Raw genomic sequence first — 206,165 nt, forward strand, 5'->3', positions numbered from 1 at the left:
AATATTTTCTAAATGGTCAATCCATGTCCATCATGATCATGATAATGGCAAGGACAAGTGAATGAATCCATGAATTTGAAAATAACAACATTGCATTGTAGATGGACCCTGAGGCTCAGGACCTATATTTTTCATTCCACCCCTGCTGCTAACAAGTTTTGGACCTTTAGGAAATGTATTTAATGCCTCTGAATGATTTTTTTTTACCCCATCTATTGAAATGGTGCTAAAAATATTACATATTCTGGATAAGTGAGAATTGAAAGAGATGTATGTGGAAGGTGCTTTGAAATAAAGTCTGTGAGAAGTGGTGAAGAGATTGGAGGAATCACCCCTCTGAGGAAATCATGAAAAAAAGAAAGAAAAGGCATATATAAAGTTAATTATTCTAAGACCCGGCATAACGCCAGGCACATAGTAGCAACCCAATAATGCTTTTCATGCATTAATTCATTCATTCATTTAACAAATGTAAATTTTCCATCACAGAAATGAACCTCCAAGGATCCTAGTAGATGAATCGTTTGCGTCATGGAATGATCAAGTCCTGCTGCCCAGATTTAGGCTCATGGTTAAGTTAACAAGTGTGGTAAGCTCTTCCAGGGCAGCACCTACACCACTCCTCTGCTTCCTGACCAGCAAGGCCTTGTCGAAGCAGGGATTTGCAGGTCATTTTAGGGCACTTTGCAAACTGAGGAACTGATGAGCTGGCACAGAGTCAGGGCCTCAGACAGACTCGAAGTTCCCCAGCCAGTTTCTTCCAATGCCACCACCAGCAAGATGTGCATGGACCTAAAGCTTCATTGTTGAGGTGAAACAGAAAATGGAGAATTATATCGATCATTCAGGCAATTGTGAAAAGTCTCCCTTTGACTTGCTCTAGCCAGGTAGAAATCAAGGCCAAAGCATATGAATTTCCCCCCACCACATCCCTCTTTTCTCTCCCAAGTGCTCAAAATCATTTTCTGAGCACTCTGCTTCTTTCTATTCAGAACTCCTAAATAGCAGTTTCTGTCCCAGTCTCTACTGCCAGTAAGAAGTGTAAATTGAAGCAATTATCTGGATTGTTCAAGGGAAAAAAAAGCTTCAGAAATTCTTTTGCCTGAGTGATCTAGGTAATTGCTTCAATTTTCACATCAGCTCCCTGTCTTCAACAGTCCCTGGGGTAGCCATTTAACTCAAACCCTGGGGTCTGCAGGTCCCTGTGTGGGTTTAATCATTTCTGATTTCACAGGCCAAGCTCCATTCCTACAAGTACAAAAACAGCTGGCCCTGCTGAAGGTTAAAAACCAAATGAACAGATGAAAATGTCTTTAAAGGTATTGAAAAAATTCCTTTAAAACTTGCAAAAATAATCTATTGCCATGGAACTGAAAATTTGGATGTCTTCAAAATTTAGCACCTCAGTTCAAGATGTCCAGATAACTTGGCTCAGTGGGGACGAAGCAAAGACGACCATCTCCTTTAATATGACCTGAGCTGATCTGAAGGAAGAAGCCCGTTCTTCTCTATGACAGCTGACACATCAACTGAAATTTATTTCACTAGATTTGTATTAATTCTTGCAGAAAAAATCTGGACAAATAAGATGGAGAACCACTGAGTCTAAGGAGGGAGAGGAGAGGAGAGAAGCCAGACTCTTGTGTCTTGGGGGTCAGGGGCAAATGTGAATGAGCACTTTCAGTTACAGGGCAGAATGTGGGTACAGGCACCAGGCCTGGTTAGGAGTAGAGCTGCAGGAGGTGAGGGGCATGGAAGCCCCCTGCCTTTCTTGGGGCTGACTCAGCATGATTCCTGCGCAACCTGGAAGTCAGCTATTCTCTCATTTGTCAGCAATTGTGTCCAGGTTCATTCAGGTCCAGTTGGAGGCAGAATTCAACATTGGTAATTCCTCTAAAAATCCATTCTCAGGAAAGTACTAAGTGGTAATGTAAGCATTACTAAAAAATGTACTAGGAATCTCAGATGAGGGATTTCTATACCACACCCCACAGTGAACTGCTTAAAAATCACTAAATAGACTTCATGTCTCCACGGTCCCATCTCCATCACGTACCACAGAGGGTCCCTTTCCCTCCTGACACCCCCACGTGCCTCCGCTCTCCTGGTCTTGACCTCCCAGCACTGTTCCTCTCAATGCAGATCCAATCCATGGTGTGCCGACTCTGTTCCAGGCCTGCAGCCCTGAGCTCATTGCAGTGTCCAGCAAAACAGAGGGGGTTCCTCCAGTCAGCAGCTCCATCCTCCTCAGACACTGTGGGAAAGAAGAACAGATAGAAACCTGTTTGCTCTTACCTACAGTGGAGAAATACAGCAGCATCCTCAGCCGATCAATTCCTTATAAATATGTTAAAGACACTGAGACTTCCAAGGTTGAGGTGGTTCCCTATCGACATTTTCCTTTACTCTTCGAAGCAGTAAATGAATGGGGTTTTCTTCAACAGAAGTCAAAGAAAAGTACCCAAAGACTAGAAGTCTTTTATTCAACAATTGTATTAGTTATCTACTGCTATGTAACGAATTAGCCCAACACCTCGTGTCTTAAACACCATTTGTTAGTTCACCAGTGGGTCAGGAATCTGGGCATTTAGCTGCTGCGGCTCAGGTTCGCTCTCATGCAGCCGGGGCTGCAACCATCTCCAGGTTCAACTGGAGAAGGATCCACTTCCAAGCCCACTCTTGCGGTTTTTGGCAGGATTCAGTTTCTCACTGATGGTTGGCCACAGGCTGCCCTCAGCAACTTGTCATGTGAGCCTCCCAAGAGCAGCAGGCATCATCAGAACAAGTGAGACAGGAAACAAGACAGAAATCAGTCTTTTACAGCTTAATCTCATCCTATCATTTTTGTCATACTCCATTGATTAGAACCAAGTCACTAGGTCTAGCACCCATTCAAAAGGAAGGGATGATACGTAGGTGTGAATATGAGGAGGCATGATCATTTGGGGCCATCCTAGAAGGCTGCCCATCACAACAAATAAATGAATTAATCATCACTGATCACTTACCCTGAAACAGGGCAAAGAGTAGAGTCAGGGAATATAATTTTGGAAACAGACCCTTCTCTCAAAGAGCTTCAGTCTAGTTGGGAGACAAGAGATACAGACATTAAAAGATAAATAGCTATTCTAAGCAAAAAGACAAAAATACCTAAGACAGCTACCATCAAAGAAAAAAGGCAATATGTTAAATTTCATAAAAATATAAAACCCTATAATCAAAAAGCATACACAATAATAAAATACAACAATCAGTTAAGGAATGTTTTGTAACATATATGACTGAGTCAATGTTTTTAAAAAAGAATTCTTACAAACCTTTCACTTATAAATGCACAATAGAAAAACCAGCCCAGAGCATAAAAACTCAATGCACAAAATAATTACAAATTATCCTCAAATGCATGAAAAACTCCTTGGCTTCATTAGTAACCAAAGGAATGCCTAATTGGCAAAGGTACAAAGAATAATAACACCCAGTGTTGTAATGATGACACAGAAGGCAACCTTCTCTTATCCCATTGGTAGGAGGGTAGATGTGTATAATTTTCTGGGAGGGCAACATAAATCAAACCCTGAAAAGTATACAGGTACAGACTTCCTGCTGAAAGCAACAGAGGTACCAGGTATGCAAGCCTTTGTACCTTCAGGGAACAAGAAATACAGAGTTGAATGGAGACATCTGGGAACTAAAATTGGAAAAAGTGGGTTTATGCCAGATTATTGAGAGCCTTTGACAACTGCTCATGGTGTCTGGGTGGCATTCAACTGGCAGTGGGAAGTCACTGAGAGTTTTTAAGTCGGGAAGTAATCAGACTAAAGAAGAGGTCTAAGCCTAGTTACAACACTGATGAGATACGAACCCGAGAATAGAGTTGGAGACTTAGCATGCCTCCCCCGGATCTTTGATCCTCTCCTTTCGGCTTCACTGTCCGGCAGAGCCAAACAGATGACCCTTCTTACCAAATGGAGACTTGGATAATTCGCTCCAGACTTTTAGGCTCCTTTGATCTTCAACACGAGGCCTGTTGGCATGAGGGTCAGGTACTACCTTCTACCAGGCATGGAACTGGATATACCTTGAATGGAGGTGCATAATCCAGGATGTGTTTCTTAGAATTCTTTGGGTTACAAGCAACAGAACTCTAATCAAGCCAGCTCAAGCAAAAGCGGGTAAGGTGGGCGGTTATTATAACTTCCGAAAAAATAGGGTTGGTTGCAACAAGGATTAGAAATGAACTGGTATCAGCGACTTGAACACTGTAGTTTCTCTTTCTCTTGTCTTTGCTGCTTTCTGGCACATGTTCTCTTCTTTTCTCTCAGCCTATTGGGTTCCTTGGCTTCTCTGGTCTGTATTACAGAATATTTAGCTCTGCCAGTTCCAAAGTTTGCATATCCTACAAGTTGGAGAGTTATGAAAGCTCTGTCTTTCTCAGCCCTGATTTCAGTTTCTGGGAAAGGAATACTAATGGGCTCAGCTCAGGTAAATTTCCTCTCAGACAAATAAACTCTGACCAAGGGTAACATCATGTTCAACAATCATGGTTGTCACAGGTTATCCTTTAATTACGTGGACTGGAGGTGGGGAGGGTGAGAGGGCCAGTCCTCGGAAGGGGGAAGTCCTGGAAAAACACCACCATTAAAACTTGGAGAGTAATGAGGCCATGAGAGAGACCTTATCCTTTGCCTGCAGAATTCCTCCCCAGTCGGATGCTGATGCAGCGATATTCAAGACTGTGTGCCTCCATAATACCACTCATTTCAGATCCAGTTCCACGAAGCAAATGCCCCTGTTTTCTGCTCCTGCCTGCCAAATTGTCTCAATCTCTCTCTCTCTCTCTGTCTCTCTGTCTCTCTGTCTCTCTCTCTCTCTCTCACACACACACACACACACACACACACACAAATTACCTAATGACAGTCAGCAAAAGCCAGATCTAATAGAGCTCTGGTATGGCCATTGGTCAGCCTGCTGCCAACAGCCTCTGCTTTGGGGAGCCAACTGACTTTCTTGATCCAGTTACTCTATGGATGACTCAGGACTTTAAGGGAAGCTTTATTTTTTCCTTAACTGACCCATTCCCTTTTGAGAGGAGAGTAATTGAATTACAAAGAATTAATTAGATAAGACACTCCACACTGACCCAGAAAAGAGAGTAATTTTGTATAGTACTTAAAAACCCAACCCTGACAATGCTTTGAGAAGATTCCAGGCTCTCCTAGCATTAGCATGTAGTTGTGAGCAGAGAGACAGCTTGAACCCATTTGGCAAAGGATTCCCCAGCCCTGTTGAAGGAATTCTTACTCCTACAATGCACATATTGGCAACATTCAGCCTTTTAATTATGATTAATGAAATTGAACAGTTTAGGTTGTTTTTATGTCCACTCTTACTGGCATTCATCTGGCCAAAATGCTAGCATCAGCCAAAAACTTAAATCCTAGGGTCCATTTTATTCTACTTAATCCATATTATATACACCCAGTTATATAGGTGTATGTTTATACACACATATACATATGCTATACTTTTATGTGTATATATATATGATCACTATCACATATGTGTATATATATATACATTAGGTCTTTAGGAAGGTAATGTTACATATGTATATATACATATACATATATATGATGATCTCTCTTCTAGTGTTCTGAAAAATTCATTCTTTTTTTATTCAGTCATTCATTCCATAGATACCCATAGATATTCTTTCATACCACAGATATCTATAAAATAGTTCCTAAGTGCCAGACACTGTTCTAGACGCTTGAAATGTAATGGTGACAAGAGAGATGTAGTCCAAGACCTCACTGACTTACATTCCACCAGAGGAGGCAGACAGTAAATAAATAAGCAAATGACATGATATGTCACACAGTAATATGCACAGAGAAGAAAAGTAAAGGATGGTAAAAGGCTAGAGAGGGATGATGGATTCTATTCTAAATCAGGTGATCAGGAATCAAAAGAAATTTGGAGCTATGCTTCAATCCTTAAACTGTAACAGTAGAAGAAATGTAGGGGAAAAAAACGTACAAACATACACATTAAAAAGTTGAAGAGAAAGAATGAAGGGAAGGAGGAAGGAATGGAGAGAGATATTAGTTAGCTATTGCTGGGTAACAATCCAAACTGCAGTGGCCTAAACAACCACCATTCATTCTCTCACTAGCTGATGGATCCCCGAGCAGTCCTACTGAACTGGGCCACTCTCGGCTGACCTGAGCTCAGCTCTCCTATGTTGCGGGAGACCAGCTGGTTGCTAACTGGTTCTAAGATGGTCTTGGCTTTTCTGCACGTATCTCTCACATCCCTCCAGGAGGCTGGCCCAGGCATGTTCTCACGGTAAGGAAGAGGTGTGAGAGTGAGCAAGCCCAGCTGTGTAAGAGATTAAGTGCAAACGCCCTTTTCAAGCCTGTGCTTGCCATTTGCTAACATTGGTTGAATCAAGCCATGCAGCTGAGACTAGGGAGAGAGTGAGAGGGGACTGAAAAGTTATAGGGTGACGGGTATAATTAGGGACAGAACTCTGTCCACCTCGGATTCATACAGTGAAGCCCTAAACTCCAATGTGACTGTATTTGGGGATGGGGTCATTAGGAAGGTAAGTAAGGTTCAATGAGGTCATAAGTGTGGGGCCCTAATATGAAAAGACTGTTGGCCTTTAAGGAGAGGAAGGGAGAGAGAGCACCCTCTCTTTGTCCACTTGTGAGGAGGCCATGTGCAGTGAGGAAGAGAGCTCAGACTAGGACCGGACCCTGCTAGCACCTCAGTCTCAAGACTTCCCAATCTCCAGAACAGTGAAGAAATACTTCTGTTGTTTAAGACACATGGTCTAGGGTATTTGTTGTGGAAGCCCACACAGACTAAGGCCAGTGTGGACGCATGGAGGCCATTTACTACCACAAGAAGGGAGGGAAGGAGGTTTACTTTTTTTATATATGCTGAAAAAATGAATAGTTCACTCCCCTGCCTCTGCAAGTGTGTTGCGTGCTGTGACTATCTGCAGTCCCCATCTGTGAGCAGAAGGCAGTCAGAAGGTGAAAAGACATGACCACAGGGAGAGAGAATGACACAGGGACTGGCTCATTTTATTCCAAAAACAAATAGAAATGGTTTGGAGACTTCCCATCCATGGGACAAAACAAATTGTGTGAAAGGTCCTTGTTCTGCCATTATGACCTACTCTCTTCCTAACCTCAAAATGTTAGGCAACCTTTAGGAACAGATTTAAAAAACAAGATGTCCTATTTAACAGAGTTTGAGGATCCCTATAGGCTTCCCTGCCCTAAAATATAAACATAAAATCAGCTGTAACTAGCAAACTTATCTTAATATACTTTGGGTTGAGTTATTGCAAGATCCTGATCAAAAGGAAATACATATTCACACATTTAATGAGACTGATCACAAGACTCCAACCTAGGAAACTGCACCACTTAGCTCTAAGGACTCTTCCAACTCAAAAATGAAATTTATATTGCTATCACAGGCATGACTAAGATAAGCAAGACATGGTGCCTGTTTTCCTGGAGTTTACCAATCAGTGGAGGAACAAAGACATGGAAACTAATTGCATGAATGTTGAGCCTGCCTTCATACATTCAAACGAGTGGAACTGTGGCTTTCATGGAGTAAAACCCTGTCCTTATAGGAGAGAGGGGCATTGCTTCTCATCCATCAGGGGGCTGGCTCACCAAGGAAGGAGGGCACATGAGAGACTATAGGAATGAATGATTATAAGGCGGTCCTTGCCTGGCTTCCTCATCTTTGGACACTGGCAGAGTGGCTTCTACAGAAAGCAGCTTCTATATGCACCTCACCACACCTGCCAGCCTGCTGGGACCACATGGCCCCTGGGCGTCTCCTCTTTGAGGGCTGTGTTGCCTGCACTCACCAGTCTTACCACCCCCAGGCAGAGGAAGATTTTCTCTGGTGGAAAAGCTTTGTAGGGTGAAGAGGTGTGGAAGGTGGTCAAGGCAGCTGTTTCTTAGGTTGGGCTCCCAACAAGCAGAGCCCAAGGTGGGCATTCCCATGGAAGTAGTTTCTTGAAGGAGGGAAGCAGGCAGGGTGTGAGGCATAGGGCTGGGGCTCTGCAGGAGACTGGCTTCGCTGGCCCCACCAGGAAACTCTGCCATACAAATTGCACCACTTTGAGGCAAGAGGCTAGCCTTTTGTGCCCCCATGTCAGTCAGTCCCTGGAGTTGTTAGTTTATACCAACAGGGAGGGGAGGGTAGCCCAGGCTGGTAGAGGGGGTCTGGGTGGGGCACGGTGACATCCACAGGGGGAGGGACATGCTCAGCAGACAGATGAACCCCCGTGTGCCCAGAGCATGTCGTGTTGCAAGCCCAGTTCTGCCGGAGTGTAAGTGATGAGGGTGTAAGTGAGCACCGGGTGAGGAAACGCAGGTGACATGCAGTGCACCTTCCGGCGCCAGCTGAGTGTCCTACATCTGTACTTCTCACGGAGCTCATGTGAGGACCAGATGGGGCACAACAGACAAAAAGTTACTCTACAAACTAGAAAGGCTCTACCCAAGTGCTAGTTATTTAAGATACGTTTTTGATGGTCATGAATATATTGAGCAAACATGGATTACGTACTTACTATATGCCAGGCATGGTGCTAGGCACTAGGCATACAGCAGGAACAATATAACCTCAGTTCACGCCCTCACGGAACTTATGGTCTAGTGAGGGAAACAGACATCACAGGCACACCTGCCGAATTGCAACTGTGCTAAGTACATTGGAAAGAAAACTGCCCATGACTATTGGTGGGAGGGCTGGGGCGATCGGGGAAGGCTTGCTCAGCAAGTGTGCCATGTAGGCTAAAATGGGAGGAAGAATAGAGAGTAGCATGTGGGAAAGTTGTGAGGAGGAAAGGATACTGGTGGTTTTGAGGAAAAAAGAGATACCTGTGGATCTGAAGTGGGCAGACAAGCAATAGGGCTGGATAGCCCAAAGACTGAAAATGAATCACGGAGATTTGATTTTTAAATATTGGATCAATAGATGGATCTATCCATAGAACTATAGATAGATGAGAGAAAAAGAGAAGAGAGACAGAGTGTATCTCTATCTATTCTTATATATTTGTTAATGCTGTCATAAACGGAGACATGATTCATTTTCTTCCTCTTACCTCCATTTAGGTGACCAGGTATGTTTTCAATAGATACTAACATCTGTTATGGACTGTCACCATCAGGTAGAACATGAGATTTCAGGTAGGATGTATTTATTTCATTGCTTACCAACACTTCTCAAACCAGTAAATTCTTTGTCTAAAATATCTTTCTCATACATCCCTTCCTTTTATGTCCTTCGCTCTCACTGTAGACTCCGCCATTATGACATCACACCTAAATTACTGCAGTAGCTTAACTGCTCGCTCTGCCTATATGTACTCTGATCTCATATTTATCCTTCCAATAGCCACTCTACAACTTAATTCCATTTTTTTATTCCATTATCTATAGCCAATGAGGTAAGGCAACAAACAGAATTAGGAGCCATAGCTGTAGAAAAAGTAGAAGCAAAATTATACATAATTGAAAAAAGATGATTACCACCTCCCAAATCATAAGGTTTAGCTGAAAAGCTAGTAGACCTAATAATATGAGAGTTCAATAAAATGGCCAGTGAAAAATAAATATATGAAATCACCCATATTTCTGTTCATAAGGAATATTTAGCTTCATAAAGGAGACAAAATGCCATTGACCAGAGCCCAAGGTTTCATGTGGAGGGGAGAAAAATGGACACATTCCATAAATGGACAGCATACAGAGTAAGCATGCAAGCTCTGGGGCCTGATTGCATGGGTTTCAACCTCAACTCCACTTTTTCATAGCTGAGTGACATTGGGCAAGCTCCCTAACCTCTCTGTTCCTCAATTTCACCTTTACAGTGGAGCTGAAAATTGCACTATCTCAAAGATTACTATGAGGATTAATGAGCTAATACACATTAAGTGTTAAAGCAGTGTCTGGCATACAATAAGTGCTATAGAAGTGCTTGCTATTATTATTTTTATTTTTTATTAATTCTCAGCCACACTTCTGTCACCAGCCCTGAACTTTTGCAACAAACTCTGAGTGTCACAAATTCTTACATAAAAATAGTTCTGTTATCTCCTAACCTCTGATTAATATAGGGGTCAGTGCAAGACCAAGACCCAGGCACCATGCTAGCTGTTCCATTAATACTGTCCTTTTCTTCGTTGAGGGCATTTTCTGCAAGAGAAATCAAAGTTTGCAGAGATACAACTTAGTACTCATCAAGAACAACATTTAACTGTCTTAAAATTATGAGAAAGTTTAGCTCCTTGTAACTAGTTTGGAAGAGGATCTTTGCGTTCATTTGCATTACTAAAACTTCCACTTGAATGTAATTCTAGGTCCAGAAGAATTACCTCTACAAGGCAATTTTAAATGATAGAAGCTATTTGGTTTTTGTCCTCTTAATTATCAAGTTTTCAAAAATATTAGGATCCAGGTCTCAACTTGGGTGTGCCAGATAGAGCTGTCCACTACCTTCACATTACAAAAAACCTTAAGATAACGAATTGGCTGAATCTGGATAGTTTTGCCACTGGAATCTTAAGATGACAAAGGAACGAAGGTATCTGGTATCTGGAGGCAGCAAAGCATACAGAGGGACCCCAAGCTAAAGATGTGCAAAATAGATCACCTTACATTAATTTACTATCTTTCTTTGTTACCCTGAGCTTTCAATAACCTTAAAAAAAAATCCTCTAGTCTGTTCTCAGCTGTGCCAAATGTAACTAAGGGAAGAGTTGTATGCTGCATATCCTTGTACTTGATCTGAAACCTCGAAAGTAAAACAGAGTTCCCCTCTCACAATAGGAGTAAAGGCTTTGAGGTCCAGCCAACATGCCTCACTTGGTGATTTCTCCCCTAACTGGCCTTAGAGTATCTGGGGTAGGTTTTATTAGGCTAGCCATCTGGTTCCTTTCAGCATAAACTAAATAACATTAATTCAAGAGGGAATGTCATATCATGTATCAGTGCCACAGGGAGTTAGACTTAAGTGTTGTGAGAATTAAAAGGAAAGAGAAACCATTTCTAGCTGTTAAGGGATCATGCAAGACTCCACAGAGGAGGTGACACTCAGAAAAATAGTGGCTTAAACACACAAAGATTTGTACTCTTTAGAAGAAGGTAATCCAGGACTGATATGGCAGCTCCAGGAAATGACAATGGACCCAGTAATCAAAGCACAAGTTTTCTATCTTGTTACTCTGCCACCCTCAGTGTATGATTTCCATCCTCAAGACTGTCTCATTGTACAAGATGGCTGCTAGTGCATCAGCCATCAAGGCCATATTCTAGTCAACAAGAAAGGCAAAGGGTCAAAATCCTGACCAAACAACTCCCTTTAAGTAGCTTTCTTCCAGACACAGACAACGCTTCTACTAATCGACCAGAATTCATTTACATGACCCACTTAGCTGCTAGTCTTTTCGCTGGGTGCATTCCTGCCCCAAATAACATTTGGGTTTTGTACTTGAGGGAGAAGGGGGAAATGGGTATTAAATTTCAACTTGTAGTCCCTGCATTAGGATTTTGAAGGTTCTAAACAAAGTAATGATATCATTCAAAATGCCCCAAAGAAAAACACTTCATCAGTGGGATATAAAATGGATCATATGGGAATTCTACTTCCAAGATAGTGGCCTAAGGAGCTGAGCAGACCCACTCCCCAGAAAAGCAAGAAAGCTGGTGAAAACTGTTTTTATAACAACCATTTGAAGTCTCTGGAAATTTTCCTAAGGACATGAAACAAAGACACATTTATTCAAGATCTTTTAAACTTGACAACAGCAGCAAGTGTCTGTGGCATTTGAGCCATGATCCATTCCCTCCCTCTCCCCACCCTATCTCAGTTCGATGGAAGCTCAACTCCGACCAGGTGTCAAGAAGATAGGGCTCCCTCTGCCCTCACTCCCCTATCAATGGTTACCATATCTAACTGGGAGAGGCTACCACACCAGCCAAGGCTCAGAGATTTCGGCAAAGGGAAAGGCAGTCTATAAGAAAAGAGAGCTCCAAAGCTCTCATCAAAGGAACTGACTTTATTTGAAACAGGGTATGTAGTAGGTCAAGCCTAAGAGCACTCTAGAAAAAAATAGCTTCTTCTAATTAAAAGCAATGAATGAAACCATAGGTTAGCTGATTCACCAGAAAGAGACTGCTAGAAACAAACCTCAGAGACAGGGAGGATTTCAGCCCTGGAAGGATTCTGGGAAAGCAGCAGAATAGGAAGCACCAGAAATTTATCTCACCACCTGGACAATAATTGCATTGGCATATACTGTTTAATGAAACAATATTGGAATTCTGGATTCTACTGAAAATCTGCAACTTTGGAGGAAGCCTTGGATGGTGAATTACAGTTAATTTCAGGCAATTTCAGTTCTTTGCACAGAAGCAGCTACCGAATCCCCAGACCCATGGCAGGCAGCTATACACGGTACCTGGAGCCGCTTGCACACAGTTTGCAAAGAGCCAGGAGGCAAAACAGGGCCCTGCCCTCCAGATTTCATGGATCTGTGCTGATAACTGATTGCTGCTTCTGATCACAGAGATGCAGACAAAGACGTGATCGCTATTGTTGCTGCATGTCCCTACATTACTGTAAGCCCTTCTCCTGGTTGAAGTGACTTCCAGGTGATTTAAAGAAACAGTGCATTTCCTCCCTCTTCATTTCTCTCTTTTTTGGAACCAGACAATGAAGACTAGGACACTGAAAAGTAAACTCATATATGGGGGAAATTAGAAAGTCACAGTGCATGCCCAGGGAAAAGCATAGGCTCAGAAAAGAACAGATAAGACCTCAAGTTCATACCTGAGCCTAAACTAATCCTCAGCAGAGAGACAGCCTACAACAATAAAAAATAAAAACAAAACCCAGCAAACTCTGGGGGAAGGGAAGAATCTGATTTCCATATTTAGCACATTATTGTATTTAAATCTCCAGTTTTCAGCAAGAAAAAATCACAATGCTTAAAAAAAGAAAATATGACCAATATAGAGGGAAAATATAAGCCAAAAGAAACTGCCCGCCTGTCCCTAAAAGGACCTGATGGTAGATTAGAAAAGCACTTTAAAACAAGTGTCATAACGGTGCTTAGAAAACTAAAGAAAGATATGGAGAAAGTCAAGAAAATGATGCATAAACAAAATGGAAATGTCCGTACAGATGTAGAAGGCCTACATCTACAGATGTAGAACAAAAGAAAGATCTGGAGCTGAGAAGTACAATAATCGAAGTGAAAAACACACTAGAGGAATTTGAGCAGGCAGAAGAATCAGCAAACTTGAAGTTGGCACAATGGAAATAATTGAGTCTGAGGATCAGAAAGGGAAAGAGCTAGAAAAAGTGAACTGAGCCTAAGGAGCCTGTGGAACACCATCAAGCAGACTGATAGACGCATCACGGAAGTCCAGGAAGGTGAAGAAAGAGGAAGGGGTAAGAGAGAATTGTTGAGGAAACTATGGCTTAAAATTCCAAAATTTGATGCAATATATGAATATGAGCATCCAATAAGCTCAATGAACTCCAAGTGGGATGAATTCAAAGAGACCCAGAGACTCATTAGGATCAAACTGTTGAAGAGAAAGACACAGGGAATTTTGAAAACAAGAGAGAAGTGACTTGTCATGAACAGGGATCCTCAGTCAGACCAATAGCAGATTTTCCTTTTCAGTAGAAACTTCAGAGACCAGAAGACAGTGGACTGATATATTCAAAGTACTACAAGAGAAAACTGTCAAGCAAGAACCCTCTATCCAGCAAAACTGTCCTTTGAAAGTGAGAGAAAAATTAAGACATTCCCAAATAAACAAAAGCTGAGGGAGTTTATTGTCAATTGTTGAAATTTTAAAGGCAGTTCTCCAGATTAGAGTGAAAGGACACTAAACAGTAACTTGAAGCCATATGAAGAAATAAGGCCTCAGTGAAGATAAATACATGGGCAATTACAAAAGCTAGTATTATTATAACAATGGTTACAATACAAAAGTGTAACTGTTTTTTGTTTTCTACCTGATTTAAGAGACAAATTGCTTTTTAATTAATCTAAAAGTATTATTGTAATTTCAGTTTGTAACTCACATTTTTTGTCTATATAATTTTAGAGACTAATGCATTAAAAAAATTATTAGTTTATGTTTTTGGACAATGTATAAAGATGTAACTTGGTAATATCGACAGCAGAAAGGGGTGGATCCTGAGTTGTTAAAGGAGCAGAGCTTTTGTACATTATTGAAATTAAGCTGGTATAAATTCAAGTTAGAGTATTATAACTTTAGGATGCTAAGTGAAATCCCCATAGTAACCACAAAGAAAATACCTAAAGAATATACACAAAAGGAAATGGGAAAGAAATTTAAACATTTCACTAAGAAAAATAACACAATAGAAGATAGTAATTCAGGAAACGAAGGACAAAAAGTTATGAGGCATATAGAAAACAAATAGTAAAATGACAGAAGTCCCTCTTTATTAATAATTACTTTAAATGTAAATGGATTAAAGTCTCCAATCAGAAGGCAGAGATTTTCAGAATGGATTAAAAAAAATGATCCAAGTATATGCTTTCTATAAGAGACTCACTTTATTTTTAATTTTAATAGCCTATTTATTTTAAATTTAATTTTTGAAATTTACTGGAATATAGTTGATATACTATATATTTTTTTAATAAGGTATCACTGATACACACTCTTATGAAGGTTTCACATGAAAAATATTGTGGTTACTACATCCACCCACATTATCAAGTGCCCCCTATACCCCATAAGCAGTCACTGTTTATCAGCACAGTAAGAAGCATTATGTGTGTTAATCATAATGCCCCTTAATCCCCTTCTCCCTCCCTACCCACCCTCTCCCACCCCTCCCCTTTGGTAAACACTAGTCCCTTCTTGGATTCTCTGAGTCTGCTGCTGTTTTGTTCCTTCAGTTTTGCTTCATTGTTTTACTCCACAAATGAGGGAAGTAATTTGGTATTTGTCTTTCTCCACCTGGCTTATTTCACTGAGCATAATACCCTCTAGCTTCATCCATGTTGTTGCAAATAGTAGGATTTGTTTCTTTCTTATGGCTGAATAGTATTCCATTGTATATATGTACATCTTCTTTATCCATTCATCTACTGATGGACACTTAGATTGCTTCCATATCTTGGCTATCGTAAATAGTGCTGCAATAAACATAGGGGTGCATATGTCTTTTTGAATCTGAGAACTTGTATTCTTTGGGTAAATTCCTAGGATTGGGATTCCCAGTTCAAATGGTATTTCTATTTTGAGTTTTTTGAGGAACCTCCATATTGCTTTCCACAATGGTTGAACTAACTTACATTCCCACCAGCAGTGTAGGAGGGTTCCCGTTTCTCCACATCCTCGCCAGCATTTGTTGTTCTTAGTCTTTTCAATGCTGGCCATCCTAATGGTATGAGGTGATACCTCATTTTGGTTTTAATTTGCATTTCCCTGATGATTAGCGATGTGGAGCATCTATTCATGTGCCTTTTGGTCATCTGAATTTCTTCTTTGGAGAAGTGTCTGTTCAGATCCTGTACCCATTTTTAAATTGGGCTATTTGCTTTTTGTTGTTGAGGCATGTGAGTTCTTCATATATTTTGAATGTTAACCCCTTATCAGATATGTCATTTACGAATATATTCTCCTATATTGTAGGATGCTTTTTTGTTCTACTGATGGTGAAGAGACTCCCTTTAGATCCAAAGACATAAATAAATTGAAAGAGAAATGATGGAAAAGGAAATTCCGTGCAAATGCTAACCTAAAGAGAGAAGGAGTGGCTATACGAATATTAGACAAAATAGACTTTAACTCAGAAAAGTTTACATGAGACAAAGAAGGATATTACATATAATAAAGTGTTCATATAGCAAGAAGAAATAAAAACTATAAACATTTATGCACCTAATGGAACAAAAATAGACAGAATTAAGGGGAGAAATAGACAACTCTACAACAATAATTGGAAACTTTAATACCCCATTCTCAATAATGGACAGAACCACCAAACAGAAGATAAGTAAGGAAATGGAGTTAAACAACACAGACACAATAAACCCACTAGATCTAGGACATATACAGAACACTCTACTCAACAACAGAATACACATTCTTCTCAAGTGTACATGAGTCATTTTTCAGGATAGAACACAAATTAAGTCTCAGGAGATTTAAAAAGATAAGCTATCATACAAATTATTTTTTCTGATCACAAAGGGATAAAGTTAGAAATCAGTAACAGAAGGTAAACTGGAAAATTCACAAATTTCTGGAAATTTAAAAATGTACTCTGAAACAACCAATACATCAAAGAAGAAATCAAAGGGAAATTAGAAAATACTTTGATGTGAATGAAATTGAAGACATAACATACTGAAACCTATGGGATGCAGCTAAAGCAGTGGTTAGACGGAAATATTTATACTTGTAAATATCTATATTAAAAAAGAATAAGGATCTTAAATCAACAACCTAACCTTATACCTTAAGGCACTGGAAAAAAGAAGAGAAATTAAACTCAAAGCTAGCAAAAGGAAGGAAATTGTAAGGATGGGAGCAGAGGTAAACAAAATAAGAGAATAGAAAAACAAGAGAGAGAATCAACCAAACCAGTAGTTGATTCTTCAAAGAGGTCCACAAAACTGACAAACCTTTACCTAGACTGGCCAAAAAATGAAGTGAAGACTCAAGTTACTGAAGTCAGAAATAAAAGAGGGGATATTACTACTGACCTTAAAGAAGTAAAAAGAATACTAGGGAATTCTGCAAACAGCTGCATGCCAACAAGTTAGATACGTTAAACTTCAGGAAAAACCACAAACCACCTAAACTGACCAAGAAGACATTTTTTAAAGTCTGTGGTATAGCCACACTATAGAATACTATTCAGCAATTAGAAGAAATGAAATAGGAATAAATGCTACAACATAGATAAACCCTAAATATGTCATGTTTAAGCAAAGGAAGCCAATCATAAATGACAACACATTAAATGATTTAATTTATATCAAATTCCCAGAATAGGCAAATCTGTAGGGATAGAAAGTAAATTGGTGGTTGCCTATGGCGGGGAGAGGATGGGAGACTTGGGGGATGAAGGCTAAGTGGTACGGGTTTCTTTTTTGGATAATAAAAACTTTTTAAAATTGTGATGGCTGCACAACTTTGTAAATATACTAAAAGTCATAAACTATGAAGTGCACAATATGTGAATTATATCTTGATAAAGTTGTATTTTAAAAAATGGATTGGGTCAGGGAGAATGTGAGGGTAGGAGCCTATTGTAATGGTCTGGATGAAAAACTGAAGACCTAAACTGGAGAGACTGAGAATGGGAATTAAGGGGAGGGAACAGGTGCTGGTCTTGGGAAATGGAAGATGAGCCACTAACTACCAATGATCACAGAATGAAAAATCCAGCTCTGGCAGAACTTTAAAGTTTGAAAACTAACAAAAAAGTTTGGAGACTGCTTCAAAAAATGTCATGTAGGACAGATAAGAAAATGAATGTCAAGGATCTACAAAAAAGAACAAAAAACAAAAGAAAATACATTTAAAATAACTCACAGTAGGAAGGAACTGGGGCAAAGTGGGGAAGGTGGTGCATTATGAAGAAAAGAAAAAGATGGCCCTGGCGAACAAAACAGAAGGTTCACCGAGTCAGCATCGTCATTAATTCATCCACCAGGTAATGACTGAGCATTTGCCATCATCCGTGCTCTGTAGATACCCCAGTGCTTAAGATCCTGCCCTCACAGAACTTTCAGTCTAGGGGGGAATGAGACAGTGTGCAAAGAAATGGTGGTCAAACGGTTGCATGCCAGCATGTTAGGCAAGTAAGATGAAACAGATAACAGTTAATGTTAGATGCAATAACATCAGATAAACAGGTAAGTTAGAGACAATATATAACATCACATAGTGATGAGTACTACAGAGAAGTAAAGCAGATTAAGAAAAAGAACCCAAGTGGTGGTATGAGTGATGGTATAAATGAAGCAGATTGCTCTGATGAGATGGCACGTGAAGCACTGAGACTTAAAGGGTGCAGAGGTGTGAGCCATGTGACCACGTTGGGGGAGCATCCTGGGCAGACTGGATATGAGCATTGGAGAAACAGCTCCAGGGTGGCTGGAGCACAGCAAGCCGGATGGATGGAGGCAGGAGGCAGAGAGCAGGGGGAGATGGAGTTGAGGGGGTCACCTGCTAGGATCGCTGGCTATGGCAAAAGTTTCCAAGAAGAACGTTAAGTTTATTTTAAATGTCACTGGAAGCCATGGGAAGTTAAACAAGGGAGTGATATGATCTGATTTGCACTATAGAAAGATGTGTGGAAAGTGAGGGTGTTAGGTGGAAGCAAGGTGTTACCGCTTGAACTGTGTCCCCTCTAAGGATACCTATGAGTCCAGACCCAAAGTACACGTGTCTACAATCTTATTTGGAAATAAGTCTTTGCCGATATAATGAAGCTAAGATGAGGTCACTATGGTATGCCTTAGTCCGGTGTGGCTCATGTCCTACAAAAAAGAGGGAAATTTGTACACCGACACATGGGGAGAATGCCAGGTGAAGACACAGGGACACGCAGAGGGAAGAGATCCATGTGGAGGCGGAGGCGAGCCAGGAGCTATGCTGCCCAGCCCGCGGTCCCAGCTGGGGCTCCCCGGAGCTGGGGCAGGCAAGGAAGGATCCTCCCCTACAGCTTTCAGGAGCCTGGCTGGGACCTTCATTCGGACTTGTAGCCTCCAGGAACTGTGAGAGAATAGATTTCTGTTGCTCAGGCCCACCAGTTTGTGGCACCTTGTCAGGGCAGCCCTAGTGACTAATACCCAGGGCCACCAACTAGGCAGTGCCCGCAGAGGCCCAAACCAGGGAAGCAGGTCCTCAGACGGGGAGGCGTGAGAGAGCATCTGATCCCTGATGTTTTGAAAGCAGAGCTGATGGGAATTTGCTGACACATTGTATTTCGGGGGCAAATGCAATGCAGGAATTAATTGGCCAGGAACACACCTGAGGAGCACTTTGGAAGGAATTCCAAAACCAGCAAGAAGTTTTTAAATTCTAGATCTCAAGAAAAGCTCAATCAATGGAATCCCTTAGCTGCTGTGGGGCCTGGGGAATACACCCAAGAACAAAGAAGGTAAGGGTAGCCGAGGTTGCAAGTGTTTTGCCTCTGTTTCTATGAGGTAATATTAAGAAATCAGTCAGGCTGGCATATATTGAAGCCAAACTGATGGATTAGCCTTGGATACACTATTTCATGAGGTGTACCCACAACTCTTGAAGACGCTCAGAAGTTGCACCAGAAAAGAGGCAGAGTGTAAATGAGGCTGCGAGAAAGGCCCCCTGAGAGTGCAGGGGTTACACACATGGGGGCTGCCTGCCCAGTGCAGGGCACCCTGCTGCATTTTACTCACTAGAAGGCAGCTGCTGGCTACAACGGGGATTGAACAGGGGACGTTCAATCCAAAGTTGATCTCACTTCTCCATAGCATCGCAGTGTTGCCAAACCAATGCCCGTGTACCCAGACCTGGAAATTTTCCCTGGAGGGCCTGAGAAATTAATTCCATTTTTCTTTTTCATAATGGTGGTGGTGTCGGTGGTGAGGTTTCTAGAAAAGGGGGACCAGGTAGAGCTGGTCATCTACTAATTGCTTTCTGTACGCCAGTGTTATGCTGCCCATTTTACAAACATCACCTGACTTATCCCACATAGCAACCCATGATCTAATTCATCCACCCCATGACCAGAAGGGGTGACCGTCCCCTGCAAGGAGGGTGGTATTGCCCCTATTGCAAAGATGAGGAAACTGAGGCTCAGAAAAGTCACAAACCTGCAGAGTCGCAGCACTGGACTGCAGACCCAGGACTCTTTCACTGGGAGCCTTGTATCCTCCCCTTCCTTCATGTGAAGTGTAATCATGGACTGGCTGCATCACCATCACCTGGGAACTTACTCAAAATGCACTCTCAGGCCCACCCAGGCCTGCTAAACCAGAACCTGTATTTTAACGAGATCCACACTTGAGTCAAACACACGTGAGTCTGAGAAATGGGGCTCTGCTTAGCCTTCAAAAGGCTGCCTGATAAGCATCCATTCAAATGTCCAACTGCCTGGTTTTGCAGATGAGGAACTGAGGGTCAGAGAGGACTAGTAAGTTGCCCAACGGTCCTGACTCGATGCTTCTAACAACACTGGGACCATCCCTGAGGAGCCTGGCCCATGTGCTGCTGTGGCTGGAAAAGACATCACATGACTTGAGTTAGTGATCAAGAACAACGCTGAAATTAAAGGGAAAACACTTTCCATCTGCCACTCAAGGGCAACAGAGAGGCAGCTGCTGCCTACAGTCCTCACCCAGCCTGCATCTAGCCTCCCTGGTAAGGGTTAGATTGATGCCTCCTCATCCCAACTGTGAGCCCCTGTGGGCAAGGATGTTCTCGCTTTTTCTTTACATCTTCCATGTCTGCATATATGTTGTGTGCACACGGGAGGTGTTCAGTCCATATTTGCTGATATCACTGATGATGGTGGGAGAGATTTGCACAAGGAATGAGCCCCAAGGAGAAGGGCTGAACTGAGGACAGAGCAGCCTGCACACATGCCTGCGGCAAACCCAGCGGCCTTGCTCTCCCATTACCTTTCTTTAATATCTATTATAAAGCATTAAGCTGCGTCAGCAACAATTCGGCTTTTCCAATTCTTCCTAGGAGTTCTAGTAAGTGTGCCAGCACTTTACTCTCTTGCATTGACCCATTTCCTCTTCAATACCATTATTACTGCTGAAACTGCCAAGGTGCTTTAGCTTTGTGCTCTAATGGACATTGGGCAGCTCTGACCCTAGGGGATCAGCAAAAACTCTTTCTGGACACAGCTGAGCACCAGTGCCAAGCCCTCTCCCCCACTGACCCCCACACTCTGCTTCCACCTGCTGCTTGCACCTACCAGCTGCCTCCTCGTAACCCCTGCCAGACACCTCCAGGCCCCAGCGTGTGCAGCGGACAGTGAGATGTCCGAGAGCTTCTGCCCTAAGGCCTGTGGAGTGGGGCCCCACCGGGATGGCCAAGGAGAGGAGGAAACCAGGAAGGCCTCAAGGCCCAGAGGCTCAGGCCCAGCTCGCCCTCCTATCTGCTCGGGTCCAGAACGTCCTCCGAGCTCTGCCTCTGACTGCAGTGCCCGGGGCCAGCCCTCCCTGCCGCTGCACGGGAGGCACATGCTGAGGGGCTTTGCCCGGGCCCGTGTGGCCAGCCCCTCCTTTACGCTGGCCTCTGGGGCTCCCGGATTCTGAGTCCTGCTGCCAGCTCTGGAACCTGTGGTATTTTTCTGTTGCCTTCTTCCTGATCTCAGATTCTGGACTCAGCTCCTTGGACTTAACAGAGATTCTCCATCGTTACTCTAAGTTTCTGGGCTTTCTTGTCTCAGGCTCTGCATTCCAGGAGCCCAAAGACAAATGCCTTCCTTATGAGGGGGTAGTAAGCACTGAAGGAGACAGCCTGTGAAGCTCTCGGAGGAGGAAAAAAAGCAGCCAGGTGACAGAGAAGCAGCGCTGCCACCTGGGGTCTGGCCTGGCGCTCGGGGGGCTTCCGTCTCCGTAGCAGCTCTCTGACGGCCCCGGCCAGGCCACGTTGCTTTCCTGTTGCACATAAACGATCTATAGAACACCATCAGACAGTGGTGCTCTGATGCTGCGACAAAGTGTTACAAAGCAAGGTCACTGTGCAACCCACGAAATGCCCAACACCCGCCCGCCACTGCCGTCCCCCTCTCCTAAGATGACTGACTCCTACTTCTTTAGCAACTAAGCTTTATCCTCATCGTGGTCTCCCCTCTTTCTAGATAAGATTTACTCAGGCAAATCATAGAATTGCTCCACTTCCTGACAGCAGTCAATCCAGAGCAAAGTCCCACATCCATGACTCTCCCCCAAGTACCCCAAACAAAGCCTGCATCCTACCCCAGGTCCATTCTCCCCCTGTTCCTGAGATGCCCCTGGCCAGCGGAAATGCGCCAGCCACTCAGGGAGGAAGGGCCAGGAGGAGGTGAGGCCGGGAGCCAGGGCCTCGCTCGTCCCAGACCATTAGCAAGCATGTATGGGTACCTACTGTGTGCTGAGCAGCTTCGGGGTGTGCTGGGTGCAGACAGATGAATCTGAAGACACAACTAGACCCTGGAGGGTTTTCCGACTTAATCAGGGAAGAGAACACAGCCTGCAGGAAGTGACCTGGGTCAGTCGAGGTAGTTTAAGGGGCACAGTTTCCCACCCTGATCCCTTGCTGTTGCTTTTGATGTCTTTTTACTAGGCTAGGCGAAGTCACAAAGCCTTTGTAACTATATCAGACTTAATGGAATATGGGTTATTTATTTTATCTTGTTAAAAAAAAAACATACGAACCAACTGTGCACACTACTAATAAACAAGTTTAAGAATCTCCTCTGGGAATATATTCTGGACAATTTTATATGGTATAAAACATCTCTGATGATTAGTGATAAGTCATTTGTTGGTTTACACTCTGGGTACAATGGGTTAAGAACAGCATTGAACCTGTGTGGTTTTCCTCTCAAAAACCCACAACCCATTCTAATGATAAAAACATCAAACAAGCCCAAACTGAGGGACATCTTAAAAAAATACTTGATCAGTACTGCTCAAAACTGTCAAGGTCAACAAAAACAAGGAGAGTGTGAGAAACTGTCCCAGTCAAGAGGAGCCCAAGGAAGCATGAGGACTGGATGTCAGGCGGTGTCCTGGGTGGGGTCCTGGAGCAGAAAAAGGACATGGGAAAACTGAGGAAATCCGAATGAAGCATGGACTTACTTTCATAACAACTTATCCATATCGGCTCATCAACGGTGAGGAATGTACCACAGTGTTGTAAGATGTTAACAGAGGACACGGGAACTCTCTGTACTGCCTTTGCAACCTCTCTGTAAATCTAAAGCAACTGTAAAATAAAAACTTTATTAAATTATATTTATTACAATAAATTTTGGGTATTGCCTGTCCTATTTACCTAAAGGTAAATTCTGATCAGGTTGACCCTTCCTACCATATGAAAACATTGGAATGTGGATGTGTGTGTCTCTGTGTGTTTAAAGGGGCAATTCTTGCTCTTTGATTTAAAAAAAATCAGCCTAGCTATGGTGATGGTTTCACAGGTCAAAATTTCACATATGTCAAAATGTGCCCAAATTGGACATTAAAACATATTCAGTTTATTGCTTGTCTAATATATTTAAGCTAAAAAAAATTGGTCCCATCTAAATTTTGATGCCAGAACAAGTAAACACAGGGGAGATCAAATTCAATTACTTGGGACCTCAGAATTTTTCTTTAAAGGAAAAAAACAACCAGCCAACATCAGCATCCCATGGATCTTCCTCAAGAAGTCGTTGGAATGGCCATCTAAGGAGTGTGAGCCTCAAACGCCAAATGATAGGTCACAGCAACTAACCATAGTCTAAATTCAACCATTGGAAGAGTCATCCAGAGTCAAAGGACTTGAGAGATTGGAGAATCAGAGACCGGTGACAAAGGGAATCCCGCCCATATTTGCCCAAAGCCCTGACTCCACTTTGACCCCCTAGCTAGCCTCTGGCTTTGCCAGACTGCTCCTGAGAGGGGTTATTCCATGCAAGTTTCTGGGGCTGGGAGGTGGGTGGCCTTCTCCTGGCCTGGCCCTGAGGCTGCCAGGCCCTCACTGTCTACAGGCTTTATTTAAAGCTCCTCATCACTGAGCTGCTGTCATCCAGCATCCCTGCCTCTTCTTGCCTCGATTGCTACCATCGATAGACCTCCTGCATGTTTCCTGTGGGCCTGGACATTCAGTCCAGCGTTTTAATAATAAAATAAATAAATAGTGCTAATGATAACCTGAGTGACACAGTTAATGGGCACTAACCACATTGCTGAGCAGTACACATATGAGCATATGAAACATACATGCTATTCTCACAAAAACCCGTAATGTGGATACTGTCATTGTCTCTGTCTTACAGATGGTGAGGCAGAGGCTTCCCACGGGGTGCTGGAGCCTTCCGTGTCCTGCCAGCAATCTTTGCATCAGGTCAGGCCGCTCTGCTCCACTCCGCTCTCCTTCGGCAGCCTTCTCCCTGTCCTTAGCCTGGAACTGATAACCCCTTACAGTCGCTCCAGCTCCCATCCATTTGCTCACTTTTTCAACCGCTCATATATCTGTGTCTGCAGTAAATAGCTGGTGAACACCTACAAAGTTCCAGGCTGGGGCAGGAGGTGGCAGGGGACACAAAGGACTGAGGGTCTGGAGACTCTCCTCTCCATCTCAGATGCAGCCACCACCTGGCCACTCCGCTGCTCCGTCCCTCCCACCAACCTTCTCAGCAGCGAAAGCCCTCTGACCCCAAGACTCCTTTTCTCCATGTGTGATCCCTGGTCCACTTCCAAGAATCAGCTGGGCTGGAGATAAAAAGCTACTGGACATAGGCCCTGCCCCAGTTAATTGAGTTAGAAATATAAGACTAACCATTCCCTATGTGTGGTTGAAACATCATCTTTTTGATATTCAATAAATTTCATAAATACATTTATATTAATAATTCAGATAATATTGAATAAATAAAATGAAAATCTGCCTTCCTTCCTACTGTAATCCCTTTTGTCTCCTTGGAGTTAGGAATCTGGGTTCCATTTTTCTTGCATTTACGAACAGACAAGGTCATCCTTACACAAAGGGAATCACTTGGAATTTACTAAGCACAGGAAAGATTTCTCGTGTTGTTCTTTTATTTCCCCCTGCCTTTTACTGGACTTTCAAGCATTTTGTATCTTTTCCCTCCCTTTATTTAAAAATCATATATTTTATTTCTATTTATCTGATGTTACACTTACATTTTGATAAGGATATTTAAGCACATTTTTTTCCTAGCTATGCTGAGAATTAATCAGCATCCAGAACATATACCCTCAAACAGGAGAATGCTGTTATCAAAACTTTTTCCCGGTCCTCCCTTTTAAAAGTTTCTGTTACAGAGAATTTCAAATACTGACAAAAGTAGACCAAAGAGTATAACGAATTCCTTTGTATACCCCATCAGAGGAGTATGTACCAGCTCATGAGCAATCCTGTTTCATCTACATTCCAACCATTCGCTCCTCTCATATTATCTTGAGGCATATCCCAGTTATCATATTATTTCATCTGTAAATTTTTCAATGTCTATGTCAAAAAGGTAAAAGGACTTTTTTAACATATAACTACAGCATCAGTATCATACCTAAGAATCAATCAATATCATCAAATATCTAGTAAATATCCAGAATTCCAGTTGTCTCATAAAGGTCATTATTTTTTCTCCAGCTTGTTGGAATTGGAATCCAAAGTCCACATGTTCTGATTGGTTGCTGTGTGTTCACACTGTCTTTTATCTGTAAGTTTCTTTTCCATCTTTTTTTCCTTATAGTTAATTTGTTTGAAAAAAACAAACAAACCCAGATGGTCCTATGGTTTCCCAAATCTTGTTTTTGCTGGTGTCATTTTATAAGTTTGTCTGTTCTCTGTGCTGGTAGTTAGATCTATAGATTCAGGCTAGATACTTTTGGCAAGAACACTTGCTAAAGGGTGGTGTGTGCTTCCATCAGGTGTGTGCGTATCTTTTTTTTGTGATGGTTAGTAGCTAACAATGCTCCTAGATCCAAAATGATGATAATCAAAATCCACTATTCTTTTTTCATTTATTAGCTGGTGTACTTCTATAAAAGTAAATGCCCCCTTGTGTACTATTGCTTTACCTGCTGGTACACTTAGTAAAGAGAAAGCAAGATAAACACTTAATTCTTTCCTTTTATTTAGTTTTCAAAATGGCTTGTTTCCCCAGCATCCTGCAATGGTGACAAATCAAGTTTATTTTTGCTGTCATTGATGACTTAATATTATCACATACTCATGCATTTACACATATTTGATGTACTTCAGTTCACTACCATCCTCAGCAATGATCAACTTGTCCTGTCTTTGGCCAGTTGGAACCTCTTCAGGTTTTCACCCAAGTACCCAAGTCTTTAGGTGAAGACAAGAAGATATCACTACACCATGTCTGGGATTGGTCTCTGGTAAAGGTTAAGTTGAAAATCCACATGGAAGGATTTTACCCTGTAAAGATTTTATTTGCACAAATCTTGGAGAATGGCTCAACCTGGCCAGAGGACTACATGAGCAGAGATCAGATCATACTCCTCTGCAGATGGTATACACCCAGGATGAATATTACACATAACTATGCTTTATATCTCCTTTGAGACACAGACACTTCTACTGATCCAGGCCAAAAGAGCTGGAGGTGAACTTGCCAGCCACACATTCATCCATCTCCCAATATCTATTCTTTGCACCAGCCACTTAGAGTCTCCGCTGTGAGATTTTATCACTTATTTTCTCCAAACTCTTTTTTATTGACTAACATACAGATAAATGCACAGGTTTAATTGTACAAGTTGTACTGTACAGTTGGCTTTTGACAAATGCACATACCATGTTATCTATCACCCCCAACAATAGAACATTTCATCCCCAAGAAAGTTTTTCATGCCTCTTTCTAGTTGATCCATTTACCCACTCAGACATAACCACTGATTTGTTTTCTTTCACATAGATTATACCTGTTTGTTTTGGACTTCACATGGATAGGATCACATGGAAAAAACTCTTCAGTGTCTGCTTCCTTTCTCACAACATAACGTTTTTGAGATTTATGCTGTTGTATGAGTAGTTCACACATTTTTAATGCTGAGTAACACATTGCAATTGGTTAATCCTTGCACCAATGATGGATGTTTGGGTTGATTCCAGTATCTGTTTATAAATGAAGCAACTGTAAAAATTCACATGTGTTTTTGTAGACATGTTTTCATTACTCCTGGGCTGAGATTGGAATTGTACTGTAAATATATGCTTAACTTTCTGAGAAACTCCCAGATTGGCAAAGTGATCATACCATTTTACACTCCTACCCACAACATAGGAGCCTTCCAGTGGCTCCACATTCTCACCAACTTTTGGTATTATCAGTCTTTTGAACTCCAGCTGTTGCAATGGGTGGAGTTGATCTCTCATTGTGATCTTAATCTGCATTTTCATAAGGAGTAATGATGGTGAACATATTTTCACGCACTTATTGGCTAATGTTATATCTTCTTTTGTGAGCTATGTCTTCTGATCCTTTGTTATGTGTTATCTTTTTATCACTAATTTTAAGGGATTCTTTCTATATTCTGAGTATAAGCCCTTCATCAGATACATTTATTATATTTTCTCCTAACTCATGACTTGTATTTCAGTTCCTTAGATTTTGTTTTTAATTGTATTTTTCACTTCACTTCTACACTCCAGGATCTTCCCTCAACCTAAGCTCAAAACAGAATATACCATTTATTGAGGACTCACTGTGGGGCCTTCATGATGCTAAGCTCTCCATACCCATTGACCTCCTCAGCTACTCACCACAATTCCGGGATGCAAATAACACCCACCACATTGAAGCACTGGGGAAACTGAAGTTGAACAGCCTTCCAATATCACCCAGGCAGCAAATGGCAGGCAGGCTTTAAAGTGAGGTGTTCAATGCTGACTGCACATTTGAGTTCCCTGGGTGGAGGTGAGCTAAAAATTACTGATGCCCAGTCCCCAGCCTCAGGATTCTGACTTAACTAGTGTGGGGAGGAGCTCAGGCATGGGTGTCTTTAAAAAGCTTCCCTCGTAATTCTAATGCCTCTGATACCAAATGTGCAGTGTGTTCCCTGCTGCTGCTCAGAATTTTGAAGATTGTCCCGCCCCCACCAGTGCAGAAAGAGTTAAGTGACAGGCCATGCAGGGGGCCATCTCTCCGCGTCATTTACAGGCTGTGCAAAGAGAAAGCATGCCCGGCTGAGGCAGTTCTCACTGTGCAGACAGGAGATGATTGGAGTTTTAAATTAAGGAGCTCTTTAAAATCTGCACACTTCCTCCCCAGGAGGCAGCATATGCAGACATCAGTTCACAAAACCAGGTCCAATTTTGGAGGCTGCCGCAATCTGGGGAACTATCCAAGGTGTCCTTGCAGACAGGCAGTCACAACTCGGAAATGACGATTATGGAGGGGTTTCAATGATGCATGCAAATCGCCTCTCTCACTGACAAATTTCAACTTGCTGTCATTTAATGAGGCTTCCCTGCTTTCCAAGGAAAGCTGGTACCCAGTGGGGGAGGGGCCCCTGCTTTTCTTCTCAGTATTTCACTGGTACTGCTGAGGCTTTCAGAAGCTGAGCTGGGTTCCTGAAAAGCCAGCATGTTTATCAAGTGGAGAACGAGAGAGAGGAAAAGAGAGGTGTCTGTAAAATAAGACTCTTCTTGATTTTTCTCCCTGTGATGTTTACAGTTCATAGCAACCAGAACATCCTTATGTGTTCTGATATCAGAAGTCCAGTGTCAGTCGGCTGAGGGAAGGGAGAGGGGGAATTCAATGTCATACTTCTGTGGAGCTTTGCAAATTGCCATCATCACTTGGGCATAAAAACGCACAGAGTGTGCAGAACAATACTGGTTATTTGTTCCTGGCTGACAAGATTTCACAGAGAGAATATGTAACACTTGCTGAACAAATGACCCACCAGGACAGACTCTCTCCCCAGAAAGCTCCTGTGCCCTGCTCTGCAACACCAGGACACCTGAGTTTCAGGAGTGGGGCCTCGGTCACGGCCACCTCAGGTGGTGGCTGATGCCTTTTCAAAGTCTGGTCCCTGGGCCAACAGCACGGGCATCTGCTGGGACGCAGTAGAAATGCAGATGCGGAGGGCCATTCCCAGACCTACTGAGTCAGAAGCTCAGGTCTGAGCCCAGCGATGTGCATTTCACCAGGGACTCTGCTGCACCTTAAAGTCTGAGAACCAGTGATCTGGTTTAGACTCTGGAGACTCATTCTTGGAAAACTTGAGCCCTAGTGAATTGCAGCAGGAAGGAAGAGGCAGCGGGCAGTGCCCGGCTTCAAGCTGTTCTTAGTCATGTCTGCCCTGGCATGAATGGGAAGGGGGTGGGGTGGATGGCGACGGAGAGAACCCACCGAGAAGCAGAAGCAGAACAGCGGGGGAGGCAGATGGGAGCCTCTCCTGCTCCGCCGGGCAGCGCAGCCACTGCCTTGCAGATTTTCCCTGTGCAGAGGAGGATACATTCCAGTGTAAAACAAGGCGGCTGTGAGAATGGATGTCACCTCCTCTTTCAGGGGTACAAGGCCTGCAAACATATGCGGAGGGGCTCCAAGATGGGCTGGACTTAGGGAGGTGGGATGGTGGGAAGGAGTGTGGGGAACAGTTTTAACCTGTAGGAAAAGGGCCTCATCCGGCTGACCCAGTGCTGGCTGGACATCAGCCCTCAGTGGTTACTGTATACGCCCAACAAAACTGTAGGTGGAGGGCCTGCTCAGGAAAGAAGAGCTTAACCAAACAGGAGCTTCATGCTCAGAACAAAGAGCAGGCAGGGAGGCGGATGCCAGTGCCGGGGAGGAGGTGGAGGAGGGAAGGCGAGCCCCTGACCAAGGCAGTCTCAGGGCACCGGGATAGGTGTTTAGCGGGTGTGCTGAGACCCGCAGACAGGGGAGTGGGTGCCATGAAGCAGTGTGTTACACTCACCGTCCTTAGAAATGGGGCACACCATGCCAGGCCGGCGCACTGCTCCCAGAGGCACTGGAGTCGTCAGGAGGCAGAAGGTGGGGGAAACGTGGACAAGAGTCTCGGCGTGGTTTCCGGGGAAGGAATGGGCGAGGCCAGGTGGGCAGGCTTAGGATTGGTAGTTTGAATCATTTCAGCTGGCTCTGGGGCCCAGGGCTGGCCCTAGGGGTCTGGTTCCTGGCCTGGGGGTGACTAAGACGGGCGGACAGCAGCCTGGGAGAGAGCCCCACAGAGGAGGTAGTGGGGTGCAGGCTCCGGCCGCTGGCTGGTGCATGAAAGGCACGCTTTCAGAGAGCTAGTGGTGTGCCCGCTCCAGGGGTGGGGAGCAGCAGTCCTCCTCAGGGTCAGAATGTAAGAATACAGAAAATAGAAGACGTGGTTGATAACACAGCGATAATGAAGTAAGATCCTGAAAGCCTGCCTACCTCCCTGAGCTTAGCACACTGTTTCCAGTCGTGAATACCTGTTCTGTCCAGCACAGCGGCCTCCAGGGACACGGGGGTGTAGGACATCTGAAAGGGGGCCAGTATGACTGAGGACCTGAATTCCACATTTGTATTTGATTTTAATTAATGTAAATATGAATAACAGTAGTGGAGTAGTATTCCAGTAAGCACACTTAGTAAGGGTGTAAAATATCTCAATTTTTATATTGATTCCATGTTGAAATTATAATAGTTTGGCTATATTGGCTTAAATAAAACATACTGTTAAAATTAATTCCATCTGTGTCTTTTTACATTTTTAAATGTGGCTACCAGACGATTTAAATTTACAGATGTGGCTTGCATTACATTTTTATTGGATAGGGCTGGCTTCTACACTTAACGGTGATTGTAAATCCTAAACAACAATAAAAAATCTGTGTTGCCTGAGAGGTGGGCGCTAACAGTGAATACAGTGCATGCCTTCCTCTTGCTGGGGGATGACACTCTTCTTGTTTGGGGAGTGTTGGATGCTCATGAGGATCCAGAAGGTGGTAGGGTAGCCAGGAGATACTGACATGGCTGCAAAAAAAAATTCAGGCCCAAGCAATTTCTTGAGAGGGAGAGAAATCTACCTTAGTCCCTGCAGCCCAGCAACAGCCACCAGGCCCAGAAGCAATTCATAACGTTTCCCAGCTGCTGTGGTCCATGAGGGCTGCCAAAGTCTGCCCGAGACCCCCAGCTCCTCCTCCCTGCCGAGAACTGACCGTTCCTTGGAAGGCAGGTCTGGCAGAGACGAGGAACAGCAAATAAGGGCAAGTGGAGGGACAGATCAAGGATTCCGTATGGCTTGCAGCCCACTCTGCTGAGTGCCTGCTCCCAGCAGCCCTCTACCCCAGTGTTCCTGGGTGGCTGCCAGCCCTGGGAGATGTGCGTGACTCACAGACGTCCTCCAGGTTAGACTTCTTGGGCATTACAGTTATAAATGAGAACAAGAGGTTTCTTGGCGCTGGATCCAGGAGCCTTGGCCCGGTGTCAGCTGCGGGAAAGGTTCTCAGCTAGTGGGGACCGAGGGGGGAATGGATGGTGGGGGTGTCAGGGGTCAAGGCTCTGGTGCGAAGAACAGAGGCAAAGCAGCCACCAGTCTCATTAATGGGAACCCAGATGGCCTGGGAAGGGCAGGGATGGGGGCCAAGCATGGAAGGGTGAGCTGGCACAGCTCCAGAGGATGAGGAACCACAGCCGGCAGCCACCAGCGCCCACACACTTTGATCACGGAGGTGGAAAGCTCTGACCTCCAGCAAATGGCACCTGGAGTCCTGGGTCACATCCCCCAGTGTGCTGGCGGTGGGGCCCCTTAGTGGAGGGCTCTCTTAAATGGGAAAGAGAACCCTCTACAATTGGAGGGACTAGCTTAGAAGAGGGAACACATTTCTCCTTCCCATTGGTAAAAGCCATCCCATTCATCGGTCCAACAGATTATTTTTTGTGCCTAATATATGCCAGACACCTGAGGTTCCTCACTGCCCTCAAGCACCTTGGAAGCAGATGAGGTCACTGTGTAAAGAATGCAAGTCAAGTATTGTGAAAAGGAGGTAAAGGGAAGGTGGCCTTGCTTGAGAAGGCTTGTCAGAGGCCGCCTCCAGGAGGGGTCACGTCAGTGACCCAAGAGGTGGCTGAGGGCAGAGGGCAATGTTTCCGACTGAGGGGTGTGTACACACGAAGGCCCCAAGGCAACAGAGCCTGCCATGCTTCAGGACATTAGCTCCAAGGTGGGTGTTTATGAGCCACACTAGTGCAGATGCGTTTTGGACATGGTTCTGCAGTCCTCACCTGCCTCCGAGCTTACAGAGACAGTAACAGATGCAATGGCTCGCATTCCTTCATTCACATGGTGTTCATGGGGCGTCTGCAGGGTATCAGGTGCAGGACTTCACTGTTAGAAGGCAGCAAACAGCCAGAGAACATGGTGATGTCAGGGCTGTAAATGCAGGACTGAGGGAGAGTAGGGAGGGCTGTGGGATGGAGAGAGTGTGCACTTCTGAGTTGGGGCCTGCCTACCTTGAGAGCATGAAGGGGAAGGCAAAAGGCCGCTGGCACACAACCCATAGTGCCTCTCTCTTCCTTGCCTCTCACCTTTCGCCACTTGCCACATACTGGAAGTTCTACATCCATACTGTCCTGTTTCTGGACCCCATCTCCTTTCCCACTGCCAGCTCAGGGTCCCATTAATACTTGCTTAGACTAAACCACAGCCTCTTCATTAAAAAGATTGCAGCTTATTAAAACATAAGGATCAGAAAAAAACTGAAAAATATAACCCTGGCCCTGAGGACCCAGTATTGACAGGACGGATGGTCAGTGTGATGAGACAGATGATGAATGTGGCCATTTCGAGGAGCAAGGAGAGGAAGTAAAGGTCAGGGTGTCCGCTGGTGTTACGGCAAAAAAAACAGCAAAAGATGAATGAAGAAATCATGGTATTCCAAGTAATTTACAATGAAGAATTCAAGGATTTCCAAGTAAAAACCATGCCTACCAGTAAGGCTAACAACAAATATGCCAAGATGTTTATGGGTAAATTGCATCCCATTTATCCAAGATTCAATACAATTCCAAACCAATTGCCTTCAGAAATTTCCTTAGAACCTAAGAAACTGACTCTAAAATTCCTATGTAAAGAAAAGTTGCAGGAATATTTAAAGTTACTTAGAAAATGTTATCTTTAGTCTACTAGATATTAAGAATTATTAAAAATTATAGTAGTTAAAACAAAGGTGGGAATAAGAGGTTAACGTTATGTGTTGTAACACTGTTGAAATTATAGAACCAACAAAAATGGGGGAGAACATGACATGGGAAGTAAAATGAGCACCATGTAGAAACAGCTGGGAAACAAGGATACCATTTACAGCAACGAATCTCCCATACTTTTAGCATATGAAGGTAACAACAAAAATTTACTATTGACTAAAATTGGGTGTTGGTGAAGAAAGGAGCAACTAGGCAAGGAAGACACCCTAATTAAGTTGTTATTCGTCACAGGGAACCGGTGGGTATTTAAAGAAGGAAGGAATTGAGGGTATGAGGGAAAGACATGCACACAAAGGGAACCACTAAACCAAAACACAGAAGCCTTCCTAAACACGGAGAGGATTACAACACCACCAAAAATGAGCAAAGAAAGCAGACCACATGATGAAATGAGCACACGCACAGATGTGCACACACACACACATTAACATTAATACAAACATTCAACATAAAATAGAATGAAAGAACTGAGACAAAACATCTCATATCCAAACATGTGAATGGGCTTAAATGACCTATTAAAAGTAATACCCAACTTGCTGTGTTGAGAGATGCACCCAAAACTATGTAAACGGTTCAACATAAAAAAAAACAAGTCAACGTAATACACAATACTAAGGGAACTACAGGGAAAAACCCCTGAAACATGATCATCTCAATTCACACAGAAAAGCATTTGGCAGAATCTAATACACTTTCATGATAAAAACACTCAGAAAACCAGGAACAGAAAGGAACTTCCTCAGTATGATAAAGGGCATTTATGAAAAACCCACAGCTAACACCTCACTCCATGATGAAAGACTAAACTTTTCCTTTAAGATCAGGAACAAAACAAGGATGCCTGCTTTTACCAGTGCTCATCAGCATTGTACTGGAAGTTCCAGTCGGAGTAATTAGGCAAGGAAAGGAAAGAAAATGCATCTCAGTTGGAAAAGAAGAAGTAGAACTAGTCACAGATGATGTGATCCTACATATGGAAAATCTCAATCCACAAAAATAGTTACTGGAGCTAATAAATTCAACAAAGCTACAGGATCCAAAATCAACATGCAAAATCAGTTGTATTTCTATATGCCAGTAATAATCCATAAAAGAAATTTTTAAAATTCCACTTATAACAGTATCCAAAAGAATAAAATACTCAGGAATAGATTTAGCCAAGGAAGTGAAAGACTTGCACACTGAAAATTATAAAACATTGATGGAGGAAATTAAAGAAGACCTAAATAAATTAAAAGGCAACCTATGTTCATGGATTGTAAAATTTAATATTGTTAAGATTGCAATATTACCCAGAGGAATCTACAGGTTCAGTGAAGTCCCTATAAAAATTCCATCAGTGTTTTTGCTGATTTGGAAAGGCAATCCTCAAATTCATATGGAACTGTAAGGGCCCCAAATTACGAAAACAAAACTGAAAGAGAACAAAACTGAAAAACTTACATTTCCTGATTTCAAAACGTATTGCAAAGCAATGGTTATCAAGCAATGGAATAGAAATGAGAATCCAGAACTTAACCCTACAGCAATGGCCAATTGATTCTCTACAAGAGTGCCAAGATCACTTAACAGGGAAAGAACAATTTCTTCAAAAAGTAGGGCTAGGACAACTGGGCATTACATGCAAAAGAATGAAGTTGGTCCTCTAACTCACACCTCATACAAGAAGTAACTCGGAGTGGATCAATGATCTAAATATAAGAAAGCAAAACCATAAAAATCTTATCAAAAACGCAGGAGTAAGTCTTCATGACCTTGGTTTGGCAATGAAAATTCTTAGATAATGCACCCAAAGCACAAGTAACAAAAGGAAAAATAGATAAATTGGACTTCATTAAGATTAAAAACTTCTGTGCATCAAAGGACATTATTAGGAAAGTAAAAAGACAAACTACAGAATGGGAGAAAATCTTTGCAATTCATGTTAAGTTTTAAGGGTCTAGATTCAGACTGTATAAGAACTTCTAAAATTCAACATAAAAAAGGCAAACATCCCAGTTAAAAAATAAGTAAAGGATGAGGATAGACATTTCTCCAAAGAAGATACATAAATAAAAAGATGCTCAATTTCATTAGCCATTTAGGAAAGCAAAATCAAAACCATGAGATACCACTTCACAAACACGAGGAAGGCTATATATATATATATATATACTTTTAAAAAAGAAAACAAGTAAGTGTTAGCGAGGGTGTGGGGAAATTGAAACTCTTGTACATTGATAATGGGAATGTAAAATAGTTCAGCCATTGTGGAAAACAGTTTGGTGTTTCCTCAAAAATTCTATTCCTCATAGAATTATCATATTACCCAACAATTCCACTCTTAGTTATATACTCAAAAGCATTGAAAAAAGGTATGTAAACAAATACATGTATGTACATGTTCACAGCGCTATTCAGAATAGTCTAAAGGTAGGAAAAACCCAAAATGAATGAATGGATAAATAGTGGCATATATATATATATATACAATGAATATTGTGCAGCCATAAAAAGGAATGATGTACCGGTATATACGACAATGTAGATAAACCTTAAAAATATTATGCTAAATGAAAGAAGCCAGACACAAAAGGTCACATATGGTTCCACTTATATAAAATATCCAGAATAGGTAAACCCATTTGTAACTCCGGGGAGAAAATATTTTCCCATCCTGGGGCAAAATACCTTTGAAACCAAAATCATTCAAAGGGAGAAATAAAGTGGGAGAAACTCATTTATTGCTTACAAGCAGCTGTACACTTTTGCTCGCTGGTGTCTCTTGCGACCTGGCTGCAAAAAAAGGGGCCCCACTGAACTACGTGGTCCAGATAGGCCCTGGCTTCCCCTTGTAATCACCTATTGGTATGGAGATGGACTACTTCTCTCCACCCCTTGGAAACACCTATTGATATGGAGATGCACTAAGGACAGGTGAGAGATTCTGGAAATATTGCAGTTTTACCCACACCATTAGAAGACCGAAAGCTGATGATATTCAGGGGCTGGAGGGAGAAAGAAATGGTGACTAACTGCTTACTGGCTATGGGGTTTCCTTTTGAAGCATTGAAATACTTTGGAACTACTACGTTGGTGGGTGTACGATGCTGAATTCTGTACTAAATACTACCGTTCACTTTAAAGAGGTTAATTATATGTTATGTGAATTTCACCTCCAAAAAAAGTGTGTCTGTAAAATTGAGACATAAAGAAAGAAGGAGAACTTGCCTTAATATCTGGCAGGATAGAATTTAGACCAAAAATCATGGAATATGACAAAGAAGGGTAGTCTAAATAAGATGATTGAAAGTTGACTTTGAATAATTGGAAAAAACAGGCATGTTAAAAAAAGAAGAGAGACAATGGGAGACTCTATCAGATATTTAAAGTATTATAAAGCCCAAGTATAAAAACCGTGACATATTAGCACATAAACAGATAATACCAATGGAACAGAAAAAAAAAAAAACAAAAAAACAGACCCAAATATATATATAAGAATTTAGAATATGAAAAAAGCAGCAGCAGCATCAATGAAGAAAAAATGGACTTAACAAAAGTTTGATACAACTTTGGATAAAATTGCAACTGTACCTCATATTATTTGCCAGGATAAACTGCAAATGGATCAATATTTAAATATAAAAAGTGAAACGATTCAAGCTTTGGAAGATAACAAGCAGGTAAATCTTTATAACTTTTGCATGGAAAAATGCCTTTCTAACCATGACTCAATAACCAAAGTCATTAAAAACTGACATATTTGACAACATAAATTAAAGAGAATAAAGCTTGAGTCATAAGAAATAAAATAAGCAAAGACTCACTGAGACAAATATTTTCGACTCCTCTCATAGAAAAAGTGTTATTTTTTTCTGTTTTGTAAAGTGTTCCTAGAAATTGAGAAAAGGACCAATGATCCAATAGAAAAATTAGTGAAGGGACATTAAAGTGGCCCTTACATATATGAAAAGATACTCAGACTCTTTCATTATAATTCTGAACTAAACCTACACCATGATAGTAATTTTCACCACAACTCAGACTGGCAAAATCCCTAAGTTTAAAAACATACTCTACTGAGAAGACGGGTGGGAATGGACACTCAAATATTACTGGTAAGAGTGAAAACCGCACAACCCCTGCTCTGTTAATACCTAACAAAAAATTTCTGAAAAGTTGGCTTGCAATTTAAAAAAAATTGTGTAAGTTAATGAACTTCTGCTTAAGGGTAATAACTTTAAATACTACCTTAAATGCAAAGACATTTAAACTACAAATTTCAAGGAATGCTGCTTTTAAGGGTCCCTAACTCATACAAAGTGTATAATGAAACCATCTAAATGTTCATTAGTAACATGGCCACCTGACGCTTCAAAACTTAGAACTGAAAACTAAGAACTGGAAACCACTTACAAGCATCTGTTGGACCAACATCACGAACGTTCAGAAAACATAGGAGTCAGGAACCTTCTAGGATCCATCTCTGATTGGGCACCATCTAGCTCTGTGGCTCTGGAAACCTTCTTCACTTTTCCAGTTTCTTCATATGTACAATACGATAATTGGATGAGATCATCAATAGGGCTCCATTTAATTGTGAAAAGTCTATGCAATCTATTCCCCAACACGGAATGGAAAAAGGCAGAGCCTTTGAAAGAAGGATTGTTCCTCATTGATAAACACTAAATCAAATTCTATCCGCAGTGATGGAGGCTGGGGAGACCATCACTCTGTAAGGCATCCAGGACAGAATGGTTTACAGATGAAATATTAACCCCAAGTCAAGCCACATCTGGAAGAGAATTGGTGTCAGACATCAGCAGTTGGGTACAAATGTTATTTGCATTTTTTGGCAAAAGTTTGATATGACTTTGGTACACGTAAGCTTCCTCCTTCCAAAACAGCTCAAGTGGAAAGCTTTGAAAACTCACTACATTCTTAATAAATGTGTTGAAATCTGATTTTTTGACAAAAATACATCCAGAGAGCATAATGCATAAGGAAACATCAATTAGTCATAAACCCCAGATATGAGTCTTACAGCAGTCATTGATGGAGTATTTCTAGCTCACAAACACAATGACAAAACCAGTTGCTATCCAATCTGCTCCCAGATTTTCTTACATTTGAGCACAACTGCTAATTCTGTATACGTATAAGCAGAAAAATAGCTTTTGGGAATCTTAAAACAAAGCCTATTTTCTGCCATTATCCACCCACAACCATCTGTTAGACTATAGATTAAGAGCGATGCTAGCAACCTCCTAAGGAAGCTTCACATGGAAAACCAGTTTCTGAAGCTGTAGGTCAGTCATTTTAAGCATAATTAAGCTATTTTAGATTTCAAGTCTGATTGGCTACTAAGTCCAAGAGAAATGAAACTCTTTAGTGATTACCATGTTTTGGTTTAAAATAAGAATAAGAAGCATAAAAAAAAAAAAGGATATCTCTTGGCTCTGACAGCACTTATGGGTATTTATCCACTTAATTATTCAACAAGTATTTCAACAAGTACCATGTGCCAGGCTGAGTGCAGGAGATACAAACAGAGCAAGTTCCTGCCATGAGGAGGCTCATGAGGCAGATGAAAGGACTAGTAAACAGGCAAATAATCTAATTAAAATTAGTTCCTTCATACCACTCACAGACAAGGGACTGGGACTGAGAATGGCCAGAGGCACCTCTCTGAAGAGGGGCCCCTCAAGGCCAAAAGATGAGCAGGGGCTAATAGAGAGAGGAGTATTCTAGGCAGAAGGAATGCCCTTGTACAAAGGCACTGAGGCAGGAAATTGTTAAAATCAGTATCAGATCCACCAGTGGGGCTCAAGCGTGGTGAGGCAAGGAAATAATGCAGGGTGAGTTTGGAGAGGAAGGCGGAGCAAGATACGGAAGATCTTACGGTCATGGTAGGAATTTGGATTTAAGTGTAATGGGAAGAAAGGGAGGATTTTTAGGAGACAGTTGAGATAATTTGAATTTTAAAAGGATCACATTTGCTACCATGTGAATTGACTGGACATGGGCAAGAATGGAAATGGGGAGTGTCATGAGGCTGCTGCCGTCCAAGAGATGGCAGTGGTCTGGACAAGGTAGGGGCGGTCTGAATAAGAGTATTATGGACTCAATATATATTTTGGAGCTCATGTCAGCAGACTTGTCAGTGGATTGTAATAAGAGTGGGGTGAGGAAAGAGAGGAATCAAGGTGACTCTTCAGTGCGTGGAGGCACCATATCTGAGCTGGCGAAGACTGGGGCAAGTGACGGTGGTAATAGACTTGGGAGCTTGCAGGCCAAAAGATGGTGTGCACATGGCGCATGTCTGTGAGCATTTCAATTGTTGGTTGTCAACAAAGCGTTGGCTATAAAAGAATGGAATTCAGAGCAGGGTCCTGGGCTTAAAGATAAAAATTTGAAGTCATCAAGATAAAGGTAGTATTCAGATCCACAGCAGGGAAGACTACAGAGACACAAAGCCATCTTGGAAAGAGAAGCCCGTGTGCTGTGTAAATATTAGGCAAGCAAAATTCTCCCTAAACAGTTTCTTAAGGACAGTTACTTTGTCCTTGTAGTCAAATACCACAGTAATATATACAGTTGGAAGGGCACACTAATAGCTGTGGTCTAGAGAGCGGAAGCCCCTAGCACTGGGAACGAATGAGCATTTGAAAAGTGGTGATTAGAGCATCACAGGGGAACAATTCTCTCTCCAAGCACCTTGATGTTCTGGGGTGATTTGGGAACTTAGGTTGCTTGAAATGGGAAGATGTGAGGTATATTGACAAATTTCTGTGGAGAATTTAAGTAACCACAATTTTAATCCATGTGAACAGCAGAACAGAATTATTTCTTTGTAAGTATACAATCTCAAAACCTTAAAGGAGCAGGGAAAAGCATTTGTTAGCAGGAATTCTTCACGATCAACCCTATTTCTAGTGGCCATGGAGCTTGCCCAGTGAGAGGCATTCTTGTATTCCCATAGAGCTAACGTGACTATGGAAATAATTTAGCCCTCCTTATTTTACAGCTAAGGAAATAAATTCTGAGCTTTTTAGTACTTACTTATCCATGGTCACAACTAGTAAACAAAGATTAGATTAGTCCTTTCCAACCTTAGTTGCAATCAACAAACACGACCTGGTGAGCTTATAAACACAGCAACAATCAACTAATCACACAAGCAAGCAAACAAAAGAACTAAAACAAATAGAAAATACTGGTATCCTGACCCACTTTTGGAGACCCTGAATCAACCAGCCTGGGATGAGACATACACATCTGTACTTCCCTCCCCTAGGTGCTTCTGATGGCTGGTTCTGGATAGGACAATCCTTATGATTACTTTCTACCTTCTCACTGCTAACCCCTTATCACCTGTATTTCCTTACCAAGCAAACCACTCCTCTCTACCAATTTGCCCTCAAACTCTGCACAGTTCTTCCAAAGGGATTCAGAACCCCCTGGATTACCGGATCCTCCTCTCCCGATGGCTACTCAGTCTCTTCCTCTGGCCACCCCCACCGCCCCCTGCTTCCCCTGGCCACATAGATGCTGAGTTTCTGCTATTCATCCTTTTCTTCTTTCCAGTCTACTCTTTCTGTAGCTAATCTCATCCACTCCAGTTTCCACCAGGCTTTTGTGCTACCTCAGGACTGAACTTGGCCTCCTGCCTAACATCCTGGACTGTAGAATTTCTGATTTACAAAATAGCAACGTTTGCATTGTAGAGTACCTTAAATTGTTTTCTGTAAAAATACGTTGTTCTGTTGGGCTCTATCCAAGGGACTTAGGTGGGGGAAGACTGGGGTATTACTGGGGTAGAGTTAATCCAATTCATAGATGTGACAGACACACCTGGCATGTCCTGTCATTCCTATCTCCTAGCCTTTGTTTAATTCCCTCCCCTTGAGTGTGGGCGAGGCCTGTGATTTGCTTCTAACTAATGCAACATGGCAAAAGTGAAGAGATTGCTCCTAACTAATAGAACATGGCAAGTGAAAAGATAGGATTAAGGTCCTTAGTTAGCTGAGTTGATGCACATCAGGCTGTGTGGGCCTGACCTAACCAGATGAGGTCTTTAAGAAGCCCGGGCCTTCCCTGCAGCAGGACACTCACACCATAGAAACTCTCTTCCATTCCTGGCTTTCGAGAAGCAGCCGTAATGGAAATTCTGTCTACAACCTGAGGGAGCTTACAAGAGGATTCTTCCCTAGTTGAGCCTCCAGAGATCACAAAGCAGCCACCACCTTGATTTACGACTTGTGCTTGACTCCTAATCTGCAGTCTCTATGTTGTTTGGAATAGTTTATTATTCAGCAGTAGATACCTAATATAGATTTATGTTAAAAGCTGAAATCCTATATTTTGGCCATCCCTAATTTGGGCTCACGGGGTCATTGACCAAACTTTCACTGCATAGATGCAGTGAAAAGGGGCGTGTGAGAGACAGGCTTTAGTGACAAGTGTGTGTGCCTGAGACCCCCAGTGTCCCTGGGCCTGAGCAATGAACACAGTGACCTTCTATACAGTAATGGTTAAAGGTTTTCAAAACTGGCAAATAGGAAAGGGCATCGCTCTAGAATGTGCTATTGATCAGATCAATCGTTTGTATACTCGAGGTGAAATAACTTGTTACTGGAGTTAGTCACTTTCTTCTTCCAATCCTAGGCTTTCCTGAGGATATCCAGTGTTCACACTGAGGGTGGGTCAATGTTCAGGTATTTTATCATCTTCTTGACTGGCAACATAACTGACCAACGAGCCAGTGATGAAGGGGTTTTGTTCAAATATGCAATATTATAAGGGAGACCTCATGAGAATAACAAAAGTGTCTTTAAGTATACACAGAACGCTTAATCTTAATATGACCCCATTTCAAGATAGCTCAAGCCTAAAATTCTGTACCAAATATATCATTGCTGGACAAATATGTATCTTAGTGTTACCTTCCTCTTCCCTAGGTTAAAATTTCAAGCTTCATAGTAAACCACAGCTGAAACCTTAAGCCCGTATACTTGAAATAACGAATAGTCCTGCTCCAGACAACAGGAAAAAGAAAAGCATGGGCTCTGTAGGAAGGTACATCATAGGGTCTGATTTGTTACTGATCTTTCTGAATGGTGCTAGTAAGTCGGTGGATGACAGCAGCAGGTAAGATGACTTTTCTGGGAAGGGAGTCACCTGGGGAAGTAGGAAGGGGAGGGGGAGATTTGATTCCTCCAGCATCAGAACTGGAGATTTAAGAGGTTATTATCTAAGCTATTTGTCCTATGTTACAAGTTCAGAAATACAATGATAAAATCGAAAGCAGAGAAGGGATTAAAACACAGTTCAACAAATTCTCTGGTATTTACTGCACTCTTGTCCTGTTTTCCCTGTTGACACCTCTGAAAAGTAGATAATTGTGTTCTTTTGAGACCTGTAGTCACTGCAGTTGATTAGAATCATTAGTTCTGCACAAGCTCAGCTGCATTATGTGATTCAATTGTCCATACTCAGCCTTGGATCCCACATCATTCACTTGCGTGGGGAGAAACCAAGGCCACACGGGCCACACATAAACCTCCACCAAGCCTGTCAGTGGCCTTTCGGGAGCCTTGTTCATCTTACATATGGGGAAACCAAGTCCCAGAGAAGGCTAAGCTCGGCCAAGTCCTGGCCCGGACCCAGCTCCCAAAGCCTGGTGCTGACTGAGAACTTCAGCACTTACTGGCTGGGTCTGGCAGGCAGCGGACACACTGATGGCTTGGCTCTCCCTGGCGGATGGCTGGAAGCCACAGTTGGAGCTAATGCACTCAGTCTGGGAAGCAAAAAACAAACATTAATTGCCTGGTGGTGTAAGGGCGGGGAAGGTTGTTTTCTAAATGAAATTTAAAACTGCTGCAGATGATGCCAATAAGTGGAGTGAGAAGTACAATAAGTACTTCTTTGAAAAGCACTTCTTTCATGATAAAGATGGGAGGCAGTGGCTGTTAAGTGTGGTGACTACCCAAGTTTAATTAATTCTTGGCTCAGTAACTTATCAGCTATGTGACAGGGCAAGTTATCTAACTTCTCTGAATATTTTCTTGATCTGTGGGAAAAATAATAGTACTTTATATAATTATTGTTAGGACTACATGAGTCACTGAGAGAACTCTACATGCTCCATGATGTTAGCTATTCCTATGCTGTGGTCAACGAGGAAAAACATCTCATCTTACAGGCTGTAAGATTCAGAATTACTTGAGCTACCATTAACCTTTTGAAATTTAATAGTTTTTGTTTGCCTAGTTAAGGGACAGAACATTTCAGTCAAAAAATGTATTACTGATAAAATGTGTTCAAAATACAGCATTTCACTCAAATACAGCAGTATATGTATACTAGGGGGAAGTTTCTTTAGTCTCAGCTCTTCCTACTCTCCCCATTCCCCAAAACATAACCTTGGTAATAAAAACACTAAGTGTAGTTGGAAAAACTCCATTCCTTGGTTTTAAAAAAGATAAAGTATGTGTATATGTGTGTGTGGTATGCATATATTTTTAAAAGGTGCCCTCCAGATATTTTTATTTTTCCCTTGGTATTTTGTAAAAGAGACATGCAACACATCTTTAAATATACTTAAGCTACATCATAATAATTAGCCATAATGACGATCTTGAATTACTAGGAAAGGAAGGGTACTCTCTTCAGAAGGCAGGAAAATACAGGTTACAAATGTTTTTTATGTATACCAAATTGCAAGATACCCCGGCACATGAGAGCTACCATTTTGTTTTAAAAGACAAACCTACTACCCATCCCATCAAAGTACACATTCTCCAAGAAACAGAGGCTACTAAACTACAAGTACCACCATTAGTTTGCTCAGAAAACCAACAGGTGGTGGTACTGCTCAGGGGAGGGCCATGCCAAAAAGCTGTTCTTCAACTTATTAAGCTGGAAATAAATACCCATCACTTAAAAGTTTTGAAAAGCACTAGAAAAATACATGTGCAAGTACCTGCAATGCCATCTGTGAAACAGTTACAACCACCAAAATAAGGAAGGCTTATTTTTCTATTTTACTTCAAAAGGAATAAATAAAGTGCTCATCATTCTTCGCTAAGTTCTGGATTTGCTGCATCTCCACGAACTGTACAAATGGATAGTTCTTTTGCTTTTACTTCAATTATTTATAACATGTATATATCACATAAGTCAAATTCACTTCATGCTTTACTTCAGTAAAATGGAAAAAAAGCTTTCTGCAAGATTGGCACTGAAGTTGTTTTAAGTTCTTAATAGCAAGGAAATACATCCAACTATAAGCAGAATGAACAGAGTCATAATACATATCAAATCAAAATTATTTCCTTTATATCATCAGCAATGAGTAACTCCAGAGGTAGTATGGCAGAAACAAGCATGGATCCTATCAGGTCACAACTAATGAAGAAACTGAATTTTTTTCTGTGGTTTTGACCATAAGTTACTTTACACATTTACGACCTGAATAAAAACCACTCTCAGCAGAAATCTTGGCCCATTAATTCAACTGACATATCAATTTACAACTTTTAGGACTGCAGATATAAAAAATGTAAGTATAAAATTATGTAAGTTTGAAATGGTTTTAATTATATTCATTAAAAATATTTACATTTCCCAGTACTTAACTTGACAAAACCCCCTTGCAATATAATTCTACTCTGAACTTTTTTATTTATAAAATGAGGCTCATTTATGAGATTTCAATGAATGTTATACTGCAAATTGCTTACATTCCACAAAATATTAAAGAACTTTTCATATCAAAGGTAGTTTCTATTGGATTATCTGAAACCCAATAGTGCCCACAGACGAGCTTCTTATAATTCTTTTCATCAATGCTTGGAAAGCATGGTGAGAAGGAAAGTGCTGTTAAGTGCTATCGTCTCCCTTAAATTTTCACTTACACTGTGTGCACATTGTGAAATAAACACATATGCAGCATGTCCATGTTTTGATATGTATTTTTATTTCCCTGCAGTTTTCACTTATCAAGAACAAGTAACAGGGAAAGTTGTCTGAACTAGTGCATAAACAAACATTCTGAAACACCACTACACGTATCTAATTTACAAGAACCGTATAAAAAAAGTCACTAAAACACTACGCTATGAAGGTGTCCAACACTTACAGTCAGACTTTTTCCAACCCGTTACTTGCCTTGTAGCCACAGGAAAACTCTCCAAAATTGTAAAGACAATCTTGCCACAACCCTCCCCCCTCCCAACACCTGGGATGGCTCGATATCTAGACTTCCAATAATTATTGCAATGATATAATGCAATACATACCTGGTAAGATATCCTTTATGTGGTGTGTTATAGTTCTAAAGCCAGTTAAAATATGCAGTCTTCGGATAAAATGTAATCCTCGAAAAATTTTCTTTCTGCACAGTTTAAATGTGCTAGATGCTTAATTTCTCCTAGTCCATTTTTCCTGTCTAATTATTTTTTTATAAACTGGTATTATAAATAGAAATATACATTCAAAATATATGGAAAAGTGAGTTACTACATTAAATTTGCATGTATCGATCCATCCCTTTCCCCTGCACAGTAATAGAAAATACTATTTTGCCTTGAACTTCATATTTGACAGTGAAATGCCACTAAAGTATTTACCAAAAAGTCCATCTAGTCAAATTGTGAAACAAATGAACCAAGTGAAAACTTTACAGTTCCTTTAGAAAAAAATTACAAGAATTTCATTTCCTAGCTATATGAATCTTTAACTTTTTAGACACAAAGTTGGATTTATTTTTTTACAAGATACAAAATGTAAACATGGCAAAATAAATAGTTAAAACAAGTGATGCAGGATCCCATTTCATGCTCATGATCCCATTAAAGAATTATTTTTTAAAAATCCATTCAGTTGCAAATTCAAGTGCAAAAGCATGATGATGAATATCTACTATTCAAGTAACAGAAATAATATTGATGATACAAATAAACTATTTTACAAGGTAGTGATTTTCCCAATTTTACAAAATATACATCATATATCGATTTAACATCCGATATACTGTAGTCCATTTAGGTCCATTGTTACACTCTGTGACCCCACAGAGTATCGCCTTTCGCACTCAGCTGGAATATGAACGACTGCACAGCATCAGCACAGGTCAAAGCCACGTGTTTTAGGTTATGTCACTTCCATAGCTACTGTTGTCTCTGCTATTCCATTTAAACCCAATCTTTCTGGTTCATGGTTCTCTCTATAAGGCAAAGAGTAAAATAAACATTAATACTCTCTAGAATGTGGTATTATCACTCAGTACTTACAAATATGTTTTTATGTAACTATATAAACATAAGAACATCTCCCATTTTTACAATTTCTATAGCAGTAATGGGGAAAAATTTTCTTCAGCTAAGAAATCCTATTCTTTTCTAATACTTGATTATAACTACTTAGGAAGGGCAGTAATTGAACAACATTTCAGTAGAAACCAATGATAAATGACTCATAAAATATACAATATAGGACAAGTTTTTTTATAATAGAGGAACCATATGATGCTCAAAAGATCATTATCAGGAGCACATTACTTAAATTCCTTTCCACTAGAGTTTAACTTTACAGGTTTAAGGTCATGTAGTTATTTAATCCACACATATCAAATTTTTTTGATTCACTGTTCTCTGTATTATTGTCATAGTAAGAAATATAAAACATACTCTGAAATACATTATCACAGATTTAACTAACCCTACAGTATTTCTAATCTTAACATATACAAAGAATAATTTACTTTCCATTTGTGTATAATGTTGATGAAAACACAAATTTTGATTTGAAAATTAAAGCTCTGACATGGAAGTTAATGACAACTCTAACCTTCTACACTAAATGAAAAAAAAAAAGGAATGTAAAGGTAACTGAAGCTTCTAAAATAGACTCTGATGTATTTTTGTGGTTTGATAGTTTCCAATTTGATGCGGTTTTTTCTTTTTTTTACAATTCTGGTTGGTATTTGAATATCCTACCAGTGACCTCAAACAAAAAAAGAGCTTTTTACAGTAACCAGATACTCAGTATTTATTGAAAAGCAAGTCAAGTGACAGATACTCACTGCCTGAGCAGTGAAAAAGAAAAAGTCTTCTTTCTCCCACAGGACAGCCAGCAGGAAGGGACACAATGACACTTGAGACACACACACACACACACACCTTGCTATGCTGCTCATGGCACTGCTAGGAGTAACCTTTGGCACTCTGTCCATACTGGCAGCAACTGTGGCAAGTTTTAAGGCTGTTGGCGATGGTGCTGAAGTCCGTGTATTGATATGCACATTGACTGGAGAAACAACACTGACATTATTGAGGTGCACTGCATTTGTCAGGCAGGAATTGTTCATGGGAAGTGTCTGAGGACTGCTTGTGCACAATGCTGGGATTAAGTGGTTTGTAGTGGTGTGGCCAACTGTCCTTACAAGTTGTACAGCTGAAATCCCTGGGCTGGATGATAAAGCCATATTGGTGGAGTATAATGTTTTAGAGGTTCCTGAAGGAGAATAAAAGAATCATTCATTTCATGTCATGATATGTTCAATTTTTTAAAAATTAGAAGTTTAATAATAAAAATAAATGCAAACACTTTAATCAATACCAAATTAACTTTTCACATGATGGCCTCTCCAAATATCAATAAGCACAACACACACACCTGTTATAAGCCCAAAGACACCATCTTTCTACTGTCCTGTATAACAGGGCTTTGCAAATAATTCTGCTGCCTCCATAACTGAAAACTATGCAACAGGACAGAGGGATCCTCTCTGAAGGTTGAGGGCAGGTAGAAATGATAGTTGGATTTCCATTAGAATTTACACATGCCAGAACATCAGTAAGGAGGTACAATGAAGACTGGGTGTTGATGTAAAACAAATGAAAAACCTTAGGGGCTGAGCAGCCCATTGAAGAGTGACAGAAACAGCAAGTCTTTGAAGGATTCAGGACAGTAAGAAGCAGACAGAGTTTCACAGCAATACTGTATTGCAAGAGAAGTCAGAGGAAGCAGGCCATTGAGTATGTAAGAGTGGGAAAGTAAACCCTAACTTAAACTTTTTGACACACCATCCTGGGTTGTATTTCACCTTTTTTATCAGTGCATGGATGATTCAATGGTGATGGTCAGCGATTAGCCTGATGCGGTTCCTAAGACGTGAGGCAACTGACATGTGGATAAAACCATCAAGGTGAAGAGTTATGTCAATTCTAGAGAACATCTAGCTATTTCACCACACCAATACAGAAATTCTGAGGAGTCCTGACTCACTTGTACAATGTTTTCCCTTGCATTTAAAGACAAAAATCGTACCTCAATCAGTGGATTACAACCTGGACCTAGTAAGTACTACATGTCACAGCAGGCTTACCTGAAGGCTGGACAACGCCATTGATGTTGTTGTGGCCGGTGTTCTGTTCCTTGGTGACCTCACTGCGACCTGGAACAGGCGCACTGACCACTGCAGATGCAGCGAAGTGGGCGCTGGCTGAGTCAAGTGTTTTAGACATACAGTCAGAGGTGCCTGAGCCCTGTAACATCAACAAAATTAAACTCAATTTTTCAGATGTGACTTTATGAACATATTAAGAAATGGGCAAACCCAAGAGGCTGTTGGTTTTCTTCACCTTGGACAGTTATATGTGTTAGACTGAGATCTAGGACTCCACAGACTATTTTTGGCATATGAAGCAGGGAAGTGACTACAAATAAGCACCAACTGCTGAGAAAGAACTAGGGGATTAAAAACCCCAAACTTTTAATGTTGTATTAATTTTTGCAATAAATGTTAATGAACACCTCTAAAATTTTTTGACAATCTAGATACTATGGGCAAAATGAAATCACAGAGATGACCAACACTCATTTTTGCCACAGTGAAAAAATGTGCTTTGGCCTAATCTTGCAGTAAGCTGAAAATAGGTTAGGCTGGTTACCCAAGAAAAGCAAAACAAGTCAAGTTTAATGGCCATTCCCCTCGATTCTATAAAAACCTGCTTAGCTGCTATTAATAGCCAACAGCTCTAGAATGTTGGCCAGTATCAAAATCCCCTGGATGTTACAGGAATGTTGAGCGGTCCTAGGAGTTCATGTTGCTGGACTTGGGGTCTCCAAGGTCAGAGCACTGACCCTTTGAGAATGAGCTGAACTTCTAGGGGCAGATGCTGGCCTGCAGCTGGAGATTGAGTTAATCTCAGTTATTACTTTAGGACTGTAGAGCAACAAAACCAAACACCTACAATAGTAGGTTAATTTTTTTGGATGGCTCAAATTTCAAATACACTTCTCAATTACAGTTTTGTTTTTAGTGGCTTAAACAACAGAAATTTATTTCTTATATAGTTCTGGAGCCAGAAGTCCAAAATGAGTCTCACAGGGCTCATTCCAGGGTGTTGGCAGGGTTCTTTCACTAGCAATTACACTTCTAGAAGGTGTTTTTATTCTCATCCCTGGTGTCTTCATTTAATGGTGCCTACGGAACACTTCACCTGCTGGAAACTTTCTTCTTCAGGGAAATGTGTCTCAGGGAGGCAAGGGGCTATGTTGTTTAGATTTATTGTACAATGCAAGAGGATTAACTCTCAGATCATGGGGTATCCACATGGCACTTAAACACAGTTTAGGAAGAGGTCAGAAAAGTTACATCCCTGAAAAAATTATTTTTTCGGTGAGCAGGGGATGATGGTTCTAAGAGTCTCTATAATTACTTCAATGAATTCTCAATAACCCTTCAAAAAAAAAATGTAGCTATTTCATTCTTAAATGAAAAATACCATCTTTGCTCTAGTGCTCCTCTCACAAAATACATAAACTAGTCACTTAAAATTATGTAAATTAACTGAAAAGACACTTAGGTTTGATCTCTAAAATCTAGAGTTGCAATATCAAGGTTATCTTCTGTGACTTGACTAAAACTGAATAAAACTATGGAATTATGAAAGAAAGGAGGGACGTCCCATGATTAAAAGGCAGGTTTACCTGTGCTTTTGGGTGTGGCTGTTGTGAGGAATGCTGAGATTGCTGTTTCTGCTGAAGCTGAGCAAGTTGCTGCCTTTGCATTTGAACTAACTGCTGTTGATGTGTCTGAAACTGCTCTTCTGTGATACCCCCTGTTACTGGGAAAGGACATTAATTTCAGAAGTAAGTATATTTTAAAGTACTTTTAACAACATAAGGTGAATACAGTATTAACATTATTCCACAACTAAGATGAAAAGCAATTACAAATCATAATATACATCATCAGCAAAGAACCCAATTCTTTCAGCGAAAGTGGTTAATCTGAGTATCCAGGACCTTCTAAAATCACATGCTAAACAAATTCCCATATACAGTTCTAATATGAAGATTCTACCATTTATTTAGACTTAGTATTTTTGAGATCATTCTCAATTCTCTACATTTAGATAATTATATAATGAGAAAACCTTTGATTAACGCAAATAGAAATAATGACTAAGTTAGTCTTTATAAGAAAGCAGGACCCTCTGTAAGACTATAAGTGATTCTTACTGCTGATTTTCTTCCATGACACTAAAGTGAAAGCACTTTTTCTCTGATTACACATCAGTAGAGGACAAAGGTGTTCAGTGAACATAACCATTAACTGTAGGTTAAACCAATACATTTTATGCTTAAAATAAGTCCTGTGCTGGATATTAGAAAAGTGTTCAGAAAATCAAAGATACCAAGTATCCTCAGACGTAATCAATTATGCAGCGACCAACTGTGTTGAAGTTAGATTTCAAATAAAAACGTATCTAGAACTTCTGTTTAAAAGATGATCTAATAAAAAGTTACAATAGGAAAAAGTTTTCTCAAAAAATGTAAAGAAACTTTCATTCATTGATATTTAAGATCACTGATAAACTGATTTGGAGAATACAAAGCTATTTCCAAAGAAGTTAATAATAAGTCAAGATACAAGAACAATTTTCCTCTGTTTTTCTTTATCGCTTTCTTCGCTCTCTCCCCACTATTTCACTCAGTCAACAAGTATTTACTATCTACAATAATGCAGAGTACTGCATTAAGAATTAAGAGTGAATATAGGGAAAAATAAGAAGAGAAGGGAGAGTCCCTGCTATAAAGTGCTGCAGTGCAGTTGGGGAGCAAAGATACACATAAAGAAATATCAACTAATATGAGTTAACATACAAACGCAAATGAAAAACCTAATCAATGTGACCTAAAGGAGTTTAGGTAGGAGACTACACCCTCAACCTAGGTTACTTAACTACCTCTACAAAGTTTTCCATTTAGTAGGATTACAAATGAAAAATTAAAAAATAAAAAATTGGTGGTAAATTAGACATGTTAACAGGTATGTATATAGTACAGCCTATTTCCTATGAAAAGGGAGTCAGAGATGAACAGAGCTTCAGATATGCCTTTACTGTTGTTCCACAACATAACTAAAATTTGTATTGGACTATGAGGGAAAACAGTTCTTAGACAGCAATTTTATTTTTAGAAGATTAAAAAACCTGGGGTTATGATAGTGCTTACTCTAAAATTTTAATATTACCTGTATCTTTGAAGTACACATTAGTTATCTTACTGAATTAACAACAAGATCAAATGTCTTTCTTTGCACATGTTAAATTCACTGCAAGTGTTCTATTTTTAAATGAAAAAAAATTTTTTAATTCTAAATTTACAATCTTCAAAATCAAGTGAAAATGTGAAGTTTTCATGAATTTCCAGCTGTTTGAAAACCTTGGGAAAGAGATGAAAAATAGTTTATTAGATACAAAGGCAGGAAGGAAAAAATCTTAAACCCAAATAAATTTGTTTAAGTCCTATGTGTATAAAGAGTGTACCAATTAAAAAAAAAAGGATTTGTAATCCGGTGCTGGTGTGGTCTACTCTCTCACAGCCAGTGTTATGTTTGTCCCAAGCTAAGATTTATGTTGTGTTGAAAAGGTGAGTATAACAATGGTTAACTTTCAGTGAGGAATAAGCCAAAGGGAATATTATTTTAGTGGCTATTTCAGAATTGAGAAATGAAAATAACTAGAATCTTTTCTTTTTCCAAAATCTTCCAAGTCAAATAATCATAAAATCTTACTAATTCAGAATAAAGTTATATATTTAAATTAGCAGAAAAAACTGCATTTTTAATTAAAAAGTTACTTTTCGTTGGTAGTCCATGGCTTACAAAGCATTGCTAAGGTCTGTGGTTATGGATGTGATCACTCATGTATTTATTAAGAAGGGATAAAATTGCCTGTTTGAGGGGATATGTCTACTTATTGCCCTATCTTGTTGAAGACCATTAATTTGCTTAGGAACCCTATTCTTTTCTGCATAGAAAATTCTTAAAATCCCAAGCAAGACTCAATCCAAATCATTCAAACTAACAGTCAGTGTTTCCCAACCTTTTAAAAGTTAGGTTGACTTCGCTAACAAAAATTTCATCCCTAATCCCATTGAGAATCACTAGCAAAAACTTAATTTAATTGTGTAACATGGATATGCTTAGAAAAATTTTTTTCTATTTTCTCCCTCACCTCAAGCTCAGCATATTACAGCCATTCTTGACATCTAGCTCTGTCTTTACTATAAAGTGTTTGGTGCTTGAAAAAACCTGGTCCTCATTCAGTTTCCTGGAGCATTGTTCAGTATTATTTCAACTCTTTAGACAAAAAGAGCAATTAGGAATTGTGACACACCGAGCTGGAGCACATACAGAACGCCCTTTCTAACCTCTTTCATTTTGTTAGGGTGTGTAAGAAATACATGGTTTTAATAGTACAGATACAGTATTGAATTACCATGCTCAGGGATGACTCACTGGCAGGTGAAGGTATTAATCTGACTGAAAATACCTTCTCCGTTAATTATTCTTCCTTACAGAAATTACTGAAATACTTCCATATAAGAGATTTTCTTATACTGATTTTGAGTCATCAAGAGGCAAACATTAGAACACATCAGGAAAAGGTCATACTTATGGCATGAAGAAATCCGTTTAGGAATGAGCTACAGGACAGGGCGCCAGCTCTCAGTAGGTGGTAGTGGGGTAGCAGTGGCACAAAGGGTAAGTAGGAACGTGCACTAGAGAAACTTTGTTTCTCCTGCTTAGAGCCAAGCCATGTTCTTTCCACTAGTTGCTCTCAGGTTCCTAGTTTGAAAGTGGAATTCATGTTGATCATAAGTCTACTCTGCCCCACCCCTCCAAGTCCTGTCAGTTAAGAAGTACCCACAAATCTGACTGTTTTGTGAAGGTGTGTTTCACTATTCTAGATAGATGGAAAGCATTCCTTTTCCTAAGTAGAAGTTTTGCAAATCTTCTGGATAACACATTCTAACAGGAAGGTACACAAATTACAGAATTCTCCTTTTTGTGTGTGCAAATATCTCCTCTGTGTATTAGTAACTTACTTGAATGTCTATGTATTTTATGTATGTTAAACAACAGTCTGTTCTTCAGTACAAGCCTCTAAATTTTCCTCTTTATGGCTACCTTCTTTATATGTGGCTCATTACCTATCTCAGATTTATTAGTCTGCTTTATTCTTCAGATGAATACAGGCAGCTTTCCTCAGAACACTTGCCACCATCCTGGCAATGCTGACTCTGTTTTCAAAGGTTCTAGGCACCCCTCATTTCATCCATCACCTTTCAGGTCTGTGGGTCCTAGATAATGGTTGGCTAGGTTGACCCCCTGTCACCTTTTCCTCCCATATTCTCTGACAGTGATCCGTCAAAACCTACTGTAGGTTAATCTTCATGAATTCTAAACCCCTTTACAATGTGCTAAATCTTTACAAGTATTTGTTCACTTTGTGTTGTTGTTTTGTTGGTAAACTAAAAAGAAAAATCTAATAGAAACACATTCTGGATCTTCCGGATGACCATATCTCAACAGAGTATGTATGAACATGTCATTTTTATGCTTGTGCCTTTTAAACATAATCTTTTAACTTTTAAAGCAGTGTTTGTCAAAGTGAGCTATTATGATGTATTAACCGTGAATATTTAAAGCACTACCTCAGATCAAGTTCTCATTGTTTAATGAAGAACATCTAATATGGTTGTAAAGATTATCTAAAAGTCAAAATGAATACACTATCTGCCCTCATTTACGAGATACGTCTTTGTTACAAAAGTTTTAGTAAATGTTTTACTGAAGCAATGCTGATTATATACAACTTCTGGTTTGTTTTAAGAGACAGATCTGGGGCTGTTATATGGGCAGGGGGGAGAGGGAGGATCCCCTTTTTTAAACCTTCCTGGTTATAGGAGTCAGGTGAAAGATCACATACAACTGCTAGACCTATTCGAAGGGCAAATCTCCCAAACCTTGAAAGTTGACATTACCTGTCCAGGACTATACACATCCTACAATGTGACAAAGTTAAAGGCAAACTAATGAATAAACCTCAAAACTGTCGGGGTAGGGAAGGTGGAGATGTGAGGTGAGGCAGTGGGTGAGAGAAACAACTGAAATGTCAGGAAAAGGAAACAGCCTGAAGATCCCTGTACACTTCTGACGCCCAAGCTAAATAGCTACAAGTGAAATTTCAGTATTATTTTCTTTAGCAGTCAAGTTAAAATCTTTTAATTCCTGAAGTCTGAATGCATTTCTTTCCTTTGAAAGGAACCCTAACATCAAAACAAAAATCCTTATGAGTACCTCAGCTAGTTAAAATAATTTTACCTATCCTAAAACTTTCATGCCTGCAAAGATTTTATGGCAATTTAAGAAAGAATGGGAAGAGAAACTGGAAAAATTAAAATCCAGGAATTTCTCTTGGCAAACTGTCCAAAATGTTGATGAGTTTACAGATTGGTAATATTAAGATATTTGAAGCTGGTCAGAAAGGCTGCTGATATCTACCCAGTATACTAAGACAAATGGGAAAGAAAAAATATTAATTTGTAAACATGCATTAGTCAAAACCAAGATTAAATGTAAATTAATCCAGCCAATCAAGTCTGAACAAGCAAAGCTACTTTTATCTGTGAAATGTATTTTCTTAAGGTTTGGATTTAAGAACAGCCCTTCAAAAGAATAAATACACTGCAATTTCAAATGACTAAACACTTTGCCATCTGTTTATATAAAGAATGTAGTATTTGTCATGTGCTGTAAGGTCCTTGAAGGTATGTATTACTGTCTTGCAAAACTCTGCAACTTTTAAACATTTAACATAGTGCTTTGAATATAGTAATTGTAAATAACTACGAATGAAATGAATTTTCCTTGGTTATTCACTTGCCATGTTCAGCCAAATCTCTCTCTCTGTCCTTCTATTTTTTGAGAAGTCTTTCAATTAAGAAAACATAACTTTATTTTACTTAATAGTTAAAAACGCACATCCCTTTCTTTAAAACGAAGTCCTTAAGTTTTAATTCTCCTAGTACCTGAGACACTCATTTCAATTTGCTTTCCTTTAATTCCTTTAAGTATGATATCAAAAATAATAACTAGAATATATTTATGACAAAGGGATTAATTATGCCTTGAAAAACTTCGCCTGGGCTATTAACAACATAAAAATAAGAGAATTCTTTGCCACTAGCCCTGAAGTTCAAGTTTTTTTAAGAAACAAGGAACTTACAATACAAATAAATATTGCTGTCAAGTGTATCAGGTTTCTACTTCTTATTAAATCCTTTATTTGCTAGGAGTTCCCAGCCGTGAACCAAAAAATCAGTACTTAATTAATTTGTCTAGCTCAATACTACTCTGTCAAGTAAAAACATAGTCCTGTATAGGTCTTGTTATCTTAAAGACACACATGTGGCTCATGACCAAGTCCACTAAGAATCAGCAGGAGGCAAAAGTGTTAAAGACACAGAGATGCAAAGAAACTAAATAGATGAGGATTCAATTCTTTTGTATATGTTCAATATAAAAATACAACTTTCTAAGAGCTCCTACATCCTTTTCTTCAGGTAGATGAAGGAATTTCTATTTACTGAATTGTAACTGAATCAAATTGTCTAATCAGAACTGAGAAAACTATGTAATGAATATAATTGGTACAAATGGGTAATTAAAAGTGCCACAGTTTTTCAAATGTGTACAAAAATGCTGTTGGAAGATTCGTTTCACTATTAATACCTGTGCAAAATATTTTGAAACATACGGAATGTTAGAACAAAAAACCCCGATGCCTCAGCCTCAATGACTAGACAGCTAAAACTGGGAGGAAAGGGAAACATCAAACAAAATCCTTTACCTGAGTAACAATTCAATATAAATTTGAAGGACTCAGCTTTAAAACTTGATTCTAACACAGCTTAAGACTTGAAATTTTTCAAGGAACAAAGAAACAGTACCATGTTGAGACCACTAAAAAACGTAAGAGAGGAAAATCACACACACCAAAAAGATTATTTTTTCTGATGGCAGGGGAAAGGCAAAAACAAAAAATCTTATTGTCTATGTTGTTAACATTGCGTATTTGTTAAATTTCTTGAGACGTACATGCGTGCATATTTTATGCTGATGTATGGTAGTATTGTAGAGCTGATTATTTTGGAATTAAATTTAATTTACATTGTTATATTCTGAATCAACACATATACAATACTGATAATATAACATATACAACATATATATATATTTTCTGGAAAAAAGTCATGTCAAATATATCTGGAGTTCACTGGGAATGTATGATAGAAAGGTGCAAATATCTGGCCATGTTAAAGCTGAGACAGAATATATTAAAATCATTTTTTTGGGGGGGAGCATAGCATACACAAGTAGAGAAGAAACTCAACCTATGGTCCAATCTAATTATAAATGCCTATACTGATATGTTTTTAAACTCCCTTTATAGCAAAAATTATTTTGGGTTAATTTTTGGTACAGGAATTCCAGTTCAGTTAAATAATTTGAACAATGTCTTGGAATTGGCTGTAAAAAAGATCTGACCCACTATTCGTTAACTTCCTACTACCTTTAGGTTTCTGAGAGTCTTGCCACCTCAAATCATATGAGGTATATATCCATTTCAGGTTCAAAAGTTCATTAAACTTCATAGACTCATGAACTTTATATAATGGGATGCTATTTTCTTTAAGTTTATTTAGGAAAAAATTAACCAGCTAATTTGGAAAAATGATAAGCCAACTTCCAATCATCCAAATAAATCCAATTTTCCATTACAACCTTTAAACAGATAAATGTCTAGGTCAAGTTTGAAAATAAGCAGTTCAGTAGCTAAAACAGACTGCACACTATTGAGACCAAATTTCAAGCTAAAATGATATAAAATCACTTTAAAGAAGTTTAACATAATTTTGTATACTAAAATATACCATCCAGGAAATAATTTAGAAATACATATGTTTTATAGAGAGAAAGGTGTGGTCAAGTCACATCTAATTTTTTCATCTCTGGATACCATGCATTATTTGTACATGTTACATGGATATTTATAAATTATACATATTTTGTATAAATGTGATAAAGAGAAGACGAACCACAGAAGAAAATGAATCAAAATTACAGTTTTAGATTCTCTAGATACTATACATTACTTACAATGTATATGTCATAAAAATACTAATTTGAGCAGTGTCTCTTAAAATGAAAAAAACTTTCCAAGCTCAATTAAGGGTAAATTATCAGACAAAAAATACAACTATTCCTAAAAAGCCTCTTAAAAAAATCATTTTTCAAAAAGAAAGCTTTCAATGGTACCTCATGGAGTAAGGCCTGTATTTAAGGAATAAGGAAAGCAACACACAAAAATGAAAATTTTCTTGAACAAAAGCAGATACTGTTGTGCTGTTGTGCTGTGATGATCCGGTAGCAGCTTAGAACCACTTTGCCCATAAGGAACTCCCTATACGTTCTGCCTACACATTTACCACTTCAGGAACACTGGTTTTAAAACAGTTTTTTTTAAACAGTTAAAAAAAAAAGTTTAAAACTGATTCCTTTATGTTTAATTCTTACTGGGTATGTATACACCAGACTGACTTGCCTAATAGTAAATTTCAACAGATACTCAATTAAAATGTAAGCCAGTTAAATGGTTAAAATGCAAACCTTATAAAAGGGTTTAGTTTCTTAGGTTGGAAAAAAATGTAGTAGGTTAAAATCCTTTCCTCAGTGGGATTATGAAAATAAATCTTCAAAATTTACCTTGAGTGTTTATTTAGTGGATAATGAAAATTAAAGAGAAAATAATACCAAGATATACTTTTAACAAAGTGACAGCGTACCTGATATGCCATTCTTGCTGGTGTTCAATAAAGCTACAGATGCTGCGGAAACTCTTTTACTGTTCACAGTCTGCCCTGGTTTTCTTGAGGTACATTCTTCACTATCACTGTCCTGTAAGTTTAGTAGCCTTGGCTGGAAACACTGTAGTCGACATGATCTGATATTGCTTAATATTTCAGGAAGGGACAGTCTATTTTCACAATGTTTACTGGAAGCATTGGTCCAAGAGAAATTAGAAGAAAAGTCTATAGGTTGGGAAGAGCTTGAAAAAACATTCAGCATTTCAGGGTCTATCTGTTTCAGGACTGGGTCATGTTCTGTGGATATTCGGTCCATTATGACCCTGAAAAGCAATATAAAACCAAGTATTATCTAGAAGAACTTAATAATGTTTTCTCTATACATTCCTATCCAGCTTGTAAACAAAAACCAGGCCAAACAAATATTTTACCTTCCACCTCTGCCAATTCGCCTCCTTGCAAATCCTATACATCTTCTTGGGACTGTGAGTGTCGTAAGGCAATGCCTATATCTCAACTTATCCAAATCTGCCAATTCTGAATTTTCAAATGAATGGTTAGCTTGGTCCAAACGAGGCTGCAAAGAAATAAAAAAACAAACAAACTAAAACTCATGGAGTCAATTCTGAAATGAAGGAAAGTTAAATCATGATAAAAAAAATTAAGTTAACTATAGCATTAGCAGAACAACTCAATTTTAGATTAAACTGCAAAATTGGGATTTAAATGATATTAACCAGATAAAATTATATAAAGTTGAATAAAAATTCACTCACCAAAATAACTCAAACTGAATATAGTTTGTAAATATAGACACATTCAGGGTATATTTTAAAATATATCTTCAAAGAATAATATAGCTTCTAACACTTATGTAGAAAAGCAGAGATAGTGAAATCAGTAATTTATAGGCTTCCTATTGAGATAAACCATATTTTTGTACCAAAAGTACACTTCAAGCATGCAATGGTCAAGCTGACACTTCCTCTTTACTTTTAAGAACATACAGTCCATTTCTTTGCCTTCTCATTCCCTTTATTATTCTACTTTTCTGTGTCTTACCACTTCTCCCCCTTTCACAATTTTTTCTCTCATCAGCTTACTTGTAAACAACTTCCCACCTCTCCTATACTAAATGGACACGCAGGCCCTGAAGAAGTTTTACAATAATGCAAACAAGACAAGCTATCTCCACCAGGCACACAGAAGAGCCATCCTCACAACTCTATAGTCACATACCTCATCTGAAAACCTGAGCATTTAAGAGTGAGGGTCATTCCTTGATGTAATGCTCTGTCAAAACTTGACTTAGTAGCACAAAACAAATTCTAAGTGGTCACAAAGTTATGAATGTAATTTTTAGATAAAATGTTGTTATGAGGGAAGTTTAAAACTGATTCCTTTATGTTTGATTCTTACTGGGTAAGTATACACCAGACTGACTTGCCTAATAAATTAATTTCAATAGATACTCAGCAGCCATCAAAGGTTCAATTAGAGATTCTGGGCTTACCTAACTCTAGCAATGACTCACTGAACAATTTTCCTAACTTCTGAGCTATAGGTAAAGACCAAAGTGAAATGTATTTCTAAACTATGAGGAATTAGAGATTTCCAAGTAAAGGATTCTGATATCCTTTGAAAAGATTCAGTACCTTTGAGCATCTTTTATTGCTGTCTGCACAGAGGATATTAAATAAAAAATGCTGATGGACTCTCCATTTTTGGATCAAGACTAGGTCACCTTGACAAGAGTTACCTGTTAATTCCCGTTCACAAAACCACCACAAAAAATAAAGGTCTTACAGCATAATACTGGCATCCTGCTCGCCTCCTGAAAGCACAGGGACCATCGGGATCATTTTCTTCTTCGGGTTCTGATACTGGAGATGGTACCTTGAAAAGAGAGACACAAGATATTCCATTTAGGAGTTAATCAGAAGTCAACAGGTCAATCTTTATAATGGTCTGAAATTAGAATCTGATCACAAACAGTAAATCTTACTCCTAGATTACACACAGCAGGCATCCCCAAAACAGACTAGCACACATAGTTCTTTCAGGTAATTTCACATGGCATTGCTCAACTGCTTCTGAACATGTAAGTGCTACAGACTTAAAAAGAATTAGTACAGCTTTTATATACCCCACTTATATTTTATAAATAATGTAGATGACCATAAATACTTTGACAGATATGCTTCACCTGTTAGTGTGTTTTTATCCAGTAACATTTTCTCTCTTTAATAAAGCCCAAAACCAAGGAGTAATAAAAAGGCTTACGAATAGCCATCTTACCCCAAGCCATAAAGGTCATACATTTTACTCAAATGGAAGTGTCCCTTATCTCCCCAGTCATTTAGAATCACTTTTTAAACTTAGCAGATCAGAAGCAGATAATTACAAGAGGAAAGAAGACTTGTTAAAGGAAAGCAGACTAGCTGGAAAGAGAAGTGAGAAGTCCACAATCTTACAGCAAAAGAATAAACACTTTCAAAAAATTGTCACAGATTAAAGAGCATTCTCCCTGGTGCCACATGACACTAAGTGAAACATCCCTAAATATTCTAGGTTGGACCCCTAGGGCAACACTGAGACATTGTAGCATACTTTATAAATGTCATCAAAAACATTAAATGATATACAAATATACTCTCATACGGCAGGGAAAAAATTTGGTTTAGATAAAATATCTGCCTATAATGGTGAAAATTAAAAAAAAAAGTTTTGGTACTTAAGTTTCAGTTGTCTCGCAATTTCACTTTGTAGTATATCTCTTTTTCTGACAACGCTGGCTCAACCATATTTACTTGTAAATTTTTGAACCTCACAAATCCCTCTCTTCCTATTTTGAGGAAAAATATTATCTCCACATTATTTCCAAACTGTGGTAATTACCACTGAGCAGGGTCATCCAGGGGAGAAAGGCATTTGTTTGAGGTTCCAATATACCTCCACCAGCCCTATGGGGGAGACACAGAAACAGTAAGCTGGGGCTGATTCTTCTTCCTGGGGAACCAAGTCCCAAACCTGAAATTTGAAAGGAAATCCCAAATGTGAATTTTGCACTTTGGTTCCTTGCAAATCATTGACTTCCTCTTCTAAAATACAAAGAAGAAGTGTCACAAATTCTCAGATACTCTTCAATAAAGTATTCTACGCCAACCTCCCAACCACCATTTCCCAGGAATAGATTCCAGGACTTAGTCTGAAACAAAGGAAGATAAGGCTGGTATTAGGAGAATCAGAAGCATGATCAAGAAGAGATGGAGTTTTTAGTTCTGCTCTGCTGCAAATCTCACTTGGGTAAGTCTGGTTAAAATAAATAACTGTTCTCTTAGACTTCCTATTCCCTTGTTCCTTGTTTACTGGAAGGACAAAGAAGCATATGATTATCTTAATGATCTTTAAAACAATAAAATCCTGAGTTTGTAAAATCAACATTCTAAATAGCTGCCACACTAAATGATGTCCAACTACAGGTAAATACTTTTTAGCAACAAGGGTATGCTATTATAAAAACTAAAGAGGTTTGTCAAAGACCTAGCACAAGGACTCAGAGGAACCTAAAAGTTTCAAAGTACAATTTGCATGTAGGCTAGGGACTGAGAACTATACAAGTAAACTAAGAATTTAGAACAGAAATTAAGATCCCTTGATGCAGGAGGAATGTATGACTAGTATGCTGAGTATGGATGGCTTCTAACAATAAGGGAAGTTTCAATAGTTCATAATTTCCTATGGCATCATTCTTAAAGGGTTGGGAATATATGGTAAAATTCTATAGACTCTCATTAGTACCACCAATAGAAGGGTAATATACATACATTTATCTAACCAAATTATATTCTTACTCAAAACTTTAAAACAATGTCCTGGTACGTGTAATGTAGATAGAGGCTATTTGGCCATCTGGCTACTATTCCAGGTATCATTCTGTTCAACCTTTCTTCCCCTTTGTATTTTATGCTCAGGAAATGCCAAACCACTAACAGTTCTATCATGCTGTTTTCTCCACCCAGAGCCCTTCCCTACACTTTCTGTCTGGAAAACTAGTATTTGTTAGGCCAGTATTTCCTTCATCATCTATTAATATCCCATGGCTATTCAAAGCCCTGCCTGAGTCTAACCGGATGATCCTCTGGACAAAAGTAATAAACTATTTCATTAAGTACTTTTGAAGCACATACTAAATTAAATACATCTCTGTGCAGATGTCACAATGCATACAAATACTAAGATAGTATTTGGGTAGAAAAACTGAATCAGTGACAGAAGAATAAAAAATACATAATCTTGTCAAAGGGGACACATGTTATGTAAACTCTGTATTTTCAATAGTTACAACAATAAAATATTTTATAAACAGTCTTGCTTCAAAAAGTAACTCTGACATCGATTTTCTTTAAAAATTTTCTTTTAAAGCAAGTCAAAATGTTAAAATATGATAAGACCTGTTTGTTATAATATTCTCTTTAGGTTGTCTATGTTACAGAAAAGAAAGAGGGTATTGGTAGACCAGATGCTAAACACTACTATTTTTTAAAATTATCTTTTAATATATAAAGATTTTGTTTTAAAAATAGCACTTAAGAAGTAAAATTAAGAAACATTTTGCTATAAATAACTGTTGCAAAATAAACCAAAGAATTATCTTCCCAAGTTAAAACTTGAACAAGTCTTTTACATCTTTACAATCAAATAGTTATTGCCAAACAAATTAGCAAGTTTACATTAGAAGATGTAAAGTAAAATGTTGGTGGAATACAGTAAAAAGGGAATTACTATTGGTGAATATTAAAATTATGTATTTAATGTCTTAAAATAGCGATAATCTTTGGTTCAGTAATTCCATTTGTAATAATCTATTTTAAATAAAAAGAGAAAAGATAGAAATGTGCATTTTTCTAAAAAGGAAAACTGAAAAACACCTAAATGTTCCCTGGTAGAATAGTTTCTAGCCAACTGATGGAAAGTAATAAAGTGTCATTTCAGTGGCTACATAAGTAATACGGAAAATGTTTATGCTGTAACATTAGGTGATGAAAGCAACAACAAAACTCTAAGATGTCATTTTCACTTTAGAATATAGCAATACAGAAGACTCGAAGGAAATGTCTTTAAAATAGTTTTAAAATAAGCACCTGTGGAAATTCATCTTCATCTGAGCTGTGAAAGTCATATTGCTTAATGTCACTCTTATTGATCACAGGCAATGTCTCAGGAGTGGGTTGCTGAGATGTTATCAAAGCCTCTGCTTTAGGCTTCTTTGGGTACTTCTTCTTTTGACGAACCACATCAGAAGCCTCTTCTTTCAAAGACAAATGATGAGGGTGCTGTTTACGTGACGATTTTTCCCCCAAAAGGAAGAAATGAAAATAATTTTAGAAATCATGAAAAACTATACTCTTTTTTGAAAAACATAAATTTTTACCCAGGAGGTGATTTTACTTACTGTTTTTAATATACAAAAATTATGTGATCAGAAATTGAAAAACGGTTTACTTTCTGCAAGTTATGATGAAAAATAGCTATGGTATTTAAATTTGCTTTTTATGTTGTTTTTGATAGTTAAGCTGTTACTGATTTTTTTAAAAACTGTTCCATTATTATGCAATCCAGCATTTAAAAATTAGCATTTAGATTTTATTTTAATTTTATTTAAATGTATTATACTAATTAATGATGAAAATGAGTAACTATCCTTATTTTTGAAAGTAACTTGAACTACATTATGAATTAATTCAGTTCTACACTTATTTCTAATTTTTAAAAATGCCTACTACCATGGCCAGTAAATTTTTGAGAAAAATAAGCTTATTACCTAGAAAAAAACTTTTTAGAATGTAGAATTACTGCCTCAACTGAACAATAATCAACTGTTGTCAAGTACCCCAGAGTTCTACGGCGGCACCTGACAAGCCACCTGGCAAAGAGACTGCGTATGAGGTGATTTCCAGCCCCTACTTCTTAACAGAGAAGCTGTTTCTACCTATTTTAACATGCTGGAACTCCTTTTAGTAAGTATGGCTCTATCACTTTAAAAAATTTGAAAATGACTGTTCTAAGCACTAAAGTTGAAATAATATTATAGTAAAAAAATATTTAGGAAGTTATACATTTCCCCATGTAGCCCATATTATTGTTAAAACTACTTTAGGGTCAAAAACAGTACACACATGAAAATGTTGATTAAATGCCAAATTATTTAATGAGATATAGGCTGTTACAATGGGAATGGGTATAGCTATGATATCAAAAATAAAACCCCAACTTCTTAGAAACTACCTGTATTTTAAGGTGGAATGTATGACAAAGTAAATAAAGTTAATTATATATAATGGGGTAGAGCAACAATGGAAGAAACCATATTCCTAAGACTGGTATTTAAATAGGCTGAGTGAGTGTTTATTCTTAGAGATTATCAAGATTCAGTATCTAATAAAGGCTGATTCTGTCAATAATTTTGGGTTGAGACTTTCAAATTCTAGACCTAGCAATCATATGCCTAGGAAAAGCACTGGTTCATATAAAATGCATTTAAAAAAATAACTCAGAAAATTTTATTTACTATAATGATACCATTTTTGGCTATAAAGGCAAGTGTGATTTAAAGGGAATCAGGTAGGTGGGCAAGATGCCTGTGATTAATAAGAACTTTGATGTTTGAATTGACATGAGGAGTCTTCCTGCTCCACATTCTTCTTGACCTTTAAGAATGAAACCATGAAAATTGAGGATTGTGTACATTTTTAAAAGATGAATTTTCCACAAACACCCTAAGTCACTTTTAAAATCTTGCTACACAGTAAAGCTCTATTGTTTAACTGCTTCAGTCAATATTTACTTAAATCTAAGCTCCTTAAATGAAAGGTTTTATTAATTTTTGTATATCTCAATTGAATTCTTTAATTAATGTACCAAGTGAATACTGAACAATTCTTTAGTCTAAGGGACTAAAGTAACCACTGAGACTGGATCTTTATTAGGAAGAAATTATAATTGAGAAGTAAGAGGACTTTTCCCAATTGTTTAAGGCAGACAGTAATCGATAAATGCTGGCTCTGGCAATGAGGACACCAACAAGAGTAACTTTCAATAGCCTCGATGAAGAAAGCTCTAATTTTAGATTTTGATGCCTGCCACTTGACACAGAATTTGCTAAGGCTAGTGGTAGTCACTGAACTTTAATTACACTTATTCTCTAGGGAGGCAGATAGCATAGTGGAAAGCACACGGTCTTGGAGTTAGGCCTGGAATCAAACCTTGATGACCCACTGATTAGCTATATGATCTAGAAGTGATATAGAGGTGAAATCTGCCTAAAGGGTTGTTATAAGATTAACAAATCAGTATGTATATAAAAATTCCTATCAAAGTGCTTGGTAAATAGTAAGAACTAAATACATGTTAATTGCTTACTTTCTTAGCCAAATTATAATAATAATACAATTGTAGAAACCAAAGCTGTCTGATCAATATTACATATATGCTTTTCTCCAAAAGATATTCACCTTAGTTTTACATTCTTGAACTTTGTGATGATTTCCATTATGAAGAGTTGCTGGAGGAGTATATAACTCTTTTTCGGATCTATTGACTTTCATTTCATTAAGGATTTCACCACCATAGTCTCCCAAATGATATCTTGAGAAGGTAACAAATATAAGAAAATGTTACATAGTTTAAAAACCAAGAAAAAAACAATGATTACCTCTATTAACTGGAATACAGCTAATCAACTAGGGCCAATAATTACTTAGATTATTCTTAAAAGGGAAAATTTATAGGACTAAGAGGCCCATATTTGGGATTGAATAAAAACCAAATGAAAACAAAGCAAAAAAATCTCTAAGGTACACACAAGAAGAATATCCCATATATTTTATATTTTCAAGTACTAGGAAATGATGTTGAGAATGTTTACCTCAGGAATCACATAAAATTGTTAGGTTTAGTATAGTCTAATTATGCAGAAAAATGACTATTACATTAGAGGACACATTTTTGAAATGCATTGAAACAAAAAATGTTTTTTACCTAGTTAGAAAATAAAATCAATTAAACAGTCTTTCCTTCAAATTTTATTTAATAGAAACTTTAATACAGAAAATTGGACAAAATGATTTCTAGGTTCTTTTCTAAATAAAATTCAATAATCTGTTTTAAAAAAAGGATATTAGAGTGTCTATACTACACACAAAAATATCCCCCAAATTTGCAATCCAAATTGATAATTCAATCTGATTAAAAAAGACTATTAACGACAATTTTGCCAAAAATGTAGAATTTGAGAATCAATTCCAATTATTTTAAATCTCAGCAAAACCCCAACACAAATCAAATTGTTATATTTTGCTCATCATTTGGCTAAAATTACATTAGAATGTAACAGTAGCAATGTTACCTTTTTTCCACAACTTCTAAGGTTAAGTGCAATAATTCTCTTTTTGTCTTCTCTCTTCTCTTAATCATTTCCAAAATTGTTATGGCTCTACTAAACTCTCGTCTCAATTTCAACATCTTTTCATAAGAGGCTTCATCATTCTTACGATTCTATTGAAAATAACAATTTTATAAGAATAAACAAAACTATCCACATTTCCAGTTTGATTCAACAAAATCTCATCAGACCCAAATTCATCCTATAAAGTGCAAAATGTTAAAAAAAATTTAATGTAAAAGTGTTAAAAATTCATCTAAACAACAACTACATAAGCAAACCTATCCATTTAACTCTGAAAATATAAGTACAAACAAGTACTTCTCAATAAATATTCAGAAAAATATGTTGCCAGCTGTTGAAAAGATGGAATGACATAGAAGGGATAATTCCAATGTAAACAAATTTTTAAGGTTGACCTGAAACAAAATCTAGTGTATCAGAAAATGTGGTCTATTCAAACGGTAGCAAGGTATTTTCCAATGACAAAGAGAAACAGTTCTGTCAAATCAAGTCTACCTAAAAACAGCCAAAATGGATCTCTATGCATCTATCCAGCTCTGTAATTGTGGGCTTAAGTTTCAATATACTACTATGTAAACATTCACAATGACAGGCAAAGCTTCACTTCAGGAACTCAGATGTAAAACTGAAAAGCAGGGAATGAGATTATCATGTTTCAATGTAAATAATACCTCGCACAGTAGAAAACAGACTTATGAAAATCTTGAATTTCAGAGTATTGTTAAAGGAGTTCTTACATTGAAGTGTAAGAAGTAACTTGAACAAACTCAGGAGTCCTGTTTAATAACTAGAGAAGACTCGGCTGTAATTAGCATCATTTTTTTACATACAGAAGTTACTGTTAATGTAAAACATTTTGTTCGAACAGCCACAGAATACTGACTTTATATTAGGCATGAAACTATTTGTTTACAAATAGACTATTACTGCCTCTCATTGTACAGGTCCAGTCAGACTGCACTTAACTCAGTGATGGAAAGATCGCTTAATAATACAACATGACATTAGAAAGAAACTGAAGAAAGCCAGATTTTATATTGGAGGATTATAAAAGAGAAGATAAAGCCTAAGAAAGATTCAAACTTTTACTCTTGTTTCTTTTGTTTATAGTTTCTTGCATTTGAAAACTAATCACCTATAAAAACTACCTAAAGTAAGTCCCATTAAGGTACTGCATACCAAATATTAAAAACACTATGCTAATCAGTCATCCTTTTGTCTTATCAAAAAAAAAAAAGAATCTTTTTCCTCTCTTCAGTACTATGTGACAAATGGCAAAATCTAAAGTATGGTTTTAGATTATTTTTTGTTGTGTAAATAGGCATCAATACCTTCGAACTGAAAAAAATTAACATTACCAAGAACAAACATTGAAGTGTTCATTGTATGTAGGGTACTGCCCCTGTCCCCTATTCTCAAAAGGCTTAAAGTCTAATAAGAATGAGGGACATACAGATCCAGAAGATGAATGATAATACAAGGCTACATGCCAGCTGAACAATATTCGGAAGCGCACCAGAACCTTTTAAGATTGCTGCCTTCTTCATTAAGTGTTCCTCTTGGACCATATGTTAGTCATTCATTTTCTGCTCTTTAGGCCCAAATAATTACCCTTGCTAATTTTTCCTTTCCCCAGTCCTATCTTTTCTACTTTTTTTTTTTACTTTTTATTTTGAAGTAATTGCAGGTTTACAAAAAAGTCGTAAAAACAGTATAAAGAATTCCCATGTATCTTCATCCAGATTCCCCAAATGTTATTATTTTAGATTATCTTTCTCTCTGTATGTATATCCATACTGTTATGAACTGAATATTTTTGTCCTTTAAAAATTCTTATGTTGAAATCCTATTTCCCCAATGTGATGGTATTTGGAGGTGGGGCTTTTCGGAGGTGATTATTAGGTCATGAGGGTGGAGACCTCGGGAATACATTAGCAGTCTTATGACAGAGACCTCAGAGAGCCAGCTCTCTTGTCGCTTCCACCGCGTGAGGACACAGCAAGATGACTATCTATAAACCAGGTTGTAGGACCTCACCAGACACTGAATCTGCTAGTGCCTGGATCTTGGAAAGCTTAGTCTCCAGAACTGTAAGAAATAAATGTTGTTGAAGCTCCTTAATCTGTGGTATTTTTAGTACAGCAGCCCAAATGAACTAAGGCACATATATAAAATTAGCAATAGTATTTTTAAAAATTTTCAAGAAAAGCTGAAGCCATAATGCCCTTTTATCCCTGAACACTTAAAAGTGTACTTTCTAAAAACAACGTTAGTTTCTTACGACCACTGCACAATTATCAAAATCAGGAAGTTAATATTGATATAATTCATGGACTTCATTTGTATTTCACCAATTGTTTCACTAACCTACTTTACAGTACCAGTTATACAAACACACACACACACATATATATAAACTTTATTTGTTGTTAAAAGGATATTAGAACAATAATTTTTATTAAACTCATTAATAATAATAAATCCTTTTTCCTGATCTAGGATCTGATTCATGATTTAGGATCTAGTTGTCATGTCTCTTTTAGTCTCCTATTATTTGGAATAGCTTCTCTGCCTTTCTATGGTGATCATGACCTTGACATTTTTGAAGAGTAGAGGCCGCTTACTTTTGTAGACTGTTTCTCAATGTGGGTTTCTTTGAGGTTTTTCCATGACCAAATTCAGGTTATGAATTTTTAGTAGGACTATTAAAGAAGTGATATTGTGCTCCTTCCATAAATCAAGAGCTGAATAATACCTATTTGTCCAACTACCGCTGACATGAACTTTGATCACTTGATTAAAATGTTTTTTGCCTGGTTTCTCTAGTCAAATTACATTTTTTTTCTTTTTTAATTAAAAAAAACATGCTGTGGGGCTATGTATCTTGTTTCTCATCAGGTTTTCCCCCATTAATTTAATATCCATTGATTCTAACTTTTGCCTAAAACATTTATTACTATGGTGGTCACCAAATGGTGATTTTCAAACTCCATCATTCCACTGATATTTAGAAGTTGGAAATCTACTGTAAGGAAAGGTGTTCCCTTCTCTTTTATCAATCAATCTACCAATTGTCCAAATATCCATTTATATCAATATGGACTCATGGATTACTTATATTCTATGGGCTATCCATTACTCTCTTTATTATTTTGACACTCAACCTTTCCCAGATCTGATCAGTGGAATCCCCATCCAAGATGGCCCCTGAGGCCTTCTGACATGGCTCCAATATTTTTCCATCGTCAATCACATTCTTCCTTTCCAGCATAGCGGAATGTTCCAAGCTTATCTTTATACTTTCCCAGCCCCTGACCTGGAGCCAACCATTTTTCTAAGGGGACTTGGTTCCTTTTAATAGAAAATGGTATTAAAAATGAAGATCCACATGCTAGGGATGACAACTGTTACTTAGTGTCATTGCTTCCAGATTGTGAGCAGAGCTAGGAAATTGTCTGTAATATATGTATGTACATATACATACAGAGATCTATATTTACCTCTAGCTAATATTAAAAACCATGTATTCACACTGACACCTTTTTAACGCTTTTAAGATGGCCCTACTCCCTGTATTCAAATACACTCACTCCCTTTAACCTTCCCTGTTAACTGTCTCTGCTCAGGACCAACTCTTTTCTTCCAATTCCAGTTACATGTTGTAGTTCTGACCTACTGCAGATCTCCAGGAAAGTAGTTCTCAAAGTGCTGCACTTTAGAATTAAAGATCTTTTTATAGCCAAGGATAATTCACCGGTGATTGTTATGTGCAGCAAGACTGAGAATTACTATCTTTCCTGCCTGTCTTGCTTCAGAGGGAGGAGAGAAGGCACAGATGCTAACAGTTGTATCTCTAGGGTTACAATATTAAACATATATGGTAACCAGTGCACTCAGATGGGCTGGTGCCTTAAGATTATTTCATTTAAGGATGTCCTTCAGTACTTAAGTGCTCACAAATTAAACATTAGTTTAGTGAATTAAAATTAAATTCTAGGACCACCAAGCAAATACTTCAGAAGTCCTTTCCTTTAGCCTTTGCATCAGCTGTACAAGTGTTTTTAATTTTGTGAAAACAGAAAAGGAAGTAGAGAAGCTTTGTTAGCTGTATTCATTTTGCATATCCCAATGCTTGTTCACCTCCTGAACATCTAATGGGTATTCATTATTGACTGCTTTCTCATTTTAATACACATAAACATGTCTAAGCAATAACAAGGTACATGAAGGGGAACTGTCTTTGGCCCCACAACTGAAAACAGGAATAAAAAGAATACTAGAAAAGAAAATGTACCACTCTGCAGAGGAAGATGAAAGTAACAAATAAGAGAATGGGTAGGAATCAAAATGTCAGGAAAAAGCTGGATTAGTTACTACACAATGGTGAAATACCTAAACACAGGAACCCATTATTAGCAATTCTCAATATACTAGCTAGTTAGAAAATAGTGATTTAATCTATTTAAGGATAAAATGTTTTTAAACATTTAGAATATTGTTTATATGCCGATAAATTTTGCTAATTACTTCATACCCACTCATTAAAAGAAGTCCAATAGCACTTTTCCTTCAAAAGAATTGCTAAAAGTCTAAGATTTTCAATATATCTGAATCAATTATACTTCTTTTAAAAAGCAACTGGTAGTTCAGATTTTTCAATGGTTCAGATAAATCTCTTTCCTTCTTCATGTCCCACAGTTCATATTTATGAAGTTCTACTGTATTTATGAACTTCTCTCATTCTAGTCTTATCTAAGCAAGGCAATCAATGTGAATAAAATATTTTACAATTCCTTAGCTAACTATTAAAGCACCAAACTGGAAACTCAGCCTGGGTTATGGAATGTCATCTACACTTGGGAAAACCAAGAAAGAGTTACAGAAACTGTAGCTGTTAACCAGTAGGAGAGTTTCTCCTAAAATATACTATCCCTGGCAGCTGTTACACTTCACAGCTGTTATATTAACAGCTGACAAGGACAAGCTTTCAATGTTAGGAGAAATAGAAATCCACAGAAAATGTTTTGCCTCAAATTGTAATTGTTCATGGTTTCTACATTTATATGTCCCTATTATTTTACAATGTTAGAGAATGTGTTACTGTATATGGTGTTTACTACTAACTATGAGAAATAGAAGGCAATGAACACCCCACTGAAATAAATGCTTTCCTATATACTCTATCATTCCAAAACATGAGATCCTGTTTCTCTTACTGAAAATTCTGGCTCACACTGCTTCTGAAAGCAAGTTCGTCAATTTGCAATCTCACACAACTGACAACTGAGAAAAGGAGAAAAAGATTCCACTGTATTACTTTTGGCTGTTGGTGGAACAAGCTTGAAAATGAACCTTTCCCTACTTCCCACGACCCCAAAAGAGCTAGAGGCAGTAAGGTCCATTTGAACATCCAAGAATGAGAATATGGTTTCAAAAAATCGAAAGCTCTTAAGCTTCCCAAACAGAGGCTATGTAGAGAATATATAGTTTACTGAAGAACTCAAAACTTCCAAGGTACATAAAGACATATAATTCCTCCTACCCAAGTCTAAAATGTTATGATCAGCAGATTAAGGAAAGAAATGGGTATTACATAAACATTCTACACAACTGGCCAACAGAAGATACGGAAGAGCAGGATTTCTAACATAAAGTTCAACAATGTCATTAGCTCCCTTTTATAGTCCAAGGTATTCGAAATTATTCAAATTATTACCAAAAAAAAACTTTGTTCTGAAATCTATTAAGGAACATTCAATTAAATCTAATTGCACATTACCTTTCGAGTTTGCATTTTCTCTGTTCTCCTCCGAAAGGCAACATAAGGGTCATTGTTGGTAGAGCCATCTCTTTTCTCTTGCTTTATCTGAGGAATGAGCGATGGCCCCCTGCAGTTTTTACGTTTTCTCACCCAGTAGTCATATACTGCTTTAATAAGGTAATCATCTTCGTTTAGCAGCAGTTTTGCTTCTTGAAGTGTTACAAGCTAAATGAAAAGTATAAAATGTCATCAACTACAATGTTTGAAAAAGAGAAATCAAAAACTATTCTTTTAGAAAAAAATGTGAACAGTCTAACAATTATGATCAGGTATCATGATGGTAGAAAACACAATTAATAAGGAGATTTATCCAAAAATTTCTGTTTTGCCCTGAGAGGCAGTGAGTACTACAACTTTAAATACTTAAGAAGCTTGGATGAATGATAGCTGGGAAGACTACAATAGATTTATTCCTCAGGTAAGTCTTGGACAAGAAGACATCTGGGGTCCTTCAAAACTGATATTCTGAGATTCTACACATTTGAGGATCTACTGTTTTCAACAGTCTACTAAGTTCTTTCTGTGTTTTTTATTTTTTATTGAAGGGTAGTTGACAACAGTATTACATTACATTAGTTTCAGGTGTACAACACAGTGATTCAACATTTATATACATGATAATTCTAGGTACCAGCTATCACCATACCAAGTTGTTACAATATTTTGACTATATTCCTTATGCTATACATTACATCCCGGTTACTTATTTATTTTACAATTGGAAGTGTGTTTATATATATATATATATATATTTTTTTTTTTTTTGTGAGGGCATCTCTCATATTTATTGATCAAATAGTTGTTAACCACAATAAATTTCTGTATAGGGGGGTCAATACTCAATGCACAATCATTAATCCACCCCAAGCCTAATTTTCGTCAGTCTCCAATCTTCTGATGCATAACGAACAAATTCTTACATGGAGTACAAATTCTTACATAGTGAATAAGTTACATGGTGAACAGTGCAAGGGCAGTCATCACAGAAGCTTTCGGTTTTGTTCATGCATTATGAACTATACACAGTCAGTTCAAATATGAATATTCATTTGATTTTTAAACTTGATTTATATGTGGATACATTTCTCTATTATTATTATTTTTAATAAAATGCTGAAGTGGTAGGTAGATACGAGATAAAGGTAGAAAAAAGAGTTTAGTGTTGTAAGAGAGCAAATGTAGATGATCAGGTGTGTGCCTGTAGACTATGTGTTAATCCGAGCTAGACGAGGGCAATAAACATCCATGTATGCAGAAGATTTCTCTCAGAACATGAGGGGGGAGGTTCTAAGCCTCACCTCTGCTGCTCCCCATTTTCTCACCAGATGGCCCCCTGCGACTGTGCCTGTCTTAGGTTGTTCCTCCCTTGAGGAATCTTACCCGTCTCTGGCTAACCAGTCATCTTCCGGGGCCATACAGGGAAATGTGAAGTTGGTAAGTGAGAGAGAAGCCTTATTGTTTGAAAAGGTTAGCTTTTTACTTCTTTGCAGATTTATGCCCTGTGGCTTCTATGCCCAGCATTTGTCTTGAGGTGTCTTTACCACTTGGAAGAATTATGATACTCGGTAAATTCGACATGTGGCACGAGTTCTGTTTAAAGGTTGTGATTAGGTAGGAAGAAGAAAAGCTATAGAAGTAGCAGGCAGAAGAAAACCTGGGAAGATTGATTATTTCTTTGACATATCTTCTTGTAGAGTAACTTCAGCATGGATAGGTTTTAAACTACTAATTAAATTGTGCACACACATTAACATAATAGGAATATAGTTACCTAACCAAAGCATACCTGTAATTACCAGCCATCTCCAGTGAAACCAAGAAAACCAGTTAGGCACCTTAGGCATTTGTGAAAACTTATCTATGATATGGTGGATATTGTCCGACTGAACTTAAACAGTCTGAGAGAATTCAGATAAACTAGAACAACCCATTCCTGGGGACTGTTCATATCCCATATGTTCTTTTAACGATAAATAGTCTGTGGTTGTAAGATTTTGGAGTGCTACAATTTGCACTTCTAATTCTTGGTTGAGTTCCAACAGTATAGATCCAGTCCAATTTTTTGTTTTACTGTATGCACAGGCCAGCTTAGATATCTCCTTCATCATTCCCATGGCAAGTCCAGGAACTGGTGGGATGAGTGCATCTACACCTGTGACAGTGCGTGGATCTTTGTTGGAGTTTTTTTTTTTTTGCTGATCATCTTCTGTCATGAGTCTTCCCGAGAGTGCTGATGTTGGAAGTTCTTTTTCATATCGTATCTTAGTTCATTTTCGGGGTAGCCAAATTAGGCTTTGATCCTCTGTATAAACACAAACAGACCCTTTGCCTACACTTTTATATGCCCTTTATATCATTGTGTAGAACTCATTAGAGGTCACCACTGTGTTTTTTTTTTTTAACAGAAACTACAAGATAGAGGTTTCTTTTTATCTCCCTCCAAAATAAAAGATGAATATTCTCTAAAATATTGCAACTAAATATATACCTCTTGAGAAATTTTAAAAGGAAAAACTTAGCATGTTTTCAGAAGTTTCAATACTACCCAATTTTGAATTTCCTGCACCAATTACATATAAAAGCAAGTTAAGTACTACAGAATCCTTGTTCTCAACAATTACTCTGCTAATGACATTGTTATGTCTAGGACAGTGGCCCTAGGATGTTTTCTCTAGGAGCTCTGTCATGGGTATCTCAGGGATCTACTTTTCCTTTATCAATGCAGCCAGTGTAATGTTGACGTATCTCTAAGATTCATAAAAATTTGCTTAGTCAGGTCTGTTTCCTTGCTCCTTGTGAAGATCAGATAGGCCAATCACCTTCAACAGGATGGATAGGAGTTACATATAGCCATTTACAGTGAACTTTAGAAAAGGTCAGGGAGTTTCAGGGCTGGAAAGCCTCACAGAGGTAATGTTCTCCCCAATCTTTTTACTCATCATTTTGATATCAAGATTTGTTTCCAAACAAGTTGAGATAACTCCCAAGAAATGTTTCCCTAGAACTTTGAAATGAGGGGAAAACTTTTTCCACTGAAATTGTAAGATCAGCATATGAATTGATCTGTAGGTTGTATGAAGTCATCTGAAGGCATGACCCACTAAATAAATTTCTGATATGATCTGACTTGCCATATTGGAATAACATCATGGAATAAGTGTAAGGATCATTTGGACTTCCAGTCCTATGATGGTGATCACTAGGGCTAATTAGTTGGTTTCTTATTATAATTTGACTGCCAAGGCTTCCTGAAGGCAGGAAGAAAACACACTAACAAAGTCAACTCAAGTATTCCAGTCTGTGTATAACAATTAACATTTGGTGCAGTAAAAGTATTAGTGGCCATACTTTGGTTTAGAAAATGTCTCAGTAGAGACAGCTTAACTGCATCTGAGAGGCTGATTAACCTGGTCTTTAAAATGGAGAGCCAGAGCCTGGAACCTGAGACCAAAACAAAAGAACCAGTATTTCCAAACATCAACTTTAAGTGAACATTTCTCAACTGTTAGCTGAAGTTCTCTGGAATAATGCGTATACTCCCAGAGGGAGTCTACAAAGACAGTGGTAGAATAAGAATCAAGCTTTCTCCATCTAATAAAATTCTAGCTCTGCTGACAGCATCACAGTATTACAGGCAGCTCTTAGATGCTCAAGGGACCGAGAGAAACAAGCTGTGATATGTATGCTACACATGCTTCAAGTGGTCATTCTGCTTCTGGTACAATTTTGCAGCCTTCACCGATTAATCAAGAACTTAATCTAAACTTACAGTGAGGAGGATAGGTCTCCTTCCATCAACCAGCAAAGCAATAGTGAGCTGTAATGTGTCAATACTATCAAAATAACACTGCTTTCTATTTTCCCACAGGATACGGGTATTAAAACACTGCCTGTGATTTCCAACTTTGGTGTTTCTTCTGCTAGAAATGTCCTTCTGCCTGTCATTAAGTAACTCTATTTCTCAGGTAATAAGCATTCAAATATAAAGTTTTACACTGTAACATTGTGACACCTCTTTCTGCTGTTAACTGTATTTTCTCAACTGACTTTTTATGTTGCTATACAGAAAATTTTTATTTTGTTGGATAATCTTGGTTTTAATTATTCTGTAAAAATTATCTTTAGCTATTCCAAAGCAACTGGTATCATTGCATCTCTACTACCATGGTGACAGCATACATTTGAGTGTGCAAGAACTATTTGCAGTTAAATAAGCCCCCAATTATTATGTGATTAAAAATTCACAGTATTAGAATCCTACTACTACTTTATACCCTAAGAAAAAAGTTCTGCTTTTTAGCACTTTATCTACAAGAAAGCAGTGGAAACCAGTATTTAATTGACAAAAATGTCTGTGGCAAAATTTATTATATTAGCTCTTTGATTTACTTGATTTACTTATTTTGGGGGCTTGGGGTGGGGAGATAAAAATTATTCTACCATATGGACTCTCCTCCTACACTATCTATGAGGACATGGACCATTTAGTTTGCTTATGTATGAAACTCATGGTCTCCAATAAATACATTTTAATATGCAAATGAATAAATTACATGTAAAAATGATTTTTACATTTAAAATGGTCAATTAAGCAATAAGTATTTAATAATCAATGATTAACAGCCCATCATATTGTTATAGGTGTGGGAAAAATAAGAATAAAACCTATGAGGTAAATTCATTACCTAAAGAAACTTACAATATGGCAATAAAGGCAAGACAGATAAAAATTAAACAAAAGAGAATAATATAAGAACTTTGGGACTATTAGTGGATACAGGACAGAATCACAAAAAAACCCCATCTAGGAGTGCCTGTATTGGTAGCTTAAGATACAAGAAAAATTCCAAGGACAAGTACTGAAGGAAATAGGAACAAACAAGATGTAGAAGAACAATGGAAGAAGAGACGAAGCAGCAAGCAAGAATCAGGAAATGTGGAGGTCAACAGCATCTATACTACGGGGGTATTAAGTAGGACACAGGCTGAAAAGAGGCTCCTGGATGACAACAGGTGGCCACTTGGTGACAGTGCAATTTCAGTCAACTGAAATGACTGGTATGAGTAACAGCCAAAAAAATGGCTAATTTGAAAATTTAATTGTGACAAAAAAAAAGGAGACACAGAGAGTGGTAGTTTACTGAGAAAAACAGGGTCAAATGAAAGGGTTCCCTTGGAATAGGGACACTTGGCACATCAGGGCAAAGAAAAAGAAATGAGAGAAGAGATCAGTGAAGATGAAATATTCAAGGAATATACAGGTGCACAAGGAAGAGTTAGAATTAGAAATTTGGAGACTGACGGAGAGGGATACAGAACTCATAATTATGAGTTTTGGGAGTCACTGAAGAGAAAAAGAATACAGTACAGCATCACCTGGAGTTGAGAGAGTAAGTTAAGTTTTGGAACGGCTGACTTAAGAAGTCTTTGGACCACTGGAGTGGAGATGCCAACAGGTAGTGCAGAAAGAGAAAAGAGAAAGTCCTGGAAGGTCGAGGTTAAAGGTGCCTGTATTATACACCCACAAAAATGCCTGCTGAGCTGGTATTACCATAAAATACATCGGATAAGAACACAAGAATTTCAAGAAAACCTGGTGTGCTGGAGTTGAATGAAAACAAGTCAGCAGAAGAAAAATAGAAAGAATGGTCATGGAAAATAAGAAGAAAACCAGAAAGGAATGAATTGTATTTAAAAGACCAAAAGTGATGAGAGTCTCAAGAAATAAGGAGAGCTCAAATATGGAGGTGCCTCAAAAAACTAACAACAGAAATACTATATGACCCAATAATTCCACTCCTAGGAACTTACCTGAAGAAAACAAAATCCCAGATTCAAAACAAAGTATGCACTCCTATTATATTGCTGCACTATTTGCAACAGCCAAGATATGGGAGCAACCTAAGTGTCCATCAATAGATGAATGGATAAAGAAAAGGTGGTACATATACACAATGGATTATTATCCAGCCATAAAAAGAAAATAAATCCTCCCATTTGCAACAACGATGGATCTAGAGGATATTATGCTCAGTGAAATAAGCCAGGCAGAGAAAGACAAATACCAACTGATTTTACTTATTTGTGGAGTATAAAAACAAAGCAAAATAGAAGGAACAAAATAGCAGTAAACTCACAGACACCAAGAAGGGACTAGTGGTTACAAAGGGGGAGGAGCTAAGGAAAGTGGGAAAGAGGGAGAAGGGGATTAAGAGGCACAACAACCTGCAATCACAATATAGGTTGGTCATGGGGACTGTAGTACAGCACAGAGAATACAGTTAATGATTCTGTAACATCTTACTACGTTGACAGATAGTGACCGCACTGGAGGGGGTGAGGATTTGATAATATAGGTAACTGTTGAACCATTCTGTTCTGTATTTGAAACAAACATAAGATTGTATATCAATGATACTTTAATTTAAAAAAAAAACAAAAAAGAAAGCAAAGCAGAAGGAACAAAATAGTAGTAGACTCATAAACACCGAGAAAGGAATAGTGGTTACCATGGGGGAGAGGTTGGTGTGGGTGTGTGGGGGAGGGTGAAGGGAACAAAGTGGCTCAAAAATTCACAATCACAGTATAAGTTGGTCACAGGGACAGCAGTACAGAATACAGAATATAATCAATGATTTTGCAACATCTTACTATGTTGATAGATAGTAATTGCACTAGAGGGGTTAAGGATTTAATAATATGGGCAACTGTTGAACCACTGTGTTGTATATTTGAAACCAGTGTGATTGTATATCAGTGATACTTTAATTAAAAAAATAAGGAAAACAAGGTCACAAATCAACCTGCTTTTTCAAAATTGTTAATGAGTTATTCTGTACTGTTAAATAGTAATTTCCTCAAAAAAAAGAAGAGCTCAAATAAGATAAATGTATGGGGATTAAAATAATCCCAGCATTTGAATAACAGTAAGTTTTCAACCATGACTTCATTCAATAGTATCCACAGAATGACACAGGCAGCAGCTTTGCCTCAGTCTTTCATACCTTTTTCTACCAACCTAATAAAATATTGGTTAAACCACAAACTTAATTTCTTGATCTGGTACTATGCTAGCCACAAAATAGGAAAAATAAAGAAATCCACGAATCCACAGATCAGGAACTTGGAATGACAAGTCTTTTCCTATCTTTAACTCTTGGCTCTAATGAACAGGACCATTATCTTGTTCTATGACAAAACTTCCACCTTCATGTCTATAGCTGAAGGCATATGACATCATCCTCTGAGCCTAGTCAGTTGTTTTAGGGCCTAGAAGCTTGTCCCTGTGCAAAGAGAAGTAAAATAAGATGGTGCTGATTATATATGGATGGTTAATTGTATTGTTTACATGTTTTTTTATTCTCTCCCGCTAAGATAATAAGCTGCACAAGAGCAGAACTTCTGTCATCTCTCGTTTATCTGAGCACTAAATAGTACTGACTGAATTGAAGAAAGTAAATTACAGAACAGAGATCTGAAGGCTTCTGATGATATAATTTCAGACAGCCTGCGTAATTTGTGAGCAATCACAGAAAATGGAGAAATACGAAGACTGATTGAGTCTAGGACTGCAGGAAATTTTGCATATAAAAAATTTGAAATTTGATGTGACCAAAATCCTAGGAAAACCACGAGGAAAATTAGCATAAGCACTAAGTATAAGAACAATCTGGTAAGTAAAAAAATTGCCGGAAAAAGAAAAAAAGACAATCTCTCAAAAAAACCCAGTTGGATTGAATTTTTAAAAATTCAATTTTCAGTGTACTTCTTTGGATAATATATTAGGTATTATTTCCCATCAAAATAGGGGGGAAGATTGGTAGAAACGTTAAATATACAGCAAAGTCAGTCATTTTACAATGGAGAAGTTTTTGGAAATGTTCTGAATAGTTGGTAATGCCTCAGGGATTTAAAGGACTTAAGTTGAGGGAAAATAATGAATCTGTATGGGTAACCTAGTGAAAAGTTTTAACAATCTATTGTAAAAAGTTTATTTATATCTGTAATTCTTACTACGTAGTTTAACAATTACTTTTAAAAGTAGCTTATTTTTAAAAATTTAATTATAATATTAATGCATGCTTATCAGAGTAAATCTGGAAAACACAGAAAAACAGAATAACAGAAATAAAAATCACCAAAAATTCCACCAGGTAAATATAACCATTGATGGCATTTTGTTGGACTTGCTTTTATTCTATGCACATGTATAAGTGTAAATGCTTTAAACAAACCTCAGTTTTCTACTTAATTTTGTATCCTGTTTTTGAAATCTAACATTATATAATGAACAATTTCCTGTGACATTAGAAATAATTTTTAATGGTTGCATGATATCCTACAACTTGAAAATTACTCTAAACATCCCTATTCAAAAATCTTTGACATTTTCACACATTTTTCTTGAGAATGATTCCAAGAGACAATATAACAAAACCAAAAAGTATAAATATTTTCAGGTTCCTGATGTACACTACCTGTTTTCCCAAAATACCATTCCATCTTGAATTCTACCATACATAGAACATCACAGTAAAGAAACCTGTTACTTTGTGAATAACTTTCCCTTCACCTAAAATTTTAAATATGTAAGTTAAACTATATTTAAAATGATAATAAAAGTGCCTTAATATAAATCTGACCAACTGAGCAAGACTTGGTATGAAACAAGCCTTAGAGACCCAACCAAGCATATTTAGTAACTGAAGCACCAAAAGACAGCCCTTTGGAAAGGATCAAGAAGATACTATAATATTATAGCTAGTATTATTTTTATATTCAAACAAGACAAAAAAGTCAGAACAGTATTCTTCATACCTCTATTCAAAGAAATTAAGCTTAAATATTCAATTTAAGGAATACCGTAAATACAAATTCTAGAGTGTCAGGAAAAGAAATGAAAAAGACAGTGAAATGCAATATATTCAGGTCTAAACAAAATACAAACTAAAGCTGTTAATTGGATTAACTGTAAGACAAGAAACAGTTTTACAAGGTACAGTACCTGATTAGAACTGGCTTTTTCAAGTCTGTCAATCATAATTTCAAATTGCAAAGGTTTAATTTCCATCTTTCTGTTAAGTCTATTTAACAAGGTCTCATCTTCTGAATCCATATCATAATCTGGTTGCTCGTTGTCTAGATTAAAGGCTAGAAAAGAAAAGAAAAATTCTTCAAACTGAGGAGAAATTATGCAGTCATAGAGTATTTACATTTGACTACAGAATACTCCTAAATCATAATGCACTGACCAAGAAAGAGCTCATAAGTAGACATCTAAAAGTTTCACAGACTAAGGACACAGGGAAAGAAAAATAAAACTGTAATTCATACCCAATTTAAAGTTTAATAAAACAGTAAAAGCAATATGAAAATTTATTTTAAAAATAAAAATAAAGTACAACAAATATATGCTAAGCTATAAAATATAAAGTAGCAATTATGAAAAAGGTGATATTGAGAAGCTATTGAGAAGCAATTGAGAAGCTATAGAACAAAATTAAGAATCCAGAAATAAACTCAAAGTGTATGATAGGAATGGCATTTCAACTTTGAGAATAATAATATTTTTTAAAAAGGGAAAGGGGGATGAATAAGTCTGTGTGTGTGTGCGTATATATATATATACGCACACACACTCATAAGCACAGAGTATTTTTGAAAGAACGCACAGGGAACTGGTAATAGTTCTCCACTTCTGGGAGGTGGACTGTAGAGTATGGGCTCAAGAATAGTAGGGAAAATTAAAAATTGTTCTTTGTTCCTTTTTGTAGTGTCTCCTTTATTTTAAATATAAAGCATTTTAAGATTTAAAAATAACACATTTTAAGATTTTTAAGCATGTATCTGTATTAATTTGTAAAATATAAAAGGAAAAAATTGCCACAAAGTATGTGTTGATTACATGTTAAGATTTAAGGCCAGGCAATGAAAGAGATATCAATCAACAGGTTGGTTAAATAATACTGTCTACACATCAGTGTATAAATCAAAGTCCTACAGTCATACTGTAAGAAACGTCCTGCCATCCTCAGACTCAGCATGACATTTACAAAGGTAGCTTATAACACAGTAATAGGAACAGATGTGTGTATTTATAAAATTTTAGTAAAATCAGTTCCTCAATACAGATAGTACCGATGGACATAAAATATTTAAAGGCAAAAACAACTGATTATAAAAACAAGTAACTACATCTCAAAAACCTGAACTCTGGTTGACTGTTTAAATAAATGATGCCACTATATAACAACAACAAAAATAAAAATAAACATTAGCTAATACTTATGTAGCACTTACTGTGGGCCAGGCAGTGTTCCAAGTGCTTTATACATAAGCACTTTATACATACTAAATTAACTCCCACAACCACCCTTTAGTGCTTGGTAGTATTTTTTCTCCCAATGAGTCTTACCTTCTAAAATTTGTAAAAACTTTATTTCATTTAGCTTGTTTTGCACAGTAGACAATGGAGTTAATAAAGAAGTTATAGCTATTGATCAACTATTTTTTAAGTATGATTTATCAAAAATATTCTAAAAAGGAAGTATAGCTCTTACTTGACGTAGTTTTTATTATATGATTATTAATAATTCAAAAGGATGCTTTTAAACAGTTAATACAATCTGTATCAAACTCCATGACATATAATGTACACTCCATAAACACTAAGGATCACTAAAAATTTCCACTCCTTTTACAAAGTGATGTTGCATTTATAAATGTACACAATGAATGTCAATGATCCACAAACAATTAATAAAATCAGGTATCTGATACAACTAGAAGATATTTTAGAGGAAGATAGGTTTTAAAAACTGTTGAGCAGAGTTAAGCCATAATATATGGAATTTCTAAGTTAAACCCAAGTTTTCAAAAGTCGAAGGGTAATAAGGCTTATATATGCAAGTGCTGCATTACCATCTTTTATACACCTAACTAATCTTACTCAGTTCTTGTTCCTCCACTTCCTCTTTGCTCTGTCTTGTTATGCTATTCTTACAAAAGCCAACTCCCTGTTTGTGAGGAAGGGTAGGGTTAAGAAAAGCTGGGAAATAGTTTAGGAAAATTAAGAATGAGAACTGATAGGAGGTCTGACAGTGTGTTAAATCAGAACCAGGGCAAAGACTGACACTAGCACTCTAAGTTTTCTGATACTACCATTTCTCTTTCATTCAAAAACTATACAAAAACATCATTATAGACTCAGGTATTGCTTCCCAACACTTAAAAGTGTTTCATTTGTACCCCTCTTCACCTCCTATTATGCTGGTTATCTCCTCTACCAGACAATAGACAAATTCTTAAAAGACAGTGATTACTTTCGTCGTACTTGTATACTCCCTGCATGGCATATAAAGAAAAAAAGATTGGGTACTAAAAGCTGTGGAATAAAATGAGTACTCTTAAATATATAAATATAAGAAAGAGATTCTTTTAAACTACAAACCATATTTTCTGTAAGCTTACACATATAGTTTTTTGAAACCCAGAAAGCTTTTCCTGTTAAAATAAAAATTACAAATAGCGAGTTACTTTCACAAGCCAGTCAACCGAACAAAACAAGTAAAACAATCCCTATCATCAAAAAAAAAGGGGAGGAGGCAGGCAGGAAGCTGAAAATTTCTTGATGTAGTTGTTCAACAGAATTAAGATGTGAACAAGGTTAAGGTTACTAAGGGCATGTGTCTGTGTGTGTATAGAAGACTTCCTGTGGTGAAGTTAACTGAGCAGTGAACTATAAAAAAAGAAAGATGAGGGAACTAAAGAGAGTGCATGATCACTGTGAGAAATGGAAAGAAAGTGGGAAAGAAAGTAGATCAGAAGGTTCCCTGCAGTAACCATCCGGTGGCTACCTCTGCTGGGGCAACGTGTTTTTTTTCTGGCAGGAGGAACAACAGCTTCTATGTGGGAAGGGAAGTGAGTATAATCTGCTATTTGAGTATCTAAGGCATTTATGAGTTTACTGGTTATAGCTTAGAAAATATAGAATAGAGTTGGTCTAAAATTAGCTAGTCAAGCAAATGTTACTTCTAGTTAAAAAGTACCTTTCAAAGTCCCTTGGATTGCTTTTACTTGGCAATATCCAAGTAATCTAACAGGTGTGACTTTCTAATAGATGGAATGAAAATACAGAGAACACAGAAGAAATAATACAAGAAAATTTCCCAGAGCCAAAAAATGGCTAGATTAAAAGGATTGACCAACCATGGTACAAAATGAAAGATAGGCATGCAATTCATTGTAGCACGTAATGATGGACCAGTTACTGTCCCTTACTTCATAATATACTGTGAATATGAACTAATATTACTACTACATAATATTAGCCTATTATATGTTGTATGTTAAGGGGAGAAACATTTGTTTCTCACATTTGCACTCAAATCTCCAGGATGGAAAAGGACAGGAATACTTTCAGATTCTCTCCATCCCTTCATTCCTCTCCTCAGCCATGGAAGGAGTGACTTAAACTGACTGGTGAACTTGGGAGGAGGACCTCAGCAGCTCACTACCTTCAGGTGCATTCTCTCTTGTGGTTCTTCCTTCCTTTGGAGAGGCTGCTAGTCAGCCCTCTACTACATGGTAAACATAGGGGCTCATTCTGCTCCTGTATAGGGAGACCAGTGACCAACCAGTGGTAGGGTAAGTTTGTCTAATTCAGGGGTTAAATATTAGAAAGGCTATTGAGGCCATATATCTGTGTCTTACCCTCCAATACCATTTTTATTAGTAATAAGGCTAAAATTTATTTGTCTGTGTCTATTCCCAAGTACAAGACAGTAAGGAATGTCACTTTTTTTGCCCTTCTAAAACAAAATTCATAGGCTACACTCTATTTTATAACTGGTTGTGTTTTTTTGACTTCAGAACATTTTATCTTCTACATACTTTAGTCTCCATCATAGGGCCATTGAAACAACACATACTCAATACCCAGAGTTTATTTCACTCACTCCTCTCTGGTTTTATATACAAATAGGATGCAACAGCACATGAATTGCAAGTACTCTGTAACACACTGAATATGAACCAAATTAAAGTGCCTTAAATTTAAGACTTTGTAAAAAACAAAAACATCAATAATTTCTCTACCTTAATTATTAATTCTGTAATCCAAAAATTCTTCACATAAATAATCATCCATCTCTGTATTTATAGATGTTAATCACTGTGTCTATCTGTCCATGGACCCTCCCCTAATGCCATGTTTGAGACCATGTGACATTCCATTCCACAGAGAACTGTACCATAGATGAGTAATTAACCCCCAAACAGCCAAACCTTAGGTCATCAGTGACCTATGAGATGGTTCAGAGTTTAAAGCATGCCTGGGCCAGATTTCGTCTTTTGTCTCAAAATCCCATTAAAATAAAAGCAATTTTTTTTTCAAATGGTGTTTTATTTTCAGGTGATGAGAATGAGCAGATAAGAACTATTAATCAAATTTTCAGACTTACAAAAGACAAAGATGAGCAGACAAGAGAATGCTGAAATACAAAATGGCTAAGGGGTAATGGAGGGAGAGGATACAACAAGCAGGAAAGTTCCCCCTAGCCATCTTAAGACTTTGAGAGTTGAAATCAATCTCACTCTCTGAAAGAGGGGGGAGGACATTTCTGAAAGAGGAAGATTGGTTAAAAATCTATATATGGTTAATTAAACCTTTACCTCATCCAGTGTACCTAAGCACCTAGTCTTCCCCTGAAATGGTAGACCTGAAGGCTTAACTGCAAGGTTTATCCAGACAGCGTGTCTCTAGGGCAGGAGGCACACTGAGGGAGAGTACAAGGCTCCAGACCAAAGGATAAAGATTAAGTGAAAGTCTACACGCTGAACCAGGAACTCTCCCATCACTGCCACCCCACTGCCCATCCCACTGCTGTCTCACTTCCTCCATCTCCATCCCTCAACTCAGCTATAAAAACAAAAACAATGTCCACCAACGACGAATAGAAGACTGAAGAGTTCTTTTAAGGGAAAATTGATCAATCCCCTAAACATCACCATCAGATAAATGACCTCACTCAAATACAAACAGATAGTCAAATAATCCAGATATTTGAGAAAAGAGGCAAAACAAATATTAAAAAAAAAAAAAAAAGGAAATCTGAGCAAAGGCAATGCAAAGGTAAGGAAAAAGTCCTCAGAGATGGTACTGCATCCATGAAACAAGAACAGAGGATGCTATAAAAAAGGAACACTTAAGGAACAAAAAAATTAAAATTTAAAACTGTAACAGCAAAAAATTAACAGCAACACTGGAAGTTAGAAGATAATGGTACAGTGTTTAAAATTCCAAAAGTTCTGAACCTTAAACTAAATTTATGTTTCCAATGTAAAACTCTCTACTTAAACTACTAGTGGTTACAAAAGAGAAGGGGCGCGGGGTGTCGGGGGGGGGAGAAGGTAGGTTGGAAGGGAGGGGGAGGGGATTCATGGGCATTATGATTAACACATATAATGTAGAGGGGTCACAGGGAAGGCAGTATAGCACAGAGAAGACAAGTAGTGACTTTAAAGCACCTTACTATGCTGATGGATAGTGTCTGCAATGGGGTGTGTGTGTGTGAGGGGGGACTTGATAATATGGGTGTATGTAGTAACCATAATGTTGCTCATGTGAAACCTTCATAAGATTGTATATCAATGATACCTTAATACACACACACACACACACACACACACACACACACACACACACGGGAAAAAAACCAACTCTTTCTCTTTACCCAAACTATCAATCCAGTCTAAGACATAATTTCAGACATTCAAGTTCTTAAAAAAAGTTCACCTTCCACACACGCTTTCTTAGAAAGCCACTGGAAGTAAGCTCCACTAGAATGGAGTAAATCTAAAAGGAAGAAAGCACTGCAATCCAGGAAATGGGAAAACATAAAAGAGATGCAAAGAAATTCCCAAGATGATGGATAACCCTGCAGCAAGTCTAAGAGTAGCCATTCCAGACTGCAGCAACCAAACGAGTGGTTCCAGGAAAAAAAAGTCCAGGGAAGAAATAAAACTGACAGATTACCCAACTGTTTTAATGTATCAAGAAAGTTATACTTATGTGGAGAATTTGCTGTAAATTAATGGAAATCATATAGAAAAGGAAGTGGAAACAGACATAAGGAAGTTTTCTCCTTTGAAAATAAAAATCTAAGCAAAAGAGTAAATGCAATCATTGTTAAGGAGTTGGCTCAGCTGTTAATATATGCAGAATGATCATATTGTATGCACTGAATACTGATTTCCATCATGTGACTATAGCCAAAAAATGGGATAGGGAAAGTGTGCTAAGTGAGGGAAATAAATTTTAAATAGGCAGAAGTCTCAGATAAGTATTTTCTAAATATATAAAAAGACAATTACACAGCTCATTATTTAGAAATATGAAAATAAATACCAAAAGAAACAAGTAAAGGATTTGAAAGTAGTTGCTTCTAGGAATGGAAGGTAGACTGCCTTTTTTAGAAAAAAATGTTCTTTTCAACCAAGCATAATGATGTATGTATTACTTTGATAAAAAAATTAATTAAAAACAATCTTAAGAAAACAACCCCCAACCCTGATAGAAATTAAAAGTGTTAATGATGGGAGCAGAGGTGAAAACATGACATTTATAATATGGGCCATGGAAGACGAAAGCTATGAAGTCATAAAAGCTTGGAGGGAGAAAAAAAGAATTCCAGTTCCAGTTTATAGGCATCAAGAATCTTTGAACTAATTCCACCTTTTTTGCTTTTGTTATTTGAGTGATAACCAATCTTATAATCAAAAGTGCTTACTTAAAACACTTTACTCAGTACGGGGAGTCTAGTAACCATAATGCTGTTCAAGTAATTGTACATTAACGATATCAAAATAAAAATAAATAAATAAATAAAATAAAAGACTTTACTCTTTGCAAGAAATGTTTCCATGAGGGCTAATACAGTTTAATTCAATATTTTAAGTTTTAAGCAGAACTTTATTTTTCCTTTGATTTGTTTGTAGCTTTAAACATTTCCTGTTGGTTTTAAGTAGACCCTAATTCAGCTTTGCTTTTAAGTACTATATATTACAATTATTTCTAATGATAAATAAACACTATTACCAATGATGAAATCCCTATTCTCTCAATGTTATGGTTTAAATACATTTTCTGCAATCCTCATAAAACTGAAAGGTATGGTATCTGTATCTTCATTATGCATACATTGAAATTGAGATTTTAGAGCTGTTTTAAATAGGCTTAGTAAGTCTAAAAATGTTAAAAAAAAGTTTTTACATTTTTAGAGAGTAAAAATTAATTTTTTAATTTTTAAAACTGGAGTTAACATAGTAGTAGTTTTGGATATACAACATAGTGATTCAATATCTATATACATTACAAAATGCTCACCATCAAATGTAGTTACCATCTGTTACCATGCCAAGCCTATTTAAAACAGCTCTAAAATCTCAATTTCAATGTATGCATAATGAAGATGCAGATACCATACCTTTCAGCTTTATGAGGATTGCAGAAAATGTATTTAAAGTATATAAGTTATTACAATATTATTGATTATATTCTCCATATTGTACCTTTCATACATATGACTTATTTATTTTATAACTACAAGTTTATACCTCTTCTCTCCTACACCTATTTCATCTATTTCCTCAACTTCCTCCACTCTGGCCACTACCAATTGGTTCTCCATATTTATGAGTCTTTTTCTGGTTTATCTGTTTATTTGTTTTGTTTTTGAGTGGAATCATATGGTGGTTGTCTTCGACTTATTTCACTTAACATGACACCTTCAAGACCCATCTGTTTTGTCACAAATGGGAAGATTTCATTTTTTATGGCTGAGCAATATTCCACAGTGTCTCTGTGTGTGTGCGTGAGCACACGCACATCTTCTTTATCCATTCATCTACTGATGGGCACTTAGGATGCTTCCATATCTTTCTTGGTTATTGTAAATAATGCTGCAGTAAAACATAAACAGGTGGATCTATCTTTTTAAGTAAAAAAAAAAAGTGTTTTTGTTTTCTTCAGGTAAGTACCCAGAAGGGGAGTTACTGGATCGTATGGTATTTCTATTTTTAATTTTTTGAGGAATTTCCAAAGTGGCTGCACCAGTTTACATTCCCACCCACAGTTTATGAGGGTTCTCTTTTCTCCACATCCTTACCAGCACTTTTAATTTCTTGTTTTTTTGACACTGGCCATTCTGACTGATTTGAGGTAGTATCTTACTGTCATTTTAATTTGCATGAGAGTAATTAAAAAAATTTTTTTTAATTAAAAAATGGGGAGGAGAAGGAAGAAGAAAAGAAGATGTGTTAAAGACATAGCTGGCTCCCAAAGCCTAAAACATTTACCATCTAGCCCTTTACAGAAAAAATCAGCTAACCGTGTTCTAGATTAGTAAAGAAAAATGAGTGTTTCTGAAACACTGGGAGTATGAATGATAAGCGAAGACTTACTAGGGAAGCACAAATTTTCAAAGTCTCACTCTTTGGGGTACAGTTTCTTTGCTCTCTCTTGCACTTCATCACCCATTAACAAAGAAAACAATCAATATGGCAGATTGTCAAAAGATACTGCTTAAAACATTCTTAGGGATGTGAGCTAATAGCAAGAAGTCTGTCCTTTAAAAAAATGAAATTATCGGAGGCAGAGCCAAGATGGCGGTGTGAGTAGGCAGCGACAATCTCCCAAAACCATATATATTTTTGAAAATAAACAAATGTAACTATTCTTAAAAGAGAGACCAGAATATACAGGACTACAGCCAGGCTACATCTACATTTGCGAGAACCCAGTGCCTCACGAAGGGGGTAAGATACAAGCCATGGCCCGGCAGGACCCAAGCACCACCCCTACCCCAGTTCCCTGGCGGAGGAGAGGAGTTGGAGCAGGGAGGGAGAGGGAGCCCAGGACTGCTAAATACCCAGCTCTAGTCATCTGCACCAGGAGCGCAGACACACAGTACGTGGTGTGCCGGATATTAGGGAAACCAAGCAGTAAAACCAGCAAGCAGGTTCCCACAGCCCGTGCCCCTGGGACAAAAGAAAAGTGAGTGCCTTTTGAAAGTCTTAGAGGGACAGGAGCTTCACAAGCTGGACGGAAATGTCCCAGCACACTCAGCCCAGGAGCTGGGAATCCTGGGGAACTCTGGGTGCCCTAATCCCCTGGGCTAGAGCGCAGTGCTGAGGCCCCTCACCACGATAAACAGCCTCCCACCCGTTCCCCCTCTGGCAGGGCCCCGCCATAGCAGAGCAGCAGCCTGAGACTGGACATGCTGACAGCAGCCACGTAGAGCTTCCTCCACAGTGGCCTGGGCAAGAATCAGAGACCACGCCTGCGCACAGCTGCTCAGCACAAGCCGCTAGGGGTCGCCGTTCTCACAGGAGAGGAAGGCGAGCAAGCAGGAAGGGACTTTGTTCTCCAAGCTGACACCTGTGCCAACTGCCCATGACTACATCCATCGCCATGAAAGGCAGAAGATTTTGATCCACACCAGAATTACACAGACATCCTCCCTGAGAGGGAACCTGGGGAAACAGACTTAACCAATCTTCCTGAAAAAGAATTCAAAATAAGGATCATAACCATGCTGATGGACTTACAGAGAAATATGCAACAGCTAAGGAGGGAGAATAGAGAAATAAAACAATTTCTGGAAGGACTTAAAAACAGAAGGGACAAGGTGCAAGAGGCCATTAATGGAATAGAAATCAGAGAACAGGAACGCAGACAGGCTGACGCAGAGAGAGATAAAAGAATCTCTATGAATGAAAGAATATTAAGAAAACAGTGTGACTGATCCAAAAGGAACAACATTCACATTATAGGGGTACCAGAAGAAAAAGAGAGAGAAAAAGGGATAGAAAGCATATTTGAAGAAGTAATTGCTGAAAACTTCCCCAAACTGGGGGAGGAAATAGTCGCTCAAACCATGGAAACACAAAGAACTCCCAACACAAGGGACCCAAGGAGGACAACACCAAGACACACAATAATTAAAATGGCAAAGATCAAGGATAAGGACAGAGTATTAAAAGCTGCCAGAGAGAGAAATAAGGTCACCTATAAAGGAAAACCCATCAGGCTATCATCAGACTTCTCAACAGAAACCTGACAGGCCAGAAGAGAATGGAATGATATATTTAATGCAATGAAACAGAAGGGCCTTGAATCAAGGATACTGTATCCAGCACTATTATCATTTAAATATGAAGAAGGGATTAAACAATCCCCAGACAAGCAAAAGTTGAGGGAATTTGCCTCCCACAAACCACCTCTACAGGGTATTTTAGAAGGACTGCTCAAGATGGAAGTACTCCTAAGGCCAAATAGATGTCATGAGAAAAAATAAAATCACAGAAAGAAAGCAGAACAATCAAATACTAACTAAAGGCAAAAAACAAAATCAACTACCCACAAAAGCAGTCAAAGGAAACACAAAAGAGCACAAAATAAAACACTTAATATACAAAGAATGGAGGAGGAGGAATAAGAAGGGAGAGAAATAATCATCAGACTGTGTTTATAATAGCTCAATAAGCAAGTTAAGTTAGACAGTAAGATAGTAAAAAAGCTAACCTTGAACCTTTGGTAACCACGAATCTAAAGCCTGCAATGGCAATAAGTACATATCTTTCAATAATCACCCTAAATGCAAATGGACTGAATGCACCAATCAAGAGACACAGAGTAATAGAATGGATAAAAAAGCAAGACCCATCTATATGCTGCTTACAAGAGACTCACCTTGAACCCAAAGACATGCACAGACTAAAAGTCAAGGGATGGAAAAAGATATTTCATGCAAACAACAGGGAGAAAAAAGCAGGTGTTGCAGTACTTGTACCAGACAAAATAGACTTCAAAACAAATAAAGTAACAAGAGATAAAGAAGGACATTACATAATGATAAAAAGGTCAATCCAACAAGAGGATATAACTATTATTATAAATAGATATGCATCCAATACAGGAGCACCAACATATGTGAAACAAATACTAACAGAATTAAAGGAGGAAATAGAATGTAATGTATTTATTTTAGGAGACTTCAACACACCACTCACTCCAAAGGACAGACCCACCAGACAAAAAATAAGTAAGGACACAGAGGCACTGAACAACACACTAGAACACATGGAAATAATAGACATCTATAGAACTCTATATCCAAAAGCAACAGCATGCACATTCTTCTCAAGTGCACATGGAACATTCTCCAGAATAGACCACATACTAGGCCACAAAAAGAACCTCAGTAAATTCAAAAAGATTGAAATTCTACCAACCAACTTCTCAGACCACAAAGGTATAAAACTAGAAATAAATTGTACAAAGAAAGCAAAAAGGCTCACAAACACATGGAGGCTTAACAACATCCTCCTAAATAGTCAATGGATCAATGACCAATTCAAAATAGAGATAAGCAATAAAAGGAAACAAATAACAACAACAACACAAAGCCGCAACTTCTGTGGGACACAACAAAAGCAGTTTTAAGAGGAAAGTATATAGCAATCCACGCATATTTAAAGAAGGAAGAACAATCCCAAATGAATAGTCTAAAGACACAATTATCGAAACTGGAAAAAGAAGAACAAATGAGGCCTAAAGTCAGCAGAAGGGACATAATAAAGATCTGAGAAGAAATAAATAAAATTGAGAAGAATAAACCAATAGAAAAAAAAATCAATGAAACCAAGAGCTATTTCTTTGAGAAAATAAACACAATAGATAAACCCCTAACCAGACTTATTAAGAGAAAAAGAGAATCTATACACATCAACAGAATCAGAAATGAGAAAGGGAAAATCACAACGGACACCAAAGAAATACAAAGAATTATTAGAGAATACTACAAAAAACTATATGCTAACAAGCTGGAAAGCCTAGAAGAAATGGACAACTTCCTAGAAAAATACAACCTTCCAAGACTGACCAAGAAAGAAACAAAATCTAAACAGACCAATTAGCAGCAATGAAATTGAAGCAGTAATCAAAAAACTACCCAAGAGCAAAACTCCTGGGCCAGATGGATTTACCGCAGAGTTTTATCAGACATACAGAGAAGCCATAATACTCACTCTCATTAAAGTTTTCCAAAAAATAGAAGAGGAGGGAATACTTCCAGACTCATTCTATGAAGCCAGCATCACCATAATACCAGAACCAGGCAAAGATACCACCAAAAAAGAAAATTACAGACCAATATCCCTGATGAACATAGATGCAAAAATACTCAACAAAATATTAGCAAACCGAATTCAAAAATACATCAAGAGGATCATACACCTTGACCAAGTGGGATTCATCTCAGGGATGCAAGGATGGTACAACATTCGAAAATCCATCAACATCATCCACCACATCAACAAAAAGAAGGACAAAAACCACATGATCATCTCCATAGATGCTGAAAAAGCAATCGACAAAATTCAACATCCATTCATGATAAAAACTCTCAACAAAATGGGTATAGAGGGCAAGTACCTCAACATAATAAAGGCCATATATGATAAACCCACAGCCAACATCATACTGAACAGTGTGAAACTGAAAGCTTACCCTCTAAGATTGGGAACAAGACAAGGATGCCCACTCTCCCCACTGTTATTCAACATAGTACTGGAGGTCCTAGCCATGTCAATTAGACAAAACAAAGAAATACAAGGAATCCAGATTGGTAAAGAAGAAGTCAAACTGTCACTATTTGCAGATGACATGATATTGTACATAAAAAAACCTGAAGACTCCACTCCAAAACTACTAGAACTGATACTAGAATACAGCCAAGTTGCAGGATACAAAATTAATACACAGAAATCTGAGGCTTTCCTATACTCTAACAATAAACTAATAGAGAAATCAGGAAAACAGTCCCATTCACAATTGCATCAAAAAGAATAAAATACCTATTAATAAACCTAACCAAGGAAGTGAAAGACCTATACCCTGAAAACTATAAGACACTCTTAAGAGAAATTAAAGAGGACACTAACAAATGGAAACTCATCCCATGCTCTTGGCTAGGAAGAATTAATATTGTCAAAATGGCCATCCTGCCCAAAGCAATGTATGGATTCAATGCAATCCCTATCAAATTACCAACAGCATTCTTCAACGAACTGGAACAAATAGTTCTAAAATTCATATGGAACCACCAAAGACCCAGAATAGCCAAAGCAATCCTGAGAAGGAAAAATAAACGGGGGGATTCTCGCTCCCCAACTTCAAGCTCTACTACAAAGCCACAGTAATCAAGACAATTTGGCACAAGAACAGAGCCACAGACCAGTGGAACAGGAGAGTCTCCAGACATTAACCCAAACATATATATATATGGTTAATTAATAAAAGATAAAGGAGCCATGGACATACAATGGGGAAATGACAGCCTCTTCAACAGTTGGTGCTGGCAAAACTGGACAGCTACATGTAAGAGAATGAAACTGGATCATTGTCTAACCCCATACACAAAAGTAAATTCAAAATGGATCAAAGACCTGAATGTAAGTCATGAAACCATAAAACTCTTAGAAAAAAACATAGGCAAAAATCTCTTGGAACACACGAGTGACTTCTTCATGAACGTATCTCCCCGGGCAAGGGAAACAAAAGCAAAAAATGAACAAGTGAGATTATATTAAGCTGAAAAGCTTCTGTGCAGCAAAGGACACCATCAATAGAACAAAAGGCATCCTACAGTATGGGAGAATATATTCATAAATGACAGATCCAATAAAGGGTTGACATCCAAAATATATAAAGAGCTCACACACTGCAACGAACAAAAAGCAAATAATTCAATTAAAAAATGGGCAGAGGAGCTGAATAGACAGTTCTCTAAAGAAGAAATCCAGATGGCCAAAAGGCCCATGAAAAGATGCTCCACATCGCTAGTCATCAGAGAAATGCAAATTAAACCACAATGAGATTATCACCTCACACCAGTAAGGATCGCCATCATCGAAAACACAAACAACAACAAATGTTGGCGAGGTTATGGAGAAAGGGGAACCCTCCTACGCTGCTGGTGGGAATGTAAATTAGTTCAACCATTGTGGAGAGCAGTATGGAGATTCCTCAGAATGCTCAAAATAGAAATACCATTTGACCCAGGAATTCCACTCCTAGGAATTTACCCTAAGAATGCAGCACTCCAGTTTGAAAAAGACAAATTCACCCCTATGTTTATCGCTGCACTATTTGCAATAGCCAAGAAATGAAAGCAACCTAAATGTCCATCAGTAGATGAATGGATAAAGAAAATGTGGTATATATACACAATGGAATATTACTCAGCCATAAGAAAAAAACAGATCCTACCATTTGCAACAACATGGATGTAGCTAGAGGGTATTATGCTCAGTGAAATAAGCCAGGCGGAGAAAGACAAGTACCAAATGATTTCACTCATATGTGGAGTATAAGAACAAAGGAAAACTGACGGAACAAAACAGTAGCAGAATCACAGAACCCAAGAATGGACCTGACAGTTACCAAAGGGAAAGGGACTGGGGAGGATGGGTGGGAAGGGAGGGATAAGGGCGGGGAAAAAGAAAGAGGGCATTACAATTAGCATGTATAGTGTGTGGGGGGCATGGGGAGGGCTGTGCAACACAGAGAAGACAAGTAGTGATTTTACAGCATCTTACTACGCAGATGCACAGTGACTGTGAAGGGGTATGTGGGGGGGACTTGGTGAAGGGGGAGCCTAGTAAACATAATGTTCTTCATGTAATTGTAGATTAATGATAACAAAAAAAAAAAAAAAAAAAAAAAGGGCTGAGGAGCTGAAAAGACAGTTCTCCAAAGAAGAATTTCAGATTGCCAGCAGACACATAAAAAGATGCTCCACATGGCTAGTCATCAGAGAAATGCAAATTAAAACCACAATGAGATATCACCTCCCACCGGTAAGGATCGCCATCATCCAAAAGACAAACAACAACAAATGTTGGGGAGGTTGTGGAGAAAGGGGAACCCTCCCTACACTGCTGGTGGGAATGTAAATTAGTTCAACCATTATGGAAAGCAGTATGGAGGTTCCTCAAAAAGCTAAAAATAGAAATACCATTTGACCCAGGAATCCCACTTCTAGGACTGTACCCTAAGAATGCAGCAGCCCAGTTTGAAAAAGACAGATGCACCCCTGTGTTTACAGCAGCACTATTTACAATAGCCAAGAAATGGAAGCAACCTAAGTGTCCATCAGTAGATGAATGGATAAAGAAGATGTGGTACATATACACAATGGGATATTATTCAGCCATAAGAATAAAACAAATCCTACCATTTGCAACAACATGGATGGAACTAGAGGGTATTATACTCAGTGAAATAAGCCAGGCGGAGAAAGACAAGTACCAAATGATTTCCCTCATATGTGGAATATAAGAACAAAGGAAAAACTGAAGGAACAAAACAGCAGCAGGATCACAGAACCCAAGAATAGACTAACAGTTAACAAAGGGAAAGGGACTGGGGAGGATGGGTGGGAAGGAGGGAGAAGGTGGGGGAAGAAGAAAGGGGGCCTTACGATTAGCATATATCATGTGTGGGGGAGCACAGGGAGGGCTGTGCAACACAGAGAAGACAAGTAGTGATTTTGCAGCATCTTACTACACTGACGGACAGTGACTAATGGGGTATGTGGGGGGGGAATTGGTGAAAGGGGGAGTCTAGTACACATAATGTTCCTCATGTAATTGTAGATTAATGACACCAAAAAATAATACATTAATAAAGAAAGGAGAAAAAAAAATGAAATTATCATTAAGGACTGCATACAATCTGGCCAGAAACTTATTTCTGGGCCCCTGAAATCACCTATTTTCTTTTTCCAATTAACTGACAATAATCAAGAGCTATTCACTATTATTTAGAATCAATCACAATAATTTGATTTACACTAGCATTATAAAATGTACAGATTTCTGCTATACCATGATATGAATTACTAAAAAAAACTTTTATATGCAAAACTGCACATCAAAAATTATAGACTTATGGAAAATGTATCTAACTTTGTTATCAAGAGTCCAAAAAAACTCTAAGTGTTTCACCAGATAGCCATATAAGCCACTCAGAGTGGCTGGGTACTATCTCAAGGGATACTAAAAATGCACAACAATAACAGAATGAAATTGCTGGCTTGTGGACTCTGAGACAACACAGAGTGTACAAGAGCTCTGTGTTACAGCTCCAGGAGGAAATGCAACCTGCCAGTAGCTAAGAGCTGTGCAAGGCCATAGTCATACCTCTCCTGGAAAGGAAGCCTAGGTATGGGCACTCATTTTAAGTTTTCTTAATAATTCAAAGGGCTCCTGCATGTGCAGCAGCCAAGCTAAAGCCTTTGTCCCTTCCTAAGTTTAATTCTTTTCTTATTATTCCAGACTTCTTTGGGAAGGAAGAACCAAGGTAACTTCCATGTGGTATTTATACCATTTGCCTTTGTATCAATCATTGAGCTAACTGATATTACAGAAACATGTGCAGCCTTAAAGACTGTATAACTAACCTATATTACTGAATATAAGAAGACTAATTTTATCTGGATTTCCTGACCTGATACTATTTTTCTTACAGGATGTTAAATGACACAAATTCTCTGTGTCATTGTTTTTTATAAATAAATGAAACACTGTATATAAACTTTACCAATCAATAAAAGAATACTAAAATGAGAGAAATGCATACAAAAGTATTCCACAGGCATTCACCTACATAATCATATAAGCACTGATGTTGCTATTCATGTCCAATTTGTATCCAAAGGATTTGTTTTGGGAGTAGGTGTGTCAAAGGAAATTTTTATTTTATTTTTTAATAGGACATAATACACATAACATAAAATGTATTCATCTTAACCATTTTTAAGTATACAGCTTAATGTATAAAGTACATTCACACTGCTGTGCAACCATGACCACTACCTGTCTCCAGAAGGTCCCAAAGGTTTTATTTCCATAACTTCCTAAGCATTTGTTGTTATGCTGCTAAAAAATATGGTGATACTTAAGACCATCTAGAAATTCCATTTCCTACTTGTATCACAGGAACAGTTTACAGAGTGAATAAAAAGATATTTGCAAAACATACAAAATGACTGGTCTAGCACTAATCCAATTTATTAAGTGCTTACTGAATGAAGCAGATAGAGAGGCACAGTAGATGAAGGGGTGAATCCCTGCCCCTGGGGCTCCTCATTTAAGTATGGTGATATTGGTATTTATTTGTAAACAGTCTTGGATAGGAAAAGAACTTCATGTCCATCATGGTTTTTCTCATATACATACATACCTTGCAGTCACTGGGCTTATCAGAATACTGTTAGTTCACCTTCCATCCCTTGAATTACTTAATCATATCCAGTTTACATTTTTCTATCCTCTGATTTAGAGGAGTGGTTTGGCTATGTCGACCTTTTTTTGGTTAACTGCAGTAAAGAAGTTAACTTGGGTATATATTTCTGAATTGTGTTTCTTTGGAAGGGACTTGCACCACTGCTGGATATGGTGGGCTACTGATGAGAACAATTCAATTTGCCTTCCAAAGGAGCAAACCCCTTTAAAACAAATCTGGCAATAACCCCCCATGTCATTTCTTTCTCTTTCCTACTAGGTCCCATTAAGTATAGCTCTGGCAAAGAAAGAGGAAAAAAGAAGGGCCATTCTGCCAATACAAAGACAGTGACCAGGGAACATACTGCCAATGTTCACAAACACATCCACAGAACATGCACCTCGCATACCAAGAGATCTGAAAAATTCACTCTCAAAAAGATGGAAACAACAAACACGTATACTGCTAACAGGCTCAACATAGCTGCCTGGATTAAAGAGACAGGAATGTACCCTACCATATTCGGGTATGTTTGTTTGGAAAGTATCATTAATATGAAGATTTGCCAAAAAAGTTCTATGTATTAGTCATCTATGTACATATTCTCACTTTCAAAAACTTTCAGAGGGACAGGACAGTAGTTCACAGAAATGAGGCTTTAAATTTCTTCTTTCCACCTACCATACAGTAACAGCATCTTGAAACAATGGGTAAAGTAGGGTCATTGGGGTGGTCTACAGTACCTCCAGTTATAAGCTGGTCTGCACCAAGACCCTGATGAGAAACAGCACTGGTGCATGAGCAATAACAGCACACTATATACCTAGCAATTGTACGAGTTCCCCTCTTACTGCCCTGGAACCACAAGAAGAAAGCTGACTCCTGAGGAAAGAGAAATTTTAAACAAAAGCAGCCAAAAAACTCCCAACGAAATAAGATTAAGAATAAAAATTTCTGAAGAAGCTCCTTCTCCAGAGCAAGGAAAGCTTCTTGAGAGCATTACTTTAAGATCTTGCTAGAGTGACCAAGTGGCTAAACTGGTGTGTGTGGAAAAGCAGAAAGTTGGACTTCCTCTAAAGAGCAAGGCCCAGATGAAGAACCCTCCTCCCTCCATCTTAGTTCATGTAATAGTACAGTAAAAACAAAACCAAAAACCCAAGAGTTTTATGATAAAACCTAATTGTTTAAAATACATAATATGATAATACAAGAAAAAAACAAAAGACTATCCATCCAATCCAGCTTGAATAGTTCCAGTGAAGGGGCAGACAGATGTATTGCTTGACAACTGTTTCTTACTTTAAATCAGTTATCTGTCTTACATACTTTCTTCTCTCACATATCTAACAATTACATTTACTTCAAAATTAAAAAAAAAAAGTGTTCACCTGAAAATTTCACTCATCCACATACATTCCTTCCAATTCGAAAAATAACAAACTGCATGCAAACTCTGAGACTTAAAAAAGTTTCACAAGTGGATAAAGTGATATAAACAAGAGAAAGATAATTCCTGATTTTAAATGTTTTATCATCAAAATTCCTCCACTTTGATTAGGGAACATTTTTTGATTTACAGTTTCTTTCTCTTCTGGACAGGAATCAAAGAAAATAAAGAGGCTGTAGACACTAAAGGTAATAAGAAAGGAGACACTATTTACTACCACACTTTCAGAGTCCTTTCCTTACAAGCTGTTTTTACCCTGGAGTTCAGTATTATTCAGGGGCTATAATTTGCTAGATACTACCAACAGAAACAAAGAATTGGGATGCCCAGATTAAGTGCTTCCTGAATCCTAAAAGAAATTTTTAATCTATGTGCAACTTGTCAAGAGGAAAACTAGAATAAACAAAGATATGCTAGGAGATTCAGATTCCAATTAGCTTTATCCAAATTATATAGTAGCTACTCTTCTCTAGTAAACAGAGGTAAAAAATCCTAAAAAGTAATATTTCCAATGGGTAGTCATAGACTAGAATCCAGATGTTCAATCAATCACATAACTCCCTTTCCTTATGTTGGTGGAAAAACATCAGGTAAGGAAAAATTACAAAAATAAGTATTGTTACACAGGTGATATTTGATAGAATAAAAACCTCAGTGTTATAAAGCAAAATCTGGATAGTTTTCATTTTTAGAAAGTTTTGTCTTATTTCTGGAACCCATTTAGAATTTTTTCACTCTTGCAAATCTCCACCTCTCCTCTTTCCTGTAACACCTTTTCCTCTTTCTAATATACTACAACTGGGATCATGTTAAAAGAAAAAAACAATACAAAACAAAGAGCAAGTTAAGGTCTTACTTATGAACTCGGACATATCAATTAATTTACATGTTAATACAAATAAGTATAAGTTACATAATTTAGAAGTGGGAACACTTCTACAGATCTTTACAGATCAGAAAAGTGTGAGTGATTAAGAACCTTGGTGAGGAGGAGCACAGGTTTCAGGGTTATGACTCAGAGCTCACCACACAGATGATAATTCTAATTTAGACACTTCTAGTCATTAATAACAGTAGTGAAAGATTCTTTAAGTACTGAAGGGAGCAAAAATATAAGTAAATCAAAAAGTCTGTTTTTAACTTTGGACTTAAATATCTATACTTATAAATTATTATTTAATGGCCAAAGAGAGTAAAAAAGATTAATCTACAAATAAAATAAATGTAATTATCAGTTGACCATATAAAACAAGCAGTTGTGAACCAAGTGCATCACGCATGCAATGATTTGTTAAAAATAAAAAGAGAGCAAACTCTAATAGAGTTTCCCACTTAAAGTAATATTTCAAGTGAAGACAATTTCTAACAATTACCTATGAATTACCAATGGTAATTTTTTTTTTAATAAAAAGAGGCAATATTTATCTGTATAAATAAAGCACCTACTTCCATGCACCTTTAAATTTCCTAAGTGTTTAACTTCTGGAAACTACTTGCCAATATAGAAATCCCTTTGGTACAGTCCATGAAATCAGACAGAGGCAGAAGTGCACCTTATTTGTAAAGGCTCTTCTTTGAAAAATTATTATTATTTTTTTTTTTTATAATAATTATTTTTTATTGAAGGGTAGTTGACACACAGTATTACATTACATGAGTTTCAAGTGTACAACACAGTGGTAGAACATTTATATACATAATTCTAGGTTCCAGCTATCACCCTACCAGGCTGTTACAATATCTTGACTATATTCCTTATGCTATACATTACATCCCGGTTACTAATTTATTTTACCATTGGAAGTCTGTCCTTTTTTTTTTTTTTTTTTTTTTTTTTTTTTTTTTTTTTGTGAGGGCATCTCTCATATTTATTGATCAAATGGTTGTTAACGACAATAAAATTCTGTATAGGGGAGTCAATGCTCAATGCACAATCATTATTCCACCCCAAGCCTAATTTTTGTCAGTCTCCAATCTTCTGAGGCATAACAAACAAGTTTTTACATGTAGAACAAATTCTTACATAATGAATAAGTTACATAGTGAACAGTACAAGGGCAGTCATCACAGAAACTTTCGGTTTTGCTCATGCATTATGAACTATAAACAGTCAGTTCAAATATGAATACTCATTTGGTTTTTATACTTGATTTATATGTGGATACCACATTTCTCTCTTTATTATTATTATTTTTAATAAAATGCTGAAGTGGTAGGTAGATACAAGATAAAGGTAGAAAACATAGTTTAGTGTTGTAAGAGAGCACATGTAGATGATCAGGTGTGTGCCTGTAGACTATGTGTTAATCCAAGCTAGACCAGGGCAATAAAACATCCACGTATGCAGAAGATTTCTCTCAGAACGGGGGGGTGAGGTTCTAAGCCTCACCTCTGTTGATCCCCAATTTCTCACCTGATGGCCCCCCTGCGACTGTGCCTGTCTTAGGTTGTTCCTCCCTTGAGGAATCTTACCCGTCTCTGGCTAACCAGTCATCTTCCGGGGCCATACAGGGAAATGTGAAGTTGGTAAGTGAGAGAGAAGCCTTATTGTTTGAAAAAGTTAGCTTTTTACTTCTTTGCATATTTATGCCCTGTGGCTTCTATGCCCAGCATTTGTCTTGAGGTATCTTTACCACTTGGAAGAATTATGATACTCGGTAAATTTGATATGAGGCACGAATTCTATTTAAGGGTTGTAATTAGGAAGGAAGAAGAAAAGCTATAGAAGTAGCAGGCGGAAGAAAACATGGGAAGATTGATTATTTCTTTGATATATCTTCTTGTAGAGTAACTTCAGCATGTATAGGTTTTAAGCTACTACTTAAATTGTACACACACATTAACATAATAGGAGTATAGTTACATAACCAAAGCATATCTGTAATTACCAGCCATCTCCAGTGAAACCAAGAAAACCAGTTAGGCACCTTAGGCATTTGTGAAAACTTATCTAAGATATGGTGGATATTGTCCAACTGAACTTGAACAGTCTGAGAGAAATCAGACAAATTAAAACAACCCATTCCTGGGGACTGTTCACATGCCATATGTTCTTTTAACAGTAAATAGTCTGTAGTTGTAAGACTTTGGAGCGCTACAATTTGCACTTCTCCAAATTCTTGGTTGAGTTCCAACAGTATAGATCCAGTCCAATTTTGTTGTTTTACTGTATGCACAGGCCAGCTTAGATATCTCCTTCCTCATTCCCATGGCAGGTCCAGGAACTGGTGGGATGAGTGCATCTACAGCTGTAGCAGTGCGTGGATCTTTGTTGGGGTTTTTTGATGATCATCTTCTGGCATGAGTCTTCCAGAGGGTGCAGATGTTGGAAGTTCTTTTTCATATCGTATCTTAGTTCATTTTCGGGGTAGCCCAATTAGGCTTTGATCCTCTGTATAAACACAAACAGACCCTTTGCCTACACTTTTATATGCCCTTTATACCCTTGTGTAGAATTCGTTGGAGGTTACCACACAGGAACTGCCCTTTTTTTTTTTTTTTTTGCTATCACTAATCTACACTTACATGACGAATATTATGTTTACTAGGCTCTCCCCTATACCAGGTCTCCCCTATAAACCCCTTTACAGTCACTGTCCATCAGCATAGCAAAATGTTGTAGAATCACTACTTGCCTTCTCTGTGTTGTACAGCCCTCCCTTTTCTCCTACCCCCCCATGCATGTTAATCTTAATACCCCCCTACTTCTCCCCCCCTTATCCCTCCCTACCCACCCATCCTCCCCAGTCCCTTTCCCTTTGGTACCTGTTAGTCCATTCTTGAGTTCTGTGATTCTGCTGCTGTTTTGTTCCTTCAGTTTTTCCTTTGTTCTTATATTCCACAGATAAGTGAAATCATTTGGTATTTCTCTTTCTCCGCTTGGCTTGTTTCACTGAGCATAATACCCTCCAGCTCCATCCATGTTGCTGCAAATGATTGGATTTGCCCTTTTCTTATAGCTGAGTAGTATTCCATTGTGTATATGTACCACATCTTCTTTATCCATTCATCTATTGATGGACATTTAGGTTGCTTCCAATTCTTGGCTATTGTAAATAGTGCTGCAATAAACATAGGGGTGCATCTGTCTTTCTCAAACTTGATTGCTGCATTCTTAGGGTAAATTCCTAGGAGTGGAATTCCTGGGTCAAATGGTAAGTCTGTTTTGAGCATTTTGATGTACCTCCATACTGCTTTCCACAATGGTTGAACTAACTTACATTCCCACCAGCAGTGTAGGAGGGTTCCCCTTTCTCCACAGCCTCGCCAACATTTGTTGTTGTTTGTCTTTTGGATGGCAGCCATCCTTACTGGTGTGAGGTGATACCTCATTGTAGTTTTAATTTGCATTTCTCTGATAATTAACGATGTGGAGCATCTTTTCATGTGTCTGTTGGCCATCTGTATTTCTTTTTTGGAGAACTGTCTGTTCAGTTCCTCTGCCCATTTTTTAATTGGGTTATTTGTTTTTTGTTTGTTGAGGCGTGAGAGCTCCTTGTATATTCTGGACGTCAAGCCTTTATCGGATGTGTCATTTTCAAATATATTCTCCCATACTGTAGGGATCCTTCTTGTTCTATTGATGGTGTCTTTTGCTGTACAGAAGCTTTTCAGCTTAATATAGTCCCACTTACTCATTTTTGCTGTTGTTTTCCTTGCCCGGGGAGATATGTTCAAGAAGAGGTCACTCATGTTTATGTCTAAGAGGTTTTCGCCTATGTTTTCTTCCAGGAGTTTAATGGTTTCATGGCTTACATTCAGGTCTTTGATCCATTTTGAGTTTACTTTTGTATATGGGGTTAGACAATGGTCCAGTTTCATTCTCCTACATGTAGCTGTCCAGTTTTGCCAGCACCACCTGTTGAAGAGACTGTCATTTCGCCATTGTATGTCCATGGCTCCTTTATCAAATATTAATTGACCATATATGTCTGGGTTAATGTCTGGATTCTCTAGTCTGTTCCATTGGTCTGTGGCTCTGCTCTTGTGCCAGTACCAAATTGTCTTGATTACTATGGCTTTATAGTAGAGCTTGAAGTTGGGGAGTGAGATCCCCCCTACTTTATTCTTCTTTCTCAGGATTGCTTTGGCTATTCGGGGTCTTTGGTGTTTCCATATGAATTTTTGAATTATTTGTTCCAGTTCATTGAAGAATGTTGCTGGTAGTTTCATAGGGATTGCATCAAATCTGTATATTGCTTTGGGCAGGATGGCCATTTTAACTATATTAATTCTTCCTAGCCACGAGCATGGGATGAGTTTCCATCTGTTAGTGTCCCCTTTAATTTCTCTTAAGAGTGACTTGTAGTTTTCAGAGTATAAGTCTTTCACTTCTTTGGTTAGGTTTATTCCTAGGTATTTTATTTTTTTTGATGCAATTGTGAATGGAGTTGTTTTCCTGATTTCTCTCTCTGTTGGTTCATTGTTAGTATATAGGAAAGCCACAGATTTCTGTGTGTTGATTTTGTATCCTGCAACTTTGCTGTATTCCGATATCAGTTCTAGTAGTTTTGGGGTGGAGTCTTTAGGGTTTTTTATGTACAGTATCATGTCATCTGCAAATAGTGACAGTTTAACTTCTTCTTTACCAATCTGGATTCCTTGTATTTCTTTATTTTGTCTGATTGCCGTGGCTAGGACCTCCAGTACTATGTTAAATAACAGTGGAGAGAGTGGGCATCCCTGTCTAGTTCCCGATCTCAGAGGAAATGCTTTCAGCTTCTCGCTGTTCAATATAATGTTGGCTGTGGGTTTATCATAGATGGCCTTTATTATGTTGAGGTACTTGCCCTCTATTCCCATTTTGCTGAGAGTTTTTAACATGAATGGATGTTGAACTTTGTCAAATGCTTTTTCAGCATCTATGGAGATGATCATGTGGTTTTTGTCTTTCTTTTTGTTGATGTGGTGGATGATGTTGATGGACTTTCGAATGTTGTACCATCCTTGCATCCCTGGAATGAATCCCACTTGGTCATGGTGTATGATCCTTTTGATGTATTTTTGAATTCGGTTTGCTAATATTTTGTTGAGTATTTTTGCATCTACGTTCATCAGGGATATTGGTCTGTAGTTTTCTTTTTTGGTGGGGTCTTTGCCTGGTTTTGGTATTAGGGTGATGTTAGCTTCATAGAATGAGTTTGGGAGTATCCCCTCCTCCTCTATTTTTTGGAAGACTTTAAGGAGAATGGGTATTATGTCTTCCCTGTATGTCTGTGAAAAATTATTAATATTTTCAAAGAGTGCTGTTCATTTAAAAATTCACTCCTTTTCCAACTCCACATGTCCTTTCTTACACAACTCTCCAAAATTATGTTTATTAATCCAGTGAACCCAGTAACAACCAACACTGACTATACCTCACGTACATGTATAACAAGCTCCCTTCTAAATTAGATAGATACCAGTATCATAAGGCACAGAGAAAGTGGATGCCAACAGCATCTCAGACACAGCAGTAGGAACAAAGACACAGAATATGCTTAACTACAAGACATACACATTATCAATCATAAGTCTGGATAGGAGACTGTATGATATCCTCCCTCAAACAGAACAAAAATTCAGAATTGTATGTCCATGGAATTTGTATGTAAATATATAAAATATATAGTATTTTTTAGAAAGCAGAGTTGGATAGTTTACAAGTGGAACACAGCAATGCTACCGCATATATAAAGCTCAGTTAAATGGAACCTAGTGTACACTAAAGTGGGCTCTGACAAGTAGATCTATGAACTAGGAAGCAGTTTGAATAAAATAACTTCCTAAGAACCCTTATATACTTCTTACTTATTTTTATTAAAGTATCACTGTTACACAATTTTATGATGGTTTCACATACACAACACAGTGGTTCAACATTCACCCATAGTATCAAGTCCTCACCCCCTCTATTACTGATATACTAATTTCTAAGGAAGTGCAGGGATCTGACAAAGGCTCAGAAGATTCTACTTGACTGTGTATCAAGTAACCCTTCAAACCAGTGTTTCTCAAACTTCAGCATTCACCAGATCATCTGGATGGTTTGTTAAAACACAGATTATTGAGCTGATTATCTCCCAGTTTCCCTCAGCAGATTTGAAAGGAGCTTGTGAATTCGCATTTCTAACAAGTTCCCAAGTACATTTTTAAAAACCTCTCATCTAAACCCGTCTTTGCTCTTAAAATATAAATTTTACTTACGCCTAATGTGAAATACACTAAACTTCTAAAATTTTTAAATCTTTAAGATCATCAGGCCTCAAATGACTTCAAAAATAGTTAAGGACAAGCTAGTGTATCTCGAAGTTCACAAACCAACCCAAGCACCATCTCTTCCTTTGCCTGGAGCTCTCCAAGGTTCTGATAACCTATGAGCCTAGCAGTTCTCAAATGTCATACCAAGAGACTGTGAATGCTGATAGAGCCAGGACTCGTGGCTTTGATTCTGAGATTTCATGTAGTTGTAGGACTTAGCCCGAGACCTTACTTATACTCCCCCTACCAATGTGCAAAAAAAGTGAAGTGCCTAAGAGTCCAACACTGCTTTCTAAAAGATCACATAGTGACCCAAGTCCCTCTACCAACTAAAAAAAAATCTCCAGATTTATACTCTAATCAGGATTATTCTTAGGCTTTTTGTTGATTAGCCAACCAACTACATTCCTCTCTTACTTTAAAGAATTCACATTTTATACAATAAGTATTACTGGTCAAAATAAATAACAATGATGACAAGCATGGAAACCATAGACTGTGAGAATGGGTAAGTGGATTCTCTGCATATTTCAGGTAGAGATTTTCATTAGTAGAGAGAAGGGATAGAGCCTAAATGATAGTAGGTAGGACAAGAAGTGATAGTGATTCTTAAGAAGTCAGTTGTGTAAAGATAATGATCCTTTTATTCTCTAATTATGCTTTTTCTTAGTCTTCTCTCTTCTTCATCAGAGTCCTCCCCTGTTGTTTTCTACCAGCAGCTCAACATACTATGAGGCAAAGGACAGTAATAGCTTAGGAGATAAGAATGTGCACACCTTCTAAACACACAAAAAGACATTCAACCTCATTCATAGTAAGAAATCCAAATTAAAACAACAGAGAGAAATCTGAGTAAAGAATGGGTTTTAGTTAATAATAATGTATCAATATTGGTTTCTTAGCTTTGATATAGGTGCCTCAGTGTTGCAGGTCGGTATTATTAGAGGAAACTGAAACTGGATGAGAAGTATACAGGAACACTATATTACCTTTGCAACTTTTCTGTAAATCTAAATTTTTCCAAAATAAAAAGTGTCTTTAAAAAATACTGAGTTATATTCTCTCTCTCTCACCTATCAGACTGTGAAAAATAAAACAATTCAAAAGCAGTCTTTTGACCAGGCTCTGGGGAAACAAGTAATCTCATTCACTGCTAGTGGAAGTACAAAATGGGTAAATCCTACAGAGGGCAATTTGGCAATTTCTGTTAGTAGATATAATTGCACATTTATGCAATTCTATAGGTTCAGAGTTATTCACTGAAGCACTATTTGTAATAACAAAAGACGGAAACAATCCAAGTTTCCTTCTATATGAAAATGGATAATAAATGGGCACATTCAAACATAGAGAATTATGATGCAGCAGTAAAAAAGAATGAGAACATAATCTCTAAGATGATATGGGGTGATTTTCAGACTGCACTCTTACAAGGAAAAAAAAAAGCAATGTACCAAAAAGTACATACAGTATGCTGTTTAAGAGATATAAAAATATAAATCCCTATGTGCTTGATTTTGCATAAAGAAACCCTAAAAGAATACATGAACTGATAAAGTGGTTCCTTCTGAGGGGAGGATGACGGAATAGTGAGTGGTCAGGGATGAGGTTGTTTTTACATACTTTTAATTTGGTAAATCTTCTGAATGCATTATCTATTTAAAAAAATTAAATCATGTGATTTCGTGACTACCAATTTTGTATTAAAAAATATTCTGGGTCAGTGATCCCTATGTCCCTATGTACTGAGATTCTCCCCCACTTTCTGTTCAGATCTCAGCTTTTTCATTCATGCTCAAAGAATCACTTCAAAAAGTACCGAATGAGGGCAAAAAGCTTCACTTAGACACTTTACACAGTATCTTAGTTTAACTTGTACGAACTAATTCTACACTTACATATTATATGTGCAAGAATATACATTCTATTAATATCTAATAGTGTAAAATAATACATCACACAAAGAGAACTTATCTCCATAGCATATTAAATGGTCAGAAACTTGAGAAAATAAATAGCAGTATTCTTACAAACAGATTTGTTTTAATGTTAACAAAGCATTGAATGTACAAGGAAATCAACTCAATATATAGAAGACATCAGAATGTTTTGAAATAGGAATCCTAATAGATCTGAAAAAATCCAAACATAAAAACATAAATTGGAGGGCAATGAATAATATCCTTTACTGAAGATACCCTCTGTTAAAGAAGACTTATTTGCTGAAGAAGAAAAACCACCCTTACTGGAAATACAAAATATCTCATTTAGAAACATGTATTTCAGATTTCAAAACATATTATGAAGCTACAAATCAAATCAGTGTGGTACTGGCATAGAGAGAGGCATATAGACCAATGGTTAACAGACATGCTGACCAATGGAACACAGACCAAGAAATAAACCTTTGTGTATATATATGATCAAATGATTGAAAAGGATGCCAAGTCTACACAATGAAGAAACAAATGGTGCTGAGAAAACTGGAAATCCATATACAAAAAAATGGACCCTTATCTTATATACAAATATAAACTCAAAATGAATTAAAGACTTAAACATAAGACCTACAATTATAAAAAACCTAAAAGAAAAAGCAGAAAAGCTTCACAATATTAGGTTTGGCTATGATTTCTTAGATATGATAACAAAAGCACAGGCAACAAAAGAAAAAAATAGACAAATTGGACTGCATCAAATTTAAAAACTGCTGCACAGCAAAGGGAACAAGCAACAGAGTGAAAAGGCATAGAGATAGAATAATAGAAGAAAATATTTGCAACCATCTATCTAATTAGAGGTTAAACATCTGAAATAACGAACTTCTACAACTCAAGAAGAAAAATCACAACCCAATTACAAAATGGGCAAAGGACTTGAATAGACATTTCTCCAAATTAGATATATAAACAGCCAAAAGCATATGAGAAGATGCTGAACATCTCTAATTATTAGGAAATTACAAATCAGAACTACACTGAGATATCACCTCACCCTCATAAGGACAGCCACTATTAAAAAAAAATGAAATAAAAATTACACTAGTTAGTGTGAATGTGGAGAAACTGTGCACTGTTTGTAGGATGATAAAATAGTACAGCCACTGTGGAAAACAGTATGGAGGTTCCTCAAAAATTAAAAATAGAACTACCATGTTATCCAGCAATCACACTTCTAGGCATGTATCCAAAAGAACTGAAAACAAGACCTCAAAGGGATACCTGAACATCCATGTTCACTGCAATATTATTTACAACAGCCAAGAAGCAGAAGCAACCTAAATGTTCATGAACAGGTGAATGGATAAACAAATGTAGTATATACAGACAGTGGAATATTATTCAGCCTTAAAAAAAAGGAACTCTTTTTGACATATACTACAACATGGATGAACCTTGAGGACATTATACTAAGTGAAATAAGCCAGGCAGAAAAAGACAAATACCATATGATTTCATTTATATAAGGTATTTAAAGTAGTCAAACTTATAGAAACAAAAAGCAGAATTGTGTTTGCTATTTTAAAAGTAAATACATATATTTATGTATTATATACTTAAGCATAACTTTCTCAGAACTCATCTCTCATACTCTTCCATACATCAGACAGTTTTAAGACACAGACACCTAACACAGCTGTACTCAGAGATTAAAATCTGATACTCCAGAAAATTAAAAAATTCATGAATATTCCAGTTTTTTTTCTTTTAATGCTATATACCAGGTATTACTAGAACAGGGCCAAAGTTATCAAAGACATAGCAATCAAAGAGATGAAAAATATTTCTTGCTTCTAAGTAACTGCCTACTAAAGTAATACAGTTAATTACAATACGAAATGATTAAGTGCCTCAGGAAGAAGGGGTCAATTTGCAGCTAGCATCTCACTCATGAACTACATACCATTTTACGTATGTACTATTTATGTTCTCTGTAAAACAATCTGAGATTATAATTCCGGATCTTTCAGTGCTAAGATTCCTAAATTCTCAATATAACATCTTGGCCAACAGTTCCTGCTTCAGTATCCTTCAATGATTAAAAATTCACTAGAGATGTCTCCAGAAAGAGCAGTCAAATAATTATCAGCTACTACATAAAATGTGAAATTTTTGACTAAGGCTGGAATAAAAAACTGGCTTTCTTTGTATCATCAAAATAGAAGTAGGCCCACTAACACTGATGAATGTATGAACAAATAAAATACAATAAAATACTTTCCTATTCTTAAAACTGTCTTAAAAATTTCACATTTCAGAGCACAATATAAGACCTACTCAGATAATTTTGCCTTCTTTGAGGCTAAAGAAAAATAAATAAAGCATGACTTTTCTTAAAAGAACTCTGATTTATAATGAGTAAGCCATGATCTTAACCTTCAAGGAATATAACCATAAAGAAAGCTTTTGGGAAGCTCTTCTCTGAAATTGCCTTCAAAATAAGATTATAAATAATGTGAGAGAGCAGTCTAACATTTATTGTCAAAAAGTTCTTTAAAAAGCAAAACAGTATCTAAGTTATTGACCACAACTGGCTCTGGTTTTCCAAAATAAAATAAAGCCCATTTTATCAAAAAACAAGTATTTCTTACCATAGAGGACATTTAAAAATAGACTACCAAAAAATCCAAAAGAATTAATTGAAGAATTTTTATAAACTACTGAGAATTAAAAAGACAAAGCCGCAGAAGCAATGTTATAAAAAACAGTCCATCCAAAAAAATTAACAATCTGTTCCAATTAGAAGTTTGGTAAATTATTATGTATCAACCTCAAAAAATGTACAACCAATACAAAATTATGAAGACAATGACATGGGAGAAGTCTAAACATTAAGTGAAAAAAGGTTGAAAACAAAATTGTATATAGGACTTCCAGTTTCTGGTCAAGACAAGAGAAGCTTAGAAATTGCCACTCTGGCCTAAGAACAAGTAAAAAGTTAAATTGAAAAATCAACAACTCTTGTTATATCCATCAGAGAAGTGAGGTCACAGGGCAAATAGCTGCCCCCAAAATTGGAGACAGACAGGTGAAGAAAGAGAATCGCAACTTACCAGAGCAGAAACTCACTAGCAGAAACTTCCTCGGGAATCAAGCCAGGATAGGAAAACCTCAACTGTAATCACCAATTTGCTGGATGCTCAGGGTTGACAAGTCTGAGATAAAATCTCCAGGGGGTCCCCGTCACAGAGAGGCCCGACACTTGGTAAGTTTTACCTCCAGGAGCTTTACCAGGTACTCAGTGAATACTGGAGAAAAATCCCTCTTGCTTCAGGCAGGAGGAAGGGAAAAGGAACCAATTTGAAATGTGCCAGAGCATTTGATTCTTCTTAACAAAGCCTGCTTTTCAGAAGAAATTGTTCTACCAGAGCCTATAACCTTCTGGGATTTTATCAGAGCATAACTGACCTGGAGGAAGGGAATATCCAACTCTAGCCCCCTAAAGTTGGGGGAAACTGAAAAGTACTGGTAAAGTTCACAGTCCAGGGACAGGGGCTCACCAAAAGAGTGAGACCTAATCATAAGACCTTACGCAGAATGCTGTCCTTTTACCCACACCATAGCAACCACTACCTCACTAAAGTCTTATTTGCCTCAGTTCCTTTTACCCAGTACATAATATCCACTTTTCAACAAAAAATTACAAGACATAACAACAGGCAAAAAACACAGTTGGAGTGGTTGAAAAAGCATCAGAACCAGAGTCAAATGGCAGAAATATGGAATTGTTAGGAATTTCTTTAACAACTATGACCACTATGCTAAAGGCTTTAATTGAAAAAGTAGACAACGTGTGAGGACAGATGGAAAATGTAAGCAGAGAGGGAAATTCTAAAAAAAGAATAAAAAAGAAACGCTAAGATCAAAAATACTGTTAACAGAAATGAATGCCTTTGATGGGCTCATTAGTAGACTGGACAGAGCTGAGAAACAATCTCAGAGCTTGACAATATGACAATAGAAACTTTCAAAACTGAAAAGAGAAAAAGACTAGGGGAAAAAAAAAGGCAGAACAGAATATCCAAGCACGCTGTGACAACTACAAAAGATGTAACATATCCCTAATAGGATTACCAAAAGGAAAAAAACAGAAATGCATAGAAGCAGTATCTAAAGCAATGTCTGAAAATTACCCCCAAATTAATGCCAGACCCCAAACCACAGATTTAGGAAGTTCAGACAACACCAGAGAGGGAAATGCAAAAATCCCCCACACCTTAGCATATCATATTCAAACTTCAGAAAATCAAATATAAAGAAAAAATCTTGCAAGAAGCCGGAAGGAGGAAAAAAACCTTACCTATAGAGAAGAACAAAGGTAAGAATTACATTCAATTCTCCTCAGGAACCATGCAAGCAAAAGAGTGAAGTGAAATAACTAAATGTTGACAGAAATAGCCCACCAACCTAGAATTCTGTACCCTATGAAATTATACTTCAAAAGTGAAGGAGAAATAGAGACTTTTCAGACAAACAGAAATTGAGTAAGCCTGTTACTAGTAGACCTGTCTTACAAGAAATGTTAGAAGAAGTTCTTCAGAAAAAAAGAAAATTACCTATGTCAGAAACTTGGATCTAATAAAGAAAGCAAGGGCTCTGAAATACAAATAGTGAAGGCAAAATAAAAACTTTTATTTTCCTAATTCTTAACGAATCTAACATAACAGTTTTGTTCAAAATAATAACAGCAACAATGTATTTGATTATGTATGCTTAATTATGTAAGTGAAATGAATAAAAAGCAACAATGATACAAGGAACAATTAGGAATATTTTGTTCTTGTAAGGTACTTATACTACCTATGAAGTGGTATAGTGTTATTTAGAAGTAGACTTGGATTATTTGTAAATGTATAGTGCTAACTCTAGGGCAAAGTAAAAAAAAGTGTAACTGATATTCTGATTAAGGACAGAAAACGAGCACATAAAATACTTAAAACAGCAAAAGATAGGAGAAGTATGGAAGACAAAAGAAGAACCTCACTTCTCTGATGGATATAACAAGAGTTATTGATTTTTCAATTTAAGTTTTTACTTGTTAGGGCAGAGTGGCAAATTCTAAGCTTCTCATGTCTTGACTAGAAACTGGTTATTGGTAACAAATAAAAAACAGTAACAAACATGTTAGATATTAATTCAAATATTAATCAATAATCACTTTAAACATCAAGGGTCTAACTATACTAATTAAAAGAGAGTGTCAGAGTACAACAAAAAACAAGACCCAACTTCTTATCTAACAGCCATTTTAAATATAAAGATATATACAGATTAAAAATAAAAGGACAGAGAACAATATACCATGCTAATACTAATCAAAAGCAAGCAGGAATAGCTATATGAATTTCACACAGAGCTGACTTCAGAGCAAGGAAAGTTATCAGGGATACAGAAGGGCATTATATAATGATAAAGGGGTCAGTCAATACTCCAAGAAGATATAGCAATTTTTAATGTGTATGTGCCTAATACATGGCATCAAAATATGCGAGGCCAAAAAAAAAAAGAGCTTCAAGAAGAAACAGATGACTCCTCTATTATAGTTGGAGACTTTAACACTCCTTTATTAGAAATGGACAGATCCAGCAGGAAGAAAATCATTCTGGTCCATAAAAAACACCTTAACAAATTTAAAAGAATAAAAATCACACAATGTCTACTCTCATATTACAATGGAATTAAACTAGAAATCAGTAACAGAAAGACATCTAAAAAATCCCAAATTAGGGTTAAATAACATACTTATAGTCAGAAAAGAAATTTCAGAAGAAATTTTTAAATATTTTGAACTAAATGAAAATGAAAATGCAACATCAAACTTTGTGGAATGCAACAAAAACAGTACTTAGAGTGAAATTTGTATCACTGAATGCATATATTAAAAAAGAAACAGGTAAAATCAATAAGCTAACTTTCCATTTTAGTAACCTAACAAAGCAGCAGCAAATTAAATCCAAAGTAAGCAAAATAAAAGAAGAAATAAAGTAGAAATCAATGAATTAAAAATAGGAAATCAATAGGGAAGATCAACAAAACCAAAACCAGGATTTTTAACAAGATCAATAAAATAAATAAGCCTCTATTTAGCTAAGCTAATAAGAAGCAAGGAGAGAAAACACAATTAGTAATAACAAAAATCAAAGAAATAGGGAACATCGCTACTGAACCCAAGGACATTAAAAGGATAGTCAAAGAATACTATGAACAACTCTATATCCACAAAGTTTATAACCTTGATGAAATGGAACAATTCCTTAACAGACACGATGTGTCAAAACTCAACACAAGAAAAAACATACAATCTGAATAGGTTTGTATCTATTAAAGAACTGAATCAATAATTAATAATCTAAAAACTATAAGGACCAGGCCCAGAAGGGTTCACTGGTGAATTTTACTTAAGATTTAAGAAAGAAATTATATCAATTCTCTATAATGTCTTTCAGAGGATGGAAGCAGAGGGAATTTTTCCTAACTCATTGTATGAGGCTAACATTACCCTAAACCAAAACCAGACAATGGCATTATTAGAAAACTGCAGACCACTTCACTCATGAACACAGATGCAAAACCCTCAACAAAATATTAGCAAATCAAATCCAACAATGTGTAAAAATAATTATATGCCATGACCAAGTGTGATTTATCCAGGTATACAAGTCTGGGAAAAATCAATGAATGTAATCTACCACATCAAAAAAAATCAAAACTGTATCAATATATGCAGAGAAAGCATTTAATAAATGCCAACACTAAAAAAAAACCACAACCTCTCAACCAATTAGGAATAGAAGGAAATCTCCTCAAATTGATATGGAATATCTACAAAAAAAACCAGAGAACTAGCGTCATACTTAATGGGGTGAAACTAAGAGCTTTCTTCATCAGAAACTAGGCAAGGATGTCCTCTTTCACCACTACTTTTCAACACTGTCCTGGAAGTCCCAGCTAATGCAATAAAACAAAAAAAGGAAAGGTATGAAGATTGGTAAGGGAGAAATTTAACTGTCTTTGTTCACAAATGACATGATCACCTATGTAGAAAACCCCAAAGAAGTGACAAAAACTGGAACTGAGTGATTAGAATAGCAAGGTTGCAGAATACAAGGTCAATATACAAGAGTCAATTGTTTTCCTAGATACTGCAGTGAAAATGCATTATTTGAAACTAAAAACACAATACCTTATATTAGCACCCCCAAAAATGAAAAACTCATGTATAAATCTAATAAAATATGTGAAAGTTCTATATGAGGAAAACTACAGAACTCTGGTGAAACATATCAAATAATTAACTGGAGAGATATTCATGTTCATGGATAGGAAAATTCAATATAATTGCAATCAAAATCCCAGCAAGTTATTTTGTGGATATTCACAAACTGATTCTGAAGTTTCTATGGTGAAGCAAAAGATCCAGAATAGCCAACAGAATATTGAAGAACAAAGTCAGGATTGGTTTCAAGACTTACTATGAAGTTACAGTAACTTAGCATGCTATTGACAAAAGAACAGACAAAAATATCAGTGAAACATTAAATAGAGAGCCCAGAAATAAACCTATTCAAATACAGTCAACTGATCCTTGAGAAAGGAGCAAGGACAATTAAAAGGAAAAAGAACAGTCTTTTCAACAAATGGTGCAGCAACAACTTGACACACACGTATACGAAATAAGTTGAGGCACAGACCTTACACTTTTCAACAAAAATTAAACTCAAAATGGATCACAGACTTAAAAGTAAACTCAATCTGTAAAACTACTAGGAGATAACATAGGAGAAAAATCAAGATGATCTTACAGTGATGACATTTTACAAACATCACCAAAAGCACTTTCAAACCATGAAAGACAATAGTTAAGTTGAACTTTATTACAGTTAAAAACTTCTGCTCTATGAAAGACAGAATGAAAAGAATGAAAAGCCAAGTCACAGACCAGGAGAAAATATTTTCAACATACATACATGATAAAGGACTTTGTATATCTAAAATACACAAAGAATACCAAAAAACATTAAGAAAATAAACAATCCATTATAAAATGGGACAAAGATCCAAACAGATACACCAAGGAAGATATATAAACCACAATTAAGCATATGAAAAGGTACTCAACATCCTAAGTTATCAGAGAATTGCAAGTTAAAGCAATGAGATATCATTACATGGTTATTAGAATGGCTAAAATCCAAAACCTGACAATATTAAGTGCTGATGAGGATACAGAGCAACAGAAACTCTTATTCACTGCTGGTAGGAATCCAAATGGTATAGCCATTTTAGAAGTTAGTTTGGAAGTTCCTCACAAAGCTAAACATTGTCTGACCATGTATAATACAGCAATTATACTTCTAGTTATTTACCCAAAGGAGTTGAAGACTTAGCTCCATAGGAAAACCTGCAGGTGAATATTTAAAGCAGTACTTTTTTTTATAATTGCCCAGAATTGGAAAAACCAACATGTCCTTCATTCAGGTGAATGAATAAACAAAATATGACACATCCAAACAATGCAATATTATTCAAGGATAAAAAGAACCATGAAGCCACAAAAAGAAAAATCTTAAAAGCATACTGCTAAGTGAGAGAAGACAGTCTGAAAAGTCTATGTTCTGTCGTAATTCCAACCTTTATGACATTTTGGAAAACACAAAACTATAGAGATAGAGGGGTCAATAGGTGAAATAAAATGAGTTTTTAGGGTGGTGAAGCTATTCTGTATTATAATGTAATGGTGGATCCATGACATGGATTTTTAAAATCCACAGAACTGTACAACAAAAACAGTGAACTGTAATGTAAACTATTGACTTTAGTTAATTATAAGCTATCAACTACATTAACTGTAACAAATGTTCCACAGTCATGAAAGATATTACTAGGGAAAATTGTGTGTGTACGTGTGTATGTGCTGGGGGCACGTAAAAGTAGCACATGGGATATAACAATCTGCTCCATTTTTTGTAAATCTAAAATTGTTTAAAAAAATAAACTATTACAAGACAAGGATGCCCACTCTCCCCACTTCTATTCAACATAGTTCTAGAGGTCCTAGCCATGGCAATCAGACAAAACAAAGAAACAAAAGGCATCCAGACTGGTAAGGAAGAAGTCAAAGTTGGTCCCTGTTTGCAGATGACATGATATTTGTACCTAAAAAACCCTAAAGAATTTACTCTAAAAAAACTACTAGATCTAATATCTGAATTCAGTAAAGTTGCGGGATACAAAATTAATACACAGAAATCTGTTGCATTCCTATACACTAACGATGAACTAGCAGAAAGAGAAATCAGGAAAACAATTCCATTCACAATAGCATCAAAAAGAATAAAATACCTAGGAATAAACCAAACCAAGGAAGTGAAAGACTTATACTCTGAAAACTACAAGACACTTATGAGAGAAATTAAAGAAGAAATCAAAAAATGGATATACATCCCATGCTCATGGATAGGAAGAATTAATACTGTCAAAATGGCAATCCTGCCTAAAGCAATCTACAGATTCAATGCAATACCTATCAAAATACCAACAGCATTCTTCAAAGAACTAGAGCAAATAGTTCTAAAATTCATATGGAACCACAGAAGACCCTGAATAACCAAAGCAATCCTGAGAAGGAAGAATAAAGCAGGCGGAATTATGCTCCCTGACTTCAAGCTCTACTATAAAGCCACAGTAATCAAGACAATTTGGTACTGGCACAAGAACAGACCCACAGACCAATGGACCGGACTAGAGAAGCCTGATATAAACCCAAGCATATATGGTCAATTAATGTATGATAAAGGAGCCATGGATATACAATGGGGAAATGACAGTCTCTTCAACAGCTGCTGTTGGCAAAACTGGACAGCTACATGTAAGAGAATGAAACTGGATTAGTGTCTAACCCCATACACAAAAGTAAACTTAAAATGTATCAAAGACCTGAATGTAAGTCATGAAACTGTAAAACTTTTAGAAAAAAACAGGCAAAAATCTCTTGGACATAAACATGAGCAACTTCTTCATGAACATATCTCCCCGGGCAAGGGAAACAAAAGCAAAAATGAACAAGTGGGACTGTATCAAACTAAAAAGCTTCTGTACAGCAAAGGACACCATCAGTAGAACACAAAAAAGCATGCTACAGCATGGGAGAATATATTCATAAATGACATATCTGAGAAGGGGTTGACATCCAAAATACATAAAGAGCTCACACACCTCAACAAAAAAGAAGCAAATAATCCAATTAAAAAATGGGCAGAGGAGCTGAACAGACACTTCTTCAAAGAAGAAATTCAGATGACCAACAGGCCCATGAAAAGATGCTCCACATCGCTAATCATCAGAGAAATGCAAATTAAAACCACAATGAGATTATCACCTCACACCAGTTGGGATGGCCACCATCCAAAAGACAAATAACAACAAATGTTGGCAGGGATGTGATGAAAGGGGAACCCTCGTACACTGCTGGTGGGAATGCAAATTAGTTCAACCATTGTGGAAAGCAGTATGGAGGTTTCTCAAAAAACTAAAAATTGAAATACCATTTGACCCAGGAATTCTACTCCTAGGAATTTTCCCAAAGAAAACAAGTTCTCAGATTTAAAAAGACATATGCAGACCTATGTTTATCGCAGCACTATTTACAATAGCCAAGAAATGGAAGCAACTCAGTAGGTGAATGGATAAAGAAGATGTGGTACATATACACAATGGAATATTATTCAGCCATAAGAAGAAAACAAATTCTACCATTTGCAACAACATGGATGGAGCTAGAAGGTATTATGCTCAGTGAAATAAGCCAGGCGGAGAAATACAAGTATCAAATAATTTCACTCCTCTGTGGAGTAGAAGAACAAAGCAAAAACTGAAGGAACAAAACAGCAGCAGACTCACAGAACCCAAGAATGGACTAACAGTTACCAAAGGGAAAGGGACTGGGGAAGATGGGTGGGAAGGGAGGGATAAGGGGGAAAAAGGGGTATTACGATTAGCACACATAATGTAGCGGGGGTGGACATGGGGAAGGCAGTATAACACAGAGAAGACAAGTAATGATTCTATAGCATCTTACTACACTGGGGGACAGTGACTGTAATGGGGTATGTGGTGGGGACTTGATAATAGGAGGAGTCTAGTAACCATAATGTTGCTCATGAAATTGTACATTAATAATACCAAAAAAATTCCTATTAATCCAATTTAAAAATGGGCAAAGGACCCAGTAGACATTTGTCCAAAGAAGATATGAATGGCCACCAGGTACAGGAAATAGATGCTTAGCTTCACTAATCATCAGGGAAATGCAAATCAAAACCACAATGAGATATCACCACATGCCTGTTAGATTGGCTGCCATCCAAAAGACAAGAGCTAACAAATGCTGGTGAGAATCTGGAGAAGAGGGAACCCTTGTGCACTGCTGGTAGGAATGTAAACTGGTATAGCCCCTATGGAAAAAGAGTATAGATGTGCCTGAAAAAAACTAAAAATAGAACTACCATATGATCCAGCAACCCCACTTTGGGAATATGTCCAAAGGAAATGAAAACACTACATTGAAGAGATATATGCACTCCCTGTTCAGAGTCTTCTTTACAGTAGCCAAGACAAGGAAACAACCTAAATGTCCATCAACAGATGAATGGATAAATAAGTTGTGGTGTGTATTTACAATGAAATATAAATCAGCCATAAAAAAAACAAGGAAATCCTGCCATTTACAACAACATGGATAGACCTTGAGGGTACTATGCTCAGTAAAATAAGTTGTACAGAGAAAGACAAACACTCCGTGATCTCACTTATATGTAGAATATAAAACAAACAAAAACCAAACTCAAAAAGATCAGATTTACCAGGAGGGCAGGGAGCAGGGGACCAGGATGATGACCGCAAACGGGTACAATCTTCCAGTTGTAAGAGAAATACGTACTAGGCTTATAATGTACAATATGATGACTATAATTAACACTACTATATGAAATACATTAAACTTGTTAGAGCAAATCACTACAGTTTTCATCACAGGGAAAAAAAAATTTTTTTCTTTTTCTTTTTTGTAACTCTGTAAGTTGATAGATGTTAACTATTAACTAAACTGTGGTGATCATTCACAATACATATAGGTAAGTCAAATCATTATTATGCTGTACATCTTAAATTTACACAATGCTTTACGGCAATTATATCTCAGTAAAACTGGGGTGGGGGGAGCATAGAATCTGGAATCTGATTACCTACTTCAAATTCTGGCTCCCTTGATTACAAGGTTTTGGGAGCATTCTCCTAAACTTCTGTATTTCCAACAGAATGCTACAACCCCTATAAACTGAGGGAAATAGTATCTAGCTCTAATGGTTTTCATGGTTATGAAATAAAATAAAAACATATAGACTACTTAAAATAACTTTTGGATCACCATAAATCCTCAATGTATTAATTATTGTGAGATATTAAGGAACAACACCTAAACATATTTCATTTCCACATTCCACAGCTGTACAATTAGTTATGCTCAACTTAGTTATCTCATCTTCTCAACCAGTCAGTTATAAAATACTGCCTAAATCTGCTCAAAATGCTGTTCTGTCAATCTCGACCTCATTGGCTCTTGCCTGGAGTTTTGCAGATGTGGTTATGATTTTGTGGCACTGAATTAGTCACTACTAGGGATACAAACTAATGGGTCAAATAACAAGTGGTCGTTCTAAAATCACTTCATGTTATTTTTCAAGCAATCATGTAAAGCAGGTATTTTTTTCCATTCAATAGAAGTATGTACAGCTCAGATGAGTCAGCTACCTTGAACTAAGTAACACAGTTAATTAATAACTAAAGTTAAGTGCCAGAGCTGGAATGTCTCACTAATATCAGGTTATACACGGTTTGTTTCTTAAGCACTCTAGGAATTAATACCCCTCAGGAGGGAAAAGGGTGAAAAAACTGTAAGAGGGTTTTTCCTCAGGAAAGTTGAAGTTACAATGTGCCCAGGAAGGACACAGATTTTGGCGTCTTACAAACTTCATGGTGTCTGTGAAGATTATGTAACTTCATTACACAGTGAGACTGCAAATGTCTCTCACTGGAGTTTGCTGCACATTGCCTATTGAAAATAGTAAATATTAATTTTTTAAAAGCCTAAACATCTATTTTTCCTTGAAATGCGTATATATTAGTAATGCATATTAGTATTATTTACTAACATACAAATTCCCATTTTACTAATATAACAAAACCACTAGCAAAAGATCTAAAACTTTTTGTTATTTAAAGTATGAACAAAAACTTTCAGTACTGGCTTGCTTTCTTACAGATTCCTGCCGACTACTGGAGGACATAAAACCAGCTCCTTGTCATATTTTATGGGTTTTGAAAATTATTACAGTTATGTAATCACATGGAATAGTGCTTACTCTATAACAGATAGTAAGTTAAATAAGCAAAAGCCACAATAGACACGTGTATATGTACATACAGTATAATGCAAATTTGGGGAAAAAGGGGAAGAAAATAACTTTTTTATTCTCTGTTCGTTGTTTTTGTGAGATGGGATTTTTTTTTGCAATTAACATTTTACTTTTGATTATAGAGTACAAACCTCAACTTCTCAAAATGAAACAAAGACACCCTATTTTCTTAGTTTCTATGGAGAAACAAAGGAGATTCTTAAGCCAGTGATAAGAAACAACCGTTTTTGAAGGTCCAATTCAGGGGGGAAAAAAGGTGGCTTTAACCTCCATGGGGAGGGGGTGTATTAAAGTCCTGTAATTTTGATTACCTTATTGACTTTATTGAAGAGTGGCAATTATTTTAATCACTAAAATATTAAATTAGATTATTTAAGAAGCAACATCATCACGGAGGCTTTTTCTCTTCGTCTTTTACATCACTTTTATTATCTATTTTAGCCTCCTCTGTACAACCATAATAAGTACTATTAACTGATTTTTTTTTTTTAACAGAAAATAAAACTCATTTGACCAAGGTCCTAAGCAGTCCTATTCATTCCACCCTGTGGGTAAAATTGTAACATTTCCAGAATATCTCGCCTGGCTTTAGTACATCTGCATATCAAAAGACATTCAGAGATAGAAAGAAGTATGGCTCTAGTGCATTTGCATCTTTCCTCGGGTGGAGAAGTTCATCTCCATATCAATGGGTGATTACCTGGGCAACAGAGGGCTTATCTGTACCTGAGAGGTGAGGGGGAGGGCCGGTGTGGTTGCTGCTGGAGCAGAGAAGAAAGACGGATTGGGACTGCAGTTTGTGAGAAATGAACAGGTTTTAAACTTTATTTCTCCCTTTGACTGATTTCGGTTTTTAGAAGTATTTTGCCCTGGGACTTCCTTTCCCTGGACTTACAATTGGCATAGTAGGCAGGATTCCCGTGAACCCGAAATCTGTCATAGTGGGTGCGACCTTTGGGAGGGCCGCCCCTAGAAATGATGGGGAGAAGCGGCGCTCGCGCTGAGGGACATGTTTACACTCGTGGGGTCGTGGAGGCGCCACCACCGCTGCTGGCCACGCCAACCCTGGCCCGTGGCCCAAGCGTAAGGCTACTGCTTCTGCCACTGCTGCTGCTCTTGCTGCCAGCCGGAGCCTGGCCATAACCATGGAAAGGAGCAGAGGTCCAGGTCACCTTGATAGAGAAGCAACTGGCTGCTGTGTACCACGCCTTGCTGGCTACAGAGCCCATCGCTGGAACAGCTCCGACCAAGGTAATAACCTCCTATCCCATCGTGCCAGGGCGGGGTTGCGAGACTGGACCCAAAGGCCACGAGTAGCGTGGCACAGACACCTCAAAAGACAATGTGGGCCCATCGGTGTGGCTTGTTTTTCAACTTTGAATAAGTCAGCCGAGCCGGGAAGGAGCGCCCTGCGTGTTGTGCAGATCAGCAAACCACCAAGAGGGGCCTAGAGCATCTCTCTGCAGCCTATGGCTGGTCGCCGGTTACTGAGAGCGATCGAGGTACCCACTTTATGGGACATGTGTTGCAAGGATGGGTGCAGCAATTAGGAGTAAAACGGACATGGCCCTGGACATTTCAATACATGGACCAACGATGGCTGGCTCTTCTGGCACCTTGGGGAAAAGGCGTGGAAGCTGGCCTTCTGTGGATTCCTGTAATAACAGCAAATTGCCCCAGACAATCACGGTTATTTGCTTCTACAGTCTTTGTGTCCTGGATGCGCCCCCTGGCTGCAGCTGCTGCGTGATGGCTGGAATGGATAAGCTTTGGACTTAATCTGCATGGGACTTTGAACCTAGCTGAATCTTCTGGCTTGAGAATTATGATTGTGTTGCTGTTGTCAAGAAAATAATGTTTAAAGAGAGGCTTGACTTTGTCTAATGTTTGGTAAAAGTTTTGTGAGCAATCTAGCATGATTGTTAGGAATGAGTAAACAAGTGTAGAAATGTATTTATTTTTGTGCTTAGTGAGAGACTGCGCTGTGAAGGAACCTAGCTGAATCCTCTGGCTTGAGAATTATGATTGTGTTGCTGTTGTCAAGAAAATAATGTTTAAAGAGAGGCTTGACTTTGTCTAATGTTTGGTAAAGGTTTTGTGAGCAACCTAACATGATTGTTAAGAATAAGTAAATAAGTGTAGAAACGTATTTTGTGCTTAGTGAGAGATTGTGCTGCAAAATACATTTGCTTAATCTGCATAGGCTGAATCCTCTGGCTTGAGGATTATCAAGATTTTATTGCTGTTGCTATAGGTCAGAAGAGGGGATTGAGTAAACTGTTAAGGCGAGATTTATGGAAGGGTGGATTGTGGGTAAAATTGTAACATTTCCAGAATATCTCGCCTGGCTTTAGTATATCTGCATATCAACAGGCGTTCACAGGTGGAAAGAAAGTGCATTTGTATCTTTCCTCGGGTGGAGAAGTTCATCTCCACATCAATGGGTGATTACCTGGGTAACAGAGGGCTTATCTGTACCTGAGAGGTGAGGGGGAGGGCGGGTGTGGTTGCTGCCAGAGCAGAGAAGGAAGACGGACTGGGACTGCAGTATGTGAGAAATAAATGGGTTTTAAACTTTATTTCTCCCTTTGACTGATTTCGGTTTTTAGAGGTATTTTGCCCCGGGATTTCCTTTCCCTGGACTTACACACCCAAAGCAAACTTTGTTTGCCAACTACAGTGCTTAGTTGGAGGTTTAGAAATTAGTAACTGCCACAGACCTTTCCCAACTTGGGCCTCCCTCTATTAGGGGGTTGCAGGATTGTTTTCAAAGATGGGTTGGACTTGGAGAAAGCCCCAGAGGCACTAGAAAAGTTTCTGCAGCTCTGCTCAGTTAGTTCCTAGAGCTCAAAGATCCCGGTTGATCCCTTAGTCTGTGTGTGTGCACATATTGGAATGGGAGTATTTTTTTAAAGGCTCAGTCCACAATGTTGCTCTAGGGGCTTTCCCTGAAATGCTTTTCATTTGTAAAACTTAAAAGGCTCTTTTAAAAATTCATCTTGGGCCTTCCCAAATACTAAAATTCATCTCTTTCACTGGAGTTCCTCACTACCTTAAGCAAAATTGTAAAATTTGTTTTTATTAATTTATTACTGTCATGGTTGGCTCCCTTTTCTTCAAGCTTTTCCCTCTTTCTGGCACCTCCCTCACTGCCATGTACATTCATTAATCAACCCTGTGGCAAAACCAGAAGTGTCTTAACAGGTGTTTGTACCTGCCTTTCACATCCAGGACGCCCTTTACTATCAAAAGACAACCATCCTCTATCCTGCAATTTATCCATGACACATACACACAAAAGAAATCCTTTACTCCCATTGTGATTCAATATCAACCATATTTGAATGATAATGGATTTCTGTTTAATGTCTGTCAGTATTTGCAGGTTACAATGAGCCACGACTGAAAAGCAGTACCCCAGAGTTAAGCAGCTACACTCTAGAGCCGGAGACCCTTGACTGGAATTCTGACTCTTCTGCTTGTTAGATGTATTACTTTGGGCTCTTTATGTAATCTTTCTTTAAAAAGGGAGTAAAAATACTAGCTAACTCGTAAAGTTCCCTTGAGGAGTAACTGACTTAACATATGTAAAACACTAACAGGACCAGGACACAACAATCAGTAAATGCTATTAGCTATTTATTACGCTTTATCCATCCATAACTGTGGTAAGAAAAGTTTAGTCCTCTATTAAACATTGCAGGAGATTAGCATGTAAGAAAACATCTTTGTAGGTAGGCAGCCCATGATACTATATTACTGGGGTAAGATAGGAAGGAAATTTAGTCTTTTATGGTAGACAGGGAGATAGACAAGATGCCAGCTCTCAGGGCAGTGTGGTGTCACTGAAGAATCTTCCATGGAGATGCTAGTTGCTAGGTGAGGATGTTGAAGGCCTATTTCTAGTAACTCCTATTAACAGTCAGGTGTGCTGGGGCACATCACATAATCTTCTTTGTGTGGCCCCACAGGAGAGCTCTAAATGCTTCAGTGCCAGGAAACACACACTGAAATATGCACCTTAGTACCAACTCTATTTTTTGTCTGTTAATTACATCAGCCTAAAATGTGTACCACTAAGCATCAAATATTCCTCTTATTATAGTGTCTTTATTTCCTCCTTGATTTCTTTAGCTATGGTTTTCACTATGCTGTATTTTATTCAAAGTCACCTCAAATATTTTTGTTTTTTAATAGCAGACATAAATAAATACATACAGGTCCAAGGGGCACTCTCCTTAGACTGCCTGTTCACCTGTACCTCAGACTGACAAATGATTCTTTTGCTTTTTCCCAAAACACATGGCATTACCTTAATACTTAATATTTAGTGAGTTTTGGGGCTCCTCTTCCTTCCTGGATTAGTAGCTACCCAATTACTGCTCTACCATTTAAGCCCTACTGCTCACATTCACAGCTTTACGCAAGGACAGGTGGCTCAGCACGGTCCTGAGAAGAGCAGAAGATCCTTAAAGCCAGCAGACCAGAATGTGGGCTGCCCTCAGAGCCTGGCCTTGCTCACTGTATCCGTTACCACCACACTCAGTACCCAACCCTCACTCTAGCTCTACCTGGAATGTTTTCTCCACAAATCTGATACAACCCACTTCTGTACTCAGAGCAATGTTTTTCTAATATTTGTTTATTTAAATGTTTGATATCTTAATACATAACCAATGACGTTTTTACAAGAAAACTATGTTCCTGGCATGCATCTTTTTCACCCAGAAGTTTAACTGTATAAAATAAATAATGTTCTTCATTTAGAATCTTTTCCGACTCTTTCTGATTAAAATATATTTGCCCCACCAGGACAAACATTCAAGTATCATCATTTTTGTTTAATGAGGAGAATAGCAGAGGGTGTTCAAGGATAATGACTGAAGTTGGATATTAGGCCTGTATCCATTAGTCTTGCTGAAAATCTAATATTCCAGGTCCACTTTACATTGCATACATGGAATTTTTCTTTTTTTCCCCCAGTGTAGAACTGACAATGGTCAGCTATATGAGACTGAGGAGGAGGCGGCAGCTTCAAGGATACTGCAATGTATAGCAGGCAGGCACTTTACCAGGGCTTAGTATGTTGGCTGCAGATACAAACAGCAGAATTCAATTTCCTAGGAGTAAATTCCTTTCCATGCCTGACAGATAAGAAGGTGCTAACCCACCCCACGTATACTGTCTTCTGAACTTTTCTTTCTTTCTACCAAGAATCAGATGAGATGGTCTATTGATCTGTGTCTGTAGGTATAACACAGTGAGAGGAGGAAGCGAACTTTCCTTTCAAAACAATGAATCCTGTTTCCAAGAACCATTAAATGGAGTTCAAAACCAGACACAAATTAACTTCAGAATACTTAAGAAACAATACCTCAAGTTCCTTTATGTTCTAGAATTCTAAGACACTTGGAATCAACTGTAAAATATTATCACATTAAGTAAAAGAGGTGATGAGAGGTCAAAATAAAGAACTTATTGCAGTGTAAACAAAGTCTTTCCTTAAGGAGAAAACTTCAGGTCCTGAATTTAATGAAGTTCTTAAACTCCAAAAGAAATGAACAATTATAATATCTGGGATGAGGTATATAAAGTAAATTCACTGTAACAGTAAGTAAATACAGGTAGCATCTTCTACATGTGTCACACAACTGACCAGTGTGTAGAATTAGCCTAAAAGAGGATGAGTTTGAGTATCTTGGGTCATCAAAGACTATGGTGTCTCCAAAATGCTTGGTAAGAATATGCCTCCAACCTGGTAAGAGTACTTCAATATATTGTGACTAAGTAAGTTCCCCAGAATACCACTATCAAGTTGACTATGGAGGACTGGTACTGGAAGGGACAAGTAGAGCAAGGTGTACCTTATATCCATACTAAGACCAGAGTCATTCCACTCCTAATTCCTTCTTGTCATGCCCTTTTTCCCCCTAAAATGCCACTGTTGGTGAATAACAAGAGCCCACTTTTAATTTTTAATTTGGATTCATATAGCAGATCTCAGTTTCACTGTACACATTAAATAATTTTATTCTTATATTTGATTCTGTGTACAATCTTCAGTCCTACAAAACTGATGTGCCAAAAATGCCATGGTATATATGCTTTTAATTATCTATCCATTCACTCAATTTACTTATTCAGCAAACTGCATACCTAACCTCATGCTAGGTATACTAGGCAGCAAAATTAAAAAAAAGAAAAAGTGCCTGTTCTAAATATGCATTATAGCCTAGTGAGGCAACAGAGGTGAACAATCACAACCAAAAATGGTCAATGCAATACTGAGGGTGTGTATATGACACAGGAGGGCTTGAGGTAAACAATGCCAAGAACTCTGCTTAGAGGGGCCAGGAAGAGGCTCCTGAGGGTAACTGTGGAGATGAGACTTGGATAACAAGTTATAATTTAACAAGTGGAGGAGAGAACTACAGGGCTATGTGAAGGCATGCAAGCAGGAGAAAATAAGGCACAAGTCAAGAGCATTGCAAGGAGCTCATTGTTGTAGCTGAAAGGGTAAGGAGGGTGAAGAACAGGGAAAAAAGATGTATTGAGGCTGTAGTATGGGACTGTATGGTCAGTGAGATAGAACTGCTCCTGAAAAGCTTACAGTCTAGAGGAGAAAAGAGATCCTTCAACAGTTCATTTCATTAAAGGGTGGTGTCAAAGTGGAAGAACACAAAGGGAACCATGCCTGCACAGGCAAAATGGAGAGGCTTAAACAAGATACAAAGATGCTCAAATTTCATCCTACAGGAAACAGAGTCTGAAAATTGTCTAAATGGGTAGCAATCACTTTAGTGGCACTGTGGATAATGGACTGGAAGGCAGGAAAACAACAGCAGAGACACCAATACAGAGGTTTCTGACAAAGCCCAGGCAAGCAATGTGATGGGCCTGAACTACACTACCCTACTTTGGCAATTGTACAATGTCTTTTTCTAGCCAGATAAAGGGGGATTCTTTCAAATCATCATTAAAAGAAGAAAAGGAAAAAATCCAGAGCAATATTTTTGAAATTCCTTATATTTTAGGGTGGAAAGAAGTTATATCCAAAACAAACAAACAAACAAAACAACACTGCAATGATAACAAGTTTAAATTTGAGTACAGATAATTTTTAAGGCTAGTAACAGGAATATAGGTAAGCAAATTGTGGAATATCAAAATATGATAGAAATTTGATATACACTGAAAATAACAGACCTTACATAAGAACCTCAGAAACTTTAAATAGATGTAGAAAAGGCAGGATAAAAAATTGTATGAATAGTATGATATTACATAGAATAGTACATAGAATCGATATGCTGACAGACTAAAAGAAAAAATGAAATAGTTAATGTAACTTTCTATTGTTATTCCATTTTTTACAACAGAGCAAAATGAAAAAAAACCAAAAACAAAAACACCAACCAACACAAGATTAATCTTTACCCAACGGGCCTGACCCAAATGGGTTACACCAAATTTCTTGGTCCTTAGTTTCTTCTAATGGTTTTTACATATAGTCCTGTCAATGTTCAGTTATTAATATACAAAAACCCTGAAAATCTGGCTTGAGAAATCCTTAAAATTCTTATTATGAACAGCTATCTTCTTCCTGGTACAATAATAAGGCAAATACCACAAGCTAAACAGACTCAAAAAGAACACAGAGGAAATAAGTCACAAATAATTTTTGCACATGTGTTTCTCTTGAATGCTCAGAGAAAAGACTCTTTGGAATATGATTCTGACACGTAAGGGCCTTTAAAAAGCCATTTAAAAACAAATCAATCAGGGAGGAAGTGGAGAAAGGGGAACCCTCCTATACTGCTGAAGGGAATGTAAATTAGTTCAACCATTGTGGAAAGCAGTATGGAGGTTCCTCAAAAAACTCAAAATAGAAATACCATTTGACCCAGGAATTTCACTCCTAGGAATTTACCCTAAGAATGTAGGATCCCAATTTCAAAAAGACATATGCACCCCTATGTTTATCACAGCATTATTTACAATAGCCAAGAAATGGAAGCAACCTAAGTGTCCATCAGTAGATGAATGGATAAAGAAGACGTGGTACATATACACAATGGAATATTATTCAGCCATAAGAAGAAAACAAATCCTACCATTTGCAACAACATGGATGGAGCTAGAGGGTATTATGCTCAGTGAAATAAGCCAGGCAGAGAAAGACAAGTACCAAATTATTTCACTCATCTATGGAGTGTAACAACAAAGCAAAAACTGAGGGAATAAAACAGCAGCAGATTCACAGAACCAAGAATGGACTAACAGTTACCAAAGAGAAGGGGACTGGGGAGGATGGGTGGGAAGGGAGGAATAAGGGGAATAATGGGCATTGCAATTAGCACACATAATGTAGGAGGGTGCACAGGAAAGGCAGTATAGCACAGGGAAGACAAGTAGTGACTCTGTAGTATCTTACTACACTGATGGACAGTGACTGTAATGGGGTATGTGGTGGGGACTAGATAATGGGGGGAATCTAGTAACCACAATGTTGCTCATGTAATTGTATATTAATGATACCAAAAAAAAAAGTACAAAAAAACCAAAAACAAATCAATCAACAAACATGCCATTTATTAAGCACCTAAAAGCCATGTGCTTTAACTAAAGATACAAAGAGAAAATAAAAATAGCCCCTGTCCTCAAGGAGCTCCAGTCTAAAAGGAGAGAAAGATGGTTATAAATAACTGCACTAAAGTACAGTGAGTCCCTCTAACAGAGGTATGTACAAGATACTGAGATCTAAGTAAAGGGGAGAAATAGAATGAGAAAAGTCAGGGTAAGCTTCATAAGGGAGTTCGGTCTTAAATAAGCTACAGGAAGGGAAAGATAACTTGAATAGCACGTGCAAGGAAGTGTGAAATATAAAACAAGGCCAATGTGGATAATGTTAAGTTAGTCCCTATGGTACAAAGAGTAAGGGGAACAGCAACAGGAAATGAGGTTAATGGAGGATGCAGGGAACAAATCCCAAAGGGACTTGTATTCCAACTAGAGAATTTGGCTATCATTGAATTCTGTCAAATCTACACTGCCATAAATTACAAGATGCACTATGACTTTATACATGGTAAGAATGGGAAAAAAAGCTTTATGCTGGGGTCTGTAAGAAGTTTAACACAATACTCACTCATAAAGCTGCACCATCAAAGGGTAACAACCTCAGTGTAAGATAAATAAACCAGCCATGCATAAAAGAACAGCAAGGAACTTCATATTTCTCAGTATGCCCTTAGGTGAAAGGAGGGGGCAAAAATATCCCCTCCCCCTACCAAGAACTGAACTCCAAGCAGGTCGGCAGCCCACACAAAAGCTACCAGTGTGGTCCAAAACCAAACCAAAACAAACAAGCAGTGGCTTTTAAGTGGTCTCAGTTTGGTATGATCCTCAGATGCCTGGTGGAAACAAATGCTAATTCTCTTTACATAAACTAAACTTCAATCCAGGACAACAGCAATTTAAGATGCAATCTCATTTCAAAGACGGCCAATGAAAAAATATGCATTTTAGAATCAATGAAAAACAGTAGATTTCACAGTCAGGCTTAAATCTGGGTATGTTTCAGAATTACCTGGGAAACTAAAAAAAAAGTCTTATTAACAGGCTGTATATCAGAGATTCTCAGACAGGTAGGCCTGAAGCAGAGTCCTGAAATCTCTATGTTAACAGGTTCCCCAAAGTTTTTCTTACACAACCAGCCAAGATACCAAGACACTAGCTCTGCAGAGTCAGCTGAAAACTCCTACTCTGGACATAAAAGAAAACAGTAGGATTTTAAGCCAGAGCATAATTTGATCAGACCATCACTTTAGGAAGACCACTCTGATACCAGTAGACTTTGTGGAGAAGAGAGATTAGAGGACGGTGAGAATAGATGAGGGTAGTAATAACAATAGATGTTATATATATACATTAAAAAAAAACAGATTATTGAAATAGTTTTAAGGCAAGAGATCGTTATCATTTAAATAGTAACCAAGGGGAGAAAAATAAGTATCAAGGGAGAATTGGAATTATATAAAAAACTAGATGAAGGTAGAGGTATAGGATCTAATTCTAAAAAATTTCAGAAGACTCACCCCTAATTGGCATTACAGCCAATTTAAAAATAAATCTTATTTGGGTATGGTAATCACCAACATTTAACTGCATAACGAAGTATAAGTGCTATACAAAATCCTATACTATAAAACATCTAATGTTACAAATGCAACTACCACTCAAAATAATCTCCACATTCAAATGTAAGTACAGAGGGATTGTATTCTTCAATGTTTTACATTTTTATTAATCTGTGTATATGCATTAAAAAATTAAAATCTCATTGGCAAAAAAGAGAAAGGATTTTCACTGGTTGATAAATTTCAATTACAAACAGAAAACAATGAATGAACAAACTTACGCTGAATATGAATGAACTGTTTCGGCTGTTTAAACTCTCCTTTGTACAAGCGATTATAATAGTTGACGTTGCTCTCTGCCTCAGGAACTGGAATTACCATGCTCTCTTTTTTTTCTCTGAACACTTGCTGTGCTGAAATAGCTCGCTGTAAATGATGTTCCTGGAAAATGTAAAGTAGACAACATAGGTTGTTTTAATACTGTTAATGCAACGAATAACTCAATATAAAATTTACTTTCATAAATAACTCCAAGGTCCTTTAAGAATCAATTATAAATAGTTGCTTTGCCACAATCCTACAGAAAGCATTGCCATTGTTCTCCCTTAATACTGGTGCTTATTCTACTACCACCTTAAATGATTGTAATTTTAATAGGTAGAATTTAAAAAAAAGATTAAGTATATCCATATTCACAAACTAGAATTTAACATCACAATTACAAGAAAATTGATCCCTAGTTTGCTAAATTAATTGAGGTGCTTACTACCAGTACCAAATTATGGGAAAATAAGCAAATGACAGGAAAATAATTTGTATCACAGATTTTAAGTATCTTCTGCACTTAATACACCTGAAACTTCAACAGTACAAAATTCTGGGTAATTCAGAGAAAGATAAAATTACATTCAACAGACCACATTACCACTACAGCAGGGAGTAACTTTTTAACAAAGGTTAAACAGAATAGTTTTCATAAAATATACCCATATTCTAATAACTTTTCCTTACCTTCCCCACTTACTGCATACTTTCTCCCCTGACACATCACGGACTTTTCACAACAAAGCAGCTTCACTTTGTGGGAGGTAAATTAGATCATGTCACGCCCAATGGATTCCCTTCATGCGCAGATGAAAAGTTAAAATTATCAGTGATTTAATAAGGCCTTCTATCTCTTCAACCTAATCTCCAACCCCTCTCCTTCCATCTTTTATTCTAGCCACCCTGTGTCTCCTTAAGGTTCCTAAATATTCAAAAGGATTGTTTTTGAAATTCCTTCACATCTCTTCTCATTAGAGAGGCCTTCTGTGATTTTGTTATCTAAAAGAGTAATGACTATGCTGCAATGCATAAATTAATTATTATTTATCAGTAGTCACCCTTTCAACACTTTTCACAGTCCCTAGTAGACACCAGATACTACTCCTGTTACTTGAGAATTGTTAAGAGTAAATGAGACAGACTATGCCATTAAAGAACTTAGCTAGTGGAAGACAGATATTCTAAGTAGGTAATCATGGTTGCGCTTCACAATTAAGTCTCTTCACAGTCACACCACTGTCGTGGGAGGACAGAGAAAGATGTCCAAAAAGAGCAAAAATCTAAACTAAAAGACTGCTAAGATCAGTAAAGATTTAACAAGGCAAAAGAGAAAAAAGAAAGAATCCAGGCAGAGAAAACAGAGTATCTAAAATGGACAGAAGCCCAGAGATGTTCAATAAAAAGGCAAGCAGTTGAGGAAAGGGACAAGAGTATGGGTATGGCTTAGATTTGACAATTTCCCCACTTGCAGTGCCAGGTAGAAACATGTTTTTCTTTGTAGGGTAGGATCCCAAGTTGGAGCACTAAATATATTTCTCCATAAAAATACCAGTAACAATTTAATTAGAAATGATTAGTAGTAAAAACTTTTGAGTTAACTGGGAAACTGTGAGGGATCAAATACACACACAAACAGATGAAGAAACCAGGAAGCCAGGCCTTGAATGAGCAATTTCTAGCATTATTTAAGCCTGTATTTTCCTATTATCCTGCAGACATTTTATTCTCCTGGTCAAAGAAAGTGACGCAATATGCAATGCCACCTTATATTTATGTTTTACAGTTCTCAAAGGACACCCACAACCACTTACTCATAAGCTCCTCACAATCTTGGGACATAGGGGTTGATGTTACCCATTTTGTATTTAAGATTCAAGAAACAATGGTTTGTTCTCAGTTATGGTGTAATATATGAGTTGAATTTCAGGATTCTGACTCCAGTTCTTTGACTAGTCCACCCAGTTAGGCTGTTAAAGATGAAAAACTTGTTCTTATAATGCTGATAATCTGCAGGTATGGGTGACAAGAGAAAACTGAGCTAACTGGCAGTTTTGGACATCTTTCCCTGTCCTCCCAAGATGTTTTTCCCAAGACGTTTTTGATCTCAAGAGATTCTTTTGATACATATTGGACTTTCTCCCAAGTACAAAACATTTTTAGGTATTATCCAGTTATTGAAACATATCTTTAATAGATGAACTTAATATTATTTTAATATTACAAGTGAGAAAATTTAAAAACATCATAGATGATGCTCTTGTTAACACAGCTGGCAGGTGACAGAGCGGCAGCCAGAAATTAAGCAACCAGACCATGACATATTCCCCCATTTTAATTTACAGAACAAATTTAGCTCTAAAAGTAAACTCTCAACTATCATTTCCTTCCCCAGATTTTCAGACGGTCTCTCAACCAAAAAAAAAAAAGCCTTCTAGAGACCCTGCTTCATATAATAACCATAACCAGTGTCAAACATACAAAATCCTGTAAGTAGGTAGAAGAGTTTTGATTTGTCTTTATTGGGAGAAGGGGCTGACAGGAGTAATGCTGATTCCTTGTAACATGCTGCATTGTATGTTGGTGAGGTTACTTGAGTTTTTTAACAGAAAATAAAAAAATCAGGCACTACTTGATTTCCTGTCCTTTAAAAAGACATCCTTTGGATCTACTAACTCCACTTAAAATTCATCAAAAGGCAACAAATAAGGGGGCAATGATGACTAAAAATGCTCACCATGGCAATGATTATATAACACAAAAAACCCTGGAAGTCTAAATGACAATAAATGGGGAATTAGTTATATACATAAAATAGAACTCTTAGGTAGTAGTAAAAACTAACAACGTGGATTATTACTAACCCGAAAAGATGTTAGGATATTAAGTAAACAGCAGCTTGCAAAATGACATGTATGTATGTATGTATGTATGTGTGTGTGTGTGTGTGTATATATACACACACACACACACACACACATATATAAATGAATATATAAGAAAAGAACATGGAAGAAAACAGAACAGAATGTACCACAAAGTACCATTTATGCGATCTTTATTTACTTCTGTGTGCCCTTTTGTACTTTCTGAACTTTCAAAAGTAAATGTGTATTACTTAGGCAAATGTTTTAAAATACTTTAAAACTTCTGCATCATAAATGAAGGGACTCTCCACCAAAGTACACAAAATCACTTCCTATGGTTATTTTGACATTCTGAAATAGCCTTTTGAAACCTACTATATATCAAAACATTTTGGGTTCTCCTAGAGATTATTATACATTCTCTACTTTTTTCTGAGTGACAAGTGAAATTACATGATAAACCATTAAAAGCAAACTTAAAGAAGCTAAATAATTCATGACTTTCAGTCATATAAAACCATGCAGAATCCTGCAATATGCAAGATAGAAAAAAAATTTTTTCAGCAATGAGTAAGCTAAGGGTCCATGACCACACTGGTAGAAATCAGCAGTTTTGAAACTTGAATCCTTACTTGTATGTCTCTTTTTCCTCTTGTCATGCTCATGCCCCAACTTGTTGGGTTTCAGACTCTACCAACCGAAGTTAGACTACATACAGAGATTATTCATTGGTGTTTTAAAAATTCACATGCAAAATTCCCAATTAAAGAGCAGACTGAATGCCTACATTTACCTACTCTACTTCCCTTCCCTAAAATAGTAAATGTATTAGTAAAGGACAAGAAACTTCTAAAGCCACAAGGACAAAAGAATGACAGATGAGCCATCAGCACAAAACAGTGTAGCAAAGTCTGGGAGATCAAACTCAAAAGAGGAAGTTTCAGATCCTTGCAGAGAAGGAAAAGATAAAAACTGAGCCCATCTATCCCACAGAAAACCAGGTGATGGGGATTCTGAAACACTTGCTACAGTTACAATGCAACAAAGCCCTTCTCTGCACATTTCTCAAAAGCAGATCACTTTACATAAAAGAGGATAACACTGAATGAGGAATGTTGTGAACGACCCCAAATCTACAAAAATGAACAGAAGAAAACATAGTAAGTCTATCGTTGTTATTAAAAATAAAAAAACAAGATTCAACTAGGTCTCTAATGATGAACTAACTGTCCACTCTAGGGCGTGGGGGAGAGCCCCAGACAAGTTTAATAAAAATGCTCTAAACTTAATTAAATATGCATTTTTGAGATGAAAAATCACACTGAATCAGAAACTCTTAAAACTCAGAGAAGGGGCAAAAGACTCAGGAAAAAATGAAGAGAGCTGACTGAACTCAGGGAAGAAAGAAAAGATAATTACCTCAAAGATCAAAAATTACTAGAAGCCCAGGGCAAATTATACTCTAACAAAAACTTGTGTTAGCTAAAGGCTGTCAAATAACTAAGAGAATGAAAATGAAGTAAAGAAAAAAATTAAATGAGTTTGAAATTGGTACGATGTAAAACAGACAAAAAAGGAATGACATTCATGTAATTGGAGTTCCTGAAGAAAAACAAAACAATGTAACAGAACTGACATGTAAACCCCCAGCCCACACACAAAATGTCTGGAAATAAAAGATATGAATCTACATATCAAAAAAGCCCACCATGGAAAAAGGTGGCACTAGAACCTGCACTACCACACACAGGATCTGGCAATGCTTGGCACAATCGGGAGAAAATGCTCTGCTCAGTTTCTCCCTTGGGAAGGAAAGAACATCCAACATTTCAGCTTGTTAGGGAACTGGCCAAAGGACTAACTTCTGTCTCACCTATTTCAGAGAGCTGACTGAACCAGCATTCTTTAGATACCCTGGAGAAAGTGAGGATGGGTTGAGGAGGATGGGTTAGGGAGGATGGGAGGAAAGCGGGGGTGGGGTGGGAGAGTGGGGGTTCTGTGGAGAACAAAAGAGCTCAGAGGTTTGATGCAGCACCAGAGAACTTACAGTGCTGGAGGTAGACAGACTAAAAGCTCCCAGAAAAGAAATCAGCAAACCCCTCTAACTGGGAAAATTACGTGCACACATTCAGAGATGACACATCTCCAGAAAGGTTTCAGGTGCTTCCAGACTCTCTCTACCTGGACTGATTGGTAAGGCCTTCTCCCTCTATGAGGCAAACTCATAAAAACTGGGGGAAGTGGCTGTTTTTTCAGAAGCATGAATTACAGCAAAAAACCAAAAAGGCACATAAAGAAACAGGGAAATAATGGCTCAAAGGAATAAATCTCCAGAAACTGACTCTAAGGAAATGGAAATCTGTAAATGAATTAACAAAGTTTAAAATAAATATCTACAACAGAAAAGACAGGAAACCTAAATCAAACCAGGTAAAATGATGCATGAAAAAAATGAGAATATCAAAAACAGATAGAAAAAAAAATGGATATAAACATGAGCAACTTCTTCATGAACATATCTCCCTGGGCAAGGGAAACAAAAGCAAAAATGAACAAGTGGGACTACATCAAGCTGAAAAGCTTCTATACAGCAAAGGACACCATCAACAGAACAAAAAGATTCCCTACAGTATGGGAAAATATATTAATAAATGACAGATCCAATAAAGGCTTGACATCCAAAATATTTAAAGAGCTCATGCAACTCAACAAACAAAAAGCAAATAATCCTATTAAAAAATGGGCAGAGGAGCTGAACAGACAGTTCTCCAAAGAAGAAATTCAGATGGCCAACAGACACATGAAAAGATGCTTCACATCGCTAGTTATCAGAGAAATGCAAATTAAAACCACAATGAGATATCACCTCACACCAGTAAGGATGGCCACCATCCAAAAGACAAACAACAAATGCTGGCGAGGTTGTAGAGAAAGGGGAACCCTCCTACACTGCTGGTGAGAATGTAAATTAGTTCAACCACTATGGAAAGCAGTATGGAGGTTCCTCAAAAAGCTAAAAATAGAAATACCATTTGACCCAGGAATTCCACTTTTAGGAATTTACCCTAAGAATGCAGCAGCCCAGTTTGAAAAAGACAGATGCACCCCTATGTTTATCACAGCACTATTTACAATAGCCAAGAAATGGAAGCAACCTAAGTGTCCAACAGTAGATGAATGGATAAAGAAGATGTGGTACATATACACAATGGAATATTATTCAGCCATAAGAAGACAACAAATCCTACCATTTACAACAACATGGATGGAACTAGAAGGTATTTGGCTCAGTGAAATAAGCCAGGCAGAGAAAGACAAATATAAAATGATTTCACTCATATGTGGAATATAAGAACAAAGAAAAACTGAAGGAAGAAAACAGCAGCAGAATCACAGAACCCAAGAATGGACTAACAGTTACCAAAGGGAAAGGAACTGGGGAGAATGGGAGGGAAGGGAGGGATAAAGGTGGGGAAAAAGAAAAGGGGTATTATGATTAGCATGTATAATGTGTGGGAGGCATGGGGAGGGCTGTGCAACACAGAGAAAACATGTAGTGATTCTACAACATCTTACTATGCTGATGGACAGTGACTGTAATGGGGTTTGTGGGGGGGACTTGGTGAAGGGGGGACCCTAGTAAACATAATGTTCTTCATGTAATTGTAGATTAATGAAAACAACAACAACAAAAAAAAGAAAATATAAAAAGAACCAAACAAATTCTGGAGCTGAAGACTACAATAACGAACTGAATTGAAAAATCTACTAGAGGAGTTCACAGCAGACTTTATAAAGAAAAATTAAGAATTAGTGAACCCAGAGAAGTCACTTGAAATTACTGTGTCAGAGAAACAAAAAGAAAAAAAGAATGAGGTCTAAGAGACCTGTATATCACTAAAAACAGACCAATATATGTATCATGGAAGCCCCAAAAGGAGGAAGAAAGGAACAGAGAGCTTGTTTGAAGAAATAATAGCTGAAATCCCCTCAAATCTGAAGAAGGAAATAGATACCCAAATTCAAAATGTTCAAAAAACTCTAAGATAAACTCAAGGAAGCCCACACTAAGATACATTGTAATTAAACTGTCGTAAGTCAAACACAAAGAGAAAATCTTGAAAGCAGTAAGGAAAAAGCAAATCATCACATACAAGGTAAGGCCTATAAAATTTTCAGTAATTTGTCATCAGAAACACTACAGGCCAGAAACAAGTGGGATGATATATTCAAAGTTCTGAAAGAAAAAAATGGCAAGAAATATGCTGTATCTGGAAAAACTGCCCTTCAAGTATGGTGGGGAAATAAAGACCTACCCAGAAAAATAAAAGTTGTGAGAGTTCACCACTACAAGACCTGTTTATAAGAATTCTAAAGGGAATCCTTCAAGATGAAGCAGGAGGAGACTAGACAGTAACATAAAAACGTTTGAAAATAGGTTAACATACAGACATATAGATATACTTGCAATGGCCACACATAGGTCACTTTTAATTCTGGTATAGAATTTAAAACATAAAAGCATAAAAATAGCTATTAAACAAAGGCCATATATGACAAACCCATAGCCAACATCACACTTAACAGCAAGAACCTGAAAGCATTTCCTTTAAGATCGGTTACAAGACAAGGATGCCCACTCTCCCCACTTTTATTCAACATAGTATGGGAAGTCCTAGCCACAGCAATCAGACAACTCCAAGAAATAAAAGGCACCCAGAATTGCAAGGAAGAAGATAAAACAGTCACTGTTTGGAGATGACATGATATTGTACATAAAAAACCCTAAAGAATCCACTCCAGACTACTAGATCTAATTATCTGAATTCAGCAAGGTTGCCGGATACAAACTTAATACACAGGAATCTGTTGCATTCCTATACACTAATGATGAACTAGCAGAAAGAGAAATCAAGAAAACGATTCCATTCACAATTGCATCAAAAAGAATAAAATGCCTAGGAATAAATCTAATGAAGGAGGTGAAAGACCTATACCCTGAAAACTGTAAGACACTCATGAGAGAAATTTAAAAAGACACCAATAATTGGAAATACATCCCGTGCTCATGGATAGGAAGAATTAATGTTGTCAAAATGGCAATCCTGCCTAAAGCAATCTACAGATTCAATGCAATCCCTATCAAAATACTAAAAGAACTCTTCAACGAACTGAGCGAATAGCTCTAAAATTCATATGGAAACACAAAAGACCCTGAATAGCCAAAGCAATCCTGAGAAGGAAGAATAAAGCTTGGGGAATTACATTCCCTGACTTCAAGCTCTACTACAAAGCCACAGTAATCAAGACAATTTGGTTCTGGCACAAGAACAGACCCATAGGCCAATGGAACACACCAGAGAGCCCAACCATATATACCAACCATATATGGTAAACCCAACCATATATGGTAAACTAATATACGATAAAGGAGCCATGAATATACAATGGGGAAATGTCAGCCTCTTCAACAGCTGGTGTTGGCAAAACTGGACAGCTACATGTCAGAGAATGAAACTGGATTACAGTCTAACCCCGTACACAAAAGTAAACTCGAAATGGTTCAAAGACCCAAATGTAAGTCATGAAACCATAAAAATCTTAGAAGAAAACAAAGGCAAAAATCTCTTGAAGATAAACATCAGCAACTTTTTCCTAAACACATCTCCTTGGGCAAGGGAAACAAAAGCAAAGACGGACAAATGGAACTACATCAAACTAAAAATCTTCTATACAGCAAAGGATACCATCAGAACAAAAAGGCATCCTACAGTATGGGAAAACATATTTGTAAATGGAAAATATATTTGTAAATGACATATCTGACAAGGGTTTAACATCCAAAATATATGAAGAACTCACATGACTCAACACCCAAAAAGCAAATAATCCAATTAAAAAAATAGGCGGAGGATATGAACAGACAATTCTCCAAAGAGAAATTCAGATAGCCAACAGGCACATGAAAAGATGCTCCACATCACTAATCATTGGAGAAATGCAAATAAAAACCACAATGTGATACCACCTCACACCAGTTAGGATGGCCAATATTCAAAACACAAGCAACAACAAATGCTGGCGAGGATGTGGAGAAAGGGGAACCCTCCTCCACTGCTGGTGGGAATGTAAACAAGTTCAACAATTGTGGAAAGCAATATGCAAGTTACTCAAAAACTAAAAATTGAAATACAATTTGACCCAGGAATTCCACTCCTAGGAATTTACCCAAAGAAACGTTCTCAGATTCAAAAAGACAAATGTACTTCTATGTTTTTATTGCAGCACTATTTATAATAGCCAAGCTGTGGAAGCAACCTAAGTATCCATCAGTGGATGAATGGACAAAGAAGATGTGGTAAATATACACAATGGGATACTGTTCAGTCTAAGAAAGAAAGAAATCCTACCATTTGCAACAACATGGATGGAGCTAGAGTAAATAAGTCAGGCATATAAAGACGTATCAAATGATTTCCCTCATTTGTGGAGTATAACAACGAAGCAAAACTGAAGGAACAAAATAGCAGCAGACTCACAGACTCCAAGAAGGAACTAGCGGTTACCAAGGGGGAGGAGTGGGAGGGAGGGAAAAGAGGATTTGAGGGTGTTCTGATTAGTGCACATGGTGTGTGGTGGGGTCACGGGGAAGACAGTTTAGCACAGAGAAGACAAGCAGGGACTCTGTGGCATCTTACTACACTGATGTACAGTGACTTCAATGGGGTATGGGAGGGTGGGACTCAATAAGGGTGAATGTAGTAACCACATTGTTTTTCTTGTGAAACCTTCATAAGAGTGTATTTCAATGATACTTAATAAAAATTAAACATAGAATTGTGTTAATGGACACAAAAATTAAAAGATGTAATTTTTGACATCAATAACATATAGCACGGGAAGACATGTAAGGATTTGAGCTCTTCTATGTCACTGAATGTAAGTTACCAGTTTAAAATAGGTTGTGGGAACTATATGAAGTTTTATGCCAATTCCTAGAGTAACCATAAAGAAAAGTTATGGAAAATGCACAAAAGAAAATAACAAAGGAATCAAAATCTGTCAGCATAGATCAAGAGATCAGCCAGGGGAGGATTAAAGATGGCGGTGAGAGAGGTGAGACAGAGGCTTCCACCTAAAACCGCATATAATATGAAAATATAATTAATACAACTAATCCTGAGAGAGTAACAGGAAAGAGGACTGCGCCAGACTGCATACACCTGGAGAAAAGAGCAGATGTCAGGGAACAGGGTAACGTACCAAAGCTGTGTCCAGGCAGGACCCAAGCACTTCCCCCACTCCAGCTCACGGGTGGAAGAGAAACTGAGCAGCGAGGGAGTGGAAGCCTGGGACTGCTGAATACCTAACTCCAGAGATCTGCTCTGGGAGCACAAACATACATTTCATGGTGCTTTCATGATACTCTCGTGATTATGGATGGGGTTGGAAAGCTAACAGAGGCAGAATTCCTTGAGAGACTGAGATTCCAGCCACTTGTGGAAAGCAGGGATCCATATCCAACTGCTTTGGGATAAAAGCTTATACTTGTGTGCTCAGCCCACTGGTTCAGGCAGTGGAGATAGGCATAGCAGCCGGGAAGCAGGAAACAGCTCTTTCCTCCCCCCAGGCACAAATCCCACTCCCCTGCGGCCCCCAACATTGCCTCAGGAGCAGAGCATCTCCACAGAGCAGAGCTCCTGGACACTAGAGGGCGTCACACACAAATATGAAACACCAAAGGAACCTGGTACTGAGTAAAATGAATATAACCCCTGAGAAAGATGATACGGACCTCATGACTCTTCCTGAAAGGGAGTTCAAAATAAAAATCATTAACATGCTAATGGAGGTATGGAAAGATATTCAAGAGCTAAGGAATGAATTCCGGTTGGAAATTCAATCATTGAAGAGCACAATGGAGAGTATTAAAAGCAGATTAGATACAGTGGAGGAGACGATAAATGAAACAGAAACTACAGAAGGGAAAACAAAGAAGCTGAGGCACAGAGAGAAAGAAGGATATCTAAGAATGAAAGAATATTGAGAGAACTGTGTGACCAATCCAAACAGAACAATATTCACACTATAGGGGTACCAGAGAATTAGAGAGAGAAAGGGACAGAAAGTGTCTTTGAGGAGGTAATGCTGAGAACTTCCCCTATCTGGAGAAGGAGATAGTCTCTCAGGCCATGGAGATCCACAGATCTCCCAACACAAGGGAACAAAGGAAGACAACACCAAGACATATAGCAATTAAAATGGCAAAGATCAAGCATAAGGACAGACTGTTAAAAGCAGCCAGAGACAGAAATAAGATCACATACAAAGGAAAGCCCATCAGGCTAACATCACACTTCTCAGCAGAAACCTTACAGGCCAGAAGGGAGTGGCATGATGTATTTAATTCAATGAAGCAGAAGGGCTGGAACTAAGATTACTTTATCAAGCAAGATTATCATTTAAATCTAAAGGAGGAATCAAACAATTAACCAGATAAGCAAAAGCTGAGAGAATTTACCTCCCACAAACCATCTCTACAGTCTATTTTGGAGGGACTGCTATAGATGGAAGTGTTCCTAAGATTTAATAGCTGTCACCAGAGGTAATGAAACCACAGTAAAGAAAATAGAACAGCTAATTACAAAGCAAATGCAAAATTAAATTAACTATCCCCAAAGTCAATCAAGGGATAGACAAAGAGTACAGAATATGATACCTAATATATAAAGAATGGAGGAGGAAGAAAAAGGAGGCTAAAAAGAAAAGAACCCTTACATTGTGTTTGTAATAGCATATTAAGTGAGTTAAGTTAGACTCTTAGATAGTAAGAAAGTTAACCTTGAACCTTTGGTAACCATAAATCTAAAGTCTGCAATGGCAATAAGTACATACCTATCGATAATCACCCTAAATGTAAATGTACTGAATGCACCAATCAAAAGATACAGAGTAATAGAATGGATAAAACATCAAGACCCATCTACATGCTGCCTACAAGAGACTCACTTTAAACCCAAAGACATACACAGACTAAAAGTCAAGGGATGGAAAAAGATATTTCATGCAAACAACAAGGAGAAAAAAGCAGGTGTTGCACTACATGTACCAGACAAAATAGACTTCAAAACAAAGAAAGTCACAAGAGACAAAGAAGGAGATTACATAATGATAAAGGGGTCAATCCAACAAGAAGATATAACCATTATAAATATCTATGCTCCCAACACAGGAGCACCTACATATGTGAAACAAATATTAACTGAATTAAAAGGGGAAATAGAATGCAATGCTTTCATTCTAGATTTCAACACTCCATTCACTCTGAAGGACAGATTAACCAGTCAGAAAATAAGTAAGGACACAGAGGCACTGAACAAAACAATAGAACAGATGGACCTAACAGTCATCTACAGAACTCTACACCCAAAAGCAGCAGAATACACATTCTTCTCAAGTGCACATGGAACACTTTCAAGAATAGATCATATACTAGGCCACAAAAAGAGCCTCGGTAAATTCAAACAAATTGAAATTGTACCAACCAGTTTCTCAGACCACAAAGGTATGAAACTAGAAATAAACTACGTAAAAAAAGTGAAAAATTCCACAAACCCATGGAGGCTTGACAATATGCTCCTGAATAATCAATGGATCAATGACCAAATAAAAACAGAAATCAAGCAATATATGGAGACTAATGACAACAATAATTCAACACCGCAAAATCTGTGGGACACAGCCAAGGATGTGCTAAGAGGAAAGTATATTGCAATACAGGCCTACCTCAGGAAAGAAGAACAATACCATATAAGCAGTCTAAACTCAGAATTAATGAAACTAGAAAAAAAGAACAAATGAGGCCCCAAGTCAGTAGAAGGAGGGACATAATAAAGATTAGAGCAGAAATAAATAAAATCGAGAAGAATAAAACAATAGAAAGAATCAATGAAAGCAAGAGCTGGTTCTTTGAGAAAATAAACAAAATAGATAAACCCCAAGCCAGACTTATCAAGAAAAAAAGAGAGTCTGCACACATCAACAGAATCGGAAACAAAAAAGGAAAAATCACTACGGACACCACAGAAATACAAAGAATTATTAGAGAATACTATGAAAAATAATATGGTAACAAACTGGACAACCGAGAAGAAATGGACAACTTTCTAGAAAAATACAACCTTCCAAGGCTGACCAAGGAAGAAACAGAAAATCTGAACAAACCAATTACCACCAACGAAATGGAAGTTGTAATAAACAAACTACCTAAGAACAAAATTCCTGGACCAGATGGCTTCACCACTGAATTTTATCAATATTTAGTGAAGACCTAATACCCATCCTCCTTAAAGTTTTCCAAAGAGTAGAAGAGGGATTACTTCCAAACTCATTCTATGAGGCCAGCATCACTCTAATACCAAAACCAGGCAAAGACAACACACAAAAAAGAAAATGACAGACGAATATCCCTGATGAACATAGATACAAAAATACTCAACAAAATATTAGTAAACCAAATTAAAAAATACATCAAAAAGATCATCCATGATGATCAAGTAGGATTTATTCCAGGGATGCAAGGATGGTACAACATTCGAAAATCCATCAACATCATCCACCACATCAACAAAAAAGGACAAAAAATACATGATCATCTCCATAGATGCTGAAAAAGCATTTGACAAATTCAACATCCATTCATGATAAAAACACTCTCAATGAAATGGGTATAGAGGGCAAGTACCTCAACATAATAAAGGCCATATATGACAAACCCATAGCCAACATCCTACTTAACAGTGAGAAACTGAAAGCCATTCATTTAAGATCAGGAACAAGACAAGGATGCCCACTTTCCCCACTTCTACTCAACACAGTACTGGAGGTCCTAGCCATGGCAATCAGACAACACAAAGAAATAAAAAGCATCCACATTGGCAAGGAAGAAGTTAAACTGTCCCTGTTTGCACATGACATGATATTGTACATAAAAAACCCTAAAGAATCCACTCCAAAACGACTAGATCAAATATCTGAATTCAGCAAAGTTGCAGGATACAAAATTAATACACAGAAATCTGTGGCATTCCTATACACTAATAATGAACTAGCAGAGAGATAAATCAGGAAAACAATTCCATTCACAATTGCATCAAAAAGAATAAAATGCCTAGGAATAAACCTAAACAAGGAAGTGAAAAGACCTATACCCTGAAAACTACAAGACACTCTTAAGAGAAATTAAAGAAGACACAAATTAATGGAGACTCATCCCATGCTCATGGATAGGAAGAATTAATATTCTCAAAATGGCCATCCTGCCTAAAGCAATCTATAGATTCAATGCAATTTCTATCAAAATACCAACAGCATTCTTCAACAAACAAAGAGAATATCGTTCTAAAATTCATATGGAACCACAAAAGATCTCAAATAGCCAAAGCAATTCTGAGAAGGAAAAATAAACCTGGGGGCATCATGCTCCCCAACTTCAAGCTCTACTACAAAGCCACAATAAGCAAGACAATTTGGTACTGGCACAAGAACAGACCCATAGACCAATGGAACACACTAGAGAGCCCTGATATAAACCTAAAAGCATATATGGCCAATTAATATATGATAAAGGAGCCATGGATATACAATGGGGAAATGACAGCCTCTTCAACAGCTGGTGTTGGCAAAACTGGACAGCTACATGTAAGAGAATGAAACTGGATGAACGTCTAACCCCGTACACAAAAGTAAACTCAAAATGGATCAAAGACCCGAATCTAAGTCATGAAACCATAAAACTCTTAGAAAAAAATATAGGCAAAAATCTCTTGCACATAAACATGAGCAACTTCTTTATGAACATATCTCCCCGGGCAAGAGAAACAAAAGCAAAAATGAACAAGTGGGACTATATCAAACTAAAAAGCTTCTGTACAGCAAAGGACACCATCAGTAGAACAAAAAGACATCCTACTGCATGGGAGAATATATTCATAAATGACATATCTGATAAGGGATTGACATCCAAAATACTTAAGAGCTCACGCACCTCAACAAACAAAAAGCAAATCAGCCAATTAAAAATGGGCAGAAGGGATTTGGAGGGAGTGGACAGTTCTTATGTCCTTTATAAAGCTCTGAATTTTAGAACCATGTTAATGCTTAACATGCTCTAAAAATAATTTAAATCAAGGAGGTAGGGAGAATCCAAAATAGAATACAAAGAAAAACAACAAATTAACCTCATTTATTAGGAATAAATATTCATATATTTACAATGAAGTGGAAGGGAAAGAAAGGAATTTAAGTTTAATGGTGAGGCACATCTGTAAAACAGGTACATATGTCAAAAGATTGTTCTGAGGATTGCATAAATTAATAGTGTTTGACTGTCCAGGGCACAATGTAAAGGATAAAAATTTGTTTTTATAAAAGTGTATCACAAAAGTGCAATATTCAAAATAGTGGAATTTAAGTACAGAATTTTTACAAAGAAAAATTAATAAAATTTGAAATTAAAAATCCTTTTTAAACACACATTCATAACAAAATATTACCTGAAAACAAGAAAGAAAGAAATGTCCATAACCTCATAAAGGGAAGGCACCTATAGAAAACCTATAGCTAACATATTTAATCGTCAAAGACTGAATGCTTTTCTTCCAAGATCAAAAACAGGCCGAAGCAGTCTATTCCCACTACTTCAAAGCCACATTTTACCTGAGGTTCCAGGCAATGCAGTGAGGTAAAAAAAATAAGTGCATGCAGATTGAAAAGAAGCACATATGATCAGGTAGGGAGAATATCCTAGGGAATCTCAACAAAGTTGCTAGGACTAAAAAGAACTTAACAAGGCTGCAAGTCAACATTGAAAACTCAACTGTATTTTTATACTATCAACTGAAAAATGAAAATAAGCAGGACAACTTACAAAAGCATCAAAACTATTACTCAGAGACAGGTCTAACAAATTGTGTACAAACTTGTACAGTAACATAAATAGATAAAACATGTTCATGGACTGGAAGGTTCAATGTTGTTTAAAAAAAAATTTACCCAGGTAAATTTTCCCCCAAATTGATCTAGAAATGCAACACAATCCCAATCAGAACCCCAATAGGAATTTTTAGGTATTTTACACAAAGGGACAAGCTGATCCTAAAATTCTAAGGAAAGCAAAAGAAATAGAATAGACAAAATAATCTTGAAAGAAAATAATAAATTTGAAAAACATACACAATCTGATTACAAGCTAAATAATAAGCTACAAAGCTAAATGAATCAACAACAGTGCATTACTGACATACAGATGAACATATAAAGCAATGGAAAAGAAAGGAGTCCAGAAAGAGACCCATATACATAGAGGTAATGAATTTTAGACAAAGGTGCAATAATGGGGGAATTAAATGGGGAAAAGTCTTTTCAACAATTGAGTTTAGGGGGAAAAAAAGAAACCTATACTCCTACCACACTATATACAAAAATTAACTCAAGATAGACCATAGACCTAATATAAAGCCTAAATATATAAAACACCTATAAGAAAATATAGGAGAAAAGTATCAGTGACTATGGATTTGCCAAAGATTTCTTAGGATATAAAAAGCACAAATTATAAATGAAAGAACTGATAAACTAGACTTCATAAAAATTCAGAAATTGTGCTATTCAAAATACATTCTATGAAAACAAAAAAACAAGCCAGACTGGGAAAAAATATTTACAATACATGTATGAGAGGCCTTGTATACAAAATACATAAAGAAATTTTATAGCTCAATAATAAGAAAAGCCAATTTTTAAAAAACCAACACTTAATAAAAAGATGATAAAAGAATGACCATTGAGTACTCGAAAAGATATTCAACAGCTTAATATCAGGAAAATATAAAATAAAACCACAGGAAGTTTTGACTACACACCCATAAAATGACCTAAAGTTAAGAAACTGACAACGCCAACTGTAGGTGGGGGTGTCAAATATCACCACTTCAGAAAACTACTGGTTGTCTGGAAAACTTTTTTTTTTTAACTAACATACACTTACCAATGACCCAGTAATTCTGCTAAATATGCCAGTGAGAAGTGAAATACATGTCCAAAACAACTTACATGTGAATGTTAACTGCAATTTTACCCACAATAGCCAAAAACTGTGAGCAATATAAATATACATCAACAGGTGAATAAATTGAATACATTCATTCAATGGAATACTACTCAGTAAAGAGGGGGAAAAAGAGGTGAGGGCAACTAATTTTACACGCAATGAAGATGAATTCAAAAACATAGTGAGCACGACAGACACAAGTGGCTACATACTGTATGATTCCCTTTACATGAAGTGTGAGAACAGACAAAACTATAATGATCAAAATCAGATCAGTAGCTGCCTGAAATGGGAGTGAAGGATATGACTGCAAAAGGTTTAAAGGGAACGAAAATGTTCTATGCCTTGTTTGGGTGGTGGTTTATGTGGGTATTTTTGTTTATTAAAACAGAACAATACATAAAAATAAATATTTTATACTGTATGCAATTTATACTTAGGCTAATTTTTAAAATCTAGGAAAAAACTTGTGATGTAAACAAAACATTCTGGCAAGGGATATTTACAATGCTGGTGAATTGTGATGCATAAACAGACACTTTCAAGAATGAGTGCTAGGGAATGTGTTAAAGTGTAAACTGTTATGTTCTAGAGAACAGTTTGGTAATGTTTCAAAGCCTTATAAAACGTTCTAACAGTTAACCTATTACTTACATAATTAAACTAAGCAAAACAAGAAAACAACCTAATTATCTCCAAAAGTGGAGTAATCATAATTTATTATGTCCATATGAAGGACACTGCCATTTAAAACTTCTTAAAAAATAATTTAATAATATTTAAAAATGCCTATACATTAAGTAGAAAAAGCAGGAAACAAAATCATATATTGAAGATAATCTCAAATAAGCAAGGTAAATAGAATGAGAGGTGATAGTATCCATAAACACAGAATTAAAAAGTTAAAAGCTGGAAAGAAATGTGCCAAAACATGGGGTAGTTAAATTACAGGTGACCTCTATTGTCTTCACTATGTTTTCTACAATTTACTTAAAGAGTATATATTACAAAAAGCAACCAGTGCCAGTCTTTAAAACCACCTAAATTGTTCTGGTACCCTTTACACAAACAAAGGAAGAGACGAAGGAAGACAAAGGAAAAAAAAGACTCCAGAAAAGTCTTTACCCTATTCTAATAAAACCTGCCTCTCTTCTAGTATTAACTTTCTAAATCTGATTCTCACCTCCAGTAGTATATTAAAATCACCACGGATATTTACAGCAACCTTCGTCATAATTGTAAAAACTTGGCATGGAAGTCCTTCCATAGATGAATGGATAAGCTGTGGTAAATCCAGACAATGGAATGTATTATTTGACACTAAAATCAAATCTTCTATCTAGCCATGAAAAGAAATGGAGAAACTTTAAATGCATATTAGTAAGTGAAAGAAGCCAATATAATTCTGGAAAATGCAAAACAATGGAGACAGTAAAGAGATCAGGGCAGAAGGAAACAATAAATAGGTGGAGCACAAAGGGTTTTTAGGGCAGTGAAAATACTCTACCATAATGATGGATACATATCATTTTCAATCCAAGAGTGAACTGTAATATAAACTATGGATTTGGGATGACTTTGTCAATGTAAGTTCATTAATTCTAATAAATGCACGGCTCCAGTTGAGGATGTTGATAATGGGGAAGGCTATGCGCATTCTGAGCAGGGAGTATATGGGAGATCTCCATATCATCCCTTCAGTGTTGCTATGAACTTAAAACTACTCCAAAAAAATAATGTCTTTTAAAAACCATATTAAATGTAAATGGTCTCAACACCACAATTAAAAGAGAGAGAGTGCCCAAGTGGATTAAAAAAATAAGACCCAATACTAAACTGCACTTTAAATATATGGACATAAATATACGTTTTAAGTTAAAACACACACAAACACACACACATACAAAGAAATGTACCATGCAACACTATAGTGAGACTTAACATGAACGTCCTTATTCCATAAGAGGAGGTAACCACCCTACTCATTTATGTACCTAATAACAGAGCTTCAAGATACATGAAACAAAAACTAATATAACTTCAAGGATAAACAGGCAAATTCACAATTACAGAGATTTTAAAACAACACTCAGTAATAGATAAAACAATCAGACAGAAAAGTAGCAAAGATGTAGTAGGCTTTAACAACACAACCAGCTGGCTTGACTAGACTTTTACAGAATGCTCCACCCATCAAAAGCAGCATATACCTTCCTGTCATGTTCACAGGGAACATTTACCAAGACAGAACTTATTCTGAACTGTATTACAAATTTTTAAAAATTTACAAGGATTCAAATCATACAAACTATGTTCTAAGAACACAATGGAATCAAGTTAGAAACTGGTAACAGAAAGCTCTCTGTGAAACAACTAAATATTTGGAACTAAGTAACACATCTCTAAATAACTCTGGGATCAAAGAATAAATCAAAAGGGAAATCACAAAGTATCTTAAACTGAATGGAAAAATAAATAAAAGAGATTATGAGATAGTACTAAAGCAGCATTTAGGAAGAAATTTATAGCACTGAACACCTTTAAGGTCTCAAATAAATAACCTTAGATCGACCTTAAGAAACTAGAACAACAAATTAATTCCAAAGTAAGCAGAAGAAAGGAGATAACCAAGATCCGAGTGGAAATCAATGAAACAGAAAACAAAATCAATAGAAAAAAAAAATCAATGAAACAAAAACCTGACTTTTTAACAAAATCGACAAAATTGGTAACATTCTAGCCAGATCAATGAGGAAAAGAGTGAAAAGATACCAATTATTGATGTCAGGAACTAGAGTAGACATCAACCTAGAGAATATTATGAATAACTTCATGCTAAACTCAACAATTAGATGAAAGGGCAAATTCCTCAAAAGGCAAATTACTCAGGAAGGAAGATAAGCTCACTCAGGAAGATAAAGATAATATGAATAAGAAATCTTGTATCTGTTGTATCATACAAAGAAAACTGCTGGGACAGATAGTTTCATTGGTGAATTCTACAAAACATTTGAGGAGAAAATATATCAACTCTACACAAATTTTCCCAAGATTCTGAGGTGGAAGGAATACTTCCAAACTCACTCTATGAAGCTAGTATTACTGACACCAAAACCAGAAAAAGACATTAGAAAAGAAGAAAACTACAAATATCCCACGTGAATAAATATGCAATCATTCTAAACAAAAATTTAGCAAATAGAATCCAACAAAAGGGGTTTAATCCCAAGAATGTGGCACTGCCTTACATTCAAAATTAATGTAAATCACAATATTAATAAATCAAAAAGACAAAAACTGTATGAACACCTCTACCCATAAAAAAAGCACTTACAAAATCCTACATTCCAAAAACTGACAGAAAACTAAAAACAGAAGGGAATTTCCTCAACATAAAGGTATCTTAAAAAAAAAACACAGCTAACTTCATTTCACATGCAGTGAAATACTGATTGCTTCTTCCTTAAAATTTGGAACAAGACAGGGACATCCACACTCTTTTTTTCAATACTGTACTGGAAATTTTAGATAGTGTAATCACCAGACAGGAGGGAGGGAGAGAGGGAGGGAAGCAGGCTGAAAGACAGAAGCTTCCAGACTAAGAAAAGAAGTAAAACTGCCCTTATCTAAAGACGCACATGATGCTCTATGTAGAAAATCCAATAGAAGCTACCAAAAAACCCTTCTAAGACTAGTGAGTTTAGCAATATTTTGCAGGATACAAGATCAATATACAAAATCAATTACGTTTTCTATGTACTAGTTAGAAACAGGACACTGAAATAAAATACAGATTAATCAAGACAAAGATCCCATTTCAACTTTATATATTTGGAATATAGCAATGTGCTAGTTCCTCTGAGTATGTACCGAAACAACCTGCCACACATCCAATTTAGAATCACCTGAATCAGTTGCTGTGCAACCCCTGAGGTCTTAGAACTATGAACAGTTTTGACCAGCAAGTCTTCACTTAGGTGAGAACAAAATCAGCCTTCTCAACTCTATCAAAAGTATTTTAATTATGTGATCCATACTCCAGGTACCTAAAACATGAGAATCTTTTTAATTTAGCACATATATTTTCAAATATCTCAGTCTTTACTTTTATTACATGTCTTAGTTCCTCTCTAAGAAACCATAATAGATTTAACTTTTTAACCAACCTTATCTTTCAGTCTTCAATTTACATAGTTGGCACTCAAGAGAGTGTAGATTCTTTCCAGTTCTTCCTTAAAAAGCCCAGTTAATCAGGATTTTAGGGAGAAAGTCCAAGGCAGTGACTCTCAAACTTTACCGTGCTTCAGAATCACCTGTAGGTCTTGTTTCAAAACAGACTGCTGAGCTGAACCACCGGAATTTCTGATTCAGTAGGTGTGGGATGGAACCAGACAATTCACATTTCTGACAAATTCCTATGTGATAATACAGATGTAGGTTTGCAGACTACACTTTGACAACCACCAGTCTAAAGCAATGCCACTCTCTATTGCTCTACAAGTACAGAAATTTAAGTAAGCCTTTAAAAAGTTCTAAAGCAATTTGACAGAGTAATTTTTCATCTGTTGAAACTAATAAAAAAAGTGGTTTTGTATTTTCTACATCTTTAATTTTTCTAATAACTCATTTTTATTATACTTGAGAAAAGTATTAGTAAGCAATGAATTAAAATTTAAAAAGAAAAAAACCCCAGTGTTTCACCACAGAAAATTTGAGAAACATTGTCCTAAAGAACATGCTATGTACATCCCTTCCTCTCGTATTCCAAATAGTGCCTTTTTAAGTAAAGTCACATGTTATTTCATTAACTTTGCCTTCTAAAAAAATATATCAGCTTTAGCTAAAAAGTCAGTAAACTGCCACATTATTAAGGTTTCTGTTTTTTCTGTAAAACTATATTTAAAGACATTTATCAACCAAACAAATAAGTGCCTAATTTCAATAAATTTCTCTTAGAACTTAATAACAGGGTAAAAATCCTTCCCTTCTGAAAAACAGTTGTGTTAAATTTTAAATGAGTAAGAATTGAGTTACCCAAGCCTCTTTCTATCTTAACCACTTGTGGGAATGTGAAGAATAAATTGGGGTGAGGAAATTTTAAAGGCCTGAGTAACCAATACCTTAAACAGAACTATAAAAGTGAAAGCAATCTTACTGTATAGAAATATTTTATCACAAGCATTATAATTCTAGAATATCTGATTTACAAATCAATTTATGGAAAACAACTCGAAGTTATGTAGCACTAACTTGTCCCACTTGATAAAATAACAAATGTTTAGTCTTTTGTTATCTAATTGTTGGGTTTTTGAAACCTTGTTGAAATTAAAAATTTCCTAATTATGTTTAACACTATGACCTTCAACATCAACATAATTTAGGAAGGTGACACTAAAAATCAGTGTGGCTTGCTATTAAATATTCAATCAACAATGGAAATGAGCAGTGGCAGATTAAATTCAAACCAGTAGGCAGAATAAACTTTTGGTATTTTACTTCCAAAAAGCATGATTTGATAGCTAGTTTAACTACTCATCAACAAAGTCATTTCTGAGATTATCTTGCATTCCTTGAAAATACTGAGATTAAACAGACAATGCATACACAAAATTTCAAGATACTTGTATATGAAAACATACCTATACATGAAAGTTTAGATTAGGTCACTAGTTGTGAAAGAGAAATAAAAGCATTAAAAAAAATTTTTAAGTTAGCAAATGGACTCATTCACCAGAGAAATTACACATAAAGAAAATGACTATCTCTTACCCACAAGAAATTATGCCAAGCTAGAGAACTCTACACTTCTAATATATCTGGGAAGCAATCCTCCTGACTACAAAATCTGAAATGGGCAATAGGCAAAAACAAATTATTGCCATAACTGTAAATCACAATGAAGCAATCATTTGAAGGGGGGACACAATACTTTGCATCTGTCAATATATGTCAGACTTCTAAAAAACCTCCCTCCACGGCCCAGCCCCATTTGAAGATTTCATAGAAACATGCCAAAGTCCTCGGGTGTGTTACAGCTAAAAAAAAAAAACTACTGCTCTAAACCAGAGGTTCTCAAATTCTAATGTTCATCTGAACCACCACCTAGGGATCTTGTTAAAATGCACATTTTGACTCAATAGGTATAGAATGTGACCTGAGATTCAGCAACTTTAACGAGTTCCCAGATAGCGCCAAATCCACAGGCCAAACTTCATAGAGTAGCAAGGTTCTAAGTATGTAACATCTCATAAAAGGTATCCCTTTGGTAAAGTCACTCTGGAAAAGAGTTTAAATGCTTTTTTAAAAAAAATCAAACCTTTTTAATATACCTATCATACAATCAAACCATTTCACCCCCAGATATTTACCCAAAGTAAGTGAAAGCAGATGCACACATATAAATGTTCATCACAACTTTAATTGTAAAAGCCAAAAATCAATCAATAGGTGAAAGGATAAACTGTAGTAAATCCATAAAATGGAATACTCCTCAATTAAAAGGAGTGAGTTATTGATAGATGCTATAACATGTATAAATCTCCAAACAATTATTCTGAAAGGCAGACCAAAAGGGAATGTATACTCTAATTCCATTTACATAAAAATCTAGAAGAAGTGCAAACCACCAATCTACAGGGACAGAAATCAGATCAGTTTGCCTGAAGCAAGCAGGGGGCTTATAAAGGGGCATGAAGAACCAACTTATGGAGGTGATCATATGTTCATTATCTTGACTGTGGTAATGGTTTCACAGTTATATACAGATGTCAACAAATTGTACATGTGAAATTTGAGCAATTTATGTGTCAATTAAACCTCAATTAATCTATTTATTTTATAAAAATATCTTTCAAATACAATAATCTGGCTAAAATAATGTCACTATATATAACAAATTCTTCTAAGTCTTTGAAAATTCCATGTAATACTGTGATACTGTGATTTCATAACAAAAAATCCATACGAGATCCTTGTTTACATTTCTGGCAAAGAGCTCTTAAAATCCTTGGGACTGACTTCCTAAGTGATAAGAGTGATAAAGGTATCTTGATATTCCTAACAAATCCCTTGAGTTTACATTATATGAGACGACTTTTGGAAAGCATCCAAGAACAGGTGCCAGTTGACAGGGGAACCAACTATGTGATTAGAGGGCTGGAACTTTCAGTCCCACCCGCCAGACCTCTGGGAAAGGGAGAGGGGCTGCATATTGCAGACCAATCACCACTGGCCAATGGTTTAATAAATCATGCCCATGTAATGAAGCCTCCATAAAAAAATCCAAAAGGACTGGGTTCAGAAGGACTCCAGGTTGGTGAATATATGGAGGTGCTTGGGAGAGTGGTACTCTCAGAAAGGGCATGGACACTCTGCACCCCTTTCCCCATACCTGGTCCTATGCATCTCCTTACACCTGTCTGTTTCACAGTTATATCCTGTTATAATAAACTAGTAATCTAGCAAGCACAATGTTTCTCTGAGTTCTGTGAGTTGGCTTTAGCAAATTAATTGAACCCAAGGAGGCAGGTCACTGGAGCCTCCAATCCATAAGCAGTTGCTGAAGCTGGACTTGTGAATGGCATCTGAAAAGGAAAGGGAGTTGGCAGCAGTCTTGTAGAACTCACCTCTTAACCTGCGGGATCTGATGCTATCGCCAGGTACAGGTACATAATGTCAGAGAAATGCTTGGTTTTGGGGGGAAAAACCCACACACTGGAATGTACACATAGTATGTCTATACTAAGAACAAGAGTCTCACCCTTTGAGGGTGGGGTGATGGAGGAAGGCCCTTTAGGATCTTAGTTCCAAGCAACCGCTGAAATATTTAGGTTAAGAAAGCTAGTGGTGATCCAGTGACAGAATACAACTTATAAAAATAAATCTTAGTCTGTAGAGTAAACCTGGAATTTTGCTAACTATAAACATAGATTTCATATTGCAAAATACAAAATTATAGTAGATACCTTTGAGGTGTTTGTCTCACTCCCACAATGTCCACTCTCTAAACAGCCATCTTCTCCCCATGAGTGAGTGTGCTGCCATACACCAAATTGGTAAATTGCCTCACCTTATCCCCAAACATAGTCAACTGGATTAGGCTAGATACCTGACCTGCATTGGCCATTCTATCTCCTTAGTTAGAAATTAGAGGGAATCATTACTCTCAGCCACAGCTGGTTGCTTAGAGAAACAAAATTAGAAGTTATGGACTTGTCACCTTTGGCTAAGAGGCCAAATCTCTGTAAGTCCTTTTAACAGAATAGAAAATAACAAAACTAAAAACATTCTTTAAAATAATATTATCTCATTACCAAATGGGGTTCATTCCAGCAATGCTAGGATGGGTTCAATATTCTAATTCATCAACAATGAATAGATCGAAAGAGAATGGATTCGAAGGCACTTGAAAATATTCAATACTCATGAATGATATAAACACTGGGGTTTATATATATTTTGTGTATTACATATAATTTATAATATCCTATTTTAAGTATGTATTTTGTTTTTCTACATCTATAAATCAGTTCAGAATAATCTATATCTTATTCAATGGAGAAACCCTAGAAGCAAGCTAAATTTAGAAATAAAACAAAGATGCTCACTATCTCCACTACTATTTAACATGGAATCAGAGGTCATTTTCAAGAAAACAAGGGAAGGCAATTTGCAGCATACTATTTGGAAAAGCAGAGGTAAACTATCTCTATAGGCAAGGGACATGGTATCTGTACCTCAATAACCAAGAGAAGGCAAAAACAATTAGATAACCTAATACAGTCAAAGGATATAAAATTAAAATAATAGAAATCAATAGCATTTTTATATATAAGCAATAATAAGTTAGAAGGTACAATGGAAGCAGAGATGATATATAAGTCAAATTCCTAGGAATAAGCTTAACCAAAAATGAGCTTAACCAGACAAGCTTACCTAGAAATAAGCCTAATCAAAAACAAAACCAAATACAAGAAAAATGTTCCTGAAAGATATATAAGCAGACTTCAAGAAATGAACAGAAAAACCATTTTCTTGGATAGGAAGTCAACATCACAAAGATGCCCATTTTCTCTCTATAAGCTAATTTATAAATGTATGGTGAATTCCCCAAAAAATACCAACCTTTTTTCTGATTATTATAAAGATCATATGGAAAACTAAACAAGCAACATCAGTTAAGGAAAACTCTGAAAAAGGAGAGCAATAAGAATGGGAGAAGTGAACAGATCTACTAGATTATTTTTTTAATGATAAAAATATAAAGAAAATAACAAAATGACTAATAATTAAAACAGTAAATGTTTTGCACAATGAACAAAAAAGAAAGTTAAGAAACAAGCCCAAATGCCTGAGAAAATTCAAATACAATGAAGATGGTATCTCAAACCAGGGAGAAAAAAAAATTTTTTTTAATGGTATTTGGACAACTAGATGTCCATTTGGATGAAAAAATTCAAAATACACAGCACAAACTATACAAGCTCTAGAAGAAAAGCTAAGGTAATTAATAACCTGAGAGAGGAGGAAAAACTTTAATTTCAAAACCCGGAGCATTTTTTATCAAGAACTGAAAATTCAGGGTACAAAACAACCAATAGCCATCAATAAATAACTGATTAAATTACAGTAAATAAATACAATGGGGCACCACCTATAGATTAACAAATCAGACTTGATGCCCAGCCAACAGGAATTTTAATGGCTGTATCTATGGCTTAAATTCCCTTGTTTGGGGGAATTACACTATTTCTTCCTCCCAACTCTATTAATGATCAAAATGCAAACTTCTATTCTCTTCTGCCATCCAACTCTCAGGCAAGAATGACTAGGACTAATCCAATGACTGACAAGATGACTCAAGCTGGGGCAGTGTTTCCTAAGTTTTTCAGTCTGAAAGGAACAGGTTAAAAAGCACATGTCACACACACTCCTATACATACGTATCTATATATTTAAGTACAAGAAAAAAGGCATGGAAGGAAGGAAGTACATCTATTCAAGGTCAACCTTTGATATCTCAGAGTTGTAGGAATGCACCTGTGTTTTCTTCTTTGTACTTTCTGGCACACACTGAATTTCTTACAAATGAACATACATGACATTGCTATAATGGAGGGGTGGGTACTTTCAAAAACAGAACAAGTTGGATATTTTGGGGGTTTGTTTTTCCAGTTTACAGAAACAATCATCTCAAGACATGCTCAGATGACTGAATGTATTTCCAGTGATCGTTCTACCATTTTACCACCTTAAGAATGAACACTGTTCTGTGCTGTATTGATGTCCTAACACTAATAGAGAGGACAAGGTAGGCAACTCTTAATATGCCACTGTTCCTAAACACAATTCCACTGCAATAGAGGCAAACAATATCTAAATTTTCCCTTGGGCTTAAAATAAAGATTTCCTTATATTCAATGCATTTGTATTCCTACTAATGTGTTTCCATGTAAAAACTCAAGAATCAGGATGTAAAATTTTGCATTTCACAACAATGCAAACTCAGTCTAAAGCTCTTTCAATACCTCCGTAGAGTTCTCAAAAAAATTATAACTCTGTGCTTCATATACAATGAAGATTAACAATGGAAAAAAGTAATCCATACTACCTACTAAAATGTGATTCATAACATCCTCTAGGTCATTTACTCTAATATTCTGATGACTGAGGGGAGAAGGGAGAAGCAGACATATAAAACTGTGGTTAAAAAAAAAAAATCAAACAAGTGGGATTACATCAAACTAAAAAGCTTCTGCACAGCAAAGGACACCATCAGCAGAACAAAAAGGCATTCTACACTATGGGAGAATATATTCATGAATGACAAATATGATAAGGGGTTAACATCCAAAATATATAAAAAGCTCACACACCTCAACACCCAAAAAGCAAATAACTTGATTAAAAAATGGGCAGAGGATCTGAACAGACACTTCTCCAAAGAAGAAATTCAGATGGCCAACAGGCATATGAAAAGATACTCCACATCGCTAATCATCAGGGAAATGCAAATTAAAACCACAATGAGATATCACCTCACACCAGTTAGAATGGCCACCATCCAAAAGATAGACAACAACAAATGTTGGCGAGGATGTGGAGAAAGGAGAACCCTCCCATACTGCTGGTGGGAATATCAATTAGTTCAACCACTGTGGAGAGCAATACGGAGGGTCCTCAAAAAACTAAAAATAAAAATACCATTTGACCCAGGAATTCCACTCTTAGGAATTTACCCAAAGAAAACAAGATCCCAGATTCAAAAAGACAGATGCACCCCTACGTTTATTGCAGCACTATTTAAAATAGGCAAAAATGGCAACAAGCTAAGCATCCAACAGTAGATGAATGGATAAAGAAGATGTAGTATATATACACAATGGAATATTATTCAGCCATAAGAAGAACACAAATCCTACCATTTGCAACAGCATGGATGGAGCTAGAGGGTATTATGCTCAGTGAAGACAGGTGGAGAAAGACAAATATCAAATAATTTCACTCATCTATGGAGTATAACAACAAAGCAAAAACTGAAGGAACAAAACAGCAGTGACTCAGAGAACCCAAGAATAGACTAGCCATTACCAAAGGGAAAGGGGTTGGGGAGGGCGGGTGGGAAGGGAGGAATAAGGGGATTAAGTGGTATTATGATTAGCACACATAATATGGGGGAGGGGCATGGGGAAGGAAGTATAGCAGAGAAGACAAGCAGTGACTCTATAGCATCTTACTACTCTGATGGACAGTGACTGTTATGGGGTATGTGGTGGGGACTTGGTAACAGGGAAGAATGTAGCAACCACAATGTTGCTCATGTAAAACCTGAGCATAAGATTGTATATCAATATACTTTAAAAAAAACATGAAAAAAAAATCAGTAAGCTCACAGGCCCCATTAAGTCTATCTAGGTACCAGAGACTTCAGTTAGGAAATACTGATATAAAATTAAGACTTAGTTGAAATTCCTTAATCCACAAGGCATCCAAATTGTTTTCACTCTGTCACCAAGCTGCTGGAAATACACAGCTAAAAAGCACGTTTTCAGGGCACTGGCCTTAACTAGCTTTGTCTCTAGTCTTCTGCCCCACCACTGCCACCTACACACTGCCCTCCACAATCCATCAATGACACACTTATAAATACAATCTGATGATGTACCCTCCAAAACCCTAGCTCCCTAGTATCAGGATTAAACGCTATATTCGTTAAATGAAGAAAATTATACATATATAGTTTAATATCACTTATTACTTATCAGTGCATAAGTAGTAAACAATATATAATCCATGTCACTGAATTAAAGCAGTGGTTCTCAGTATGTTGGCTGAACCACTAGTGAACCATGAAATCAATACAGTGGCTCATTTAACAAAATAAAAATGAAAAAGGGAAAAAATATGTATGTAAGCCATCCTCAACATTCACAAGTTAAATCTGCAAATTCACCTACTTGCGAAATGTACTTGTAACCCCCAAATTAATACTTGGAATACTTTTACAGTCATTCAAAGAATGTGCAGAACAGCAAAGAACGAGTTGCCCCACTCATAACATTCCCAGCTGAGGTCAAATCAGACGACACTGCTCTTGTTTCAGCTCTCATACTGTAAACGAGTGCCAGCACTCTATTTAGTGCCATGTTTTTGCTTTGTGATTTTGTTATTACTTCATTTTTTACAGTGAAGTGCTATCTAATGTTCCTAAAAGCAAAAAGGCTGTGATATGCCTTACAGAGAAAATGTGTGTTAGACAAGCTTCATTCAAATATGAGTTATAGTGCTGCTGACTGTGAGTTCAATGTCAATGAATCAGCAATACATATTAAAGTGCCTTTAAACAGAAACATATATAAAACAAGATTACGCATTGACTGCTTGATAAAATGTTGTGACTAGAGGCTCAAAGGAACATAACCCTGTATATTCTTTAGGAACAGTGGCTCAGAATTCACAAACTCATTGTTCATGGCAGGTTTACAGAACATAACTGCAAAAAAGAAAACTGATAGTATATTACTTAGAGAGGTAAAGTGTGTTTGTATGTCAAGGTGTACTTTATTTTGGTCACCTATACATACACACAATGAATCACAGTTTAAAAAGTCTGAAAGCCAATGGATTAGAGCACAAGAAACCCTGAAAGTAGTAGTAACATGGCAAGGCAGACAAGCAGGGCGCAACACATGCTAATCCTTTTTTTCTACCTAGAATCAGAATCACCCAGCAACTATGACTGGGTTGGTAAATCTAGGATAAACACTACACAAATATTTTATAAAAGCATTCCAGATATTCTAATGTGTGGCCAGGATGAGAACCACTGTTCTCCTTGTAAACTGGTGCTTCTCAAAGTGGGGTCACTGGATGAGCAGCATGAACATCACCTGGGAACTTGTTTAAAATGCAAATTTCCAGGCACCATCACAGACCCACTGAATCCTGTACTCTGGGAACGAAGCCTAAGGATCCGTGCTTTAACAAGCTTCCAGGTTAATTCTGATGCATACCAAAGTTTGAGAATCACTGACCTAATTCTTCTGTATTTCTTTTGGAGGTGCTGAAAGCCCTGATGAAGTCTGCTACGATGGCTGAGCTATTTCAAATAAAGCTAAACAGTAACTGCTACTGAACTATAAAGTATAGACAATCATTTTCTTCTGAGTATTTTATTTACAGAAAGCGGTCCCTGTGCTTTAAGCCAAAATAAGTAAAATCTGCACATTACTTGTATAATAACCAAGTGGCACTGTTTCAGGCCATCCTCCCTGACACGAAGTTTCTTTTCTTCAGAACTCTTGAAAAAAGCACTGTTCTTAACACAAGTTTGCTTGTCCTAAAAGGTGAATCTAGACCACAAAAATTATTTCAACCCTCTTAACAATTTCTGTGGGAATTGTTACACACTTACCATATGAACAGCAATAACATCCATCTAAAAACACTCATAACATTCTGGCATATGGAATAATTTCAAAACTAATTTATCAATTATTAGTGCAATTATTAATTATATTATAAATTATGTTTTAGTATAATTATTTCAAAACTAAATTTATCAATTAGTTTTAGTAAAAATTAATTTAGCATATTATATTCAATTAGGTATTACATGAATATACTCTTGCTCAAATCATGTTCCTCAAGACACAAATTTCCACAATATCATTTTTAGCTTCCATATAATACATTAACCTCATATAGCTATCTGTACACAACTCTTCTCTATAAAAACTATACACTGCTAGAAGACAGGTACATCTCTATGTCTACACTGTGTAGCAGGTGTTGTTCGTTCAGTCAGCAAATATTTAGTGAGCAGCTACCATGTATCATTCACTGTACCAGATGACTGACACAAAGGTGAGACACAGTACCTCTATTCATGGAGCTATTAAATGAATGAACAAACATCACAAACTACAGTGCAAGTTCGAGAGTGCAGTCTGTATGAAAGATCCAGTTTACCAACATTATACCAGAAATAAGACAGCTTTCTTCAAAAGGGTACCCTAATGTTGCTCTATAAGGCTACTTACAAGTTGCTATTTAAGGCCATAAATAATTGGTAAAGACAATACACTAACTCACTTGATTGACAGTTAATCTGACTTTAACTTATTTTTTATACAGGAAAATAAACTAAAGTTCGATGCACAATTCAAGGCTTACTGACAAAAATGGGAATAACAGGTTAAGGTTTGATATCCAAACTCCAACAATCCAAAGAAAGTTACAATTTGCCAACTCTCAGTTCCTCAGAGACTTTAATGGGGAGGAATTAAAAACCAAAATCACTTCATATCTCCAGAGTAAGAAACTTAAGGTCACATATTTGCCCATTTTACCAAGTAAAAATCCTTTGTTTAGAAATTTTCACACACACACAATGGTAGTAATAGCTGCCTCTGTATAGTGTCTGGGGGCATGGAGAAGGAGGGATGCTTACTTTCCATGTCTCGTTCAGTGCTATTAAATTTTTATCTTTAAATCACATGGATCTATTATTTTTTAATTTTAAAAAGCCAGAAAATGTCTTAAACATGAAAAGCAATATATTCTGTTTATAGCAGCATCTCCTTTATGATGATGGGAATAAAATATTACACTGACTACATATTTGGGACAAGGATGACACAGGAATGGAATTATTATTTGGGCTATGGAAATTATTCTGAGGGGTTCTGAACCTCAGGTCATAGATCTCCAAAACATCTGTAGAAAGTACTAAAGGGTTCATGAACTTCAATGAGAAAATAATCATTTCTCTAATTTCATTAACTGCGAACAAATTTAACATTTCCTTTAATTACTAATAGAGGTACCAGACCACAGTAATATTAGTATAATTGTGACTAGCAATACAACAGAAATCATAGATCTTTTCAGTGTCATAGGACAGTGGTTGCACTTGTCCTATGATATTTTAAGATAATTAGACCCAACTCTAGATACTGTTATTGATGTGTTAATAAAGCATATAAATTAAGATGTTTTAATACTTTGATTAGTATACAGTTGACCCTTGAACAAAGTGGGGGTTCAGAACACCAACCTCCAACACAGTAAAAAACCGATGTATAACTTTAAACGCCCCAAAATCTTAACTACTAATAGCCTGCTGATCAGAGGCCTTACCAATAATGGTTGATTAAATACATATTTTACATATGTGTTATATACTGTATTCTTACAATAAACCAAAGAAAATGTATTTTCAAATTGCTGCAAATCTCTGAAACGTTTTCCAATATATTTATTGAAAAAAACTGCTTAGAAGTGGACCCATGCAGTTCAAACTCACGTTGTTCAAGGGTCAACTGTATTTCAATGTAATTAGATTTTATGCATTTAAAACATCATTCTTAGGAGTGTCACAAGTAACAAGAGTCTTGGTTACAAAAAAATGTAAGACTTGGATAATGGATCTCAAATCAGATTCAACAGCCCGCATCTGGAAATTGAGGGAAGGAATTTTGGGGGGTTAACCCAGTTGGAATGCTACCAGAAATTAGTGGGCAGAAGATCAATGTAATAAACTTCCTTGTATGCCTGTGACAGTCCCATACAACCAGCTACAAACTGAATGCCAAAATGTCCCAGTTGAAAAACATCTCAAGGATCAAATAAATGCCAAGACCAACCTATTCAGTACCATGTTTTCCAAAGTTTCCAAACTTAAGTGTTCATCCCAGAGTTCAATGGTATATTAGAATGTCTCTCTTCATTCACATCTCCAGTGTACACCACGCATTGAACAGATTTTCATCACTAATACCTACTTTCCCCCATGACCAACTAAATTGTCTAAAAAAAATTGACTTCTAAAAAATAAATACAGTATTTAACCATCAATTATTCAGGATTCAATGATTACTCTGTGAATTAGCTGAAGATTTAGTTCTCTTGGCTGCTAATATTTAAAATCAATTTGATTTTTAACTGCTCTGCTAGGAAACAGAGGAAAATGAAAATACACTTAACAATTTATTAGTGCTTGACAGCTGTAAATATATTTAATTGGAGGAAAAAAAAGTGGAACTATACCACATAATAGTATATGGAGTTACTCTGTATGTTTTATACTCTTCCATATTCCTTCACATTTATTATCCTGTATAACTGAGAACTGTTACTACTACTAATAAAAAAACTAGCAGTTGCCTATAAGGCACTGACTTAATCTTTAAAATTTTGAAATACTTCTTATTAAACAGATAAAGAAATATGCCTTAATGAGATCAAGTAATTTATCTTGTCCAGAGAGAAAGTGAGAGAGATCAGGATAGAACCTAAGTCACAATTTTAAAGTTCCAACTTCATCAAATTAGCAGTACGTCTAAGGGCTGCTTTTCCTCTCCCAACCAACAAAAATCATATTTTTTGTCCCCCATCCCCCAAAAAAGGGGAAGAAAGCTGGAAGATATGAGTTAACGAGCCAGCAGACAAGTCCTCCTGAGACTGCACAGTAATATTAGCTGACAAGAAAAAATGCATCCTAAAAGCAGATATAAGGAAGAGGTACTGAGAAGAATCTGAAAGTGACTGTCATCTTCCTCCAGTATTATTCCCACAAGGAACAGTCCTTCATGATGAAGGAGGCAAGTCTGAAGTTCTGTCCCATTTAAGTGTAGACAAGACAAAAATTAGAAAAAAAAAAGGATCAGTTTTAACATAAAATCAAATAATCATGATAGACCTTCTGTTATTTACACTGGTCTCCTTCATGGCTTATTCCTACCTAGTATCCTTTCTTCTTCATGCGGTCCTCTCTGCAGCCACTACTGTTTTTCTACCTCAACTCTTCTCAAAATGCGATGAAAATGGAGAGCTGTATTTGTAGTAATACAATCAAACTCAATCCCAGTGGCTGGCATCAGAGTCAATGCCTGCATTACAAACTTTCTACCACTTTCTATGGTGATAAAAAGGTATCCAGCCTGTGTTGAAGAAAACAAAGACATGGTACCTTCCTTAAAGCATTTGGTCCAATTGGGAAAACAGTGTTTCTTACATGTGCTCTCACATATATCATATACATCAATATACATACATGCACATACAGACACACACACCCTTCAAGCAAGAAACATGAGATTATCAAAAATTAAACTAAACTCAAATGTTGCAGGCTAAAAGTACACCAAAATGCAGAACCTGTAAAGCAGTGAGTAAGAGCAGTAAAGATAGTGTAAGAACATTTCATGAAAATGAGAACTGATCATTTCCACATCATACAGTGGATTGCTCTATTGATATCTAGGAAAAATTAGTATCAAGTAGTGCATAAATGTAACTGATTCTCATAAAAAAAGAACTCTAAGCCAAATTGACAGCATTACAACAGCGTTAAGAAGTTAAACCTTACCTATGAGTATCTACCTAATATTTGGTCTCATTTGTTAGTTCATTTGATTAGCATTCTGGGTAATATGCCCAGTAGGTGGACATGTGGATTCACAGATGCAAGTAATTTTTAGAGCCAAAGGTACTTTAAAGGTCACTCCATCCAATTACATTTCACAAATGAGGAAAGAAAGGTGAGGAAGACTAAATAATTTCTTTGACAAAATTTATCCCTTATATTGTGAAAATCAGTAAGTGTGAAGGGTTTGCTTTCTTTAAAAGTATTTTGGAACTTCTTTTATAGTCCTTAATTCAAATTTCATTGAAAAATGTAATACACACAAAATATCCTAATTTCATTAAACACCTTACAAACTTAAGGTTTGTAAAAACACACCAAGTATACAAATTCACCTTGAGTTAAACAGTGGATTAAAACAACTTAACAACTTAACTTCATAACTTTCAGTCATGATGTTATATGCCCACCAGTAGGAGATCTTTCAGGGTAGCTCCTTGGCCAAAGCCCCATTCTTAGGAAGGTAGTCCTTAACAGGACATGTATACTATCTTCTCTGTTCCTTGACTGGCAAACTTAGAGGTGGACAAATCCCTGATGCAAGTGTATTGTCAACACACTCATTTTACAGATAAAGCAGTACAATGGTGAAGATCAGAGCCCCAGAGTCAATCACCCATAGGGCCTGAGTTCAAATACTGGCTCTACCATATTCTAGTCTAAGTAAGAGTAGCCTTGGGACAAGTTACTTAATTTCTAAAGCCTCATTTTCTTCTTCTGGAAAAGAAACAGCACCTAAACATCCTACTGTTTTAATGAATTCTAAACCATCTACTGAGTTTAACAAAGTGTCTGGCATGTGCTCAACAAACACCCAATAAACGGTAGCTGTGAGAATCAAACTGGATTACTGTCTAACATCACACACAAAAGTAAATGCCAAATGGATTAAAGACCTAAATATAAGACATGAAATCATAAAACTCTTTGAAGAAAACATAGACTGATATTCATTTGAATATCAGCATGAATAATTTGTTTCTGGATATGCATCCCTGGGCAAGGGAAACAAAAGCAAAAATAAACAAGTGGGACTATATCAAACTAGTTTCTGTATAGCAAAGGACACCACTGACATAAAGGCAACCTACAGTATGGGAGATTACATTCATAAATGACTTATCTGATAAGGGGTTAACATCCAAAATATATAAAGAACTTACACACCTCAAGTACCTCAACAAAATAAAGGCCATATATGACAAACCCACAACCAACATCATACTTAACAGTGAAAAGCTGAAATCTTTTCCTTTAAGATCGGAAACAAGACAAGGATGCCCACTCTCACCACTTTTATTCAAGACATTAATGGAGATCCTAGTCACAGCAATCAGACAACACAAGGAAATAAAGGCATCCAAAAGAGAACCTAAGCTGTCACTGCTTGCAGACAACATGACATTATACATAGAAAACCCTAAAGACTCCACCAAAAAACTATCGAACTAACAACTGAATTCAGCAAAGTTGCAGGATACAAAATTAATACACAGAAATCTGTTGCCTTCCTCTACACTGACAACAAATTAGCACAAAGAAAATCAGGAAAACAATTCCATTTACAATCGCATAAAAAAGAATAAAATACTTAGGAAGAAACCTATCTAAGGAGGTGAAAGAACTTTACCCTTAAAACTAAAAGACACTCATGAAAGAAATTAGAGAAGACAGCAGTAAATGGAAATCTATGCTGTGCTCATGGATAGGAAGAATTAATACTGTCAAAATGGCCATCCTGATTAAAGCAATCTACAGATTCAATGCAATCCCAATCAAAATACCAACAGCATTCTTCAAAGAACTAGAATAAACAGCTCTAAAATTCATATGGAAACACAGAAGACCCCAAATAGTCAAAGCAATCTTGAGAAAGAAGAAAAAAACTCAGGGAATTACACTCCCTGACTTCAAGGTCTATAACAAAGCCACAGTAATCAACACAAGTTGGTACTGGCACAAGAACAGACCCAGAGATCAATGGAACAGAAATAGAGAGCCCAGATTTAAACCCAAGCATATATGATCAATTAATATACGATAAAGGAGCCATGGATGTACAATGGGGAAATGACAGCCTCTTCAATAACTGGTGTTGGCAAAACTGGACAGCTACATGTAAGAGAATGTAACTGGATTATTATCTAACTCCATACACAAAAGTAAACTCGAAATGGATCAAAGACATGAATATAAGTCATGAAACCATAAAATTGTTAGAAGAAAACAAAGGCAAAAATCTCTTCAATATAAGCATGAGCAGCTTCTTCCTGAAAACGTCTCCTTGGGCAAGGGAAACATAATAAAAAATGAACAAGTGGGACCACATCAAACTAAAAAGCTTCTGTACAGCAAAGGACATCATCAGCAGAACAAAGAGGCAACCTATGGTATGGGAGAGTATATTCGTAAATGATTTACCTGATAAGGGATCAACATCTAAAATATATAAAGAACTCATATGCCTTAACACCCAAAAAGCAAATAACCCAATAAAAAAAATGGGTGGAGGATCTGAATAGACACTTCTCCAAAGAAGAAATTCAGAGGGCCAACAGGCATATGAAAAGATGCTCCACATCGTTAATCATCAGGGAAATGCAAATTAAACCACAATGAGATATCACCTCATACCAGTTAGGATGGCCACCATCCAAAAGACAAGCAACAACAAATGCTGGTGAGGATGCAGAGAAAAGGGTACCCTCCTACACTGTTGGTGGGAATGTAAATTGGTTCAACCATGTGGAAAGCAATATGGAGGTTCCTCAAAAAACTAAAAATAGAAAAACCATAGGACCCAGTAATTTCACTCCTAGGAATTTACCTGAAGAAAACAAGATCCCTGATTAAAAAAGACATATGCACCCCTATGTTTATATCGCTGCACTATCTGCAACAGTCAGGATATGAAAGCAACCTAAGTGTCTATCAATAGGTGAATGGATGAAGAAGATGTGGTACATATACACAATGGAATATTATTCATCCATAAGAAGAAAAGAAATCCTCCCATTTGCAACAACATGGATGGATCTAGAGGGTATTATGCTCAGTGAAATAGGCCAGGTGGAGAAAGACATATGCCAAATGACTTTGCTTATTTGTGGAGTATAAAAAAAGGAAAAAAACAGAAGGAACAAAATAGCAGCAGACTCAACAGACACCAAGAACAGACTAGTGGTTACTAAAGGGGCAGGGTTGGGGAGGGTGGCTGGGAAGGGAAAAGGGGATTAAGGGGCACTATAATTTGCAATCACAGTATAGGTAGATAATAGCGAAGGCTGTACAGCACAGACAATAATGACTCTATAACATCTTACTACGTTGATAGACAGTGACTGCAATGGAGGGAGTGGGGACTCGATAATGTGCGTGAATGTTGAAACCACTGTGCTGTTCATGTGAAACCATAGTAAGATTGCCTATCAATGATACTTTAATAACAAAAAAAAAAACTCATACACTTCAAGACCAAAGAAAACCCCCAAATAGTCCAATTAAAAAATGGGCCGAGGACCTGAACAGTAATTTCTCCAAAGAAGAAATACAGATGGCCAAGACACATGAAAAGATGCTCCACACGGCTAATCATCAGGGAAATGCAAATCAAAACTACATGAGGTATATCACCTCACACCAGTCAGAACAGCCACTATCCAAACGACAAGAAATAACAAGTGTTGGTGAGGATGTGGAGAAAAGGAAACCCTCCTACACTGTTGGTGGGAATGTAAATAGGTCCACCTGCTATGGAAAGGAGTAATGAGGTTCCTCTTAAAAGTAAAAATAGAAATACCATACGACCCAGCAATTCCACTTACAGGAATTTACCGGAAGAAAACAAAATCATTGAAGAGATAAATGAACCCCTATGTTTACTGCCACATTATTTACAATAGCCAAGATATGGAAGCAACCAAAGTGTCCATCAATAGATGAATGGATAAAAAGAGATGTGGTACATATATACAATGGAATATTATTCAGTCATAAAAGAGAAAGAAGTATTGACATTACAACAACCTGGATGGACCTAGATAGTATTATGCTCAGTGAAATAAGCCAGGTGTAGAAAGACAAATATACAATTTCACTTACATGTGGACTCTAAAAACAAAACAAAACAAACAAAACAAAAACAGACTCACAGATATTGAGAAGTGACTCATGGTTACCATGGGGGAGGGGTTGGGATGGTGGACAAAATAAGTGAAAATGATAAAGAGGCACAAAATCTCAATAATAAATTAGTCACAGGGATTAAAGTACAGCACAGAGAATATGATCAATAATTCTTTAACATCTTTCTATGTTGACAGACAATAACTACACTAGTTGGGGTAAGATTTAAAATCTCCTTGTCAATACTTGAAACCAATATAATATTGTACATCAACTATACTTCAGCAAGTGAATGAATGAATGGCAGCCATCATGGTAATGATGAACATCCTGAGGCTCAGAGAAGGTAAGCAACTTTCCCAGCTCAATGGCCACTTGAGAACAGAATCAAAACTAGAAACAGACTTCATGCTTGTGCCCCAGTGCTTTTTCTTCTACACCATCCTACAAAACTCTGGGCCTAACATTCAAATCTATCTATAATCTGGTATAACTGTACCCTTTTTTTCACCCTGAGCTCCACCCCAACTTTTATTCAGTTATACACCAAATATTTACTGAGTGCCATAGATTCCCAACAGTTTCTACTGCAGTTTCTAGATACAGCAGGGAACAAAGGAAGGGGAAGAAAAGAAGTAAAAAGCCATCTGCATATCCACAAAAGGGAAAAAAGAACTGAGGATGACATACTCAGAAACACCAGAGTTCTACCCTACTGAAGTTTCTATCATCAAGGGATCAAGGATAGACAACAGATAAACATGTAACATAGAATAACATTCCTTTAGTCTAATTTACATACAACTTTTTTTTTGGTATCATTTATATACAATCATGAGCAACACTGTGGTTACTAGATTCCCCCCATCATCAAGTCTCAACCACATACCCCATTACTGTCACTGTCCATCAGCGTACTAAGATGCTGAGTCACTATTTGTCTTCTCTGTGCTATACTGCCTTCCTCGTGCACCCTTCTACATTATGTATGCTAATTGTAATGCTCCTCATTCCCCTTATCCCTCTCTTCTGTCCCACCCTCCCCAATCCCTTTCCCTTTGGTAACTGTTAGTCCATTCTTGGGTTCTGTGAGTCTGCTGCTGTTTCGTTCCTTCAGTTTTTGCTTTGTTCTTATACTCCATATATGACTGAGATGATTTGGTAATTGTAGTTCTACACCTGGCTTATTTATTTATTTATTTATTTAGGTATCATTAATCTACAGTTACACAAGCAACATTATGGTTACTAGATTCCCCCCATCATCAAGTTCCCACCACATACCCCACTACAGTCACTGTCCATCAGCGTAGTAAGATGCTGTAGAATCACTACTTGTCTTCTCTGTGCTATACTGCCTTCCTCGTGTACCCTTCTACATTATATATGCTAATTGTAATGCCTCTTATTCCCCTTATCCCTCTCTTCTGTCCCACCCTCCCCAGTCCCTTTCCCTTGGGTAACTGTTAGTCCATTCTTGGGTTCTGTGAGCCTGCTGCTGTTTCTTCCTTCAGTTTTTGCTTCATTCTTTTACTCCAAAGATGAGCGAAATTATTTGATATTTGTCTTTCTCCACCTGGCTTATTTCACTGAGCATAATACCCTCTAGCTCCATCCATGTTGTAGTAAATGGTTAGGATTTGTTTTCTTCTTATGGCTGAATAATATTCCACTGTGTACATGTACCATATCTTCTTTATCCATTCATCTACTGATGGACACTTAGGTTGCTTCCATTTCTTGGCAACTGTAAATAGTGCTGTGATAAACATAGGGGTGCATATGCATTTTTGAATCTGAGAACTTGTTTTCTTTGGGGAAATTCCTAAGAGTGGAATTCCTGGGTCAAATAGTGTTCCTATTTTTAGTTTATGAGGAACCTCCATACTGCTTTCCACAATGGCTGAACTAATTGACATTCCCAACAGCAGTATGGGAGGGTTCCCATTTCTCCACATCCTCGCCAACATTTGTTGTTGTCTTTTGGATGGTGGCCATTCTAACTGGTGTGAGGTGATATCTCATTGTGGTTTTAATTTGCATTTCTCTGATGATTAGTGATGTCAAGCATCTTTTCATGTGCCTTTTGGCCATCTGAATTTCTTTGGAGAAGTGTCTGTTCAGATCCTCTGCCCATTTTTTATTCGGATTATTTGCTTTTTGTTTGTTGAGGTGTGTGAGTTCTTTATATAATTTGGATGTCAACCCCTTATTGGATATGTCATTCATGAATATATTCTCCCATACTGTAGAAAGCCTTTTTGTTCTATGGATAGTATCCTTTGCTGTAGAGAAGCTTTTTACTTTGATATAGTCCCACTTGTTCATTTTTGCTTTTGTTTCCCTTGCCTGGGGAGATATGTTCATGAAAAAGTTGCTCATGTTTATATTCAAGAGATTTTTGCCTTTATTTTCTTCTAAGAGTTTTATGGTTTCATGACTTACATTCAGGTCTTTGATCTATTTCAACTTTACTTTTGTGTATGGAACTGAGAGTAACCCAGTTTCATTCTCTTACACGTAGCTGTCCAGTTTTGCCAACACCAGCTGTTGAAGAGGCTGTCATTTGCTTCCCCATTGTATATCCATGGCTCCTTTATCATGTATTCATTGACCATATATGCTTGGGTTAATATCTGGGCTCTCTATTCTGTTCCATTGGTCTGTGGCTCTGCTCTTGTGCCAGTACCAAATTGCCTTGATTACTGTGGCTTTGTAGCAGAGCTTGAAGTTGGGAAGCATAATCCCCCTTGCTTTATTCTTCCTTCTCAGGATTGCTTTTGCTATTCAGGGTCTTTTATGGTTCCATATGAATTTTAGAACTATTTGTTCCAGTTCATTGAAGAATGCTGTTGGTATTTTGATAGGGATTGCATTGAATCTGTAGATTGCTTTAGGCAGGATGGCCATTTTGACAATATTAATTCTTGTTACCCAAGAACATGGGATGAATATCCATTTATTAGTATCCTCTTTAATTTCTCTTAAGAGTGTCTTATAGTTTTCATGGTATAGGTCTTTCACTTCCTTGGTTAGGTTTATTTCTAGGTATTTTATTCTTTTTGATGTAACTGTGAATGGAATTGTTTTCCTGATTTCTCTTTCTGCTAGTTCATCGTTAGTGTATAGGAATGCAACATATTCTTGTGTATTAATTTTGTATCCTGCCACTTTGCTGAATTTCAGATATTAGATCTAGTAGTTTTGGAGAGGATTCTTTAGGGTTTTTTATGTACAATATCATGTCATCTGCAAACAGTGACAGTTTGACTTCTTCCTTACCAATCTGGATGCCTTTTATTTCTTTGTGTTGTTTGACTGTCGTGGCTAGGACCTCCAGTACTATGTTGAATAAAAGCAGGGAGAGTGGGCCTCTTTGTCTTGTTCCTGATCTTAGAGGAAAAGCTTTCAGCTTTTTACTGTTAAGTATGATGTATGCTGTGGGTTTGTCATATATGACCTTTACTATGTTGAGGTATTTGCCCTCTATACCCATCTTGTTGAGAGTTTTTATCATGAATGTGTGTACATATAACTTTTTTTAAATACTCCTGCATTCAAATGGTTGCGTCAACATACACCATATACAACCAAACCTGAAAGCCCAAATTGTTGACTCTCTTCAAGAAGCCTTCTCTATACATTCTAATAACAGTTATCTTATTCCTCTTAACTATACTGGCAAATTTTTTCTACTGCTTTTTAATGTCTGTCAGACTGACTTAATCTGGTAGTTTTTGCTAATTTTCCAGATATGTTTTTGACCTCAATGACTCATTTAAGTTCTGTGAAGTCAAGATCTGTACCATATTCTTTAAAACCTAAAACTTCAGCACACAGACCTACACATACCTCTGACATATACCCCCTTTGAACAGTTTCCCAACACCTTATTTAGACAACACTTGGCACTTAGGCAACACTGGGATGGCATCTGCTTTTTTTTTGAAAGTATAAATACCTAATGTTTTTATAATATCAATTCATGAAATTGTATTTTATATCCTCTCTAGAACTACTGAAACAGTAGAAAGTCTGAATATGTTCTAACTCCATCATTCAAAATAGCATTTAAAATACTAAAATAACTAAAACTAGGGAACTAACACGAGGGGAGAAATGGCAATTCAAATCAGGCATGGTCTTTTTCTTTAAAAATAAAGGATTTGGGTTCTTTTCTAGTATGAAGAGATATCTTACACACAGCTGCATATACCTGTAAGAGGGGTAATTAACATATGATAAAGACTAATACAATCATACCTATGTGTAAAAAAATTCTATATTTAAAGAGTCCTCTGACTCAAGAGGGAATAAAAAGACTTAGTGTTTAGGTATACATAGTACAAAAGTAAGAAACCAAAAAAGATTCTTGGAAGAATAATTTGCCAAATTCTGCTAATGAATTACACATACACCCCACAAAGCTAGTGTTTTATGAATATAGTTTGGAATATATGATCAAAATATGAAAGATCTTTGTCCTTACACAGAGATTAATTACATAAAGAGAAAATATAATAAAATAGGTCAGTTTCCCACAACTTTCTTTTATGCTTAAGGTACATAAACATTCAGACAGATGTTAACAGTGCCAATACAGGGTGAAGCAAAGATAACAGATTTCTAAGAAAAAAAAGGGACAGAAAACCTGAAAAGCCAAGAGCAAAAGCCAGACACAGTTAAGTGATGAAAAACTACCTTTAATAATTTAATATTCCAATTAAAAATTGCCTTTTAAATAAAGTTCCCAAAATTATAAAAAATAAAACATTATTTACAAGAACTATAATGAACTTAATAATTGTTCAAAAGATAATCCAGGGTTCTGTAATAATATGAAATAGTAGTAATGAAAATGGGCTTTTGTGATAGTAAATGCAAGGGTCTGAATTCTAGCCATGCCAGTTATGAGCAGTGGGATCCTTTAGTTTTTGATCTGTAAAATAGGAACAATAATATGTCATAAGGCTGTTGCAAGGATTAAATGAAAATCAAAAACCAGAAACAACCTAAATACCCAACAACGGATAGATGAATATATTATAGTCAATCAATACATTGGAATACTATTCAGTAATAAAAAGGAATGGACTGATAGATGCCACAAGGACAGATATTTAATGCATCATCATCCTAAGCAAAGAAGCCAGACACAAAAAAGTATGTGCAGTTACATCTATATGAAATTGTAAAAAAGGCAAAGCTGATCTATAGTGAGAGAAAGCAAATCAATGGCTGCTTAGAACTGATGGAGAACTATCTCAATTGTGAGTGTTTCCAAGGGTGGATACACTTGTCAAAACTCATCAAACTATGCTTTAAATGGGTACATTATATATAAATTACACCTCAAAAAGTTTACTTTAAAAAGAATTAAGGTAACATACATAAAGTCAGCACAGTATCTGGGGCACAAGGAAGACATTTAAAAAATGGTAGATATTATTAAAAACATCAGCTACCACTATATAACACTCATGGAGGAAGTGGCAATCACCAACCACGTGATCCTTCTATAAACGTTACGTTTATAGTTATATGACCATAAGTTTACAATAAAGACCAAGTACCATGAGGGGTACTACAGAGACCAAGTTTTAGGAGGATGCCACATGGCACACCTTAGGCAAAAGACAAAGGAAATAAGGGAAGAAAAAAAGTAAAAGATGTCTCCACATCCAAAAGAAAAGAGTTAAGAGCATTACAACAACAGCTATGACAGTGCTACCAATGCCAAGGAGCACCCACATTACCTCGTCTAGGCACTATCCAAATTTAACTCAAAATTGAGTCAAAGCCTAAATGATAGCTACATAGACAGTCTTAATTTTAGGGAGGAAGAGGGTGGATCCATGAAGGCAATAAAGAAAAGTCAAAGGATTCTGCAAGCCAAAGAGGAAACGAGTCATATTGTGGACCAGCTTAAAAATGACAAGCAACAATTATATATCCATAAGCCAAGGTTTTCGTGGTTTTTTTTACAAGCTTATGTGATAAAAAAAATGCTTATAAAGCTAACTAGAGCATGGTGACAATGTAAACTGAACTGAAATACAACTCACGTGAAAGTATTTGTGATATTTACATTTTGCTGCTGCTTAGGATTATTTATCAAGGCAGAACTTTGAATAAACAGATAATTCTGCTTAATACATAAGTCCTGTAAATAAGAAATGAACTGGCTGTCACTCATGAAAGCACAAGTCCTCTGACTTACAATGTTAATTTTAAAAAGAAAAAACTAACATTCCAAATGAACCTTCTGAGAAGCAAAAGACTTAAGATTATAAACCTTAACTATCAGGGTTTATTTATTTTTGTTTTTTTAAACCTCCACTTGTAAACACTAAAGAGCCAGAAAGGACAGGACAAAGAATCAGAAGTTCTGGGTTTCAACTTAAGTTCTTTCAGTATTTGAATTTCATCTTCCATCAGTATTTGGATTTCTTCTTCCAGAAAACTGGGCAGTTGAATCACTCATGCTCTATGTTTAAAATGACAGGTCTCACTGAAAAAGTTAACAGCACAAAACTGTGATGGGGCTAAGCATTTATTTTTATTACATTATTTAAAAAATAACTAAACTCCAAGTTTTTTTCCTAGATTAAGATGAAACACTAAGACGTGGCAAACTAAGAACCTAAAGCAATAAATAAGGATATTGCTGATCACTGCAAAAAATAATGTATCTTCAAGGGGCTCACAGTTCATTTTAGAACGAGTTTCTTGATCCAAGTTCTCCCCAAATTAAAACAGGATCCAAGTAATTACATATGATATTGATACGTTAATACTCATAGCCTTTTGGATCAAAACCCACAAAATAACATTAACGGAAATTTAATTTTGTAGAATCTAAAGTTGTATTTTTGAAATTCATTTCAATTAATTTTTGTACACATTGTCACTTTCTTATTTTAATTATCTTTCTCGTGGAAAACTGAGTTCAGTCACAAATTTTACTTATAAAAAACAAAATCAAAGAGAAATTTCACACATAACTTAGCCCTAAACCTATAGCATAAACGTTGGGTCTTCATTCTATTTATTTTTTAAAAAGCTTAATGTTCATCAACTTCGGCCATACTCATTTTCTACTGAAAGACTTTCAAGTAATAAAACACCAGAGAGAAATGTTATAATCACAGCAGAAAGTAGCAATAACAGGGTAATATAATGAGGTCAGAACTCGAGCAACCAATCAAAGGCATAAAAGTATTTCCTGCAATATTAATAGTCAAAGAGAAACCAATCACAGAAACCTCGAGCCTTCTTTTGACAGTCACAGAAGCAAGAGAACCAATCCACGCACACCCGGTGTTGACAATAAGGCGGGACCGCTGGTTCATTGAAAAAATTCTTGAGGGTGCAGTTACTATGAACTTCGCACGCAAGAAGCACCACTCCAGTCATAAACATTGTCAAGCCAGATGAAATTAGAACGTATGTACAATTCAAGAGAAGAAAAAAACCCAGCACTTTTGCCAAAAATGCTGTATTATCAAAAATGCAACTGTCAATTTAGATGCACTAGGTCCTCAACTACTAAAAGACACCCCCACCCTCCGGTGACAATTGTCAGGGACGCGGCGCGGGGAGAGCGGCTTGTTGCTGAACATCCCCAGTTCCTTCTTAACGCGGCGCACACAGAGGGCGCCGGCCCGGCTGGGCAGGCAGAGCTGTCCCACTCGCCAGCCGCGCAGCTAGCCGGTCAACCGCTCTCCACCACTACCTCCCGCGGAACTGCCGCGGCCCTCGCCAGCCCCCGCCGCACTGCTGCACCGCCTCAGCCCGCTGCACCACAGCGGGCCGGGGGGCGAAATCTAACCTCCTAGGAAAGATGTTTTGAAAGAGCTTTACTTTCCATAAGTCATTTCAAAGAGAACCCAATGCAAAACTAAATTTAAAAGTGGAAAAAGAATTCTTTCCAGGACAAAGGATCCCTCATTTATCAATTATTCCCGCACCGAGAGGAAGTAAAAAAATGGGGGGTAAACAGAGGCCGTACGCCAACTCCGGCCAGAACATCTCCTGCGCCATTCCCGGCCGCCGCTTACGGCAAGGCCCCCTTACGGCAACGTAAGCGGCGCTGCGAGCTAATCACAACACTGGGACGCAACAACATGGCGGCCACGGGCGGGCGCTGCGCCGCCCGAGAGTTTACGCTACTCCGCCGGCGTAAGGTGCCATGCGCTGGAGCGGCAGCGGCGCCCTCCAGCGAGCGTAAAGCGCTCTGTGAATGGCGAGGCCCGACTGACAAAGGGGAGGGGGGAGGAGGGAAGGGGGGGTAATAAACACTCGAGTCCCTACCGATTCCTCCTCCTTCTCCATCCCGGTGGGCATCTGGGGCACGGCCCGGTTGATGGAGACGCAGTCGTTGAGATCAGGCATGTCCTTGCCGCGGTAGATGGGCAGCGGTTTGGCGGCGTCCAGCGCCCGCGCTCGGAAGGAGAGTTTACTCATTGTCTCCCCGCCTTACAGGAACAGCCCGGGCGGCGGCGGCGGGGCGGGCGGGGAGGGGGGGAGGACTCCCGCCACCTCCTCCACCTCCTTCCTCAGTGCAGCGCGGCCGGCCCGCTCCTCCTCCTCCTCCTCACTGCCCCCGGCCACAGCATGGGCGCCCACCCCGCCCGAAAACAGCCCCCCGCCGCCCGCGGCCGCTTCCGCACACTAGATCCGCCGCCCGCCCGCCCGATCCGCTCCCTGCGCCATGGCCAACATGGCGGACATTACCACAGCGGCGGCGAGCGATCCCGACAGTCCGCGCGAGAGCGCGCCCCCGCCGCGGGGACGCGCCTCTCCCTCTCCCTCCCTCCTCCTTCCTCTCCCTTCGCCTCCCTCGCCTGCCCACCCACTCTCTCCGCGGCGCGGCCGGAGCGTGCTTAGCCTCGGGCCGCTGGGGGCAGAGGGAGCGGCGGCGGTCCTCTGCTCGCCGGCCGGCGTCTCGCCGTGTGGCAGGTGCCAGGTGCTCGACTTAACCCGCGCCCCCGAGCGTGCGCCTCTGCCTCCGCGGCCCCGACTCCCCGCTTGGCTGGGTGCTCCTGAGGAAGGCGCCGGGCAAAACACTGCCGCGCCGAGCAGCGCGTGTGTGCACAAGTCTGTGAGCGGGAAGGGAAGCTGTCAACCAAGCCGCAACAGCCACCTCCGAGCCTGTACTTATAAAGCTCTTAGCTCCCAGGCGCCCAGAGCGCCGGCTCATTCGCATCCTCCAATTCGCACAACCCCGCAGGGTGCCAAAGGTCCGTTCCGTCTGCTCCCTCGCAAAGGCGCAGACCTGCCGGGCCTCGCCCGCCCGGAAAACGCTAGCGCCGTTGCAGCCCTCTACCCGGCATCCACTCTTCGGTATCTGACCGAAAGAGCTCTGCAGGAAAGCATCCTCGTTCATCCTAGCCTTCGAGGAGAGGATGCTAACGGCAGCGCGGAGGGTTAATGTTTGAGGCTGCCAGATGCAACAAGTGCACTTGAACCTGTCACCCAAACTTAGGGTTATTTAGTTGATGGTAGATAATTCTCTGATTTAAAAAATATTACAGTTCTTAAAAGCTAAGTATATAAAATTTAACCAAAGCAGCAGTCATTTCCGAAGTGGCAGATGTGTGTAAAATAATGGGTGCTATGGAAGATGCACAGCTTTGAGATAAAGTTCCTGCCCTCATGGAGTTTTCATGTTAATGAGATGACAGGATGGTTGGAAAGATGAATAGCAGAAAGGTAAAGAATTGAAGAACAGGGCAACTGGAAGGATAAGTGATGGGGAAAAGAAGAAAAAGCATTTGCTTGTAGAAAATTTTAAAGATGAGGCAAGGCAGTAAAACATGATTAATTACCAAATTAATCCCCAATACCAAATTAATTAGTACAGGCAGTAATTGCCATGAGACTGAAGAGAAAGGAACATTAGCCTTAACTGATTAGAGATAGTTCTGAAGAGGAGGGAAAAATCAAGTTGACTCAAAATAAGTACCAGCTATTGTTGACATAAACCTCGTTTAACCTCTTTTAGTTTCTTTAGGCTTTAAACATTAGTTTTCCTACAAAATCCCTAAGAATGTAACATATTTTACCATTTTCTAATAATTGATAAATATTCTGCCTAGTTTGGAGAAAAGCAGATGGTTTGCTAAAAGTCCAGAAGTGACAAAGTTGATTCCTACAGTCATTTCTATATGATATCAAAACTATTTCTTCTCCTATCACTTCCTCGTGCTCATCCACTTCTTCCCCTCTCCCTTTTTCCTCCTCTGCCTTCTTGCTTGTCTCTTTGTCTCTCACTTTGAAGATAAAATGGTGGATACAGACTGACGGCAGTGTCTAAATAGTCTAATTCGTTTAGCCGAGCAAGACTTCGAGCATTGTTTAGCAGGGCATGAGTGTTTTCCAATCATTTTGTTGTTGGAAACAATGGAGATACTGTGACTCACTTCTTGTAAGCAATACCTTCCTCAAGCTTATGGGCATGTCCTGCTCAGAATACTAGCTTCTGGAGCAGTTCCAGTTCTCTGCAAGGAAGAACATGATGTTGTTGGTAGGGGTCAGCCCTGCACTCAAGTCTGAAGGTGGGAGGGAGATACGGTTGAAGAGGTGAGTCATCCAGAGCTTTTATCTGGGTGCCCAGCACTTCTCCAGTTTGGCAAGGACAACTTTCTTCTATTCCCTATGTTTAGCATTACTCTCTCTCAAGAAAGAAAATATTGACTATAATAAACTAGGCATTATAGTGGTGCTTTATATATATTACCTCAATTAATTGAATTCTGCTTAATTCTCATTATAACCCTATGAAGAAATATAATTTTACTAATAAGGAAACTGGGGCTCAGATATAATTTGCTGTGTTTAAACACTAATAACTCACAGGACTGTGTTCAAATCCAGATCTAGCCCCAACTGCAAAACTCGTTTTCTCTCATCAGTGCCACCCTGCTATCCAAGCTCTTTATTGACTATTCAACATTCTAAAGTAATTGATCCAAATTACTGAGACTGTGCAACCAATGGCCAATAGAGTGCACGACCCAGAGCCTAAGATGCAGTTGCCTCAAGGAGGGTAGGAACATCTGCTCAGTTAATCACTATATTCCCAGTTCTGTGCCTCCCACATAGTGGGCACCCAATATATATTTGTTGACTGATATTCATTGAAGAAATTCATTGATACTGACCCCATTCCACTCCACTCTATTGCCTGTCACCTGACCTAGCCATTGCTGCCAATTTGTTCTTATCATGGCCTCCTCTGCTCTCCAGCTTCCTATCTTTGGGCATAGGAATTTTAGAACCAGTTAAAGCCAATTCAAAGAAACTTTGTGAAACCTGAAAGTCTATTACAGGAAAGGGTTTTTGCTGTAGTAGTTGTTGTTTGTTGTTCTTTTTCTTTGACCATGTAACAGATTTCCTCCCCAAATCTCCATTTTCTTCTTGCCTTGCCAGCAATGATTATAGAGCTGGGAATAAAATAGTTTGAGGCAAATAACACTATACATTTTTCAGGTGACACACAGCCTGTGTTTTCTTGGCTTCCAACTCTGGCCAAACCAGAATGCCTCTACACTGGGAAAGAAGCTTTTATCTGTATGCAAACATTACTTTTCATAAAGTTTATTTCCAAACTATTTGTTGAATACCCATATGCTTATTACAGCTAAAAACAGAAAATATCTTTTCAGCTTTTGAAGTAGATCCGGTTAGGTTTTCATCAAAACCTATTTCAAATGATTGTGCAGCCTAGTAGTCTATTTTAATTTCCACGTACAATGCACTGGCTACAATCATTACAACAGTCCATTTCAAATATGATCTGGACCAATTCCAAATGACAAGCATTTAGTCAAGTGAATGTAATATATAAACACCCAAGAATTAGAAATAGTTTTAAAGTCATACTGAAAATAAAACCACTAACTATAGTCTAAATTGGAATAAAGGTCAAATAGCTGTAGGAATTGGGATTATATTCCAGTTTCCATTTCCCTATACTGCAATCAGGGCAGGCAGCTTTCAAATAATGAACAAGTGAATTTTTGAAAGGAACCTTAAAACTACTAAATACAGTTGCTCTTCAACTATTTCGGAGTTTTGTAAATGTCACATTCTTTCTAATTGGCTATTTCAACAAACCCAGTTGAAAGAACTGGGTCAGTATGTGACCTGCATCTCCACCCCTTCCTCTTATGTTCCTAGGAATGAGACCAGTACCAATAAATCTTTGTTTTTCATATGTAATCTGAACATGGGGTCTGCATTCATTACAATCCCTGGTTCCAGTACCCTTTACTAAGGCAACTCAGAATATCTGAGATTAAGGCACAAAGACAGCACTCAGAGGTAACATGCCAAACATCTACGTCCACCTTTTATATTTGCCACAGTGGGAAAACCAGATGCTAAATAAAAACTGTGGCTTCGGCTCAGTCTCTTAGCAGCATCACTCCTTTCAGACCTGGCTGGAATCACAGGGTGCCACCTTGTGTATAATCTGACGATTTACTTCCCAGTTCCAGAAAGGATACAGATAGACTCAGAAATAGCCCAAAAGCTCAGTATTATCAACCACGGGAAAAATGAGACATATGTGATTGAAGGAAACAGACTTGAAAACACACACCTCCAGAAGGTCCATGACATTCTATTTTGAATCACACTGACAGCCTGTCTCATATATTGTCTCACCCTGACCAGAAAACACACCCAATGCCCCACACATGGAATAGATTGGCACTGTTCACTCAAGCTTTTGGACGGGAATACCAAAAATAAGTAACGTTCTTGTGACAGAGCTAATGAATCTGACTGGGATGCTTGCCTGTGTCCAAACAGCAAGTGAGTTACATAGATCTAATTTCAGGACTTTGGATTTCTGAAAGGCACTAGGTTCCATCAAGGTGATGAATATGATCCTACTTGTTTTAATAAAGTGCTGAGTCTGAAACAGGGAAGCACAATTGTTAGAGCAAGGCCACGGGAGGTAAAAGAGGATCCTCTCCAATCCAGGTACCTTGCCCTTGAGAAACCCCGCACTTCTCTAAATTCTGCACAGCTACCATTCAGCTTGAAGCCTCTGTTGCATTCGTGGAACTGGCTAGTCCTTTCATGTTATTTTCAACAGGGAGTTGGGATGGAAAGATTGTGGTTTTGGGTACATGGTACACATCTGATGGTTTAGGTCCCCTCTAATGTCTATTCCTTTCAGTTGCCTTCCCGGACCTCCTGTACCAGTGCATCGTTTGCTCCACCAGCATCTCTAAAAGGAGTTTGGAAAGTGGTTTCTCTCTCCCTGTGAAGGCAGTCTGAGCTCACTGATGTGCTGGCATATCTCAGACAACCGAAGCCAGCTCAGAGCAAAGACCCCTGGGGTCCAAAGTGTCAGCTGACAGGGCTCCCTTGTTAGGAACCTGGGACTGGTATTCTGATGTGACTCCCTCACCTATTTTTTATCTGTCTGGCTACTAAAGGACTAATGTTTTAAAAGCAAGGATTTGTGAATAGAATATGTAGCTGGAGCCCTGAATTAAAGAAAATTGCTGAATTGATTTAGTAATAGCCATGCCTTATTGATTTTATCTTTGCTGTTCCCAAGAACAAAATGACCTGTTTCCTAAGAAAAGTTCCTGGTAATCAGCATATTGAGAGCCCCCTAAACTCCAGAGTGACTTGGTAGGAGGCAGAAAATAGGTCTACTTGTCTTTCATTAGCAATCAAAGGTGAATTTGGCAGAGGAAGAAACAGAAACCATTGAAATAAAATACACCAATTACCTAGATATTTACTGGCTCACCCACACCCCTCACCTTGTTTCAGAAAGGATTTCAGGTGGCTTTTGAGAGTATCTAAAATGTGCTAGTGTAGCATTTGGGCTCTAAAGTTCCTACTCACATGAAATTTCCTAGTCATGTGAAAATAGGAAACTTTGTCAGCTTCACAGTTTGTAATGTCCATTAGATAAAATAATTGCTCAGGGGATTTATCATTGTTCCTGGTCCTAACAAAAATATCCAAGAGTTTATGAATAGAGCAACTAGGTGGTATACAGACACCTCAACAGTGTCCTTACAATACACACAGATAGGGGCATCCTAAGGCTATTTCTTATAGCTTGACTTGAGCTGATGGCATCCTAGTCAGTCCAGTACAAACAATACTGCAAGGGTCAGAATGGACCTGGATATCTGAGGCCACGAGCCCCACCCCATGCAGATCCGGGAGTGTGAATGGACTCCGTGGACTCCAAGCAATCCTCCCTGAATAACGTTTTTCTCTCAACTGTCTCCTAATAATCTGTGTGGCTAAGAGCTCAAAATTGTGCTCTATCACAATTGCCTGAAGTGTGGCTCTTCTAATTAAGGGCAGACCCATCTGCCTTAAATGACAGTGTTGTGGAGGACAGAGTTAACACCCTTTTCTGGAAAGAAACTTGCCAAGGACTGGTACCTGAATAGAAAGCCATCCCTCCTGCCTGGGCAGGGAGCTAAGGGTGTATTCATTGGCAGGACCAAGAGGTCATTTTACCTTTGCATAAACAAGTGTGCTTGCTAACCCAGGTAAGATGGTATGGTGGGCGGGGGTGGTGGAGAACAGGTGTTCTTGCACACTGCAGCCACATGAGGGGTGTCCTCTAGTTGGTGACAATAGCTATGGTTTGCCTACATTGTCTTCGAGCTCCCACTCTGCATCCAGGGCTTATGTTGTACTTTTTTTCAGAGGGCAAACCATAGGCAGCTGTGGCGGCCCAACAGGCTGTGCCAAGGATGGTTTTGAAGGGAACCAAGCTTCAGAGCATCCTTAAATGCTTCAGAGCATTTAAAGGAAGAAATCAGCAGCTCTTACTCAAATCCATACAGGGGACACGTTAGTACCAAGTCCTCCATCTTCCCCTCTTATACATTCCAGCAGTCCTTCACAGCTCTGGGTGTTCCCCTCTAGGACTGGTACACAGGCCTGTGTGTGCGCAGATGACTCAGACCTGCCATTTTAGGCTCACTTAATGGGACTCCATGGACAAAGGGATTCTGGAAGTGGACATTGGTGTGAAGGCCAATTTTTCCCACCACCTTAATGCCCTCCACTAAGTCTGGGGACAGCTATTGCTTGGTCTGGAGCTCGATGCCTGAAGGCCCTACAGACTTTCTTGGTCTTTACTTCTTCTATATCTCTCTTTCATGGGGATTAAATGGCCTAATAGTATGTTTCAACTCAAGTATGCAATAGTGCCACCCATATAAAATGTGCCTGAGTGCTTAACAAAAGAAAACCTATTGGAGGCATAGAGAGAGTCTGGAATATTCTATCAAAATATTCTCTCTCTGGGAAATGAGATTGCAGGGAAAGGGGTGTTGATAAGGAGAAATCTTATTCCTCACTTCATAAAGCCCTCTGGATTGGTTAAACAATAACCATAATAATTCCAGATGGAGGGTTTAAAAAACTCATTAAAAAAGTTAAAGCCAGGGAAAGGAGCCAAGATGGCAGTGTGAGTAGGGCAGTAGAAATCTCCTCCCAAAACCATATATATTTTTGAAAATACAACAAATACAACTATTCCTAAAAGAGAGACCAGAAGATACAGTACAACAGCCAGGATACATCTACACCTGCAAGAACCCAGTGCCTCACGAAGGGGGTAAGATAAAAGCCGCAGCCCGGCAGGACCCAAGGCCACCCCTGACCCCAGCTTCCAGTGGGAGGAGAGGAGTCAGAGCAGGAAGGGAGAGGGAGCCCAGGACTGCTAAATACCCAGCCCTAGTCATCTGCACCGGGAGAGCAGACACACACTGCGTGGTGTGATGGATACTAGGGAAACGGAACAGTAAAACCTACGAGTGGGTTCCCACAACGGGTGCCCCTGGGACAAAAGAAAAGCGAGTGCTTTTTGAAAGTCTTAAAGGGACAGGACTTTCACAGCTGTATGGAAGCATCCCGGCACACTCAGCTCAGCAGCTGGGAATCCTGGGGAAATTCAGGCGGTCCAGCCCCCTGGGAGGCAGCACAGCTCTGAGGCCCCTCACAGCAATAAACAGCCTCGCATCCATTCCCCCTCCAGCGTGGCCATGCCATAGCGGAGCAGCAGCCTAAGACCAGCCACGACCACAGCAACCGCGCAGAGCCACCTCCGCAGCTGCCTGAACAGGCCAGAATCAGAGGCCCCCCATGAGGACGCAGCATCCCAGCACAAGCCACTAGGGGTCGCCATTCTCAAAGGAAAGGAAGGTGATCAACAAGCAAGGAGGGACTTTGTTCTCCCTGCTGACACACGCACCAACTGCCCCACAACTACCTCTATCGCCATGAAAAGGCAGAAGAATTTGATACAGGCCAAAATAGTCCAGACAACCCCTGAGAAGGACCTGGGGAGGTAGATTTAACCAATCTTCCTGAAAAAGAATTCAAAATAAAGGTCATAACCATGCTGATGGAGCTGCAGAGAAAAATGCAAGAGTTAACGGATAAAGTTGAGAGGGAGAACACAGAAATAAAACAATCGCTGGAAGGACTTAAGAGCAGACTGGATGAGATCTAAGAGACCATTAATGGAATAGAAAACAGAGAACAGGAACACAGAGAAGCTGACGCAGAGAGAGATAAAAGGATCTCCAGGAATGAAACAATATAAGAGAACTGTGTCACCAATCCAAAAGGAACAATATCCACATTATAGGGGTACCAGAAGAAGAGGAGACAGAAAAAGGGATAGAAAGTGTCCTTGAAGAAATAATTGCTGAAAACTTCCCCAAACTGGGGGAGGAAATAGTCGCTTAGAACACGGAAGCCCACAGAACTCCCAACACAAGGAACCCAAGGAGGACAACACCAAGACATGTAATAATTAAAATGGCAAAGATCAAACACAAGGACAGACTCTAAAAGGCAGCCAGAGAGAAAAAAGGTCACCTACAAAGGAAAACCCATCAGGCTATCAACAGACTTCTCAACAGAAACCTTACAGGTGAGAAGAGAATGGCATAATACATTTAATGCAATGAAACAGAAGGGCCTTGAATCAAGGATACTGTATCCAGCACGATTATCATTTAAATATGAAGGACCAATTAAACAATTCCCAGACAAGCAAAAGTTGAGAGAATGTGCCTCACACAAACCACCTCTACAGGGTATTTTAGAGGGACTGCTCTAGATGGAAGCACTCCTAAGGCTAAACAGATATCACCAGAGAAAATAAAATCATAACAAAGAAAGCAGACCAACCAAATACTAACTAAAGGCAAAAAATAAAATCAACTACTCACAAAAGGAGTCAAAGGAAACACAAAAGAGCACAGAATAAAACACCTAACATATAAAGAATGGAGGAAGAGGAATAAGAAGGGAGAGAAATAAAGAATCATCAGACAGTGTTTATAATAGCTCAATAAGTGAGTTAAGTTAGACAGTTAGATAGTAAAGAAGCTTACCTTGAACCTTTGGTAACCACGAATCTGAAGCCTGCAATGGCAGTAAGTACATATCTTTCAATAATCACCCTAAATGTAAATAGACTAAATGCACCAATCAAAAGACACAGAGTAATAGAATGGATAAAAAAGCAAGACCCATCTATATCCTGCCTACAAGAAACTCACCTCAAACCCAAAGACATACACAGACTAAAAGTCAAGGGATAGAAAAAGATATTTCATGCAAACAACAGGGAGAAAAAAGCAGGTGTTACAGTACTAGTATCAGACAAAATAGACTTCAAAACAAAGAAAGTAACAAGAAATAAAGAAGGACATTACATAATGTTAAAGGAGTCAGTCCAACAAGAGGATATAACCATTATAAATATATATGAACCCAACACAGGAGCACCAACAAATGTGAAACAAATACTAACAGAATTAAAGGAGGAAATAGAATGCAATGCATTCATTTTGGGGGACTTCAACACATCACTCACTCCAAAGGATAGATCCACCAGACAGAAAATAAGTAAGGACACAGAGGCACTGAACAACACACTAGAGCAGATGTACTTAACAGACATCTACAGATATAACAGACCCAAAAGCAGCAGGATACACATTCTTCTCAAGTACACATGGAACATTTTCCAGAACAGACCACATACAAGGCCACAAAAAGAGCCTCAGTAAATTTAAAAAGATTGAAATTCTACCAACCAACTTCTTGGACCACAAAGGTATAAAACTAGAACTAAATTGTACAAAGCAAGCAAAAAGGCTTACAAACATATGGAGGGTTAACAACATGCTCCTAAATAATTAATGGATCAATGATTGAATTAAAATAGAGATCAAACAATATATGGAAACAAATGACAAGAACAACACAAAGCCCCAACTTCTGTGGGATGGAGTGAAAGCAGTACTAAGAGGAAACTATATAGCAATCCAGACATATCTAAAGAAGGAAGAACAATCCCAAATGAATGGTCTAAAGTCACAATAATTGAAACTGGTAAAAGAAGAACAAATAAGGCCTAAAGTCAGCAGAAGGAGGGACATAATAAAGATCAGAGAAGAAATAAAAAAAATTGAGAAGAATAAAACAATAGAAAAAATCAATGAAACGAAGAGCTGGTTCTTTGAGAAAATAAACAAAATAGATAAACCCCTATGCAGACATATTAAGAGAAAAAGAGAATCAACACACATGAATAGAATCAGAAATGAGAAAGGAAAAATCACGATGGACCCTACAGAAATATAAAGAATTATCAGAGAATACTATGAAAATCTATATGCTAACAAGCTGGAAAACCTAGAAGAAATACACAACTTCCTAGAAAAATACAACCTTCCAAGACTGAGCAAGGAAGAAACAAAAAATCTAAACAAACCAATTACTAGCAACTAAATTGAAGCAGTAACCAAAACACTACCCAAAAGCAAAACCCCCGGGCCAGTTGGATTTACTGCGGAATTTTATCAGACATACAGAGAAGACATAATACCCATTCTCCTTAAAGTTTTCCAAAAAATAGAATACCGCGTTTGCCCCTTGTGGCAGTGACGACAGCGATACGTACACAGACCTGGTTCACTTCAGTTCTTTATTGTTGCTTGGAAGGTCGGGAGAAGGTGAGTGAGAAGAAGCAACAGCCGGAGGGAGCGAGTGAGAGGAAGAATGAGAGGAGAGAGAGAGACAGAGAGAGTGAGAGAGAGTGTGAGAGAGTCTCTTTCCTGCTTACGCCTTATATAAAGGAAGCCGGCCTATGGTGATCAAGATCATGCGTGACCTTTAAGCTGATTGTTAGCATGCCTTCTGCATGAGTTGAGCACGAGCGCGGAAGCATGGGGCAAGCCTATAGGAGCAACTTCCTTATGCTAATGCCACCAAACCAGGCAGGGTGGCGCCCAGGAAGCGGGCGCCATCTTAGGGCATTGGTCAGCTACAGTGGAAGGGCAGTGTTCAGCCATAGTGGGACTCAGCCTCGGCCGTAGGCCGGCCCCTACAATAGAAGAGGAGTGGATACTCCCAAACTCATTCTATGAAGCCAGCATCACTCTAATACCAAAACAAGGCAAAGACCCAACCAAAAAAGAAAATTACAGACCAGTATCCCTGATGAACATAGATGCAAGAATACTCAACAAAATATTAGCAAACCGAATTAAAAAATATATCAAGAGGATCATACACCATGACCAAGTGGGATTCATTCCAGGGATGGAAGGATGGTATAACATTCAAAAATCCATTAACATCATCCACCACATAAACAAAAAGAAGGACAAAAACCACATGATCATCTCCATAGATGCTGAAAAAGCAATCGACAAAATTCAACATCCATTCATGATAAAAACTCTCAACAAAATGGGTATAGATGGCAAGTACCTCAACATAATAAAGGCTATATATGATAAAACCACAGGCAACATCATACTTAACAGCAAGAGCTGAAAGCATTTCCTCTAAATCGGGAACAAGACAGGGATGCCCACTCTCCCCACTGTTATTCAGCATAGTACTGGAGGTCCTAGCCATGGCAATTAGACAAAACAAAGAAATACAAGGAATCCAGATTGGTAAAGAAGAAGTCAAACTGTCACTATTTGCAGATGACATGATATTGTACATAAAAAAACCTAAAGACTACACTCCAAAACTACTAGAACTAATACCTGAATTCAGCAAAGTGGCAGGATACAAAATTAATACACAGAAATCTATGGCTTTCCTATACACTAACAATGAACTAACAGAAAGAGAAATCAGGAAAACAATTCCATTCACAATTGCATCAAAAAAGAATAAAATAACTAGGAATAAACCTAACCAAGGAAGTGAAAGACCTATACCCTCAAAACTACAAGACACTCTTGAGAGAAATTAAAGAGGACACTAACAAATGGAATCTCATCCCATGCTCTTGGCTAGGAAGAATTAATATTGTCAAAATGGCCATCCTGAGCTAAGCAATCTACAGATTCAATGCAATCCCTATCAAACTACCAACAGCATTCTTCAATGAACTGGAACAAATAGTTCTAAAATTCACATGGAACTACCAAAGACCCAGAATAGGCAAAGCAATCCTGAGAAGGAAGAATAAAGTGGGGGAGATCTTGCTCCCCGACTTCAAGCTCTACTACAAAGCCACAGTAATCAAGACAATTTGGTACTGGCACAAGAACAGAGCCACAGACCAGTGGAACAGAATAGAGTCTCCAGACATGAACCCAAACATGTATGGTCAACTAATATATGATAAAGGAGCCATGGACATACAATGGGGGAAATGACAGTCTCTTCAACAGATGGTGCTGGCAAAACTGGAAAGCTACATGTAAGAGAATGAAACTGGATCACTGTCTAACCCCATACACAAAATTAAATTCGAAATGGATCAAAGACCTGAATGTAATCCATGAAACCATAAAACTCTTAGAAAAAAATATAGGCAAAAATCTCTTGGAAATTAACATGAGAGACTTCTTCACGAACACATCTCCCCAGGCAAGGGACACAAAAGCAAAAATGAACAAGTGGGACTATATCAAGCTGAAAAGCTTCTGTACAGCAAAGGACACCATCAATAGAACAAAAAGGCATCCTACAGTATGGGAGAATATATTCATAAATGACAGATCCAATAGAGGGTTGACATCCAAAATATATAAAGAGCTCACACACCTCAACAAACAAAAAGCAAATAATCCAATTAAAAAATGGGCAGAGAATCTGAACAGACACTTCTCCAAAGAAGAAATTCAGATGGCCAACAGGCACATGAAAAGATGCTCCACATCACTAGTCATCAGAGAAAAGCAAATTAAAACCACAATGAGATATCACCTCACACCAGTAAGGATCGCCACCATCCAAAAGACAAATAACAAGAAATGTTGGCAAGGTTGTGGAGAAAGGGGAACCCTCCTACACTGCTGGTGGGAATGTAAATTCGTTCAACCATTGTGGAAAGCAGTATGGAGGTTTCTCAAAAAACTCAAAATAGAAATACCATTTGACGCAGGAATTCCACTTCTAGGAATTTACCCTTAGAATGCAGCAGCCCAGTTTGAAAAAGACAGATGCACCCCTATGTTTATTGCAGCACTATTTGCAATAGCCAAGAAATGGAAGCAACCTAAGTGTCCAACAGTAGATGAATGGATAAAGAAGAGGTGGTACATATACACAATGGAATATTATTCAGCCATAAGAAGAAAAAAAATCCTACTATTTGCAACAACATGGGTGGAGCTAGATGGTATTATGCTCAGTGAAATAAGCCAAGCAGAGAAAGACAAGTACCAAATGATTTCACCCCTCTGTGGAGTATAAGAACAAAGAAAAAACTGAAGGAACAAAACAGCAACAGAATCACAGAACCCAAGAATGGACTAACAGGTACCAAAGGGAAAGGGACTGGGGAGAATGGGAGGGAAGGGAAGGATAAGGGTGGGAAAAAAGAAAGGGGGTATTACGATTAGCATGTATAATGTGGGAGGAGGCACGGGGACTGCTGTGCAACACAGAGAAGACAAGTAGTGATTCCATAGCATCTTACTATGCTGATGGACAGTGACTGTAGTGGGGTTTGTGGGGGGGTCTTGGTAAAAGGGGGAGTCTAGTAAACATAATGTTCCCATTTAATTGTAGAATAAGGATACCAAAATAAAATTAAAAAAAAAAAGTTAAAGTCAGATAATGGAGCCCAGTTGGGTTTTGGTGAGAGATAAAGCTTGTCTCCATCATTTCTAAGACATTTGTTATATTGCTTGACCTCTATGACTTTACTTGTGAAACAGATATAATGTGGCTATCTCAGAGGCTCCTTATGAGAACTAAGTAAGAGAACAGAGTACAAATTGGCTAACACCATGCCTGGCAAATGGCAGAAGCTCAATCAATATTAAAACTACTATTTCTTTTCTTTCCGTTTGTCTTTTTGTTTACATCATTTGAGGTGATTAAAATTAGATAAAATTAGAATATAGTCCATAGAAGATGAAACCTAGAGTTTCTACTTTGGTTCATGGATTATTTTAAACTCTTTAATTTAAAACTAAACTAAAGGGAATGTTCCTCCTACCTTCACCCACCTGAAATCCATTCCCTGGACCTGTTTGGTTTCCCAGACATAGAGTGGAACTATTACTCAAATCATCATGGCCATGGGGCTCTGCCAAAGAGATAACATTAGATCCTTCAGAACAAGAAGATATTACCTTTATTAAGGATGGATATACTTATATCTAAAGACTTAATCAGACTCTCTGAAAGTTCCAATTTATTATTCATTTTCCAAAAGTTATGTTCAATAATTATAAGAGGAATCAACATGACCTTAAGACCCCAGATTTCAGGGGGAAGGATCTCTCTTTCTTTTTTTCCTCTCACCATCTCTCCCTCCCTCCTTCTGTCCCTTGCTTGCACTCTCTTCTTGTTTTAGGAAGTTCTAGAGCTAATTTCAAACTTCCATCTGAGCAGCAACATGTTAGCTCCAAAGTCAGAAAGAGACAGGCAACTTACCCATGACATCATAATCCATAAACTAGCTTGTGTCTGAGTTTATGTTCATCTGTGAAATAATGCAAGTAAGATCCTAAAAGATATTAGCAGGAGGCATAATATTACATTATGGGGAGGACTTCTGAAAGAATTTACAAATGATGTTTGAAAATAATGTGTGTCTGACTGTTTTCAACAAATCTGTCAGGACATATCGCCCCCTAACATGTGCCCTTCTACACATCCATTTTGGTTTTGTAAAGATCCAGACACCTCTTGGAGTCAACCTGGTGAGTATAGTACTATACTGAGTAATGAGTCTGGTTTCTTTTGGTCACAGAGGAAGGAGGTAATGATACTGGTTTGCTTACATGATTTACAAACTTATCTGTGAAGGCCTTTCCAGAAGTGTTCTACAAATACAGTAAGCTTGTTCCAATTGTCCACTTTGAAGGTTCACCTTTATTTGGATATGTGTGTATTTGTGTGCTTTTTAAGCCAGCCCTTTCCACTGACTGGCTTCTCCCCTTTCTTAGCCATTGGTGTAATTCAATTAAGATGAAAATGTTGGAATATAAGGCTGGTTTTTAATAATAAAGCTTTGGTTTTACCAATCTTTCCTGACTCCTGAGAGATGAGAAAATTCTCCACATGAGAGTCTAGTGAACGAACAATAAACATCCTTCCTGGCACTGTGTTCTCTGAGAAGATATTTCTTCTTTATTATTTTTACAAACTTATGCATAGTTCAGAAGGCATTCTATATGAACAGTATGGAGAGTATTCAAGCTTGATTCTATTTGTTACTTTTAACATAGTCTTAAGTCTGTATGGATTTCATCACTTCAAGAATCATTTTATCCTAATTAGAAATAATTTGCCATAATATGAAAGACTAAGAAGAGAGAGAATCGCCCCCAAACTCTTAGAATTGAGACTGCCAGCTTCCATCTCCAAACTAAATATTTGTTTCCCACCTTAGCACTTGATGCTTGTCCTCGATGGTACAGCTAACAGCCCAGAGCAGGCACAAGTACTGACTTCTCCTCTGCCCTGTTGTCTGATCTATAGTGATCAATTCCCAGCATGGGCACACAATTACACACGAGATGGTCACTATCACAGCAGGCCCAGCTAGATATGATACACAACATGATCACTTACCCAGTAGGCACCGTTCAACATGGTTAGACAACATGATCACTACACAGCAGGCCCTTTTCAGTGTGGATTCCTAACATGGCCATGACTAAGACACCAGGGAACTTGCATGCACCTGAACTACAGCCACTATCCCTGCAGGAGCAGCTTGATGGGGACATGTCATTTAATACCTAACTCTATGTGTGCACTTAGGTGTAGACACCCTGCACAGGGTCATTTAGCCCAGCAGGCACTGCCATTTAGAAATCTGACCACAGACATAGTGGAAATAGACTTGGCCCTGTAGACAGCATGTGACAGGACCTTCCAAAGGGACTACTAGATGTCAGTCAATATTCTGACTTTAGCCAAGCACTAATAAGCAAAAGGCTAATGCTTAACAAAAGATCTGTAATTTAGCAAACGTCCTAACAAATGGATCTGAAGGAAAAAGCAAGGAGCACCCTGCCTTGGACGGAGAGTGGATTTTCTGCACTGACACAGTAAGTGCCCCTGACAGGAGAGGATGCATTTGACATTGTCCTGCTACTCTCAGTAGAGCACAGCCTTTTGGATGGAAGGTGCTATGTCTCTGAGCTGCTTTGATGTGTGTGAAAATATGCCAACTTCTTTGCGTAAAGTAACATCATCAACAGTTGCATAGAATTAAAAAGAAAAGCTTTTTAGGCAAATAAATGGAATGCTTCTTTTTTTGCCAGCTTTAAAGAAACAAATGGATTTGCAGATTTGCAATCAAAGTAACAGAATTTGAACTCAAATTAATGGAAAGGAGAGTAATTATTTGATCAAAAAGCTTTTTATTTACTTTTAAATGATGCTACTCCCAGAGATTCCAATTTGGCTGATCTGGAATGTGGCCCAGAAATGTACATTTAACAAATATGCCAGGTGGTTCTGCATCAGAGTATTTTATACAGCTTCATCCCGTTGGTTCTCTTTTCTTCTGCACTGTTCTCTAATTTTCACCTTCCTCTTGCTCTTCTGTCTTTTCTCCCATTCTCTTGTCTTCCTTGTTTCCTTGGCTCTATCCTCTTCCCTGAATTTTTCTTTTTTCCCTCTAGGGATGGGCAGGGATGGGGGGTGAGTGAAAGGGTCATGAGGAAAAGAGAGTACCACTATACTAGGCACTCTTACTCATTTAATACATAACTATTGAATCCTTTCTATACCTAACCCAGGAGCTCAGCATAAAATGGTGAGCAAGAAACATACAGCCTTTGCTCACATTTAATCCTATAACAATCTTTAAAAGCTCCATGTTTTCTGTACTGCTCACCTTGCATTTTATTGCAGTTCATGAAGTTTAAAATGTTTCCTCCCATTCCTCGTAAGACATAAATACACCTTTCCTTTTCTATCCTATACCAAGTATTGGGGACAGATTTAGTACTCTTGAGTAGAGAGTTACTCATGAGCTATAAAGCAGGCCCTTTTACTCAATTAACTTAATTATGAATATTAGTATCCAAATTTTATTATTTACTCAGACAGAAAAATTGACAGCAGCCTGAAATATCCTTGGGTTTTTTAGGGTTCTGTGTTTTTTTGGTTTTGATTCTTAATTTTTATCTGTGGTAGAATACACATAACTAAAACATATCATTCTAACCATTTTTAATTTTATAGGTCAGGATTGTTAATTATATTCACCTTGTTGTGCAACCACTGTCCAGAACTTTTTTTATTGTACAAAACTGAAACTCCATATGCATTAAATGACAACTCCCAGTCCATCTCCCCAGTAGCCTCTATCAACCACCATCCTGTTTTCTGTTTCTATGAATTTGACTACTCTAGATACCTCATATAAGTGGAACCATACAGTATTTCTCTCTTTGTGGCTGGCTTTTATCACTTAGCATAATGTCCTCAAGATTCATTCATGCTGTAGCATGTGTCAGAATTCCCTTCATGTTTAAGGCTAATAGTCCATTGTATGTATATACCACATTTTGCTTATCCATTCATCTGTCAATAAAAACTTGGGTTAGTTCTACTTCCTGGCTTTTGTGAATAATGCTACTATGAACATGGGTGTACCAATCTCTCTTTGAGACCCTGCTTTCAATTGCTTTATGTATATACCCAGAAGTGGAATTGCTAGATCATATGGTATTCTTATTTTTAATTTTTTAAGGAACCCCCTTACTGTTTTCCATAGCAGCTGCACCATTTTACATTCCCAACAACAGTCTATAAAGTTTTTAATTTCTCTATATTCTTGCTAACCTTTTCTATTCTCTTTCTTTATTTTAATAGTAGCCATTGTGATGGGTGTGAGATGGTATCTCACTGTGGTGTTGACTTGCGATTCCTTAATGATTAGTGATATTGAGCATCTTTCATATGCTTTTTGGCTATATGTATAACTTCTCTGAAAGGTCTACTCAAGTTCTTTGTCCATTTTAAAATCAGGTTATTTGGTTAAAAATAAGTAACCTACTTATATAGCTCTTTGAAGTTTAGATAGCTTTTTCACACACTTTGCTGTATTTTGTGTTCATAATAACTCTGTGGGGTGGGCAGGTATTTTGCCATTGGCAACAAAAATTATGAATGAGAGAAACTAAGTACTTTGGCCAAATAACCATTAATAGGCAGGACCAAGAATTCTTGAGTTGATTTCTATATCGTTTTTGTTTGAACATTTTATAATATGTGTTGTATGTATCAATAGAAAGAGCAAGGAATGAATTTTGGGATCATCCATTAAAAATCATAGAGAAGAAAACCGAGCTGTGAGTTGGAGAAAAATTTTGCAGTGTCTTGTGGAGCTAATCCCAATTTCCATGCCCCACTGCATTATACACATTTTCTCTTTCTGAGTATCAGAGCCAGGAAGCCAAGGTCAATGGGAATCTTTCTTTTCCAAACTGTGAGATAGACCTCCCTTGGTGGCCTTCCACCTAAATGCCAAGGGAGATGAAACTAGGAAGCAGTGGGAAGGCACCCTAGAAAATTCAGTCACAGACTTTCCCCATCATGGCCCGAGGAGCATTGTTTTAAATCAGAGATGATATATGATAAAGGTCCAAGGCTTCCAAATATAACACTCTTCTGCCATGTATTTTAACCCAAGTTTAATGCTGTAACAGGTTGACTTTGTGTAAGACACTGGGCGACTCTCCCATAAAAATTAAACAGAAGGTAAACTGACTGGGAATCTTTGAACCTTTCTAAGTATGTTTTTGCCCTCAGCTGTGGAGTAAAGAGGGGATATCGGGGAAGGAGGAAAGTGTTAGGAACAGTTTCTCCTCCAAAGACCAGGTCCTTGTGACTTTCCCCTTTTCCCCTTCATTCATTCAAACCTTCAGTAAAGCCCACTACACTCTGAACATTCCACTAAGTAAAGCTTTCTACTAGGCAGAAAAGCTGTGATGATTCAAAGATAAGAAAGTATCTGCCCTTGGTGCCTACAGGGTAGAAGAGGGGGCAAGACATGCACAAAGTTAACTAGGGTGCAACATAGACAGTGATAGTTATCTTAAAAGAAGCCCACACAAAAATGCTATGGGAAGAGAAGCTATGGAGAGATTACTTCTGGCTGATGGGCTTGACAATTTATCAGAGAAAGCTTCAGGGGAAATACTATCTGAGCTTTGAGAAATATGTGAACAGGTGGAAATGGGGCAAGAAGTACATTCTTGGCAGAAAGTAATGTGTGAGCAAAGGCACGAAGGAGGAAAGGATAGGCTGCATTCCAGGATCGGGAACCCAAAGGCTGAAGCACGGTGGGTGGAGAGATCTAGTCCTTCTAGTCCCGGTCCTGCCTATGGGTGGCACTTGGTCAAAGCATTCAGCTTCGCTCACTCTCAGTTTTTGATGCTGCAGATGGCAAATATCTACCTGCCAACCCCGCAAGGTTCCTGTGAATACAAAATGCATGTCAAAATGCCAGATAAACCACAAAAAGCTGTACAAGCAAGTTTTTATGGGTAGGTTGGGGCCCAGTGATGGAAGGCCTCGAACATCAGGCTATGGGTTTTGCATGAGTCACCTACATCAGACCCAGAGGGCTTTCCCCAAGAGTTCCCACTGTTTCCCAGGAAAAGTCCAGTTACTCTCTTTGCACAAGAGACTATAATCTGGCATACAGGTTCAAAGTTTTAAGCAGAGCCATCCAGGCTTCCCTGTTTGCCTCCTCTATAGGCTAATAAGTGTGCCTTTTGGCCCGGACATTGGGGCCACCATTTGAATTTCTTGCTCCCACAATCCCCCATCTCAGACCCTCTCAGGTCATTCCTCCAGCTCCTCTGATTCCTGAAGAATAGACTCAGTCGTGTTCTGAGGCCCAGAATCCACTCCTCCCACTGAAAGGAGTGCCTGATTCATGCGGGTGAAAACAATTTCAGTTAATTAAGGATGAGTACGTTTGTATCAAAAATGTCTCAAAGATTGCACAGTAGAAGTTTAACTGTCATTGGCCCTCCATTTCTCTTGATTCTCCTTTTGTACTTACCTTTTATCATAAACAATGGTTTATTTGCAAATTAAAACCATTCAAAATAAAGATAAAGCAAATTCCTTGTAGATGTGGTGGCCTCTTCATTCCTGTGGCCTACCGACTAACTGCTCTCTATCGTGGTGCCATTTCTCCATGATCAGAGACTTCAGCGGGGGCTCTTACTGGTACCTAACTCCAGTGCCCTCCTAACTCAGCACTTGCGCCCAGTCTTGCATCCTTCCCATCCAAACTCCACAGTGGCGTCAGAGTGGTTGTCCTGAGCGTGTAAATCTGTCTGTGCCTCTCCTTTGCCTCCTTTGCATGCACACAGCGCTCCGTGACTTGCCCTCTGCCACTTCTCCCCACCGACCCCAAGCCCCAAGGCCCACATCCTTTACTCCTACAACATACCCGCTGCACTCCAGGCTGGTCACAGTCTTCATACAGTTTGCTTTTTCACATGCTGTTCCTTGGAGTTTCTGCTCAGTGTCCCCATATTCCACCTTGAGGCTCCTATCAACCCCTTCTCTAGGAAGATGCCCTGACGGGGACGCCCTCCCATCCTCCCCCTACCTCGGGCATCATTCATTTCGGCCTTCTCTCAGCACTTCCTGCAAAACCCACTCTATTTGGGCACTATTCAAATCATGTTACCACTGTTTGTTCATCTGTCCCCCTTGCTTTTATTTTTCCAGGCCCAGGAATGTAGGACAACCGAACCTAGAAAGTACTCTACGTTTCTTAGTTCCCTTTTGCCCTTTTTCCTATCCTCCATTCTATTTAGTTCCTAAAAACCATAATTTCCATTTCAGCCCAACCAGGTCACCACATGCAGAATCCAATCACAAATGTCCACTTTTAGAAAGTCATATTACCAGTCATGATGAAGAGGCAATTTTCTATTTTCCAGCAGTCTACAGTGAAAGAAAAGGCCTCTCATCCATCTGCCATATTTCACTGCCTTGCCTGAGTCAAGCTCTCGGTTATACATGCACTTTGGAGAGAAATGGTCTGGTCACATTCTTTCCTACCCCTGCCCTATAAAACAGAACTTTACCCAACAAAAGTAATAACAGAATAGAAAAACAGAGGTGATATCTCAACCAGTTTAGACTAGAAATTCAGTTCAGTGTTGGATGTCTTCTCTGTGCCCATATTCTTTGCCCATATTCTTCTCTCTGGCTGACATTTGCCTAGTTCGTTTCCCTAGTTCAGGTATCTCAACATTGGTACAATTGACATTTGGGGCCAGATAATCCTTTGTTGTGGGGACTTCTCAGTGCATCTTAGGCTAGTGAGCAGCATCCCTGGCCCTTACCCACTAGATGCCAGCTCAACCTCTCCCCACCCCCACAAACTGGGACAACAAAAACTGTCCCCAGAGATTTCCAAACGTCCCTTAGGGGGTAAAATCTTCCCTGCTTGAGAATCACTGATGTAACTGATTCCTGCTCATCCTTCGTAGTTTACCTAACGTGTCACCACTTCTTGGAAGCCTTCCTTAACCTCCCAGGGTGGGTCAAATACCATTACATGTTCTTATAACATTGTACACTATTTCTCCATAGTACATATCAAGATTTACAATTATGCATTTATTGGAAATTATTATTTGCTTATCATTTCCCTACTCTTATTATTTTCCTACTACAAGATGCACAAAATGGAAAGTAGGTTCGATTGGCTCACTGCTGTATGCCTTGATCTTAGCATAGTACCTGGCTCATATTAAGTACCCCATAAACAAATGTGTAAAGCAGAGAAGGAGGATGAAGAGGTCCAAGATGTAATCTCTGTCCTCAATACAAAATTCCAAAAATTTCAGAGGAAACAGGTATAAACCACTGACCAGAAGTATCTAAGAAGCAATGTAGTTCAAGTGGGACAGAAGCTTTTCAGTAATATCCTTTCTGTATACTTGAGCAGTGGGGAGCAGCTCTGAAACTCATGGGGCAGGGAAGTCTCTGATGAGATACTGTGGGGGCTGAAGGGATGTCCGCGGACAGATGTGGAGTCATCTGCAAGAACTGTGTCATGGAGGCAGGTGCCCAGAAGTTGCCGAGGCTCAGGTGATGGACTACAGGAAGGACTTTACAGCACCAGGAAGAGATGGCAGGGCTCCAGCTGCATGAAAAGCAGCAGCAGGTGCTGTGGCCCTTAAGGTAAGCAGGGACAGGGAAAGGCTAGGGGTGCATGTGTAGACTCATGAGCTCCCAGCTTCTGATACATTCTGTATCCGTGGCTAAATTCAAACCCGGTAAACATTTTTTTTCTTTCCTTTAATTAATGAACAACATCACTCTCCTTCATGAAGATAGAAGAAAAAAAATAAATGAAACTATTTCTTCTTATCTATCTTCTGTCAACACCTTTTCCAAATAAGGGATCTTAAACTGTTTTCATCTTTCCTTGCTCTAAACTTTGTGCTTTGACTTGTTCATTATTTATTTATTAGAGGTGTGTTGGAGTTGAGGTCTTGGCAGGAAAAAGATAGACGTGATAAAGGAATTGTTTACAGGATGTGTCGGGAAATCACAGGACAGTGTGCCATGTCTGGGTCTAACAGGAGGTACTCTTGTCACCTCCAGGCCTGAAGAGGTAAAGGAGGGGAGAGTGGTCACAGGAACAGAGAGAGAGCGAGCTATACAGCTACAGAGGGCTGCCTGCAATGCACTGCGGTCACAGGAGGGGACAGCCTGCCTGCAGTGACCAGGCAGGAAGGGACCGGGGAAAATGGATGAATACCCTACTTTGCTCTACTCCCCACCCATGATCTGCTGTTACTCCCTGTTGATAGTACTCAAGTAGGCAAGGTTATCTGCTGATTCAGTCCCCAAAGGTGGGCCTCTTGGGGGTCCGGAACGGGGAGGAGAAAGGTGCAAAAAGTATGTGAAGGGGCACTAGAAAATATTCAACCCACTGCATCAGTATGCACCATGTTCAGGCTTAACAGCAATTATTTGTAAAATGGCATTGATTTTGTAACAGTTTTTTGCTGAGAGATGGAGTATACTTTCAAGTATATATATACTTTGAGAGTAGGACCAGCGTAGAGAAATCCTGCCTGTCTCAGAGACTTGATAATTTTCGTAGTCATTGTAGTCTCAGACTAAAAACTAGGGTAACACCAGCTTCCAAGACCCCTGTTACACTCGAGCAAGGCTGCATGGGAGAGACTGAATAAAACTTAACCTGCCTCTACCTTTCTCCTTTAGAGGTGGAACAGGCTCACACCATAGAGCTTCTTCCTTTCCCTAAGAAGAAAGTAGAAGTTACAGAAGTGAGACCAGCCATCCTGGCCCTTTGAGGAGGTTGGGGAGGAAGGGAGGGAGAGAGAGAGAGAGAGAGAGAGAGAGAGAGAAGCAGCTGGTGGGATGCGAGGGACCTTTGGGCCAAGGTGGGTAGAAGGAATGTTAGGACGTTTGCCTGTGTGTCATGCAGTATTTTATGTCTCCCCTTGGAAGTTTCTGAGAGACCTAAATGAAGATTTAAATTGCTTCTCAATCTTTTATTTGAATAGGAAGCTGTTCTGATAGAGACCTCAAGTTGTTCCAGCCTTCTGTAGGCTGCAGAAGCATCGAACAGATGGCCATCTGGACAGTGGCCCTAGAGCCATAAGGAACCTACAAAGAGAAAGGGAATCAGAGATGCCAGTCTCAACGTGATGCCTAGATGGACTCTACCCTACCTTCACCTACACTGTCCAGGAAGAGGGATCACTTTTATCTGGGCCATTATGGAGGGTTCGTGGATGAAGAAAGGACAGCTTAGCTCAATATAATAATAGGCAAAAACACTTAATAAGTTGGTGGCCATGCTCATTTGATCCTCTTTCAGATAATGAAGCCTAGTAGGGATGATTCTAGCTGTCATGTTTGAGACCAAGCCTTGGCTTCTGCCTGTCCTGTGTCTGGAGTCCCAATCTGGGCATGTCGCCCGTGCTCCATCTGTCCTGTACACTGCTTGGCACTCTTCCCTGTCCATAACTTTGGCCTCCACCTGTCTTTGCCTTTGATGAGTCCATTCTGTCAACTCCAGCCCTAGCATGCATGTGAATTAATAGTTTTGACTACTGCTTTTTCGGCAACATATTTTGTCCCATCTTGTCTGAGATCTTGATACTGGCCTGGCTCGTGATATGTTCTATTCCTGCATCATAACCAGAACCAGTTGGGGCCTGATGCTAAACTAAGTTCATGACCGGGCCCTCGAGACTTCATCCTGGACAGGGCCAACTACCTCAAGTTCCTACAAACCAATACTGTACTGCTAACATTTATTCATTTTTTTCCCTATAAGCCTAGCACTTTGCAGAAATTATCTCATGTAATCCACAGGAAATACCTATGTACAAGAAAACATTACATTTCCTATTTTCTAGATGAAAATCCCAGAACATAGAAAGGTTGTTAAAAGTAGATTCTCTAAGTTCAGGCAGCTAGCTGGTGGTAGAGTAGAGCAGGGATTGGAACGCAGGCAGTCAGAGTACTGAGCCTATTCTCAACCACTATGCTACATGTGCCCAGGATGTTTCTCATGTTCCAGAAAAGGAATGACCCAAGACCTTCACACAGCTGTGCCTCCCAGTCTGGAACACCCTCCCTCATTCTACACACGAGTGCCTTTCCACCCTGCACATCTCAGTTTAATGTTTCCTCATCAGAGAGGCATCTTTGATCACCAGTCTAAAGACAGTCTCCCCTGCTTATATACTCCCATGCTGTTCTTCTCCTCTGTTGCATTCATCCCAATAAATATTCCTCTGCATGTTAGTTGCCTAATGTGTTGTCTTGCTCTGCAAGGGCTAAGACTGGGTCTGTTTGGGGCTAGCACCTTATCCCCAATACTCAGCTCAGCAACTGACACAGAGCTGTCAATATCTTTTGAATAAAGGAATAAATGAATAGATTTCCTTCTGGCATTCTTCTCACCTTAGGACCTTTCAAAATTACATCCATTATCTAAATTGTTGAGTCTGTGGCAAAATGGATTTTACTGTTTGCTTGTTGCTGAGAAAGCAAACATTCATCCTTTGAAAGTAGATTTTATTTTCAGAGGTAGATAAAAAGTCTTTTGAGGCCAAATTTGCAATAAGCAAGTTTGTCACATTAGGTTACCTAATTTGGGTTCAAAGTGCCTTGTATTAT

The 206,165-nt window shown here is 37.9% G+C and overlaps 1 protein-coding gene across 2 annotated transcripts; it reads right to left on the reverse strand.

Annotated features, from left to right (window-relative positions):
• Positions 1-44,938: 44,938 nt before the first annotated feature.
• Positions 44,939-181,161, reverse strand: EPC2 (enhancer of polycomb homolog 2). Of its 2 annotated transcripts, none has more exons than XM_036928298.2 (14): positions 180,807-181,161; positions 133,426-133,585; positions 81,502-81,647; positions 72,456-72,662; positions 66,617-66,765; positions 65,724-65,856; positions 63,354-63,545; positions 60,016-60,105; positions 58,641-58,786; positions 58,189-58,532; positions 49,978-50,108; positions 48,371-48,530; positions 47,163-47,496; positions 44,939-46,207 (listed from the first exon to the last, which is right to left on the reverse strand). In XM_036928298.2, exons 1-14 carry the CDS (start codon positions 180,957-180,959, stop codon positions 46,135-46,137), a joined length of 2,418 nt encoding a protein of 805 aa, XP_036784193.1. In that variant the 5' UTR covers positions 180,960-181,161; the 3' UTR covers positions 44,939-46,134. The 2 variants fall into 2 exon arrangements, with proteins under 2 accessions (XP_036784193.1, XP_036784192.1); XM_036928297.2 differs by having other exon boundaries at positions 49,978-50,114; positions 180,807-181,156.
• Between the last annotated feature and the right edge of the window lie 25,004 nt (positions 181,162-206,165).

Source organism: Manis pentadactyla, chromosome 8, assembly GCF_030020395.1.
Source record: "Manis pentadactyla isolate mManPen7 chromosome 8, mManPen7.hap1, whole genome shotgun sequence".
Classification (NCBI taxonomy): Eukaryota; Metazoa; Chordata; class Mammalia; order Pholidota; family Manidae; genus Manis; species Manis pentadactyla.

Excerpts from the sequence above, each read along its gene's own strand:
- EPC2 (XM_036928297.2), bottom strand. The coding sequence starts at position 180,959 with ATGAGTAAACTCTCCTTCCGAGCGCGGGCGCTGGACGCCGCCAAACCG. Across the intron at positions 72,663-81,501 it reads AAAAAGCCAGTTCTAATCAG|CTTGTAACACTTCAAGAAGC; the intron begins GTACTGTACCTT and ends CTTTTCATTTAG. Across the intron at positions 60,106-63,353 it reads ATGAAGATGAATTTCCACAG|GTACCATCTCCAGTATCAGA; the intron begins GTGCTTATTTTA and ends TCTCTTTTCAAG.